We start from the raw sequence: 274,780 nt of genomic DNA on the forward strand, positions 1-274,780 counted from the left end.
CTTCGTCTCTTCATTCACCTGTTGCATTAAGCAGCGGTCAGTTGGGTATGACACCTCACTTTTTCTTCAAGCCCTGTAGACGCAACCCAGAGATGAGAAATCTGTTTAAACTGCATAGTAGCTCCATTGTCTGGTCTGCATATGGTCAAGCGATGACATCAAACTAATTTAAAAACTAAAACTAAAAATAATTAAATAAAAAAACCCAGAAAGATGGAGACAGAACAGGTGAGTGATCTCAAGTGCTCTTCACTCTTTCAACTTTCAACATGCCAGTAACTGGCTTGAAGTCTCTATGCTGAATGTTAACGAAAATAAACAGAAAGAATAAAAATTAGGAGAGTAGATTTTTGGGACACCCTGATTTGGTTTTAAGAGAAACATAGAGTTGTAGCTTTTTCTGCTTAGTTATTTTCTTTTTTTTCACTGGTTTCTGTGACACCAGCACCATTTATGGCGTCATGGCGTCCCTTCGCCTCACTGTTGCATCTCCTCGAACATCTCTGTCAGCAAGCGGGCTGTGTGTGAGGCTTTCATGAGCATCTTCCATGACTGCCACACTAATGCTCTCCTCCTCCTCATCTTCCTCCTCCTCTGGATGCCGCCGGCCCCTGGCGGATCTCTGCCCTGCACTTGTAAGCTCCAGAGGGGCCTCGAGCACTTCAGGCTCTCTCAGGCGAGGCTTGCGACCACGACGAGAAGGGATGCCATTGCAGCCGTCCTTTTTCAAATGACGATGGAGATGATCTGAGCGCACAAAGGTCTTAAAGCAGCTGGAGCACTGGTAGGGACGCAGGCCTGTGTGAACGCGCATGTGATTCTTTAGGTCGTAGTTGTGGGCAAAGGCAGCACCACACTGCGTGCACAGGTAAGGCTTTTCTCCTGTATGCTTGCGCATATGAACCTTGAGCTTGTCTTGTCTGGAAAAGATTGAAAAAGAATCATTAATGCTCAAATTTACAAAGTGCAATTTATTTTCATTTAATTCTCATGTTTTACCACTGCTTTATTTTGGTCAGGGTCGCCATGGGTCTGCTTTACCCATAATCACTGGGCACAATGCAACAACACACCCCGTACAGGATGCCAATCCAGGCATTGCAGGGCCTTGGCCTCAGGGTTTTATACATATCACAGACTACCTTGCCTTTGACTCCAATCATTTATTATATCCCCTTATTGTACCCAATTTTCCACTTGGGTGGAACTGAAATATAGTAGATCAGCCAAAACATCTTTGTTTAAACATAATTAAGCTGGCCAATATTTTTTACATGAACAATTTTGTAAAATAGCAATAATAGTGTAATTATCCATTATTATTCCACTGCAGTTTCCAGCTTTCGGGTACAAATACTTCCTTAACAGTACTAAAGGAGATTCGCCCAAGTAGGCTGGAGTTATATCAATTTCAGCTACAGTTAAAAAAAGTGATACGGGTCGTTCTTAACAGACGCCCTCGTAATGATAAAGTGTTCAGCTAAACAAAGAACTTTATATAAACAAAGAGGATTTTTTAAGTCATACTATCTCCTAAGCCACACTGCCACACTGCCAAGTCTGTGTTACATTACTTCAGCTCTGGATGAGGTGGCAAATGTTTGGGTTTGTATTTAGAAAAAAACATTTTAGGTGAGATTTACAGTGGAGTGGAAACAAGTATTAAACCACTTTTTTTTTGTTATTTGAATTACCTAGAGTGCATATAACTGCTTTAAATTACAAACAAAATGTCTTTTAACTTTGTACTTACAATCATCAACAAAACATTATGTATTCAAAAGCAAGAAACTAAAGTTGTCATTACATGTATGTAAATGTGACAATAATAAATCAAGTTTTCATTAAAAAGTCAGTACAGTATTCTGTAAAATATAATATGAACTTCTAATCTTGCATTATTTTAGGTCTAAAACACAGGTTTTTTTTGGAGGGGGTCACCCTGGATCATTGGCTTTTTTTTTTTTTTTTTTTTTTTTTTTTTTTGTACAATTTTCCCCATCTAGGAATTCACCTTTTCCCTTTGAATAATAAAATAAGTTTTATTGTTTAACTTGCAACATTTGTTTGCTTCCAGTAGGCATTGGGTCATGTGGGGTAATAGCCATAAAGCTTGAATCTTTATCTTTATCATTTCTCTGTGAGGTAATGACGTGGTGGAGGGTTCAATGTTCACTGTTTAGTTCCAGTGGGCTTGGAGACTCTAACAGTGTGAATTTCTATCAGGGCGTGAGAAGTCAGATTTAGAGGTCATTTTAAGATTTTCAGACAGCTATTACAACACACAAGTTGAAGACAAAATTAAAAAAATCAACAAATACATTAATTTAAAAAGAAATTACTTAATAAAAATGGCAGCTTGATGGTGCAGGTGTTAGAGTGGGTGCCGTATAGTAACATGCTCCATGAAATTCATTTGTCATTTCAGGTCAATGTCTGTGGCTGCTATAATTTACATCTAGGTGTGTGAGTGTGTGTCATCCAGCGATGGGTCCACTGTCAAGGGTTGTGTTTCTACCTTCCAGTGTCCAATGTTTGACCAGCATGGGGCAATTGGTAAAATAAATAAATGAATATTATTAAATAAATACATGTTAAAATAACACAATAAATGCCCCCTTGCCATAGTTACAGAATATGTGTCATTGTTTCTTCTGGTTATAAATACTTTAACTCAATCAAGCAAAACCCCTGAAACTAATTAGTTAAGGAATTTACCGACATTGAAAGATGTTTAAAATGTCTTATGGGACTTTCAAGTTGGGAGTGTTCTCATCAGACTGGTAGGGGTAAATTATTTACTAATTAAACACCGTCATTTACTATGTGCACATAGCACAGCACAATTTATTAGTGCTTGTTTACAGTTCTTTGTACATATTGTTACTGATTTTGCACACTTTTTCTACATCAATACATCAGTGTACGAAGCTGAACGAATGTCCTTAGTCGACAGGGTAATTGCCTTACATGCATTCAAGTCCTGATTTGTTTGAAACTGACTGCTCAAGTGTAAAATAAAAGGCAATATTTACTGGCTGGTTCTCAGCACAGAATATATAAACAGGGATTCATAAAGAGCCAGTTAATCTTTACTCTACCTTAATGTTCTTTTCAATTTTAATGGTCTTTTTAACCCAGTAAATAATAAAAAATACATACGGCAACATATATTATTCATTTGACTGTGTAGAAAGTTCTATAATATCGTTTAACTTTGACTCATTAGTAATTACTGACAGCTGGTGATTTTTCTTGTCCGTGTACATAGGGTTAGTTTGTTGCCAAGGTCAGGAATATAATCCAAACTATCATCTTAAGCTAAGAGGAAATCTATTCACATGGTCAGGTAATTTAATCCGAGAATCATCAACAGCAAGACTGATATTTTGGAAGCTTCTGGAAAACGGGTGTCAACAGTCAAGCAAGCATTATATTGTGAAAGGCTTAGAGGCTGCGACACAAGAAGGAAGCCCCTATAAGATGACAGCAACGGTAAAGTACAAGTGGCTTGCCTACCAAAAATGAAATCCAATCCAAAAAGTTACAAAAGAACCCGTATGAACATCTAGAAAACTGCAGGCTTGGCTCAAATAAGGTCAGTTTTTAGAATTCTACCGTAATGCCTTGTTTTGCCAAAAAAAAAACATAAATCTTTTGAGATAATGTTCTGTGGAAAAAAAATTATAAACTTTAATAATAATAAACTGTCCTGGTGTGAAACTAACACAACTAACCAAACAACCCTTTTAAGCAGGAGCTTCAAAGCAAAAAAGGAAGCAAAATTAAGGTTTTGGAGGGCATAGACCTAAACTTTTGTCTGCAAACCTATTGAGATGCTGCGACATAACCTTAAACAGGCAGTTCACGTTTGGAGGCTAGAGTAGGTAACAATTCCTCTGAAGTATTGTGAAAGAATGTGGCACAGCCATGGTGTGGCACAACCAGTTCTTAGGTTTAATGAGCAATTACATATTCACATTGGTATAAATAACTGTTGCATGTCTTATTCCTTCAAGAAATAACTTATAATCTGTGTTGTGTCTTTGTCTTATATTACATATTGTGAGTGACTCTGAACCACTTAGTGTAACACAGGAAATCAAAAGGGGGCAAATACTTTTTCACAGCACTGCAGTTACTGGGATATCAAGGTAAAGGACCTCGACATGGACCAGCTGTTGCTTCGTTCCCTCCTGTTTCTAGCCTGGGCAGAGTACAGCTAAATAAACTATAGTGGCTAGCCAGCCCGGAACTGTGGAGGCATACTGTACAAACACACACTGACATACACACACAAACCACACAAACACACACATACGCTTGTGTATATAAACACAAATACACAGACCCACAGTTAAACACACACACTACTGCCCTGAAAGCCATAAGCACATGTATCCTTACCCTCCAAATGTCAAATGTATGCAAACACGCCGTAGCCTATACACTGGCATGCACGGTCAACCTGTGCATACAAACCCATGGGAGTAATGATGTGGCTCAGTGAGAGATCTGAATTATTTAACGAACAGGGTTGATTTATAACAGCGTGCAGGAAAAGCCCTGATCAAACAGGATTAAGATTACAACACCTATTTCCACTGGCTGTTCCTTTTAGATCCGCCAAGCACAAAAAGACTTCTGGATATTTTCAGAGCAGCATCTATTTCTAATGCAAGTTTCCTAATTAATTTATAAGGAGGTGGTTTCAGGCATGACCCGATGCCCTTAAGTACAATGAAAGCAATGCTAGCAGCTCAGTAACCTGAATTCACAGAGCGACGTCCATTAGTCAGCCGCATGAAAAAGGGTCATGTGTACTGGGGGCAATAATCAAAGTAACACCCAAGATCACGGGTTCACATATCACACTGGCATGATATGAAACCAGTGTGTAATTCCTCTCAGTATCAATATGAAGCGGTTTATATGGCCTGGTCTTAGATAAGAAGCAGCACAGCAGTGGCAACATGGTCCATATTTATTGGACCCTCTTGTTAAAATTCTGGGACTTTGTTATGCAGTCTGTCTATCCTTATAAAATGTTGTTTTATAGATGTTTGCTCAGTCATTAGAATACTGAGTATCTGCTTGCTTGTGTGTTAGCATTTTCATTTTCAATTTGGGATAGGAGATGGCAACTGGCTACATAACTGCTAAATCTACAAAAGAAGTGCATACAGTAAACATACCTGTCTGTGTCTTCCAATTAATGATGATGTATTTTTTGGGCGGCAAAGTGGTACAATGGAAAGAGCTGTCACTTCACAGCAAGAAGGGCTTGGGCTTGAGTGCCCATCTGAGGAGCCAGGGCATCACACACTCACTTATTTATTCCCACTCATACATACATAAGGACACTTTGGATTAGCTAGTCCACCAGCTGGCATTTTTTTAAAGATCCCAAAACTCATATGGATATAGAAGGATCTTGATTAACTCTTGATTTACAGTTCAGTCAGTAACCTGAGACAAGGATCAAACCCAAGTCCCTGAAGCTTGCAGCACTACTGTGCCACTCACATAACTATCCGAGTGTTACACATCTATGTATACAACAACCTGTTTCTATGGACAATTCAGATTAGCCAGTTTATGTAATAGCATGTTTCTGGTGGGGGATTAAAGTACCAAGAAGAAACCCATGTGAACTTCAGGAGAGGAAGCAGAACTCCAAACAGACAGTAAGTGGAGGTAAAGATTGAACCGAGGGCCCAGATGTGTCACCCTGTGCTGTGCTGAATTCCTAACTCACTAATTGACAGTAAGCTGGGGCTCACCTGGTAAAGCGCACTTTACAGATGGCACACTCATAGGGCTTCTCTCCTGTGTGCGTACGAATATGGCGGGGCAGCTTGCCTGCACCCTGGATGACCTTAGAGCATATAGGGCACTTCTGGAAGGCCTTGGAGCGCATCTTTCTCTCGCCGCTTGCACCCCCTGTGCTAGGCTGCCCCCCAGGGCCTCCACCTCCTGCACCTCGGACAGAGGTCCAGAGGGGCGCAGATACTTCCTCGCGCTGCACACTGTTAAAGTACTTCAAGTAAAACTCTACATCGTGGTCCTCTCCATCATCACCCTCATCTTTGACCCCCGCCGGTCTCTCTTTCTGCCGCTCTATAGAGTCCATCATCTGCTGAAGGAGCGCACTAGCAGGTCCTCTCTCTGTCTCCCGCACCGCCTCTGCTTCCCGCTCTGTTTTGGGCTCGACCTGATGGAGGTAGTAGTGTCCATTCTGTGAGGACGGGACATAGAAATGCGAGAGCGCTTCAGTGCCGTTCCCTTGAGTCCAGAGCAGCACGTCCTTGGTGTCCTGCCGCTCTCCGTGGCTGTCCTCGGGTTCGGGCGGAGGGTGCATTGTCAGGGCTGGGGCAAGGGGATTGAAGTAGCTGGATGGGGTGCCGTTTCTGTCAGCGCCGTTACGCTGGCTAAAGTGCAGTTGTGCGGGCAGGTCCCTGAGCTCTGGCGTACTGCAGCTGCTGCTCCACTGCGCCCCCCGCTGGAAGAACTCTAAGTACTCACGAGCGCGTACTCGGCTGCAACGTCCACGCTCCTCATCTTCTTCCAGTTCATCTTCTTTTCGATCGCACGTCTGAGGATAGTAAGCATGGCCACAATGTTACAGTCAATAACCACCTCACTGTTTTTCTTCTGCACTTATTTCATATGCTACAGGAGCATCATAAGAAATATAATAAAAAAATGTAGCATATTAAACTAACATTTACATTTAAACATGGTAACTCTTCTTAATAAGGCAGTATGACCCACCGGCGGGGAGAGCACTTTGGTGTCGAGCAGGTGTGTGCAGACATCTTGGACAGGCGAGATCTCAAGCAGGCGTGCGGCGCTCAGGATGTCGGTCACACTGCTGCGGCTGACTGTGAGTGTGGCCGTGTAGGCGAAGTCCAGCAGTGCGGCGAGCGCCTCGGCACACACAAAGTCCAGTGCATAGACGCTTTGCCGCTCAGCAGCCAGGCCAGAGGTGAAGAGTTTGTGGAAGTAGGAGCTGCAGGAGGCCAGAACGGAGCGGTGCGCTGGGAACTCGCGCTCCTGAACCACCAGCAGCACGTCACACAGCAGACCGCTGTGCCGCTGCCGGTTAAGGCCATCCAGCAGGTCGGCACTGTGCTCGGGGAAGGGGATGCCCACTGGGCCCTCTTCCGCTTCACAAGCCCGCCCGCCGGCCCCCGACGACATCTTCCACCAGCCTGCCGTCGAGCCGCCAATCGCAGCCACAGCCCTCGCCTCCGTCCTGCCGTCTGTTTGTCTGCCTGTCTGTGAAAACAAATAATAGTGCATGTCAGGAATGCCTGCAGAGACTTTACTCACATTGGACATGGACACAATGTCCAAAGACTACCATGTCTTTATCATTGGCCTTAAGTGTACTTTGGACTCCAAAATACGATCTTACTTACTATGATTTTTTTTTATTGCTACTTTTAAATTGTACGTTGTACTTCTAATATATGGACAATGTGTCTTAGACAGAATTTTTCAATCAACCTTAATGCTGACCAAAATATTTTAGAACTCTTCAGGTAATCAATTCAACTCATCAAGTCTCATTAACTCATTGGATTGCTGTTTTTTTTTTTTTTTTTAACTCCCACTTTCCTTCTGTTGCCTTTTAACTATGCTAATGTCCTCATCTCAGTTGATGAATAACCTGATGAAATATTTGCTTTTGTTAAGATGACAAGGTATCTACTTTGGAATTATTTTTGGTGTCCACAGGTAATCCTCTAGTATGTCTGACTGCTCAGCATTTTGACTCCTACCAGTAAATTTCTGGGTAAACCTCGATGTGTGAGGACTATGTTTCTTTTAAAGTTTGTTCCTCAAAAATGTAGGGAGCTCTTCCTTGCCAATTTCATTATAGGTTTGCTTACTGAGGTTTTGAAACGAGATCCCTGTAAAGCTGCTTTGTGACAATTAAAGACTTTGTGGACTTATTGCAGACTTATCATTTAAGCAAGTTTGTGTACAGTTGGAAAGCAACTGTATTCATTTTAACCCACTAAAAACTTAGTTTAAGTATAAGAAATGGCTGTGATTTTTCAGCTGGCCATCTGTCAGTCTAGCTTTAAAAAAATTCATGCAATGCAAACTTTGATCTTTTGATAAATATATGAGAAAATATCGGTGACGTTTTGAAACAGATATAGTGATGGTCACTCGCAGAAAACGATTCCCCAGTAAATATGAGAATAGGCAGCCATTTGTGAGGACAGCATGCAAATTCGGAGAATGAAGTAACTGAAGCTTCTTCTTCCTCTTATGTTGACAGTTTTTCTTACTTCAGACTTCAGTCCTTTTTAGAATCTCACTTCCTTCTGGGGTCGACCAGTTTGTGAGTATTATATAGCTGAAAATGCAAATGTGAATGGCAAGCAGAAGCAAGTACAGAGTGGTCTAACGGTTGCCTTTATCAAACACAGCAAGTCAAAAGACCATGGACTGAGATTACATGAGCAGTCAAACAACACAAGTCTACGTTAAAGAGGATTATTAATGTCGCTGACATAAAACATCAGAACAGTAGATGTGATGTACCCGTCCAAAGACAACATCCTTTTACTAAGCTGCAGACCATTTTAGTTTGCTTTTGGGTAAATTATTTTGTTTCAGAATACACGACCTTTACTTTATAATGAGTCCTATACTTCATACATGACAAAACTTTCAACATACATACATACATACAATATTAATGGTAAACAAGGCCTTCTTGTCCAACATCATGCCTTCACAAATGCACTTTTGACTGAATGTGTTTGACTGAATTTCCCCAGCCACACTTAAAATCTTAATGCCTGTGTTTATCAAATAGGAAGTCTGACAAGCTTTTCATCTGGTGTACGCATAGTTTTGGCCAAATTGTGTAGTAGTCAAGTTTTGGGTCACCGCAGCATTAATGCATTTGGCACAGATTTAAACTGTAGTGGAAAAATGAAACATCTTCCAAAAGACATTCACTTAACTGGTGTTTTGTTGATGGTGGTGAGAAGCACCGTCTAACACATCAGTCCATAATCTCCCACAGGTGGTCAATTTGGTGAGATCTGGTGACTGCAAAAGTCATAACTCAATACAATTTGATACTTATTGAAGTATTCAGTGAGCTTGTATCCTGTGTTATCCTGGCAGAGACCACTTTTGTTACATTGATCAGCTCTTTAGTCACACCACTATGTATTGATTTACAGTGATTCTTTTCCCAAAAGGCACAAGTTTTCCCAAATCATGGAAGCAAAATTCTCTAACAGCATCAGAGCCACTGGCCTAACTTACCCTACGTCTCATTCATTAAGGCATGGTACCATTTTCTTGGTGTATGCCACAAATGCAATAGTTTACTGTTCTCATTATCTGTTTTTGGTGTTAAGTACCAGAAACCCTAGGCAGACATAAGGCCTGCTGGTTCTAGCAGACGAAAAGAATTGAAAGCATGTGCAGTGCAGGCTAAGTGCAGACAGAACGGCACAGTAGTGCACATAGAGGCCAGGGTGGGACAGGGGGTTGCTGAGCGTAGGCCATGGTGGAAAAAACGCACTGGATGAGGACACGCATGAAAGTAAGAGAACAGTATTAAATAGGGAGGTTGTCAATCCGGTCTAAGCCGGTTACCCCACCCTGCACTGTGTGCCAAGTTTCAGCAAAGGCCTGTCCCCTTCGCTCACGTGTTAGGAAGATTAAAATGATCAAATGCAGCCTGGGCAGCTATGGAGCAAGGTGAAGGGGGGCTTTGCAGGGCAACCATCCATGATTTGTTCATTCAAACACACATGCGAGCCCACTCTTGCACATACGATTACCAAACTCCTCCTCCATCTGACAGAACAGCCCAGCACAGCAGGGGGTTAGGCTGGGGAGGGGGGGTAATTCTCTATAATAGCAGCACATACAAAAGACATTCCTGTTTAACCTGGGCACCCTCCCTCTTCTTCCCTCACACCCTCTTTTTAAAAAACCTGCTTCCTACCTTACCTGTACCACTGGCACACAGGATGGTGCAGAGGTCATGCTTAGGTAAAACACAACCGTAACGCACTCAACAAACCAGTCCGGTCAGGTCTTTAACCTGGGCTATATGTCATCTCAGGAAAAGCTATTAAGCTGACATATTTCCCAGACATATTACTGTGGTGGCACCGTCAAGAGTATATCTCGTAAAGCATAATTGTAGTGTCACATCATTAGGATAAGCTCTTGAACCCTAAAGGGATATTTAGTGTTGATATCAACCACATCTGTAGCGTATATTGTGATTACAATGGGGCTGTCAACAAATGCTCAGTGAACTCCTAAGTCAGAATTATATTGGTAAGACACACTTTAATATCCAGAGTATCTGGAGTACTACAGTATACACACTAGTGTCCAGAATCTGCCATTAAAAATGTTAACTTAAGTCTAAAAGACACATGAATAGACACTGAGGGAAAATTACTCACTTTAAGAATCAGGATGAGGATTTTCTGGGTGGCTTCTTTATGATCTGAACTACCTTTATGACACCTTAGGTTGTATAATGAAATACACTATAAGGCCAAGTACATTTGGACACCTGACCATGAGTTTGTCAGACATCCCATTTAAAAAACAAATGGTATTAAAATTGAGTGCCCCTTATGTGACCTTTTCAGCTATACCAACTGCCACTTTTCTAAGTTGGTTTGAAGACTTTGAAATATGTCTGTGGGAATTTTGTGCTCATCCAATCAAAAGGGCACTGATGTTGATCAAGAAAGCCTCAATTAATGTTCCAGTTCATTTCAGAGCTGTTCAGTGAAGCTGAGGCCAGGGCTCTGTGCAGGCTACTGGAGTTTCTTCAAACCAGGCTTTTAGTACCACCAGTATCAAAAAGCATGAAGCAAAAATATGCCCTTATGTCTGTGCCATCTAGCTCACCCTTTTTATTTGCACTGTCAAAGCTAGACATACCGGAGCCCCTGTTTGTACTGTAATCAATATTTACACTATTTTAACGGTTTTGTATGGTTACATTATTGCTAACAAGTGTTTTCTCTTTTTGTCAAACTGTATGTGTGGTTCTGTGGTCAGAGGCAATACTGAAGTAGATTGCTGGTTAGACAATCCTAATACATTCCCCTCGCCTGCTTCTGCTGATGTCTTCTTTTTACTTTTTAATCTGGGAGCCATCTGCACTTCCTGCTAAAGTGAATAATCCCACCTGGACACCTCAGAGACTGCACTAGACTAGAATTGCTGCTGTGACTATAAACTTTTACAGCTTTGCAAAACGTAAATATGCCTTAGTGGAGACTCATATTCACAACCTGCTACACCTGACATCATTTCTATGTTCCAGACAGTACTGTTCACCTTTCTGTAATACTGTCAAGCTTTAAAGAACTATTTAAGAAATAAATCTTACTAACTGGTGTTGCCAGAGAACGATGGATTCCCCTTTGCAGACTGTTTCCTTTAAAAGGTATTTCAGGTAGTTTTTCCTTGCTAATGTTATGGGCTAATGGGCTAGCTTATTAGTGGTATCTGCAAAGCTGATTGGCAAAAAATACCACATAAATAAAACTTGATTGTATTAATGTCTGAATTATTTGTGTGATCACTTATTTTTATGTAATACTTATTTGAAGAGTTTCATATAACAGTTAGCAAACGAGAACCAAATGGACTTCAGGTCACATGCATTTGGGTACTCTAAGTAGGCTAATAGTTAAAGCTAAATCGTTTTGATATGAAATACTTGTCTCAGCTTTCTAACTTTACATGAGTCTAGGTTAAAGTGGAATTTATATTGGTGATAACACTCGTGTACAAACTCAGTCAAATAACAGAGACACACCTATGTTGTGGAAAACCCCACCCTGTACATGCAACCTGTGCATAACTCAATTAAGAAGAGACATTTAAGTTCGAAGATCAATTTTAGTCTGAATAATGTATGTAATTTTGCTATTAGCTCCTTACTGTTAATATGCACTTCAACTTTAAAAAGTATTAAGTATAGTGCCATTGTCTGATCATGTGTGGTAATCACTTCCTAAGTCTGCCATAAATGTGTGTCAGATGTTACATGCATGCATAGTTGTGGTATTTTAATGATTTATGCAAGTGTCTTTTGTGACCTAATGATTGAAACACATACATCTGTGTCCCAAAAAGAAAAGGAAAAAACAGTGATTCAAACTTACATGACCAGTGGAGAAAGAAGTCCCTATATCTTCTTTTTGTTCGTCCATGTGTACAGCAATAAACTTTAGTCAAGCTTTAAGGTATCTTATTTAGAGCAGGGTCTTGCATGGCAGCCTAAAGTCCACACCAATATAATGTTTGCTTGTTGACATGTTTTTGATGGTTCTTGAAATACATCTAACCTCATGAACTTTTCTGCATAAAATAACAGTTAAAATTTTCTGTCCAACCCTGGCAAGAGACCACTGTTCCATCTCATTTTTAATGGGTGCATTCAAACTAGCCCTTTTAGATGACATGTTTTTGATGGTTCTTGTACATGTCTAACCTGGTGGACAAATTTATTTTCTGCATAAAATAACAGTTCGAATTTTCTGTCCAACCCTGGCGAGAGACCACTGTTCCATCTTATTTTTAATAAGTGCAGTCAAACTAGCCCTTTTAGATGAGTACAAAGTTATCAGCTGTTAATCAATAACAAGAAACAAGCGACGCCATGCCTCAAATTAATCAAATTAATGTTTTGCTATTTAACCATTGTCATAGAAAACAAAGAATTGCAGAAATTAAAAATTCCAAGACTACCATAATATACAATTGCAATCAGACTGTTAACAGTGAAAATATTTATTGATACATTTATTGCTAAGTTTACATAATTTTGAGTTTAAATGAAAAGCATCTAGTTCTCTTCACAAGTGTAGATGTGCACTATTAGTAAACCCCCCACCTCAGTACTTGGTGGAACATCCTTTGGCCTTGATAACCTCTAATAAGCAATTCCAGTAAGTGCTAACAATGTTCGGACACCTCTCTTGTGGAATCTTTGCCCATTATTCTCGAGCAAAAGCTTCCAGCTCAATGAGGTTTAATGGCTTTCTAGCTGCAACTGTTTTCTCTTAATCCCACCAAAGATTTTGTATGGGATTTAAATCTGGAAGAAGACCACTTCAGGATATTCCAGCACTGAATTCTTCAAATTTGAATGACCTGAATGTGTGCTTGGGATCATTGTCTTGCTAGAAAGTTCAATATCACCACAGAAGGCATAACATGTGTCAGTCACAGTCAAGTTTGCTAGTTCCTGCGGCATAAAATATCCCCAAATCATCACTGATTTACCTACATAGAGTATTTGACAGTGGGGATAGTATTCTTTTGGTCAAAGCCTTACTTTTCTTGCACCAGGCAAAGCATTGTCCCATATGTCCAAACAGTTCAACCTTCGATTTGTCACTCCATAAAACTATGGCACAGAATTCTGCAGTCCTATTCCTGTCAACCCTTCCTGTTTTTTGTGGTCAAGTTTGATGTGCATTGTGGAGTCTGGCTATGTAGTCATGGTTGTAAAACGATGTTCTTACTGTTGCCACTGACACATTTGTCCCAGCCCTCATCAGCTCATCATATAGGTATTTTGCATGAAAGTCTCTAGGTGAAATTTTGTGCTTTCTCAGGCAGGTTTGCGGTTACACTTTGGAACTTCCAGACAGCACTCCCAATAATGTCTCTAGGAATGGAAATCTTCTTATACTCATCGCCCTTTGGAACAATGAAATGATCTCCATTCTCAGCTTTTGTGACAGCATTCACGTTTGCAAAAGACCTTGAACGCTTAAACTCTGAATGGTGTTTGTATAACATCACATTTAATCAGCCAATTAAGTGTCGTTATTGAGCCCCAAAGGTTTAATCATGTTGTAACCCTACTTTAGGTCATACAGTCTAGCAGTAAGTTTTAAGATCAGCAATATTGGGTAAAAGTTAAATAATTGTGACATGTCAGTATTAACAAAATATCCTGCTATTCTAAAATACCACATCATTTTCTTTGTTCATTTGCTGCATCATTCAACTGATGAATACTTTATTTAAAGCAAAATGTAGCTCCACAGAAAATTTTAAAGGTATAAATCCGTTCTTTGGGGGGCTGAATATTGCCAATTGCAACTGTGCAGGTCACTTACAACTGCAGCTCATCATTTCAGAGCTCAGACTAAGCATTTATTTATTCATCATCAAAATCACTGAAAAAAACAAGTGGAACAAGTAATGGAAGAGAACCAGTTATCACTTGAGAAAGAATTTACCCCAAAAAAATCTGGATGGCTGGACAAACTTGTAGGTTTACCGTTTCATAGTGCAAAGGCTGTCTGAGAAATGTAGGATGTAATACACCGTAGAACTTATAAAAACTCAGAATCTCAAAAACTACAACACAAAATGTTATTTTCCCTTGTGATTAGTTTCATTTGGTGAGTAAGACCAAACATTCAAATTATTAATAAGCAAATACTTTTCAATGACATTAATAAAAACCTTAAGCATATCCTAATCTTAATATATGCCATGCACACAACTATAATACACCTTAAACAAGCCCTTCTAATAATAGTCGTAATAGTAACACTTTCATATCCTATATATCAAAGGTAATGGCAGTATGCCCATCTCTGTTTAGCTTTTACTTCCTGTGCCACAATGATGGGCACCTGCATGCCTAGTTTCGACACCACAACCTATCCTTTGTTTTCTCTGGAAGCCCTGATAAAGACCCATCTGCTTGGCTGACAAGCGCTTATTTTACTATCTCTGCCATTGCTTATTTGAATAGACCAGGGTCAGGACCAGCCTGGAGGCTGGGAGTAACGGACAGTACCTAGCAAATTTAGAGAGAAGGGATGAAATTTGTATATAATACTACACACAATCAGATCTAAGAGGACCTGCAGTGTGAATATCTGTAAACTGGGAATAAAAAAGAGAGAGTGTGCTAAGTAAAAACTGCAATACGCGGTCCAGCAACAGCTAGTTGTAGTCAAAACATGGGAAGAATCAAAATATTTGCCCCTGTTTTAGATTAAACCCCACCTGGTCTAAAAGAAATAGGGAACACGGCAAACAAACCCGATCCTGACACCTTCTCATGGCTTCAAACATTCCTCATCACTAATTCATTGCCTCGGGTGACGGTGGCTGTGCCTTGGCCCCACTGGCTTGCTTGCAGGCCTCTCAGCCACCAGCCATACACACAGCCTGCCACTGCTTTGCAAGTCAAACCACAATTCACTGCAAGTAGCCATCCCACCCCCTCAACTTAGTCGAGTCTGTCTGCCAGGGCCAACACAAAGTAGCTATCAGCACTGAATGTTAGCGTTTTTTTAAAGGCTTGTAGAAAGTGAAATTTCTCATATTTTAAATTACTTTTAAAAACTACATAACATGGAGAGTCAGGATATACATATATTTTTCATATAATGCAAATACAAAATGAGACTTATTTCATGTGTTAATAGATTACTTCCTCAGAAAGCTGCAGCGTCTAACCTTAAATGACACCATGTGATGCACAAACCGAAGCAGATCACATATATCACTATGAGTGAACTCAGATTGAAATGTCTAGGCATGAGTGCATACCACACATTCCTGGAACACACCACTTACTTATGACATAAACCAAAACAACAAATGGTGTTTTTACTGAGCAAAGCACTTGGCTAAAGGCTTCAATGCTTTTTATTAGACCTCGATACAGTCCACACCAGAAAATCTTGAGAACAGAGTTTACTGATGGGATCAAAACTCAAGTTTGGGAATCTTTCTTCAAACTGTAGCCGATTATCTCTAATACAGCAGATAATGTTAGACGAATGGTGTGGATAGGCATCTATTGACCGGTGTCCAATCAGGGTGTGTATGTCTATGTGAGACTACTGGCATCACCTTAGAGGGAGGTTGGGGAATTCACTTCACATTGCTTCACACGGGTCAGCAAAGTTCAAGGTCAGGGCCAAGAGGATATTAGCTGATAATTGGAAACACCATGGACAGGAAGGTGTTTTGTTCTAAGAAGAACAGGATTTTAGGCAAAGCCTTGCCCATGAGTCACTTCTGCAAGGCAGTGGTTAAAAAGCCTGATTGGTCATGCAGAAAGCAAGCAGGAAGTGGGCGAACCACTGATATAACTGGAGTTGTGGGGTTGGGCTGTTTCACAGCAGATATGTCAGTAGGCTGCCAAAAATCCAGGCTTGTGCTCACAATGCCCCCTCAAAGGTAGTGGGTGAGGCTGCTTAGAAGAGAACATACACAACTTGGGAGTCTACTCAACCCTGTCCCAGCCTGTTTTAGCTCTTGCTAGCTGCCAACTTACTCCAATCCTATAAACCCAGTGCCTAACCCCATATATACCTGCATTTTTGTCAATTGAACATTTCAGTTCACGTAGGTCTTTTTTTTTTACAATTTACATGGAACTCACTTTCCTTTTACAGACTAAATTCAAAGGTCTGCAGCTCCAATAAGACTTAAGTGTAAGAATGTCAGACACCCCCTCAGAGTCTGACCAGAATTTTCCAGGCCCCATTCCCTGCATCTGGCAGCTGGGTGGTAACAGTTTCTGCAAGACTTTTGGTCACTGGGGCCAAGCTTACAGGATACCAGTGAAGAGAGACCAAACAACATGATCTGCCCCCCCCCCCCCAAAATGGCTACAGCATGTGGCTCATTTGATGCCCTTGTGTTGCGTAGGCCCAGCAGAATGGAAGAAGACAACTTCCTGTGTGACTCTGGTGATGTTGTAACAGAACCCGAGCTGTTATCAGATGACCAGCTCTCCCAGACACTGCACTGCGCTCGTCCACTGACGGCCCACCACAACTTCCACTTCCTCCTTTCTGCCTGTGCTGAGAAGGCGAAAAAGCTCGCTCCCACCCGCTGCCAGTTTATCATCCACAGATATCACAATGATTACGCAGAGGTAAGTGTGTCAAGGACTCCTCTGCACTTGCTGAAGGCCGAGCACCTCAGTGGCGAACAGGAGCAGGCGAGCGAATAACCTTACAACAATCAGATTTCCAGTTACTGGAAAGGAAACTAAGACGCAGGCCCTGCTTGACGTGTCGACAGACCCACTGCAGATAAGGACAAGTGGAAGAAAGGCCTTTAAAAAGTGCAATAAGAGCATAATGAGATGAGTTCTCTGATTACCGATAGAGAGGTTAGCTCGCTGGAGCCCATCTCCTAGAATCATACTCTCTAATTTGATCACTTCAAAAATGCCTCACAACAACCCACCCAGCTGACTGCCCCAGAATGAAAACTACACACGAATCTGGCGGCCAGCCTTAACAGCTACGTGGCTATGTTTTTGCTCAAATCAGCTCCACTTACTGTTTCTGGGTAGTTTCGTTAATTCACCAGGACAATCTCCCAAAAAAAGACATGAAAACCAACATTGGTTCAGCTTACGACAGAATGCAATATACACAAATCTTAAAAAATATACATGAAGCTTTAATGTTCCATCTGTAAAAGCCTTCTCATGGTGTGTATCTTGAAATACCAAACATTTAATCTACACATAAATGCAATTAATCATTGATGTAATGTGAGCATGGTGAAATTAAATTCAGAATCAACAATACTTAATTTTGGATAGACAAGTACGACAGGTTAAACTATCTATATAAACCAGCACATTTTAAAAAGAACACTGCCAAGCAACACCCTCCACCCTATTTATTTTATTATATATAGAAAACAACTTTAATGTTTGCAATAAGGGTGGTGATCGCAGCATTTCGACAAACACACACACAGACTTGAAGTTTATCTTAAGGCCTTACAGCATTCTTTAAATGGTGCCACGACGTAAATTGACTCCCTTAAGTAATTTACCCGTGTACAAAGTGCACTCATTTAAAGTGGGCTCAAATATGTGTTATTCACAGAGCAACTAAGACACAATGAAGAGAGGCCTCACCCCTGACAAGACAAGGCGTCTTTTCTGTGTATTGTTCAGACACTGGGCGTCATCAGTGAACAAAAATACCCCTCGTGCCCTCCCTGTACCCGCACCAGCCAAAACGAGTCAAGCCAGTATGGGTTGGAAATTATCTGCATACATCGTTGAATAAAAAAAAAACAGAGAAAGAAAAAGAGAGAAGAAGTTTCACATTCTGGCCTCATGCTTGTGACACCCATGCAGACTGCTGACCTGACTCGTCATGAGACTCAACCAAAAGACCCTCAGTGCAAAGTGTTAGGGGGATGTGCAACTGTTCAAATAATGAGGAAGGGTTTAGACAGAAACAAGCCACAACTGCCAACAACAGAAACTAAAAGTCTGATTTGATTTGCAGATGTTGCGACATCAGCCAAACATTTAAGAGTTTAATTTTGTGTTCAAAAGAGTGACACGTTCTTAAAAGATCTGACACCTTAAATACAATGCTTAAAAGGAAAGGGAATTCCATCACAAGTTAAAAAAAGCGAGCAGGGTATAACCTCAGCACAGCAGGCCTCTGTTTTCCATTTCTACTCCATCTGCAACTGGGTCAAGTGCTCTCAGCTCAATCATGCCTATTCCCCCCTCTCCCTTTCTCTCTGAGTCTACTAAAGATCCCAGTCCAGCTCATCTTCCTGACTCCGGGAAGCAGAGAGTGCAGTAGGAGCACTTACCGGCCGGGCAGAAACGTGTCTCTCTCTGTGGGTCAGCTCAATATTTCCCTAGCTGCCTTTTTATCCAGGTAGGTCTGTGTCGCGGTGCAACTACAGTCTCCAAACTTCCAAATGTCCCTCTTTATGCAGGCAAACCCTTTCCTGATCCCACACACAAGCAGGCACCTACTAACTCTTAACGCTCCCCCTTCCTCCTCCCACCCCCAGCCCTCTATTTTCAGCCCACTGGTCTGGCTTCACTTCCCTCTCTGCAATTGGCTTGCCAGCTGCTCACTCACCACACCTCCCCACTGGGATAGGCTGCCGGCTTTCCCCCTTCCTGGATGGCCAAGGGCAAGGCTCACTGGGATCTGGAGTCCTTCAGAGCTGCATCCACAGCTTCTAGGCCATCATTCTGGACTACAAATCCCAGCGTCCAATTTTAGCAACCCTACAGCTCGGAGTCTCGGTTCAACGTAAGCACTAGGACCTGAATTATACACTACGGTGTGTTGCTAGCAGGATGCCAGGTATTAAAAGTACAGAGGCCAACCATCAAGCAGAGCCAGGCTAGAGACAAAATTAAGAAACTTAAAGCTATCGCAACCAATTACAAGCACCCTCAAAGTGTCGTAGGTCCCGGCTACCTAAAAAGAATAAATACTTGTACTTTTGACATAAATAACTGTTTAGGCAAAATTAAAAATGGCAAGAAAAAAAATCCCACCGAGCTAAAGTGCATAATCCCTCACAGTGGATTCCCTTTGGCAGCGTACCGAAAGGTAAAGCTTGTCACATGCCACTCTATCTTGTACAACATTATTTTTGGTTCCTCCTTTCTCACACTGCCACAGTCTTTCTCTTTTGATGCCCCCTTTCTTGTCAAAGTAGGCGTCGTAAGCTTTTTGGAACAACTAAAACAAAGTTTTGCAAAACATTGGCAATATATTCAAGGTAGAACAAATTAGTAACCCTGGCAGCCCCCTTCTTCCCACCCCCCACCACCCTCATTTGCTGTCTTTATGCCCCCCTCCCTCATTCCATTCTCCTCTCCTTCTTTCCCTTCAGTTCGACAGGCCCTGGAAGAGGCAGCAGGGGGACCCGGAGGGGAGGGGGGCAAAGGTTCAGCTCACCTGCTATAGCCGTGGTGCTGTTTGTTGTGGGTTCACTCGTCCCTCCTCACCTCCTCTGCTGAGCTCTGTCTCTCTCTCGCTTTAGCTGTCCCTTCTTCTGAAAGCCCTGTATGCGCTAAACAGGCAGCAGTAGATCAACTCAATTCCCTTCCTGGTTTCTGGAGGGCAAAGAGGTCCCTCCCTTTCTCTCGCTCCCTGTCTCCCTCTCTCTCTTAAAGAAACAGCATTCTCCCTTGCTGGTCTTCTTCACACCTTCTTTGGGGAATAGAAGGAAATTATATAACCATGCAATACTGATAACAACCAGTTAAAACTGGGTGGGCAGTAAAAGGTGTGCCACACAATTAAAATAGTTCCTCAACTTAGCTTGGCATTTAGTATAGGTATGCAGGTATTGTACAATCATACTTGCAACCGTCCTTCTCTTTGTGGACTGGCTCTGTGTATGTGTCTTATAGGCACACCCACCTATCCCACAGCCTTAGGTCATGGAGTCCCACCCCAGAAACAAGCCTTGGCACATTCCAAAACACTCAGGGTCTGCCAGCAACACACCCCCCACCACCAGCAAGCAAACACATACTGCTGTTTCACTTACACAGCTTGCAGCATAGCCTGATTATTAATCATTCCAGATGGAAGGTGCCACTTTTCACCCACCTGTTCTTTAGATGCCAAGGTAAACAAAGGTAGACATTTTGAAGCATGGAATGCATATGGCTCTTCAAATGTATCAGAAATAATAGCACAAACTAAACACTTTTCTGTGTAATAATGGGGGAAAACAAAACTACTTGAAACTCACTTGTAAGGACGGTTGTCTATGAAAAAGGAGTTTTGCCAGCAGGGGCACTGGCTACTCGAAATTGCGCCCCCAGGAGTGTGAGTAAATAAATTAGTAAGTGTGCCCTGTGATACCTTGGCACACTGTCCATGTGTTCAGACCTTACACCTGGTGTTTCCTTGGGCTCCAGATTCACCACAACCCTGATTAGAATAATGAAGCTCCTGAAGATGAATGAATAAGTGAATAAATTACCAAATTTTTGTACAAACTCATGAATTCTTTATGCCTTTGGTTATTCTAAACAAGTATAAGTCTTTCTTTTCTGAGATGGTACTACTTCTTTGCAGGAAGAATGTGGTTAGCCTTACCAATGTAGTAAGTTTCCACTTGATCATGACATGTACAGCACAAAGAAATAGGAAAATAATTACTCCTGACTGGCACCATTGCAAAGCTAAGTTAAAATGTATCATCCCTTCCCCACATTTGTGTATGTGGGTGTTTGTGGTGTGGCTGTGTTCCCTGTTTTTTTTTTCTTTATTTAAACCTTGAACTGAGATCATAAGCAAAGCACAGGCTGGCCAGGTCCATGGAGGTGCCTTTGGCAGTCCAGCTGCATGGGTAACAAATGCTAACAGCTACAAGCAAACCTAAAGAAAACCTGGGGACTAGAGTAATATGGAGAGCTACATGGAGAGCTGTCTGTCTAATTTTCTTAGTCCAGCCAGTACATTTATGTGGAGGATAAAAATTAAGTTGACAATGCTAACGAATTAAATTAACTGAGTGAACTGCAAACTTGTATAGCTGAAGAGTAAATTCTTCTGTCTCTGCAGGACATGAACTAGACACATCAACCCACTACTGCAACTTTAATCAAAACATGTTCTTATTTGGGGGTAAAAATAGTAAAGGTGATGCATCTCGACATTAATTGGATGACAAAAAGGCCAGTAAAGGACTACAGGACTTGTGGTACTTAAGGATGTGGGACTCCAAAAGATTAATCAACACATTCTGACCATACAAGACGCTGCCAACAGGCCAGCAGGAAGCATTCTCATGAAGTACTAATAAGACACTGTGGGAATCTATATGGGTCTAAATGCTCATTTGAACAAGTCGAGTAACAGCCCAAATGCTGACCGCAGAATGAACAGCCCCCACTCGATCATCTAGCTACCAACACAGCAAATTCATAATGGTGGGATTCATTCATTGGTTGTTTTTGCTTAGCTTTTTGTATATTTGTGATTTAAAGGTTCGATTTAATGTTATTTTACACCATTAGCAGGAATTACAATCACATGGATTTAACCGACCAGGGTATGAATGAACCAATTAAACCCAGAGAAGGCAATAAAAGCCAAAAAAATCTAATCTATGATCTTTAAAAGCCCCCCCAGCCAGTCTACATGTTTGAGCTACTTCAGCTCCCAACATGCCAGGCAGAAATTACTGATCACCCGATGACTCAGGTGAGGTTTAATAGATAGAACAGGACAAAAATGTAGATTGACAGTGACCCTTCTCTTCTTTAAAGAGCAAATTATAGTAATTCTTAAATGACAAACCAAAAAGTACCAAAACTGTCAAATGACTAATCATAATAAATAAATCAGTCTATTATATGAAAAACATTCATTCACAAAAGTTTTATTTTTGTATTAGAACCATATTTAACACATTTTATATGATAAAATGACTCTTCCCATTGTCTCTACACCATTTAAATGAAAGTAGAAGGAAAAAAAAACAACCAAAGAAGGCTATCTTTTAAGACTGTGAAACAGTAACATTCGTACTGTACATATACTTTTATACACATAAGTGCAGCTATGCATTTATTCAGTTGGAGATGAATGCCAGTGTGAAAACAAAACAGGTCCAACACCAAGCTGAATGTCTGAAAAAGCATTAAAAGCACAGCCCTAACCCAGCTGAACATGATTTGTGCCACCTTAAAATTGTTTTTAGCAAGTAGTTGAATAGAAACTGCAAAAAAATAGGCAGCCAAATGCACTTACCAGCCAGTGAGACAAAGATAACTGATGTGGGGCACCTACACTCCCTTCCACATCAGTCATCCACTAACTGCATTCGATTCATCTGTACTAGTACATGTGCTTGCATAATACATATCTTACATTTAATAAACTGTACGACGTGTACTATGCAGGTCCTTTGTTCATTTTAAACAGAGCTGGCTTAGTATGTGCAATTTGTATGCATTCCAACACAAAGGTCTGGGGATTGTCAGCAGTAATGTGGAGTGCATTATTAGTTTATCTCACACACAAAAATGTAAGATTTCTTAATCCATAGTTAGGGAGGAAAGCTTACATTAAAGCAGCAGGAAAAAAATAGAAATTAAAAATTGAAACCGATTACAGCATAGGCGTGAACTGCAGTTTCAGAAGGAGATGGAACTTATGCATCAGGCAAAGCCAAAGATTAAAGGCATATTAAAAGGCATTTCAGAAATGTAATGTGTTCTGTAGAATGTAATTCTCTGTCAACGAGTAAGAATTATCACCAAAACAGCAAGCATCTTCTTTAAGCTAAGCAAACAATACTTTTATGCAATAAAACTAAACTGATTCCTGATTGATTTAAGGATATTTTAATAAAACAACACTGTTTTCCTGTTTAAAGGAAATTCAATTTGCTTGTAAATCAACAGCTTAAAAGCAACCAATGCTGGAAACTAAATACACATTTAATGTTTATTATTATTAACAAAGGGTGCCGAGTTGCCCTGAAAAGCCTAAGATATTAGAACATAGTTAGATCTGTTGGGTCGGGTTTGGCAGAGATTTGGACTCAAACATTGGTCATCACAGACTGATGTCTCAACCTTAGGCGCTACTTGAGTATTACACGAATGTGCACTGACTTGCCACCTCGCAACCATCAGATTAATCTGCGCCACGCAGTTGATGTTGAAAACAATCCAACACTAGGTGCTTAAAAAAAAAAAAAAACACCTCAGCCAGGAAGGTCTTCAAATTCCTAAACGCCTAAAACGTACATACTGCAGCTTTAACTTGCCTAAACGGTTTAATAAATTTGGTGTGTAATAAAGCCATTGTTTGATATGTTAATACAACATCCTGGCTTTGCAGTGTCTTTAGCTCTGCAGTTAGGCCTGGTTTATGCTTCCCTACAAACATGCTTTCAAAGTTGTCAAATGGGCAGAACCAGAGCAGTTTGGGAGTGCCACCCTGATACAAAAAAGTCTAAACTCACCCTGGCACCGACTGGCCGGAAAAAAAACACAACCATGTGTGCGCAGTGCTTTGGGTTTGCTCTATGGATACCTTGAGACTTTTACAAGCAGTTATAGAGTGTATCAAATTGCAGAATGCAGGACTAAACAGTCAACAGTAAGTGATGCCTATACTGTTTAAAAATATTATTTCAGTATAGTATCAGTTATTTGAGCTGATTATAATAATTTAAAGTAACTGCAATTACCTCAAATAATTACATAATTATGTGGCTTTACTTTACTAATATAATCACATTGCATCATCATCATAATTAGTCAGGCAAAGGCTTTTAAATTGTGGACTATTTGAAGGCACATTTTGCTGTTTACCACAAGTATGTGCTGCAGTTCCTAAAGAAGCTGTGTAAACCGTTTGTCTATATTAGTGATGTTTTATGTTCAGTATGTTTTATGTAATGAAGTTATTTAATCTTGTTGACTATATGTTCTGCTTCTTAGTATGTTTATAACTACTACCATTTACTACAAAAATATACAGTATAAGGGCCCCGTGAAGACACAAAGGCCCTATTCTATTCAAGCCATTGCAGCAGGAGTGTTTCTTGTCCGGGACCACATGAAAAAAAGTGGGTGCAAAGGCAGCAGGTATTCTTATTAGAGAAACTGAAAGAAAACTGAAGCTTGTAGGAAAAATCCACTCTGACGTTAGAGTCTAAACAGGCCTCAGGGACCCGGTACTAAATGACATTGACATTATCTGCTGTGCCACACTGTTTGATGGACAGCTAAAATCCTTATCTTATCCTAAGCTTGCTAAAGCATAAACCAAACTGTATGTCTGCATACAAGCTTAGAGTAAATAGAGCCTAATGGAGTTATGGTAGTTTTCTTTGGTTTAAAACAATTACACCCAAACTCGACCGGAACAGAAATGGATCTTTAGGAACAGAACTGGTTCGAACTGCTGGACTTACGCGGTGCACATTACAATCAAAAATTATAGTAAAAGAGGATATCCCAAATACACTCCTATGCTCTAATGCCATACCAGATGTCCAACCAAAGCAAAATATGAAAGGTTTGAAGCTAAATCCATTGAAATGGAGAGTACCAATGACTGACCTTTTCTAAGCCAGTACCTGCACAAAGCCCTGCAGAAGTCAGAGAGTAAGCATATAGAAGCTGGGAGATATTAAGTGACCTGACATGACTTTTAAGAGCAATTGAAAAGAGAAAACAGAAGCGACAAAGCAGTGGAAGAGCAAAGGTAGAGAAAGTGATTGGGGTGAAGTGAGTAGGTTGTTTGACTAAGTCATTCAGATGTGCGAGTGGGAGTGCTGGGCTGGTTTAGGCCCATGGTTCTGCACAGCCATCCTGCAAAATCCACCTCCTCCACCTCCGCACGCTTAATAAAAGTGTGGCCCTGGAACAAAAGAGAAAGAGGAGGCTTTTAGAACGTCTTACTATTTATACAAAAGCAAAACAAGTGTAAAGTATCTAAATATATATTTTAGCTAGTATGGCTGTAGTGCTGCACAATTTCATTTCATTTAAATTTTATCAACTGCTTTATCCTGCTCAGGGTCGCGGTGGGCCAGGTTTTACAGGGAAACACTGGTCACAAGGCATGTAACACCCAGTACAGAGTGAATTGTCTGTTGTTGATACCTCTGCTTGAGATGTGAACCCTAGATCCCAGCGGTAGCAGCCTGGCGTGATTTACCGCTGTGCCACCCAAGCACCAGCTTAATATTAATATTACACAGAGAAAGATTCAGAAATATTACAGCACAGTTCTAGTAATCAGTAAACAGAGGCATAAATGTTAGAACTGAAACACTCTACATGCTTCCTGATGCCTAAGAAAGTTTTGAGTCACTTATTCTCCTGTAGGCCAGTCATGTGCAATCTTCTCATGAATGCAGTGAATGATTCCTTATATGTACCACCAGTTTAGTCATGTATCTTAAATACAATCAGGGAATTTTAATAACCTGGCTAAGTAACTTTGAAACAATCCCAATGATCATTTTAGTCATTATTGTTCAGCCATACAAAGTAAAATTCAGTCTATGTACAATACTTTATTATTATCTACTGCCAACAGTAGAAAAAGAAACAACAAGCACCATCAACATCTTCAGGTCCGCTCTGTCAGCAGGGTTCTTGATGAGGCTGTGAAACAAACACAAAAAAAAGTCAAACTGCAAACCCCTTGGGTGGTGAGGAATGTGACCACAACCCTACATCCTTTTATCATTTCAAAAATAGCTGACTGCAGCAGACTTTTTAAAGGCAAGTATATGTGTCTATGTGACTACTATGAATACAAGTAGAAAAAGAACAATACTTTTAGCAATTAGCAAAATGCTTTGCACATTCTGTAATCATGCAACACTGATGACAAATGTACTTACCATTTTGTCGCAAAGTCTTGAAAGTCTGAGGTAAACACACCATGAGGCAGCTTGGGTGGGGGCTATAGAAAATAAAGGGAGGAAAGAAGAATCTAATATTGACTGTCTCTTAAAACAATGTGTAAAAAAGAAAAAAAAGAAAAGAAACAAAGATGTGCTTTAAGCAGTTTCTCTGACCTCATTGACAATGTAGTCCAGTAGCTCAAATATGGCCATGGCCGGCCTGCTGTCCATTCCTTGGGGGAAAATAATTTCACAAGTCAACTCAAAGGTTTATATTTTACAGCCAGTTTCTATAGTGGTCTCCAAGGTGTATCTGTTTTATACACTGTAGACCAAAGTAAAGCGGTTTAACCTTAATTAATTTCAATCCATTCCATCTGTAGTAAATTCAATTAACAATGTAATTAAGCTACCCTGTGCTGATAAAAAGATTGCAATCTGCTTATAGTGCCTGTCTATTGGGGCAAATTAATGTTTATGCAACCCATGGACTTTGTGTAAATATTCATGAACTGTAGTGAAGTGCAGTAAGAAACATCTCTCTAGATCTGTATTATTTATTTTTTTTAAAATAGGCCTACTTTTAAAGAGGAGAATTTATATTTATGTGTTAAAATTGAACTCTTTTGGGGACTCTTTTTACCTATACAGTCCCCACCAGTCATTGGTAAAGATGATTAAAGGGTTATAATGTAATAATTCACCTTTTGGCAAATGAGCTACTGATACATAAGGAACATCAAGCTTTTAACTCAAGAAAATTCACTCCAAGAAAAAAAAACTTCTTTAAACGAAACCCTGTGTGCTAGTTATTGACACCCCTTGAAATTCTTAGAAACTGAAACATGAACGCATGTGGTGTTACAGCACATAACTTGCTAGCAAAAAGCCCAGCATTCCCGATTATTTTGCATCTTGATAAAAAGACTAAGGTGTCATTTTACCACTAATGGGACGTCCTGGAGGTCTGGGTCTCGGGGACATGCTGTGTCCCTCCATCCCTGCTCCATCCAGCACAGGCCGACCAAAGATGGCTTCCAGCTCCTTGGCGTCAGGCGGGGGGATGGGGTAGCGGCCGATGGCCAGCTCTACTAGTGACAGGCCCATGCTCCACACGTCCGACTGAACAGTGTAGTGAGTGCCCTGTAGCCTCTCCGGCTGTCGAGGCAGAAAAAACGGGAAAAAACAACAGAATTAACGTCAAATGCAAAACTGGGCTGAGCTGGCAGAGGTTGCCTCCGCACGGCATGCTGCGCTGCTGGGCACGAGCTGGGTTTCTGTCGTTAGGAGTAGGAGTGTGGTGTTGAGAGAGGGAGTGGCCTGACTCACCGACATGTATGAGCGTGTTCCCACGAAGGAGTTGGCCATGGAGTCGATGAGCTGGCCGCTCACACCAAAGTCGCACAGCTTGATTTCACCGCGCGAGTTCACCAGGATGTTGGAGGGCTTCACGTCTGCAGAAGCCAAAGCACAAGAGAGCGAGAGGGAGAGAAATGAGGTGAAATTCAGGCATGTTTAGGAAAAAGAGGTGTAGGGAGGTTAGGAGTGCCAAAGCCCAAATCCCACCACCTGGCCTATTTCCTCCAGCTTCACTCTGAGGCACCTACTCTGTGCCAAATATTCAACCAGAAAAAACATTTTACACGCAGCACTGCATTGAGCAGACATGTTCAGCTTGCAGAACGCAGAGCTGATTCTTTAAAGAAATATGCATGCCTACAGTTTTATCTCCTCATTGTGCCAACAGCAGAAATGCATTCATGGAATCAATATTACAGATACTGGTGCACATCAACTAAAATTTTCAATCTCTGTAACAATACAAAGTCTAAGATGCTTTCAGGAAAGACTTGAAATCCAAATGTCCAGCAATTCCTTTTTTTAATTCTATTTATGCTTTTTTTTTTTTCTAATAGTATCCACTTACCCAGATATATTACTTCACACCGCCGCAGACCCCTACACTGACCAAGGAGGGCCGTACCTGACATACACCCCCGGTTCAGACTGAGGTGGTGGTGTAATGGCGTAGGCAATGTTTTCATGACGCACATTGGGCCTCTTCTAACAATTAAGCATTGTTGGAATGCCATAGCTGACTAGTTGAGAACAGTGGCTGAACACAATCATCCCTCATATCACCCCAACAATTAATGGTATGTTTTTAAATCTGTGATTCCACATTTAGTGGTTGTTTTCACTGCCAAGTGACCTATACTGTACCTAAATACTTAAGCTAAATTTGGCGGTGTGGGGTCTTGTCCCAACAACATTCTGATAACTAGTCCAATAAACTTAACCACTGAGCTACAAGTCATATTAAAATGGTTTTAACTGGTACCCAGTTTAATTCACTATACTTTAGATACAAAAGCTTTCCTTTATTTATTATCCAAAACTGCATTCCTATTTAGTTATTGGTAATATTTACCTCTTTATATAGTAGACTTTGTATTTTATTTCCTCAATTACTGATTAACAGACACCCCTGGGCACCCTCAATACAAAAGAAGATGTCTTGTTATAAACATTTGTTCTGAATATCAGATGAATAAAAAAAGCATAGGCAAAGTTTTAAATAAAAAGCAAAATGATAAAAGCAAGTTTTCAAACTTATCAAGCCAGTGTTACAAAGTTCTGCATAAAGCCAGAATCGTTCTGCATGTCCTCCCTCATCAGACTCACTTCAGAACAATTTCCAGAGGGGCAAGCTCAAAGGGATTCGACTAAACACAGGCAAAGTGAGGTGATGTAAAAGAGGGAGAAGAATAAGAATAGAGGGGGTTGCAGGGTGCGGCTGCCATATAATCACATCCGCAAAGCCGTAATTACCAGCCAAGCTCCCAGACAGCTCCATGCTCACTTGCTGACTCTTAATGTCACAACAGCACAACTACAGACCTAGTTCTCCCTCATGAGCTTGTTCAGCTCCAACCCAACTCCTACAACACTTACATGACCTCAACAACATCTAGTCAGCCATTTCAGGTTCAGCCATGGTCTTATTTTACAACGTCAGTAAGGGAAGGCAACATGATAACCAACAGCTACTACAGAGAGCAGATAAAATATGGAAAAACAGGACCTCACAGTTGCAAGCAGCGGCTCAGGTGAGATATGTTACACTAACTGCCACTTAGCAACATGTATCAAACAGTTAGCATCTTGGTATGAGACATTTTAAGCAGTGATGCAACTAAAGTGTAAAAGAGGCCAAAATGCCTGAACAGCAGGTTGATCAGACAGGAAAACAGAAACCCTTTGTAATAAAGGCAGATCTGCAAAGATACATAATCTGATAACAGAAACTTAAAACCTGGACCCCTAAACAATGGCACCACATTTCCTATATATTTCCAACACTTTCTGCAAATTTAGGTTTGGAGGAAATCAAAGTATGGCATGATTGGGTTAACCCTAATGCTATAGCCAGCCACCTTATATTACACAACAAAAAGTAATTATGAGGCAAATTTATAGGTGTAAGTGCACCTTTCGGCTTGAACAAATGATGTTACCTTATTCCAGAATGATAATGCCCACATACAAACTGCTAAAATATTTAGGCCATCCTATGGGAGTACTTCATTCCTCAAAGAACTGGATTTCAGTTAACTGCTTTATCAGGGTCAAGGTCGCCGCAGGTCTGGTTCAAACGAAAAACACTAGGTGCAAAGCCTGAATACCCTGGACAGGGTGGCAGGGCTTCGGATATCAACACCCACCATATCCCATATTGCTACCCCACATATATAGCCAATCATGTCTCTCTAGATGCCTGGCCAGTCGATAGCATGATAGACTAGAATAAAAGACAGCTGTGTTACTCGAGTGCCTAGTCCTGAAAATTTCCAACATAGAATATTCTGTATATTAGCAGAACAAAACAGATGAAAGCTGTTCTGGGGTGGTCCTACATCTTATTACCTTCCCCATAATAATAAATTGTAACAGGTTTCTATTATTTTGTCCAGGGTTGTACAGCAAGGCACATTTATTACAATTAATGAACATTTTCTATTTTGAATGATCCTGGCTGCCTAATGCATGTTACTTTATCATCATTATTTCATAGCAGCCACTTACATTATTCATAAATTATGTTTGGAAGATGGCTGTATCTTCAGTGAGAGAGTATTATACCCTTACCAAGCTTGTGCAAGTAAAATGTAAGCACTAGCAGGATACATTTTAAGAAGTAAGCCGAGTTCATGTGGTGCCTCTGTGGTAACTACAAAACACCATGTCTTAGAATTGTTTAAACAAAGTGTTTAAACACTTAGAGGGCAAGACATTTTTTTGGGGGAAAAAACTACATTACATAAACACAGGGGGGAAACAGAAAAACAATAACAGGGAAAAAACTGACAGAGTCTAGACATAACTTGGTAAATACAGTCAGTCAGATGCACAAATTTGGCACCCCTGGTAAATACTTATAGATCGTCATCATAAAAAAAGTTGAGAGGGCGCAGAGTAAGAAATCTAAGAGCACTCCTCAATAAAAAAAAAAATCTTTGTGGACTCTCCACTTTCAGTCCACCACAGGTTTAGGTGTGGGACTGAAATGACAATGGTTAAAGCCACATTCAGTGCCCAATACCAATCTTGACCCAATTTTAGCTACTTGGCAAAAGCAGTTCATTATATTATCGATCCTAACAAGGTTCCTAGGGTCTTTACAAATCCATTACCATACTCAAACGTGAGGACTGGGTTCCCTTCTGTATATACAACCTTCTTATGACAAAACCACCTGAAGTGTATGCTACAGAATAACTTTGCTTAAGTCACATTTTTATAGAGAGACTGCTGGTCTACCTGATTTGGCCAAACTCCATTTCCTTCTTAGTTTATACAGGCTTGGGACTGACGCTGAGAGCACACTGACAAATGTACCTCCCAATGATTAGGCAAGCTATCGGATCCTATCGGTAGTGGGCAAGCGGAATTCACGGCTGCGCCACACGTTAATCACAATCACTGCAATTAAGCTTGACAGCTTCAATGACATTTGCTTGAAATGTCGGAAATATTTATAGAATGGATAGAATTAAATTGTATAAAGTATTGCTTCCTTTCACACAACTTCACTTATTTTGAGGCTGGAGGTTTAAGGTGACTGATTCGATAGTTAGTGTCCCAGTAGATTTCTAAGAAGCTCTTTATAGTATTTGAAGCATGTAAGGGTGGTCGTAATTGTGCTGAAAGCCATTTATTTTTTCGAAAATCATCCACATTAGTGGGTAAAATGATCTGAATGGTTCACAAAAGTCTACAGCGCCTCTCACAGCACTTTTAACGTTAAACCCTTCATTACAAGTGTTTACCACAACTCTGGAGTTATGCTGAATTACGTCCCCTGCAATTCTAACTCAAACACGAAAACATTTAAGTTTTCAAGCTTTTCTCACAGTAATAAAGGTGAGTACATGCTGAATATTAGGGATCAGAGATGCTGTCAGGGATTTCAGCCCCATGAAAAGATATCACACCGGGCCCCACCACCCCTGCCCACCACCCCTGCCCACCACCCCTGGCCCCACCAACCCTGAAAACTGAAGACTGATATTCTTTATAAGAAAAGTGATATAGGTCATCTTTTACAGTTTTAAACGCAATTCTAATAGTAAAACTCTTAAAATAGAACATTCTCTTTCCTCTCTTTTGTCTCTCCTGTTTTAGTTTCCTTTCTTTCCATTTCTGGTTACCAGATTTTCATTTAAATTGAGACAAAAGTTCACTGCAAGCAAATACCATTCACACCTGAGTTGAAAATGGACCGAACCATTTAAATAGAAGGGTGGAGTACAAAAGCTCTCTGAATGTTTACTTTTGCCAAAAAAGAAGAGAAAATGGGAAGAGGAAGTTTGTTTTAAATAAAATATTCAATAATTGGTGATAGTTTAATCATTTAATATTGCAAAATATTTTCTAATTTCCTTCGGGATCAATAAAGTATCCATCCATCCATCCATCCATCTATAAATAAATACCTAATGTTCAAATAATTTTAGGTCACCCGTCAGCTATCAGCCTAATTTTTTCCACCATATGGCATTCCTACTATTCAGTTCGGGCCAATGTAGTACCAGTTTGCACATGTACACACACGTCGTTTCAAAAACATAAGCTGTAAGTGTTTCTGTTACATTACCTCTGTGCATGATTTGGTGCTTTTCCCTTAGATAAGCAAGTCCCCGAAGTACCTGTGGAACAATCAGAACAATTCATCATTAAATGAGTAATAACAAGACACTTTCAAGAGCAGGTATATTAATGCTTCCCCACTTAGCCTCAATTAGTGGAGTTTAAGTATTACATAAATTTTTAATATTTGTTTTCTTGCCAAACCACTTCCCCTTAATATCGAATGAGCCTAGATATATTTAATAATAAGCAGAAGATTAAAATTAGCAGCAATTAGCAGAAGCATTTAATCAAACCAACTTACAACTGGGCCTGTATACAATCCAAACAAATGAGGGTTAAGGATCTTGCTCACTGGTCCAACAGTAGCAACCTGACAGATGTGGGGTTTTAACCAGCAAACCTTCTGATTACTAGTCCAATACCTTAACCTTTTAACCTTAAACCGTTACAGCTGGAGAAGACGAATACTCACCGCAATACTAACTTTCCCTAAGATTTCCTCTGGAATTCTTCTAGCTTCTTTTAATACCTGATCCAGCGAACCTCCATCCTGAAAAAGATGTCAGTGTCATGTTACAAAATCTCAGTGTCATGTTATAACCACATTCTAACAGATGATAATCAATGATAAATTAAACAGATCAACTATTCAGCCTTGACGTATGCCTGTTAAAAACAAGACTACAAGGTAAAATTTGGTCACATGGAGACTAGCGTAGCTCTCAGTAGAGATACGGCTCTGTGTGGGAACCCAAAACTTGTAGGTGATAAGAAGCGGCCACAGATTGGACACGTGTCAGAGGGGGAGTGTGGCGATTTTACTTCACCACTAGACAGCCACAGCAGGAAATATAGATTGTTTTTTAATGTTTCAAAAAACCATATCTAACAATAAACAATAAACCTGGACACTTAATAGAGACCTGAATATGCCTTAATGTTTATCATTAATAAAAAATATACATTTATGACAATATTACATATTAACCAGTACTGTTTTGTGGCTTTATAAGCTTATAGTCCAAATCTTTCAAAAGCCTGAGATCTAAAATGAATGACACTTAGAAACTTTGACCTTTATCAAGCTCCTTACTTACCATGTGCTCCATGCAAATACTAATCTCTCCATCGCTGTAGAAAGCCCCATAAAAACCCACAATGTATGGAGAATTACACTCATGCAGCACTTGCAGCTCACGAATAATCTGGTTTCTGATGGCCGGTTTGATTTCCAAATGAATGAGCTGCAATAAAAAGATAATAAAATCAGTCACTTTCATTTAGCTGGTCACTGTAGAAAGAATGCAAGTCTAACAGACGCTGTACCTTTCTGGCCATGACCAGTCTCGATGGTTTGTGGCGCACTTTGTGGACCACCCCACCATTCCCTGCTCCCAGTTCACAGATAGGCTCAAAGTCATCATCTTTCAGCTCACCAACTTGGGCTTTCTGGGTGAGAAAAGCCTCAAGACGCTTCCTCTGCTGCTCATCCAGGTCCAGCTCCCCTAGCTTCTTCTGCAAGGCTTCCAGGTTAGCTCTAATAACAGAGGAATAAATTATGTTCTCTGTAACAAGTTCTGTGTGTTTAGACAACATCAAATCAGAAATATGTTATCCTAAATTTGTCAAATCAAAAAAACCCATCAAATCAGAAGAACATTGGACAGCCTAAAAGAAAACCATGGAGATTCGTGAAGAACATGCTGCTTACAGGCAAAGACCCGAGGCAAGGACCAAACCTAGTTTGCCCTGGTGCTGTGCATGACCGCCATATACATAGTGTATATTAATGCAAGTTATGGACACCCCTGGAAAAATGCCAAAATGAATGAGTAGAACGAGCACTTAGGTGGAACAGTGGTCTATTACGCACAATAGGGCAGTGGAACCTCAGCAGTTCCATTCAGAAGGCTGCCGGTTTAAGCCCTCTACCGCCACTCAAGTTGCCACTGTTGGGTCCCTTAACTGCTCAGGCATGTTTCCTGTACAAAACGTGTGATTTTTACTTAGATAATTAACAAAACATGGAAGTTGAAAGGGTGTCCAAACTTTAGGGAAATTTACATTTTACATTTACAGCATTTAGCAGACGCTTTTATCATTAAAGTTTAGTTTATATGAAACATAATGATCTGAAATCACTTCATGAAGGAAACAAAAATCCTGACACTTTACTTTTTCCACCCTTTGTATATAATAACAGTATTAGGAGGGTGTTGTGGCAACATGTTTTGCTACAGATTAAGTGGGTGGAGGTACCTATGCTTTTTCATCAGCTACTGAGGGTTAAGGGCCTTGCTCAAGGGCCCAACAGTGGCAACCTGGCAGTGGTGGGGCCTGAACCAGTGACCTTTCCAGTAGGCACTAATCCAGAACCTTAACCACTAGGCTACAACTGCCCATATAGTTTGTAAATGAATACCATAATTGTTTTGCTGGTTACATTTGGTGAATGTAAGTTTGATTTATATTGACGGTATGATATATTTGACTATATCAGACAGCCTCAGTGAGTGTACTGTAGTGTAATGTACTGTACTGTAGTGTACTGTACTGTACTGTAGTGTACTGTACTGTACTGTAGTGTAATGTACTGTAGTGTACTGTAGTGTACTGTACTGTACTGTAGTGTACTGTACTGTAGTGTAATGTACTGTACTGTAATGTACTGTAGTGTACTGTACTGTACTGTAGTGTACTGTACTGTAGTGTAATGTACTGTACTGTAGTGTAATGTACTGTAGTGTAATGTACTGTACTGTACTGTAATGTACTGTAATGTACTGTAGTGTAGTGTAGTGTACTGTAGTGTAATGTATTGTAGTGTAGTGTAGTGTACTGTAGTGTGTGGTGGTGAGTACTCACTCAGAAGCAGCATCAGAGTTGCTGGCCGCTTGTCCTTCTCCTATAGGGTTGATATTCAGTGGAAGCGGTCTTTTCTTTGGAGCCATGACTTGATATTAGTTTTACCGATTGATAGCTCAAAAAGTTGTGTAATTAATCTACAATTACAATACCGAATTATTATAAACAGTAGCAGTGAGGTTAACGTTGGGAGTCTGTCATGCTCACTGAAGAGACGCTCGGTCAGGTAGAATATTGCAGCTCCTCACACAGACAGAAGATGTGTGTGTGTGTGTGTGTGTGTGTGTACCAAAATCTCTGAGAGTTGTAAATAAATCAGTGTAATAAAGAAAATAAAGAGAGATGCTGCGGGTTCATGGCTGTACGAGGTGTTTCGGTTGCAGTATACCAGTAGAGACTCGGATCAGCTCAGCTCGGCGCGGCCCTGCTGGTTCCTGTATAAAGCTCGGCTCCGGACTGATCACCGCAGCTTTAAGCTTCTCTCTTAACGCACAGCAGTCTGTATTATTTAGCGAGGAGCTGCAGGATCAGATCATGTCGGCGTGTGTAATGTCGCTGCGGAATGTGCACTTCAAAATCCCGCAGTTCTCCTCAAATACTGCAGAAATAAAATCCGGTACAGGAAGCAGCTCTGCGACCGGGGTGAGGAGGGTGAGGAGGGTGAGGGAGGGAGCTTGTGAGTCTCGCGAGACCGCAAACATCGCGATAATACGAGGGAGTAAAACTTTCCACATGTACGGACCTTGAGGTAAAACAAGATAGCAAGTGTTCTTTTTCCACACAGTGATCAGACCTAACTGAGATGTTTAGGTTATAATTTAAAGTGACTGTGTACAATTTTAAACGTTTCAAGATACATATAGGCACTACTGGACCAGTAATCAAAAGGTTGCCACTGTTGGGCCCTTGAGCAAGACCCTTAACCCTCAAATGCTCAGACAATATACTGTATACTGTAACACTACTGTAAGTCACTTTGTATAAAAGTGTCTGCCAAATGTTGTAAATGTAACACACCTGACTAATAAAGCTTATGAACTTATTATGCATATTGTTATTGCTGAATGATTGTAGAATGTCCTTTTGTGCCCAGTTGTTGTTGTGTGTTACATGGTTAAAATAGATAAATAAATTAAAACGAGGGAGTAAAACTTTCCACATATACGGACCTTGAAGTAAAACAAGATAGCAAGTGTTCTTTTCCACACAGTGATCAGACCTAACTGAGATGTTTAGGTTATAATTTAAAGTGACTATACAATTTTAAACATTTCACGATACCTTTAGGCACTACTGGACTAGTAATCAAAAGGTCACTGGTTCAAGCCCCACCACTGCCAGGCTGCCACTGTTGAACCCTTGAGAAAGGCTCTTAACCCTAAATTGTTCAGACAATGTATACTATCGCAGTACTGTAAGTCGCTTTGAATAAAAGTGTCTGCCAAATGCTGTAAATGTAAGACACCTGACCAATAAAGCTTATATTGTTATTGCTGAATGATAGTAGAATGTCCTTTTGTGTCCAGTGGTTGTTGTGCTGTCCTAAATTAATTTAAAATAGATAATACATTTAAAAATGTTCCCTGTCTACCTAGGAGAGATTTTGTTTATTTTAGGTTTTCACAGTTTAAGTTGGCTTTTTATAAATGTATTAATTATTTATCATTTGTTATAATTATCAAATGTACTGTTTAGGCCACTGAGTGACACTGTGGACCATCATAGCATAAATTTTTCCCCGTAAAGTATTCACAGATTTTTACTATCATCTGCTGGCTGGTCAGGGTCGTGGTTAGTCTTGCACCACCGATAAAAAGAAATTTTCTGTGACGTTTAGGTCATAAGATTGGCTAGGCCAAGCAACCACATTTTAAAGTATTACAAGTTTGTTTCTAAGCCACCGAAATGATGTGTTACGTTATCCCATAATAACGTCTCCCAGTACTGTTTGCAGAGCAGCAGCTCCATATCATGATGCTTCCATCTCCATATTTTACTGTTGATATGATGTCCGTGAGATTATTCACACAAAAAATCTTTCTCCAAACATGAAGCATCTTTGCGCTAATTTGTCTTAATTGTTTAGTGAGATGCAAGGAAGAATAAAGAACACTAGTGCAATTCATAACTGCTTCAGTAAAAAAATGTACTGCTGGTTTCTTTCTATTATTCAGTATCACTGACCACAGAGTACATTGAAAACACTTGCATGGCACACTTGTCTGGGTATGATTACTTACAGTTCTCAAGCAAGTTTTCACTTGTTGATTATCAAACCAATAACAGTATATTTGTGGTATTTACTGGATCTGCAGCTTTTTCCATTCCAGTGTTTTCTAGAACTTTAGGAAGCTCATTTGCCATTATCAAAATTACTTTTTGCTTTAAATCTATTTAACCAATGTATATTATTAAAAACAGCTGTAGTTATCACAAGAACCTATACATATTCAGACATTCAGTTTATATGGAACATAATGATCTGAGATCACAAAGGACATCATGAAGGAAACAAAAATCCTGATACCTCACTTCTGAAGACTTTACTTTTTCCACCCTTTGCATATTATAGTAGTATTAGGAGGGTGTTGTGGTAACCTGTTTTGCTACAGATTAAGTGGGTGGAGGTACTTTTTCATCAGCTTTTCTAGATTAAGATGGTATGTGACAGTGTCTGATCTCCCTGAAATGACATCTGTTGCACTGAGACGACTGACCTGACATTGACACAATGCCAGACAATCCTCGTTTAGCTCTCTGTGAGATGACATCTGCTGGTCGCCACCCTTGTTCTCTTTGCATGTGCACCATGTTTCTGGGCTTTGCCTTCTCTTTAACTGTGTCATTGCTGAGCAAACACCCTTTAGGCAGACCTGGGCAGAAGGCTGTACTAACAACAGGCAGCGTTTTCCTTAAAACTTGACCTTTAATTATATATGTGATTCAGTGATTCATACCTGTGTTTGAGATGTTTCATCGGTGGAAGGGTACCGTCTTATTAATAAGTTATTCTAAAAATAATACTATATAGTATACCATATATAATACGTGTTCACTTTTAATTTTAGTTTTAGTAAGTTTATCTAGACATAAATTAAAACAAATACAGAAATAAACAAAAATATCCTTCACACTCGCCTATTCATTTGGTGTTGGAATGTGAAGGCCTAAAGAAGCCTCTATGTCTCCCTCTGTTGTTGCTGAAAGGAATGCTGGGAGGTGCTCCAGCAATGTCAGGGCTATAGACATTTCCATTTAGTTCATTCATAATATTATGTTCTGTGACATCCACAATGGTAATATCAAAAAACTCAGTTAATCCAATAGTACTTATATTTTACCAAAAATGTACACCAAGTGTGCCACCTAATGGAGAAATTTAGGATCTGCCCTGTCATTTCAAGTGAGTCTACAATTCAGCCCTGGATAAGACACAATAGCTTGATAGTTTCGTATTTGACTAAGCATATTACACTCTTTTGCAGTTTGGAACCAAAATACTGACCATTTCAATGCCACAGCAGATATTGAGATTCATAAGACCAGACAACATTAACTGTGTAATTCAGGTAAGCCTGGTAAGTATGCATTGCAGCATCAGAAGCCTGTTTTAGGCTAACCTGATGTGGTCTACTGACATCCACTTGAGGGTTTGACAACTGGACTTTCTTAGGAGCTTTTCTACTAAACATGACTGGTAAAAAGTGGTTATTTAGGTTACCATAGTGTTCCTGGCAGTTCAAACCAGTCTGGCTATTCTCCTCTGACTTCTCTTTCACGAAGGAGTTTCTGTTAGCAGAAATGCCCATCACTAGATGTTTTCTGTTCCTTGCACCAATTGGCGTAAACTTTAAAAACAGAGAAAAACTCCCAAGACATCAGCAGTTTCTTACATACTACCAGTCCATCTGGCACCAACAACCATAATGGTCAAAGTTTCTTCAAAAACATTTAGCCAATTTTATTATTTATATACAGTGGTGTTCAAAAAAAATAGCAGTCCAACACCATTAACCTGATAAATCACTGTTTTCAGTAGAAATGCTATTTCTACATAGCAAAAAATTCACTTGAAAGTGTAGTAGAGTAATGAAAACAAAACAAACCCAACAATTAGGACATACGTGCCACTCATTCTAAGTAATTGAGGCATTGATTAAAAGGGGGTTGTTCAAAATAATAGCAGTGAGGAGTTCAACTGGTGAAGTCATTCATTCTGCAGAAGAACGGGTGTCAATTTTGGCCCTTATTTAAGGTAGGAGGGTGGCAAATGTTGCACAGGTTGGTCATAGCGCATTTCCTTTTGAAATACTGGGTAAAATTCGTTGTTCCAGACATTGTTCTGATGAACAGCGTACTTTGATTAACAAGTTGATTGTAGAGGGAAAAAACATACAGAGAAGTGCAGCAAATTATAGGCTGCTCAGCTAAAATGATCTCAAATGCCTTGAAGTGACAATCAAAACCTGAAAGACGCAGAAGGAAGCGTGGAACTACTGTTCGAATGGATCGAAGAATAGCCAAAATGGCAAATACTCAGCCAATGATCACCTCCAGAAAGATCAAGGAACATCTGAAGTTACCAGTGAGTACAGAAGATGATTAAGTGAAGCCAATTTACCAGCAAGAACTCCTTGCAACTTTGACAATTATGGTTGTTAAGAAAAAGATGTGTCCTGAATGGGGTAAAATTTGCCAAGGAACACATTGACTGCTCCAAAGAGAAATGGCTCAACATTTTGTGGACTGGTGAAAGCAAAATTGATCTTTTTGGGTCTAGTGGCCGTAGACAGTATGTCAGACGACCCCCGAGCACTGAATTCAAGCCAAAGTGCACTGTAAAGAAAGTAAAGCATGGTGGTACAAAATGATGATATAGGGATGTTTTTCATACCATGGTGTTACGCCTATTTATCACATACGAGGGATCATGGATCAGTTTAAATATATCAGAATACTTAAGGAGATCATGTTGCCCTATGTCGAAGAAGAAATGTCCTTAAAATGGGTGTTTCAACATGACAATGACCCAAAACATCTTGGTTACAGACAAACAAGATTGAGGTAATAGAGTGACCAGCCCAATCCCCTGACTTCAATCCCATAGAGAACTTGTGGGCTGATATCTGAAACGTGTTTTTTTGAGGCAAATCCCAAAATTGCAGAAGAACTGTGGAATGTAGTCTAATCATCCTGGACTGGAATACCTGTTCAGAGGTGCCAGAAGTTGGTCGACTCCATGCAACACAGATCTCGGAAACAATTGTTATGCCACTAAATATTAATTCAGTAATTTAAAGTAAAGTGAAACCTCAAACATTTTCAGTTTATAGATACATTTGTTGAGTTTTTAAAGAAAATTGCTGGCACTGCTATTTTTTTGAACAGCCTAATATTCATTGTTCTTCATTTTCTGTAAAGGATGAACACAAACTGGCTAAATAATAATGTTTTGATTTAGAATTGAAAGTGTAGTAATTTCAGTGCATTTGCATTTATGGAAATAAAAGTTATTATAATGATTTTGTGCTTTATTCGCTTTTTTAAAATCACTGCTATTTTTTTGAACACCACTGTATATACTGTATACTGCCATGTGACTTGCTGAATGATTTCATGAAAAAGCAGGGTCTTCAGTAAAATGTGTTAATATACTGTAGGTGCAAAAACAATAAAATGTGGTTTAACTCAATAACAAATAAAAACTAGGACAGGTAAATTGTGCCAATATGAGCATGATTTTCGGATCATGTCGATCAGCACTTTCAGCCATGTTTATAGGTTTACACAGTTTAATTTTAAATATTGTTATCATGGTCCATAGTGGAATAAATATGCTGCCAATGCTGTAGTAAATAGAAAACCATGTGTGATTTGGACATACAGGTTGTTTATTTGAAATATTGCAATATAACTTAAACAAGAGAATCTGTTCAGATTTTGGCTTTTCAAATAGATAAACCCATCCTTACTGTAAACCAGTGGCTTAATTATGTTTAAAAAAAAAAAGAAAGAAAAGAAAAAACACTTAAGACAAGCACTACATCGTTTTAAAATCAGTTTAATTGCACACATAAATGACACACTAAGTATGATATCCTTAAACTTTTTACATTTCCATTCCAACAGGGACAATTAAACACTTGTATCCACAGCCAAGTCCAGTGTTGTGGACATGACAGCATTTCACCGATTCATTAAGCTGTTACGAAAGTGGCAAAAACTAACCACTAACATTTGAATGATCTACTTCCATCCATCAGAGCAACTGAAGAGTATTTATCAAAAAATGATTAAATATTTATTTTCTTCCATTGGCTTTTAATATGAACATGTAAAAGACAACAAATGAAACATTTACATCAGGGATTGCAAGCCAATGTTTGTCATTTTAAGCACTGCAAGAAGGTTTGCCACCAATCAGAATCTCTCCAACCCGTAAGAACCACTTCAAGCCAAACCCCAGATTTCTGCCTACATGGTCCTTCACTTAACACTTCTTTACCACAAAGAATCTAAAATGCTTAATTTTCTTTCTTAAATGTTCCATTATGAACAAATGGGATGTTAAATTAACAAATTTTCCTGTAATACACTTAGTCTTAAATTAAACTCTTTTAGGGGTTTTACATTTTAGTTGCAAAAAAACCCCAAAATAATCTGAAATGTGATTTAATTTAATTCCAATCAAAACTAGAAGAGGTAAAAGAATGGCAAGGTGAGCATTTGATTTTCCATCTATAAATGTACCAAGTTGAAAAGATGACAACAATGGAAGACCATGTCAAAAACCTTATTAGTGAACAATTTTCAGCTACAGAAATATTTAATAAACCTGTAACATTATGACCAGTTAAGTATTTGGATCAGAAATCCGATAACTGAATGATGAGGTGAAGTTAGGATAAATCATTTGAGCCCTATTTCTTGCATATAACCATCCCCCACATTCTACATAGAACTGTATAGCATTTGTGTCACATCCAACCAATCCCACAGCAGAATTCCAACTAAACCTTAACATAGAACATTGAAGAGACAAGTTCTTTATGATATGCCCACCAGCAGAGTCACGCAGCTACCATACAGATGAATGAGTAACAAAACAACTTCTGTAAAATTTTGCATCATAATCTGATATCTGAAGCAGTAAACAAATCAATTTTTATAACCACATCTCACTACAAAATAAAACAGCGCTTTGTTAAGAACTACACTCTTGTCAAATGCCTCCTGTGTAGAAATAATATTAAAGGTAAATGATTAAGCCAATTTATACTCATTCTGATGACTGAAATCAAAATTTGAAGATCGTTGCATGTTATACAGACACTGATTACACATCAGAAGAGGAGATAAAGCCAACATACCCATCTCCCAACAAAAAACATCCAACAGCACATCAGATTCACAGGACTCAGGAATGAATTTTTCATTCCTAATCAAACATATTCAACTGTCAGATAAATTAAATATGAAAAGAAAACAAAGTTACATAAAAAGAGGTAAAGAAATACAGATGCCTACTTGCCTATTTAATTTGATGCAGTCACTACCAAAAACTAAAACGTGGTCTTTATTTGACACCTTTGCCACTTCCTTTTTTTTCCTGGCTTTTTTCCTGGGTTTACTGGCTGCTGGGCAAAATCTGGGCTTCCCCTGAACTCAACTTGTTCTATAAAAACAGCTTCCAGCTTCGTTTCAGTTTGCTGACAAGCCCACAGTAAGAGATTGAGATTTGCAATCATCAAACGTTCTGATACATAATCATTAGCTTCTGTACTATAATCACATGTTTGCAGTACTGAAAGATCTCATATTTCCAGATGTACTGTGATGATGCGAATGGCATTTTATATTTATTTCAGCCGGGAGGCGACTAAAATGTGCAGCATGACACTACTGGTTCTGTAAGCAAATCTGACTAAAAATTCACTGCTTTGAATTCATTTGAATGTTTTAGCGGGATCTTAAAGGGCACCACGCAGAATGTAGTAAAGAAATTTACTCTCCAGTGTTACTGTTTATTAAAGAAAAATAACCCCCCAAAAAAACGTCAAGTCTATTTTTGTCTTGCATTTCTGGTCAAGTTTGCATTTAGACTGAGGTAGGTTGTCAATTTCTATTGAACAAACAAGCAATATAAGGGGGGAGACAAATACATGACAAATACTTGGCTTTGGAAGAAGATAGGTATGCCATGATATCTAAGCCTAATGAAAAATGACTCTACAAATTATGGGTGGTAAGGACACTGTAGTTCTTATTTTACGTTGTTTGTCTTTATAGGCATTTTACTATTTTGACCTTGTATTGCTGATGGCTGAAGAGCAGCATCTTTTGAGCATCTCCTTGCGGAACTTGTACAAGCCGAAAGGCATTTACGTACTGTGAGGCTGAAAGGTTCAGGCTGAAATTGAATAGTATGGTGGTAATGGAAAAGAAAACGTGGTGGCGATGAAAACAAAGAGTAAAGACAACAAGGGTGGTTTGAATACCAGTCATTTAAAGGGACTAACAGTATTTAGATGCGGAGGACATGACAAAATGGCTTTAGCGGGCACCTATTGATTTCCAGTGGTGTCATGACAATGTGCATCTGCCCCCGAGGTCAACAGTTTGTGCATGTTTGTATGAGTATTTTGGGGAAGGATAGTTTAAAGAGACAAAACAATAGAGGTGAGGGGACTCTCCAGGACTCGAATCTGACCCATTGCTAATCTCCCTCAGTTTGTACGTGCAGCCTTAGAATCTCAGTATGCAGTGACGAGATCTTTGTCGTAATCGTATCTGCCTCTTTTGGGCGCTGGGCTGTCCTGGCTGTCGTCTGTGTCGTCACTGTCCCCGCCCCCTCCTCCACCCTCTTCCTCATCTGACGAATCGTCCTGAGTAAGATCCACCACTGCCCCTCCACCTGAAGCTCCATTGGCACTGCCTGTGCCCGCTGCTGGGCCGCTAGGTGCTGACCTTCCAGGCTGGCTCGTGCTGCTGTGTGCTGGGGAATGGCCATTCGTCTCAGGAACACCTAAAATAAAGAGATGCACAGAGTCTTAAAGCTTGTTGGTCTACAGGTAGTAAATATAGTTCATCTTTTTTATACATAGTCTGTGTTAATCCTGCTCAGTACTCAAATAAGAACACAATCCAGCCACCCCCACCGAAGACATAGCCAAATATGTATGTGTAAATGCCCTGCCAGCTAATAGCAATAATAAAATTCAAACCCCTGCGACAACCAAGCGCCTCTGCCATAATTCAATATCAACATCATTAATACTAAGGGGTATTTAGGTAAATGTCACATCTTTATAAAGTAAATGTCATTAAAGATCTGGGCAAAGTAAAAATACGTTGAATTAAAATAAAAAAATAAAAAAACACAAATTTGGGACATTGTTAGGTGTCAGGAAGTTTTCTTGGCATTTTGTAATCAAATCTAAATATACAAATGGTGTTTCGCTAAAACTGTCATTCCAACTACTGGTTCTAGTCCCGACCATAAGCATAATTTCATCTAAGCACAATCTTACATATATCCACAACTGGATACTCTGGAGTGCGGCTGTTTTCCCGCTCCCTCTCCTTCTCCTTCTCGTCCCTGATAGGTCTCCATGAACCATCAGTCAAAAACTCTATCTCCTCCACATCCTCTGTTTCTTTCAGGATTTCAGAGAGTAACCTGAAAACAAAAAAAAAAACAAAAAAAAGTTGTTTTTACATAACATTTGCTCCTTGTAAGGAAGCAAATTCCATTAGCATCAGTCTCGTCTTACCCGTCAATGGTGAGCAGCTCGAAGGGAGCAGGCTTATCACACACAGGACAGGTCCATGTTGGCTTCTTTTCGTTCATTTGCAAGAAAAAAACGGCATCAAAACACTGCAAATGAGCACAGGTGAGCGCCCGGCACGGCACTCCCAGGCGCATCTTCACCAGCTGAGAGACACAAGAGAATGAAAGTAAGTTCTTTGGGCTCTTGCTATGAACAGTGCAATCTACTTAAAACTATTTTGACCCACAAGTTCAAACACTCTACAATGGTATTTATCTGGGCTTGGGACTGACACTAAGAGTGCACCAACACATGCACCCTCAATGGCTAGGGGGCAGATAGTTAATCATACACGTAAATATTTATCTTTAATCCTAGAAATGATGTTATTGCATCAGCGTTATCTATTTAACATGAGACAGTACAATGATTTTATAGGCAAACCATTCAAACATAAGATCTGATGCAATTTGGCAGCTACAGTAAGGTTTTATAAACCAGTAGTTTGAGTTTCAAGCTTAGACTATTACTGTTTAACACAAACATCAGTTAGGAAAATAAAATGAAAGAAAAAAAAGACATACTGGGCAGATTAGAGATACTCGCAGCCCTGTAGTGGCAATCTCGCTTTCTGGATCAAAACGCAGCTTGTCCTGAACTGTAAGCAAACAAAGCACAACACATTAATATGGTATTCAGTAAAGAGAACATACATTTAACCACTTTAATCATTTAAATACAGTTCCCAGTACATAATTCATACAAGTTAGGGATTTGGCTAGGCAATGTATGCACCAGAGTATAGCTATTAATCTTCTTGGTCTTTTATCAGTCAAAACTTTCTGATCACAGAACGCTGTTGTTGCTGCACCTGCGACACTTGTACTACAACACACATTACCATAGTAGTAGCATTGCAGGGCTAACTTAATCCTTCTTTATGAATAAATACATACATGGAAATACATAGAAAGTCAAAATTGTGTGTGTGTAAAAAAAATATTTACATTGTAAATAAAGCTACTTGGTTTGGTGACTTACTGCGTTCCCGACATCGCTCTGCACTCTCCACTGAACAGTGTTTCAGCTGGTTAAAGAGCTCTTCAGATGTGAAGACCCTGACCAGGTACACAGCAACAGAATACCGCTACAAATGAGAAAGAAGAAAACTGCTTAATACAGCGACTTTTGATACTGATATTGAAGTATCCCTGTTCTGAATATTTACTTTTGGCATACTTGAGACATACAGGCTGCTTATGCAGCAAACAGTGCAATCTTCACTTCTCTGTATAGAGGGTTTGCTTATAAAAATGCTTATGACTGGCTAGTGTCTGCTTGATATGGGAGAGAGAAAGGCCACTGCCAATTTTAGGTTTCTGGACAGCATTGTCAGGACCTACCTGCAGCTGTGCTACTTGGAAACCCCAAAACATTTTTGTAGTAAGGTGGGTTTTAATCTTTATTAGGAAAGACATATTCAAGGTTTACTGTGTGTTTACAGTTGAGTTTAACATTAGGCTTTTAAAATACTGAGATGACTTTCAGTTGTGCACTAGACCACCACTGCTGAGATCCAAGTTCAGATCCCAGCTGTGCTGTCTGGCAGGCAGCCGTCAACACGGAAGTAATCTCGAGATGGGATGGGATGGGGGGGGATCTAAAGCTCGGTGACGGATTGCCGCCCTGTCCAGGGTATTTCTGCAATACACCTAGTGTTTCTTGGTGATATCTTGCCACATACCAATTGGGGTTTATCTAAACTGAAATGCTTTACATTTTACTGATGTGTTACAGGGTTAGGGTTAGGAGTTTTACCCTCCCACTTCTTGACAGCTTTGAAAGCCCATGACTTGCATAGCTGATAAAAGACTTTTTACTTAACATACAGGGTTTTGGAGTTTTGCCTAAACTTTTCTTTAAAGGATTAATAATCATGTACACTGCAGTAACACTCTTCAGTCTACCTTGCCAAAGTTGCCCCATGTGATGGTGACTCTGTTGGTGGCGGTGGAGAGATGCAGCCAGGGCGTGATGTTTACAGGGCGACAGGGCCGACGAGGCTCCACACCTGGTTTGTTGGAAGGGTAATAACCCTTTGAGAAAACAGGTAAACGGTTATTGATTAGAAAATCAGCAAAGGTTACAGAAAACATTATTTAAACATAATTGAACTACAATGTTTTGAGAACAGAGAACAAATATCCAAGCATTATAATAAATACAATTAACAGATAATGGTAATTAATAAACATTGTTCCATATTATTCAGCTTAATAAGCTGCACACCATGCAAGTGAGTTTATGAAATCAATATAAGTCTACTTACTGGAACGTGACAGTAAGACTGATTGACTTTAACAGCAATATTGGGAGGGTACTGATCCTCCTGAACACCAATGGAATCGGTGTAACAGATTCTGCAAAAGTCCATTAAGTATAGTAAATTTCACAGCCTCTGTTTCCAACTGCTAACAAATGAAGAGCATACATTTTCTATTTCTATAAAATGTTTTACAGACTCACCTAAGAACCACCTGGACAGATTTTACCCCAGGACGAAGCTCACTAAAAACACAAACAAAAACATTACTTCATTCCAGTACATTTAACAACAACGTAAATGTATGAATACAAACTCCACACTACCCAACTAAAATTTTATAACAGCTTCCATTCTCTGAACTGCAGAGAACTGATGGTTAGGCAAGTTAAACCATCATGTTCATAGCCAACAAACAAAACTTTGTTACTGGTTTTAAAAACCAGGACTGAAAGCAAACAGACAAGTGCACCGAAATACCCTATACATTATACACTGGCCACTTTTTTCAAGCCCTGCCCCATACTAATACAGCATAGGACCTGCCTTAGCTCATAGAACAGTGAATTCTTTGTGGCATGAATTTTACAAGGCTGGTCTATGTAGACAAATGATACTAATTTACTGACCAATGAGAGTACATCAGTAGTTTGTTTGTTTGTTTATTAGGATTTTAACGTCATGTTTTACACTTTGGTTACATTCATGACAGGAACAGTAGTTACTAATTAAACACGGTTCATCAGTTCACAAGGTTATATCAAAACCAGTCATGGACAATTCAGTATCTCCAATTCACCTCACTTGGACTGTGGGAGGAAATCGGAGCACCCGGAGGAAACCCGTGCCGCCCCAGTACATCAGTAGTAGTGAGTTAAATAATAGCACTGCTGTCATATGTTATAGCTTACCTAGAGTTTCGTATCTGGTCCACTTGGTTCTGTGTTAATTCAAAAATGCGCTGACTATCCTGTAGTTTTTCACTGTTTTGAGCAACTGCAAAAAAAATAATCAAATATTTCACTCAAAATACCACCAACAGCAATTAAGTTGGTAAATAAATACGACTTACTTAGCTCAGTAGGTTGTGACAATGTTTCTAAGTTGTGGTAAAAGGGCAAGGGCACTAGTTTCACTTCGGCTGCAGGTGGAGCAGCTTGCTTGGGCATGCCGTTGAGGTAGTCCGTGCCCTGAGCTGTGACCCGGGGGGAGGGGTTAATCGCTGGATAGGACACTGCTGGTAACCCTTCTGGGCGACGAGCAGCCAGCCACCCGGGAGCTTTGGGAAAGCGCGTCTCATAGAGCTGCCGAACATTTTTTAACAGCTCTGGGCTGTATTCTGTCTGCACCAGTCTCAAAGCCCTCCCGACCAAGTCCTGCTTCAACCCGCTCTTACTGCGTCCCATCGAGGCCAGCAGCGTCTGCAGGTCAGACACCCGGAAACTCTTGACCATGTTCTTGCAGGAGGAACAGGTGTGTGGAAAGGAACAGGCAGAACAGACAGAAATGGGAAGTGTTACATTTGTGTTTACACACTGGATGTATTATTAATTCTACAGAGCATTAAACAAAGACGTCTGGAGCTAACCACAGTTATTGCTACACAACACTAGACATGCCTTACACAGTACCTGCTTTAAATGACCATTTGTTTTTTTGAAACCAAAATACAGTCACACATACAAAGTGCCATTGTGTATTTCGAGAACAAGTTTGAACCTTGCACCCTTCCTCAGCTGTACTGCGCATCTTGTTGATTCCAGTGTGTTTGTTTACGCTTGTGCTGTGAAATATGCAGCACACAGACACATTTACAAAGAGTTCTGATTGGTCTAGCTTAAAAGAGCTGCTGTTTTAGCCTGACTGAAATTTCCTTTCTAGGGCTAATCACTTTAGAGTGGGCCAAAGCCTCGATCAAAGAGAAATGTTAATAGAAGGGGTTTCAATTACAAAAGCTGGTGAAATGCAAATTACACTTTTAAATTCTGATTTTGATGTCAAAACAATTATTCATTCAGCCCTTGATAAGTGAATCATTTACATGCTTTTTAACTTTTGTGCCATATCTGTAGTATTGTTGTTTATAAATAATACAGACACAGACAGACATTATATTCTGAAATGCAGAATATTTTCTTGTATCCGCAGCCCCTAATGTTTTTTGGTGTCTAATACAGTTTTTAAAAGTTGGTGTAAAAGTTAAACATGAACTAATAACACATTTGGCACAGGAAGTGGGCACTATATAAATCGTCACTGATTTTTATTTGCTTTATTTGTGGTCTCGACATCTGACATGGCAAGTCATAAAAACATTAAATGAGAGAATAAACAAAAACGTGCTTGCTTGAAAAGGCAGCTTCTGGTGCAGTCAATTTACTTAACAGGGTTTTTATTTTATTTTAGGGGTCAGTGTTTTGTATTATACCACTTCACAAGATGCAAGGGAAAAATATAGCTATTCGGCAGAAACACTTTCTAACATGTTTTGACATGCATGTTTTACTTAGTACGCTTAAAGAAACCTACAGGACAGTTTCTTACTAAACTACAGACTAAACTTCTGTTCATTATCATTATATTCTAAATGTACATGTCGAAGCTGTACACCAAACAATCTGGCACAACAGTAAAGAACTGGCAGGAACAAATGTGTGTTAAAAATTACTTGTGGTTTTAATGCCAACCCACACCCAAGTGTGGAGTAACACAATACACATCGTTCTCCTCCACTTATATGAGAAACCACATGCATTTGCTTACGTAAAGTAAATAATAAATGGTGTCTGCAGGCTTCGAAATCATGTAATACAGTGGTCTGACTGCATGAAAAGAGAATGAACAACCCCTACACTTGAAATTTGTATAATCGGGAATGTTTACCAGCACATGATGGAGCTGTCCTTTTTGGAAACAAACATCATAATGTGCAAAAACACAATTTTTGCAGTATAAGTTAGTTTGTTTACACTAGACTATATGCTATAAGTGACTAAGTTTAAATGCTTTATTTACAGTCCCCTAAAAATGTTGGCTCACTTTTTAAAGAAAACATTATACTAGTACACTGATGCAAATCAGCACTAATATCAATAGCAGTAATATTAATGGACTAGATCAAAAGGAAAAGTGAAAGCTTTTTGGAACTCTTTTAATTCTTCTGTGCATATGAATACATTCTATGTCTAGACATGTTGCTGAGCAAGAGTTAAGTGTCAGTATGTAAAAATAACTAAATCATTAATCTTATTTGATCAATAAATTAAACGTTTTGCACATTTTTAAATGCTGGTCAAGTAATTAGCAGACAGTGAACTTGGGCAGTCATAATGGTACAATTGCAAGGTCTATACAAGAAAAAGGCTTACATTTGTCATCCATGATCATAATTCAAATGCTCCGACTGCAGTTTTGTTCTTGCTTGCAAACAGAACTGAATCTGCTGCAGGCTGTCAGTATACACATGGAGCTGTGTAACTTGTTTGTTTTTAGATATGCACATGGTTACGTTGCAGTCGGCACTAGTTAACCATGCAATAACCTGACCAGGCACTGGATCTGGTACAATATGGTTGGTATTAATCAGTAGAATGTAGAGAATGTAGAGAATGCAGGAAGACACCGGCTTATACAGAAGTCATTTATTAGCTTTATTTCTTGTCTTGAATTGTTACCCTGCAAACAAGCATCACATTAACTGACAGCTATCACGTATCTACAGTTTAAAGCAGGTATGAGTTACAGGCGGACCTGTATTGTGGGATTTGGCGCCTACATTGTGGGCTGCTGTTTTTGACTCCCATCATTCATTTCTATAACGTTAGCACTAGCGGCTAACCTCAACTAGGACCATATATTAACCTTGTTTATAGGATATATAAAGCAATAAATGGGTTCAACTCAACTCTAAACTTTAGTTCACGTATTAGTGTTTTGAAATAAACTTAAACCGGTATCCTCAGTTGACGAGGGGCTTTTATTTTTCAATCCAAAAATAACATCTCCGTCTACTCACCATCGCTTCTACCAGTTCGGCCGCCATCTTCACAGAGAGCCTGAGGGGAAAGGCGGCAACACACCAATGAAAAGCACAGAAGCCGTTCTGCGTTGCTCAGGCTCAGCCAATCAGAGCCCGGACTCTCGGAAAAATAGGCGGGACGCGAGGATTTAAACGGACAGTACAGTAAAAGAACCGGAGCGCTACGGTCAGGTCCACGCTTTATCACAGGCCTCTAGTGCTATTAAACACACACAGTCGTGTCTAAATCTCACAGTCTGACTCACCCACATTTAATATCCTGCTGTTATGGCCAAAATATTTCCATTTACTAATCAGATTCGACTCTGAGAACCAGATTTTCTCTGTAAAGAGGAAAGAGGCGCATGGCTCTGGCCGATCCATTCCGTCTCCAAAAATCCAGTTCACAACTTTTACCGAGCCATTCAATGTCACATCAATTGCTTTTGTTTTTATTTCTAACTACTGCTCTTATTTTACGCGCTTAAATTTAAACATACAGTACAACATCAGTTGGCAATTTCATGTTTATGTACCAGTACGTGTTAAAATTCAACATAAGTAAGCGTGGATGGGTGAAAGAAAGGAACAAAACAACTAATCAATAGTGCACGATCCTCAGGGAACTCCATGTCGTGTTTTACCAGTCTGCTGCATGCAGTGGGGGATGGGAGGACAGAGAATAGAACAGAACAAGGCTGGTGTAGAAGAATGAAGGCTGGGCATTGTCAGGAACCAGTCTGTTAGTGTGAATTTCACATAAAGTACACACTAAAGTCAACAACAACAACAATCCTCATCCTTAATTAACTTACAGCTGGAACAGTGACTGTCAGAATCATGTTTATTTTCTAAATACATCAGTATAACCTAAATTATTTTGACCCATATTTATAGATTGCATTCTGTTCAAATCTATTAACTTTAATCATCTTTATTCTTATTATTTCTCCAAACCCATAAGGTGGAAACACACCCTGAACAGGGTGCTGGCTCATCACAGGACCTGAGAAAACCTGTGAAGACATGGACAGAAAATCTCTATCTACTCACAGATGGTGACTGTTACACCATTATGTTATGCTATATTTTTAATTAATTATTTCACAACATAAGTGTTCATTGTCTACCACCACTTTATCCTGGTCTGGATCACAGGGTAGGTCTGATTCATTAGGCGAAAGGCAGGAAACACAACAAGAGCCTAGACCTCAACACTATTAAACAGCATTGGGATGAATAGGAACATCAGGTGCTATATGATCCAACATTCCACAGGCACATACTAAATTCTTGTGAAAAGTCTTATCAGAAAAATAGAGGCTGCTGTAGCCACAGACAGAAAAGCTACACAAAATTAAAAACTTAAATTAGCAAAGCACAATAGGAAAATAAGTTAGATACGGGTGAATATGTATATTTTGTATATGTAATATTGTACTTAACATGCACATATCAATCATAAAATGAAGTCATAAAGTAACAAAACAAAAAAAAAATTTAAGTTCAAATCCACATTGATTATACTTAAGCATTGAATTATTCTTCATTTTTCAGTCCTCGTTTTGTTTACATCCAATTCCTTTATGTACAATGGCAACCTCTGCCAACTGCATAACAAAAATCCAGAGGAGGGCTGCAGGACAGCACAAGAAGCCTTGAACACTTCTTTTTTTTTTTTTTTACCTGCCAGTTGCTAGCCCTAACACATGCAGAGGATTACATTATGCTCTCTGTATTTCTCCACTGCCTGAGATGGCACAAGAGAGTGTGGTGACAAGAGAGTAATTGTTGCCTTTGCAGCAGCAAAGAGGTAAATCTCCTACTGCCCTTCTCTCCTGGTGACCAGACCACTTGTGTCTATTACCTCAGACTGTAACCTTCAAACCAATTCATTTACATTATGTTTATATCCAGTATTAATAGTTACTTATTGTCTGATCTGTCAAATAATTTTAAAAAGAGACACAACTAGTAAAATGATCTCCTGATAAAACCATGGAGCAAAAGAAATGATGTGCTGGGGGCAGAGATGGGGACTTGAGTCTCGAGTCGCACGTTAGTCACACACACAGCGACTTCAGACTCGACTCGGACTTGTTTTAACTGGTACCTAGAAAAGTAAAGGCACGAAGTACAACGGCAAATTACAGTCGCTAATCTGTTGTTTTTTATCTGAACTTACTTTTTTTTTACTTTCTATGCTACACTTGCAATATATGTTTGTGTTTATTATATTGACTTGTGACTTGACTCGGACTCTAGCCTAAAGACTCGTGACTTGACTCGGACTCTAGCCTTAAGACTCATGACTCGACTCGGACTCTAGCCTAAAGACTCGTGACTTGACTCGGACTCTAGCCTAAAGACTCGTGACTTGACTCGGACTCTAGCCTTAAGACTCATGACTCGACTCGGACTCTAGCCTAAAGACTCGTGACTTGACTCGGACTCTAGCCTTAAGACTCGTGACTTGACTCGGACTCTAGCCTTAAGACTCATGACTCGACTCGGACTCTAGCCTAAAGACTCGTGACTTGACTCGGACTCTAGCCTTAAGACTCGTGACTTGACTCGGACTCTAGCCTTAAGACTCGTGACTTGACTCGGACTCTAGCCTTAAGACTCGTGACTCGACTCGGACTCTAGCCTAAAGACTCGTGACTTGACTCGGACTCTAGCCTTAAGACTCGTGACTTGACTCGGACTCTAGCCTTAAGACTCATGACTCGACTCGGACTCTAGCCTAAAGACTCGTGACTTGACTCGTACTCTAGCCTTAAGACTCGTGACTCGACTCGGACTCTAGCCTTAAGACTCGTGACTCGACTCGGACTCGTATTTTGTGACTTGTGAACATCTCTGGCTGGGGCAGTCAAGTCTTTACATTGATCAGATGCAGAGTAATTTCACTTACAAAAGGAGAGAGCCTTGTAAACAAACAATCTTATACAGTAGTTTAGGGCATTAAGTTTAAATTACCTGATAACATGAGTATATATTAAACCTATCAGTACGGAGCTAATTTACTAGCTCAGCTCGTCAAAAAACATTTGAAAAGCAAATAATTGTAGAGTTGCTTAGAAATTTCGAGTAGTTTATTATAGAAAGCTTTCTCGCCACCTAGAGGTAAAAAACGGCAGCAGCATAAGAAAGTTAAAAATGTGATAAAATTTGTATTTTTTTATATGTATGTGGATTTAAAGTTATTATCCTACATGTTTTACTTTTAATTCTTATGCTTACATATTTTAATGTTTTTGTTTTAATATTTTTGCAAGTGTCAGAACAATCGTGTGTGAATGGAAGGTCTTAATATACTCAGACACAAAATGTTAAAATTAAGCGTTTTTGTGGATTTTAAATTGCATTGTTTTTTGTTTTTTTGCATTATGAACGCAATGAAAGCAATCTTTTATGACCGATGATCTATTTTAGGGAGGTGTAAAAAGAAACTGTTCTCTGTTGTGAACACTTGAGGGCGCTATTGTTCCGTATATTAAAAACATATTGCTCGAAAACTTTTTAAACAAAGACTTTTATTTTAAAATCTCGACGTTCTTTTGAGCAAGTTAATGTTTAAATATACCATACAAATTAGACAACATTGTAATATGTAACAGATTTGTTATTCTAATAAATAACAGATATAAGAGCTTCTTTTCTTGCACGGTAGTTTGTTACTGTGACAGTGTCCGCTTCAGCAGCTTCTGACTTTTTGTGGGTTTTTGGATAACATTAAACTATCTAGACTTTTTTTTTCTCAGCAAGATAAAAGTTTGGTTTTTCTTCTTAACCTTGGCAATGAGATTACTTTTTTAAACCAGTCCTATCAATATTGACAGAGAAGTCATCATCCAGGGTGCGTTCATGAGTCTTGAATCCAGTGGTTTCGGAAGAACCAGACCAAGCACAACCAGAGTGAAGTGGTTGAAGAAATCAAAATGTATGAAAGCAAAATCTTGGTGAATATATGTTTCATTAAACATCAGATCAATTTTGCCATATATCAATTGACCAGCTGACTCACAGGACCACAACTATGCAACGTATACACTTTTATATCAATGAATAATAAACACATATTTATTCAAATGAAAAACAATACATATTTGATTTTTACCAAAACAGAATTCAGAATGTACAGTTATTTTATTTACACTCTCAACTTAAAAAACAATTCTTTAACTGCTGCTTACTGTGTGTTGTTCCACTTAAAACCAACCATATTTAAAGCCAATCTTATATTTGTGTTGCTTTAGTGTTTTTATTAATACATTTTTTCTGACATATCAAAGTTATTTATAAATAATTTAAAGTAATACAACATTCAAATTTAATGACAGTTCCACTAATAATTGTACAGGGTAAAAATAGATCCTCTTAGCATAAAAGGAGCATAGCTCTTGCTCTTACACTCACTGAAACCTATTTTGAATAAAAAAAAAAAAATCAAGTGTAGATTAGTGTAAATTTATCAACATCTATACAAAATTCCATTTTAAAAATCACTTCAATTTTATTTTCTGACGATTGGAATATTCACATTTTAAAAATAAATTCAAGAGTAAAAGTATAGAAGGTTTAATGAGGCAGACTTTCAAAACCCACCTCAGCATTTGCAGCTGATCAGCAAGATACAACCAAAACCAAAGCATTTAGCAGACTTCAAAAACATCAGTTCAAAAATAAGCTTTTTTATTTTTTTTACAAGCTAGACATCGTCAGTTTTTATGCGATTACAATCTTATCTAACATATGTAATGCAGTACTGTACATGAACTGAGCCCAGAGATTAAGTCCAGTCCTTTCATGTCCTGCAGTTAAAAGCCCTGCAATAATGATGGTTTAAATATGGCACTCTGTAATGGCACCTCTCTCCAAACAAAATCACATTTAAATTAAGACTGATGAAATACTTTTAGAGGAATGTAAATTTGTAATCAAAATCAGTGGTATTCTGGTCCAAACCTTAAAAACAACATTAAACTAAAATAAAAGAAGTCATATCTACTTTCAAAACTGCAGAAATTTCAAGCACTTGGAATGATCGTTCTTTACACAAGCATCTTTGGGTTATTGAAAAGCACTACATAAATAAAATGTTTTGTTAGTGTTACATGCACACAATAGAAAACTGAGATAGTATCTCCATTTTAGAGATCAAGCAGACATTCTGAAAAGCAGATAAAAAGACTGCACTGTCAACTTGCAAATCATGCAGTCCTCACACCTAAGCATATCTGCTTTCAATAAAGAAGAGGTCTTATAAATGGCACACATATTAGTTTCTGATAAATGTAAGACTTGTAATTCATATAAGTCAAAATTGCACTTAGAGCTGGGCGATAACTGAAATGTCTTGCCAAAAATGTCAAGATAACCTTATTTTTGTCTATTATTTCTGAAAAAAATATTGTCACCAGTGACAATAAGATATAATAAGCTAGCTACTGCTGCTTATGGAACATCAAATCAAATGAGGTTCATTTTAAAGCATCATGGAAAATATGTGTGAACTTATGTGTGAAAATATGAATTAATTAACCTAAATATACTAGTGTTCAAATCATGTTCCTTATCTTATATAGTTGTCTAACTGAGGTGAAGTTGGCACAGTCCTCCAGGTGAGTCCCAGGCAAAGTATAGTTTAACAGACATACATAACTATTATTAATTTAAATAAAAGTGTTAACAAGTGTTAATTATGTAGTGAAACAGTGAAATACAGGTTCAAATCAAGCAACATCTACACCGTGGTTGGCTATGTTTTGTATGGCACATTTCTGACTTTGGCTAGAGATGAGGCACATTTCCATTTCCAAACCAAAAAGAAATAAGTTAAAATATTGTACAGATCTCTACTGTAAGCACTAGGCATGACTAATTAACAGTATGTGAAACCAATGTATTGGACATGAATTTTCCATTCATGTTATAAATGTACTCAGATTAAATTTATAGCCATAATGATATCGCCCAACTCTAATTTCAGTCATGTCTTTCACATTATGGCAAAAAAAGTCATGAGATGACAGTGGACTTCATCTGCAGTCTGCAGTGGTTTATCACCAAGGTCTGTTTTCAGGATAACTGGGCACAGAAGCAGGATACTGGGGGAGACTGGGGCCAGTCTCAACAATGGCATTGAAGCCAGCTTCTCTTACAGGAGCACTCTTCCATACACCTGTGCTCCATTCATCCTGGGCACGCTGTAAGCTGCCTCCACCACCACGGTAGAACCTGTGAACCTGTAATAAGAGATTCTGTTTTTAAACTCTGGCTTAACAATTGAACACACTGTGCACATTGTCCATCTCAGATTAAATGACATAGAATAAAGCAACATAAATGAGGACATAAACATGGATGGGTTACAGCTTAGCAATGAAGAAAAGTTATTCAGAAGACTGCTTCTGCATTGTTATTGAGCAGATCAACACCTTAGAATGTGCACAGTAAGTGCCACTCTTTTGCATGCTTGAGCTTGCATGACACCCAGCCATGAATAGCTATGGAATTAGGATAAAAGTTGCAATCTTCTAATGTCAGGATGAAAGCTTTACCTTACTTTACCCAGGAGCTCACTCAAATCACTTCTAATAGCCAGAGCAAACTAAACTGCCTCTCTAAAACGACCACAAAGTCTGTTGGTTCATTATTAAACAGTTAATTATTGGGGTTTTTCTGTAATCTCATACTCACCCTGATGAGGACCACTACCATAAGCACAGTGACAAATGTGAACAGAACAGCTGAGATGAGCATTATCACAGCGGATGCCACGTTAGTGCTAAAAAAGAGCACAGTTGCTATCCAGCCACTATAGCAAGAGATTTTTAAGGAAGAGAGAGAAAGACCGAGTTAGTATTTATCACGTCATGTCTCCTTTACCTGTATTGCTCAAAACCAAATCATGTGATGACTAGAATTACTCCCTGGTGGGAAATTCTATAAACCTTGAACTGTTGTAAAGACTAGCAAATAAAAGACAATAAAAGTCTAAAACAGAAACTCATTAAATACAAGCTAAGAATATTTATTTAAGGCTCTGTGATTCACAGAGAGTCATTATCTTCAGATATGTTGATACACTAGCCCACTCCCCCTGAGTTTAAATGTCGAAAGTGCCATCATTTTCATCAGGCACTCAACAAATACAGTTGGCCATGAGAACATCGGGTGAAGAGTTTGTAAGCTAAAGGCTCAAGAGCAATTTGGTTATGCAACAGGACAATGATTTAAGCATTAGAGCAAGTCCAGCTCTTTGTGGCTCAAACACAATAAATTCAAAGTTTTGAAAGAACCCAAACTGTGATCTTGTGATAAAATGCAATTTCTGTGAAAGGTCCAAAACCTACCAAATTATTAAAATATGCACAAAAGAATCACCAGCTATAATGAATCAACAGCAAACAAGTTGTGCTTAGCACCATTAGTGCAAATGGCAAATTGCTGTCACATAATCTAGCTTGCGTAAATAAAAAATATATATTTTGTGTCTCTAATGATTACTACTTACCATGCACCCCAGTTATTTATGCCAAGGGTCTGAATAAAAGCAAGAACACATTGAAGAAAGAAAACGAAGAAGAATGCCATGAAGTTAAACGAACTGTCAGCCCTGTGGGAAGACATCAACCGACAAGTTTTAAATATTTAAATGAATTGTTAAACATTGCTGTTGCCTCTACCCTCTGGCACATCTTACCTAAATGCTTTGTAAATAGGCCTGAACCAGCAGGTGTAACTGCAGGGGCTGAAAAGCACCAGCCAGAGAAGACCAAGCCCAAAGTTAACTGCACTACCTCCACCAGCCCACCAGGCTATGCAAGACACCAGGTTGATGCAGAGTATAATTGAGTACACTGGGGGAAAAACAAAGACATCAGCCATTAGTTTTATCAATGAAATGACAGTTGCTCTGAGAAAAGATCCTACAGACTTTTCAAAAGTTGACAAAAATTAAAGACAATCACAGCTAAATAACCATGTGCTGTAATTTTTTAATAACGCAGCCTTTAAGATGCCAAAATGGCTTATATAATTTAAACTGAGCCTGATTCTTCAGAATCACCCACCCATATATAGCCAAAATCCATACACATACAGCAAAATGTGTTAAATATGTCACTTGTCACTTACACATCCAAAGCTTGTAAATTCTGTGAACAATTTGACGATGTTGTTGAGGAATATCCTCGTCTACATTTTGGTAGAAACATGGTTTAATTCGCAAAAACTTCGGCAGAGGTGGGAAGTTATTGACACGTTCTGTAAAATAAAGAAAAGCAAATTAAGACTCATTCTGGACTTGATCATGAACATTTAGATCTTTTAATTCTATGCAGTATAAAGTTGCTTTAACATTATGGATACTCACCTGCCATTGTGAGGTCTCTAAAAATGCAAAAAAAAACAACAACATAAGTACACAGTAAATATTTAGATAGCTAGATAGATAGCTAGATAGCTAGATAGATAGATAGATAGATAGATAGATAGATAGATAGATAGATAGATAGATAGATAGATAATGGAAATTATTGATCATATTATGATAGTTCACACCAATTAGAAAGAACATGGAGCTTAGAACTTTGTGTGTACTTTTATTGTATGGATCTTAAATTAAATAAAATGAATGCGTATCACTGTACGTATAAATGTGCACTATTTTTAGAATCCGAATTCAGTTTATTGCTAAAAAGTTTTACATACAAGAAATTTGACTTGGTGTACTGGTGCTTGACATAGAGAAGATAAAAACTAGTAATATGAAAGAAGTTCAATCAAATGCTCTGTAGGAGAATGTTCTGTGTTATTTATCCTCCAGCCTCAGCACTTGGTGGTACATCATTTTGCCTTGATAGAATAGAATAGTATGTTTTTATTTAACATTTATACATATACAGTTGTACAGTACAACAAAATTCTTTCTTCGCATATTCCAGCTTGTTTGGAAGCTGGGGTCAGACCGCAGTTTCAGCCATTGTACAGCGCCCTTGAAGCAGAGAAGGTTTTTGGGGAATTCGCAGGGGTCAGCACAACTGGAGTGCAATGGCTGAGCCTCACCCTGGGTGAACCACCTTCTTGATAACGGTCTCGCCCCTGCCAGGTAAGTATATCAATAAGTATTAATATACTCTAATAAACAATTTCACTAAGTGCTAACAATCTTCTGACACTACTCATGTGGAAACTTTACCAATTCTCATTGAGATTATGTGTTTTGTGCTCCTGCTGCTTTCTTTACATATTTAAATATTTTCAGTGGTATTTAAATCTTGGGACTGGAAATTCCACTCCAGAATATTCCAGGACTGTTTATAACCAAACTTTGGTTAAACTTTAAGTGCTTCCAGGCAGTTTGCACTGCTGCACCCGGATGTCGATTTCCAAACCTAACACGGAGTTAGTGTTGTGTTTATAACATGTGAAGAAAATCATAGTACTCTAGGCTGGCGGATATGTTACAATAAGAGCATGTTCTTTACTGTATCATTAAAATATTGTATTGTTAACTATGCACTGAAGTTTGTAAGTACCAGGTTTCTGCCATACGGCTCATTCTGCCGCATCTATACATGACTTTCCTTTATACTGCAGCACAAACAGTCGCGGCAGCACATGTGACTCGCTTTTAGTCAAAACATCAAACTAATAATGATGAGAATAAACAGCGCACACCATATTCTTAACAGAGGACATAAACGACCAAGTTTTTACTTGATGTAGGCGTGAGCTGGTTTCGTATACTGTAAAGTTTTGAATGCTAGCTACACCGTGATCAACAGCCACGCAAGTTAGATGCACAAAACTACTTTTACATGTTGTAGCACATTTTCAATGAATAATCAGTGATTAAATTAACACGCTCACGATATATTATTATAACGGTTATTTAACGTGACGAATAAGAGTCAGAGAGATAATGAATAGCCGTTCCCTACCTGTGTAAATGTAACTTTCATGGGCTGGAAAATCCTGGCAGTCCCGAGGATAACGGGAAACAGAAGGGGGAACATGGGGAATGTAGTTCTGAAAGGAACCTGTGTGGCACTTCCGTAGCTGCAAAAAACTACATATCCCAAGTCTCTATAAAAAGGTGGATTCGCAGCAACGGTGACAAGTAGGACGCTTAGGTTGTTTATAATTATAATTATGATAACGTTATATTTGTAAAAAAAAATTATGCTGCAATATGTTAATACTAGTTCGGTGTATAAAAACAAATACTATTTTTTGTAAAAACACATTTGCTTTGCCTGTTTTTACACAACATTTCTCTAAGCATCTTTCTGTAAGTGAACAATTTACTGTAGTTTTGGAATTTAGTTTAGTTTTGTGTTTACTCCTGTTATCTCTATCAAATATTTGGAGTGCAGTCAAGAAACATAAGATGCAAAACAATAATGCTGCAAGTAGATTCCACAATTTATTAAGAGAAAAAGCACATTACACTGAGTTAAGAATCAGAATATCTTTATTGTCATTATACCAGGTATAACGAAATTAAGGTGCAATACTCTCTAGTGTTATAAACAATAAATTAAAAAAAAATAGAATTTACAAAATACCAAAAATTTGCATTCACTAAATTTACAGAATTTACAATAACAATAATGACAATAACACAATAACAATAACACACAAAAAAGACTTTCTGTCAGTAACAAGCTGGTGGAAAATTGCACATAACCCTTTGTAAACATTGTAAACATTGCCCGAAAATTGCACAGTCCCATGTGTTAGTAAAATTGCACAGTCCCATGTGTTAGTAAAATTGCACAGTCCCATGTATTAAATGAAAATTGCAGTCCCATATGTTATTGAAATTGCACAGTCTCATGTGTTTAATGAAATCACCTTATATAGTATTTGGAGTTCGTACTGCGGTGGGGTAAAAGCTATTTTTGAGCCGGTTTGTCCTTGTTTTGATGGTTTTATACCGTCTGTCTGACGGTTAAGCAGCATAAATGATGCCTGCATTTCTCACCAGGCATTATGTATAATTATATGTACTAGTCGGTTCATTTGTTTATTTTAATTATTGTCCAAAAACACAGCCTAATAAAGGGTACCAGGGCATCAACATTAACTTGTTCATACACATGCCAATTTTCCAGAAACTTACTAAACCCTCTTAAAAGAAATGCAAACACACAAAAATATAGAAATAATATAGAAACACATATTTTTATTTTACAAATAATTTCATCATAAATACAAAATCATAGCATTAGGGTCATTATATTTCAGTGGCCTGTCTAAAAGTTAAATAGCATAAACTGAATGGTATTTGTCAACATGTTGGATCAGCAGGTAGGTTTTGGGCAGATCCAGCAACCTAAGCTGTACCTGCCTATGGTTTATGTGCTTATATTGTTTGAGTTTGTCATGTTGTTCATATATCTGAGTCAGTTTCCTCACAGCTAGTTAGTTTGGTGGCTTTTCAGAATTGTCCAGGATGTATCTCTGCCTTGAGTTTTTCAGAATAGGCTGAGGACCCACTGTGGCCTTCAACAGGATCAGACAGCATACATGTTTTAAAAAGTTGCCATTGACTGAATAACAATAACCAGATTCAAAGTCCTATTTTGACGTTTTCTATCTCAAGGATTCAAGGGTCAACAGTCTATTTGCTATTTTTGCTAGCAGAAATGCCTGTGCAAAACCAAAGCTTTAGGAAAGGAAAGAAACTTATTTTATTTATTACACTTGTTATACTAATGTTATAAGTTCAGTTTTCTCTTGTTTTTTTTTTTATCTAGAAGGATTTTAGAGAATGCATTACACATTTCCTTCTATTATAAATAGTCGAACATGACTGCTCGTTTTTACTTTTCAGCAACACCACAAATATTTGGATATAGTAGTAGTTCAGTTATTTAAATATCATGTAAATATGTTCCTTACGATAAATGAACACATTAATTCTCTAACATTTGTCTTAAAAGTATTAAAACGGACAAAAAAAATGTAATTTAAAGAAAAAAGGCTGTTTTCAAAACTTCATACTACCCTATTGAGTAGTATGTAGTACGTTGCCATGGTTACAATATGTCGCTTAGTGCTTAGGCGTACTAGTTAGTAAACTAGTATTCGACTCGGCCTCTTTGTATGGAAATGACTTGATTTCCGGCTCCGTTGTCGACAGCCAACCAAGAGGCTCGCGCTGAGCTCCCGCCAATTCTGAGTTGAGCGCGAGGGAGTTAGCGGGGATGAGGGCAGAGAGCGGCCGCACAGACAATCTGATCCGAACATAAAGTGAATTTTTAATACAAATAAACACTGAACACACGCGACATTTATTCTATACTCGTGTACAAGGTCAAATGAAGACTTCACTGCTTTGTTGAAGGTTAACAGTGCGGTTACGTTGTTATTGTTGTGGAGGTTTTGGCGGAGTTGACTAGCTGAAGTACCGGATGGTGGCGGTGATGCTGGCGGCCGTCGGGGACCCTGCTGCTGACGGGCCTTTAGCCTCCACGCCGCTGAAAGCTCCGAGTAACCCTTATTTATTCATTAGTTATTATCTGTGTTTGTGTTTTAGGTGTGTTTTCACAAATTGGTAACGGTCACTGTGTGAATGTTTCAGTGAAAACAGACCCGCTGAATGCTCTGACGTTTAGCCGTGCAAGGTAGCTAGGCGAAATGCTAACAGCTAGCTATTTATTTTGTTAAACTCAGGCTGTACAACATTTCCTTTTGTTTAGTAATATTGTTCAGTGTGCAACATACCAACTGATTCCTTCCTTTTGTAATTTGAATGGTTCATCTGTTTATCATTGTACGTTTGGTTTTTGGTGGTGTATTCGAAGTTACTTTGGGTTTTGTCCCAAACCGCGTAGTGCTTTCTACTAAGTGCCCTACTTGTGTTGTTAATCTTTGGGTATTTTATGTAAGGTGTCTTTTTAGTGTCTTCTGATGATTGAAGTTGAGGATGCGGTCTTTGTTTTTATTTTTGATTTGGAATTTTCGTTAGTGTGAGCTCAGGTTTTCTACTCAGTATTGCTGTTATAAATGCATTTTCTCTTTCAAATTCGACTGGACTGTTTTAAATAAAGGTATTAATGTGTGATTTCGGTTTGGGAAGCTGATAAGTTTCAAATAAGTTGAAATGTTTTGTCTCTCTACTTGTTTCATCAGTGCTAGATCATCAGACTACAGGCCTGTTGCTTGGCGGGAGAGAAAAGTCATGTATTTTCTTACTAAGTTAATGTAATTATGCTCCACCGATATTTCGAAAAGCCTTTAAATCCAGTTTAATATCTACGTTAATTGAAGTGTTGAGTAAATAGTAATGTTGGAATGGTTTTGCATGAACGAAGTTCTTCAGAGCTGAGACCTTCTCACCCAGCTAGCCTTGCTGTCATTAGGAATAGTGCTGCAGTAAAAGCTAGCCGCTTTCTTTGTTCCAGCTGAAGCTAGTTCTTCCCTGTTACTTTAGCTCTTTACACAACTCATGGTGTCTTAAAGCAGTACCGACAGCTAATTCAGAATGTTTTTCACACAGGTATGGATTGCATCGACAAAGCCAGTACTGCAACAAAGAAGCTCGTTCAAGGTAAATATGGGTGGAGGAGTCAACCCAATAAATTAGTCATCAGTTATAATTTCTATTAATTATTATACATAAATCACCTCAGAATACAATCAAAGTAATGCCAGCTCCATGTGGCATGTAGTAAGTAGTAATCAATACCTTTAATCATAATTGAATCTTGGAATTAGAGTTAAGCTTTTGTGAGGATAAAAATAAAGATCTGCATGGTTATAACAGGAGTTAAGAGAAGTGTTCTTGATTAGAATTGATTTGTATCGAGAGCAACTCCTGGTTAAATTCCATGTATTGTTAAAATTGTATGCGCTAATTCTTTATCAGCAACACACTTCTGCAATGTGATGAACAAATAATGTTTATTTGCAGAATTTAAGATATGAGTGTTAAAAGATTTGAAATCTTCCACAACAATTCCCACATGCAAAACTGTATTTGTTGAAAGTAGATAGACGTTACGCACGTAATCTATTATTGAAATACTTATTTGTACACACACCCAGGCCACCTTTTACGAACACCTGCATATTTATGTAATTGTCATCATGCTTCCATCAACATGACAATGAGTGCAGTGTTTGTCAATGTCCTCTTCATTTACCAGATTTTTTGATGTGTAACCCACCACATCTAAGAACCTACCCAGTATTATTATGGTAATTAAGTGGTAGATGAGTGTATATTTCGATTCAGTTTTGATACTGAAATTATTATAAAAGTTTTGTGTTAAAAATGATTCTACCCTGTTAACTAAATAAATATGCAATTAATTATTGTATAATTTTTTAGGCCATTGTATTTTTAGCTGTAGTGTCAGGTTCTTCCCATCTTTTATTTGATGATTACAATTTCAAAGGCACAGTTGTAGAAGAAATCTGATTACTGGTATTCGTGCAATGAATAACCCTGTTACTACACTGAAATATAGTTGTCCTCATCAGATTTCTTAAACCTTAATGACTCACTGAATGAAATCTGTTTTTTAAACAAGTATTTCATGGGTATTATAATCTGTAGATGGTGCTTGTATACAGCTCTAGTGACATTTAATTTGTCATTTACCCAGGTTTTCTATTTTATTATTTAAAATGTTGGATTTTCTAGACTCAGTAGAGTAATGTAAAAATCATAAATATATACAGATTTTATACACACCATATACGTTGTATCTTTCTGTTGTATTTTGTCAGTGTAATTTGGGCCTCAACTTTGTCTTTTGTTACATTTCAAAGTGGGAGAATTTCTGCAAATTTGTTTATGCATCGTAAGACATTAATGCAGACTTGATAAAAACATGTTAAACAGAACACATGCTAGATTATGCTAAATTAAACTGTAAAATTTTTCTCACTGATATTAACTTATGCACTATGTTTTACATGGTACAGCTCGTCTTCCCTTTAAAAGGCTTAATCCAGAACCCAAGGACAACAGGGAGACCAAAAGAAGCAAAACTCTGCCATCGGCTCCTCCAGCTTTTGAAACTTGTGCTTCTGATGGGGAGAATGAAGTGGACACTCCCTCTCTTTCACTGCCACCCAAAATTGCTTTGAAAAATGGACGTGGCCCTCTTGATGGTTTTATGAGGCGGACCAAGTGTCCTCCAGTTATTTCTGCTTCTTCTGCTGTTATTGACCTCACAGAGGACTCTAATTCCAATGATGTTACCAAGACACAGCCTTGTGCTCCTGTAAAGGCCCTGCACCCTTCTAATGACAAAGCTGCAAATGAAACCCAGAATGTTGCACAGACAAAGGAACCTGAACTGGCCGCTGCTGTTTCCCAGTTGTCAGAAGAAAACATGGTTGTGGATGAAGCAGAGGATAGTGCCGCATTATCACAGTTGGACAGCACTATAGAATCTGAAATTGAGACTGAGCAGGATCAGAAGGCTGAGGAAAGTCAATGTGATGAATCTCTACAATCGCCGGTATCTAGCAGCTCTAACTCACTGATTGAGAGTTCACCAGAGCCCAGCAAGAGCACACCAACCACTCCAGTAAGTAGATGGGGCATCATTCTAAAATGTTACATCTGCTTTTAACACTTTGTTTTATTTAAAGAAAATCTGAAGGCATTAAAAAGTATACAAACGTCTTTATAAGTCAAACATAGTAGTGGAACCTGTTTGATCTCTCATGTTTGCTTTTTTAATTTGGGCTACTAAATGTGTGTACTGTAATATAATTTCATCCTGTTTGTTTATAATAAGATACAAGTAAACTTACACTTACAATCAAAATAAGCTTCAAAGTGTGGAAGAGAAAAAAGTCCATATATATATTTACATTTTTCTTTTGCGTAACTGTAGCCTTTGGAAGTGGGGCAGATTTTGTGAGTTTGCCTGACGTGGCGTTTTAACACTTACATGCTGACATTGTATATGTTCTTTTTAAACAGTGTAACTGGACTATATAAAATGGACAATGCAATTAATACATTGTTCATTAAGCAATACAGTAGTCTGACAATTTACTATGTAAACTAATTTATTTTGCCTTTTTTAATAGGTGCCAGGGATAAACTCTGAGCAAAAAGCAAAAAGACGATCTCTAAAGGTGCGTATGTTAATTTAGTTTATTTCTTAACTTAAATATTCAGTTTTATATGTAATATCTTTTTAACTGGCATTAATAATTTATGTTTCTGGCAGAGTGCTCAAGAACTGGAGGAGAAAAAACGACAGAAGGAGGACAAAGAACGAGAGAAACAAGAGGCCAAAGCTGCCAAAGACAAAAAAAGAGAGGAAGCGCAGAGACAGAGAGAAGAGCTCAAGAAAGAGAAACAAGAGAAGAAAGAGAGGGAGGAGAAAGAACGACGGGAGAAAAAGGAAGAGAAGGCTGAAATACAAAGGGCAAAAGAAGAGCAACGTAAAGTGAAAATCGAGTAAGTAGTCTGGAAAATATTATATTGGTTTTATTGTTTTTGTTAGAAAACATTAAGTTGATTATTTGTGTAACTGATGTTTAGAGCTAAACTTGAAGAAAAGAGAAAGAAAGAAGAGGAGAAAAGGGTGAAAGAGGAGAAAGAGGTGATCTTTTTTCTCATTTTAATTTAGTTTTAGCAAACATTGGCTAGAATACATACAAATCTATATGAATTAAGCCATAATTTACAACACAAAATAAAGTGTAGCTCAAAGCTGTTCTTGTTCTTTATAGCGAATCAAAGCAGAAAAAGCTGTGATTACACGATTTCTACAGAAACCCAAGGCTCAATTAGCACCAAAGGTAATTTATAAAGTACACTCATGGACTTATTGGCTCTTGTAGCAATTAAAAATCTTTACAGATTTTATCTAATTCTGCTTTAATTATATTGTTTGTTGTTTGTGATTATCCTTAAAAATTATATTTGTGTGTGTGTGTAGACCTTGGCTTCTGTTTGTGGAAAGTTTGCACCATTTGAAATCAAAGATTTTATGACTTTGGCACCAGTCAACCGTGTACAATGTGAAGATGAAGCTCTTGAGACGCTGGATAGATACCTGGTGGAACCTGACTGCAATTTTGACTGCTTAAAAGACTGGCTCACCCGTAAACACCTAAAGTCAGGAGCAACCAAATCCAGACATGTGGACTCTGTGAGGTCAGAAGGGTTTTAATCGAGTACCAATAAAATTTAGAAAATTGTAGGAAGTCTCATACACCCCCCCCCCAAATTGTTTCTTTCTTTATTTGGCTTAGATTATGAAAATCACATACAATATTCTTGATTAATTCTGCAGTTAAGTCATTAAAATGTGAAGCTGGCGTACTCTTATTTTATTTTGTATTGTATTTGCTCATATTACATGCATTTATAGGTCAAAATGTCCTTGTATTGATAAAAAGAAAAGTCATTTGTACATGATTACTTGCCCTCTAGTGGTTGATCAAATGTGATCAATTTTTTTTTCTTTCATTATTTTTGCTAGGTAGGCCCACTAAATGTCTGTTTTTACAAAATGTAACAAACAGTTTGGTACATTCTCAACAATTCACAACAGTCTCATCTCTGCTCTGCTTTTTTTTAGTGGGGAATGTGTAGTGGTTGATGAAGACACGAAAACAGATAGTATTCCAGACCACAAATGTTATGGACGCATGAAGCTTTTGCAGTTTTGTGAAAACTATCGCCCTGCCTACTGGGGAACGTGGAGGAAAAAAAGTACCCACATATCACCTCGCTGCCCTTCGAGGAAGGACAAGGTAAAACTAAAACAGATCTGACTTTATTAATTTTTTACAGTTTAAATAGTTGAAAGTTCATATTGCTGATTTTTAATTGTGTGTGTCAGGATGTGTTGGATTATGAGGTTGACAGTGATGATGAATGGGAAGAGGAGGAACCAGGAGAGTCTCTGTCACATAGTGAAGGGGTGAGACTTTTTTGTAAAGTATTTGTAGTCTAGGTATAGTATTAAAATGTAACACAATTGTCTGTTACATGCAAAAAGATCCATGTAGGGCAGAATATTAGCTTGATTTCAGTTGGTGTGTATTATCAGATTATCAACAGTTAAAAAGTCTGACTTCTTTTTAATGAAGAGCTTATTGCTCACGCTAAAAGTAAACAACAAAAGTGTTAAGATTTTTTTGTCCCTGTTATTTAATGTCATAATAGTAGACAATGTTTAAATGAAATTATACAAATGACATACAGTATATTCATTTCTGCTTAGATTTTTTTTAAATTACGGTTTGCCATGTTTGTTGCATGTACTTTCTGACCGACTTGTTCATGGTTAAAGGAAGGTCTACATAAGAGGCATTTGGCTTTCTTAAACAGTGCTTTAACTGTTAATGTTTCTGCTAGTATTGTGAAAACATTAAACAAATAATAAAAATGTGCATCACTCAAACATGGTTACCAATAGTTTTAATTTCAAAGCCACTGATCTGATATAGCTATTAAAATAAAGGGGCCCAATGCAAGAAATAATTCATTGGTATTAGAGATGTTGTGGATTATGTAACAGTTAGTTCCAACCTTACAATCTAATTAGATTAATATCAGCATGACGTCACATCAAAACTGTGTAACTTCACTGCACTTAACTTTATGCACACAAAGTTTTGTATTTGTGCTAAAACAAAATAAGAAATTGATAAATGTGAAAAGAAAAATGAGCAAGAAGAATAACCAGGTAGTTGGAGTTCTTTATTATTCAGTCCAGTCTCTGATAAAGTCCGTAGAGAGTTCTGGACATTTTTGGTGCAAACATGCAAGGACTCCATCATATCTAGCAGGAGCAGCATTGTTGGCGTGTAAATAGATGTTAATCATCTTTTTTTACAGGATGATGATGATGATGGTGATGATGATGAGGAAGACGATGGCTTTTTTGTACCACATGGTTATCTTTCAGATGGAGAAGGAGCGCTTGAAGATGAGGTACGTTCGAGCGTTGCTGTTATGTGTTTGTATTGGTCTTCTGTTGAATTTTATTTTAGGACTGCAGCAACTAACAGGTGAATAGTTGGAAGATTTATTTACTAATTAGATAGGTTGGCTGAACACATCTGAACACTCCTTCATATTATATAAGTCACAGATTTCTAATAGGGGTATATAATGCTTCCAATGTATGCCAACCCTTTAGGGAAGGCAATTTTTGTTCCAATGTGATTGACCCTACGATACCAGGTCTGCAAAGGCAAATGTTTAAATTGGGCTGGCAAATCTTGACTCCTGATAGTCAAAGAAAGACCATCTTCCAGACTTTATCACTAACTAAAACATCATAACGGTAATCCATAAAAGCACATGTAATCTTAAAATTTTCTTTCCTACTTCTGCTGCTGTGTGCAGGAGGGCGGTGACCTTGAGAAACAGAAGGTCCGTCAGAAGCTAAAGGCTCGAGAGTGGGACGAGCTGATGGCTAAACGGAAACTGAAAGTGCTGGAGGCAGTCGTGACGGGCTGTGTGTGGGATGGTGAAGCACCACCCTCAGACGTTCTGCAGCCCTATGCAGTCTGCATACTGGAACCACTGCACAACGACGAGCCCAACACACCTGAAGAAAAAGCCTCAAAGCAACAAAGAAACGAGCAGCGTGAGTTACCTGTAAATGTTCATCATGCAGGTTCTGCAGTAGCTGTTAATTAGATTCTCAATTATAAACAAGGAGCAAAAACATTAATTTGGGCTGGGCTGCTTTTGTTGTTAGTTTCAACAACCTGGTTTGAAAGTTGCAGACCAGTCTCTGTAGCTCCATTATTTTGTAGCACAGTGGAAATACATTTTCAGTAATCATAGTGTGTGTCCCTAGCTACTTGTTTTAAGTCCAGCAGCAGCCCATTAGGAAAATCTTGGATGCAAATAGTAATAATACTAATACAGATATGTAAAATTATTAAACATGTAGAAGCAGAACCAGTTCATTCAGATAGCAGATTTTATAGAGTCTGTAGCTGACATTAAAAGAACATCATCTTTATTACAGTAATCCCTCCTCGATCGCGGGGGTTGCGTTCCAGAACCCTCCGCGAAAGGTGAAAATCCGCGAAGTAAAAGCCACGTGTTTATATGGTTATTTTTATAACCCGATTCCATCGGCTTTAGCATCTTGTCATTAAAACCAATGGATTGAGGTAGCACAGCACGCTAACGTCAATATAACATTTCCCTTCATGTAACGATAACGGTTACATTTCCTGACAAGCCCGAACTTGCAAATAAAAACACTCGGTACAAGTTTATACAAGTTAACAATCAGTAATATTTTATTTACGTTTGAAAAGAACTCCATTCGTTTGTCCGCACCGTCAGCCATGTTTGAACAGCCTCCTTATCGGGAGCGCGCACAGGATGACGCGTCTATGTAGAGAGAGAGCTAGCTTTTCGAACACACCCCCCTTGTCTGCAGAACTTTATCAAGTTCTCTCTCCTGTTCGTGTGCACGCTGTCTGTGCACGCCACTACGCATCTTGACCAATCACGCGCGGCTTTAACAGAAAAAAACGTGGGGGGAAAACGAAGAGAAAAAAAAAAAAACGAATCGGCTCCCAACCAGGAGCCGAATCCCGTCGTTCACTTTAAAGAGCCGGATCGTTCGCGACCGACCCATCACTAGCAGAAATCCGCGGTTTATATTTAGACATGCTTGCAAATAAAATCCGCGATAGAGTGAAGCCGCGAAAGTCGAAGCGCGATATAGCGAGGGATTACTGTATTATTATTACTATTATTTTAATAAAAATATTCTTTTGGGTTTTGCTGTGACCTTACATTTCTTTGTGTTTGTTTAAGTGCTTGCTAAGCTGCTACCCTTACTGCATGGTAATGTCAACAGCAGTAAGGTGATTATCACAGAGTTCCAGGAGTTCTGTCGGCAGCAAATGTCCTCACCAGCCTGCAGTCCTCAGAGCTCTGCAGACAACATTCCACCCAGGTGAGACACAGCACTTATTTTGAAAGCAAAATGCCCAGGCCTGCACAGTGATTAATAATGATTATAATATTTGCTATAACTTGACTACAATTTTTATTCTTTTTTTTAACATAGTGCATTAATAAGCATGTATTTTAACTATAAATCAGCAAATAGAAGTTACAGGCTTAAGTCCTACTGTCTTTTAAATGCTAAATGTTACCAAAAAATATATATTTAATGTACAGGGTGGGCCATTTATATGGATTAACTTCCTGTTTGTGGCACATTAGTATATGGGAGGGGGAAAACTTTTCAAGATGGGTGGTGACCATGGTGGCCATTTTGAAGTCGGCCATTTTGGATCCAACTTTAGTTTTTTCAATGGGAAGAGGGTCATGTGACACATCAAACTTATTGAGAATTTCACAAGAAAAACAATGGTGTGCTTGGTTTTAACGTAACTTTATTCTTTCATGAGTTATTTACAAGTTTCCGACCACTTATAAAATGTGTTCAAAGTGCTGCCCATTGTGTTGGATTGTCAATGCAACCCTCTTCTCCCACTCTTCACACACTGATAGCAACACCGCAGAAGAAATGCTAGCACAGGCTTCCAGTATCCGTAGTTTCAGGTGCTGCACATCTCGTATCTTCACAGCATAGACAATTGCCTTCAGATGACCCCAAAGATAAAAGTCTAAGGGGGTCAGATCGGGAGACCTTGGGGGCCATTCAACTGGCCCACGACGACCAATCCACTTTCCAGGAAACTGTTCATCTAGGAATGCTCGGACCTGACACCCATAATGTGGTGGTGCACCATCTTGCTGGAAAAACTCAGGGAACGTGCCAGCTTCAGTGCATAAAGAGGGAAACACATCATCATGTAGCAATTTCAAATATCCAGTGGCCTTGAGGTTTCCATTGATGAAGAATGGCCCCACTATCTTTGTACCCCATATACCACACCATACCATACATTTTTGTGTTCCAACAGTCTTGGAGGGATCTATCCAATGTGGGTTAGTGTCAGACCAATAGCGGTGGTTTTGTTTGTTAACTTCACCATTCACATAAAAGTTTGCCTCATCACTGAACAAAATGTTCTGTGTAAACTGAGGGTCCTGTTCCAATTTTTGTTTTGCCCATTCTGCAAATTCAGTGCGCCGATCTGGGTCATCCTCGTTGAGATGCTGCAGCAGCTGGAGTTTGTAACGGTGCCATTTGTGAGTAGCTAATATCCGCCGAAGGGATGTTCGACTGATGCCACTCTCCAGTGACATGCGGCGAGTGCTACGCTGTGGGCTCTTGCTGAATGAAGCTAGGACAGCCACTGATGTTTCTTCATTAGTGACAGTTTTCATGCGTCCACATTTTGGCAAATCCAACACTGAACCAGTTTCACGAAACTTGGCAAGCAGTTTGCAAACTGTAGCATGGGAGATGGGTGGTCTCGTAGGGTGTCTTGCATTGAAATCTGCTGCAATGACCCGGGTACTGCGTTCACCAGACATCAACACAATTTCTATCCGCTCCTCACGTGTTAACCTCTGCGACATGTCAATGGCTGTAAACAAAGAGAAGCTTGTAAATAACTCATGAAAGAATAAAGTTACGTTAAAACCAAGCACACCATTGTTTTTCTTGTGAAATTCTCAATAAGTTTGATGTGTCACATGACCCTCTTCCCATTGAAAAAACTAAAGTTGGATCCAAAATGGCCGACTTCAAAATGGCCGCCATGGTCACCACCCATCTTGAAAAGTTCCCCCCTCCCATATACTAATGTGCCACAAACAGGAAGTTAATATCACCAACCATTCCCATTTTATTTAGGTGTATCTATATAAATGGCCCACCCTGTAGATGAGCCTGGTTAAAGTTAGCTAATTGACTCAGTCAATTATGTATAGTTACAAAAGCAAAAAATCTTAATCACATTGAAAATACTTTAGATTTTTTTAGAAAGATGGACTTTGTATTTCTATGAACTGTATTATATGTTGTTCAATGTACGTGATTATTTAAACATATTCTTTGTTTAGGATTCATGTAAAACGCCTCATGAAACAGAATGCTGTCTATGAAAAGCGCTCGACCTACAGACGCTGCTGTTGGTATGTGCACCCTGAAGTGCTGCTGCGTTTCGGACAGGATGCTCTTCCAGTGCCCTGCCAGTGGACCTACATTACCTCTGGAGCGCATGTGACTCGAGAAGAACCCACTCAGGGCTTACAAAACTCCTCACCCATAGCCCAGTCCACTTCCACCACTCCCTTCAACAGACGGAAGAGCGGCAGCAACCAGTCCATCACCAAGTACATGAAGAAATGTAGCGAACCTGAGCAGGTAGAGTCTCGATTTGACACCTATGTAGACGTTTATAATCAATATTAAGTTAATATTGAGATGGGTTAAATACATATGAATGTATTGTTAATGTATATGCTGTTTTTGTTACTGAAATGATTTGGGTGGGGTTGTGGGATTCTGATGAGAAATAGCGCCTGAGCTGAGGTTTCTGTGACACCCCCTTACTTAGGCTGAGGCAATGGAAACAGATGGCTTTCAGGCTGACACTGAGGACGATGACGACGATGACTGTGTTATTTTGAGTGAACAGTCCGGTAAGTCTAAACCTTTATGATAACATGCACAGAATAATCAGATAACTGCATTCACTAATACATTTGAGACTGGCAATACCTGACCTGTTCTGTTGCCTAAATATGAACTACATGAATGACGTGATTAACAACTCGCTTTTTTTCTTCTTAATTTGTTCACGTAGGATCCCCTGAACAGAACAAGACAGAATCAAAGGCTGCAGAACCCATAGACACGGTCCTCTCCCTCCCCTGCCCCACACCAGCTACTGCCTAAGGCACAACACACACTTTTTCAGTGTATCTGAGTGTTTGTATGTGGAGGTAAACACTCCTAACCTACAATCACAGGTAATACACAGTATTAAGGCCCATCAAAAAAGCAGTCCTGATGAAATGAAGCATTTGCTGGTTTGCTGTAATATTTAAGTTGTGACCTCTAACAAGGATTATCGGAAGAAGCAGCTATGGTTTAATGAGTGGTGGTGGGCTTACTGTAAATAGACTGTCTAGGGCTCTGATGGTCCCCAGTGGTACAACACGTCTTCAGACATCACAATTTTGTACTTAAAGCTCAGTGTAAGCCCCTTTATTAAATACATAAAGTATATATTTTTGTCTTTTTCAGAATACTTGAACTGTTTTATTTCATTAAACATAATTGTTGACAGTGTATCGCACTTTTATGTCTTTTCTATTCTTATCCACATCTTGGTCCTTGTCTGTCTGTCAGTATTTCTGTGGATGTCTTGTTTTAGTCTTGGGTGTTTGTAAAAGGAAAAAAGACCCCACACATGCTGGTAGTTAAGCTGCTGAACACAGTGTAACTGATACTATTTCAGACCTCTACAATAAGAAACATTTGAATCATTTTTTAGAGCTGGAATTATAAAGGACCATCCCAATAAGGGAGAAAAAAATAATCACCCTGTTTGTTGTTTTTCTGAATTTTCAGAATAACTACATGTTTGCAGTAGTGTCTACAATACTTGTTTAAATAAAGCATTATTTAAAAAAAAAAAAAGAATTCTCTTTTTTATATTTTAGCTGATACAAAGAGGATCATGTGTGATCTCAGATCCTGCTGTATAAGAATAATTGCTTTTCCAAATACGTTTCTGTGGGACTTTTTGGTCCATATTTTATAACGGGTGGGGTGGGCTGTTTTTTTTTTTTTTTTTTTTTTTTAAACCAATCACACACCTGGATGAAGTGAAAAAGTTTCATTTTTATGTTTTTCAAAATTTATTTGCAAAAGTATTCAGATCTTTTATTCTTTGTAGAGGCCAATTTGACAGCAGTTACAGCTGCATGGTTTTCTAAGTCTCTACAAGCTGTGTGGGCAATTTACCTCGTTTTTATGGCACATCATGCATCTGTAAACTCATCATGTCTCCCCACCGATATTCAGTGGGCTTTAGCTGGGTCATTTAAAGATCTGCGCAAAGCCACTTCTCTGTGTTCAGATTTGTTTCAGAGATGCTTTTGTGTTGTGGCAATACGTTCTGAGGAGAATTTTTTGAGAATTTTTGAGAATTTTTTGAGGAAAAACTTATACCTGGTGTTTTCCCATTTTGGCCAAAATCATTTCAATTGGATGCATTCCGTAACCATCTACCAGTTCAACACTCCTCCACCCAGATATCTTTTAGCTATGTGTTTACGTTAGTGTCAATGACCAAGAAAACTTGACTGATTTATCTTATTAATGCAACCTTTATTACATACAGAAAATAAGTTGAAGCAACACAGTAGCACAATTCAGTTAGCATAAGCATTCATATTGAAAACGTTCTAGCAGTTTAAGCTGGACAATTACATGATCTTAAAACATAAACACACTTCAAGACCGTTCCAAACTGCTGCTGGGGAAATAGTGAGAACGATGCATTACTGTTCCACCTATCTAGGCAAACTAATGTACTAGTGTTCAGTATTCTTGTGATAACGGAAGTGGACATTCACTCGTTTTGTTGGAGGTAGGTTGTTAAGGTTTTCCCCCCACAAGTTTGAAATGAAAAACCATTTAAAGTTTTGTTTCATTTTCATCAACCGTTTTATTTTGGTCAGGGTCACAGCAACCTTTGACCCTAGACAGGGCGCCAATCCATCTCAGGACTTCGGCCGCCTAACCCCCCAACCTATGCCTGAAAACATCAACAGCCAATCATGTCTGTGTAGACACCTGGCCAGCTCATACCACCACTGAGATTTGAATACTGGATCTCTGTGGTAGTGGGCTAGCATAAAAGACTGCTGCACCCCCTCGCATGTAGTGGTGTTAAAGCTAATAAATATGAAATAGTAAGTAGAAAGGTGCTCTGGACAACCAAGTTGACATCCATAAAGAAAGGTCGGCCTCAGAATTTGCTACTGTTATTTTAAAAAAAGCTATTAGCCTTCATTTTTCTTTAGCATCAAAAAAGTATTTTATTCTGTTATACACTAAAAATAACTAAATAAAAATATAAATGCGTAGACATTAACAATAGCAGCATAGTGCAATAGACTTTCATTTTCTAGAATATTACCAAACACAATACTGTTTAGCTGGGTATGATGTGATGGGCAGTGGTTACAAGCGGTTAATGTACTGGACTAGTAATCAGAAGCTCCACCACAGCCAAGTTGCCACTGTTGGGTGCCTAAGTAAGGCCGCACTGCTAAATGCCGCAAATGTAATGTGAACGTTTTTGGCCAGTGGTGCCAGCTCTCCTCTCTAAAACTGTCCTATCACTGATTAATCATGAATATCTTCTGTATTTCTCTTCCTGCATCACAGTCAGCAATTCCATTAATGCTCTGCCTGTTAAACGTAATAAGTGTGGTGCTGTGTGGTCTACACTCCAGCAGGAAAGACGACCGCTAGAACAGCAGAGTGAATACCGGAGGCTTGGGCCAGAACAGCAGCGAGGTGGCAGGGTGCAGAGTTAGCATTTAGCTTAGAGATTTAATGTTCTCCAGCAATTCTGGCTTCAGCACAGAGGTGGTCTGTCCTCCGGCTGCAGCTATATCTGCCTGGACTGCTGCATCCCAGGAGAAATTCAGCAGAGCTGCTGGGATCTAAGAAACAAAACGAGATTAAAAACAAAGTGACAGAATCCTGGCAATATAATACAGTAGACAGGTGATGATAATATACATGATGTGAGGCACAGGAGGGTATGAGAGTACATACAAGGTTACAGTCATTCAGTGCAACATCTTCGTCTTCCTTCAGTTTCTGGCCACCTGGTGCCAGAAGCTCAAAGGGTTGCCAGCCGTTCTCCAATGAGTCACGCACAAATTGGTACAATCCCGCCACCTTCTCAAATGCAAAGAAAGTCCCTGTTGGCAAAGGAGCAAAAGCCAAATAGTGACCTGGATAAATTCAAATTGCACAAATAACAGTTCTACATCTTAACCTGTAAAGGCAGACATTTTATTTACGAGGTGGTTTAGCAAATAAATAAATAGATAAATGCACCCCCACCTCCTGAATCCTAAATGTACCATGTAGGTTAACCAAGACTTGATTTCATAAGCTACTACATTTTACTACATAGAGGCAAACCACTGTAAATTTGGCAAGTAAAACCATGCGTCTGCAAAAGGAATAACCCAGACATTTTCACCAACTGCTTTATCTTGGTCAGGGTCATGGTGAATCCTGTTTCACTGGGAAACACTGATTGCAAGTCAGTATACTCTGGACAGGGTGCCAATCCTTCACAAGCCTTCATCTATCCTCCAAAACAGAGCCAATCATTTCAGTGAAGATGTCTGTGTACCTGATTTTTGTGACCTCACTTACTGGCTTAAATTGTGTTTACAGGTAGGAAAACCCTCATGTACAGTACAATGCATCAGTAAACAAACCCCTTTAAAATAAATATGGGATAAAGCTAACCACATAGTTCTTAATAATAGTGTTAGTGTGTGTGCATAAACACACAGAAGACAGGATACCCTGCAGTATGTTTTCATCTGGCAGCCGTATTCTCAGAAGGGTATAGTTGTACTTTCTTCTCTCCCTTTGCTCGTCCTTTTCACGCATGGCTTTTGTGCGCAGCATGGCGTTTCTTTCTACTAAATCACTTCTGCAATAGATGCAAGAAAGAAGCAAGACTTAAGTCTATTACTGGTGTCAACCGGTTAGATATTTCAGGAAGCTTTTGTATTTGTTTCATACTTGTGCTGCTGCTCTTTTTTCAGCTCCTCTGCAGTCAGGTTGTAGAAATCTGGTGGTAACTCGAAGCGAGTTGCATGCTGAGAAGGTCTGAAGGCTTGTGCCTGGCGATCCAGCTTGGCTCGAACTGGCTCTCCTTTCTGTAGCTGCTCCTTCCTCTCCTTTATTAGCTCCAGAGCGGTGGCATCCTGCTCCTCCAGCACAAAGAATTCTTCTGTGGACTCTGGAAAACAGGCCAGGCAATAGACTGAGGTCACATATGGCAAGTGCATAGAAAGAATTCAGTGTACCAGAGGTGCTCAGAAGTGTATCCAAAAGCATCAGCTGCCATGTTTAGATCTCAATGGTGTATGTCACCTTATAAAATAAGTGGACTCAGTTGTATGTTCTGTGATAGGATGCATGTTTAATAAAGTAGAAATTCCACAGCTACTGGAGAACCACTGATCATTAACTTTGTTTACCTTGCCCATCCACTGGCAACATAGTGCTCTGAAATCCTAAAGCCTGCAGGAACTCCCGACTCCCTTCAATTGCACTGACCTTCTCCTGGTGGAGGAAAAATATTAAAGGGTTAATAAGATTAGAGACATCGCAAAAATGTGTTCAGTATTTTTGCATGCAAAGGTGTAACAGAAATAACAGAAACCACAGAAAATTAGATCTAACTATTACAGACCACTGTAAAGATGAGTTGTAATAGACCAACTCTACAGTATTTATAGCAAGTGAAAGTCTCTGATTTTCACAAATGTGATAGAAGAAATTTTACAGCAATAAGAAATAAAAGAATTATTTTAAATTTAGGGCCAGTGTGCAAAGATTCCAAGCTTAGAATAGTAAAAGCTTCTGCTAACTGCTGCAAATGTAAATGTAACGTAATCACAATTGTGTAAAAGCAAGCAGGGCAGTGTTATAATTGTTTTGGAGGCAAGGGCTGGCACATCCACTTAATAGCTTCCTGAAATGAACATACCTGTTACCTATTTCTGATATTTTGTCCACTTACATATATTTCTCACCTGAAAGACTTTGTTGCTGACTTTAATCCTCCTGTATTTTTCTTCTGTCGGATTCTTACAGATGTTGTCGATGTACCTGGTACGTTTGAATTGAGAAAAGTGTCATTGCAGCTTTGAAAAATACAAAACACATCACACAATCATACTTTATAATACTTACTTGCTGATGATGTCCACAGCAGCTTTCACTTTTTCTCTGTCCTTGTTGAAAGTGTGGATCATCATTACAGACGCCTCAACCGGATTCTCTGAAAATCTCTACAAAACAAAGAAACCAACACACAAAGTTTCCTATATGACAAGTCTGTCCAGTGCTGGAGATGCTAAAATTGTTTGTGTAAATAAACTAACCAACAGAATCGCTTCCTTGATGTGCGCCTCTCTCTCGTTCTTCAATACGGTTGTGCCAGTCAGTGGGCAGATGAAGTACACTCCAGATACAGAAAAACATGCAGCCTCCTTCGCTGGAAGCTTAGAGCCATGGAAATGGTTAATACATACATACAGTATATACATACATATCATAAATTCAACTAACACAAACACAAAAGAAGATAGATGCTAATCCTCAGTTTAAGGCTTTGTTCACAAAAACATTTATCATCTTTCAAAAACGAATCAGTGCTAGTGATTTTCTGTTGCGATATGCATTAACAAGGCATGCCATAACAACTCAACATATGCTAATTACTCTGTCATCTATTAAAAATGCACCACAGTTAATCCTGGTTGTGTCCTTTGGCAAGAGGACCGTTTTGGACCAATGTGAGTGCCATCATATTTGTGCTGGGTTCACTGGGCTCAATATGCACAAATTTTTAGATACACTTCATATTCATAAATATTAAATGCCTTTACAGAAGATGGCAGGCTGGTACAGCAGTGAATGGAAAGTTATGGGGACATTTTCTTTTACATTATGTGGACAGCCGAGTGCATGTGTCAATTACCTATGGAAGAAGAGGCACTAGGATGCACTATGGCACAAGGTAGTGAGATGATCCGGGCAAAGTTCTGCTGAGAAGCCTTGTGTCCTGGCATTCATGTGGATGTTACTTCGACACATACAACCTGCCTTAACTTTGCTGGAGACCAAGTACACTCCTTCATGGTAACAGTATTCTCTAATGGCAAGTGGCCTCTTTCAGCAAGTTAATGCCCCCCCGCCACACAGCAGAAATTGCTCAAGAATGGTTTAAGGAACATGAAAAATACTGTCAGGTGTTGACTTCTAATCCATAAGGGTCCCACCTTAACTTGCAGAACATAATGGATCTGTTGCTAATGTCTTAGTGCCAGATACAGTAGACACCTTTAAAGGTCTTGTAAAGACCTTCCTTCGACACATCTGAGCTGTTTGGCGACACAATACTAATGGAGGACACAAAGAATGTATATGGAAACACATCCTGTTAAATGCAATTGCTTCTTACCTCGCTGTCTGCACTTTTATGATCCGTTGCTGTAGCTGCAGCTTCGGCTTCAAGCTCCCTCTTCACTAAGACATAAGAGGTAAATCATTAAAACTATTTACCAAAACCTAGAGATTTAGCTTCAGTGATTAGTGATGCAATTAAACAATCCTTTACCCATGTTTCTGATGGCATCCTTTGAGGTGTGTGGAAGGGGTTTGTGTTGCTGTTCGATCCTGGCCAGTGCTGCGGCTCCAGCTTTCTGGGCACCGTCAGTGGGGCCACCACGTGGCTTGACCTGACTAGCTGTTTGCCCTGTTGGAACCTTTTTGCTGAAATATTTCAACATAAAACAATATTTACTTTAGAGACATCAGTTCAAAAGTATTCAGTCTGAGCTCATTTGGTGCAGGTGTCAAGCAGACACATCTGGCCAAGTCAGAGAATGTCTATCATGGGACATAGTCACAATAGGGTTGTGCAAGTGGAAAAAAGGGAAAAAATATTGGGTCATAGCCTGAAGGTGGGAGTATACCCTGGACAGTGTAGTGGTCCAGTGATTTTACTTCTCATCTTTTTGCTTCAATGTATCTTGAGCTGCTGTAATAACTGACTTTCTCTATGGGATTAATAAAGTGACCTACCTACCTACCTACATATATATGTGTGTGTGAAAGAATTTTAAAAATTGATTGACATTTACATTTGTAAAGTTATAGATAAGGGAACAGAGCTACTATATACAGTATACACATTAAATACTGCTAGTGGTGGGAATATGCCGTACCTCAAATATGGCTGTCAGATGCCCTTGTAATTCACACAAGTGTTTTTTAAGGACAGTGGTAGCCTAGTGGGTAGAGCTTTGGGCTATCAACTTACTTAAAAGTTGAGAGTTCGAATCCCAGCTCTGCCATGCAGCTACTGTTGGACCCCTGAGCAAGGACTTAACTCTTTCTACTCCAGGGGCGACATACAATAATATGTGAAGAAAGAATATCGTTGTACTGTACACCTGTATATATAAATCATATATGACAAATAAATGCATTCTATTCTAAATAATCATCTCAAGTTCAATGTGGTTTAATCAAATAAAGTGTACTAAATAAGCAAGCTAACATGCGCTCTTATCTACTGCTATATCACTAATATATCTCAGCTGGAATCTATACAGAAGTGATTGTTTTGTACCGTCAGTAGTGCAGTTTAATCAGGACCTCAGAAATACAGTCAGTAATTACTGAGTAAAAATGAGCTGTCAAAGCAGCTTTTACTGAGAGATTAAAGACATTGTACCTGGTATCTTCAGTCAGTTTCTTTCCTGGTCCTGCTGTTTTAAACTGTATATCCTTCTTAAATCCATCGAAAAGCTTCTTCATGGTTAATGTGCTTATATAAAAGACAGAGTAATGTTTAATGAAACGTAAAAGCGAGCAGTGTGCTGTGTTTACATCCACAGAGTTCAGAGCAGGAAGTGTAGCGTTCAGTACTCATCTGATTGTTTATAGCGAACTCTAGTGTTCCGGAAGTGCAAGTGCACACAAGTAAATTCACTCAGCAGGGGCAGAAACTTCTACTCAGTGGTAACAAACAATACAGTATTTTGTAAGCAAATATTTTGTAAATTAAAAAGTCTTGTTACGTCATATTTCAAGAGTAAAGTGTTACGATAGTATAGTTGTAATATTAGAGGGGAAAAATGTTAATATGTTCTTGTGATAATACAAGAAAAAACTTCACCAAAATTGGTGTTTCTTAGGCCTAATTTTGATGTATTTCAAGAATAAAGATTGAGAATTCAACAAAATAATTCGAAAATAAATGTAAAAAATATAATAATGCCACTCAGGTGGCACAGCGGTAAAACACACACTGTTCACCAGAGCTGGGATCTCGAATACATCGTATCGAATCTTGGCTCTGCCTTGCCGACTGAGGCTGAGCGGCTACATGAACAACGATTGGCCTGTTGTTGATAAGGGGCGGGACTAAGCCGGATGGGGACTCTCTCTCAGACTAGTGTGATTACGACCCCTGCTGGCTGGTTGGTGGTGTCTGCACGGAGATGGGAAATGAGTGCAGTAGAGGGTGTGGCCCTCCGTGCACAGCGCTGTACCGCACTGCACTCATCAAGTGTAGGTGATAAGATGTTCGATTGCTGTGCACGTGTCAGAGGGGGCGTGGAGCAGCCTCGTCCTTCCCAATCAGGAGCGGGGACCAGCATTAGTGAGAGGATGATTGACAGGTAGAAATTGGATGCGCTAAAGTGGAAGAAAAAGGGGTTAAAATTTTTTTATAATATATATATATATATACAATACAAGTCAATATTTCTAAAATAAAAACGTCACATATAAAAGTAAAGTCAGAATATTGTAATAAATACGTGATGAGAATTATAATCTAAAATAAAAATGTTGCTATTTATAATTGCAATAATAAAATGTTAACATTTTGATAATAAAATAAAAATTTATCGTGAATGACAGTAGCAGTATTTCTCAAATAGATTAATTAAGAACCTGAAAAATATTTTATTGGACAAATCTGAGTTTGGAAAATGCCCCAGGAATTTTACCTGCCAGAATACATGGTGCCAACTGTCAAAAAAAAAAAAGGTCTAGGGCTATTTGTAATTTCTTATTCCAAAAGAGGAAACGCTCCGAAGACCTGATCAAATTCATATGAATGAATTAATGAATTTAGGGATATGTACTGGCCAGTTTAGTTCTTCCACACCAAGCTTACAAAACCATTTCTTTGTTCCCATGCTAAACTTTGCACAGCCATTAATTTGGAGATGATGATTAAACCCAGATCACCAGTTATCCTGGAGCGCCAACCGCACTATTTGTGGTGTTTGGATATTAAGTAAAAATTGTCATGAAACGAGTCTCAAACAAACAAGTCTCAAATCTTCTGCCCATGTGTTCTAATAATATATATTAAAATATTTTTGTAAGACGTGTGCATGTTTTGTACAATCTCAGAAATGAAAGTGGTAAAATGCACCTTTGCTTTGCTTAATTTTAACTTATGTATTTAGTTTTAGTTTTTTTTAAAAACAGAAACAGCGTATAACAGACAAATATAAGAAAAACTGTAAATGTAAAAATGTGTTATAAAATATGATTTAAAAATGTAACAGCTGGCATTTCACAATAATATATTTTAAATATGTATTTAGAAAAATGTACTACATTAAATGTATTTAATATGATATTTCATATATTTGCAAAATAGTTTATTTATGAATTATTTATTTTGTCGTTTATTGTTTTATTTATGATTAATAACAATTGTTTCACGCTGTAATGCTATATCTAAATTGTAAAATATATTTTATTTAATATATGTTAAACTTTTAATGTTATTTTTAATGAATACAATGTGTGTATAAATTTTAAATAAATACATTATATTATTATTGTAAATTAATTTATTTTAAAATAAAAATGATATATATATATATATATATATCATATATATAATGATAAATATATGATCATATATTTCATAAATTTTGGTATTTTAGACTTTTAATGCTTTGAGTATAAACTTTTCCCACGTTATAATAATAATAATCTGATCTCTGAATTAATCTAATAAGAAATCTAAACATCCTGAATGTGTGTAGAGCCTTTACACGCTGTACACAATGTCAGATTTGATTGGCTGAGAAAAAGAAAGACAGACAATCTCGCCAATCAACGATAAGAGGGAGGCGGGACATCCTTCAATCCTCTGAGCGGAAACTGGTGGCTGGACGGCTCTGTTCTGTTTCTATGGTGGAAGTGAGTGAGGCTGCTGCAGGAGATACAAACAGCTCCGCACATTCATTATAAACACGGCGCTAAGAGACACCAGGAGATGCCGCACAACTTCCAACCCGGTGATCTGGTCTTCGCTAAAATGAAGGGTTATCCGCACTGGCCGGCCCGGGTGAGTACGCGCGAAAACCCAGCGCACAGTTCAGGATTGAATCGCTTTTACATCTTCAGAGTGCGGCGTTATTTTAATCACACCTGTTTTCAGACACGTCCCGCCTCCTGCACAGCGATTGGCTAACATCACCTTGTTGCCTTGCCCTGTGATTGGGCAGAGTTGTGTCGGTATTCCATACTTCTGTTCTATATTATTTACATTTTCAGCCTTTATCAGACGATTTATTCCAATTCTGACTGAATACAGTTGGAGTAATTAAAGGTTAAGGGCCTTCCTTAGGGGCCTAACAGTGGCAACCTTGCAATAGTAAGACTTGAACCTGCAACCTTCTGATTATTAGTCCAGTACCTTAACCACTAAGCTATCACTAATATAAATGAATAACTGGGTTTTTAATGTCAGTTCTAAAGTCTCACTGACCTGCAGAATTTCGAACTCTGCGTGTATATGGTATGTTAATTGTAAGTTCATCTAATCAAAAAGTGTGATTACAATTAAGATTGTTCAGTCTGTCTGTCTAGACGCCCAGCTTGCTGAGAGTTGAACCTGGTGATGGGCTGTGTAATATACTGCTGTGCCACCTGGGTGCTTTAAAACATCAACACTTTCAGATTTTACGCTGTTAAAGTGCAAATCCGGACAGATCTGGAGAATCTGAGGGGCCTTCCTGGTGGAGACATGGTCTGCATTATGTTTGAATTGAAGAATTATCTATATTATTATATAGAAGAAAATAATCATTATGAAAAGTAACAGGTAACCAATATAATGTCATCATGCAGCTGATTGTCATCATACTAGCTGTAAAATGAGATGTCGTGCTCCTGATGACAATTCCCAATGGAATCATGTACAAATAAGGAACAATGGTAGCCTAGTGGTTAGAGCTTTGGGCTATCAACTAAAAGGTTGAGGGTTTAAATCCTAGCTCTGCCATGCAGCCACTGTTGGGCCCTTGAGCAAAGGCCTTAACCCTCTCGGCTCCAGGGGCGCCGTACGATGGCTGACCCTGTGCTCTGACCTCAGCTTTCAAGCAAGCTGGGATATACTAAAGTGAGAATTTTATTGTACTGTACATCTGTATATGTATATATGACAAGTAAAAAGGTAATGGTCCTAAAATTGATCCTTAGAAGAATGGTAATTTATGGATACATTATATTATTACATTATATATATTATTATTATATTATTCATACCATGAATGGGTGTTAAAGTACAATTTTATTGTCTATTCAAATGGCTTGTACATCATTTACTCCAAATAACATGTACATTGCTTGGTTAATTGGTCATAGATGTTAATAATATTTATCCCTGTGGTGGACCAATTGAAAGCTCAGGCACCCAGGACAAGCACTCTGTGGTATCACATTTTAAATGTATTAGTTTAGGTTTCGATCTGCCAAATGAATTAAGCTCTTGTCATGGCCATCTGAGTTCTCAGACCTAAACCCAATTAAACGTGTTGAATTCATATTTATTTATAAAGAATTTAACATGTTTTACACACTTTACATTCGTGACAGAAACGGTAGTTACTCGTTACACAAGATTCATCACTTCACAAGTTTAATGTCAAACACAGTCATGGACAATTCTGTGTTTACAATTCACCTCACTTGCTCGTCTTTGGACTGTGGGAGGAAACCGGAGCCCCCGGAGGAAACCCACGCAGACACGGTGAGAACATGCAAACTCCACACAGAAAGGAGAAAGTGGGGCGGTCCGTAAGGACCCAGACTGCTTCACCTGGGGATTGAACTCAGGACCTTCTTGCTGTGAGGCAACAGTGCTACCCACCGAGCCACCGTGCCACCCACCGAGCCACCGTGCCACCCACCGAGCCACCGTGCCACCCTGTTGAATTAAAGAAACGAGTTTACAAGAAAGAATCTGGTGTGATGCCTGCTGCCTGATTGTTAGCTCTAGATTAATCTTGTCAAGTCAAGTGCTACCAGGTTTTTTATGAATATTTTTATATTATTTTTCTATTCCAGTCATTTTTGAGGTGACTGTAAACCTGGCTGTCCTGTTAATTGCTGAACTATTTACGATCCATCTCGCGGGAGGCGGAGCATGTCTGAAAACGGGTGGAATGAATAAAAACGCTTCACTGAGTGCTCTGGTAGCATTAGCATTCCTGTGGAGCACACACCCCCAGCTACGGCTATGCACAGAAGGGTATCTGTGCTGGATGTGTATTCGGATAGTTCATTACCAAACCTGTTATGTTTAATATTTTCTTATGTTTACACATTTATTGGCATACATTGCTGCAGATAAAAACTGCTAACAGGCTAACTAGCTTATCTTACTGTGAGGAAACTCAAACAGACCGTCTGCAATGCAAATAAGCATGATGGAGGAACATCAGGCAGCACTGCAAAGACATGTCTGGCACTTGTGTTTACCTTGTCTGTGCATCAGTTGATTTTGGTGAGAAGCCTTAACCAGTAGTATATCCATCCACATAATGTACCTTAGAGAACTAAATTACCCCAAATTGCAAGGTATTATGGTAATGTGTATAGAATTGAATGAAAACAAACAACAAGAATTCTCAGTAAACAGCAAAAGTACATTTAGTGATGCATATAACTGATTTCCATAACATAAGTTGACATTTCGAGTTTAAAATTGACCAATTTTTATCATTGCAAACGCCTCTGGATAAAATGTTGGACATTCTTCCAAGGTGCTTATTTAACACATCATAGCTGAAGCAAATTAAGGGTCATTATTAAGTTCCCAATGGTTTAATCATGTTTTAACCCTACAGAATGGCAGTAGCTTTTAAGATCAGCATTATTATGTAGGGGTTGAATAATTGTAACATGGCAGTATTAACGAAACATCCAACATTCATTTTCTTAGTTTATTTACTGCCTCATTAAGATGATAAAGACTTGACTAAAACAAAATGTAGATCTGCAGAACAGTTTAGAGTTAACAATCCTTATTTTTTAGATTTTAAATTTCTGTTTGCAAATGTACAGTGTATCACAAAAGTGAGTACACCCCTCACATTTCTGCAGATATTTAAGTATATCTTTTCATGGGACAACACTGACAAAATGACACTTTGACACAATGAAAAGTAGTCTGTGTGCAGCTTATATAACAGTGTAAATTTATTCTTCCCTTAAAATAACTCAATATACAGCCATTAATGTCTAAACCACCGGCAACAAAAGTGAGTACACCCCTAAGAGACTACACCCCTAAATGTCCAAATTGAGCACTGCTTGTCATTTTCCCTCCAAAATGTCATGTGATTTGTTAGTGTTACTAGGTCTCAGGTGTGCATAGGGAGCAGGTGTGTTCAATTTAGTAGTACAGCTCTCACACTCTCTCATACTGGTCACTGAAAGTTCCAACATGGCACCTCATGGCAAAGAACTCTCTGAGGATCTTAAAAGACGAATTGTTGCGCTACATGAAGATGGCCAAGGCTACAAGAAGATTACCAACACCCTGAAACTGAGCTGCAGCACAGTGGCCAAGATCATCCAGCATTTTAAAAGAGCAGGGTCCACTCAGAACAGACCTCGCGTTGGTCGTCCAAAGAAGCTGAGTGCACGTGCTCAGCGTCACATCCAACTGCTGTCTTTGAAAGATAGGCGCAGGAGTGCTGTCAGCATTGCTGCAGAGATTGAAAAAGTGGGGGGTCAGCCTGTCAGTGCTCAGACCATACGCCGCACACTACATCAAATTGGTCTGCATGGCTGTCACCCCAGAAGGAAGCCTCTTCTGAAGTCTCTACACAAGAAAGCCCGCAAACAGTTTGCTGAAGACATGTCAACAAAGGACATGGATTACTGGAACCATGTCCTATGGTCTGATGAGACCAAGATAAATTTGTTTGGTTCAGATGGTCTCAAGCATGTGTGGCGGCAATCAGGTGAGGAGTACAAAGATAAGTGTGTCATGCCTACTGTCAAGCATGGTGGTGGGAATGCCATGGTCTGGGGCTGCATGAGTGCAGCAGGTGTTGGGGAGTTACATTTCATTGAGGGACACATGAACTCCAATATGTACTGTGAAATACTGAAGCAGAGCATGATCCCCTCCCTCCGGAAACTGGGTCGCAGGGCAGTGTTCCAGCATGATAATGACCCCAAACACACCTCTAAGACGACCACTGCTTTATTGAAGAGGCTGAGGGTAAAGGTGATGGACTGGCCAAGCATGTCTCTAGACCTAAACCCAATAGAACATCTTTGGGGCATCCTCAAGCGGAAGGTGGAGGAGCGCAAAGTCTCGAATATCCGCCAGCTCCGTGATGTCGTCATGGAGGAGTGGAAAAGCATTCCAGTGGCAACCTGTGAAGCTCTGGTAAACTCCATGCCCAGGAGAGTTAAGGCAGTTCTGGGAAATAATGGTGGCCACACAAAATATTGACACTTCAGGAACTTTCACTAAGGGGTGTACTCACTTTTGTTGCCGGTGGTTTAGACATTAATGGGTGTATATTGAGTTATTTTGAGGGAAGAATAAATTTACACTGTTATATAAGCTGCACACAGACTACTTTTCATTGTGTCAAAGTGTCATTTTGTCAGTGTTGTCCCATGAAAAGATATACTTAAATATCTGCAGAAATGTGAGGGGTGTACTCACTTTTGTGATACACTGTATATAGTTTGTTTGCTACAAACTAAAAAAAATGTATGTATGTAAGGTTTACTTTTTTACTTTTCTTTTTTCTTTTAAGCACCTACCTCTCTTAAATGTCTGTGCATGACCCTGCTAATTAGTATATTAATGCTCAGATAATGTTCAGATAATGCACGGATAACCGTAACCACCGAGCCACCAGGGGTTGCAGATCACAGTATCCCAGGTATAGTTAGGAAGTGAAAGTGGAATCATTATGGACAAACCTGTTACTCTTCACTCATTAACTTTTAAATAGATGTGACTTTTTTCCCGCTTTGTTTTGGTCTTTCATGGTATAAATGTTTGCTCTGTCTTTTCTAGATTGAAGATATTGCTGAAGGAGCTGTGAAACCTCCACCCAATAAAATTCCCATATTTTTCTTTGGGACTCATGAAACGTACGTGTTCTCAGATTGTAACTGATATAAGAGATATATGTAAGAGATCTTACTATAAATATATCACAGTTTTTATAGAGATCAATGTGGTCAATGCTTATTCTTAAAGAATAATTTAATTATAACTGAACTTCTGTCAGTCACATTTATTTATATACATTTAATACATTTGTTTAATATTTAAAACATTGTGGTTATTCTTAAATGAATTGAAATCTTTTTTGGGCTGTACACTGGGGTGTGGAAAATAACATTCATTCATGTTTCTCATTCATACTCACACTCCAATACAAGTCTGGACAATACAAGATTTTTTCCTCCAGCCTAAATAAAACTTATAACTGTTGTCTCGCCATTTGTTTAAATTGGCTAGTAAGCAATATCAGGGTTTTGGATGTATTAGCACATTTATTAGTAATAACGTAGTAGTTAAAGACGTACAGCCAAAGCTTTTCAAAGTTCAATGTGACTGTTTATATTTAATACAGTCAATAGATGGCACTGAACTGTACTTATTTTGCTTTCTTCATGGTAGAGCCTTTCTCTCACCAAAAGACCTCTTTGCTTATGAGAAGCACCAAGATCGTTATGGAAAGCCAAACAAAAGGAAAGGATTTAATGAGGGATTGTGGGAAATTCAGAACAACCCACATGCTTCTTACACTGCCCCTGCTGTAAGTTTTTTTCCTTGTTTTCTACACACTTAAAAAACTTAATTATCTGTATTTAGATACAGTTTTTAGGAATGTGTTTTTAAATGTGTTCCTAATGTGTTCTGTTGAAATGTTTGAAAATGTGCTTCTAATGGTTTGTATTGTACCTGATAATTACAAGCTGTATTTGGCATTAATATGAACAAGTTGTTAGAAATAGTTTTTCCATAAGTAAAGAAGAAAAGTCATGATGTAGACCTAAGATAAGTTAAAACAGGTGGTTCTTAACCTCTTTGGCAGTTGAGTAGTAATAGGTCACTTTTCTGGATTGCAAGAATGGATGAATCTTTTATAATAATAGGCATAAATAACAGAAGTATGGGCTGCACTTTAAAGTGTTCATGTGGTGAATGACCCACTGACAGCATGTTGAGAACCCCTGGTTTAATGAGTTCAGTACTGAGAACTTAGTAAAGCTTCTTACTTAAAAGTGAATCGAACTGCTTAATGTTTAGCCTCCAAGCTCGTCTGAAAGTGAGGAGAATGAAGCTGCAGCAGAAAGTGATGCACAAGTGGAAGAAGATGTCGTGGTTCCAAAAACAGCAGAATCTGGAAGTGAGAATTCGGACTCTGAAAGTGAAGTTCAAGTCAAAGAACCAGTGAAACGAAAAGCTCCAGCGGCAAAGGTAACTCAATGCTAGCAAACACACATTTTAGTGTTTATTGTAGTGAGGAGCACTGGTCAATCATTGTAAAGTTAATAAATGTGAAAATGTTTACAGCATTTAGCAGACGCTTTAATTCAAAGTGACTTATGATTATGACTAATGCTAATACCATTAAAGCAATTGAAGCTTAAGAGCCTTGCTCAGGGGTCCTACAGTGGCAACTTGGCGATAGTGGGAATTATACCGGCAACCTTTTGATCACTAGACCAGTATCTTAACCACTGAGCCCATCAGTTCCATATCATGTTTTAAGAAGTTCAGCAGTGATCTACCGCCCTAGTTTGGGGAAAAGTTTTGTGTTTTAGTGTTTACATGTCGACTCCTTGTAAATATTGTGAATCACTGGCCTATCCATGACAAAAAAACAACAACAGTGAGGCATGTTTTGATCAAGTAATTTTTTTTCTTCTGTAGCGACCTGTAGCAAAGAGAGGACGAGCACCATCCAGTGAGCGAGATGAAGAGGAGAGTGGATCTCCCTCCGAACCTGAGCCCTCACCCAGCTCTGACTCAGACTCCGGCAAAAACAGTGACCAGGTATCTTGATTAATATCACACTGCAAGTAAAAAGGGACCTCTGTACATTTGCCCATAACTTTGGCAAATGTTGAACAATTTTCTTTTTTTTTTTAATTGTTGCATTTAAAATGAAATTTGTAACAAAATGAATATTATATTACTCACCACACTTTAAGTGTGTAGCTACAGTACCTTGTGAAATTATCATTTCCACAAACAATGATATTTTTATGTTAACGATATATGACGACTTCAACTGTGAACAATGTGAATTTAATTCTACATTGACTTTCTGTTTTTGCAATTGCAAGTTACAAACAATGTGAAAATTAATCAACACGTGTTTAAACTGTGCAACTGTCTTATTGTCAAACTTTATATCTTTATGCCATTGCTTTTTTATTCCTTAGGACTTCACTCCACAGAAAGAGTCCAGTGGACAAGGTGGCAAGAAGCCTGCAGGCAGAGGCAGAAAGAAAGTAAGAATACAACATCCATTTAAAACCAGTCAACGTATTAAAATCTTGCACATCATGTATTCAGATGTATTTCTTGTTTTAGAAAGCGTCTTCAGATTCCGATTCCAATTCAGGATCCCAGTCAGACCATAAACAGGAGCAGAGTGATTCTGAGGACATAAAACCACGACCGGCCGTCTCGGGATCCGAGTCTCAGTCCGGATCCAAGTCTGATTCTGAATCGGATCCTCCTCCTAAGAAAGCTCCACAGGCACGCAAAAAAGGTGAGACCTGCTACTGCTATTCAGTTATTTTGTGTAATTTGCTGGATGATTTCAAAACAGTAGTAGGTAGTAAAAAATGATTGGTTGAAATATACCTTTAATTTTCCTTCATCTGTTTACAGAGAAACCTCCACAGAAGCCACGTGGAAGAAAACCTAAACCAGCACCAGAAAAACCAATGCCTGCTTCCTCTTCCTCAGACAGTGACAGGTTTGTAGTTCAGCTGACTCAAGCAAACATGAAATTACAAGAAAGGTTTTGGGGGGATACATTATTAAAGCACCCTAACTGGCTTAATAAAAACTGTACATAATAAGCTAATCAATTGACTTGAATCCAACTGAAAAATAAAAGACTTTTAAATTGTGAGTCCATTAGAATGACCTTGTAACCCTGTGGAGTACTCTACTTTGTTTTTGGGGTAGGTGCTTGGGTGGCACAACAGAAAATTATGCTAGCCCACTGTTGCTGGTGTCCGGGGTTTAAATCCGGTGTGTTGCTGCATTGCAACCACAGATTCCAGGAAAGCCTGACCCACTGCGAACAGGATAAAGCAGTTCTAAAATTTAAATTGGGGTATCGCAGTTACTGAAAACACAGGTGTGGAGTCTTACCTTATCTTACCAAAAGCGCCAGGGCTACATGAAAACAGATCATGGGGGAAAACATGGTGGATGAAAACTGACCAAGTTAAGTGGAGAACATGCAAGTTCAAATAGACTAAATGTTTGTATTTGTTGGGCAGTGACAGTGACCAGGATGGCATCAGCGATTGGAAAAAACGCGACGAGCAGCGGCAGCGGGAGATGGAGGAACGCAGGAAAAAGGAGGAAGAGGAGGAGCTCCGTCGGCTAAGGGAACGAGAGAAAGAGGAGGAGGAAAAAAAGAAGAAGGAAAAAGAACACAAAGGAGAGCGTAGCGACGACAGTAGCAGCAACAGTAGCAGCTCAGATGAAAGAGTAGAGGACCATCCTCTTAAGAAGTCCAAGAAACCACCGCCGCCTCCTATTCCTGCACCTTCAGATTCCGACTCTCCACCACCTACTGAGGCAAAATGAATTTTCTTTCTTCACATTCTGGTTTGAGGTTCATGTTCAGGAAACATAACTGACTTGATTTTTCCTCCTAGGGGAAAAAGTCCGCTAAACGTAAAGAGAGCCAGAAAGGCCGACAAAAGAAAGAAAAAGATGTGAAAGAGAAAAAGGAGAGGGAGAAGAAAGAGAAGAAGGTGCAACGGTTTGAGGAGAAACCAAAAGCCAGGTACTTGTGGTTTTATACTTTGCCTAAAAGGAAATTTTACTACTTTGATTGAGTCACTTTGTTAAAATTTTTTCTGCTTTTCAAGAGCAAAGCCTGAAAAGCCGGTACGAAAAGCTGAGCACCCACCTGAAAAGAAAGTAGTGAAGAAAAAAGGTAGGAACATCGTAATATCAGATTAGTTTTGATCTCCTGTCTCATCACAAGATATTATTATTATAACATTTTCATTACAATAATGTTCTCACGCTAAACGTATGGTGTCTCTTTAGAGCCATCTCCTGACGAGAAACTTCAGAAGCTGCACACAGACATTAAGTATGCACTGAAAGTGGACAACCCAGTGAGTGAACTTTTTTCTGCTATTGCTCAAATACTAGCTGCATTTTTATTGATCTTGATAGACTACAGGGTAGCAAAACCATAAAACAGGCAGTGTTGCTCCAAAAACTGTGAATTGGTTGCTTTAAATTATAAGTGAATGAATGGGTATGTATGTTACGTCCTGTAATTAACTGACGTCTTGTCCAAGGTGCATTCATGTCTCATGCCTAGTGGTTACAGGTCGTACAGGACCTGTTGTAACCCTAACCAGGATTAAGCAGGTACTGAAGAATAAAATTGAAGTATCTGCCTGCTTTTAACATTTAATTCAGTTCTGATCTGCTTTTACAGAAAAGAGGCAAGGGTCTGATGCATAACTGTAGACACTTTATGGTGTGTGTGTGTGTGGTGGGGAAGGGGGAATGTTATTGGGAGATGCATAAAAATAGTGCCAAGTCAGTTATCCATAACAATGATCATGAACCAGAATTATCCGCTGTTGCCACTTCCTAATACAGGAGCAACTGACAGACAAAAGATGACTTTTTAAACAAGAATACAAGTCGACACATTCTCTACCATTAGCCATAATTGTTGCTTCAAATGTTTACAAAGGCACACATTACTAAGACTTAGGACAGTTGTTCATATAAGTCACTGATGGAAACCTGTCTTACTTTTTCTGATTGATTTTGTTTTTCATTTTCAGGACATTGAAAAATGCTTACAGGCTTTGGAGGAGCTGGGCTCTGTGCAGGTCACCAGTCAGATTCTACAAAAGAACTCTGACGTCATCATGACTCTAAAAAAGGTCTAACATACTGTACTTGATCAGTGTCTAATAAAAACATTTTGAACACAGTAAATTTATTTATTTTTAGGCTGATGCAGCATTCAAAATGCAAGTGGATATTTAGTTTGAACCTGTGCTTGCAGCAATATCGTCTCTGCTCTTTGTCAGATCCGCAGATACAAGGCCAGCAGTGCTGTAATGGAAAAGGCTACAGAGGTCTACAACAAATTGAAACTTCAGTTTGTTGGGAAAGCGGATACAAATAAACCAAAACCACAGGAGAATGCTGAGGAGGAAAATAAAACAGAAGCACCCAGTACAGGTAATACATTATTGACTCCTAAATTTTTAGCACACACTCTGGTGCACTATATATTTAGCTTGTGCTACTCTTACAAATTCTGTATCGCCTCATACAACCTAGTTTCACTATGCAGTTACTGTTAGTGCAAATTTAAAGCCAATAAATCTAAAGCTGAAATTCACTTGGTTTTGCATGAAGCATAAAGCTATCCTACCCACATTTCCCTTCTCATAATTACATGCTCAAATTTTCATGTTTTTGGTTTATACAACAAGCCACATTTAAAAGCCACACTTTTGGTTTGGAGGGACCTGTCAGCTGAAAGGAAACTAGTCTGATATCTTACCGCTGATCTCCCACTGCCCCTTTAGCTATTTTTGTTCACCCACTAATTAAATTCTGTTTTTTTTTTTTCTGACCTCCAGAGAACTCTAAACCAATGAATGGAGAGTCAGAAGCTGAGAAAAAGGATGTGGTTTCTGAATCTACAGAGCAAGAGGAGTCCAAGACGCAAAACAGTGTTGGGTAAATAAATAATTTTGTTTCTCTCTTCTAATGTGGTAGGTCAAAGGCTCATTTCTTACTTTAAGAAAAGTAATGCCAACCGACATGTCTTATTAAACTACAGTTTATGCATAATTGCTGGAAAGATCAACGTGCTTAGAGTACTGCTGCTCCACCTGAGCATCTTTGAAATAAGAATATTAAATGTTAATACAAATCTCAGTAATGCCAGATACAGGAATATTAATTGTTTTACGTTTAGGGATTTTATATGCTATTATCCATGAATAAAGCTATTTTTATAGGCCTGGACCAGACAGCCCTGCTGAGGAGCAGTCGCACTCGGCTGAAGAAACAGATCACACTTCAAGAGCAGACACAGAGCCGCCAGTACAGAGCTGAAGACCTGAACTGCAGTCGTCTTTTCTCAGCTGAACTGAGAGCTTTGTCACTAATCTGTTTATTCTGTGAAGACGCTATCTTTACTGAAGACGTCCCTCTTTTACAGACCCCCCCTTTCTTACATTCACCTTGGTTTTGTCTGACAGTTTGCCATGTGTATATAAAACCATTAATTCCACTACTAAAATTATACCCTTTTTGAACATGAATTGAGATTACCGAGGTCAGCAAGAGTCTTAGATGTTCAGTGTTGCTGTGGTTCTGCACAAACAATATTTGGTTGCTGTGGGAAAATCAGCATTATTTAAAATATTTAAAGGAAATACATGTGTGAAAACTGTGTTTGGTACTGATAAGGCCACCTTTTGTTAGCAAGACTCTACCATTTCTTGTTCTTTTGTATAAAAAAGAAAAAAAAGAAAAAGACAGTTAACCAACACCATATGTAAATTAAACCATATAGCAGGAGTTAATGAAGTATTGTCATACAGTAGTGCACCCAAATTTTAACATTCAATAATAACTGGAGGTGATAGTGTCAATGCTAGATACAATAGAACAGTTCAGTTCCTAGTGTTGTTTTTTCATCAGTCATAACTTTTAATTGTCTGTCCCTTCAGTATAATAACTTCAAATGTTTGGACACCTCTGGTAAAGTACCATGTTTTCTTAATTTTCTAAGTAAAAATTAATGAACACATCTAATAAGAACAAACATTTTCATATTTTAATGAATACTTACTCTTTTGTTGCTGAATTTTACATATTGGAAATTGATTTGAATTGATTTATGACAAATGTAATACTTGGTTTATTTTTAATATATTAAAGTAAAGCAAAGAAATGGTGCTGAAATTGTGCAGAAAATGCCATGTTTAAGTTTTCTGTAGAGGATGTTTATGTACATGTTTTTCCTCTGAAAATCAACAAAACATGGACAGATCAGGGGTGTCCAAACTTTTCCATCAGACTGTACATTGTATACAGTCTCAGTACTATACATACTTTATTTTGTTTAAGAAAATCAACCATAAGCTTCTTTTTGCTGTAAACATGTTTTAGCACAATGTAAATTGGTCAAATCATTTTTATGATTAATGGAAAGTAAATAAATGTCAGCATGGTGGCCCTAACTTTAGTTATTTTGGGTTCTCCTGTGTGTTCATAATTTGTTATAATAATAATGATCATCATCTCGGGTAACTGCTTTACCCTGAACAGGGTAATAGTGGGTATGGAGCCTATCCCAAAAATATTGGACAGTCATATCTTTCTATAGATAAGCTATCAACCTGGCCGGGCATCCACAGATACAGTTGGCTCTGTGTAAGGGTGGTTGACTGTGTTTTCTAGTCCTGCAGCAAATTAATCTTTTGCTGACTGGTTTAGCCTCCTGCATGGGTGGAAGGCATGTCTCCGTACACGATACTGCTCTCTGGGCGAAGAATGGGGGTAGTGTGTGATTGGCTCTTCCTGGTCAGGAGAGAGAGAGAAAGCTAGTCCATCACAAAACTTACACTTGAAGATGTTTCCACTATTCATGCTGAGCATTCTGCAGGTACGTAGATAGGTTAGGTAGGTAGGGGACAGTGATCCTAATTATTAGTACCCAGTATTGCAAAAGGCTACTTAAATACCCACAAAAATATGGGTACTAACACTGTCCAGATTCTGTGAGTTAGTTTGTTCACATTAGGGTTCAAAATATTGTGTTCTGAGATTATTTTTGTTAACTATAATTGAAAAGAGATGATTGAATAGAGTTAGTGATTCCACTGAAAGAACTTCCAGTCACAGGATGCCTCCCCCCACACACTATTTTGTGTAACCTTAAGAAACAACTGTGCATGAAGGTCCCAGATCAGCAGATTCTGACATATCTAAATATCAGTTCATTTGGCATCAACAACCATGCCATAATCACTAAGATTCAAATCTGTATGCACTGGATAACCACCATTAAGCAAGGGTATAGGTGTTCCTAATAAAGTGGCCAAGGGTGTGTGTTAATATGAGGGGAAAACAATAATTCAAAAGGTTTAAATAGAAACGCAAAAGCAATAATTAAAATGTAAATAGCAGTGTTAAGCTGTATTATTGTTCAATAACATAGCACACAGACCCACCCTTGTTTACCATTTTCATTCCAAAACTCAAATCCATTCTACTGCGATGGCAATAATATAAGCTGAACAGCAAATCCTTGTTTTTTTTATTTGTAGTCCACCACGCAGCCTTACAGTCAGTGGAAGAAGGCTTTGTTTCATGCACTTGGTAGTGCACCTATATAGGTAGGACTGAGTGATTTGGAATTTAGTGGTGAGGTCGGTCAGCTGATCGGGGCGCCATTTTGTCAACCATTTGCTAGACGGGTTTGCTGCCAGTCACCGAGTTAGCAGCTCCAGCAGGAGGACGGACCCAGCTGGCCTCGCCTTCTCCGGGCTGGCATTAGTAGAGAATAGCGTTAGTGTGCGGTGACGCTGCTCAGGTGGATGAAAGAGCATCTAGCGGGCCTGTCAGTTCGGTAAACAGCTCGCTTGTTGTGTCGGAGAGGAACGGCCATGGCTCTTAAGATCGTTAAAGGGAGCATCGATCGGATGTTCGATAAAAACCTGCAGGATTTAGTACGTGGCATAAGGAATCACAAGGAGGATGAGGTGAGACTAAGAGCAGGCTTTGCCCCAATAACTGACATGTTTCTGTTCTGTTGTAAATTCCCTGTTGTTGGAATAAGCGCTGTATGGAGACTGGTCACCTGGTTATTGGCTAACGGATAATACGGGTACCAGGCTACCGGTGCTAGCTGCTAACTTCCTTCGCTTATTCATATAGCAGGCTTCTGCCATGTATTAAACCCTTTGAATCATTCATTGACTGTTTGATTCCTGAAATCGGAGTCGACTCCGATTCCGCAAGTGTTCGGGAGACTCGATTCCTAGATTCGATTTTGTGCTGTCAGGTTTTTTAGGCTTCATGCCTTGGATAAGAAACTTGAAACTCTTGTTTTTTAAACAACGTGTTACTTTATTACTAGTAATACTTAATCCTGGTTACTTAATCCAGTACCACTATAATAGGCAGAAGTCAATCCACCTGGTTTTTCTAATGGAACATCACATTTGGCCTTTACAGACCAGAGCTTCGGACCAAACCAAGAATTGTCTGACTCGCACAACATGATTTTACGCTTATTAGATTAGCATTTAAAGCTATATACTTTGTTTAATATAAAATACATCACATTTAAGCAGGGGTCAGAAATAACTTGGCTGGACCAAAAGTCAGGGGACTATGAAAGACCCTGTGTCATGTGACTTTAAAGCTCCTGAAGCCATAATGTTGCTTGGTTTATTATGGAGCTGATTATTTTGTAACTGAGGAACTATTATGGAGAAATTGTACTCCCGGCCAGAATCCAGTCCAACAGTGGCTGCTTGGCAGAGATGGGATTCGAACCCACAACCTTTCGACGATGGCCCAGAGCTCTAGTCACTAAGCTGCCACTCTTACAAATCTAGAGGTTCTTTTTCATACACCACAACTGAAACTACTTCATTACTAGATGTTTGCTTAAAGGTGCATTAGTAGTATTTTGTTTGTACAATTGCAAATTAGGCTGAACTACATAGGGGACAGTGGTACCCTAGTGGATCGAGCCCTGGCCTATTAATTTGATGCACAAGCTAAGCAAACCCCTTCTAATGCACAACAATATTCATCCATTCAAGAATATGTTCATATGCACATTTGTCAGTTATTCATGTATTTGCTGTCTTAGCTAATAAAAGCTATCTATACTAGAATATGTAAACAGCTAGCAAGCAAATAGTATTGGACATATTCAAGATTCAAGAGCCGAATCTTTGGTTGTCTTTCAAAAGATCAGTAAATATGTTTTTGACTACAAACACTTACAAATGTCAGTAGTTTCTGTCAAATTCCCTAGTAAATACATAAGGGTCATTTTTGACCCATGTTGTGCATTAGAAGCATGGCTGGATTACTGACCGGGCCAGTGGGGCCAGCGCCCAGGGGCCCTTGAGGTCAGGGGGCCCCGGGGGGGCCCTGGCCCAAAACATTTTGCGATGCCTATCAACATTTATGATACAATATATTTTTATTTCCGAGGGCCCTCCATTTTAAGGATCCTCTGACTATTAGGGACTTTGACCCCAGGGCCTCTTGGGGCCCCTAGCCATGCTTTTGGGGCCCCTAGCTATGCTTTTGGGGCCCCTAGCCATGTTTTGGGGCCCCTAGCCATGCTTTTGGGGGCCCTAGCCATGCTTTTGGGGGCCCTAGCCATGCTTTAGGGGGCCCTAGCCATGCTTTTGGGCCCCTTATGAAAATGGATGAGGCGTTGTGGCACTGCTCTGACTTCGACTTCTGGCTATTAGGGGTCCTAGGAAAGAGGGGAGCATATTTTTAGAGGGCCCTGGTTATGAGAGCCCCTACCAGGGGGCCCTAGTGAAGAGCAGGGCATACCATTAGAGGGCCCTTGATCACGAGGGCCCCTGCTATGGGGCCCTTGACTTCCATAGAAGTCGTTTACCATGGTTCCTTGACTTTGCCCAGGGGCCCAGACTATCCTTAATCCGTCCTTGATTAGAAGCGTAGTGATACAAAAATGATTTTTATTAAAAAAGCAAAAAATATAAAACTGAAATAAGGATTTGTGATGATCAAAAACAAGTTAATTGAAAAATTCATGGAAGCTTGAATGACGAAATTAATTTATTGCAAAGATATAGAAAATAAAAACTCAGTTGGGTCACTTTTGACCCAGGATGTGCATCAAAGCGTTAATCGAAAGGTTGAGAGTTCGAATCCCAGCTTTGCCATGCTGCCACTGTTGTGCCCTTGAGCAAGACCCTTAACCCCTTTCTGCTCTAGGGGCATTACCGGTATCTAAAATACACAATTGTGCTAATGGGTTGAAATCTTTTGCTTGTCACAATATAGACATGGCACCATAAAGCCTTTATTTCAGCCTGACCATTACTTCTTACAAATAGAAACATGGCAAATGAAATTGCTAAATAAGCTTGTGTAGTTTATTCTATGCATACTTAATAAGATAAATTACAACAAGACCAAATACTTGGATACTTTGACGATCAGACATGGAATCCATTATTGTTTCACTTTTAGCAAATTTATTTTCTATTTTAACTTTTGCTTTATTTATTTATTTTTTATTATTTTTCAACCTATTTTGTTCCTGTACACTAATCTCTTAAATCTCTAATATGCTCCAGCTACCAATCTGCTGTGGAATCGACTCAATAGCTTTCAGAGTCGAATCCTTGTTCAGAGGGCTTTTTATTTATGAATCGAAATATAGAATATATAGAGAATATAGGCTAAACTTATATACACCTTGGTTATTTTGCAAGATGTGGACTGTCAGTTGGATTTTTTATTCTGCTAAATGAAATTAGCACATTGCTAACAAGTAACGTAGCATTGCAAGGTTCGGCTAAGCAGCGCTGCCTGTTTCTGAATAAACAGAATAAACACCTCATACAGAAGCCCACCCAGACAGCTGCCTGTATCGGAAAACAAACTGTTTATTTAAATGTTAGCGGTCATAGCGGTTCCACTTAGTTCTAAGTAATGCAAAGTAGCTTGTTAACCGTTTAGATAATCAAGCTAGCTATGCTAACATTTCCTACTAGGCTAACACATCTCACAGCAAGTGTTAGCTAATATCTTATGATATTGTCATGTAGTTTATATAGCGTGTTTTCTAATAAACACTGGTTGATTTGTTGGTGTGTTATGATTGAGTATGTAGCAGTACATTATTAATAAAGATCTGGATATTGTAGCTGTAACCTTACGCTTACATGTAACATCACTAAGTTGGCAGGTAGTGATGATGCCACATAGCACATAGACCTGGATTTATTGCTTAGCATGCCAAAACGCTGTAAAGACCATTACCAGAGCTTTCACTTCACTTGTCTGGGTTTTCTTCAGGCACTCCGGTTTTCTTCCACTCCAGTGGCTGTAGTGACTATTGACTGGTACATTTTGTACCGGCTGATATAAGTCATTGTTACAGGGGTCAGTGGTTCATCTGAAGTAATTTTGGGTACAAACTGTGCTTCATAAAAAGTCAAATTTACCCCCAAGCTGTGAATAGAGTAATCTGTCTAGTTAGACTGTTAGACTGTTTTAAATTCCATTTGTGAGTCAAGCTGTGACCAGTAAATTAAATAAAGGTAGAAAACTCTAATATACCCTTACACAGTATATCAAGGCTTTATTTAGTATCTATTCACAATTTTATAAATAGAGACGTTTTAGATTAGTCAGTCTACTCATGGGCATGTTTTTAGGAGGTGAGGGAAAACTGGAGTACCCAGATGAAAGCTGAGGATAAAACCCAGGTCCCAAAACCCATGCTGCTCCGTGGTACCCCCTTTATCAGCTGTACCACTATACTAATCACACCACTTAATGATTATACATGTTTTATGTCTCCATAGACTAACCGCTTTGCAACCGTTACTCTTGGTGACTATTCATAAGTTTTACACATTAATGGAGGTTTCCCTCCAAATATGTTCCAGTAGTTGGATTAGTGTCTGTAATTTACTTCATGTTAACGCTGTCCTCCAATTACTTAACTGCTCAGAAATCTCTCTCTTTTACCTGAAATTACCTTGTCTGGAATGGGGATAAAACATTGATGGTACAGTGTTGTGTTCAAAATATACTCAGAGATGAGTTTCTGTGGGTCTTTCTAATTATTTGTTTGTAATGCTGTTTTAAATAATATATTGGAATGACATCACAAATCCAAATATTTTGTCCATGTCACACAGCTGTAGGATTTTGCTATCTTGCTCTCAGCCTTTTCCCCAGCTTGTGTTTACTTTTTGACTTTGGCAAGAGATCACTGCTCCATGTAGTTCTTAATAGGTGCAGTCAAACTGCCTCTTCTCTTTGAGTAGAGAAAAGTCATCAGCTGAAGTCAATATTTGGGAGGAATATGGAGGCCATGGCAGTTAGTTTACTATTTATTTATGGGGCACCAAAAGCTCCTGAATAGATTTGTTGTTCCACAGCACATTTTTAATCAGCTACTATGTCTGTATGGTGATTTATCTCGAGTAAATAATACAGTAATCCCATTTGACAGTTTAATAGATTTTTCCTGTCTGCTCCCATATTTAAGGGTCAATACGGTGGATCATTCTAGTTTGCAAATCTGATTTGGCGCAGTTTGACACAGGATGCACTTCCTAAATTAACAGGAATTTTGCTTTATTATGTGAAACAGTTTTTTTTTCCCAGCAATTATAATTTCTTTTGACAAATCATAAGTTTTTCTTTGGACCAGATTGAGTCAAGAGCTAAACAGTTTTAGCTAAGTCTGCTGCTTAATCTTACTGATCATTTCCCCTTCTGTCAATGTCTTTGTGAATTTGTTCTTGAAGTGTATTAAATACAGAATAAAGTCTGATTCAATTCCAGGTTGTTGCATGGTAGTTCGGTAATGCTTTTTCATTGGCTTGGGATGTCTAGGATTCATTCATCAGATCTTACTGTTATTCCAGCAGTTCTGTATTTGGTTTGTGTGTGATGTGTGTATTGTAGGCCAGGTTGTGCTGTAATTTTATCAGCCTGCTTAACTGCATGTTTATTAGCAGTGCTCTATTTGTCCTCATGACATGTTTGTCTATTGTCTCATTAGGGGGGCTGCATGTCTGAAGGGGACCCACAGGACCTGACAGAATCATGTTCAGACCTCATTCTTTAACACTGCAGGAACTCTCAGTAGGCTACAGGAAATGATCCAGCTAAATTAAGATGGAAATTTCAGCTGTTGAACATTCACCTCATTTTACATAATGTATCAATATAAATGCATTAAAACACAATTTCAAAACCTTTTCATATATTTTTTTCAGCAGGGTCAGTCACCCTTGCTTAATTTTCATTAGGGACACACTGGGAATTAGGGCTGATACTGAGCTGTCACACTGGATCTGTAGGATCAAGTCACTAGTCACCACACAGTATTTTTCTCACAGTGTCATGCTAGATGTAAGGTTGCATTAAACAGTTCAGGGTTTTGTGAAACAATAAGAGTGACTCTCCCTGCCATATCTGTGCCTTACTTTTAAATGAAGATATCCACAGAGAGAGTTCTTATTTGAAACGCACCCTCATCCACCCTCATTGTGCATGATCCAGCTCTGTGTACAGATGCATTTGGCATTTTTACACTGAGCAGAAAAACGTTTTAATGCATTTCTGTTATTTTACTAACGAACAAAATAAATTTAAATGACACTAGAAACTGTTCTAGCATCAGTATGAGTCTGTTTAATAATTTGGATATTTTGAATATTTTGCATTATGTGAAAGTATAATGGTACAGCTCCACTCATTAGATGATTTTTTTAATAATAATTACATTAATGTAAAAAAAAATCTAATCGAGATGTTTATGTTCATCTTCTTGTGCAGCATTAGTCAGTAATCAGTATTGATAAATTAGTATTAGATTTTTGGTGTGTCTTTGAATCCAGAACTCATCCAGATAATTTTGGTTTCCATTGACTGGTATGTCATTTTTTTTCTCAAGATATTTGACAAATGTTGGCAGAAATGTTGGAGGTTTTATAGACTTTTAATGGAAAACATTCTATACGTAATCATAAATATTTTGATAGATATTCAAAATAAAATATGTTTTTTACAACATTTAAGCTTTGACTTTATGGTTCAATATTCTTTCTTATGAATAAATATTATTTTAAATATCTGAATAATACACTGAAGGTTTATCATTGACTTACAAATAATGTAACTTAATTTAACTGCTCTTCTCATGTTTAATATTTAAAGCAAAACTGCTAAGGCTTTTACACCAGTTTACTTCATGCTGACTTGACAAGTCATGCAGTTTTCTTTAATTTGTCACAGGTCTGTATTAACAGTTGGTTTCTGACTGTGTTAGAGCCAGTTGTCCCTTCAGCACTGAATAAGCTGCTCAGCTTTGCACATTTTAGTTCTCATGGATTCATAGCAATGAAGTGTCTTTTTGCTCCGTTGAGCTGAAGACATTTGGGGTCAGGTGTCACAAAAGGCTCTGCCAGTGTAACCTGTACCAGCTCAGCAGATACGGTGTCTCTTACCTGGCCGACCGTGGACAGTGCTCTGAAATATTAATCCACTCCTGAAAAAAACGGCTAGGCCTCATGCATGTGTGGGTGTGTCTTTTTTTGTTCAGCTTTTGCCTGCCTTAGCCTCTCTGTTTGTTTTCCTTGAGTAGAGTGTGTACTTAAAAGTCCGGTATTTGACCCAGATTGTCAGTTTTTTTTTTAGCCCTCAAGTGCAAGGTCTATGATCTCAAAATCTCACCCATTCATGATGTTTGTACAGTCAGTGAGGGAGAAAGAGAAACGTTGCCAGTCTACTTGAGAGCTTTTACCTTTTTGAAAGGGGCTATTTAGTGTTTTGCACTGGTTTGCTGCTGCAGTCAGATTTCACATGACTGACAAATATTTCAGCTATGCCACAGAATTACAGATGCTCTTATAGCCTACTTTACTGGGATGGTATGGTTACGATGCAGCAGCGACTATACAGAAGCAGCTGTGGACTCTTCGCTTCACTCACATTTTGTGCAGCTTGGGACATGTGCACAAATGCAATTTACCTTGTCCTGCCTCCTCCCCCACCAGTCTTTATCTGAGCTGTCTTATGACTTAAGACACATGATCAGTATCCTGGGTGTGAGAGAGCAATGCAGAGCTTTGTGTTGTTCAAGGTCTTCGATTAAGTGCTGACAGAAGGTCTTTTTCAGTGTGTTATATTTTGCTGTTCCCAGCTCTAAACCCCCTTGAGATATCACAAGCTGTCATGATGTGAATTAGCCAGCTGAAAATGGTTTATGCTTAATTCACATAAATTCTGTTTCTGTTTAGTTCATCTGAAAACCTAATTAACTGAAACAAATAGCAAATATTTAAATTCATAAAAAAATTTTCATTTAATTTCCTTACCATCGATTTCTTCATGATAGTTAGGGTCATGGTGGGTCCAGTTCCACCTGGAAACACTAAACACTGTGCGCAAGGCATGAATACGCTAGACAGGATGCTAAGCTATAGCAGGACCCGCCCCAAACCTAACCGTAAACCTACCCCTATGACATAACAAATTATGTCTGTGTAGATGCTTTGCCGTCCGATAGCACCACAGCAATTCAGACTTCCTTTAGTGCTTTCACTCCAGTCGTTCTTAGGTGGGTGCCATCTGGGTTAAAAAAAATCTCTGCGTCCCCAGACTACATTAAAATTGTCAGTATAATTAGGCCTTTCAGAGGTGCCATGGTAGTCCTGAGAACTTCAGTCTGACGGCTAGTGGATAAATTTGCTAGCTAAGTGTCTAATTTCATATAATTCTATAATTCTGCACCTCTCCAGCTGATCTATCGTCCAAACGAGCTCAGTGTCATCTGATTGAGCTCTATATTTTAGAAATAAGAGATGGAAAAAGAACTATAAACTAAAAGCAAGCTGAGAGCAGTCAGAAAGTGTGCAGCCAGAGTGCGCGTCAAGGACAGTTCAGCTCAAAAGCACAAATTATATATTAAAAAAGTTAGTTACTGTTTATTTAAATCGCAAGCAATAAGTGCTAAATAATGCTTATTTAAAGTCATCAGATTCAAAATTCTGTATACTGTAGCTTTATCTGCAGTGCAATACTTCTGCATTTACTGTTATAACCAGCATGTCTGGCAAAATATTGGAATTTTTTTTTTATCTAGTCTTATGAATCTCTTAAATTGAGTGGCGAACTGCAATCTCCCGACTCATAGGCTGAAGGTGTTTAGAGGAAATGAAACATCCTCTCCCAATATCAACCAGATCAGTGTGTCACTATCTCCATCTTCTTTCTTTACAGGCGAAATACATCTCTACATGCATTGATGAGATTAAGCAGGAACTCAAACAGGACAACATTGCGGTCAAAGCCAACGCAGTCTGCAAGCTCACTTACGTAAGACCACTCGTCTGAGCAATCTGCATGCTTCTTGGACCTGATAATACAGATGTCATCACATCAGACTGCCACATTTATTAGTTTTTATTTATTAATCCTCTATGTGAACCTGCAGTTGTTGACTCTGGTCTGCTGTGTGTGTTTACAGTTGCAGATGCTGGGCTATGATGTCAGCTGGGCTGCTTTCAACATTGTGGAGGTGATGAGCTCTTCCAAATTCACATACAAGGTGAGATCACTGACAATCACACAGTCCCTCCTCACACTACGTCTGTTTTTCCCATCGTATATTTTTTATTGTGCTGATTTTCAGATCACAGGTACATCTGTACTCAAATATTCCTCATTATCAGCTTTCGCTCATGTTACTAGATGTGAAGCATGGCAGAACTCTTACATTTGGTTGCAGTTTGATCTTACCCCTTTTTTAAATATGTATTTAATTTTTTGACAAATTATGACTTTTGATGCATCAATCTAATTTTTCAAATAAAAAAAAACTAGACAAGGGACAGCAAAGAAAGTGAGTGTTCCAGTGTTGTGAGCTGATTTGCATATTACAGGATGTACAGAATTGACTTCAGTCTGACTTGAGATGCATAAAAATATTAGGTGTTGATGCATGTGGTTAAAATCCTATCAGGATACAATTTTTAAAAGTTTATTAGCTTGCCGAGACTGTAGGGCTACATATAGTGCAAGATTTATTCATATTCATTCATGGGCACCTGCAGGTTTCTTTTTTTATAATTGAAGAGTGCATGTGAACATTGTTTTGTCCTTTCTCTCTTGTCATTTCAGCGAATCGGCTACCTGGCAGCCTCACAGTGCTTTCATGAAAGCACTGATGTCATTATGCTGACAACCAATCAGATCCGCAAGGTTAGTTGTACCATGTTTTGACTCATTTGCGATTATGCAGAGTGCAATTAATCCTGTTGCCATTTACCATCTGTGGCCAATTTTCCGTGAGTCCACGGTCAGTTGTGCTCCTATTAGCTGGAAACAACCCCAGGCTTTCTCGCTCTTAATTTATTTAAGCAATTTGTGAACCAAGCACTGCAATTTATAGCTGACAGACAGTTTTTCCAACTTTTTCAAACAGGCTCTAAGTGCCACTTACCAGTGATGTGTGTCAGGTGCTGATGTGATTGTGTGATAGGAAGTATTTGGAACAAGGGCTTAGCAGTTTACATTGTTTACAATATTTAATACCAGTCAAGCTAAAATGTTTTGCCACCCTTGTTTTTCCTTTGGCTGCTCCCGTATTAAGGAGTCAGCACAGCAGATCATTCCGGACCGCATATCTAATTTGGTGCAGTTTTATGTGCCGGATGTTCCTTCTGGCTGAACCCCCTTTTTTTTTTTTTTATCCAGGCTTAGGACTGGCACTGAAAGTGCACTAACAAGTGCACTTTCCAATTGCCAGTCGTTAGATTGTTTGGTTACCACTCCAATGAACAGCCCATCATGAGGTGTAGACCTCTGACTTGCCAATAGCACAATTTAAATTCAAACTCTGCATCTTATCAGTACTAGGCTAGTAAGTTTCACCACTGTGTCATTCAAGGTCAAAATTTTGCTATACATTATTAAAGAATAATTAAAGAGGGCAGTATTGTATACGGAACGTCACACCCAGATCTGCATTATTCATCATCTTTGTTAAGATGCCTTCAACCAGCCAGCAGAGGCCACATTTGCAGGAGTAATGTGGAATCCTCACATTCTTAGTCATAGCAAATCAGCCGGTCATATCACAGCTGAGATTTAAACTCGGCTCTCAGTGGTCATGGACTTATTGCACTATTTAAAAATAGATTGCCTGAGAAAAACATAATAACAGACTTGAAAATACTTTGAAAAAAATGGTCAAGTTTATCACAAGTTAATCCAGCTGCCCTGTGACTGCCTCAACTGAATGATTGATACTTTTGATCACTTTAAAATGTGTTTTCAAATATTGTGATCTTTTTGGGGGTTATCGTTCAGACCTTTCTGAAAAATGTCGGTATAATTATGCACTGCCTTGACATTTTTTTGCTTTTGTCTTTCTTTCATCAGGACCTCAGCAGTCCAAATCAGTATGACACTGGTGTAGCCCTGACTGGCCTCTCCTGTTTTGTGACCCCTGACCTGGCCCGTGACTTGGCCAATGACATTATGACGCTGGTAAGATTTGTGACGTGTAAAATAAAAAAGCTGTACCAATCCATAACTAATGAGTGTTTTAAAATTCTAATTGCTCAACAGTTTTACCTGTTTTCATGTTTTATGTTAGGATACTTTTAACCCATTTTCACACTTTCACTTTCCATTTTAACTTTTTTTTTTTTTTTTTATTCCAGATGTCCCACACTAAGCCCTACATTAGAAAAAAGGCGGTGCTGATTATGTATAAAGTGTTTCTGAAGTACCCTGAGTCTCTGCGCCCCGCATTTCCCCGCCTAAAGGAGAAATTAGAGGATCCTGACCCAGGTGCGTGCACTCAGAGCAGAAGCACAAGTACTTCTATCATAAACCAACACAGTCAAACCCTCTGTTCAATTTACCTGCACAGTTAGGCACACACATAGTGAAGGGCATGTTTTTTGGTTTCTAGTGGGTGAATCACTGATGTCAAGGGCTCCTTGCAGCTGTTATCACATTGCAGCTGCTAGAGCAACATTACCACCAATAAAAGACATTAGTGGTACAACTAAAAACTCCAAATTAATACAGCAGACTACTGATCTGGAGCTACAAATCTGAAGTGCAAATGCCTACAAATCCGATGGCTTGCACTGATAAATGAAGTATTGATTAAGTTTGTGCAGATGTTACTTGTAGTTTACAAGTTGATTTTTTTTACTTTAAAAGACCCTGTGTCTGCGTGGGTTTTCTCCAGGAGCTCCGGTTTCTTCCCACAGTTCAAAGATGTTCTAGTGAGATGAATTGGAAATACAAAATTGCCCAAGACATTGACATTAAAGACTTGATGAACTGATGAACCTTGTGTATCGAGTAACTATCTGTTCTGTCATGAATTTAACCAAAGTGTGTAAAACATGACGGTAAAATCCTAATAGATATATACTTGAAAAGAAATTTGCTTTTAAATCTAAACTCTCCTGTCTGTTCCAGGTGTGCAGTCGGCAGCGGTTAATGTCATATGCGAGCTTGCAAGAAGGAACCCCAAAAACTACCTTTCCCTGGCACCCCTCTTCTTTAAACTCATGACCTCCTCTACCAACAACTGGGTCCTCATCAAGATCATCAAGCTGGTACGAGGAGAACAGCTATGGCCTGTGCATGTCTGTCTGTGTGTCTGTCTTTACAAAGGTTTATAATGTGCATGTGTTTGTGTGTTTTGTAGTTCGGTGCCCTCACCCCTCTGGAGCCACGTTTAGGAAAGAAGCTAATTGAGCCCTTAACCAACCTCATTCACAGGTAAGATTATTACTCCTGCCTAAGTGTCTGCAAACATCTTGGTTTGATTGGGAAAATTTGACAGGTTTTGCTTTCTTTTGTTGACTTTTCTTTCAGTACCTCGGCCATGTCGCTGCTGTACGAGTGTGTAAACACAGTAATCGCAGGTTGGTGGCTACTTCACCTGTTGAAAATATCTGAAATATAATAAACAAGTTAGAACTGTTGATTTAGATTTTTGTTTGCTTTTTTTGCAGTCTTGATTTCTCTGTCCTCTGGGATGCCCAACCACAGTGCTAGCATTCAGGTGGGTCACAGAGCTTCATTATAAGGAATCTGTCCCTGTTTGTAATGAATTTTACTCTCAGGTAACCATGGTTACCTTTCAGTTATAGCAATTTTCAATAGTCTGTGTTTATTAAGCATTTCACTGAAGGTACATGCAAAACTAGGACTTGGACAATAACTTTTTTCAATATTAGATGTTCACAATCATTTTTTGAGAAATTTGTGAGTATTGTCTTTCTGATTATTTCCATTACAGTGAGTGGGCAACATATATTTAATTAATTTTGTTATTCATTATATTTTAAGTATATTTATGCACTGACAATTTATAAGCGTAAAAAAGAAACAGTAATAACAGGTATTTAAGACCGCACACAACAAGTAGTGCTTACTGTCAGGGTAAAAGAGCTTCCTGAATGATTTACATGAACTGGAAAAAGCTAAATAGCCATTTCATCACCTCAAACATCCCCATTAGTGCAATTGTTAAAAAAAAAAAATAAAAAAAAAAATAGAGTAGTAGATTGGCTATGTCTGAGTGGTAGGGGGTTGGGGGAGTGCATGCCCTGCCATGCCATACTGTTGACTGGCACTATTACGACTAAAAAAGTACTAAAGAATACTAATGTTTAGCATGTTTGGTGTCTAAAGAGTGAATTCTTTTCAATACTATACAATTATATATTTGTATATTAAATTAATAAATTTAAAGTAAAAGGTTTTGTAAATTATTCTAAATGTTTTAAATAACAAAAACTGCAAAACAACAAAAAGTCATTGTATACTTGTTTCTCATCACTGTAATGAAAACGACAGTTTAAGGACAACTGGTGTTACGACATTTCACTGTGTAATTGTTTGCTTGATTTTTTTTTGTATTTTTATTTTATTTATTTATGTTTCTTCTTTCCTAATTTGGTTTCTGTTTCTTTTTGCATCCACAGCTCTGTGTGCAGAAACTACGAATCCTGATTGAAGACTCGGACCAGAACTGTGAGCCTTCTGTCAATGCCTGCAGTGTGTCATTTTCTCATTGTCTGCGTGTTTGAGTGTTAGCCCCCTCAAAACCTTACCAACGGAGGACCTGGAGACCTCCATCCTGGATAACTCGAAGTGGCCTCTGTGCTTTAGCTCGGACTTGGCAAAGAATGGTTTCAAAAAGCCTAGTCTTCTAAATTTATGTATTATTTGTGGTAAAAATGCATATAAAAAGATTATTTATCGTTGTCTATTTTAGAAAATGACATCTGTCAGTTCACAGCTTATCAAAAGGGTTCGAGTTATCGGGGTCCCACCGAGTGCTGTGCGTAGAGTAGTTTTTCAGCATCTGGACTGAGATGTTTTGTTTGACCGAGATTTCCCATAACACTTCAGCTTATTTAAATCTAAACACAATAACAAAAGAAGGTCACAAATTCTGCTGTTAATATTACTTTGCAACTACAGTTGTCCCCTAAAAATAAAGAAACATAAGAATAAACATGCCAGTTAAAGTGCTATTCAGTTAGTTTAGCATTCATCAATACAGATTAGTTGGTGGTGGTGGGGGAGACTGAGGATTAGCTATTTAGTACACTAGATGGTTATGTCCCAATGATGTAGCAATACCTCTGCGGAACATGAATTAATTTAGTGAAACGATTTTCTTTTATAAAGGCTGATTTACATTTTTAATGCACATCGCAGGAACATATTGCATTTTGCTGAGACACCTCTTTGCTTGATAATTGATTAGCTGGGTCACCTTCAAGGATGATCTAATCAGCAGTCCTAAGAATATGTCCAGTGGTTTAACTCCATAGCACCACTGTGCTTATAGAAACAAAACCTCTAGTCCACGTATGTATGTGTTGTCCTGTGTGTGTTCCCGTCTTATGTCTTTGTGTCTTATTTTGTGTCTTTTTTGTCTTATTCATGTTGTAAAGTGGTGCAGACTTTCTTGTTAGAGTATTTCTATATTATTAGTCAGCGCAACTTTTGCCACATTTTAAATCTGTTAGATTTGTAGTTTGTAGTTTTTAAAGAATTATTAATGTTTCTGAGTAATTATAATCCGATCCGTTTGTTTTGGAAGGTAAGATACGTTTGAAGTTAGAGTTAAAACATTTAGGAAGAAGGTCAGAATTAGTCAGATTAGGTATAAAGCTAGCCTGTCAGAGGACTTCTCCATTCCACGCTGAGTGACTTCTTGTTTGCAGTGAAATACTTGGGTCTGCTGGCTATGTCCAAGATTTTGAAGACTCACCCGAAGTCTGTGCAGTCTCACAAAGACCTCATTCTTCAGTGTCTGGATGACAAAGATGAGTCCATCCGTCTTCGAGCCCTGGATCTTCTCTATGGCATGGTATGCTCTTTAATCTGCTTTTGCTCTCTGTGTGGAGGATGGTGCGTCTTTAATTTTTCAGTGCCTTACATAGGCTACATTTATACAGAATAGCTTGCATCAGATGGTTCTGCTTTGATGAGGCTAATTTGCATTTGTCTGTGAGTCGTATATTGCATTCTAATGTCGCCACAGGTTCTTTCACTATTTTTTTTAACAAGGCCTAAAGTTAAATTACAATTATAAATGTTCTCTAATTAGATTTTTTTTCTCCAAACCTTAATTTGACACTGACCTAATTTTCCCAAAAAACTGTGTGATTATGTGATTAGATTCAATTCCATGTGTGGGTGAGTCACTAATATTACAACACACGTTTGCAGGTTTCGAAGAAGAACCTTATGGAGATTGTGAAGAAACTGATGTTGCATGTCGACAAGGCTGAAGGCACCACATACAGGGATGAGCTGCTAACCAAAATCATAGACATCTGCAGCCAGAGCAACTACCAGTACATCACCAACTTTGAGTGGTAAGGACACAATAAGTGTAATTAGCTCTTTCCTGCAGCTAAAGCTACAGATTTGTTGGTCTGTAACTTGATCGACTTGTTTGTTTTGCTCGTGTCTGTCCTCAGGTACATCAGCATCCTGGTGGAGCTTACCCGGCTGGAAGGCACACGGCATGGCCACCTCATTGCTTCTCAAATGTTGGATGTGGCCATACGTGTTAAGGCCATCCGAGCATTTGCTGTGGCCCAAATGGCAATGCTGCTAGACAACGCTCATCTCCTTACAGGCAACACGCAACGCAATGGCATCTGTGAAGTGCTCTATGCTGCTGCCTGGATCTGCGGAGAGTTCTCTGAGTATGTTAACCTGGTTTAAAGAGTTCTGAAGTGGGAAGGGTAGACGTATTGTGTGCTTGCAAGTGCCTGCAGGGATTGATAATGACATTACAATAAATGTGTCAGTGATTTACTTTTTTTTTTCTATTTTTATTAGGTTTCTTTTATTAGGTTTATTAGGTTTGTTAGGTTTCTCACCTAATTTTGCATCCAATTATAACCCCATATCAAAAAATAAAACATTGTACATTACATTCCGACGAGTTACAAAAATTGTTGTGATTATTTGATTAGGATTATGGCCCTGGAGATTAAAACTAAGAGCTAAAGAGACTGTACAAGCCACAAGTCATTGGACCTGAAGGCCATACTTTTAGGCCTCTTTTTATCATTAGATGACACATCACTAACGAACTGCACACACATTCAAACAACTGCTAACCGAGTACACTGCCTATAGACACGAGGCGGCAACCAATCACACCACCACACACCAAAACGTGGTTAGTCACTACTTCAATTTCGGCCAGTAACAAGGATGAAAACGCACGTCTGCCTACTACTAGACAACAGATGTAACCATTCAATGACAAGATGCCTCGTTCCACTGACAACCAAACCCACTCACAATTGTTCCTGCCAAAAAATAGACTATTAGCAGTTCTGGTGTTAAAATTCCATTAACTGTCATTAGATAAGTGTCTTTAGGTGTTTTGATTTAATAGGTTCTCTTTTAGTACTGAAATTTCCCCTCGGGGATCAATAAAGTATTCTGATTCTGATCTGATTTTTGTGTTTTCTTATTACTCAGACACCTGGAGGACCCAATGCAAACACTAGAGGCCATGTTGAGACCCAAAGTGGCCACTCTGCCTGGTCACATTCAGGCTGTTTATGTACAAAATGCGGCAAAGCTCTTCGCTACATTACTACAGAAACATGAAGGCAAAGACATCCAAGTTGCCCAAGAAGCCAGTCAGCTGCTTATTGAGAGACTGCCACTTTTCGTCCAGAGTGCTAACCTGGAAGTACAGGAGAGGGTAATGACTGGAGTTTATACAAGTAAAATGTACTACAAAATGTCATAAGCCAATTTAATATTGGATAAGTTAATCAGGGGTAAATCTCGTCACTGCTTAGAACTCAACCTTTGTCAGTCAATAAAGTCTTTTACAAAATGTCCCAACTCTTCTACAAATGAGGTTTGTGTTATCTACAGATTTGATACTGACCTCTGTATCTAAAATTAAATCTTATTTAGATCATAATAGTGTTTGAAGATGCATTATGTTCTGCTACTAATGAAATGTTAAAAATCCCTAGTGGCACTAAAAGCTTGTAGTAATGAGATCATTCAGTTTTTTTTTTTTACTTTTTACTTTAAGCAGACAAATCTTAGGGCTGTCCTTATTATACTGCTCTTTAACAAGCTGCTCTCAGAGACACAGTATACTAAGCCCTGTGTTGCTTGTGTGGAGGATATGTAGGAGAAACTCTCAGCCACTTTTTGTAAAACACTCAATTACTGCTCTCTCACCTCTGCTCTCTTTAGGCATCCTGTATCCTGCAGCTGGTGAAGTACATTCAGAAGCTACAACAGAAGGATGTGGAGGTGGCTGAGGAGGTGTCTGCCCTGTTTGCAGGAGAGCTCAATCCTGTGGCCCCTAAAGCTCAGAAGAAAGTGCCTGTTCCTGAAGGGTAAGTCTGCTAATGTGATGCCAACACCCACACTAAATTTAAATACATTTTTCCCCAGCTGTCTAGTTACAAACTAATCCGGCAAGGCGAATAGAAAGCTGCAGAACATTGAGACCAGGTTTGCATTTTAGATTGCAATCCCACGTTTACTAATCCTGGAATCGCTTGTTATGGCTTAGTAGCACTTTAATAAGATTGAATGCACCCTTTGATGGAAATAAATTTCATGATCCCTTTTTAGCACTCAGTAGTGCAGCCAGTCAAAACATATAACGTAAAATGCGTGCCTCATATCACTCAAAATGCGTAACCGCCACGGTAAGCTGCAGTATGTGCCCAGCCTTGCAGTGAACAAAGGAGAAAAAGCTTATATAAAAGCTGTCTTTATAAGCGGACAGTAGTTAATTAAATACAGTGTCTCGATGGCTGAGTATTTAAACATGCCAGTGTCCATTTTTTTGTTTCAATATAATTTTTAAATTGTCCCCTAAAACCTAATCTACTTATCTGGAGATGTCAAAGGTACATTCACTTATTCACCATGTGCTGTTTGCATTGCAGACTGAACCTGGATGCCTGGATCAATGAGCCTCCATCTGAGAGTGAGTCCGAGGATGAGAAGCCCAAGGCCATATTTGCTAAAGAGGAGCCCAAGCACTCTCGACCTCGTCACACTGAAGTGGATGAGAAGGAGCTAGCAAGGGTGTGTATAATACATGAACTTTACCACACTGATAAACAGCCTCCTGCCTGTCCTTTACTGTGAAACGCAACCATTTGTAGTCATATTTTTTATCTGTTTGCTTTCATCCCAAACAGAGAAGAGAAGCCAGGAAACAGGAACAGGCCAACAATCCCTTCTACATTAAATCCTCCCCATCCAGTCAAAAGGTACACAGAATTAAAGAAAATCTTTATTTGTATGTTGTGGGGAATATGCTCAAGTTCCTTTGGCTTTTAGTACCTAAGGTTTGTGTGTACACTTGCTCATGCAGGTATATCAGGACACGCCTGGTGTGGAGCACATTCCAGTGGTACAGATCGACCTCAGCGTTCCTCTTAAAGTCCCAGGTGAGTCTATCAGTCTATCTGATGGCATTTTTGAAGGTCTTTTACAGCATTACTGATAATCAGGAAATAATTAAAACATATCTAGTTCCTGGATTTTTGTACAGTAGTAACATCTCAAATCAATCACTGAATGTTTTGCACTTAAATTACATCACACAATGTCCAATGAGTATCATTCACTGAGAATAAGGTATTTTACAGAATCTAAAATGTAGTAGCAATTTTTCATTTATTTATTTTCACAAATAAATTGAGCCACCTGAAAACACTGGGCACAAGAAACACTAGAAGACACCCTTTCTGAGGCTCATGCCTCAAAATAAATTACCTCAATAAATTAATAAGGTGAGTTTGGAATTCTATGGAATTCTAAATACCGGCAATTTAGCCAGGTTGTTTTGCTAGAAAAAATATTATTGTAATTAATGTTTGGTTTTATAACCTTATTTTAAAAGGTCATATTGCTTAGTAAATTCATGCCTTTTTAAATATAAAATGTGTGGTCATTACATCTCCTCCTTTACCCAGGCATGCCCATGTCTGACCAGTACCTAAAGCTGGAGGAGGAGCGTCGGCTAAAGGAGAAGGCAGAGAAAAAGAAGAAAGATAAAAAGAATAAGAAGGAAAAGCGAGGCAAAGGAAAGAGGGGGGATTCTGGCCCTGAGAGTGAAGAAGATATCACTCCTGCTCATCACGTGGACATAGTCACAGAGGAGATGCCAGAGGTAAGACAGATAGCACCTCACTTCAGAGACTTGCTCAGCATTAAGGCAGAAAACGTTTCTAGATTTAAAATGTAATCTAATGAGTTGTGTTTTTTGTGTATAGAATGCCTTACCAAGTGATGATGATGAGAAAGATCCCAATGATCCACACAAAGCCCTGGACATTGATTTAGACAGGTATGTCATGTCAGTCATCATGCCAGAAGATAAGGCTATCTGTAGCCTCCATCACATCCATATTCATATAACTTCATATCAAAATATCCATATTTATTTTAACTGCTTGTTTTGCCTTTGTCTTCTGGTTTAAATGATCTCTTTGTGGGTGTGTAAACCTTCGAATAAGTCTCCCTCAAGGTGTTGAGGCCACTAATTCCGGCTGCCTTCGGCCCTTTCACACACACTTTCATCTGCCTCTTTGTTTCTGTTTCCTGTGCACACGTCTGTTCCTCTGTCAGTCTGCTTTCCGGTGGAAACTGCAGGTAAGTGCTGAGCCCGGATCTAATCTAAAGGGCCATCCAATTATTGATCCCTGGTTTGTTCCCTCTCTTCGCCGTATCTGTAGGTAACTGCTGTGGTACATGTCCTGGGGGGTGTTTGTGTCGGTAATAGGAAAGTACTCATTCAGTTTAATTGTCTGTGCTGAAAAGCTAGTGTGCTGTTAGCAACAGGAAGGCACTATGTGATTATGCAGTTTTGTTTAATAGTTAGACAAACAACACACCTGCTAAAATGTGGGCTGAAGATTTGCTGTTTTTTTCATAACACAGAAATGATTGTGTGTAAACCTGCCCTGTCTCAAATAACACCATAAACCCTCTGCTTCTGTATCCAGGTGCACTCTTGGTGACTTTGATAAGGGCGCAAGAGTTGTAGCATTATTTTGGACAGTACCTAATGAACCTCATATTTAACCCCACTGAACTGGAATTCACCCATTTTCTCTCACACAAACAAAAATATATGGACATCACTCTTATAAAGTGCCAGTCATACTATGCCAGTGTCAAAAGAGCTCTCAAAATAATGAATTTAACCGAAAGCAAACCAAAAATGTTATTTTAAGACTATTTGTGTACATTAAACAAGATCTAGCATACTGACTTACATCACTATTTGGCAGGAGTGCTTCTCCTGGTACCCAGAAGCAGGGTATTTGGGCTGCTCAGTCACTGATGACTGTGTTGTTATCAGTGTTCAAACTTAAATAATATCCTGATGTAAGACAAACGCTTGCCTGGGAGGCACCAGATAGTAGAATTCTTCTGTAATATCTAGCAGTGGAAGTAGTCAGTATTATAAAATATTCTAACATTACTGTCAGTGAAGCATATTATTGTAATTATTGTGAAATACCTTGGACACGTGATGAGTGGGTGTGTGGTGATCAGTGGTCGTGCAGTTGGACAATTGGAAATTAGAAATGATTAGACTTTTGGACTTGTTTAAAGTGGTGCACACCCCTAGTCTCAGCACAGATTTTGGCCGAATGACTGCTTAATGGCTTACCCATCCAGAACAAGCTTCAGCATTCAACATCCTTCTCTTTTCTTGTTTTTGTGGCTTTTAACGATGCAGTCGACTCCCCTCTGCTGCGCTTGACCCAGAAAAGAATTGTGCATCATTAATAGCTGCGTGTCTGTGTCCCCTAGGCCCTTGGCAGACAGTGAGAAGCTACCGGTAAGGACACATCGCCCTGAGTCTATAAAGAGCCCTGGGACAGATGGAGACAGCGAGGGTATGCCTCTGGATTCCAAGAAGAGGAGCAGCAAGGAGAGCAAAGAAAAGAAAAAGAAGGACAAAGAGAAGGACAGGAAGGTATGCCTGTGAAAGAAAGTGGGAGAAAAGAATTCTAATTGCAAAAACATGGCTATTATTTAGAGAAAAACTCTGGACTAATAAGGATAGCTTTTAGGTTAGATGTATGCCCAGTCTATAATATAAGCAATACACTTTGTTGTCATTAATGTTGCAGAAAAGCAAAGAGGAAGAGAAGAAGAAAAAGAAGAAAAAACACAAGCATGAGGAAGAGGAGAAACCAGAGCTCCAGTCAGAAGATCCAGCTCAATTAGAAGAAGTGGTGGCCCCACCCACGGCTACATCTGCTGAGGTATAATATCGCCATGGAATGAAAATCCACAAATATGGGAGGACTTCTGTTTGTGCGTGTGTATTAAAAAACTTAACAACACAACTGCACCTGATAGCCCTTTATGTTGAAAATGGTCCACTACCCAAGTAAGAGCTGGTTAGTGAAGGTTTGTGGGGGTCCCATTTCTTAAATGGTTGGATGAGATATAAGTCATTATATATCCATAAAGTGCATCATTCTAAAAGATTTAGCTCATTAAAAGGCTGAGATTGGGAAATGTAATATGGCAGGTAAGTATAAATTGTTAAGAGAGATTTTAGTTATCAAACGTAAACCTCTCTGAAGTTAATCATTATTAAAATGTATGGGAAACAAAGATGTTGCCTCACTAGCTACACTGGTAATGATATACCCAAGAAAAGCTAGTTGGAAGCTCAAAAATAATGGGAAATTAAAAATGTTCTTAGGTGAAGTTAAAGCTGGCTGCTTTGACTTATTTCCTGCCCTTTCTGTTCTAGGCCTCCGATCTGGATTTTTGGCTCTCTAGTGCTCCTGTTCCCCCACCTGTAAAGGTCCGGTTTCCCCACCTTTTTTCTTTCACCTTGTATCTTTTTATTTTATCCCAATATTATCTGGTCATTCCATCTTCTTCTCTTTACCACATTGTCAGGGTTTCTTTTTCTTAGGGCCTATTATTATTTGAATCTCTGCTGTCTGTCACGTTGTTTGATTGCGGTCGTGCCTGTATGTGTGACTAACCCGTAATAACCAGCGTTGTCTGCTTTGCTTTGTTGCATATTATGTTTTTCCAGTCAATAATGTGGCAGCCCCAGTACCATTTCCATAAAAGCAGCCCTTCTCGTGATGCCCCCAGCTCCATACGTCATTGTGGATGGTGTTCTTGAGTTCATGTGTGCAATCCATTTTCCCCTCCAGACTTGAAGAGCTGAATTATTGCCAAAGGCTTTGTTGCTTTTAGGTGTTATTGCAGCTGTTGGTTTCTTTCTTACCCTCTTCATCATTAGTCTGAGTGCATGTCCTGAAATCTAGTCTGGTGCACTGGAAGTATATAAAAAAAATCAAAAACTTAATGATTGATTACTTGTTTCTTCTCCTTCTGTACATTGGTTGGAGTAAAATATTTACTAACACTTGAGAATCTCACCTATTTCCATCTCTTTTACTTCACTCATTTGCTGTCTCTCTATTTTATCTATCTAGTTTTTCAGAAGTGTTTCATCTAAGCTAAACAGAAACACTGCTGCAGAAATGTTTTTTGCATGTTCTTTGTACATGTATATGTATTAGTGCAAGATGTAAAACCTATTATATTGGTCATGTATGCTAATCTAGTAAGTGTTTTCAGGAGGAAGTAGCTCTCTCACCGGCCCCGGCCCCAGAAGCAAGCCTGGCTGCAGCCCCAGAGTCAGAATCAGATGAGCCCAAAGATGAGGCACCTGAGGAGGTGGGTCATAGAAAATCTTTAGTGGTCCACAGAGCTATGTTTTTATATTTATAATTTAAACTTGAGAAACATTTTAATGTTTTTATTTACTGTTCATGCATTTTATGCAATTCATTTGAAAGAAAAACAATTTAGCATCTTCACTAGTTACAAAATACTTGTCTACAGCTGTCCTGTTTACTGGTAATGTCTGTGTGCTTGGAATTTAGAAAGTAAACTTAGGCAGGCAAATAATGTTGCCTCTGCCCTTTTTATTTAGAAATCCACAAAGCATAAGAAGAAGAAGCAGAAGAAGGAAAAAGAAAAAGATGAGAAGAAAAAGAAGAAGCGGCATCACCATCACCACCGCCACAGTGATGTAGGCGTGGGAGATTCCGTACAGAATGGTACAATGGAAGAGGAGGAACCTCTGCCGGTCAGTCTCATTTTAAAAGATTGATAAAATAATAAGATAATGTAGTGTAGTACAATCAGAGATGGTGCATAAACGTTCCTTCGCATTATGTTAAGGATTATCCTAGAGGAAAAAGGACTCTAAGAAGACACAGTTTAAAGTCAATAAAACGTACCATCCAATTGAATTGGATTGTTTTACATTCACATTCTACGTGTTGACTGTGTGTTTTTTTTCTTTACAGCCTATGTCAAACTACGGTGTTTTGGCCGAAAATGAATACATTAAGATGGTGAGTATTTGAGACTTTGAGGTTTAGGTGATGGAGAAAATTTTATTGTTTCTGTATGACAATTAGTTTTAAAGAATGTAAGTGTTTAAATCCTGCCCTGTTTTGTTTGCCTTCCCTGTTAAAGATGAAGGAGGATGCTGATCAGGTAGCAGTAGACAAAATAAAGCTTGTATGAAGTGTTTCCTCCTTGTTTGCTGTGGATTGATTTACAGTGACATGAAAAAGTATTTTCTCACTGTCTGATGTCTTCTGTGTTTGCATATTAATTATGCTTGTTTTAGATCTGTAAACAAAATGTCATATTAGACAAAGACAATCTGAGTAAGGTGCTCAGGTGGCTTGGTGGTCTGTTACACTAGCCTATTACAACTAAGATCTGGGTTCCTGGAGTACAGGAGCTGGCAACCAGCTGGGCCTCTACACAGAGATGATTGGCTATGTCTTGGAGGGAATAGCTGAAGCTCTGTGATGAATTGGTGCCCTTTTCAGGGTATTCCTACAATTGTGTTCAGTGTTTCCTGGTGAGACTGGACCTGCTGCAACCCTGACCAGAGTGAAGTGGTTAATGAAAATGTAGAAAAACGACAACCTGAGTAATCCTGTGTAAGAAAAAAGCAATCACCCTTTTTAAATGACCCAGTTATTAACATCCAGGCTTCTTTTACCAGACTTGCTAAATCTAAACATTACTTCAGCTATTACCTCCAGCTAATATGCAATAATTGCAATGCAATAAGGAGGGACATTTTTACAGCACTGTAATGCAGCTGTTTTAAATATATACGGCTGTTTTACATATGTATATGTTTAATAACTGTTAAATCTTCCCTTTCTTCTGACTTGTATTCTAGGTCTTTGAGTGTCTTTAAAAACCTAAACTTTTTAAGTGTCTAAATGTTGTGCATGTGGAAGATCCTAAACTCATGCTGGGATCTGAATTCAACAGTGCATTGCTCTCTCTCTCTCTCTCTCTCTCTGCAGGTGTATGATATTCAGGGAAATTTGCAGGATGACAGCTTGGTGGTGGTGTCAGTCATCTTTGAAAACAAAAGCGACAGTTTCTTGAAATCCATGGAGTTTAACGTGCTGGACTCCCTTAACTCTAAACTGCAGCGGCCAGAGGGGGCTGGGCCTCACGATGGGCTTGTTGTGCCGTTTCAACTGCCACCGGGTATGAGACATCCAAACAGTTTAAGCTTAAAGTTTAAACTTGGTCTGTTTACCTCATGACCTCTTACTGACACACTGCTGTGCCTGTGTATTATCATTTTCATTTTAAACACATCTTTGTCTATAAATGATTTATTATTTAAGGGTACAAAGTCAAGACACGAAAACGAATATATATGCAATTGATGTATATTTTCATTTTTTTTTATTTATTAATTTTCTTCTAACGCTTTATCCTGGCCAGGGATGCGGCGGGTCCCATTCCCCTGGAAAATGCTGAGTGCAAGGCAGGAATACCATTTTAAAGTTCATGCTTTTTGCTTTAACATTTTTAGGGGTGTCGAATGAGGCGCGCTTCGTTTTCTCAGTGCAGAGCATAGTCATGCCCCAGAAACTGAAGGGAACCCTCACCTTCATAGTTAAGGTGAGTGTCTGCCTACTATACATTTCTATTCACACAAGAATTTGTGGTTATGGGTTTAATTCTATGCTAACATGTCTTGTCACAACCATCAACCAACTGTTCTTTTCTGTAGTCAGAAGATTCCTCAACCCATGAGAAACTGGATTTTAAACTGCACTTTACTTGCACGTCTTATCTGATCACTACTCCATGCTACAGGTTAGCAAAAGCAGCCATGTTGTTGTAAAGTTAAGCAGTATGTTTTTGTGCTGGATCTAGTTAAGTGTATATTGTGTTAACAGTGATGCATATGCTAAGCTGCTTGAGTCTGGGGACCTAAAGAGCAGCGCTCTCAGGCTGGAAGGAGTGAACATGCCTTTTCACCACCTACTGGCACGAATCTGCTTTCATCACCATTTCTCTGGTAGGTACTGATCTCAGGGAGGGAATTTGCTATGGGTGGTTATTGATGTCCAATGGATTAAACAGGGCAGTGGTAGCTCAGCGGTTAAGGCACTGGACTGGTAATCGGAAAGTTGCTGGTTTAAGCCGTGTTGCCACTGTTGGGCCCTTGAGCAAGGCCCCTAATCTTCAAATGTTTCAATTGTATTATAATAAGTTGTTTTGGATAAAAGCATCTGCTAAATGCTGCAAAAATAACCCGACAAACTAGTTCATACAAACTGGCATAGATTTTCCAATTGCAACTGCATTTGAAGTTATTTTTTGCTTATTTATTGCTTATATGGTAGTATTCCAAATTTGGAGGACAGGGTTGTGTTTACTTGCTGGTTAGTAGACAACATTTAGACAAAGGTATCCAGACAGAGCATATGTAATGTGGCAGATTTATTATTATTTATTTATTTATCCTATAAATATAAAAATGTATTCTATATTATTCTGTTTTTCTCAGTTGTGGAGCAAATCGACTCCTGTGCCTCCATGTACAGCCGGTCAATCCAGGGTCACCATGTCTGTCTGCTGGTCAAAACTGTAAGTTTTCTATTTCCACTGTTTTATTGCATTGTCATGGTCCAACACTGCACTGGCAGCCTTAGATTTTGAACATGAGCTCTCTTCATATTGGGTCTTGTGTGAACAAAAGCCAAAGTATTAAAAAAGGAAAGCATCCTTAAAAAACTGATGTTTTCAAAATATATAGAATATTAGTTATATGTCACAGCTGGAAATAACCGATATATTATTTAGTGTTGTATATTATTCATTTTTGTTTTGCCATACAGTTTCTGAGTTACTTCTAATGCCACGTACATAGCCTAATTGAGCTGGAATGGCAATAAACGCAAACAAACAAAAATTCAGAGTTACTTGCTTTAGAGTTTATCTTCATTTATACACAGCTTTGATTAATCTCTTCTTTCAACCTTTTTAACTTTCTATGACCTTTTTTGGACTCTCAGGCTGACCAGACAGTCTCTATTGACGCTAAATGTGATGAGCCATCACTGCTGGGAAACTTGCTGGAAGAGATAAAGCAGACCTTCTCGCAATGCTGATTGTGTATGAGAGACCAACGGTGCCCTTGTCTTCTCCTCTTCGGCCCTCCACTCACAATCATATTCCCGCCGAGGCTAGTTTTCTCTCTTCTTCACCTTCCTTGTATTTATTGGAACTGTTCAAATCATCTTGTATTTTTTTTTGATCTTCTCTTTTTTTTTGATCCGTCTTCCTGTGTGTCAGTCTCAGTCTGGTCTTCAGTCTGGCTAACGTGTTTTCACCACCCCATTGTCATACTAGTCTTGAAGTTCGTTTAATTAACTGGATCGTTTGTTGCTGTTGGAAAGGTTTTTGTATGGTGTTGCATTTTGTTTGTTGCCTTCATTCCGTGCTGTATCCTGTCTCCGTCTTCATCGCTGCATTAAATCCAAGTGTGGTGTGTGATCCTCTTCTGTCTGTGTGAATGTGTTTGTGTGTTTGTTTTTCAAAGCTGATTTTTCAGTTCAGTGCTCGTTACTGCACCCTCTTTTTGTTTTAGCCTTCGCTAAATGGGTGGATTTTCAGTTTGCACAGACCCGGCAGACATGGTTCTAAATATGTACCCTATTTTTGGACATTAAGAAAGTGGCAAAGTCTGGGACCATGTTTTATAAACCTGTTACCAACAATATAAAAAAATACAATGTATTCCTGACGGATGTTTATTCTTGTGTCTGCACACTGACAGAATGAAGGAGACAGAACACTGTTAGTCATTTTTGCAGAGCATAGAGCTTTATTACACACTAAAGAACACTGACAAATTTCTTGATGATAAACAGAATATCAAAATGCGAGAACTGCATATAAAGTAATTGCTATACGTCTCTTTTGTCTCTTCTGCTACTAAATCTTGCCTAACAACTTAACATGAAGAAAGCTTTAAATTTATTTGGGTTCTTGTTTTCTTAAAAATTGGTGACCAAACCAAAAGTATCAGTTGAAAAATTATCTTCAGTCAGTATTGTTGTAACTGGTTTCTTTTCTCTTGCTAGAGAAAACTGAAGTCTTTTTCTGACTCTGCTCTCTGAAGCACCACTGTCCTCCTTTTTTTTTCTCTTTTTTGATGTTTTTTAAACATTGTCAAGAGACTCATACTTGTTTGCTTGGCTGATGTTGTATTCATTCAGGTGTTGTGGTGAATGCCACATTTTATCCTTCCGTGTACCATTTCCCACAACTGTCTGGAAAATGCTTTGTGATTGTTTTTCATTTTGTTTACTTGGTTCAGCACGCTGTAGCATCTGATTGTAACACTTTAATGAAGTAGTAGTCTTGTCTGAAAGCCCTAAAATTAAGGTCTCTTGCACAGCTGTGTTCATTTAAAGAGTACTAAGTACATACATTTTTTAACTAGTGTATATTGTTTAACGCATCAAGCTTCTGTACAGTGGCAGGTGGCAAAAAAAGTGAAGTTAAGTGAGTCAAATTGTTTTTACAAAAATCATGGTTTCTTGGCAGCTGTCCTGGAGCCCCACTGCCCCACAGTTTTAAGTGTTTCCCTGCTCCCAACCGACCTGGTTGAGCTTATGAGATTTTTATCATGACATTATAAGCTGAATCAGGTATGCTTAGAGCAAAGAAAGCTTAAAAATGAAGCAGGGCAGTGGACCACCAGGGCTAACATGGAGAAACTCTGAAATAAATAAGCCACCTGTAAGTGCACACACCAAGATTCATTCATCAGTAACCAGGTGGATCTTTTTGGTAATGGATTGTTATCTACAGATGGGTGACATAATAAAGGAAAAGACTTCACTGATCTTTCAGCCCTGAGTTATTAGGGGCCTATTGAATTTGTCACCTGTCTGTATATAAACACCATAAACTATAAACTACTAGAAACAACAGGGATTATTAAAAAATAATGAAGAGTGATTTGTCTGTGCAGAGATATCTTGCATGAGTAGGAATGTATCATTTTGTTACTTTTGTTCAAGGATACATGCACAAAAACACCCTACCATTCCTTTTACTGCATTTTATAGTCCTATCTAAAACATAAAATTAAGTGAAAACTGACTTCATCATGCTACACTTTTGATTGTATAATGTATTGTCATCTTTAAGTACTTGGAAAAGTTTTTCATTTGTTTTACATTCAATAATATCATAGCAAGGCCAGGGTTTCGTTGGTGTTTAAGATGACGATCCAAACCGATGTGAATAACCAGCTGTTGAAGGCAGTCCACACATTTAACCCCCCTTCCCTCCCCATAAACTGTAGCGCAGATCTTGCTGGATTTTGCTTCTATCACTTGATGTACTCTCAATGCTCTTTATTTGAAGGTACTGACTCATTCACTATGTATTTTCTGATTATATGATGTAATATAATGTTTGAAGAATAAATGACCGAAGAGAACCAGTGATTTATCTACATTCCCTTTAATGAAGAGGTTTACCCCCCCCCCAAACGATAAGTCTAGACTGCTCTAGAGATCTTGTGTGTGATGGTGGTGTAACAATAAATTCCCACTTCTGAACAGTATGTGTGGTGTTTATTATTGTACATTTTCTCATTTCATATGGGTCTGGTTTCTCCTGAATCTGAGATGCTGCAACACAGTCAAACATGGTCACGTACACTTTCAACCAATCATTATTATTATTTAAACCTATAAAAAGCGTACACATTCACACTGCATGCACACACCCATATATAAACACTTACATAAAACTATCCTTTAAACTACCACATCCATTAAACTATGTACATATTTAAACCACCTACATACACACCATACTATATTACATGCCAGCACACCCACTGACTGAAATGGTGAAATATTGCAGATCACAGCATTAATAACAGTTATTAAGACTTTTGCAAGGTTGAGCTAAAGAAACACAGTCTTATGCTGCAAACAGTTTTTGGATGGTTACTATATACTTAACGTTGCAGAACAACATTGTTAGAATCCTGAAAGTGTCTCATTTTGCTTTTCCGGTTACATTCATACAACGTTCTAGACTGGCAAAAATAACAGTTTAACAATGTCGTGACCACGTAATTCTGTTTGCTGGGTACCAGCCCATACTTGTAGGCTGTGCTTGGCCCCCACAGATGGTGTTTGCAATTATATTTTTGAAGAATTTCCACTAAGAAAGTGTTAGAAATATCTGGAGAGCTGAATGCTGGATTAGTTTCATTGTTTAAAGGCATGCACCCAAGAGCCATTCACTTCACCAAAATCTTTAGTACTAAAGTAGTACGTAAAGAATACGTGATTAACTTTAACCACAAGAGTCTTAAATTCTACTCAACATGATGCCATTAGTCATGCAGTAGTATATTTTCCCCAAAGGGGGTCTCCAAAATCCCTAAAATCACTCCAGTTTTAATATAAAGCAGCAAGTAAGGGGGTAAAGTGAACGCTTCCTCAAAGTTACTAACAACTCGATGGAGAAATGCTTTCTTTAACTAGGCCTACTTCAGTCGTGAAACACTGTCCAATATACAGTACAAATAAATACGATTCAGAGGGAAAAAAACGTTACTGCTGATATACTCCAACCCAAAATACTCAATATGTACCACCAGTGAATACAGTTCAGGTTTAGCCTTATAACATGTAAATGTAGCTGTAATTCAGTTCAGGTTTGCCGAAATACTGTACTAGAACAGCTATTAGAGAGTAGCAAACTGAAATAATTCAGGAATAAACTCTTTCTGACGCTGTTAAATCCCAGTTTACCCATTTTAAAAAGGGCCAATTGTTTACCTCAGGATAAACCGGTTTGTTGGACGGATTATGGCTTAGCATGGACAGTGCATGTGGCGTGTTCACGGACAGCTCTAATGTCAGAGTTAAAGAGTTTACAAGAGCACCCAGTAGAAGGTTTCAGAATCCTTTTAGTGGAAAGTGACCATTTTCGACCCCCTAACACACTGTGAGCTGCTGTTTTAGGGTAAGTGTTCACAACACCACATTAAATGTGCAAAGGGTAGAAAAATTGGTTTACTTGTTACATAACGCAACTATAGTATAAAAATGTTAGATACTTGGTAATAAAGTCTGCAATGTTTTCAGTAGTAAATATTATGTTAAAGGGCATTGTTTTACTTTAAACACAATGTTTCATTGCGTTGTGTTTGCAGTAGCTAGAATAATTGGCCTTTATTTAGTTTTTATATTGGTATATTTATATTGATGTACTTTTTTCTCAGACTAACTTAAGGTAACACACGTGTTCTTTTTTCTATTATACATTTAGTGAAAGATCTCAACAGTTTATCTGGTCAATCTTTAGTTCCTACAGGTGATTAAAATGCTTTTTTTTGTCTAAACAAGGCCATGAATCTTACCATTTATGACCAAGGATTCATGATCCTGACCACTGCCACTTACATATTGCAGAAGTGTGTATTGCAGTAAAATTACGCTTTTATTTAAAGGAACTGGTGTCTGGCTTTTGGAATATAGATATACACACTAAAATAGTATGTTCTAAGGTACAATGGTGTTTATGTCTACTGTTAAATAAAAGAAAAAAGTAGAGTGAGAAAAAGTTGTAATATTTTGAACATAAAGTCGTATAATTATGACAATAAAGTGGCATTGTTATTAGGACATGTCACACTATTATGGCCAAAGGGTGTGCAAAAGGAAGATAGCAACTTCCTTGTTGTAAAATTAATGACGTTAAGTATTTGATAAAATTATATAAATATATAAATATTTAATCAGTGGCCCTAAAACGCAGTTTTTTTTAGATCACTTCTGACCTCTGGAAACCTGTATGATGGCAGGTAGCCACTAGAGGGCAGCATTGGTTGTTAAATACAACTGCATAACGACGTCCAGCAAAGCGTTTTTTAAACAACCTTAACATTTTTTAGTCATTAATAATTTCATAGACACAAGACACTATTAGACCCCCAATGAAATTAATATTTTAACATTTTAGTCAGCTCCACAGAAAAGTGGTCAAAAGACAATCTGATATAATAATAATAATAACAGTCCTAGTGTATTGTAGTGTGTCACCTCTATGTCTTAAGGGCTGCTAATGGCTTACAGGCCATAGGTTAAAGACCCCAAATATGGAGGATTGGAGTTTCCATTTCCATTTCCATTTTCAGCATTTAGCAGACGCTCTTATCCAGAGCGACTTACAGAAGTGCTTCCACAGTGAACATTTCATTCCTTAAGTTTAGATAGACAACAGTCGAAGAACACAACTCTGCTAAAACCTGTTAGAACCAAAGTGTCTTTTTTTTTTTTTTTTTTTTTTTTTTTAAATGGAAAAGATTGGAATAAAGTGTTAGTAAATAAGTACCAATCAGCCTAAGTGTTTAGTAAAAAGGTGTGTTTTTAATCGTTTTTTAAAGACAGCAAGAGACTCAGCTGTTCGGACAGACAGAGGAAGTTCGTTCCACCATTTGGGCGCTAGAACAGAGAACAGCCTTGATGCTTGTCTTCCTTTAGTCCTGGATGGAGGCTCAAGTCGAGCGAGACTAGAGGCTCGGAGGTTGCGTGGTACAGAGCGGGGTTTGATTAGACCCCGAAGGTAGCTTGGGGCTGGTCCATTTTTGGCTTTGTAGGCGAGCGTCAGTGTTTTAAACTGAATGCGTGCAGCTACAGGAAGCCAGTGAAGAGAACGCAGCAGTGGGGTGATGTGGCAGTGTTTGGGCTGGTTAAAGACCAGACGGGCAGCTGCATTTTGAATGAGCTGTAAGGGTTTAATAGTGGCCATGGGAGCTCCTGCCAGGAGGGAGTTGCAGTAGTCCAACCGAGAGATTACAAGTGATTGCACCAGAATCTGGGTAGCTTCTCTGGAGAGAAATGGCCGAATCTTCCTGATGTTGTACAGGAGGAACCGGCACGATCTCGTCATGTTGGCTATATAAGGAGAAAAGGTCAACTGGTTATCCAGGACAACACCAAGACTTCTTACCTTATCAGATGGTCTAATCTGGAAGTCATCCAGAGAAATGACTAGGTCCTGGGTTGGAGACAGATCTCCTGGAATGAGCAACATCTCTGTCTTGCTGGGATTAAGTTTTAGATGATGAGCTGACATCCATTGTGAGATATCTCGCAGACATGCTGAGATGCGAGCTGAGACTTGTGTGTCTGAAGGAGGAAATGACAGAACAAGCTGAGTGTCATCTGCATAGGAGTGGTAGGAGAAGCCATGGGAGGCTATGACCTTACCCAGAGAGCGGGTGTAGATAGAGAAGAGAAGTGGGCCAAGTACAGAGCCCTGAGGAACACCGGTTGAGAGAGTGCATGGGGTAGATGTGGATCCCCTCCATGACACTTGGTAGGAGCGCCCTTCCAGGTAGGAGGCCATCCATTGCCATGCTGAACCTGTTACTCCAAGGTTGGAGAGAGTGGTCAGGAGAATGCCGTGATTCACTGTGTCGAAGGCTGCAGAGAGGTCAAGAAGAATAAGAACAGATGACAGTTTGGCTGCTTTGGCTGCATGAAGCTTCTCAGTAACAGCTACAAGTGCTGTTTCTGTAGAATGTGCTGCCTTGAAGCCAGACTGGTACGGATCGTGGAGGTCATTCTGAGTGAGAAAGGCAGATAGTTGGTTATAGACAGCACGTTCAAGAATTTTGGATAGAAAAGAGAGGAGTGAGACAGGTCTGTAGTTGTTAATGCCTGTAGTGTCTAGTGTAGGTTTCTTAAGAAGGGGAATGACCTGAGCCTTCTTAAAAGCAGTAGGGACAACACCTGATGTCAGGGAGTTGTTGATGATGGGTGTGATGAAGGGGATTAGGTCCTGCGAGAGGTCTTTGAGGATGGTGGATGGTATAGGGTCAAGTGTGCATGTAGTGGGATTGCTGGATGAGAGGAGCTGTGCAACCTCATCCATGGTGAGTGGGGTGAAGCTGGTGAGTGTGTTGGTGGGTTGAGGGTCAGTTGAAAGTGGGTCAGTCGGAGACAAGGATTGATTGATTTTGTCAATCTTGTCCTGGAAGAATGTTGCAAAGTCAGTAGCAGTGAGAGAGGCAGAAGGGGGAGGGGGAGGAGGGTTCAGAAGAGTTGTTCATCTCTTGTTTGTTTGCTTAGCTTTGAGAATATTGTAGATCACACTCATGCTGTGGCAGCTGTGTATTAAAGAAATGAACATTTGTTCCTAATTATTGAATCGTGTCTTGTTTGTGGTGGATCCAAAGCCAATCCAGGTAACACAAGGCTGTAAGTGGAGGTCCTGCAGCAGTGACCATGTCAGGTTTAACTGCAAATTAAAATTAAATAGCAGTTGCACTTCAAAAGCTGAAATATCCGTGCCAGCATTGACTAATAAAATATTCTAACCATAAGAAAACATGACTAGTCTTAATTAAAGTGGAGTTAGCTATTTTACAGAACTAGGGTACAGGCAAGTGCTTTTATGTTCCTATTTACAGAGCACAGCTATAACACCCCCTTCAATTTAGTCGTTGTTAATTCCTACCAAATAGATCATTCGTGCTTGTACCATTGCTTACTTTTATACTGCAACTTATGTAATATAATTGGGCAGATAAACATGCTTGGAAAAAGCTATCCTTTCTACCCATATAACAGAAACAATTATGCTATCTTGGACATCAACAGGATTGAAATTCACAATTTTTAACATTAGGGTGAATACTTTACTATTGCTCCACAAATTCAGGTTTAATCTGACACAGATGAAGATGGTTTGATGTTCCAGGGTAGATAGAGGCAACCAGTGAACAGTAAGTACATGTAAGTACAAGAGGTAAATTTCACTGGTTTTGTGACAGCATTAACCCTGATTTAAAAAGGCTCTTCCTTAAAAAACAAAAACTCTTATTAGGTGTTCCATGTCATGAGTCCATGTACAGCAGTTAGATTTATTTAAGATAATGGGTTTGATCTTGTACTTTTGAAAACGGAAGTATTAAAATGTACCTTTCTTGTTGAATGTACCGTTCTTGTTTCTTGCTGATTTTTTAAAATAATGAAAATGAATACAAATCCCTTGTTGTGACAACCTATCATTTGAAATAAACAAAAAACTTTGTCACTGTATGTCAGTCAGCTTGCAATAAAATTCAGAAGGAACAGTAAGAAAGGTCTTTTTTCCCTATTGACAAAGTAATATTAAATATCTTCATTAAACAACAGAGTTTATTTTATGTAGGATGCATATTTTGTTTGCTTAATTTATTTCTGCTTCTAAAATCTATAGTCCACTTTAACATGTTTCTGTGCTGCACATGCTACCATTGGAAGACTAAGTTCCAAGTATTTTTACCATGTCGATCTGTGCTCGGTGTCTTCCTGTCATTTTGTCAGGTCAAGCTCATTTAACTTTTTATTACTGATTTGCTTTTGTTGTTTGAGGTCCTCGAAACGGATGTGAGGTTGCGAGAAGTCTCTTGACATTTAACTGTAAGAGGATCCATTTGATGAGCCTTTTCCTTTTTAAAATATATGTTAATTCTTCAGTGGTAATCTGTGTAATAGCTTTTTTTTCTTTTACTGTAAATCTTGTCATATTCTGAGCTGCACTAAAAGTAGCCGCTATTAAATCATTTTGTGTGACTCATAATTCTGACAAAAGCCTTAAGAACTCAGAGCAAAACAAGCTGTTTTTATGAATCATGCCAGTGATTTTCTCCGCTGTATATGGACCTCATGTACTGTTTCTTTTTTTTTCCTTCATCTTTTCTGCATGACTGTCTCAGGGACAGACCATAGACCATCCATTATGAGGTTCATACTTATGGCAGCTTCAAGGAGAATGCAGACTAATAATCAGAATTTTTGGTTATTACTGCAGAAACAATTTTCATCTGTGATAGTGTCTCATATTTTACAACTTTAGTGATTCACTAGATAACTGTGTACAATTACTTAAAAGGTCAGTTTTATGCATTTTTGGTCAGATTTGCTTATTTTAAACCTGATCGACAGTTTAAGTTGAAAGTACACATACACCTGTAAAGGACATGGTTGTCTTGGGATTGGAATTCTTTCTTTAACTCTTATTTTTTTGATGGTTCTTGTACTACATTTGACTATCCAAACAAGTTTGGTTTTCTTTCTGAGTTTGGCATAGAGACCAATGTTTCTTCGTAATGTACAAAAAATGATGCCAGTACCTTGTGAAGTCTATAAAAAGCTAGTTTGACTGATCCCATTACAGAATTCATCTAATGTCAAACATAATCATTATATTAAACAAAATTTTGAATATTTTCATAACATTTCTCTCCAGTTTCTTAACATTGTACTGATTGGTTTTAACAATGCTTTTTGGTGTGTATAGTTTTAAGTGTAGCTACACTGTTGGTTGTTTCCTGTTAGTCTTTCACCTGTACAATATAGGTGTTGCCATAGATATGATCTGGTGTCCAAGGCAACTTATGAACAGTCTGTTTTGCACTGAATTTGTACATCATTTTTGAATAACAAACAACAAATACTAAATAAATTACACATATGACAATTATGCTTAGGACAAATATTTATTATTTGTAGCAACAAATAGGCATTAAAGTTACTTAGTATTCAGTGAGCCTATTATATAGCAATATTATATATTATATACAGTATATTTCTATAAAAACAGTTTTTCAGACTCCCATGTCATGGCTTTAATGATTTTAAATCTGATATAACTGACCCAGTTGTGCTGTGATGACACCTTTGATGGAAATAGCATCAGAATAAGCTGTCAAAAATAGTGTATTTATTGGTTTATGTTTATTAATTGTGTAAACAACTACTTGCTGACTAAGTAACTGTAAGCTCTTTACACTGTAGTCTTGGCGTTACACAGCTCCAGGCTCTCTGGTTTGAACCCAGGCTGTGTGCGTTCTTTTTATATACTAATTTTTTGGATATGCGCCCTTGCCAGGGTGTTCCCGGTGTAACCGGACCCGCTACGAACCTGACCAGGATAAAATGTTTAATACAATGTTAAGTAAATTCGACACAAAGGAAACACAAACATGTGGTAAAATTCAGTAGAGTGGTGTGTAGGTTCAGTGTGGTCAGGTTCAGTAGAGTGGTGTGTAGGTTCAGTGTGGTCAGGTTCAGTATAGTGGTGTGTAGGTTCAGTGTGGTCAGGTTCAGTATAGTGGTGTGTAGGTTCAGTGTGGTCAGGTTCAGTAGAGTGGTGTGTAGGTTCAGTGTGGTCAGGTTCAGTATAGTGGTGTGTAGGTTCAGTGTGGTCAGGTTCAGTAGAGTGGTGTGTAGGTTCAGTGTGGTCAGGTTCAGTATAGTGGTGTGTAGGTTCAGTGTGGTCAGGTTCAGTATAGTGGTGTGTATGGCTCAGTGTGGTAAGGTTCAGTAGAGTGGTGTGTAGGTTCAGTGTGGTCAGGTTCAGTGGAGTGGTGTGTAGGTTCAGTGTTGTCAGGTTCAGTAAAGTGGTGTGTAGGAAAGTGGTGTGTAGGTTCAGTGTGGTCAGGTTCAGTATAGTGGTGTGTAGGTTCAGTGTGGTCAGGTTCAGTAGAGTGGTGTGTAGGTTCAGTGTGGTCAGGTTCAGTAAAGTGGTGTGTAGGTTCAGTGTGGTCAGGTTCAGTATAGTGGTGTGTAAAGTGGTGTGTATGGCTCAGTGTGGTCAGGTTCAGTAGAGTGGTGTGTAGGTTCAGTGTGGTCAGGTTCAGTATAGTGGTGTGTAGGTTCAGTGTGGTAAGGTTCAGTAGAGTGGTGTGTAGGTTCAGTGTGGTCAGGTTCAGTGGAGTGGTGTGTAGGTTCAGTGTGGTCAGGTTCAGTAAAGTGGTGTGTAGGAAAGTGGTGTGTAGGTTCAGTGTGGTCAGGTTCAGTATAGTGGTGTGTAGGTTCAGTGTGGTCAGGTTCAGTAGAGTGGTGTGTAGGTTCATTGTGGTCAGGTTCAGTAGAGTGGTGTGTAGGTTCAGTGTGGTCAGGTTCAGTATAGTGGTGTGTAGGAAAGTGGTGTGTAGGTTCAGTGTGGTCAGGTTCAGTATAGTGGTGTGTAGGTTCAGTGTGGTCAGGTTCAGTAGAGTGGTGTGTAGGTTCAGTGTGGTCAGGTTCAGTATAGTGGTGTGTAGGTTCAGTGTGGTCAGATTCAGTATAGTGGTGTGTAGGTTCAGTGTGGTCAGGTTCAGTAGAGTGGTGTGTAGGTTCAGTGTGGTCAGGTTCAGTATAGTGGTGTGTAGGTTCAGTGTGGTCAGGTTCAGTATAGTGGTGTGTAGGTTCAGTGTGGTAAGGTTCAGTAGAGTGGTGTGTAGGTTCAGTGTGGTCAGGTTCAGTATAGTGGTGTGTAGGTTCAGTGTGGTCAGGTTCAGTAGAGTGGTGTGTAGGTTCAGTGTGGTCAGGTTCAGTAGAGTGGTGTGTAGGTTCAGTGTGGTCAGGTTCAGTATAGTGGTGTGTAGGAAAGTGGTGTGTAGGTTCAGTGTGGTCAGGTTCAGTATAGTGGTGTGTAGGTTCAGTGTGGTCAGGTTCAGTAGAGTGGTGTGTAGGTTCAGTGTGGTCAGGTTCAGTATAGTGGTGTGTAGGTTCAGTGTGGTCAGATTCAGTATAGTGGTGTGTAGGTTCAGTGTGGTCAGGTTCAGTAGAGTGGTGTGTAGGTTCAGTGTGGTCAGGTTCAGTATAGTGGTGTGTAGGTTCAGTGTGGTAAGGTTCAGTAGAGTGGTGTGTAGGTTCAGTGTGGTCAGGTTCAGTATAGTGGTGTGTAGGTTCAGTGTGGTCAGGTTCAGTAGAGTGGTGTGTAGGTTCAGTGTGGTCAGGTTCAGTAGAGTGGTGTGTAGGTTCAGTGTGGTCAGGTTCAGTATAGTGGTGTGTAGGAAAGTGGTGTGTAGGTTCAGTGTGGTCAGGTTCAGTATAGTGGTGTGTAGGTTCAGTGTGGTCAGGTTCAGTAGAGTGGTGTGTAGGTTCAGTGTGGTCAGGTTCAGTATAGTGGTGTGTAGGTTCAGTGTGGTCAGATTCAGTATAGTGGTGTGTAGGTTCAGTGTGGTCAGGTTCAGTAGAGTGGTGTGTAGGTTCAGTGTGGTCAGGTTCAGTATAGTGGTGTGTAGGTTCAGTGTGGTCAGGTTCAGTATAGTGGTGTGTAGGTTCAGTGTGGTAAGGTTCAGTAGAGTGGTGTGTAGGTTCAGTGTGGTCAGGTTCAGTATAGTGGTGTGTAGGTTCAGTGTGGTCAGGTTCAGTAAAGTGGTGTGTAGGAAAGTGGTGTGTAGGTTCAGTGTGGTCAGGTTCAGTAAAGTGGTGTGTAGGAAAGTGGTGTGTAGGTTCAGTGTGGTCAGGTTCAGTATAGTGGTGTGTAGGTTCAGTGTGGTCAGGTTCAGTATAGTGGTGTGTAGGTTCAGTGCAGAGCGGTAGAGAGAACAGAGTGGCGACACTCCCATAGGGAACCGTTGGAAAGGGGGCGGGACATATTTTCTGTGCAGCTTCCGGGTTGTGGAGCTCTGTATAGTTCCAAACATCCCATAGAGCCCCATTCATTTCCACTACTTATCAAGCATTTTTAGCTGTTTGTTGCTTTGTTTTAAAAAAAATAATGAATTTAATGTCATTAATATACGTAATACTGTTATTATTTAGCATTTGCTCAGCACTAAATGTTACATGTTTATCTTAATTAATAGGTATAACTGAATTTAGCTTAGTCAGCTAAGCTAAATTATTGACACTAGAGTCTTTTCACCTAAAATTGATTAATTAAAAGTTGATTAATCAAGAGTCTTGTTACAGAAATGATAATAAAACATCAGAGCCATAATAAATCATTATACTTTTACTTTCATTCTTAAGTACATTTGAAGGTAAATTTAGTTTAGTACTTTAGTGGAGGTAAAGAGTATTTTTACTTTTACTACTACTTTTACTGGAGTAATATGTTACCTTGGATATCTCTACTTCAACTCAACTACATGGTTTGTGTACCTTGTCCACCACTTAGATTAGACAAAATGAACTAGTGCATATTAATTATGAATTAATTCATGTATTACATGTAGGAATAAATTATTACTTACTCATGAAATAAGACATGAATTAATGCTATTTCATGTACCTGCACTATAATGTTAAAGGTATTGGTACGGTAGTGTGTTTATGAATCTGTTCATTCAGTGCAGGTAAACCTTATGAATCCAGCCACATGGCTTAGTGTTTAACCAAAATGATTATTATTATGAATCCTCAGGAAAGTGAAGGGAGATTAGTTTATGTAAAAAACAAAACATAAAAAACTGTCTAATCTCTGTACTGTATATTGTCTCTACTACTTAATGATATCGCATTATGTAATGTATGCTAATATAATGTACTGTGTGTTAACAAGAACGACCTATTAAGTCATTATAAACATCAATCTTCCACTTCATATACCAAATTGATATTAAAGCAGATGCAGTAAATGTAAACGCAGTTGAAAATACCCAGAAATTGTACAAATGTTTATTATTTACTGTTTAATATTTCACTCACTGCTGCCTGTCCCATATGAGAACATGACAGCGCGGGTTTGTTTGGAACTATTGGAGGGTTACATGAACCACGTGACCGCGTAGCGGCGAGATCAAGGAGTGTCGCAACTCTCTCTATCTACGGCTCTGGTTCAGTGTGGTCAGGTTCAGTGGAGTGTATCCACCATGCGCGATGGATGGAAGATAATGAGGATGGTGATTGGCTGCGATCGGAAGCACTTCGCGATCTGTGATTGGTCAGGTGAGGGTATAAAAGTGCAACGAGTGACGGGACTTTGCGCTGGTAGACGGATGGTGAGGGTTCTGATTGTAAGCGAACACAAACCATGAAGCGATAAACTGCTGGGAGACCAAACACAGCATCGTGTGTGAATCTCACTGTAAGTACTGCATGTGTCCATTCAACAGGTGTCTGTCCGGTCTGTAAGAATAAAGTGACTCGTTTATAGGTTTTATTGCGTGTTAAAGCAGGTTTCCTTTACATTTGAAGTGGAATATTATTTTAGAGTAACTTTACTATGTTCCGTACATATGAACAGTGTTATCAGTAAGTTCTGCTGTAATTAGGGTGACAGTCTCCTCAATCCTGGAAACCTTTTATGTGACATACTGAACACTTATCTCAGCTTCAGTTCTATGCAAATGTTTGGGCACCCGGGCAAAATAACACGTTGATATTTTTGATGTAACAAAAGTAACTTTTTGCTATTTCTAATGCACAGTTACTTTATATTTCATAAATGCACAAATCTGAAATTGTAATTGCGGCATGTACAAAAAAATAGGAAACCTTAATAAATCAATAACACCCTTTAGCAGGTTTGCAAATGCTGTTTATAGTCTTTCTTTCTTCCTACCTCCTTCCTACATTACAAGTTACCAAAACATAAAGCAAACTAAATAAAAAAAAAATAAAAAAAATGTACACCACTATTCCACATAGTTTTCCTATTTTACCAGACCAAATGACTAGTTTGTAAGGTACATTTTCAAAAAGAGTGAAGAAAACAGTAAGGTTCATTAAGAAACAGCTGTTTGTATTTCCTCTAGACATTGTGTTATCTTTATTCACTGATCTGGTTGCTTCCCACACTATGTAAAACTATGCTTTATTTTTAATGGTTTTTCAGTTTTTAATCCTACTGGAAACTGACTATGTAAGAATTTAGTTACCACTTAATTAAATACATACAAAATGCATTATAATTATTATTATTACATTCCCACTCCTGACAACCATATCAATAATAGTCTGGCCATAGACCACATTCAGGACAATTTGAAGAGACGAATCGATCTGAAAATCTTTTCCACTTTATTTATTCTTGATTTCCCAAATGCCAGTCTGTGCCGTATTTCTTGACTGCTGGATCTTTTACTGTTATTAACTGATACAAGTAGGCTAAAGCTGACCACCTTTTGACATCTTGTTCATTAGTGGTAAAGTTTGTGATTTTTTTTTTCTGTTACAACTTGTTTCCATACTGAGCTGTTCCATCTTTTCACTCTTTTCTTTAACTTTCCTTATAAGGGCCCTCAGGTCATTCTGATTTTCGGCTACGAGTGTTCAACAGGAATTTTCTGTAATCAGTGAAGCACATGTTGACTTCCTTCTTGAATTTCTTATCTTTTTCCATAGTCCAGCATACATCTGTGTTGTGTCTTGTTCCTCTGCTTTTTCTGGATCCGGCTTGCGTATCTCACAGTTCTTTTTTTGTAGTCTGCCTTGAATAATCTTCAGCGTCATGTTTCTGGTGCAAGGGAGATGTCTTCTTTTTTGATACTGGGATATAAACTGATCTCTTCCAATCTGCTGGCAATAATTTGGTCAGCATTTTACTTAATTCTATCCTCAGGCCCGTCTTAGGTCATCCTCGTCATTTGTGCAGATCTTCTATGTAATCAGTTGCTGTTTGGTAATTGTTTGGTCAGTCCATGGACATCCCTTAACCAACTCTAGGTTGAAATTTATTTCTGATTGGCCATAACACACACTTATAACTTTTTTTTCTGACAAAAGCTGAAAAGCAATTTAATTAGTTTGACTGTTGGACTCAAGATTTGTTGCGTTGTGCTTTCTGAGGTGCTTGCCTCACTACTCGTCTTGGTTGTAAATTGTGGTGGTTTGAGATATTGTTAACCCTCTTGTCATCTCAAACCATTGGCTATCATCATCATCGTCATTTTCTGATGCATATCAACATATATTTTATCTTTAAACATGTCTCCATCTTTTTCCACTTGCAGTTTTCTATCATTCAAACCAGCCTGTCTGTTAACATATCATATTTAAAGTTACTTAGATAACATTTTCCCCTTATTGTGATGGTTTGGTGTAAATCTTAATGTAAGATATTAAATTGTCTCTTATTTTATGTATTTACTGTGATTGTCACATGACTGGCTGATTGGATAAAGAAGCATGTGTACTTTGCTGCTACTTCAAATGTGAAAATTATTCCACTATTATTGTTTCTTACAAAAATACAATGATTAATACAAACATTTTATTTAAATCATTTACAATTTAATAAAAAATGTCATTATTTGGAAATAGCTTCAGTTTAGGTACTTTACATTATTCAGTTCTTTGTAATATGGCTATAACTGGGTACACCTAATTAAATATACTAACACCTCTAACCTCATTTTCATTCCCTCTCCTCCACTCTTCCTCCTCTAGTTCTTCTTCCTCTTTGTCTATGCCACCTTTCTGGCCTGGTAATCTAGCAAATCATTTCGTTTATTTATTTTTTCTTTTCTTATTTTTATATTATTTATGCTGTTTTTAGAGATGTACTCCATTTATTGTAAGTCGCTTTGGACAAAAGCGTCGGCTAAATGTAAATGTAATGTAATGTAATGTAAAAAATATATGAACTTATATGATACAACCGCATACTACAAACCCAATTTTCAGAAAAGTTTGGAAATTTTGTAAAATGCAAATCTATAATTTGTTTATTCTCTTGAATTTTTATTTAACTGACAAAAGTAGAAAGAAGATATTTCCAGTGTTTTCAACATCATTGTATTTTGTAAATACAATGAAACCCATTTAGAATTTGATGCCTGCAACACGCTCCAAAAAAAGTTGGGATGGGGCAAAATAAAATTCTATAATAAGCAGGTAAATTTGTAACAGTTAAGGGAATCATGATTGGGTTTAAAAGGAGGATTCACCTCTGTTTGTCAGGTTAATAAAGATTCAAGAGAATTAACAAATCAGATTGTTCGGTTTTACTGCATTTTACACAAAGTTTCCACTTTGCTGGAAATTGGGTTTGTATATTTTGCTTAAAATGCTGGCTACTCTTTCATTTACATATGTTAAAACTCTGATACCTAATTTTGCAGACAGAAGCCCAACTTTTCTGTGTCAAGACCTAAAGAATTATGTGGGTCCTGGACAAAATTCGAAGCTCAGTGGAGAATGTGCCCCGTCCAGGCACGTTCGACCCAAATGACAAACAAGACAAAGCCCCCATCTACAGCAATGTTCTCACACCTGACAAAATCCCCGACTTCTTCATTCCTCCCAAACTGGTGAGCTGTCCACCAGAGGCTGAAACACCAGACGTGAAGCCCAAGGAGGGTCTGCAGCCCTCGACCTCAGAGCAGACTATTGACAACAGGACGATCAACAGCCCTCGTAGTCCTCGTCTGGTCAGCAAACTTACTGGAGATACCAAAAACTTGTTGAGGGCAGCAAATCGTCATATTATTCAAATTGAGAGTGCGGATGATGTTGTTGCTGGTGACACTAATGCTGATCCTCAGTCTCAAACAGCTATGTCCCTGCCTTATATCCCTAAGACTCAGACCTCTTATGGATTTGCCACTCTAATGGAGAGTCCCCACACTCGTCGGAAAGAATCCTTGTTTCACTGCGACCACACAAGTCCAGTCACGTCCCCCAACACCCATCGCAAGTCTCAGGGCAAGAGCACCATTGAGGTTAACCATCTTAATCCTCTGGACTTTAACACATCTCACATCAATCCATACCGCTACTTCAGCGGGGGTGAGAGTGACACCTGTTCCTCAGCAGAATCCTCTCCCTTTAGCTCACCCCTGCTGTCTCGGTCCGCTTCTTTTCTCAAGATCTTCACCCATGAAACCCAAGCCAAAGTTGTCAAGGCTAAGAGGAAGTTTGCCCGACATAGTTCACTTTCCACAGATGAGTGCAGTTCAGCAGAGCCCAGCCCGAGCGTCCCCAGGCGGCTCCACTCTCCCGCAGGCGGTGGACCTCTGGATCATCTTCATGGAAAAGACAGATCGCAAAAGGAGCACACAGTCAACCTTCACAAGGGAGGAAAGGTTCGGCTTTATGCTGATTACGATGCAGGGACAGCACGCTTGCGTGTTCGCATTATAGCAGCTGAGGACCTTTATGATCAGACGTTTGACATAAAAAGCATCAATTGCTGCATTTCACTCTACCTCAACCCAGGCAAGCAGCAGAAGCAGAGAAGCACCATCATGAAGAACAGCCGCAATCCAGTCTTCAACGAGGATTTCTTCTTTGATTCAGTGAGCTCGACACAAGTGAAAAGCCTGGCTCTGAAGATCAAAGTAGTGAACAAGGGAACTAGCCTGAAAAGGGACAGCTTGGTGGGCGAGAGAGAGGTTCCTCTGATAAAGCTACTGTCTGGTCTTTAAGCCTGAACAAAGACTGATAAATGCTTACTGGGTCTGAAGTTACTCATATACACCATGTAACAAATAGGTAAACCTGTAGTGTTATCCAGCTCTTCATCTGGCAGTGATGTATTTATTCCTGAGAACTACTTTTTCAGAGAAATGTACAATTTTATGTTTTTAATTCTATTTTAACGTTTACCACCACTATGTAATCACTATGTGCAATGCAGTAACACACCCCAGACAGTAGGCCAATTTAACACGGTCCAGATAGCCAATCGTGCGTGTATGTAGACACCCAACCGCCCAGTAGCACAGCTAGGAATTCGAACCCTGGAGTCCAGCGGTAGTGGGGTACAGGGGCCAAAATTTACAATTCTGTGTTATATTATTCTGGTAATCACTTCTTTTGTACACTTACATTTACTACCACTGGGTTACATTTACCACTTACATTTGCCCCACTGGGTTTGTAAGCCAGTACAAATGGGCAGTGGTAGCACAGTAAAGGCACTAGACTAGTAGTCAGAACGTTGCTAGTTCAAGCCCCACCACCACCAAGTTGCCACTGTTGGACCCCGAGCAAGGTCCTTAACCCTCAATTGTTCAAATTGTATTCCATCATAATTGTAAGTCACTTTGGATAAAAGCATCTACTAAATGCTACAAATGTAAATGTAAAAGAGCTTATGAGTTCAAAGAAAAAAAAAATTGAAAGAAAATAGCTAAACCTATCACTGTGTAGCACTGTTCACATCATTTATTACTACAATGAAACTTTTAATCTGGTGTTTATAGCAAGTATGTGTGTTAATATAAATATGCTTTGAATATAAAATGCGTCAGTTAAAATTGTGCTTTCTTGTTTTATGCTCGTTGTGTAAAGTGATGCAGACAAAACTTTTTGCCTCCTGTGACTTGAGAATATTGCAGTTTGCAAAAGTCAGCTGTGATCCTGGATGAACTTGCTAAATGAACAACCTGAGGAAGAATTTTCACAGGGTGGTTTGGGAGGATATAGCATCACTGTGCCTCGCACAATACGTTGGCGTAAAGATACATTGTGCTATGCTTACTCTTGTAAATAGTTTTGTGAGACCCAGAAGCCTTACTAAAAAATGTTTGCATGTCTGCACCAGTGCAGGCTGAACTGTTATGGTTGTTTAAGTATCTATTTTGGCTAACTGACTGCACTATATGGCCAAAAGTATTTGGACACCTGACCATGAGCTTGTTGGACCCATTTTAAAAACAGATAGTATTAAAGTAGAGTGGCATTTATGTGATGTTTTCAGCTGTAACAGCCACTTTTGTGAGAATGCTTCTTACAGGACTTGTTTGGTACAGATGTTGGTCAAGAAAGCCTTAATTAAGGTTCCAGTTAATTTCAAAAGGGGATGAGGTCAGGGTTCTGTGCAGGTCATTGGTGTTTCTTTTAACTAGGTTTTTCTTGATATCTTTATAGAGCTTGCTTTGTGCCCAGGGACAATGTAATGCTAGAACAACAGGGGCCTCCCCTAAACTGTTACTGCAAAGTTGGGACCTCATAATTTCCTTTAATTGATTTATTACACTTGTTAGCAATTGTTGTGGCTAAAACACATGAATTCAATAATAAGAAGGGGTGTCTCAATACTTTTGTCCATATTTTGTATGTTATACTAAAGCATAATTCTGTCGTTGCCTCAATTAATGTATTTAATGATTTGATTTCTATTTTGGTCTTAAACTACCAAATTCTCAGGAGACCAGAAGTATTGTACAGAATAAGCAAGGTGAGTGATGACCAGGGAAAGTACATTTGTGCCTCTGTGTTTTGCTTAAATGTGATATTAATGCTCTTAGTTCTCTTTATTTAGACTAGATCTGTAATAATTGCAGTGAATTTTGTTGTTTTTCATGTTAAATCTTTGCCACTCAGTTGTAAAGGTATTGTAGCAGTGTATGTACATATGAAGAACAGAATTCTCTTAGGACTTTCACAGTAAATTGTATCCTATTTGATGTACAAATCAAAACTAATGAATAGGTTCAAGACTTCAGCCTTACAAAAACAACAGGAGAAGACATTACCTTTTAACACACTACACCCGTGTTAGACATTGACTGCATTAACATTAAACTCCCTTTTTAAGGGCAAATGGGTGCAATGGTACAGGGCTTTTTCTGTCTTTACATGGCATCAAGACATGTATAGATGCCAGAGTAGCTGTTATGTGTAAAGCTGCATTGGATTGCTTGCTGTGTGAAACTGATAGAAAACAAGTCAAAGTGATGAACACCATGTAATTTCAGTGCTTGGTTACAGCCACATATCTCTTTGTAACTTTACTGCTTTTGCTATTTTCCTAGCTTTAAACTATAAGCTATAGTGCTGTCACTTCATCTGACTCAGCTACATGCTTAGACACGAGAAAGTGAAAATGTGAATTGTATTGTTTTGTTATATAAAAATTTTAATATGTATAACTTATATGACAATAAATTCATTTGTTGCCCATCAGACTTGGTCAGATATGCAAAGACAAATGACAAATAATGCATTTTAATGAAATATTTAACTTATAACTGAAATACCCAAGCATAAGTAAAGCTTAATGCCAAAAAGAATATATTGTACTAGGATACTAATTATCCTTATAAAATACTTCATTTATAACAAACCTTGTGTTTGCTGTGCTTTGTAAAATCAATATTCATTTAAAAGTATGATTGAGGTGTTTTTAAATAATCATTATATTTCACAATCACAAGTAGTCTAAATAATTGAAAGTAGATGATATTGGGATAATAATTGTGACTTTTGCAGCACCTTAATTTTCTTAAAAATAAATATTTAAATATGTATCTTTATTCTCAAACCCATGCTTGTTTCTACTTAGTGATTTAATGCTCTAGTAATTGTAAAAATCTGTAGAGGTAAAAAAGGAAAGTCTTGTAGAGGCAGAAGATGTGCTCATCTTTTTTTTTTTTAAAGAACAGTGTACCCCATTACTATGCCAGCGGAGTGCAAATGTTCCCAGGTAATTAAGTCCTAAAATGCTGCATAATTAAACACGACATTAAAGGTTCTGACTTTTGACAAATTGTATTTGTTCCAGAGCCGTTCATGTTTTTGAAAAAAGTGAAGTTTTCACCTAGTTTACATAATTAAGACTAACTTATAGTCTTGCTTGCAGAGCCCCTCTAATATGCGAGTCTTCCTGTTCTAACAGGTTTATAAAAGTGCCAATCCAGCATACTTGATACATAAAATGTTTTATTGACTTATCTGGTGTGAATCGTATATGCTAGCTTGTAAAATATTGGATGTTAGTAATTTGTGTAAATAGATGCAGCTTCTGTTTTGTTTTGGTTTCTGTTGCTGAAACTGTTAAATGTGCATTGAGTAATTATATGTTTTATATATTGCATGCTATTTACACTACTGCATCAATACTATGTACTAGTACCAGTGTATTTGCTGATGCTGACTTAATGGAAAATTACTTGTAATATTATGTTTGATGATGCAAGACAATAAAGATGTGTTGCAGAAAAGCTTGACAGATTTTGTAAATTGAATACATACTATAAAATACTATACCATCAAATTAACTGTACGTACTCATGTGTACTGTTAAATTAATAAGTTCACTCACATACTGCAACAAAATATTGTTTACTCTCATATGTTAAAGTATGCATTTTTTAGGCTTTGGTGTGTAATAATGTTCACAATATGCATACATTTACTTTTGTTATTGTTTTTTTTAACAGAACCTTTTTTATCATGAACATTAAACAGTAGTGGTACTTAATAAATCAGTTCAATATTATGCTTTTCCAGACACTTTTGCACACTTGTGGTCTTAAACATAGGGGGAGCATGTTAGCTGCATATCAAGCCTTGGTTTGTTCAGTTTCAACTGATTAAAAATGAAAGCCAATATTCACTGGCAAGATTGCTAGCAGAAGGAAACCATACAACGTGAAAAGTGCTGTCACTAGATTGTAACCTTTATTTTTAACTAAAGGTACATACCGCTGTCCGATGCAATACTTTTTTTCTCTACATAATATGCTTTTTACTGCCACCATTGTTACTGCTCATGCAATAAACATGGTGAAGTTTTCAGTGTTTTTAAATCGAATAAAATTGACAGAAAATTAAATAATGAGCACATTGATGTAAAACAGATGCTATTAAACAACTGCATTTTTAGGTTTATATTTTCAACTTCTGCATGTGATAAAACTTATCTAAATGATCTGTAAAAGGGTTACATTTATGCTTTATAAGAATAAACAAATTAAGAATTTATCACAAGAAAACATTTTCAAAAGTTTACAACTAAGGCTGAACTACTGCAACTCCAACCTGGCAGGACTTTCCATGTCCACCATCAGACCTCTGCAACTTTCAGTCAACCCAAGTGCTACCACATCACTTCACTCCTGTTCTCTCTTCACTGGCTTCCTGTAGCTGCCCATGTTCAATTTAAAACAATGAACCCTTATTGTGTAACAAGTGTAATCAAGGAAGACAATAGAATGGAATGGAAACCTTCCTCGGATTTAATACATTTTTTAAACCTTTCTGCATTACATATTTATATCTGTGTTCTAACATGGTTTTAGCAGTTTGTTCCAGCAGTTAGAGTAAGAAGATGTTTACTGAAGAAACACTTCTGTAAGGCATGGGTAAGAGCATCTGCTGTAAGTGCAAGAGCTGTAAATTTGTCTTGGTGAAACAGCACCTGTAAAAAAAAAGGAGCCACTTTACAGGCTGATGCATTAAACATAATTTAATGATTAAATATCATGCTGGTCTGCAAAAATGAAATGTAGTATGTATGTAATAATTATTATTTAAATGTGTGTTGAAACAGGTGCATAAACAGGGTGGTACAGTGGCTCAGCCAGAAATGTGCCTGTCTCACAGCACAAGTTTTAGGGATCTTGGTCTGATCCTTATCTGGTAACTGACTGTGTGAACTTGTCATGTTTTCTCCATGTATATGTGGCTTTTCTTTAGGTACTCTGGTTACCCTGTCCCATCCAAAACATGCAGACAGTCTTGCTGCTCCTAAATGCTCTTTCCTATTAAAGCGGTTTATAAAGTGCCAAACCAGTATGCTTGATGTGATGCAATGCAAAGAATTAATGTCCTGTCCAGGGAGTTATTTGCCTTGTGCCAAATGTTATTGGATGGTGGTGGACCCACCCCAACCCTGACCATAATAGAACAGTTATTAAAGAAAAATAAAAGAATTGATTAATTAATGTGCCCATACTGTTTTATCCAGTGAAACTGTTTTATTGTTTGACCAAAATCCAAGCTCGTAGACTAAATGGCCAAAATTTTGGGGACACTTACTCATGAGCAGGCACGCCCATTCCAAAACTTTGGCCAGTAACATGAAGCTGCACTCTCCCACAGCTATAACAGCATCCACTCTTCTGAAATGGCTTTTGAAAAGATTTTGTGTAAATTTGGAAATCTGTGCCCTAGTCAAAATATGGATTTGCTTAGGCACTGATATTGGACGAGAAGGCCTGTCTCGCATAAAAAAGCAGTAAGCTGGTAAACCTGTTTCTTCGTATGAGCTGGCCACAGCATGACTTTTGTCAGCCCTTTCCTTTTTGTCCTCTTATGATGGACAATACTGAATCTCTGCCATTTTTCTTTTTAGTCATGTCTTATTTTTCCCTTTGCTGCTTGACAGTGTGTCAGTGGTTTTTTTTGTACTGTGTCTGGCATGTAGGAAACGAGAATAAAAGGACAGCTTCAGCTACTCTGTTTGACATCTGTGATAACAGAAAAACGTAAATACATTATAAATGTCAGTGCTTAAAGTAGCTGAATATTGGCATAAATATTAAAAAATTCTGTGCTTTTGTGTAAAAAAAAATCAACATTCAAACCCAGTCATGCTTTTAATGGTACCTTTTGATAGAAAAGCAAGCCCTGTGTTAACATCATTCATTCAGCTAGTATGATGATATTTAGGAGTCCATTCTTACCCAGAGAGAAACGTTCAGGTCTAATCTCAGTCAGAAAGACATTTGGGGGTGGAAGCGGAGTGGGCACATTTTCATCTGCCTCTCCAGGCTTTCGGGTGCCAATGCAGGGGCTATTATTGGCCAGGGGATTGCTATGGCAACAGCTAAGTTGGGGAGCAGTGAGACTGGGTTCTCTCAGTCTATCATGTAGAGGAATGAACTTGAGAGTGAGACAAAGGACCAGCCATGCAGAATGACCTGTCTTCAGCTGTGTGAGCTCTTAACGATATTGTACAAAATGAAAAAGAATCATATCTGATTCTTTACTATATATTAGTCAATTATATGATATAACTTAATACTCATTTATGTAATTTTTTAAATTTTTGTTTCATTAGGGGTAAAATATATTCATCACCATATGCTATGTATATGCATCCTTGAACTTCTTACTATTTGTAATGTCAGCATACACTTGAGTCGGCGTAAACTTCACAAATTGGTGTAAAATCCCATAATCCATGTTCTCCCAGCATGTTTTCAGAATATTCCAGAGCACCCTCTCATAATACTGAATGCTTGCCTTTTTCTTGTCTTTAGATTAACTAGATAAATGTCAACAGGATTTAGGCTCAAGTGACTGTGGAAGAAAAATAAATATGACAGGTTTTTTTTACAAGTTGTTCTAGACCTTTGTCCCCAGCTGTATTTCCTAAATTGGTATTTTGATGTTGATGGTGGAGAGTCACTCCAAAATCACATCTGTTTTCAATTGGATTGAGCCCATTAACTGCAAAGGCTGTGGCACATCTGTTTAACCAGACCACTTTATCCTGGTCAGAGTCTCGGTGGGTCTGATTTGTTAAGCAAAAGGTAGAAAATATCCTGGACAGGTCGCCAGTCCATCACAATCACTTAGGGCAATTACTAGTAGCTCCAAGTGGCCTGATTTCATGTCTTCGGGCATTTGAGAGGAAACTGGATCATCCAGAGGAAACCCACACAGACAAAAAGAGAACTTGCAAACTCCACACAGAAAGGACCCTGGCTGCCCCCAGCCAGGAAATCGAACTCAGGCCCTTCTTGCTGTGAGGCTACAGCTCTACCCACTGCTAACTGTAGCATATAATTTCTAATACGGTCATCCATACATACCATTCAGTGATACGTCTTGCCTTGTATATATTGGTACTGTCATCCTTAAAAAGACTACTTTTATTAAGGTATAAATGTTTTATCGTATTGAGCATGCAATCAGTAGGAATAATGTTGTATTAATTTGTAGTGACTCTTCTCTCCGAAGGGACAAGGGGACCAAAACCATGCCAGCAAATGCATCTGACAGCAGTCTTAGTGACTAAAGCTCTTCTTATAATAAACCCAATAATGAACACTATCAAAGTGTTTTGATCATGAGCTCTTAAATTATTTGGCTTTGAATTTTTATACATGCCACCAAGCATGGTCTAATTGCTCAATTGTATCATACAGTACACCTGGCTGGATGCATCTGCAGTCATTATATTTTTCCATTTGGCTTTTATAGGTTTATTTCCTTTAATTGGTCACCTCTTTGTAGAAATTGGAAGTTACTGATTGCTTATAATTGCCAATCGCAAAATGTTATAGATCTAATATTGATAATCTAACAAGTAGAACACACAAAAACACACAGTTATCTGTTAGCGGTTGTCATGTAATTGAAGAGTTAGCATAGTCTTTTGAGATTATGCTACAAGTCAGTACAACAGTTAACCAAAAGGGACATAAGATTTCCTGCAACAGTTAACAACCAACAACCTTAGCATTGTAGACTGCTCGGATGATCACAGGTCCTCCTGGAGTATTAAACCTGCAGACAATGAATGCATGATCAAAATCAGAGTGACACACGTTCCCATGGAAACCCCATGCTGTCCATTCCCCATGAAAATAAGAAGAAAACATCTGGTAAAACTCTTGAGTTCTTTTATTCTTTAATTATTTTAACATTTTGGAGAGTATGGTGAAGAATGAATAAAGAACAGATCATGGTACCTTACAGAGAACAGACAAAAGGAAAATAACAATGAGCCAGTTAAAAGTAAGAGCACCTTTTGTCTCCAGAACAGGTTTAACCCTTTCTTAAATTTTCTAATACACTTCATGAATAGGTTCTAGAACAGTAGTGGGATTTAAATGATTCTTGTGGCTTAATAGAGACAGAGAGCATATGCTTGACCAGCCTCCCTGCATTCCAGATCTGTCTTGTATTAAAAATGCATAGTGCATCATAAAGAGGAGAATTAGACAACAGTGATCACAGAAAGTATTGTATCAGAGTGTTCAATAACGTTTTTCTGAAATCCTGCTGCATTCAACAGTGGTTTCCATCTTTTCCCTACACAGATGGAGAATTTACCTAATTCCCTGATTATTTTTTAATAGGTAGATGGTAAAAGACCTAAGTTTGCAAAGTTGCATCAGGGAATGTTTTTTGGTGGATCCTTTTATATTAAATTATAATCTCTTACCTGTTAACAATTCACCTTATAGTGAAACATTTCAAAAGGTTGTAACTTGAAATTTCTATAAACTTTTCACTCCTTCTTTTGTTATTTTGTTCAGCGTCTGTATGTCTTTTACCTGAAAAAGAGGTGAACAGTTCTATAAAACATAGAAAAGCAAATCTGAAAATCTGTTTTTGTATAAAACATAGCCATAACAGAATAGCTTGATACAGGTGTGTTTTCTATGATTAAACTGTTTGCTGAGTGCTGTTTGCCGAAGAGGAAACCCACAGAATCATTCTTGGCTCAGCTGTTCAGCTGGGAAAGCAATGTCTACACACATGATCACACATCAAAACCATAAATTATACATTACTGAAAGAAAAAATAAAAACCTTAAACAGAAATGTAAAACTTTGTAACCTAAAACAAAAAAGCAACACCAGCTCTAGTTGTTTCATTTACTTTATGAACATTCAAAGTTTACATACACTTTTACAGAACATGTATACCAGGACAGTCCTGCAATTTTTATAACTTCTGCAATGTTTTTCAGTAATAACAGTAATTAAAACACATACTTCCAAAACATTCAAATAATGTTAGTTCTTGTAGTGATAAACAATTGTTAATAACTACAATATACATAAATCTGTGCTTTATTTGCCAAGGTTGGTCAGTAAATCTTACTTACATTCTGATAATTCAGGGTAAAAGTAAGCATTATTACTTGACATTTGTGGGCTGCACTGAACAGTCAGGTCTGTGTCAGTAACCAACACATTCATTTAAAGTCTATTAATTCTGCCAAGTAGAGTTGTTTAAGACCCAACCATATTTGTGCCAAGCTTTTTAATGGCATTTTAAAGCATTTTATTTAGATGACTAACTGAAAAAAAAACCCCACTAACGATTAACTGTATGTATATACAGTATATTAAGATGTATATTTTTGACCCAGCAGATGTTTTATATATAATTTTATATATAATGAAAACATTATTATTGTTCTTTAAAATCAGACTAAACATTATCATGCTTACTGTAGTTATTTACTGATTACAAGGTGGTTGTAGATGACATATCTAATAATTGTGTCATAACTGCAGTATTTCTGGTTTGCAGTATTTCTGGCATCATTAACGATAACTGCAGTTTCTCTGGTTTGCAATTATGTAACACAATTAAGAAACACTAACGAAGGGTTGGAGATTGACATTTGCTCTTTAAAATGTCTCACACAAAAATAGACAAACATGACATTTCCTCTGACCCCAGAGAAGTAAGGGTCAGTATTGATTCATTTCAGTATTTGACAACTTGGTGAAATTTAGAAGATCTTTCTCATTTAAGAGAAACACTGCTGGTGGTGACAGGTCTTGGCAATATCATTACCAAAAATAGCTTTACATTTTCTGTTCCCAATCTGTTGGAATCCCACTCCTGACAGGACCAATGACATTCGGCAGATTTGTTACAGAACATGAGAATGGATGATTAAAACTCAAGTTTCCATTTGGATGCACTGAAACATTGCAGTTCAATCTTTCCAATCTTCCTGCTTTAGAAGCCGGTAGGGTTGCAGGCTGCACACATTGTTTTTAGTCCAGATTAATCGACATCGATAAAATGTTGGGGAGTGATGGGATACCTCTCTGTCACTATGGAGACCTGGCCGATGTGGACACCTGTGAATTAACATCAGCTAGCCGCTGAGTGGCAACAGGCAAAGCTTTAATTAGAGTCAGAGAGGAGAGAAAAAAACGAACAGCATAAAGCGCATTGTAATCCAGAACAGCATCCCTATTAATGCAGTGCTTCCATAAAATCAAAGAGAATTATCGCACAATAACACAGGTGTCTAAATCAGAACAAAATCTGAGACAGCAAAGGCTGTTTCTGTTCAGCAAGACTCAGATCTACTGCACATGAATAAAAGGTGGCTTTTCTGCTCCTTGGTATACATTTTGCTAGGGGATTACAGGATCACATGAACAGTCTAGAGTTTCTGTCTTCTTTTTTATATACACAATTCTTGTCTTCTTTCATGGAGATTCTTATTTGATTATTAATTCTCTTTCTGAACATCAAACCTAATTTAAAAAGCCACTTATTTATTTGTGTTATTTTTATAATTTAGCTCACATGATTGTAATATTTAAGAGTGGATAAAAGTAGCCTTTCAAGCTGGAAGCTATTGCATGTTTTTGTTCTAATGTGATGAAGAAATTCAGAACAGAGGTCATATCACAAAAAACAATGTCAAAATCATATTTTTTTATATTTGTAAAAATTATATTTATTTGATTTTGATAGTAATTGGGCTTTGCTTACTTTGTTTAGGGCTCTCATTTATTTTAATTGATGGTCATGCTCTTGTTACATCAGAGAACTCCTCACTAGTTGAGCTTTTAATGTTTGCAAATATATATTTGCTTCTGTTATAATTATTTTCCATTTTTTTTTAGAAAGGAGAAACAACAGACATGTTTGTAAATTGTTGCCTCATTATCACACTCACGTAGTATATGCAGCAGTATTTTACATTTAATTAATTGTTCTTTTATTAATTTTTTATTTGTTTAACTTGGCTAATAGAGGAACCATAGAGCCGCTGCTTTCTCACTGAGGTAGACGTCATCTCTAATTCTAATTTTGCAGGCAGCTGCACTTTGCATTAAAATACAATAAATGGGCTCTTGTTGACCAAAAGCATTAACCACAATAATACAAATACATTTTGTGTATTAGGGATGTACACATTAGTGTCTGAAACACAAATGTGATGTTTAACCAATAACCACAGGTAAATACTTGTTATTAGTTTTAAGTCATTTCTTTACATTTCTAACAACTAACAAGTTCTTTAGTAAAGATCAGACTTTAAAGCTGAGATAATTAATGTACAGTACTTCAGACACATGAGGAGACAAAGCTAGTGTTATGTTGAATTCTGACACAGTGGCAGAATCTGATTTTTCAGATTATCCAATTGTATCCAAGTACTGGTGATGAAAAAAACCTTGCTTAAGATTAGATGGGTGTTTTTGTTCCATAATTTTTCTTAAATCAGAATTTTAGTCTGTAATCTCTGTTGTATGTTTGTGAGGAGTGTGAATCTGAGAGAGATAAATGTAAGTAATAATGGCTGTTTTCTATGCTGAGCGAATGATTAACACAACAAAATGAGCTCTGATTGGTAGATATTTAATGTGTCATTCAGGTGAGCATTCATGGCATCTCCTTAGACACAAAATGATTTGTTATACCCAACTCATGACCCACATCGAAGCCTAAGCACTATTTATAGTAGATGGCAGGGACAAACCAATAGAGAGAAAATAATTCATGCTGGCTGTGGTCAATGCAATCAAACCAAGAAAGAAGTCACAGGTGTGTTTATCATCCCTATATCTCACTGCTTATAACACTGCAGTGTGAGAAGATGCCATCTCATTTTTGTAATTTACTGTTTCGGAATATAAAAGATAGGGAAGCTACTTATAGAAAACTTTAAATGTGTATTTTCACGGTCAAAAGTATTTCAGTAATTAACCTGCAGGAATTTATCGGCTGCACAGTACCAATTTAGATCAGTCAGTACTGGTGCTTTATTTCCTTTAGCTTTAGATTTGTACTAAAAAATATTTTTACATTTTCAAATTTTAACATGTTTTCTGTATTGATAAAAATATAGGTGTAAAAAACGTAAATGTATATATATACGTATATACAGTATATACTGTATATGCAGCTGTATAATGCAAATGTATAAAAGACCTAGTTTATGCTTTTATCTACAAAGGCTTCAAAGTATTCCACCTCTGCAGTAATTGGCTGGTGAAGAAGTGTGAATGTGTGTAGGAGGAAATGCTCAATTGAATAAGACTGAATGAATGATTGTGTTTAAAGCAGATACAGGGTCACCTTTCAAATAAGCCATTTTCTAAGAAGCAAAACTATTTTACTATTCAAGTAGCAGTGCAGTTTTAATAGATTTTAAATCATATTATTTTCTTGATGCATTCATGCATTTATTTTCTCTCTACCGCCAAGTTATGTATTTTCATTCAGTGCAGTAGAGCTGTTGATAGATTAGTCAATGTTTAAGGACTGTTGCAGGGACTGCAATAGACTATTGCTGTAACAAACTACATTTCCCAGCAGCCTTTGGACCATGTTCGCCCCTGACTAAGCAACTGCAATGTGTAGAGTTACTTGAGTACTAATAGGTACTCCTATTATAACGCCTTGTCATCATCATGGCGCTACTATACTCCTCCTCTTTGTCTCCCCAGGGCACGGCATTATACCTAACATGTACCGTTGCTCTGTTTTGTTACTCCGTGTTTCCTAGTTGTTACTCTTAGTTAAAGATAGCTTAGTACAGTTATATTCTTCTGTATCAGCGTTGGGTTTCACATTTATTATACTTTTAACCTCAAGACACATTAGCAATTAGTATAAGCATTAGCACTATTAGCCTTTTAACTTTAGCATATAGAATTAGCACAATAGTTGGCATGTGTTTGTAATTAGCATTGGCATCTTATACCACGCCGGGGGTGTGTATTTATAATGCTCATAGTGTTTGTTTACATTTATCTGGTGGAGGTTTACATTATTATGCTGTTTTGTATAAACTTGTTTTTGTTTTTCACTTTTTGTGTATTTGTATGCAATCAGACCCACAATACTGTTGGTAATGCATAACTACAAGTTCTTTCTTCTGAAAAAACATTCCAATCTCGAAAGGAATGATTAAACAATTTTACAGGCTGTTTACAGCTTATTTTGACTGAAGTCAAAGTACTGTATCAGAAGATTTCTGGTTCAAGCCCAGTCTTTTGTGTTGTATTTGGTCACAATTGTCATTTTAGATGAAAGCATATGGTATATGCCACTAATGTAAATCTGAGTATTTATAAAAGCATCCTGCAAAAATATATGTTTTACTTAAGTATGTTTGACTGCCCCAACAACTGCTCTTAGAGTTCAATTATATGAAAGTTTGCCAATTTACTGTTCAGTGCAGATAAACATATCAAAACAGTTATCCATATAGTAAAAGCACATATGCTACAGGCGTACTAGTAAAAGTTAAGAAGAAAACATTTATCAAAAAAACTATTTCTTGTATTATTGCATTAATTGTTGTATTTCTGACCATCTAGCAATGTAGGTAGTGCTGGTATATGCAGAAGTGTTTATTTATCTGGTCTTAGTCTGAAGTAACCCTCTCACCTGGATGATTTTTCTCATTGCTTGGGCTGATCAAGTGTGTAAGACTCCAAATAATCTCCAAACTGGCTTATACTGAGCAGTTTTGTGGAACACCGTGGGACTGATACATAATCTGAGTTGTAACCATAGTGCTCCTGCTGCACTACAGAATGTTGTGGAAAGTCTTTTTAGAAAATCAGAGGCTGTAATGCTGCATAGCTATAGTGTGTGTCAACTCAAGTGTCCACATACTTTTGGCCATATATTATGTCTTGCAAAGCCATTATTACATTTATCTGGCATTAAAAACATTACATCTTTAAGAGAACTTGAACCCAAGCTCCTGTGTGGATGTGCTTGTGATGTATGAATGTGCTTTATAACTTGGTAAAGCTGGATGTCTCTGTTTCACTATGATAGGTTTATTAAACTTGGAAGCTCTGATATGCTCCGGGACTGAAATGAATCTCTGAAAGTACTGTAGTATGAGCCTATGGTTATTTCTAATCCCCTCATATTGTTCCTTCATTGCTTTATATCTCCTGCAGAAATTCTACTGAACGTTCTGTTCTTCCTTGTTTGGTTTTCTCTTATTTTAATCTAGCTCCCTTATCATCGCTGTCCTTTGTGTTTGCTCTAATCTCACTGCCAAATCTTCTGGTCAGCATTAGCACTTTTGGGAAGGATTTGAGAGGATTAGCTTTATTTCGTCTCTCTGCATCTGGTGTGCTTAGATTCCCACTGACACTTGTATTGATTTCCATTTCATCAGGCTGAGACTTTCTGTGATGCCCTTAACAGCAAACAATGCTTTTGATTTTTAATATTCCTAAATGAAGGGGTGACTAAGCAACAGGGCTTCATTTCATTTAGTTCATTGAGTTTATGGTGCTTTGATATAATTCTAGTTGCAAACTTGCTGTTTTGGTTGTTACAAATGTTGGATCTGTTTTTTCTTTTATGCCCAACATCCTGTTTACCTACTTGATTTCTTATCATAAGTTCTGCATCTCAATTCGTTTAAGTGTTTGGATGGGATTGAGGTCAGAGCTCTTTGCACACCAGTTAATTTCTTTTATACAAACCTTGGCAAATCATTCTTTTTAGACATTGCCTTATGCACAGGGGGTTGTTAAGATAAAACAAGAAAGTCTAGTACAAATTTGGCCGCACACAAATCTCTAGAATCTCAACGTATGCAGTTTCATTTAAAATTTAAGCTTAAAATCCACATCAAACTGCAAAACATCATAAATGAGTTTCACCCTCTATGTCAGGTATTTTTCATCTCCACAAGGACTAGCTTTACTTACATTATTCCCTAATCACCTCATGTGCTACCTGATAACTGAGTGCAATTCCATCTTGCTGCCATCACATAGAAAGTTGAGCCTCATGAGACCAAGCAAATTTTATTGTTACTGAAGTGTGAGTCTCTCTCTCTCTCTCTCTCTCTCTCTCTCTCGCTCTCTCTCTCGCTCTCTCGCTCTCTCTCTCGCTCATTGGTTTTCCAATCATGAAATTGTTGTTTAATGAAAGCTTGTCTATCAGACAGAGAGCTGAGCAGTAACCAGGCACTGTTGCTGTTGGTTAGCTTGTTTGTGCAGAAAAGGGGTCAGCGCAGGTCGATAGATCTATCTAATAAAGTTATGGAGGGCTAGCTTACTGTGACCTACACTACCGGCTCCTGTCTAATGAGCAGTTGGGAGAGACCAGCCAGAGGGCTCAATAACCCCGACTGTGTGGAAGGAGTTTCAGATCAAGGACTCAGAGCTCTGTTTTTTGGACAATGACAAAATGCAACTGAATATTTAGTGTATGGTAATAAACAACTGCAAGCTTGTGTTAGCTGGTGGATTAACAATTTACTTATTAAAGAATGTACAGTTAGGAATTAGTGGTCTTTTTTAATTGTTTATCCCTCTAAACAAATACTCAGAAGATGCTCAAAAATTCGTTGTGCACTATGCACTGACAATATAGGCATTCTATTCTATTTTAGATAAAAACATCACCTTAGCTTTTCTACCCAGGTCATTGTAGTTATATAACTTTTTGTGGTATTTTTTTTTAAATCAGGCAATCTCTCATTTAAAACTGCTGTGCAGAATTACACCTGTAAATCAGTTATTTATCTCAAATGATAATGTCTAATGTTTGGTATCTTGTTATCTTAATTATTCTTCCTACTTTTACATACATTTTCTTTAAATAACATTTCATAGCTTAATAATGTTTAATGATGGTTTAAGTATGTATGACTCCTGGATGATTTGTGTATTGAAATATATTATTATTGATTTGTGAATCACTGTTTCTATTTTCATGGTGGCTATGTGGGTAGCACTCTTGCCTCACAGCAAGAAGGTCCTGGGTTCGATACTGTGGGGAGTTTGCATATTCTCCCCGTGTCTGCGTGGGTTTCCCCTGGGAGCTCCAGTTTCCTCCCACAGTCCATAAACACAGTAAGGCTAATTGAAGACACTGATTTGCCCTATAAGTGAATGGGTGTGTGTGTGTGTGTGTGTGTGTGTGTGTGTGTGTGTGTGTGTGTGTGTGTGTGTGTGCGTGTGTGCGTGCGCCCTGCGATGAACTGGCGCCCCTTCCAGGGTGTTACTGTGTGCCTGATTGGATAAGCAGTTAAGAAAGTGAGTGTTTCTATTTTAAACTTACTATTGACAGTAAACCAATTCTAAATGTGTAAAATGTTAAATATAATATAGTACTTTTGTAAAAACAAAAGTGTCTAACTTTAGTAAATGTGTTATTTTTGTGTTTTTAAAAAAAAATGAAAAATAATGAAATAGTTACAATTATTTAAGCTGGTCTGTCTTTTAATTACAAACTCTGTGTTCTGTATGGATAAAATCTCTCAGTCGTTTGTAATACTTCCTTGTATGTGTCTGCCTGAGTAAAACTGAACTGAGATAAGCAGTGCTATGCTTTGTGACAGATTACACCTTGGTTTAAGTAATTTAATTATACCACCGTATAAAATGTTCAAATCTTTATTTGCAGACAAATTAGCCGACAGTTTACAGTATAAGGTTATATCACCTCAGTTCAGAAGCATTTTGTATCATGTTCAGTGAAAGAAAAAGCAAGCGCAGGTTGTAAACATAATGTAGAACTGTTGATTTGAGGGATTGCCATTGTAAACTTGTGGTTTGTGGTATCACTACAAAAAAAGAGGAAATGTGCCTCCTTTAGTAGCTTTTTATTGTTATAGGCAGAATTTCCTCTTCCTGATCCTGATCATAGATGTATGAGTGCAGCATTTACATTGCTATTGCAGGGAAGGGAAGCTACTGCAATTTACCTTTCAGATGGATAATTAGACTGGTGTGTGTGTTTATGTGTGTGTGTGTGTGTGTGTGTGTGTGTGTGTGTAGGTGTGTCTGTGTGTGTAGGTGTATGTTTGCACATGCACACTAATTATATCTCTGCAGTGACTCACCATCATCGTTGTGAAAAAAGGAAGAGTAACGAGGGAAAATCCGTTTTGAGATGAAAAAATTTTTTAATTCTATATTTATACTATTCATCAGTGTTTTTGATTGCAGTTGATAAATTAGCTTTTTTTCTTTGATACAGACCATAACTCTTTGATTTTAAGAGAATAAAATGTACTATTGTGACTAAATACAAACCAACTGTACTTTTTAGTCAAACACATTTGTTAGTTTTTTTCCTTTCAGACTCAGTAATCCTCTCTGCTGTTGAGGCTTGAGACAGCAGATAATATAATACACTGTAGCTTACAGCCTTGTGAGAGGCTTTTGATGAGCAGTCTTTTTTAAATATAATTTTTAATTAGCTTTTAATTAGCTTATTATATTGTATTTGTCAAATTAAGATTGCACATTTTAAAAATAATAAAGTGTGTTTCTTTTTACCAGTTGGGCATTTAAAATCATAAGAACTGGGCAAATTCTTTTATTTACTGTATAGAATAGATATAAATGTTAAATAACCTCTTATAAAAGTTGTGGATTAGCTAATTTAATTGCTTTACAAAAATAAATAGCCTACTATTATAATGATTATATTGTCTGTATTGTATTGAAGCTTATTGGGTGTGCAGGTAGAGCAGCATTTAAGTACTCTAGACCACGACTGCTGAGAAGTGGGAATCCAGGGTTCGAAACATCAGCTGGTCGGGTCCCTGCTTGGTGTGGGGAATGGCTGAAACAGCCAAGCCATTTGGAGGCACAATTTTCAGTGCATTCTCAGTGCCAGTGCAAAGCCCTTTAATACTAGTGCTATTTAATACTAGTTTTTTTTAAAGGATCCAGAGTTCATGAACAGCCCTCACTTGGAATTCAACATTTACTCTTAACATAAGAACTTAATTTAGGAAAAGACAGGGGGCTCTTCTTTTTTATTGAATAGCCTGAACATATTACAGCCACTCTATATAAGTCATGATTTCTTTTATTTCCTAGAGGCTGAGAAATATCCTGTCTCTCTGCCTCTAAAGTATTGTAATGATGTAGTATATCTGTCTAAGTGCTGTCTAATGTCTTATAACAAAGCTCAAGTACACTTTTACCAATCCTTTCTGCACTCAAGGCAGAGGAAGCCCAGGATATATAAAATAAACTCTAGTCAGAGCACCAATCCATCACAGGCATCACACACTTACCAATTCACTCACTCACACACTCATACAGGACCAAATGTGTGTCACCAATCCAGATTTTCTGAGACATTGAAGCAAACCACAATGAATAAAGGAAACCCATGTATACACAAGAAGAGCATGCCAAACCTCACCTACAAAGAATGGAGTCTAGTATTATACCTATGGGGTGGCATAGTGGAAAATAATGCTAGCCCACTACAGCTGGGATCAAGGGTTTGAATCCCCAGCTGTGATATTGGCTGGTCAGGTGTCTACATACAGACATGATTGTCTATGTCTGGGGAGAAATAGCTGAGGTCCTGCAATGGAGTTCACTGCATTGCCCCCACAATTCCCAGGAAACTAGACCCACCACAACCCTGACCAAGATAAAGCACTGTTACAACATGAAATAAAAAATAATTCATGTTAAAATACCTGTTAATAATGGGTGTGGCTAAAGCATCTAAACTCACTCATTAGGAGCGTCTCCACTCACTCTAGTTTATGGGCACATTTGTGTGATCATATTGCTTAGCCTCTCTTCATAACCCTGGTATGCATGAATGTCATGGCTGCTTTAGCAGAGCGGAAAAGGTCAAACTCATTCACTCCGTACAATGAGCCTCTCATTAATATACAATATGAAAATAACCACTTCTGTTCTCTCTGATTTCTACTCATCTTACATCCATCTTTAGACTAGGAGCTCCACTAACCTGGGAAGGACTGTGTTAGATATTATTAGGGATCTCTTGTTTCTTGATTATATGTGGAAATTAAATCACCTTTACTGCATTCTGCTTTGCATTCATGCCGGTATCTGCACTTATTTTCTTTATGATAGTCACAATTATCTTGGATTCACCAACAGGTCCTGCAGTACACGAATGAATGTGAAGTAGCTGGCTGGTGGTCACATATTCATATGTGATTTCCATGTCAAATGTCAGCTCAGGTTATCATCACACAAATGAATGCACAAATTGAATCAGCTGTCATTTTTTCGGATGTAAGGGAGGTTGGTAGGGGTGACAAATTCATCTAAATAAGATATCTAGAACTATGCATGTCATGTTACATCAGAGTTCAGTTAGAAGCAGCGGGTTATTACAGTAATTGTGTGGGTTGGCTGTTGAATGTGAAAATGTAGTAGCACCAACACATTTCAGAAACAATAACCAATTTATTGATTTATCTTTTCATTGATCTTATTTGCCTTTTTGTCTCTACATCAGGAGGAAACCAGTGCTTATATTTAGGCTAATAATGCAGAACAGACCATTCCCCTTAAGGCAAAGTGCAGATGATAAAATCTTTTTCAGTGTCTGGTTTTGTGTTTCTGCTGTAAGTCGGCTCTGCTATTGCAGCCATGAGAACTTTTCAAAAATGATTCAATTACATTTTTTAGCTTTAGCACCACAGTGATGGTGCAGCATCTTTACTGCTAATAATTTGCAAGCAACATCAACCGAAGTTTTCCTTAAATACCACAGAACAGGTCATTTTAAACCATTACAAATAATATCTGTAAAAAACTGCAAATCTATGACCTAGAAAAAACTTTACCCTCATAAAAATACATGGAAAGATTTGTAAATATATTCAGATGAAAATATGATGAATGGCATTTAGTGGTTGCTTTAATCCAGAGGAATTTACAGCTTTGGCCAAATACTATCCAAGATCTTTAATTCCAATAAAGGTTGAAGATCCCTGCTCAATCTGGTACTGGTGGGGCTTGAACCAGCAACCCTTTAATTGTTCATCCAGTACCTTTACTGCTCAGCTACTACAGCCCTCTGTACATGTGTGCTAAAATGCACCAAAATCAGTATAATAGATGTTTAATGTTAACTAGCCTGCAAACATTTATCTCACATTATGCTTTATTAAGAAAGTCAATAATAACGCTTCAAACATGGATAAATGTGCAGCTCTAGATTATTGTCAGTGTTTACTAAAGACCCTTTAATAGGGTACGGACTTCTTTGTAAATGATCCCTTATGTTCCAAATCTTAATAGAAAGGTGACAAAGAAATCAGGAGAGAAAGAACATTGAAATATTGTGACACAGAGGGAGAGCCGATGCTTTATCGTCTGTCTGCCTGGTAATAATTCAGACCCAGCAGCTCGGCAGGAGCCTGCACTCTGCAATTCATCTTCATTTTAATTGAAACCATTTTGTGTTTGGTGTTTCTTAGCATTAATAAAGCATGAAGGAGTTTGCTCCAAATTTAATTGATGGATTCAGAACCAGGTGTTTCAGGCACATGGAGAAAATGATTTAAATAGACATAAACACATCTGCTGTAAACAAATGAGCTGTGTGGAAAAGATAAAACATAAAACAAGATAAAACATAAAACAAAATTAAAACATAGATTGTTTCAAAGCAGTTATTTTGTACATTTAAGGACTCTTGTCCCGGTAATGCTCCTGAGGTAAAGCCACAAGTCAAATTATTGATATATGATGTGGACTTGCAATAACAGGTACTTAGCTTGATGGGAGCATTTGAGATGTTTTAATTTTGTTTTTGTCGAAATATGACAAAAGCTAAATTTTACAGACTCCATTTTCATTAAAGTTGGACCATTTTGTAAGATTTAATAAAATTAAGAATATATGATGTGTTCATTCCCAAAGCAAGATTGCAAATATGTCAGATTTTTCACCATCTACCATACATAATATTGACCACACTCTTCACTGGAATCTGCAGGACAGTCGTATCCTGTGTGTCTAAACAAAGTGCACAAAGATGTTGTAAGTTTTAAAGCTGCTCAATAAGGACACAGCAGCCTACAGGTATTAGTCAAATCTAGCCCAGTTTAATGCATTAATTGTGGACACACCAAATATTACATCGAAAACCTTTGTTGTTAATATGCTGCTGGAAAAACCTTTACTCATATGGATTCACTTTTTTTAGCTACAACATTCAGTCCGAAATATCAAAAACACAATCAGCCTGGTACTTCGGTAGGCAGCTGCGAAGTTTCTGGCATCCACCATATCTAGATATATCTCAGACTGTCAGATACTTAAGTTTGATTCTTTACTCAAGAGGGTGCGAGTTCACTGCTCCATAGTCCAATGGTAGTATGCTTTACACCACCTCAGTTGACACCACACATCATTGTGTCATGTGGCAGTGAAAAATATCTCATATATTTGCTAAGAGAATGAATCCCACCAAAGCCAAATGCTGACACATTGATTTGTCATAATATGAAAATCATAGTGTTCTTACCTACTTCTACAAGTTCAGTCTGTTCTTTTACTGAATACCCTAAACAGCTTTGGGTCACTGTGACATAATCAGGAAAACAGCAGTTTTTTAAGGAATGCTAATTACTTAGCTTTTGTATTTGTTACTGTGTATTATCTCTAACAAGAGAGACTTGCAAAAACAGGTACTTAGCTTGATGGGAGCATCTGGGATGTTTTAATTTTGTTTTTGTCAAAATATGAAAAAAGCTAAATTTTACAGACTCCATTTTCATTAAAGTTGGACCATTTTGTAAGATGTAATAAAATCAAGAATAAATGATGTGTTCATTCCCAAAGCAAGATTGCAAATATGTCAGATTTTTCACCATCTACCATACATAATATTGTAAAAAATATTCAGGCAATCCAGAAAAATCTTAATCCTAAATTTTAATCCTAGCTCAGTTATACCTGAAGTACAAATCTTGTTTGTTGCTTGTTCAGTAACTGGGCTGTTTAACACGTGGGTTTCACATACTGTAGTACATCCAATCTATATGATGTTTAAACTTCAACATGGTGTGCCACATCAGTCTTATCGTAGGACTCCAGTGGTTTTTCAGAGATGTCATAGTAATAAAAATGAACAACCGGCTTGGTTGATGGTTTCTTATCTGCAAATGCAGTGTGTGCCAGTGGCAGGCTGAGGTGAACCATCAAAGCATCTACTGTTCAGCATTCAGTCTCTAAAGCTACATATGTTTCAGCACTACAAACATCCTGCTTTTTAACAGAGGATAATATGTTTTTTGGTTTTTTTGAAGGGAGTTTGGTCTATGAGTCTATGAGTCTGGTAAAAGTTGATAATTTTGTATGAATGCATATGAATAAAAAACACTGAGCTTGATTTGCTTCATTAAGACACAACAATAATTAAGTCACCGCTCACACGAAGATATAGGCTGCCAGACAAGTTCATCTTTCTAAATGTCATACAAGGACTGACTGGCACAAATATAATCTGTGTGATTCAAAGTCAATAAACTATAAACTGAAACTTCAAAATGGTAATCACATTAATATAAATAAAGTAATTAAAATGAAAAAGATTACATTTTTTTCTCAGTAATTAATTGTGAACTACAGTATATATGAACTATAATATATGAACTATAAATATATATAATTTTGTAGGAAGAACCTACAAACAGACAGACATCTCAACATTCTATAAAACTATAGAAACTATCTTACCACAGTGGAGTGTACTGCAGCTTTTTAATAGTACATATTCTAAAAAAACTCAGTTGTAAAAAAGACTTATATCATTTATTCATTCATTCATTCATTCAACAGTAACCTTTTTCTGTTCTGAGTCATGACATGAATACATAATGAACAGAGAGCTGGCATTAACTGAACTACATGCTGCCCCATCAGAGCTTTAGTACAGTCAAATGGACCTAAGAATTTTTTTAAAAGAAAATAAACAGTAAATAAGATATGTTTTCAGTTGTGCCTTGAACGCTCTTAATAGTCTTTATATATTTACCACTTTGACCAGTCTAATTACTGCTTCCCTTATATGGTCATTTTTTCTTGACCTTGTTTCCTTTTGGGCTTCACCTGTTGCTTGTTATAACCTGTTATAGTCCCCATCTATGTTTGTCCCCATCTAAGTACTAAAATATGCTATTACCAAGCCTTGGCTTCCCACACACTGTGGTTTTCTCATTTTAATAGTTTTTATGTTTTGACCATGATATTTTTATCTGAGTTTTAGCATTTGGCAATAGACTCTAATTACGGTTATTGGCCTTCCCTTAAGCACACTTCAACTACACAGCTGAGTCCTGCGTGATTCTCCAAACCTGTTTGTAATTTCTAATGTATTAATAATATAGAATCATTTTATTTTTGGTCCTGTAACAACCATACTGATCGTATTACAAATCACATTTTATTTGGCTTTCATAATGAACACATTAATATAAAAGTTATAATGCTTAAGTTGTTTTAGCTAAGGCACCTGACTTTAATTTTCCTCTTAAAATGAAAGAAGCCTGGCTCAACCTTGAACATTTCTTGATTGGGCCATCCAACCAAATTAAGCATACAAGCAAGAAGACCTTGGTCAGGGAGGTAAGAAAGAACCCAACAGTCAATGTAAAAGAGCTTCAAAAGACTTGTGCAGAGATTGAAGAACCTGTTGGACAGACAACCATCTATGAAGATCATCTATTAAGAATTGTACTCTTAGGGCAGAACCAGCAAAAAAACAGACACTGCCCATTACCTGGCTACCAGCAACCCTATAGTTAAACATGGTTGTGGCAGCATTATTCTATGGGGTTGCCTCTCAGTGGCAGGGTTATAGAGAATTCTGAAGCTAATGGTGAGAATTTAGGGGCAGACGAATGCAGCCAAATACAATCCTCCATCAGAGTGCACACAAACTCAGACTGAAGTGACAGTTCACCATTTAAAATGACAATGACCCAGCCAAAACAACACTTTCAACAAAATCAAACCTTTCTGGAGAGACCTGAGGATGGCAATTCACAGATGCTCGCCAGTCTAAGAGATTAAGAGGAACTGCCATGAAGAATGTGTAAAAATGCAGGTGTGTAAAACTGAATGCTGAATGCTTTTGTGAGATTTCTGTTTCTGATTTTCAATAATTTTTTTTACTAAAAGCTTGTTTTCACTTTTCAATTGGTGAACAGTGCTGGTTATATGATGGATTAGTTGCTGTGTACAGACGCTTTAAAATTTAAATAAACAGCAAGTTCCCATTCGTTGTTGATATGTCAGAAATGTTTTAGAATGGCAGAAATCCCCCCAACCCCCGGTAGATTTGGTCCCCCCAATGTTCAGTTCATGGCTACGGCCTTGGTAAATAGTATTTCTAAGTGAAACTGTTCTCACAGCTAAAGGTTTAATATGGTATCAGCATAGGTTTAATTATGATATTAGCTGAACAGGATGTTTTCTTCCTGTTCATCTTTTAACATTGTCATGCTAAGTTTGATCTTCTATGAAAGTAAACATTGTAGGGTAATTGGCAGGCGTAACTACCATTGTGACTCATGACAGGAGCAGCATGTGGTTGAATGAACACTGCTGCTTCAACCAGCGGGAAGCTGAGCCGTCGGCTCATGAAGCCCAATGCGACGTGTGTCACAAATGTTAATGTAAAGTGACAGTTACTGGTCCCTTCATATCATAACTGAGAACTCACTGGAGAACACATTTCCTCACCAGTCTTCTTTGTTGGAAAAATATTCATTTGTGACATGACTGTCTATCTTACCTTCTTTCACAGTGTCATGTACATACAACATGCATAATAACACAGTGTTACACTGTTTTAAATTACAAATCAGCATAACAATTTAAGTAATATTTGTGATAAATGTACATGAACATGCATTTATTGTGTTTGTGATGGTCTTAGTTATATTAAGGAAGCAAAGGCTGCAAATGTTCCTACTTAAACAAGCTTTTGATGAGTAGATCAAATCCACTGTCGTCTGAGCATATGCCTCAATGGAAAGGATAAGATTAAGGAACTGACCAAGACTTGCTTTTGTCTACAGTTTTTAAAGCTAATGTCATCAAGCATCTTTGTTAAAAGATCAAATTAAATAATCTAATCACATAAACATCAAGTTTGAGATTTGTCCTTGTGAGTGTGTAGGAAAATTAGTCTACTGTATATTTAATTATGACTTTTGTTTCATAAAACATTTTGATGTCTTAATAAAACTCAGAAAAAGAGAAGGTACATATAGGAAACTATTAAAGAAGAAATTCCATTAGATTCACCAGTCTGGTATCCTTGATATTTGTTTCTACCTAATTATTATGACCCAAAAATATTCTTAATTTAAATGTTGCATGTTGTTCAGAGTATCTCGTCTTTGTTGCTGGAATTTTGGACCGCGTTATGCTTCTACACAGTAACACCCTTTCACTTTGTCACTTTTTTAGTATTACTTCTGGGTTCCTCTAACAATAAAAGCTTACAATGTATGATTCAGTTAAATACTAAATATTTGTTTATATGTTATTATTCCAATGGCCTGATTGTTATTGAAGGTAAAAAACTTGCATCAATTGCCTGTTTTTGGAACTACACCATTAGGGGGCGATAAAGACATGCAAAGGGCAATAAACTAAAAACTAAACTAGATGTTTAGTCCAGCAATCTTCTGTGGTGTCTGAATGTGGCTGAGGTGTCAGCTGCTGTATTCTGTTCTCAAAAATATATATGTGTTCTTGATTGTGGAAGGAGGAATGGCAATTGTCCCAAACAAACACCAGCACTGTTCTTACTTTAAAAACAAATGTGCCCAACCATCCTTATAATTCAGATAAAGTAATTCACACCCATTGCTTATGTATAAGCTTTTAATTTGTGGCTGTAGTTTAGGAAAAGGTCCTTTTCTGTACCAGTGTTACTGTGGGAGCCAGGCCTTCTTATCCATCATCAGTGTTTTACAAATGTTTTGTGGCTAAAGGGGCACAGATTTCCACAGACACACTCCACAATGTAGTGTAAAGCCCTCTCAAAAGATTGGAGGTTGTTTTAGCTGCAAACATGGGACATCTCCATATTAATGCACATGATTTTGAAAAGGGATGTCCAACATGATCAGGTGTTTACTTTCGGTTTTTGCTATTTAGTATATGGTATAGTCTATATAAAGAATAATTAGAATGTTGGGTGCAGATTACATGGCCAGTGAGTGAAAACAGACAACAGAAAGCATAATTTGTTTAAAAACTCTCAGTGCTCAAGTTATTGCACTCAAGATGGTAATCCTTTTATTCCAACACACCTAGCAGCATTTTTAAGTGGGTCTGGACAAGCTCATTGTACAGAACCAGGTGCAAGCTTAATGCTTCTCTGCTTCTCAGCAGGCAGAGGAATTCATTTTAATGGCTTTTTTTTTTTTTTATCAAGTCAGGTAATCAGTGCACTTCAAATGTGCCATGCTGAGCCAGTGTGCTTCCAAAGACACTGAATGGGAAGCATAGAGTGCCCTGGTGAATACATGCTTTAAAAAAAACACAAATTTTAACATGTACCGCACTAAATATGGATCTCTGTATGTGCGTTATAGAGTTTTAAGTAAGAGTGATTTGTGTAATATGGGGTATTTGTCACAGAGACCCTGAATAACTAAAGCATTTTTCTTTAACTAAAATTCATATGTTCATTTATGTTTAGTAACTGCTTCACCAATACAATGTTTTTAAGAGGTAGGAAGCTGAAGTACCCAGACGAAAGCCATACAATATTAATTTTATAATTCCAATTATTTTGACTTATGACGTTATAATCAACACTAAATTTATTTCAAGAATTCAGAATCTGAATTTAAATGCAATCAAAGTGGTCTGAGGTTCTCAGATTAGTTTTGACTTTGAGAATAACATGAAAAAACACGCAAGTGAGTACACTCAGCTCGTCTGACTCACTGCTTGGGTACACAGCTGGTACTGGCATTCTACGTAACATAGCTATGCTCATATATGATTGTTTACTCAAGAACAGCTGAATGATCCATTTCATTAAAATGTTGTCCAGTGTGAGAAACATTTTGGGTTTGAAACACTAGGTTTTTTTCACCAAACGTGTGAGAAAGTGCAAATATGTAAAAGACTGAAACACCACAACAATACCATTTGATCATATAAATTTGGCTGTATAATCTGTGTATATCTGGAGAGGATGAAAGCCTGCTGTTAATGAAATAAAAAGCCCCTGAAATTTTCTTCCAATGTTTTTTTGTGCAGAAATCAAAATGCATTTTACATAAATGGTTTCTCAGGTACAGGTTTATTTATAAATACAAATAATGAACCAAATATACAGTAGGGTCATGGTGGTACAGCAGTCAGTGTGGAGGTCACATAGCAACAGGGGACTCTGGGGATCATCATTTGTTGAACCTTGCTTCTGGTCACTATCTACAGTGAATTTTAAAATATTACATCAATAACTAAAATTAGCCTTTTATATTTGTATTGTTTGCATGATTAACAGTGGATTGGAAGATTGTAGTTTATTTATAAGTCTTCTATAATGACAAATGATGACTTATTATATTTGTCCAAAGCAGGGGTCACCAACACGGTGCCCGCGGGCACCTGGTCGCCCGCAGGGACCACGTGAGTCGCCCGCAGGGCATGTTCCCAAATAGCACTATAGTGACTGGAGCTCCGTCTAAAAAATGTATTTGTGTTGCTGTTCTTTAAATTAATAACACTTTCATTGATGTAGATTTGAAAATGACAATACTGAATATAACATTTAAAAAACAAAACTGTTTGATGTTTATGTGCGCTCATCTCGGAGTGCGGAGTTTTAAAACGTGCGCATAACGCTGAGACAAGTGAGCTACGCATGCGCAGCCGCATCGGAGCGAGATGCGGGTTTTACCCTAAAAAATAAAAAATAAAAACACACAGAAGAAAAGCAAAAGAGAACTTCATATTTTCACAATGATTGGGAGGAATGTGGAGAGACACTTCAGTACGTTCCTGTACAACGCAGATTTTTTAAAAATCGTACATAACTGATAATAAACATGATTTGTTCGAAAATGTTGTAAAGGTGATAAGTACAAACAGGACGGTATCTGACTGCGGTCAAGTTTAATATTCAACATTCGTTTGACATTCGATCATTTCGATCTTTATAAATGGTTGAAAAAACACCTAACACTCACTTTCTTTATGATTTCTTACACAGATACATTTGGGCAACATACTACAAAAACTATTTTATGATCATTTTAATATTACATGTATTTATTTACAGAAAGGTTATAATGAAACCGCTGATCAAGCTCTCACTTCAGCTAAGGCGTTAGGGAGCGTCATCAAACTAACAGAAACACGTAGGAGACGTTTATCCATTCAAGTTTTGTAATGTATTGATGGATTAATGTCAAACTATTTTTATACAAACACATTAAATACTACAAACCATATTTTTAAAAAATAATGTTTGTAATTATTTTAAGTATCAATGAAGTATGAAAAAATTTGTCACAAATTTATAATAGAGATGAATAAATCTATAAAGATCTCATTTTTTTTAGCATTTTTATATACAAACAATCAATCTTCCTCACCTACTACAAACCATGTTTTTAAATAAAAATTTTTATTTATTTTAAAATAATTTAATTGTGCAAATATATTTTAATAAATAAATCTATTAAAATCTTGTCATTTCATGAATTAATGTCAAACTATTTTTATATACAAAATTAATGTCCCTTACTTCCTACAAACCTTGTTTAAAAAAAATCCTTTTATATTTATTTTATATTAAAATATAATAAAGATCAGTAAATCCATAATAAGTGTGATAATCATTTGTAAAAAAAAAAAAAATTGTGTGATTTTGATCAAAATGCTACTTATGTGCTCATTCATACAAAACTGTCAAAAAAGATATTTACAAAAATATTAAAGATGTGATAGCTCTGACAGATTTAGATTAATAGAGATAAATAATGTTACATGTTGAAATATATGTTTTCTACCATGGTAAATCGTTGTTAATAATTATTCTGAGGAATCATTAACATTAACATATGATCAGACAGTCTCTTCATACACATGAATATTGGTAATAATAATAATAACAATAACAATAATAATAATAATATCATTAAAGGTGAACCGTGCAACTTTATGTTATTCAGGAAGTTTGTATCACCAAGTAGCCCTTCGCATTATTCAGTAGCCTTGAAGTAGCTCTTGGTCTCGAAAAGGTTAGTGACCCCTGGTCCAAAGGGTAAAATAAAGAAAGTGAGCAAGTAATATTTTTCATTTTATTAAAAATTTTAAACCATAATCCGCACTATCACAATGTTTAATAAGTAAAACATGAGCTTGAATAACATTTTTTATTTTTGTAAGCTATAAATATAACACAGTAACTAGACTCCCTATTTAATCTAATTTATATTCCACGTGTGACTTATATCTCACCATAAAGTACAAATATTTATAGTTTTATATAAACACTATTACATAAAAGCATTAGAAAAGAATAAAAAAATACAGTTGTACAATACCTGACCCAGAACAGACCTAGTCCAAGAAAAAGAGGTGGATCCATAACGGTTTGAAGTCTCACATTTGGCATGACTGCAAATATGCTGACTTTCTTTATCATGTTGAATGCTGCGTTTATCCATTTGCTATGTTTTTTTCATAAGTGAACCGACAGAGCATTAAACTCTAGAAATAACATAAAATATATAAAAACATACAGCAGTTCTTTAAAGAAGTGACTAAAAAGTTTCTAAACAGTTTTAACTTGCAGATTTTTTTCTCCTTCATTTTAATGTTATCAGTCAGTCAAGTCAGTTTATCTTTATCCACATGTATCATGCCATGTCTCCAAACGGCTTACTGGCATTCGAGAGTAAAATTCCAGATATTTCTATTCCAGCATTTTCATGCACTGCTACATCATTCGACAGGCAAGAAAAAAAACGTCCAGAGTGTTGCATGGTTGAAAAACTCCATAACGATCTCTTTAACTAAGTTTTTACTGTTCATTCCAGCACAAAGTGATTGTTTTGGACATGTACCATGACGACCACTCAGAGCTAGTAGAAAATTGACTGTGACCGTGGAGAAAGTGAGTGGGGTGGGTGACTCCACAGCTTTTGAGAGGCTTTTATGGCTGCACTCTTTCACAGCACACCGTACTCCTGCAGAGACTTGATGAGCACAGTGTCTTTAACATCATTGAACACCATGCGGATGTTGTTGGTGTCTGTGGCACAGGTGAAGTGTGGGTAGATGTTCTTACTACCATTCTTCTCAGGGTTCGTGGCCTGATGCTGGTACATTTCACGAATGAATTTCATGGCAGCCTCAGCGTCATGTCTCCTGCCTGCAGATGCCATCAAACAACAGCAAGGGTTAATGTACATTGTACTTATTTAATTATTAGGATTTTAACGTCATGTTTTTCACTTTGGTTACATTCATGACAGAAATGGTATTTACTCATTACACAAGATTCATCAGTTCACAAGTTTAATGTCAGACACAGTCATGGACAATTTAGTATCTCCAATTTACCTCACTTGCATGTCTTTGGACTGTGGGAAGAAACTGGAGCTCCTGGAGGAAACCCACGCAGACATGGGGAAAACATGCAAACTCCACACAGAAAGGACCCGGACCGCCCCACCTGGGGATCGAACTCAGGACCTTCTTGCTGTGATGCGACAGTGCTACCCACTGAGCCACCGTGCTGCCCTAATGCATATTGCTCCATATTCATGCCTATGGTTTTGGAATAGGCAGTTGAATATTTTATTACTAAAATCCAGCTATTAAAATATTAGGCACATTACACAAAATAATATATAGCCAAAAGTATGTGGACAACCGTAAATTTATGGGTTTATTTGTTTTAGCCATTTATTGACAAATTAACAAAGCATACATCCATGAAATTTCATTTTAAAACTTTCAGTGTGGGGCTGTCATTGGCTTTTATGCTTCCACTATTTGGACTTTGACTACTTATAGCTTCCCTGTTCAACTGCAATTTCCTTAAGCTGTTGTAAAGTGGAAATGTCTGGAAGCAACAACAGCTCAGCCATGAAGCAGCTCCAATGGAGTTTCAAGAGTATTAAAGAAATATTCTGTGCTTAATTGTTCAACTCACTGCCAAATATTGCAGTGCCTATAGAAGCAACACAAGCACAAAAACTGTTCATCTGGAGCTTACAGATTAGTTTGTATGGCCAAGCAGCCACACAGAAGCCTGAGATCACTATCTGCATTATTATGCATAGACTGCAGTGCTGTAAAGTCTGGAGTGGTGAAAAATAGTTCTGGAAGTCTAACAGACTGATCTGTGTCGGGGGAAATCTTCATTTTACAGCATTCAGTCACCAACTACAAAACCATTTACCTCAAATTTAGTACCTCAAATTTTTGTTTCCCCATGACAGTGCTCCTGTGATTAAAACTAATTCTATAAAGGACCATGGTTTGCTTACTCTTGTGCAGATGAACTTAATAGGCCTGTACAGAAAGACATGAACCCAAACCTACCCAAAACCTTTAGGAGCCTTATCACCTTGATTTGGATTAATATGTTGAATAAGCAAACCAAAGGTGACAAAAGCAAGAAAAACTTCCTGAGCTGCACAAGAAAGAAAACTTGAGGAAGAAGATTGTTTGTTTGTTTATCAGGATTTAAACATCATGTTTTATACTTTGGTTACATTCATGACAGGACCATTTGTTACAGGTTAGCAATCCCAGGTAGAAAGGTTTAGTTCCTAATAGTCCTTGTGTATGATTAGATAATGATTACATGCTTACTAATAAGAAACAAATTAGTGTGACTGCCAATAGGTGAAGTTCATTTATGTAAGGGTCAAAACTAAAGAATATACATCGCCAGCCTATTTATTAAGTTAATCTATCTTGTCTGTACATTCAGTATCTGTTTTAAGAGCTACACCCACCATACAGAGGCGCTTTGTATACAATTACTGATTGTAGGCCATCTGTTGCTCTGTACATTTGACACTCCCTTTACCTCAACCATCAATACAAAAGGACCAGCTATTGTTAGGGTGGTGGCTCATTGTCAGCACTGCCATGGTAGCACTGACACACTAACATGGTAATAACACAGTAGTGAATGTTGTACTGGTATGAGTATATTGCTTGTAGCAGTATATTTGAGGTTTTTTAAATACTGTTTTTATTGGGCACACATAGCTAATTAGCATATATTGCAGGTATACAGTTAGCTTCTCTTTTATGCACAGTTAATCATCCTTAGGCTTTTATCAGAGAATAATTTCATGTCACAAGATGCCGTTAGCTTTATGTTTTTATTTGGAGCACTATTATCCTTCCAGCATTGACATTTAGGTGTTTAAAATTCCATCAACACTGCTGTACCCAGTCCACTCATACCAATACAAACAAACACATTATCATATGTGTCACTGCAGTTCCTGCAATAATTCATCACCCAAATAATTTCCTGTAAGCATCCTTTACCGTTGCCGGATAGGGCTGAATTTGGTGAAAAATTTAGCAGGGCAACAAATGGCCTACAGTCAGTTATTGTATAATCACTAAGTGTGGTATGTCATAGCTGTAGCTAATAAAATGGTCATTGAGTGTACAGTGCATGAAACAAAGGTAAACCTACTTGGCTTTTAAGTGTATATAATGTCTGTAACACAGTAGTAGCTGATCATGTCCACCGTGATCATGTCATTAAGTGGGGAAGGTGCTTGCACAGACATAACTGACTAATGTCTGAGGAAGCAGGAATGTCCAAAACAGCCAAGCCATTAGGAGGTGCACTTGTCAGTGTGCTCTCAGTGCTGGTCCCCAGCCCAGATTAAAACAGAAGGATCGCATCAGGAAGGGCATCCTGCATAAAAACTGTGCCAAGTCTGGTATGTGCACCAGATTCACTATGGCGATCTCTAATATATATATATATATATATATATATATATATATATATATATATACAGTGTATCACAAAAGTGAGTACACCCCTCACATTTCTGCAGATATTTAAGTATATCTTTTCATGGGACAACACTGACAAAATGACACTTTGACACAATGAAAAGTAGTCTGTGTGCAGCTTATATAACAGTGTAAATTTATTCTTCCCTCAAAATAACTCAATATACAGCCATTAATGTCTAAACCATTGCCAACAAAAGTGAGTACACCCCTTAGGGAAAGTTCCTGAAGTGTCAATATTTTGTGTGGCCACCATTATTTCCCAGAACTGCCTTAACTCTCCTGGGCATGGAGTTTACCAGAGCTTCACAGGTTGCCACTGGAATGCTTTTCCACTCCTCCATGACGACATCACGGAGCTGGCGGATATTCGAGACTTTGCGCTCCTCCACCTTCCGCTTGAGGATGCCCCAAAGATGTTCTATTGGGTTTAGGTCTGGAGACATGCTTGGCCAGTCCATCACCTTTACCCTCAGCCTCTTCAATAAAGCAGTGGTCGTCTTAGAGGTGTGTTTGGGGTCATTATCATGCTGGAACACTGCCCTGCGAGCCAGTTTCCGGAGGGAGGGGATCATGCTCTGCTTCAGTATTTCACAGTACATATTGGAGTTCATGTGTCCCTCAATGAAATGTAACTCCCCAACACCTGCTGCACTCATGCAGCCCCAGACCATGGCATTCCCACCACCATGCTTGACTGTAGGCATGACACACTTATCTTTGTACTCCTCACCTGATTGCCGCCACACATGCTTGAGACCATCTGAACCAAACAAATTAATCTTGGTCTCATCAGACCATAGGACATGGTTCCAGTAATCCATGTCCTTTGTTGACATGTCTTCAGCAAACTGTTTGCGGGCTTTCTTGTGTAGAGACTTCAGAAGAGGCTTCCTTCTGGGGTGATGGCCATGCAGACCAATTTGATGTAGTGTGCAGCGTATGGTCTGAGCACTGACAGGCTGACCCCCCACCTTTTCAATCTCTGCAGCAATGCTGACAGCACTCCTGTGCCTATCTTTCAAAGACAGCAGTTGGATGTGACGCTGAGCACGTGCACTCAGCTTCTTTGGACGACCAACGCGAGGTCTGTTCTGAGTGGACCCTGCTCTTTTAAAACGCTGGATGATCTTGGCCACTGTGCTGCAGCTCAGTTTCAGGGTGTTGGCAATCTTCTTGTAGCCTTGGCCATCTTCATGTAGCGCAACAATTCGTCTTTTAAGATCCTCAGAGAGTTCTTTGCCATGAGGTGCCATGTTGGAACTTTCAGTGACCAGTATGAGATTGTGTGAGAGCTGTACTACTAAATTGAACACACCTGCTCCCTATGCACACCTGAGACCTAGTAACACTAACAAATCACATGACATTTTGGAGGGAAAATGACAAGCAGTGCTCAATTTGGACATTTAGGGGTGTTGTCTCTTAGGGGTGTACTCACTTTTGTTGCCGGTGGTTTAGACATTAATGGGTGTATATTGAGTTATTTTGAGGGAAGAATAAATTTACACTGTTATATAAGCTGCACACAGACTACTTTTCATTGTGTCAAAGTGTCATTTTGTCAGTGTTGTCCCATGAAAAGATATACTTAAATATCTGCAGAAATGTGAGGGGTGTACTCACTTTTGTGATACACTGTATATACACAGGAACAGCCGAAAGAAAAAAAAAAACATGTCATTTACAGCAAACAGTTACACTTGGGAATGTTTTTTTAAATTTGAAAGGGCTTTGTTATGTCAAAGTTGTTTATATCATCCACCAGATAAAGGCCAGAAAACCTGGACCAGTGGCATCAAACTATATTATACAAATTGCTTTTCGATGATAAATCATTCACCTTGCATGTTACAGACAAAGTGATGTCACTGGTCCAGTTTTTTTAAACAAATGCAACTAAACAAATGTGACCTCTTTAAATCTGTAATAATAACTGAAATGCTTATAATAATCATAGTAAAAAAAATAATAACAATGTGTTTCTGGACCCCACTTGAAGATCTGCGTTTATAAATAACATAATGTAATAATGCTGATTTATAATAATTCAGCTGCAGGTGTGACATTTATTTTAATTAAACTGCTGATGCTACTAAAGCAAATCCACTACTGCCAATTACAAAAATACAAAACAAAACAGGAGGTCCGCTTCAAAACAAGCCTGTTTATTTAGCTTGTTGCAATTAATGGCCTCATTAATGTTGTTTTGTTCAGACTTATAATGAACATTAGTCAAGCAGCCATCATAGCAAAGAGGTGGAAATTCCTCCCAGCTTCACTAACATAACCTTTTTTAAGCTCGCTGATGCAAAAGCTGAGCATTTTATGGTTGCCATGAGTAACCGACAGAAATGAAAAAGTGAAGGTTTAGAGATAAAGCGATAGGAAGTGACGGAGAGCAGACACAAGTGAACACAATTTCCGCCAGGTCATTCCTTATCAGCTAAAATAGCATGGATTTTTTTTTCCTTTTCCCAGTAAGTGTGTGTGATTTTTGCAGTGGGTCTGTATTCACCGTACCTTGAAAATTAGTGAAGTAGTTCTGCAGGTCTGACGTCTTTATCTTCTCAGCCAGAATGTCCATTTTGTTAAGAAACAGAATGATCGAGGCATTAACAAACCAGCTAGAGTGAATGGTGGTGTAGAACAGAGTCAGGCTCTCCTCCATACGGTTCTATTAGAAACATTTAAAAGAGATGAAGGCAATTATTAATACTACACTGTATGTACATATCAGATCAATATAAAAACAGGAAATAAAGGGGGGAACAGTAAGTCAACCAAAAATGTTAGAAGCTAGGAACCAATCATCTGTCAGAAGCTTAAAGCCTAATGGCTAATTGTAATATTCAACATTAGATAATAAATGGATAATTAGTTAAACAGTGGGGATAAATGGTACCACATATCATATTTTCCCACCCCAATTACACATTTGTATGTATCAAGCCACTAAACTACAAAGCTCAAAAGCTTTTTTTACCTTATTAGTTTGTTTGTTTGTTTTTTAGGATTTTAACATCATGTTTTACACTTTGGTTACATTAATGACAGGAACTGTAGTTACTCATTACACAAGGTTCATCAGTTCACAAGGTTATATCGAGCACAGTCATGGACAATTTAGTGTCTCCAATTCACCTCACTTGCATGTCTTTGGACTGTGGGAGAAATTAGTATTGGCATTAACTATGAAATATCCAACATTACTTTGTACTTTGTTGTTTAACATGGAATCCTTATAAAAAAATTCTAAAAAGCATAATCTGTAATGTAAAATGATATAATGACATTATAGCACAACAGGTAGTGTAGGTGCTGCACAGCACCAGTGTCCTAAGCACCCAGGTTCAAACCTGGGTGAAAAGCTGTCTGTGAAAAGCTTGACAGGGAACAACCAGAATCTCAACAGCCTGCCCCAAAGTGTAAGTGAGTATGTGAATGGGTAAGTGTGTGTTGCCTAGTAATATACTGATGCCTGTCATGGTGTATTCCTGCCTTGTCCCTAGTGTTATTGGTGGCACCGGACACACTGTGGCCATGATCAATAGTATAAGAATGGCATAAAGTCAAGTGGGAAGATAATGAAAACATGAAGTATTTGCATGCTGGTTAATCTGCAGCTTAATGACCTTAGAACTGTAGTGTTTTTTCACCAATATTGCTTCATATTTCCAGGGATAAAGAAGAGAAGATACAGACAAAGAGGGAATAATAAAGAATCATGCTATAGAGAAATCCTTTACTTACCTCCTTGTTGTTTTCCTCCAGGACCTGATCATATTCGCTAAGTGAGGCCAAAAAGATAAGCGATGTCACATTTTCGAAGCAGTGGATCCATTTCCGCCTCTCTGATTTCTGTCCCCCAACATCCACAATCCTGTCGAACACAGTAAATGTGTTACAGATGTAAAAATAAAAGAAATGATGGGGCTTGGCTAGAGCAGACTAATTTGCATCTGAAATGGCTAACGGTCTTTGATACCAGCAGTTACTCAGGTTGCTTTTTGTGTTATACAAAATTTGGACACTCCTGGACAAGTTTTAGGGACACATTTCGGCACATGTTCATGCACAATTATTGTTTATATGCTCAATTTAACTAATAATCATCATCAGCATCATTTTTATGTTACCGCTGCTTTAACCTGGTCAGGGTCAAGATGGGTCCGGATTCCCTGGAATTAATGGGTGCAATGCAGTAACACACCTCAGACAGAACAGAACACCTACTTACTGTCACAAGTGGAAGATGTATAAACTTACTTTTACTTTTTAAAAAATCAACAGAATATAAAAAATTTGATCAGAGTGGTGCTGTAACTTTTCCGACAAATGTATGATCATAAAAAATCCTGAAAGGTGCCAACAAACCAGCTTTTCTTTCCTTACTGTTAAACAGCAAGACACTATTTCAAATGAGAAAAAATCTGCATACCTAAATGTGATGCAGCACACTATGAATCAACAATAAAAATTAACATGTTTAATGTACGTCACTCAGTGCTGTGTTTAATTTCATGTCCACAGTGCTTGCAATTGATTTGCAAAGTAATGGCCTGTCCAGTTATGTCATCCATTTAACAAGGAGGAAATGTACTAGACAGGGAACATTAATGTTCTTGGACGCAACACCGTGTCTGAGAAATTTGAATTCTGTCAAGAAAAAAATATTTTAAAAAATCAGGTGGGACAAGTAAGTGTTTAGTAAGGCAGACAATCTGCAGACACTGACAATACTGTCAATTATGGCTTACATCATTCTGTGCCATTTAAAATGTAGCCTGTGTATTTGGGTCATGCACTCTATTGAGCTCTTGTATTAAAAAATAAGAAGAAAAATAGATAGATTAGATAGTTTCTTTCAGTGAAACTTTTTAATGAACCGTTATTGAATCACAACTAATCCATTTGCTACTGTACCTGAGTGTGATTTTCTCCACTACGATAGAGTAGTCGTTGATGCCAGTGGTTGGGAAGCGCACCCGTAGAACATCCTGAGCAGTTGGGATGTAGTTTGGGGCCGCAATGCGATCCAAATTCGTTATGAAGCTATAAACAGATTTAGATGAAATAGATGCTGATTAATATGTGTAATAATACACAATTCATTCTGTCACAGCAGGTCCAGAGTCTCAGAAACAGTAGGCGCACAGCATCAACATGGCACTTATTTGAAGGTAAAGTGAGATGAAAGGTGATAGCTGAAGTAAATGGGAAGAACATGTGAAACTCTACACAGTACAGTACAGTAACCAGAGATAAGGATCAAACCCAGGTTCCTAATGCTGTTCGCTAAAAGCACCTTACTGCTGTTCATTTTCATGTTTTACCAGCTTTGTTCTGGTCAAAGTCAAGGTGGGTCTGGTTTCCCTGAAATCACTGGGTGCAGTGCAGTAACACACCCTGGACAGGAAGCCAAATACAGTAACAAATGTACTAAATGTATTCAGTAATGTGTGCTGTTAAAAACCACAAAAACGTGTTTAAAAAAGAGTACATTTCAGAAGGTCCATATAAACACAAGTCTCAGTTTCTAAGTATTATTAGCAGACACAGCAGGCACTCAAGTGGGACTGGCTGGATGTCGACACAGACTTGATTGGCTATGTCTCAGGGGGAAGAGGGGGTGAGGAGAGTGAATGGCCGAAGCCCTGCGATGGATAGCGCCCCGCCCAGGGTATTCCTGCCTTGCACCCAGTGTTACACTAGTAAAACCAGACCCATCGCAAACCTGACCAGGATAAAGCAGTGAATGAAAATGAGATGAAAATAAAATGAGCAGTGACCGTGTTTGAGAAAAAAGTAAAACAGAATACAGAATCAGAGTAAACTGCAATGTAGAGGATACAAGACATCAAACATCCAGCCTGGACTAAAACCTCCATCAGAAGTTTAAATATAGTGCCCTATTATTTACCCCACCACTCCAATTTTAGCTTATGTTTAGTTTGATGATAAGAGAAACGAGCTCTCACATGCATGGTCATATTACTTCAAAATACAAACCTCCACTTCAGAAAAGTTGGGACAGTACACAAACGGCAAATAAAACCAGAAAACAGTTATTTGTAAATTTTGTGAAACTGATGTGTACAACAGGTTTTAAAAATTACCAGTTGACATTTTTACCTTTTTAAATAAACACGGAATGGGTCGAGTCTCACTACGGCATCTGTCTTGGTACTAGTGCTGGTGTCCATGACATGTCTAACTAGCACATCTTTGAGGGCATTGTTTAAACTAAAAGATATTTACACATTTTGGGACCAGCTTATGGTGCCTTCTAGATGAAGTTTTTTTAGGAATGTTTATGCTTTATTCAACATGCCAATGACAAACGCTTCACTGGTCTGGCTACAGTCCAGATCTGTCTCACCTTGCCAATATGTTGTACATTATAAAGAGCAACATAAGACAATAAAGACCAGCTAAAGACTTTTACACAGCTAAAGACTTGCATAACAGAAGAATGGCCAAAAATCTAGTTTATCATCTAGTCTAAAACAAGATGAATTGGGCCAATTCACAGAAAGGTTTGTTTGTTTGTTTATTAGGATTTTAACGTTATGTTTTACACTTTGGTTACATTCATGACAGGAATGGTAGTTACTCGTTACACAAGATTCATCAGTTCACAAGTTTATATCGAACACAGTCTTGGACAATTTAGTATCTTCAATTGACTGTGTGAGAAAACCGGATCACCCGGAGGAAACCCACGCGAACACGGGGAGAACATGCAGACTCCACACAGAAAGAACCCGGACCGCCCCACCTGGGGATCGAACCCGGGACCTTCTTGCTGTGAGGCGAGAGAGCTAACCACTTAGCCATCGTGCCGCCCCACAGAAAGGTAAATAAGTCCCAACTTTTTGAAATGCATTACAGCCATCAATTTTGGAATGGGCATGTTTACCAAATAAGAACAATAAGTTTATAAGGTAAAACCACTTTATGTTTTCTAAAGATGCTATAATTGTCACAATACCAATGTTGGTAGTCAACACAAATACCAGTCAATTTTTTTAATCCCAGACTGGTAGAACTGAACAAACAAAAATGTTATTAAATACAAACCTTTCTTGGTAGATACACAACCTTGTCAAAAGTATGTGAGCTTGTTGGACATATTATTCCAAAACCACAAACATTAATATGGGTTTTCCATACTTTCTAACTGTGTTCAACACTGCAGTAAACACTGTCCTAATCACACAGTGACGTCTGATATAAACTAAAAAGCTAAAAAGCATGCAGGTTCAGACAAATAAGACAGTTAATTAGACAGGAAATACATGGAAGCTGTTTCCTTGAAGATGTACACATTGTATTACAATGATAGTGCCAGCTTAATCTGTGTCTTAATGAAATGTTGTTCTGGGTTTATTTGCATTTATCAGAACGTGTTCTGAGAATTGAATGCTGACACTGAGAACTGCGTGATCGTACGAGAGCACATACGAGAAAGAGAGCGAGAGAGAAGGAGAAGCAGGACGTGTGTTAGAGGGAAAGACCTGGTGGTAAAATGTCAACAAAACAACTCACTCTGTCTGTAAAGGGAAATTAGATGGTTATCTGTGATGTGGTGTTTAATTGAAAGACAAATCTGTTTGTAACCTCCTCTGTTGGTTTACCGGTGAGTAATGCCGTCTTTAACACGTAGAAAAAAGCATAATATTGCCACAATGCATTTCCTTCTAGGACTTTTTTCATGGTTTTCCATTAGTGTTCAAAAACTAATTTAAAAGTTTTTTTTTTACTTAAGTCAAATTTATTTGTATAACACTTTTTACAGTGGACATTGTCTCAAAGCAACTTTATAGAATCCTGTACCAACAGACCAAAAACCCCTGTTAAGCAAGCCAAGGGTGACAGTGACAAGGTAAACCACCCTTAACATTACAGGAAGAAACCTTGAGAGGAACCAGACTCAGCAGGAACCCATCCTCATTGGGTGGCCTGAAGATATTACTGGATAACATTTCCATAAATTAAATATTACTTTTGCTTTGTTTAAAGCCAGGATGTTAAACTCTTTTTTAATGCTCAGTATACATGCAAAGGATGTCATTGGTCCAGATTTTTCCCTAGATTTTGTTAAAATTATGACTAATGAGAGGGCAACATGTCTAATGCTAGGGTGCTCAGGAAGTGCAGGCTATTCACCTATCTCTGGGGTCCAGGGCTTGAGTGGTGCTTTTAGGTGGTCAGGTGTCTACATACAGACATGATTGGCTATGTCTGAGGGAGGATCGAGGCCTAGCAATAAATCGGCATCCCATCCAAGGTGTGTTACTGCATTGAGACAATTTGATTTTGAGAAAGCCAGACCCATTGTTACCCTGACCAGGATAAAGTGGTGGTAAAATTGAGGGGAAAATGCTAGTCTTAGATCTTTGAAATAACAATAAAAACCTTTTATTTATGTCCGACTCAGTGTTTAGGATTCACAGGTCGGGCACATAAAAGGTAACCAGGATTGCTTTGGCAGAGAGCTGATATTTTAACATTTATTATGAAAAAGCTGTGGCAGAGGGCTCAAAATGGGGTATTTTCATGCGCTGGCATTATTTCACACAGCTATGTGGCACCATCTGGTGGAAATGTTAGGTTCCGTTATATCTGAAACATTTTGTAGAAAACTTGGTTGGTTTCAGATCAATTGGCTTGACATTTTCATTCATTTCATTTCATTTTTTAGGTTTTACCACTGCTTTACTCTGGTCAGAGTCTCAGTGGGACCGGTTTCATCTGAGGGCCTCTGCCACCCCCACCATGTCTGTATGGAGATGCCAAACCAGTTGATAGAGAGCAAGCAGGTTTTATTGCTGCGCCACCCGAGCTGTTCTGCTCGGCAGTACAATATTACAGTGTATTAATCTGAACTAAATGTTGCTGAACTTACTATTCAGTGGAGTCCAGTAGCTGGTACTCTCGTCGGCGACTGTAGCAGACCCTGAGGCCAGAGTCTGCCCACAGGCACTGAATGGCGTCTACATAGGTTCGCTCCAGTTGGGTTACCTGGTTAACGTCTAAAGCTTGAATCCTTTGAGCATAAGACTATAAAGAAAAAAAAAACAGAACATGATTTTTTGCATCAACGTGACATATACTTTCTTTATATATTTCATAACTTCATTATAGATTTCACAAGATTTAATAGTGGGGTTAGTCAAGTAGATATTAGCCTACAGGTAAAAAGCTAGGCAGACAGTTCTCGTTCACACCGAGTCCCTGTCAGAGATCCCTTTAGGCAGCTGGAAGAACAAGAAGCTTCAGAGGCTCCCATAATATATAATATAATATAACTTGCATGTTAGATGTGATTGTTTTAGAATTGTATCACTTATTTAGTGACATCACACTGAAGATGAAACTTCCAACCTCTTCAATTTGCTTTTTCCCTAAAAGAACCAGGTAAGTCTCTATTTTATAAGGACAATGTTACAACTAGAGTGACCCAGTGCAGCTGATAGAGGGGGTGTTACACTGCAACATGGAGTATTTTTCTTACGGACACTTTGTTTCTACCACATTTCAAATGAAACATGCAAAAGGTGGATTAGCTATTGCTGATTGGACCCTGATGTGAGTAAAGTTCTGATCCTTTTACCTCATTCTGTTGGTTGGTGTATGGAATCTTGAGGGTTGACATTGCCATTGTCATGGCCTTTACTGCTGTGAAGATGTTCTGGTAAACCAGTTTGGTAAAGGAGCGTCTGTCCTCTTCAGAGTAACCTTTCCCATGTATGATCCTCATCTGCTTGATAAAAGTGGTTTTGCCGCTCTCTCCTGTGCCTACCAAAATTAACAAAAGCTATTATAGCTGGAAAGAGCTTGGATATCAAGAAGCCACAAACATACTTTCATTTCAATAGAGTTGGGACCGCATGGGAAATGTTAATCAAAGAAAGAAAGACTGTAGGAAGTTAAAGACAACACAAAACAATAAACATGCTAGTTACATTAAATCTGATACCTGCAACACAGTGATGGGAATGTTTGGGACAGAAGCATGTTTTTATTCTTGCATGTTAACCATTCAATTTCTCAGTCATTTGAGGACTGAGGACACCAACTGATCCAGTTATCATATTCTTCTATTATGCATGTAGCTGCTTCAGTGTCATATTTTGTGCTTCGTAATGCACCAGATGTTTTCAAACTGCATAAGCTATTAGATCTTGTCCTTGTACTGGTTTTGCTTAAATAGATGTACAGATCACAAATCACATGGATGTACAAATCGTCAAAGTAGATGTACAAATCACTGCTTTCTGTTTTTATTTGCATTTCACATTCAGTCTCAAGATTTCTGGAATTGAGCTTTGTACTATTTATTAAAAAGGGATCTAAAAAAAACTGTTAAAAGTGATTACATTTATAAATGAGTGATGTTTATTTTGTTTAGATGATTGCAGGTTCATGTCAGCTGAGCTGCCCATTCACTGCACATAGTGGAATGTTAACCATCCTGTCAAGAATGAGGCAGCCGAACAGTCAAGGTGTTTGTAATCACAAGCTGAAAAACTGCAAAAGCCTGTCAGAGGGCGTGTTGCAAGGACAGATTTAAGCCAAGAATGAGGTGTTGTAAATTCAGTTTCTTCTTGTTATCAGATAGACACTTTATGTAGCACGCCTCTAGATGATGCCAGTAAACACATGGCTTATGTATGTTATTGGGGAATCACAGACGCTGAAGCTGTCCTCATTTTAATTACCGTTTTCAATGAGCAAATATTTGCTAATGACACTAGCATACAACTTTCATCATATCACACTAAGAACCACGTCATTGTGTGATAACAGCAGGACACTACCAAAAACAAGACAATCAGCTACCCACATTAAAGTACATGTTAGCGTTGTGTGCTGATATTATCCAGTTTTTTAAGAACTGAACATTTTAGTTGCCCTATGCTCACAAATCCTCACCACATTTTCAGTTCCATGTGAAACCACATTTGATATGTTCGCCATTACAAAGTGTTTCTTAATAGCCTGTAATCCAATACAGTTCATATAATACAATCAATACAAACTCTATCTGAATACATCAATGCCATCATAAAATAGTAGAAAAATATGAAACTTCAGTCATGCTACCTAGAATAGTAAAATAGTTATAATATAAATGGTGCTAGTAGGATTGTGTATTTGGGATGCTTTTAGCAACCAGAACTAAGAATTTTATTTGAATCTAAGAGAAAATTCATGGAGCAAAATAAAAAATTCTTGGATAAAAACCAGTAAGCTTATGTGTCAACAAGACAATGACCCAAAGAAAATTGCCACAGCTGAAATGGTGTAAAATAAAGAAAAAAATATGAACCAGTCTTGATCTTACCCCGTCTAAAGTTTGGTAAGTCCTTAAAAATTATAATAAACGTCTGCTTTCCAACTAACCTGGCAGTAGTATGGGGCAAGAGCACCCCATTATGTTGAAACATAACTGAAATTGCTAATGATGGTAACAACCACAAAAGAAGGCATGAATAAGTACCAAACAAATGATGAATACCAATAAATAAAACATTTCTATTGCCCTATTTTTTGTTGTAATCAAATTGATTACAGTTTTTTTAGGGCATTCTTTTTTTACCATTACAGACATGTATCTCAAACGTGATTGACACACTTGGTATCAGACCTACCTACCTTTCATACCAGTTCCATAGTTCCTGCTGTGATCTGAAGACTATATATAAAGTGAAGGTTTAGTATAATAGATGTCTCCTTACCCAGTAAGAGCACTTTTATTTCTCGGCGTTCTCTCTTCTTCTGCTCAGCTAGGATTCTCCGAATTTCCTTGTCTATTGCAACTGATTTACGTTCGTCTTCAGACAGACAGCAGGTGCAAATTTGGTAGCACCATTTCCCGCAACCCCCCATCTCCCCTACAAAGCATAAACATAACATTTATTGATCAAATAATAAAACTACCACGTGTTTATGATACAGTTCAGGACATGTTATTATGGTAAATAAACCTTTATAGTGTTAGAATGAAAAAAATGACTTTTAATCTCTATTTGTACCTAATATCACTGCATCTATAGGAAATAGCTTAGTACCAGGAAAAGTTTAACTTTGCTTAAAACTGTTTAGGAGCTGTTACTGAGGTAGTCAATGAATGTTTAAGCAAATTAGTACTTTTACTAAAAGGGGTGGCAGGCAATATTTAACCAGTCAGTACTAAAAGCTGTCCTCTTGGTCTGTAAATTACTTTACATACATGTGTTTGATGTGTGGCTTTGGAAGGAACATTTAGAGGATATATTTGTTGGGGTTTTGATTTTTTCAAACATTGCTCAAAATAGTGTTCTTTTTAATAATTATTATCATTTTTTGTCTCTCAGTTGTCCCTCATTTTCTAGGTGCTCAGACTGTGGAATTAAAGTTTACCTTAGCACAAAGTGAAATTAACTGTTATCAGTAACTTGTTCATTTCTAGTACACTCATCCTCATAATTCAAGTGAATCAGCCTTTTCACTAGATGATTTTATTCATGTCCAGTGGTAAATTCATTATTGTTAGAAATGTATTTATTACATTTATTTATATAGTTTTTAATTTTGACTAAACAACGGTTCAAAACATCTATTACATATGTTATTATATATGTTCTGTAGGTAACTTGATTAAGGATTGGGGGTTAATGCTATGGGCAGGAGTAAGGTCATCTAGCCATACTTTTAAACATTGTAGAAATGCCCTAGAAATATCAAGTCCATTTCTGCAGAGACCACAAGCTCTCATTGCTTGAACTGCTTAAAATATTTTCTTGTAGTGGTTACTTTTCTCTCCAATTTACAGAGAGCAGCCAGTTAAACTTGTTGTTGTTTTTTTTTTTTTTCTCTTAAAAATTTACTTTAGTGTATTTAAAACCTGAGAACTCACAATTTTTAAAACCTGGCTGAATTTACTGACTGACCACTGACCTCCACTCACCTTTCAACTGTTAACTTTTCAAACAATAATCAAAATATTAGAACATTTAATAGAACTTAATAGAAGTTGGTTTACTTAAGACTACTTTCTGGATTTTTTAGGTTAGTTGTTTGGTTATGTTTACCAGACATACCGTCCAGTGTTTGTGAACATTGTAAGGATTATTTTTAACCTTCCTATGGGGACGTTGATTTAACAGAGATTTAACCAAAGCACAAACGTAAAACGGACTAGTTAAACCAAATGAAGCGGAAAATCTGAACGTTTTGATAGTTTAGTGAGTAAACACTAGTTGATCGTGTTGGGTGCCATTTTGACGTCAGGTGCAAACCTACACCCGATACGAGCCTGTGGCATTTTTATTAACGCTGGACTTTCTCCAACAAGGAAATACACCAGTAGGCTATAAAGTGTAAACCATTAGGTATATGCGACATACATGTTTTACAAGTTAACCTGAACCTGAAACACTGACTAGATACAGTAGAAACTGTATAAAATCACTCACCTTCATTCGGTGTCACACCTGTTCCGGGAGATTACACAGTCTGCTGCTGGTGCTGCTGCTGGTGCCACTTTTCTCGAGAAACACGATCCATCTTCTCCTGGACTTCAACTTAACTTTTACTAAAACACTTTATTTCACCCGCCAAAAATCCAAAAAAATGTAAATGAGTAAGTTTTATTCGCATTATGTAATGTCAGGCCATCAGAATGACTCGCGGAAGTGCTGGTCTAGTGAGGAATATGACCGGTATGTAAGCTAATGTGGATCTGTGGAATGCGTCTCTCTCTCTCTCTCTCTCTCTCTCTCTCTGTGTGTGTGTGTGTGTGTGTGTCTCTCTCTCTCTCTCTCTCTCTCTGTGTCTCTATCTATCTCTCTCTCTCTCTCTCTCTCTCTCTCTCTCTCTGTGTCTCTCTCTCTCTCTGTGTGTCTCTATCTGTCTTACTCTCTCTCTCTCTGTCTCTATCTGTCTTACTCTTACTTTCTCTCTCTCTGTCTCACTCTTAGTAAGTATATATAAATATTTGCAAAAAAGAACAGGTATATACATAGAAAAAATTGTAAGAAAATATTCATTATGTAATAAAACAATTGTTCACAAAAAAAAGAGAAAATATCATGTGTGGCCTGGTGTGTGTGGTGGGTGGGTGTGGTGGGTGTGGTGGGTGGGTGTGGTGGGTGTGGTGGGTGGGTGTGTGTGTGTGGTGGGTGGGTGTGGTGGGTGTGGTGGGTGGGTGTGGTGGGTGTGGTGGGTGGGTGTGGTGGGTGGGTGTGGTGGGTGTGGTGGGTGGGTGTGGTGGGTGGGTGTGTGTGTGATGTGTGTGTGAGGGGGGGGGATGATCTGGTGTTTCACTCACTGTCTCGGAGTGTGTGACACTCATGTACATATTTGGCTGCAAGTCTCTAGTGAGAGAGTAACAGAGAAATATTTACTTTAAAGTTATTGGAACTCCTTTGAACATTTTTGGTTGGTTTCGGTATATAAGTGACAGATAGAGCAACAGTATTATAAGCCAATATCCAGCCAAATGTAAAATTTCTCGGACAACAACTTTTACCAAGGCATCCAAACTACTGACCAATAATGTTTAATACTCCTGATTTAAAAAACAGTTTATAGTTCTGTGGTCCCACTAACTATTTAGTCTAAGTGTCTTGATTAATTACAATGTTATTAATAAAAGTTTAAAACTTGCCAAACCAAAAAAAGAAAGAAAGAATACAGGACAGACCAGAATGTGTTGTGTTTTTAAACACGATTATATTGGATTTTGTTAGTCACAGATCAGCATTTGCTTTGCTTTAAGCACATAAACCAGCGGTCAACAGTTTAAATCACCAACAGAACAGTACTTAGCATTAAAAATAACAAACTTAATGTGACATTTGTATATGCCTTATCCATTTACCCTTGTAAAATATTTAGACAGTGGCTAATCTTAGTAATCAAATCACATAGGAACAGTGTTAAAATGTGAACACCTGCATGTTTAGTGGTCTATGAAAATAAAGAACTCAGACATATTACACTACATAAATATACAATATCTGAAGCCGTCTATTTAAAAGCTTGGTCCTGACTGCTACCTAGTGTTAGAAGATTTCTCAGGCTGGGAGCTTTTAAATGTTTAATAGGGTTAATTTCAGCACAGAATCCATAATCAGTATTTTGTGCACAATTGAGAAATGGGGTTATGTACCAATCAGATATATGTGTTGTTTGAGGGGCTTCAGGGAGTCATAAGTATAAAGTAATAAGTAATAAGTAATAAAACTCCCTCAACCACATTTTCTGAAAAGATTTCCTGTTATGAAACCACAAGTACCATTTGACACAATTTGTTGCGAAATGATCAATGTTTGGCCCTGAGTACTATTCTTTCTCACCTGAATTTAGAATTGCTGTGATTTATTGCTTTATCGCAGTTTAGTCAAGTAATAGTCAAAAGCAGCACCAACTCCTACTAACATATTGTTAGGGTATGCTTTTTAGACTCTAAATCAGAGTTTTTGGATGTCACATTTGCTTTAGAAGATTCAGTATGGTATGTAATTTGGGAACACAGCCTAAAGCTAATGCAAGTCATTGGCATCTTGTTTCTTAAACAAGTATTTTCAATATTCCATCACCAATCACAACTCGAGCACTACATTCATTAATTTATTGATTTATTTATTTTCAGTTACCAATTTATGGTAAGAGCAACCACTCATTAAATGGGAGCCAATCTTTTCACTTGTGTTATTTAGTAATGTACATTTAGTAATGTACATGTACAGTAATGTAATGTTGTTGGACTTACAGTGTATCACAAAAGTGAGTACACCCCTCACATTTCTGCAGATATTTAAGTATATCTTTTCATGGGACAACACTGACAAAATGACACTTTGACACAATGAAAAGTAGTCTGTGTGCAGCTTATATAACAGTGTAAATTTATTCTTCCCTCAAAATAACTCAATATACAGCCATTAATGTCTAAACCACCGGCAACAAAAGTGAGTACACCCCTAAGAGACTACACCCCTAAATGTCCAAATTGAGCACTGCTTGTCATTTTCCCTCCAAAATGTCATGTGATTTGTTAGTGTTACTAGGTCTCAGGTGTGCATAGGGAGCAGGTGTGTTCAATTTAGTAGTACAGCTCTCACACTCTCTCATACTGGTCACTGAAAGTTCCAACATGGCACCTCATGGCAAAGAACTCTCTGAGGATCTTAAAAGATGAATTGTTGCGCTACATGAAGATGGCCAAGGCTACAAGAAGATTGCCAACACCCTGAAACTGAGCTGCAGCACAGTGGCCAAGATCATCCAGCGTTTTAAAAGAGCAGGGTCCACTCAGAACAGACCTCGCGTTGGTCGTCCAAAGAAGCTGAGTGCACGTGCTCAGCGTCACATCCAACTGCTGTCTTTGACAGATAGGCGCAGGAGTGCTGTCAGCATTGCTGCAGAGATTGAAAAGGTGGGGGGTCAGCCTGTCAGTGCTCAGACCATACGCCGCACACTACATCAAATTGGTCTGCATGGCTGTCACCCCAGAAGAAAGCCTCTTCTGAAGTCTCTACACAAGAAAGCCCGCAAACAGTTTGCTGAAGACATGTCAACAAAGGACATGGATTACTGGAACCATGTCCTATGGTCTGATGAGACCAAGATTAATTTGTTTGGTTCAGATGGTCTCAAGCATGTGTGGCGGCAATCAGGTGAGGAGTACAAAGATAAGTGTGTCATGCCTACAGTCAAGCATGGTGGTGGAAATGCCATGGTCTGGGGCTGCATGGGTGCAGCAGGTGTTGGGGAGTTACATTTCATTGACGGGCACATGAACTCCAATATGTACTGTGAAATACTGAAGCAGAGCATGATCCCCTCCCTCCGGAAACTGGGTCGCAGGGCAGTGTTCCAGCATGATAATGACCCCAAACACACCTCTAAGACGACCACTGCTTTATTGAAGAGGCTGAGGGTAAAGGTGATGGACTGGCCAAGCATGTCTCCAGACCTAAACCCAATAGAACATCTTTGGGGCATCCTCAAGCGGAAGGTGGAGGAGCGCAAAGTCTCGAATATCCACCAGCTCCGTGATGTCGTCATAGAGAAGTGGAAAAGCATTCCAGTGGCAACCTGTGAAGCTCTGGTAAACTCCATGCCCAGGAGAGTTAAGGCAGTTCTGGGAAATAATGGTGGCCACACAAAATTTTGACACTTCAGGAACTTTCACTAAGGGGTGTACTCACTTTTGTTGCCGGTGGTTTAGACATTAATGGCTGTATATTGAGTTATTTTGAGGGAAGAATAAATTTACACTGTTATATAAGCTGCACACAGACTACTTTTCATTGTGTCAAAGTGTCATTTTGTCAGTGTTGTCCCATGAGAAGATATACTTAAATATCTGCAGAAATGTGAGGGGTGTACTCACTTTTGTGATACACTGTAGCTAATGGATAGCCAATAGATAATGGTTTACTTGAAAAAGTATGACCTTGGTACTGTACAGTACCCACGTTCCAGTTGGGACACCATGTCACCCCAGCAATAATATAATTATTTATAATTATTATTAATTATTATAATTAAGGAAGTATTATTAGTGAATTATGAATTATCATTCAGTAATCTTTGGTAACTTTTATCCTAATTAAAATGGTAAAAATGCACCCTTGATTGCATAGCATAGCACATTTACCAACACCTACGGCCAACACCATACTCAGACATGGTAACAAGTACTCTGCCCATAAAAATCTGCTAGTTTCTTAGTTTTTTGGCTTATTACATGTGGTATTTCTGGATTCCTCACTTACCCACTTTTATTTGTTGGGTTGCAAAGTGGTCTATTCTGCCCATTAACAGGTCTGTGTAGATCAGAACATTTAACAGAAACAGATTACAAATTAAGATTTGCTTTGGAAACAGTTCAATGCAGAACAATAACCAAAAGACAAACAATATAAGACAGTATCCTCCTGAATGCTATGAATTCAAGAATTTTGTGTATAATTGAAGAACTGGTATTGTGGCTTTTGCTTTCTCTTTGCTTTCAATATTTCTGATCTACATAGTTTTGTAACACTGTTGTAGTTTTGTAACACTGATTTGATAGGCCTATTCACTCTTACTATATGCTTTCACATGAGTAACATGACTGCAAGTCCACTTTTGCTTTAATATGTACTTTTATTTTGCGGTTTCTTTCACAGTACTCCTACATACCTTGGATCAGCTTCTTTTTTAAATGCATCTACTGGTATTCGACACTCCTTTCCCTCTCCATCTTTCTGGATGTCAATCTTTTGTCCTCACCAGCAAAACCGGTCTGTCAAGCCTTTCATGCTAGCGCTCAGAAAAAAAAAACCAGTGTTGAAGTAACACCTACAATGTTCATTAAAGTCCAGCTGGACAAAAATTCTCAGTGAAAGAGTGAATACCACTTTTCATTTTGAGAGTCTCAGATATCAAGAGGCTGGATATAGTAGCTTAATTACAATGGTAAAGGGTGCATTACCCTCTAAATCTCAGAGTTGGGCTTCACAAGACTCCCCTAATCTTACTATTGTAGTAAAGTAACTGTATCAGTGTGTGTGTGTGTGGGGGGGGGGATTATGTTTATTATAACACCAATTACTCTTGTTATTAATTATTATAGAATATGGGTGGGTAGCACTATTGCCTCACAGCAAGAAGGTCCTGGGTTCAATTCCCCGGTGTAATGGTCCGGGTCCTTTCTGTGTGGAGTTTGCATGTTCTCCCCATGTCTGTGTGAGTTTCCTCCGGGAGCTAAGTGAAGTATATAAAGTTTTCTGGTTACTTATTTAACTCTAGATTATTTATGTACAATGTATGTAAAGTGTTGTTTTTAGGTAGGTGAGGTCCACAGTGTTTATGGCTGGTTTATGAACATTGGGATTTTATGTAGGTAAGGTACACTGTGTTTACTGGTTGGTTTTATGTAGGTGAAGTATAGGTACTTGGTTTATAAACACTGATATTGTTATGTACGTGAGGTATCCTGTGTTTACTGGTCGGTTTACAAAAACTGGTGGTTTTTCATGGATGGTTAACAAATACTGGTATTTTTATGTAGGTGAGGTAAACTGTGTTTGCTGATTGGTTTTTGAACACAAGTATTGTTATGTATGTGAGGTACACTGTGTTTACTGGTTGTTTTGAGCACTAGTACTGGTATGTAGGTGAGGTATGGGACTAGTTGGTTTATTAAACACTAGTATTTTTTGTAGGTGATGTACACTGTTTACTTGGTTGTTTCATGAACACTGGTATTTTTATGTGGGTAAGGTATACTGTGTACTGGTTGGTTTATTAAACACTAGTATTTTTATGTGGGTAAGGTATACTGTGTACTGGTTGGTTTATTAAACACTATTATTTTTATGTAGGTGAGGTATGCTGTGTTAACTGGTTGAGTTATTAAACACTAGTATTTTCTGTGGGTAAGGTATACTGTGTTAACTGGTTGGTTTATTAAACACTAGTATTTTTATGTAGGTGAGGTACGCTGTGTTAACTGGTTGAGTTATTAAACACTAGTATTTTTATGTGGGTAAGGTATACTGTGTACTGGTTGGTTTATTAAACACTAGTATTTTTATGTGGGTAAGGTATACTGTGTACTGGTTGGTTTATTAAACACTAGTATGTTTATGTAGGTGAGGTATGCTGTGTTAACTGGTTGGCTTATGAAACACTAGTATTTTATGTGGGTAAAGTACACTGTGTACTGGTTTATTTGTGAACACTGGTATGGTATGTAGGTAGGGTACACGACGTTTACCAGTTGGTTTATAAACACTGGCATTTTTAGGTAGGTGAGATACACGGTTTTTACCAGTTGGTTTCCGAACGCTGGTATTTTGTGTAGCTGAGATTCACTGTGTTTACCGGTTGGTTTATGAACGCTGGTATTTTGACTAGAAGAAGATGGGCGTTGCCCGTCCACTCAGAGTGCGACTGTGCGGTGAATCCCGCCCCTCCAGTCATAAAGTCCATCATGCTTTTGTTCACGTTGTACCCGGGTTGAGACACAGCCTGCGTTCTGATTGGCTGTCCGTCCTGTCCATCACTTAAAGCGATCGCAGTTCCACATTGATGTACAGTTTAGTTCATAGGCTACATACGGGGGCTGATGCGCGAGGAGCTTGAATTTATACAGGATTTGTGTGTTAGTAATAATAAGAAACCTGCGCTTGTAAGGATTGTCGAGTATTTCGATATAGTTTATAAGTGACAGAATGTCGTAAAAATAAAAGTTACATTGGCGATTTGAGGTACAAAAACGGTAGCTGGCTGGTTAGCATAACTACTTGTAGCTAGCTAGGTAGCCTGTTAGCTAGAGGGCTTGAGGTGAGTAACGGTTTGGTTAGCTGTGGTTTGTATTGTTATGGTAATGTTTGCTAACGGTGACTGGTTAGAGTATCAGTAAGCAGCGGGTGGACAGTTAGTCGTGGCGGTGCGGTTATGCATTTCATTCTGCTCGCTGTTTGTTTATATAGCTAACGTGTCGGTTAGCTCGGTTAGCTGATGGACGGTTTAGCGGGCGGACAGTGCGACTATACGGGCGTTGTTTGGTTACGGTATTGGGGCGGTTAGCTTAGCTGGATACAGCACGGATGTACTGGGAGTCAGGCTTGTCCCGTAGTCACTGGGACAACTCTTATTGATAGTCGGGACTAATCAGTGTCACTAGTGAAATGTGGCAAGAAATTGCTTTGAATAACTGTTAGACAGCTGGTCTCAGATTACTATCCATACACTACTGTACTAGACAGTCTTCAGGTATTTTCTTGTGTTGACTTCCGTGTTAGTTCCTTTTGTACACATTAAATGATTCAAGGCCCGTTCTGTTTTTATCCAACTAGTCAGCAGATCAACCCAGCCTGTTCCGTTTCGAAAGGCCCACGCGATATGCATTGTATCTGGTATTAAAACCGATTCTGCTATAGTGCCAGTCAATGGTGTAGAGGAAGACCTGCCTACATTCTCTGTTATAATAAGATCGGAATAATAAACCACTACGGCAATGACTCTGGAGTCCATGATGGCCTGCTGCCTGAGTGAGGAGGCTAAAGAGTCCAAGAGGATCAACGCCGAGATCGACAAACAGCTCCGTCGAGACAAGAGAGACGCACGCAGAGAGCTGAAACTTCTCCTCCTGGGTAAACAATGCATTATGTGTAGTAGATTATAATTATAGAATATTTGCATGTTATTTTTAATTCTGTTTGCATCTTTGCAACTTGTGTTTGAGTGCATGCTTGTTCTTTGTAACCCAAATAGAAAGCATGCAAAAGTCAATATTTAGTTATAGTTCTGATAGTTCTGATGACTGAGAAAAACAACATTGCTTTAACATTGTCGCCTGTATTTAACACCTTAAAGTTTGTGTGCCACTGGGGCACAGCAGGTAGTGTTGGTATGGCACATCTCCTAATTCAGTGTTAGAGCCAAGGTATCAAACATGTTAATAGCTCAAAAGTTAAGTGACAATTACTTAATGAAATAGAACCTCTTTGGCCACTACAACAACTGTGACATGTGCAAACAGGCTCTCAAGTTGTTCCTGTGGGTTTGTGCTGAAGTATCTAGTAGGGATTCACATAATTAGATGAGAGACTTCATTTGAATCTCGGGTTTAAAATCAGCATTGCAGGACGCTCGTAATGATAAGTAGATCACTATTTTTCTTGTAAAATGAACACCGAAAATGAGAGAACTTTGCAAAATCAGATTCACGTATCCACTTTTTGTCAACACATTTTTGTAAAAGTCAGCAATGAATAGTTTAGCACAGTCTAGTTTAGCTCATCCATCAAAGCACTGCTTCGTAAAGTCTAGGCTCATAAGTCCAACCTCAACCACAAAAAACACAAGTGGCTTTTATAAGAAGTATTGCAGTGGAAAGAAAAGGAAAGATATGCATTAAGGAAAAAGCAGGAAGCATTTGACCACTCAGAAATGCATTCATCCTGGGTTTCATTCTCGCTGTATCGACAATGCCTGGATGTGGTGAACTCTCTGTGGTATTTGGGCCATTATACGACTTTGTAGATGTCTGCTAAAACGCGGTATTGTAAATCTCATTCTTAATTTGGCATGTTAAGTGAATATTTTTTTGCCTAGGTTGCTTTGAGACAGTTTTGCCTCAGTAACCTTATCTGTAAGAAATGGGGAAGAAATCGTTTTAGTTCATATTTAATTATTATTCCAAGGATATCTTGCAGGGTTTTCTTTTACAGTTTTTTTTTTTTACTATGACCTGTTGTAGGCAAGGGTTAATAGGCCCCGTAAAGCCTGCCTCCACCTCTTTTTAAACTGCAGCATGTGTAACGTTATAGCTCAGCTGAACACAACTGAAGTGATGCAATAACTGCTTTATGCCCCTTTTCCACTGCATGGTAACATATGGTATTTTAGGTTTTTAAAATATGTGATCCAATATTTAGTGATTGTTTACATTGTCAGGTTACCCCTACTGTACCCAAGTACCCATTCTGTATTTGGTTACCCCATTTGACCAGGGACCGAGCGTATTGTATCGGTGGGAGGAAGAACAGGGCAGACCATCGTTTGGTCTGTTAGCCACCACAGATCTGGCACTGAAGTGAGCCAATATAAGTGCCATATTTATAAAACCCACCTGCAATAGATTTTATTGAAGCGGTGCCATGGAAAAAAATATAGAAAATTAAACAGTGCTACAGAAACCGACTGTAGTGGGGCAACATGAATATTGTTTTTTTGTTTACAGTTACCGTTACATTTTGTTCTGAGCATTTCATGGAGATTGCCTTCACAGCCTCACTAAGCCCCTCACTGTGCATCCAGCCTTTTCTTTAAGCTTCACAGTACTCTACAGTACCTTCCAAAGTATCCTACTGTACCTAATGTCCTGTTCATTTTCAATTGCATTATGGTACATGTGAAAGAAGCAAGAGTTAGCTGAAGGTGAGGCTGTGACACCCATATCTGCTTGCTTTTAGTACAGTAGTACAGTCTTTGGTCGAAAAGGGTAACCAAATCTAGCATGGGCACTTTGGTGCAGTAGAGGGATTTAAGCACATGCCATACTATATGGTACAATGCAGATTAGCAGACTAAGAAAGAAGGTGGGGCTGGTTAGACTTTCTTGGACCCCTTGGCACATATGGCTTTGGCATCTTTTGGCTTAGAACTTGCAACCATTGAAGACAGTATAATTGTTGGGGATCCCGATTGCGTTAGAGGAGGGTATATTTGCTGCTCCACACCCCCCTCAGACACTTGCGCAGTTCCTCAACCCCTTCTTTTTTGTCCGTGCCTCAGTGGATTTGCACAAAAGACTCGTCCACTTCTGCACAGGCGCTTCGGTCTGCTAACCAGGGTCTTTGCACAGCGTTTTGAACCTCACCCACTTAGTCTGGTCTTAGTCTGAATGAGTGTTCTTTGAGGAAAAACTCAGAAACACTGCAAAAAAAAAAAGCTCTGTAAACGGTGGCATCATTCTTACAGTAGGATTGCCATATGTCCATTATTTAGCTGTGTATTTTGTCTTTTGAACAGTTAGCCTTTTCCTGTTTGCACATATACATTCTTCTACGACCATCTGAAGCTTTGGAGCTGCTAGTGGCAGTGGACTTTTGTGTTTGTTGTTTAAACTGCAGTTTAATGTTGTATCTAGCTTATTTCAGAATTATAGGCTTATTGGCAAGGAAAAACAATCGGGCAGGGTGATGCCTTTCAGCACTGAAGATGAGCTCCAACTGGAAAGTGATGCAAACTGGGAACCCTGATAAAACTATATACTGGCATACTACCAAAATGGTACATTTATGTTTTAAGCATGAAGTTGGTCACATGCTAGGTGTCAGGTACTTGTTGTGATATTGATCTTGTTTGTGAGACAGTTTGACTACTCAGAGAAAACATGGGGAGTATGTGTGCAAAACTCAGGACATATTTATGGTAAAGAGTAATGTTTAGCAGCAGACATACTTATCATACTTATAAGATATCTTATAAGATAATGTACATCATATCTCTTAGTCCTGTTTAGCGTTAGAAATGTAGCTGCTGATAAGTTTGTTGCTTTTGCCAAACAAAAGTGTTTTTTCCTCATTAGAAGATGTATGGTTTGTATCATCATTTGGCTATTTTGTCAGTCAAAAAAACTTGCAGTCAGTCAGGTTTATAACCAGTGGGCTGAAGACCTGGATTGTTTTGCACCAGGCTGCAACATGGCAGCAGTGAGAACATTAGGCTTCCTGTAGGGGGTGCAAAGACATCAATTTATTAAATTAATCTGTGTTAAAACTAATATATACTTGTAAAAAAAACCTTCACAAACTGCTTCTCGTTCTTCACCAGAAAATGTAGAAGCTTTAGTCTGGTTCATGTTCTTAAATCAGTGTAGGAATGTCTAGAATCTCATTTTAACTTTCTTGTATTTTTTATTTTATTTGTAATTCCTCCATTTTGCAGCCACTACTAAGCAATTTCTGGCCCCAAGATCATCTGTCTAACATGTTTTTGTACATAGTGTATGAAAATACAAAGTACATAGTGTATGAATCTGAGGTCACTTTGCCAAGGTAAATTAAGTTTTCCACTTTATGCTGAAAGGAAAATGAGTTTGGATAGTCAGATGAAATCTAAAAAGCCCTTCACTTGTCTGTGTGGTATACAGCGAACATTATTTAAATATTGATTTTTAAGGGACTTACTAATCGTCTGGACAAATCAGCATGAGATTAGAGTTTTGGCTTCTTTCTGATCTTGGTAACAATATCACTGTTCAGTATACCTACTGACAATTGTAGACTTGATGTTGCTTAGATGTGGTTTCAAGTAACATTCATAATGTGTAAAAGTCTGCAACAGTCATGAAGAATCTTCTCTGGCATTCCCACTCTCAGACATGCCAGTCATTGTCAGTAAAGGCATCCAACCCCTATATGAACAGAGAGGGTATTCAGTCATATTCATGCAGAAATCACTCAAATCTGGAGACTGCCATAATACACACAAATCTTATGAGTATATGTAAATGTTTGACTTCATTTTCAGTCTTTGATCATGGTAATGTTTGTATCTAAATGAGTGTGCTTTAATGGCTTATCAGGATGCTCTTTGTCAATTCAGCTTGGTGTTGTCAGTTTAATTATCGAGAGCTCTGCAGCTGTTTTCATGCTGCTATGACGGAGCTTGATATGTTTTAATATCCTCATTTGTTTGTTCTTTCGGATATGGAACACATCTTTGAGAACATTTGCACCCTTTTTTATATGAAAATAAGTTTATAGCTAATGTGTAAGTTTAAATTTGCTTTGCTTTGTGTTTTCATGTGTAAAAGTGAAACAGTCTACCTGGATATGATGAACCAGGGTTTGGTTAATGTTAGACAGTCTGTGTTGGCGTCCCCCAAAGCAGCTCTCCATATCGGCCTACACTACAGCTGAACACGAGTACATGCTGTTGCTGTGTCACATGATCTACATGAAGTGAAAGCACAGGAGAGGAACACTGGTTTTATTCTACTTGATGAGTTCTATAAAATTCATCTATTAGCTGAGTTCTTTGCAGGACTTGCATGCTGCACAGATACCTATTTGATTCACAGGTGTTTTATTAAGTGTTTGTTTTTTAAACTTTAGTATTTAACTTGTATTTGCTGCTGTTCTTGTTAAGGAACGTTTTACCACTTATAATTTTCCATTACTGCTAAATAATCCTATTTTATGGTTTGGTCTATGGCTAGTAACTGCCATTTTTATTTAAGTGCTTTAACCACAGACCCTGATGATCCTAACAGCGTCTAGCCCTGGTGTCAACAACAGCACAGCCTTCTTCATATTTTATAGTTGAAATAGCATTATTATAAGGGCTGAACAATTCAATATAATACAATCATTGCAATAAATTATGACACACCATTCTCTTAAGAAAGCATCAAGTATTTCATATATGGTTATAAACGCAATGTTTTTCACAGTAGTAACTTGTCTAGTTCTTTTATGTTATATTCTCATTTATAAACTGTAAACTTAAAGTATCTATTTTGCAGACAGTTGTTAAAATCACAATATTTTACAATAACATTTAATTAGCTTGCATTGTCGCAGGTAAAGGCGGTGGGTTTAGATATCTGAGTCTAAAGTTTCATCTTTTTGTTTTTTTGTTTTGTTTTCTCTAGTTTAACAGTAGTGGCTACACCAGGAAACATACATTTACATTTCTGTTACTTTGTTTTACTCTCTGGTCCATCAGTTTCTGTAATTCAGTCTTGATTTGCATAAATGATTCTTAGAAATTTAGTCAGTACCAGCCAAACTTGGCAAAATGTTTCAGTATAGGATTTTACTGCAGTAGCTAGCTGAAATTGTCTAGCTTTTACTAATGATGAGTACAAATACATGGGTTTTTACTGTTGGAATCTCAGCTTACATGATTATTTATTTAACAGCGTAATGATTTTTAAAAATGTTTAGTAATTTGTGTGATTTTTAAATCACAAATATTATTTACACTAGATGGTAGCAAATTCAATGCATTACTCTGCTGCTCATTTTGGCACCCAGGCAAGAAAGTTGGAGTTGCTGTTGCAGCATCAAGTTAGTGCTTTCCTCCTTTAGCTATTTGTCTTTTAAGCACCCAAACGGGCTGGTGACACCACTGTGACCCAAGCCCTGCTCTTTACTGTGGTGGGCTATTATTATTATTATTATTATACACTAGACCACTGCACCATTCAAGCATTTTTTAAAATCAAGTCTTTGAGATGAACGTAAGGCTGGGGCTACTTTACTTTCACAGGATGCAAGATATGGGCAACTTGTCATAAGTAATGGAACCGTGAATTCTGCTCTCCAATACAAAATCCTGAAGAAGAATGTCTGCCAGTCAGTTCATGGCTTGAAAAACCCTCCAATGTAGCTGAATTGAAACCATGGAGGGTGGCCCAAAAAGAATAAAAAATAGAAGAAATCAGGTCAGGGCAAAATTCTTCTTCACAGCACTAAATGGTGGTTTAAGGTCTGATCCACATCTGTAGTGTGCAGTTGTTAAATTATGCTTTGACCACATAAAGATAATGTGCTTGTATATTTACATACAGGTTTAGTGCCATGCAAATTCACACCTCATGATTTCCATGTGGAACCTTGTTGTTGGCATAAGCTAAGCTTCTATCGTACATAAAAAGTGGCTTATTTCATTAATATTATGTACAGTGAGGGGGAACAAAAATGTAACCACTTTTGAACCACTAATTCTTTATGTGCATATATCCACCTAAAGTTTACACAGTCATTTGGTTTTGTACTTATTATTAACATAAACAAAAAGATTAATTTCTAACTAAGTGCACACACACACACTATATAGCCAAAAGTATTTGGACACCTGAAGCCTTAATATCCTTCCTATTAATTTCAAGACAGAATATTTCAGCTGAGTTTTGGACCGTAGGTGCTTGTGGGGCTGACTTAAAGTGTTTTGGTCGGATTTTGTAATGCCAACAATGCTATTGGCCTAGGCAACAAGAAACCTGCCTGCCTGGATGAGAGGAGGCAAAGTATGAAGGCAAAAATAAATCAGATTGGCTTTTATATCGGCCTGCGCTTGTCTAAAACAGCTGTGGGCTAGCTTAATGGATGATGTCAAGCAGATGTCTACAGCTCATGCTTCCGACCTGTGAAAGGGTTCTAAAAAGTGGTAGCCAGTGGACCAAGAGTTAGAGACTGCTGTTGATTCCATTTGTGTGAGTTTTAAGAAATCTGTTTGACTGTATGAAACCATAAATAGTCACAGAGCCAAATTATTAAGACCCATCGCCGTGGCATGGGTTCCTAAAGATTTCTGATACGGTCCAGTGGTGTCTGGTACCAGGGTGTTTACCAGCAGGTCCTCTAACTCCTGTATGTTGCACAACAGTGCTGTTGTGATTCAAACACATTTATGACAATACTGGTAGGAGAATATTGCTCCAACCAAAAATATAAAGCCAACAGCTATTTAAAATGGTCTGATTCATGAGGGTGGATTGTACTCTGTCCAGGGTGTATTTGTACTTTGGTTTCAATGTTAAACTATGATCAGGATAGGTAGTTACTAAGGATAAATTAATGAATATGTGAAATACAGACATTGTGGCATTGCAGGCCTCTGCATTTTGATTATATTTACACCTACAGGGAATATGTTTAGATTTCATTCATGGGCCTCCATTTATTTTGTAGTGCAAAGATGGAGCAGCAGCATGGTGGCAAAGTGGCACATCATGGTGTATAAAATGCCATCTGCTCTCCAAGTCTGCAATGTAAATATGTTTAAAAACCATTGAAGTCTTTTGCTAGGCATTTGGTACAAAGTTGTCCATTTGTTCACCTTTTACAGGAATTGACAAATTACTGATCTAATCATTTATAATAAATGGTACTTTGCTCTTAACTTTCTCTCAACCCACCAATTTATAAATGTTCATTTTAGGTTTAAGGGGGTTGATTTGACCATCAGATGTGGAGAGGTACATTAAGGCAAGCATGGCCACAGCCAGTCCTAATTACATGTATTTTTAGTTAGATGGTCTTCCCTTTTTGTACTCTTTGTTCTACATAAATTTTATTAAAATAAAAAGGAAAAGGCAATTCTGGAGTGTTTTACCTTTAATGAGACTGCTATATTTACCTGACATTCTATTTGTGGTCAGTTTCAGATTTTTTTTTTGCTGTGTGGAGGGGGTGAGATGTCAGCCTACTCTTTGAAATCCAGTTTAGTGTGCACTAAATGCTTTTAAGTGTTGCTATGGGAACCATTGCTGCGCCAGGGACCGTGTGTGGTGGTGAACATGGCCCCATTTCACTCTCACTTCTGTTGCACATGATTTGTTTCTTTCATTGAGGAAATCTAAATCTGTGCTGATGTGAGATTTTTATTGTTCTTCTTTATAAAGTTACAGGTTTGCATTTTTTCCATATGGTTGAATGTGGTCAAGGATGTGAATCTTTTTCTCTTTGCTGTACTGCTATGCAAGGTCGCCACCAACGCTGTGTGCTTGTCAGGACTATCAGAATGGATGTAAGCTATCTTTGTCTGTAGCCTGGCCTAATTTTTTGTCTTTCTACACATTTACAATTACACTTATTTGCTTGGTCTCAATAGTAAAAGTTTCTTGATGTCATGAAGTTGTCCATTTTAATAGTATTTATTCATAAATTTAGTGATTCATTTATTAGGAAGTCATATTTAATAATGTCACTTTTTAATTATATATTTTTTTCTTATCCAGGTTCTATGTAGTCCAGACCATCCTGTCCAGGTGTTGTTCCAGATAGATAGATGAATGGATGGATAAATAGATAAATAGATAGATAGAATTAAGGAAATTAATTAATACACCATGGTGTGAATGTTTCAACAGTAATAACACTTTACAGATCCTTGGATTCATTTTGCTGCCCAGGCGCCACTTGGTCTTGGTTAATCACTTGGTTAATCACCTCTAAAACACACAGAAAGTACACAGGCTGCTTTAAATTGCCCCTAGGTGTATTTGACTTAATGGTTAAGTGTGTGGTGACCTGCAGTAGATACCTGCCGTCAGTGGTGCTGGATCTGCAACCCTGATCAAAACAAATCATTCTAAAGGTAAAAGAATGAGAAAGCAATTATTGCAGTGGATAATATGTAGATGAAGGCTTACATTTCAGAGCACCCAGACATGCTCAACTTTGTCATGTGACTAATAAATAATATCATGGTATAGCTCATCATGTGTGTTATATTAAGACACGCACACATACGTTAATATAAACTAAAGTGTCAAAGGTATATGGACACCTGACCATGAACTTGTGAACTTTTGGTAATGGTTATGGCAATTAGAAAGGTAATGATTAACTGAAAACCTCCAAACCCCCTCCTCAGTCCCAAGTAGCGATTTGGGACTGAAGTACACATATACCATTTACAGTGCAGCACCAGCATGGTGCAAGGATTGGTGTGTAACTGAAATGGTTATAATGAAACAATAATGAAGCGTTAAAAAAGAACTCTTTCTAAACCTAAGCAATATTCAACTTGTCTTGTTTCAGTAATAATATGGCAGGATGGGCTTTGTCATTGACTATTGTTGTTTGGTTTGTGTTGTCTAGGTACTGGTGAAAGTGGAAAGAGCACATTTATCAAACAGATGCGCATTATCCATGGGTCGGGCTATACTGACGAGGATAAGCGCAGCTACACTAAGCTTGTCTATCAGAACATCTTCACCTCCATGCAGGCCATGATCCGTGCTATGGAAAATCTCAAGATCGGTTACAAGTTTGAGCAGAACAAGGTAAGAACCTTTGTGTACTATGCCTGGAAAGAACAGTAAAAATTACCAAATGAATTTGTAATTAGTTGGAAATATTTAATGAAACCAGTAGAAATCATTGTGACGGCGCTTAGGTGGCACAGCGGTAAAAACACACTAGCATACCAGAGCTGACGTCTCAAACTCGTCGGTTCAAATCTTAACTCTGCGACCTGGCAGGCTGGGTGCCTACATGAACAACAGTGGGTTGCTGTTCATACAGGGTGGGAACCGTAGGTGATTTCTCATAACTGATGCAATTACGACCTCTGCTGGCTGATTGATGGCATCTGCACAGAGACAAGGGATAATGAGGATCAGGATGTGTCTCTCTGGACACAAGGCTGATCCACATATGAACTTGCCTCGTGCAGGTGAGAAGATGCAGTCAGCTTCCTCCTCAGTCAGAGCAGAGGTCCACGTTAGTAGAGAGGAAGCGTAATGCAATCGGGTAATTGGATTGACTAAATTGGGAGGAAAATGGGGGGGAAATGCAAAAAAAACAAATTGTGACAGGTTTTAAGAATAACTGAAATGTTGTAAATAAAAACAGTAGTCAACTATCTGACCACAGGCCAATGCTCTTCTGGTGAGGGACGTGGACGTGGAGAAAGTCTGCTCCTTTGACCAGCCTTACATCAACGCAATGAAGATGCTGTGGGCCGACCCGGGCATCCTGGAGTCCTATGATCGCAGAAGAGAGTACCAGCTCTCTGACTCCACCAAATAGTAAGTGTGTCTGCTCACCATGTGACCTTCTGCTATACTTTCTTCATGAGAAAACCTCAGCGTCTGAACTTAATCTGTATTCATCACATCTGTAGTGTGTAGGTGATTATATAATAATCGCTTACTTTTCCTGCACATAATGCCTGTTAAGTTGAAAACTTACTTAGAAGGAAAAACCAAGATTATGTGCTAAACTCTTAATACAGGTTTAAAAAGGTGGCTTTAAATTGCTATTTTAAAACTCTGTAAACTTGTAAACAGGACCCTGATATCATCTCACTGATCTTTTTGTAAAATCTACCTAGTCTTTATTAAAAACATTTCAGACTCTGTGGCTGAAGGACATCTGATCATGTCCCAGACTTAACACTGCTGTTAATGTTGTTGGGAAGGCCCAGTTCATTCACTTGGTCTTCTCTAATGCCTCAGTTTTGCCCCTCGCTTATTCTTTCTTGCTCTCTCTCTTTCTGTTTCTAGTTACCTAAGCGATCTGGATCGTATCTCAGACGGCTCCTATCTACCAACCCAGCAAGATGTGCTTAGGGTTCGAGTTCCAACTACAGGAATCATTGAGTACCCTTTCGATCTGCAAAGCATCATTTTCAGGTAGAAAATAGTGACACATCATTTCTTGTTTTGTTTTCGTTTTACGTTTTGCACAGTGACTGCTGTTTTTAAATGAATCTGAAATGTCTGTTTAGTCCATGATCCTTTGACTTCTCTGCGACTTGCATGACTAGTCATTCTTTTTTATTTTTGTTCACTTTTTATTGTTCCATTTAAATTTAGGTTAGACAGATTTTTTGGTTTCATGTAATCCAGCCTTGTTTATATCCCCCCATTTCGTTTATCATCAAGCAAAAAAACAGCAGACGTAATTAAAGCTGAAATGTAATTTTTTTTTAGTTCCACGAAGACTTCAAATATTATGATGTTAATAGAAAAAAAGACCTACAACCAGCAATAACTAAAAAATAATGTCAGCTAGGTTTTACTTACAGTACATAATGTTTAGTAGAAAACAGCCCAGCAAACAGCCTCCAAAAAGTGCAGAGAAGTGTTCTTCTCAATTGGTCAACACTTACGCTTAATCTGATCAGAACAAACCTTATAGTACGTACATGTGTAATAAGCTTAAACTCGATTGGACAACGTGTAGGCTTTTTTTATAAAGTATCAATGAAGTTTTGACATTTTTTAGTAAAAGTTGGTCAGTATTTGCAAGTTGGCAACTCGTGCTACTGTGACTGCATATTCAAAACTTACCCTTCATTTACCTGGACTTAAACTTCATCGCTTAGGGTTTTTGTTTGATGGAGTTTGAGTTCATGTAATGATAGATTCCTTTTGGCCGCTCCCATTAGTGGTCGCCACATTCGATTTGGCACAGTTTGTACACCGGATGCCCTTGTGACGCAAACCCCCCATTTATCTGGCACTAAGGGTTAGATTCACGTGCTGCCATGTGTCCTTTGGTTTTGTGAGCCCAGCCTGGGATTCGAGCTCCCAGAACTCAGGCACTGCTGTGACTCGCTGTGTGGCTTTTACAATTATGCAACATAAGCTTACATTCTGTTTGCATGTAGTGTTTTACTTTTTTTTTTTTTAGTTTTTTCCCTCATTTGTATTTTAAGCAGTGTAATACCCCAGTAAATAAGGTTGATCAAATCCCAAAGTTGGTGGGATTTGATTTTAAGATTGAGTGGTGTAGTACTTTATATGCAGTTTTTTTTTTTTTAACTATCACATCGCAGCCTGATTTGGCTTGGTTGAACCACTTAGCTGTGAAGTTAAGGCAAGAGTGAAGTGGCACAAATGTACCCACTTGTGAGGTTATTTATAATGTTGACTTGATTCTAAGCAGAATGGTGTTGGAATGTAAAATGTGGTACAGTAGGAGTTGAAATGCAGTAGATTTGCTTCATACCACAACAGCATTGCAACTTTACAGGATTACTAGAGCGATAGAACATCCTGACAGCAGCTCAGTCTTATAGAGTAGTGTTGGTAGGGCCTGCAGTTTTGTAAACGCTACAGTAGATCCCTGCAGAATCTTATCCTTCAGCTAGCAGAGGAGGGAGAAATAGGATGCTGCTGAACAAGAGTGATTATGAACCCAAGTAGATCGACAGGGAGCCAGCTCGTTGAGCCCTCCTACGCGGACCATTGCCAGAATTAGCTCCTCTCCCAACACGGTTTGACTCGAAAGGATCCTTCTCTCTTCATAAGGGCATGTACTGCAGAAATCTTTATTTGATGTATAGATGTATATTGAGAATTTTATTAGGTACACCTATCTCGTACATACATTTATTCATTATTTTAGATTCTACACGCACTATACTGCTAAACTTTGTGGATTTACAGTAACTGACTGTAGTCCATCTGTTACTTTGTACTGTTACTTTGTAAACTCCCCCGTACCCCATTTATTGATCAAAAGGGACCCTCATAGGATCCCCACTGACCAGATTCTATCTGGACTGCTCTTAGCACTGCACTGACACTATCATGGTAACAATACGCTAGTGTTGTTCTGGTATGAGCGTATCAGGTGCAGCACTGTTGTTGGGATTTATTGTCCATGCTGTAGGGTGGGGGGAAATGAATTAGTACAAAAACCCAAAATATAAAGTCACCAGTGTCCGGTGATCACAAAGTATCCAATGGAAGCTCTAGTCTAGTCTAAAGCACTAGTCTAATTATAAATTTACTGAACAATTAGCACTGCTGCACCTGATACACCTACTCCAGAACAAAACACATTACCAAGATATTATGTTAGCATCACTGCAATGCTGAGGATGGTCCTCCATCCAGATTTCATCTGCTCAATGGGGGGGTCATTTGGGAGTCCCTTTAAATTATTGAAAGGGGTACAAGGGGGTGGCAAAAAGATGGGCTACAATCAGTAATTGTATACCCACAAAGTTTTTCAGTAAAGTGAGTTTATAAAATAAATAATAAATAGTAAATAACTGTACATACCAGATAGATGTATCTGATATAAAGATTCCTTCATATATTCATGTAGGACATTTAAACTTGCTCAAGGGTGAGGTGATTTTAAAAAGAAATTAAAACCCAATAATGGCAGCACAGTACCCTGCCAGATGTCTCAGACTGACTATAAATATAGACGATATTGTTAGTTTTTATAAAGCGTATCCTACTTCTGACCTGTAATTCTTCTAAGTAGGTCAGACGGTCATCTTGGACTGCTAAAAATGAGGTTTGCTGATTTAAAGTAAAGGAGCTTTATTTTAGGCTATTGCTCATGGAGGAGCCATTTTTTCAGTCTGCATGTCTAACCACCAGGGACGCAGATAGCGAGGCTGAAGTGCCCACGAGAAACAATCTCCTCTTGTTAAGATCATGTTAATTCATTGATAGTGGTCGCTTATTCTAGTTTGCCATGCTAGTAATTATTGTCACTAGCTAAATGTTTTGGTGAAGGCTTGGCCCATCGGCAGCCACACATCTTGTGATCATGCTCATTGTTTTAAAACTAAATTTAAATGTATTGAAATATGTCAGATTTCCTTGAGTTTTATCGGGTGTATTAGAATTTTTATACTAAGTAGTATTTAGTATAGTAAAGCAAGTAGTATAGGAAATATAGCATCAGATTTAAGTGAGCGGGTCAAAAGTAGCGATGTTAATAGTAACTGACCATTGTTCTGATTCATGCTGTCTGATGAAAATTACCCACCTTTATTCAGCGACAGTGTGCAACAGTTCTGTTCCAAATAGGAAAGCTATTTACTGCACTGATGCAAGATTAATCATAGATGATCCATATTATGACCAATTCCCAAACAAAATGTAGCCATTTTAGTGCACAAGGCCTCTTTTTAACTCACACTTCACACCCCCATCAAAAGAAATATAGTAAATACCATAATGGGTAAAAATCCATGTACTGAATACTGAGCATGCATTTATGCACTGAAATAAAAAAGACTGTTTATTAAATAAACTGTATCATTGTGCACGTTCCTACATTGGTAAATATATTACATATTTACTACAGGGAATTCTGAATAAAACACTATAAACACATTTGGCTTCATGGAATGAATTATGTTTTCAAGTGGTTTATTTGTCACGGTGTTACTACAAATGCACGGATGGTGCAAGAAGCAAGGGAATTACAGTAAGGAAATTGGAAACAACTAGATTGGAGGAAAAAGAGAACGAATGCCTCCCATTTAAAACAAACAAACTAATAAACAAAACGTGCCAGAGTCCATGCCAGCTCTGGTGTATACTGTCAATACAACAAAAGAGGTAACATACCAAATACTAAAATGTTTTAAAATGTTTAAAATTGTTTTGTTAAACTTATTTTGCTCTTTTCTTAAGCTGATTATATGATTTGTTATTAAAAAACATTGTTAAATTTAAGAAAAAATTAAATAAAAGCCTTTGTATTATAAATAATAAATATTTAGCATCATCCAAATGTCTGAGAAAATCGAGATATTAATTGTTACCATTCATTTCTGTTCAAAGCTGTGCACACACCTTCGACTCACCACATGTTCATAACCTCTCTATCCTCCTGACTTTGTCACCATTGAAATGTTTGTCTGTGGTTCTGCTTAACTGATTCTGTCTTGGCTCACAGACACATTCATATTGGCACATTTTTCTAAATCTATCTTTCCAGCATGTTGTGCTTTCTGTCTCATGCTGTTTTCTGCCAGGATGACAGAATGGAGCATTTCCTTTCTGAAAGTGAGAAAGTGAATTGTGAGAGTGAGTTATGTAAATGGGTTAGACCACAATAACATAATAGTCTTAATCTCATACATTTTTACATTTGCAGCATTTAGCGGATGCTATTATACAAATTCATTTATAATTGTGGCTGTATACAATCCAAGTAATTTAGGGTTAAGAGACCAACATTGACAAGCTGGCGCCAAGCTACCACTGCCTTGTGGTATCATCAGTAGAAATGAAATACAAAAAAACCAAAAAACTAAATGTTAAAATGAAGAGTTATTATTTGGTGAATTAAGATGAAAGTACATTACTAAAAATGTGCAAATCATCACTAGAAGTACTTGCCCATGAAATCTATGAAGAAAATCTTTTGGTCTGACTTTTTGAAGGGGTGGGGTAAATGTGACTTACTATCAGTGGGAAATCTGAGTCTGAGGCAGGTTTGTGTGCTTCATGCGACACTGTCATAATAAATTGTGTGGTTTTGAAAAAAAAAAAGCAAAATGACCACATTTTCCCTACATGTGCAAGATTAAAATGCACTAACTCTGTCATACTCAAACTACTCAAAGTTTTACTGTTTTAATTGATATAAGTGGTTAATAGTTTTTCTGTTGATTTCAATGTGTAATGGCCTTTTTAATTATAATTTAATTTAGAACTTTTCCCTGTTCCAAGTTAGGATAACTGCTCTCTCTGTAACCGTATACCCAATCCGCATAAGCACTGATAGTGGGTGAGGCCGAGTCTCATTTCAGCACTGCTCACTCTGCACTCTCACTACTGTTTGTTTTCTAAGAAAGATTGTTGTCAAATCTGTAAACCTGTAATGTGAATGCTGTTCTCTGCCCTTACATTCTGCTTTTTATTTTAACCCCTCTATCTCAGGATGGTGGATGTCGGGGGTCAGAGGTCAGAGCGCAGAAAGTGGATTCACTGCTTCGAGAACGTGACTTCCATCATGTTCCTTGTCGCCCTGAGTGAATATGACCAGGTCCTGGTTGAATCAGACAACGAGGTATGATGATCACTGAGCATGTATAAATGTACACTAATGGGTCCAAAATGTTATAGAACTGCTGCACATTAAAATAATCTATTTTAAATTACATGCATCTGCACTGATTAGACAAATATAACCCATGATTAGGTTCTTAGTAACTCCAGCATGCATATGTCAGTGTTCATGGGTAATCCAACTTTAGTGTTTATTTCCAAATGGCATTTTGCATGGTTTTATATTCAAGCTGTAATATTCTCAAAGATAATAATGTTTGAAATTAAAGGGTGACTGAGTAAGATGACATCACTGAATAAAATGTATTACGTCATTCATTTATTGTAACCCAAAATGCCTTTATCATTTTCATGACTGATGTATTTATTTGTTTGCCAGAAGTGTTTGTTTCATCGAGTGCTTTTTATATACATGGCCTCATTAATTTTGGTCAGGGTTGTGGTGAGTCTGGTTCCACAGGGAAACACTGGGCACAAGGCAGGAATACCCTGGACAGGGTGCCATTTATTCTCAACCTCCATTTAAAGATACAAACCTAATAAACGGAAATAAGGACTATGGAAATGTTTTTGTCCACTGTGTTTCATACCGTAATTTAACTACATGAAAATGTGCAGACTACATAAAAATGTGCAGACTTTTGCATTGGTCAGATACTGAAATGTATTATTGTAGCTGAAGGATAGAAATCCTGCTGAAGCTTATGCTGAAATCAGCAGCTGCTAGCAGTAATCTGGCGTGAATATAAACAAAACTTTATTTATAGTTCTTTCATAAAATGACACATACATGTTAAACATGGCCTTAAAATCCAAACAAATATAGTTCTTTTATTAATATTGTTTCACTTACAGTATCATACTGACCTTATATATGTATTTTAAGACAACCAAATCAGGCCTTTTTGCCCCATAGATCAAAAACAGGACTGTGTAAAGTTGTGTAAACCACTCAATCAGATGTAAATAGTGCTTTTAGTTCAGGGAATTGACAGCTCATGTCCGTTTTTCTCTGCTGTTTTCCTAATGCAGAATCGAATGGAGGAGAGCAAAGCCCTTTTCAGGACGATCATAACCTACCCCTGGTTTCAGAACTCCTCTGTCATCCTGTTCCTTAACAAAAAGGACCTGCTGGAGGAAAAGATCATGTACTCTCACCTGGTTGACTACTTCCCTGAGTTTGATGGTAAATTATGGCTCTTTTCAAGTCTTGCTAATTTTCTAGGTATTTAATGGAAGACAACAGAGACACTATGTGGTAAAGATATGCATTACAGCTCAATGGAATTCCTAGTGTTTGCTTTTCCTGTTGATAAGGAAATGAAGTTTAGGTCATTTTTATTTTATGCCTGAATACAGTTCAATCCAAAAAGCAGAAAATACGTTTTTATTTGTTTCCTTCCACAAATGTAGTATAGCAGGTAAATCATGTTCAGGTTTAGATGGGTTCTTTATTAGCTCAGGTGAATAACAGCCATTCCCATACTCTTTCAGGTCAACAGAGAGACGCCCAGGCAGGACGGGAGTTCATCCTAAAGATGTTTGTGGAGCTGAACCCTGACAGCGACAAGATCATCTACTCGCATTTCACCTGCGCCACAGACACGGAGAACATCCGCTTCGTCTTTGCTGCTGTCAAAGACACCATCCTGCAGCTCAACCTCAAAGAGTACAACCTGGTGTGAATAAAGGATGGGAAAAGAGGGACACCTGCAGGCCATGTGCACCACCATTTTTTTAATGTATTACACACACACACGTGCGTGCACACACACTCACATAACATAATCATGATTTAGACCAACACAGCTCAGCTCTTTTTTTGGCACAGATGTTTATTCATAGTTTTTTCATTTGACCAGGTTTTCCATTCTGATGGCATTATCAGTTGCTGCAGGCAATATTTTGCCATCTCCATCAGCTGATAACTCCACTGCTTGTTCCTTCTGATTGCTTCATTAATGAGGAGGCTAGGGCACTCGAACTGTGTGTGGAAGTGCTCGAAATGCCAGTCCTCATAGGCACAGAAGCAGCTGAGTTGCTACCGCTGAGTAAGATATGATGAAAGAACGTCATTTCCTTTATGCTAGATAAAAAATGGTCTAAATGGAGGAGTAACTGCAATTCCAAACGAAATAACACAGGTGACATTCGAGCAGGACGTTGAGTGGAGATTACTGCATAAACCTCACTTTGAATGTGTGGGGTTTTTTTTGGGGGGGTTTCCACCCAAAATCAAATTGATTTACAGTACAGAAGTACAGCAGAGGTCATGTGCATTAATTTTTTGTATATTAGAAATAATTTAAACATTTCAGTGGCACACTAGCACTATTGCTGCATCCGGAGGGGCAGATATTGTGAACTGTGTGATAATAGATTCCTAAAAATCAAGGGGTAGATCAGTGAGTGTGTTAGATTTCATATTTAGTTTTATGTCAGTGATTTATGTCAGTGATTTTTATCAGTGGGTTGCCTCCTCCATCTGTACCATTCAACAAATTAATATTTAGCTGTTCAAATAAATAGTTTGCTAGGATGTTTTTGCCAGTATTGATTGCCTGTTTGGTACAATTGAAGGAAAATGATGTATACAGAGGTTTGCAAAACAAAATTCTATTATGTATGTTTACATGCATTGTTAAGACTCATTTGTTCAAGAAGTTTAATATAACCCAGGTGTTATTTTGCCACATAGTATCTATTATTTAGACAATGTGTATGGTTCTTATACTGTTATTATACCGTGCATCGTACTTATTTCATGGTTACATTCAAGATAATCACAAAAGCTTTATATGTATAGAGGGAAAGACGAAATGGTTTGAGGTAATTGTAAAAACAACACAATTCCTGGCATAAAACTTACTACTGGTTCCATGAAGAGCTTTTCTTTGGCCAACATATAACTACACAAGTGCTGTACAAAGTGAAGTATTGGTATTTATGTAATTTATGGACCAGCTATAATGATTCATGTTTATAACAGGACTTGTCCTCTACTAATTCTACAAGATGGGATGAGTTCACACTGCTGTAAAACTTAAGCGCTATGTATTTTTTTTTTTTTTTCTCTTTCAGTATTTTGTACAATTCTGTTTGTGCTGCATTTCAGATGCTCAAACGAAAATCAATGTTTAATAGATCGGCTTCATACAAATAGGAAACGTGTCAGTAAAGAATCAACAGTAACTGAATTCCACTTGTTCATATGGTAAATTTGATCAAGAAATGTTTCATTGAGCATTGCATCAAGCGTTATAGCTCACTTTTTGCCTGATTGATCATCACATTTCAAAGTAAGATTTGCTTTTGTTGTTGTTGTTTGGGTTTTTTGGGAATGTAATTCAGGTGAGTTGTCATACTTTCATTATAAGGGCTAATTACATGGAGGTTAGCAGGATGATTAGAGACCGTTGAGACTCCACAGCAATAGGTGCAATGATGTGCGGAGCTGAATCAGGGTGATGAGCTGATGGGGTGTTCATGTGTAAATAATAGGACCATACTCATTCCCGCAGGTTCAGTTTACCCAGGGATAAACCTGACATCATGCTTTACTTTTAGATTGACATTAAGCACGAACTCTAAGGCTTTAGACAGCTTCTTTTTAGAAAAACGTGATCTGAATTGGATCTTTAGTATTTAATGGTATGGACTGGGGGTGTAACGGTATGCATATTACTGCAATTTTTATGGTACGATACATGTTGTTATTTCAGCGTTTCTAAGGACGATGGATGATATTGTGGATTGAAGATTATTTTAGAATTAAACAGGTGTGCATTACATTTTGTAGATTTGGTTGACATTGTCTTAAGATTAAGTCTTCTGAGAAATCCTACTACATTTCTGTGTCTCGGAACATTTAAGCAGTGTCCCAGTGCACCTTTTTATATCCTCACGTTCTTCTTTAAGTGGCATCTTGACTAGGTTGTCCCTGGTGTGTACTTCATGGGCATAGGGAACCAATTGGAACACTGCCTGTTTGTGTTTACAGTGCAGCATCACAGCATGCATGCCTACTAAAGGTGTGTTAGCTGCACGGAACTAATTTTGCTATTTAACTACCGACTTCAGTGCATTCAGCCAATTTGCATGACCTTTTCCTATTTTTTTTATTTTTTGGTTCCATTATTTCAATAGAGTACATTCATTTTTATAGAAAATGTGTTGTATTGTGTTGCCAAAGGTGTCAAATATGTATATCGTTACACCTCTTGAGTGGACTGTGTGTCAAAATGGGAGTTAACACTAAGTGAAGTACACTATTTCTAAGCATTTCATAAAGCATCTCATGTTTTTATTAAATGTTTGGTTTGTTGCAGCGGTGTTTGAAGCTCAGTTATTATAAGCACTTACATTTTTGGCAGTTGTGGCACACTTGCTCTACAGATGTATTGCATACTTGCAGTAGTAAATATGTAAGTTTTGTTCTTCAGTGGGAAAACATTATTTCTTTTATACCTCCTTTAACAAGGATGTTAAGTGTATTCAGTTTGTCTTTGGTGCTTGTCGTTAACAGAACTTGAATCCTGAGAGGTGGGGTTGGTCCATGGCGTACCCACTGAGGGTACAAGGAATTGTTTAGTGCGACACAATCACTAATGATATTAGTTTTCTGATTTTTCCTGTATCGCAGACACATCTTGTCTTGGCTTCAGAAGTTTTGCTGTTGCACTGCACAGGCTGATGATAAAGAAGTTTGTAGTATTGCGTGTCTGACCTGCATTTGGATCTAAAAGAACACACTATGACCTTGTTGTCTCTGCAGAGTTAAGATGTTATTTGGGTGAAGAATTCCAGCTGCTGCTGTATTTTTAAAGTTTTTTTGAAAAGTCCTTAGCAATCAACACTTTAGTAGTTCATTGCTGGGGGGGTCATACTGAATTTTAGCTCACTCAAACTCTATCACTCTTGATTGTACATTTACATCGTGCTTATATCATGCCCTGTCATATTTAGCCATGTGTTGCTTGATTCTATGAAATGTGTACTTTTGAGTGCATTATGAAGTAACAGCATCCACTAGATCTTGACTTCCCGCTAACACAGACATACCAATATTCTCGTAGGTCATGTATTTTAATGCTTAACATAATAAAAAATGTTCATTTTTAATCATTGTGACATTGTATTCAACGGGCAGTGGAGACTTTTGTTTAACTGCTGAATTCTTGGTGTTGAATTTTGTTCTCCCTGGGTCAGTGCACTGAACCTGCTTAGCAGTAATGGTTGCTGTTTATCTGTTTGTTCAAGCACATTCCTGGGATTTAGAGACGTGAACACTAATTAATAGAAAGAATGCTTTTTTTTTTCTTTATGTCTCCACACTGCTGTGTTGGATACAGGGAATATGAGGCTCACTTTTTGTTTTTCTAATGATACATTACCTTAACACTTGTCTGTATGACCACCTAATAGAATTTTTGTTGCTTTTTTATAACAGGTAAAAACTTTGTAGTGGTGGAACAAAAAAATCTAAGTAATGTATATTTGTTTTGTTTTCAGTATGATTAGCTTTTTTTTTTTTTTACGCATACCAGTTGTAAATGATGTATTATAATGTGTGCCAATCCCCTTTCTTTGTAGAGCCAGACTCTTTAACAAGTGCCAATATTGTGTAAAACCATTAAACAGACTTGGTCTATGTATTTTATGGTCCTGTTTTTAAAGCAAACTCCAAGTATGTGATTAAGTGAAACAGAAATGGACACTTCTCTTGCTTATTTAAAGTAACAAAGCTAAACTGCTGTGCTGTTTTGAACTGAAAGCCCATCTTAAGTGCATGTTTGTCTGATTTTGCTGGGCAGGTGTAGGAGTAAGCAGAAGGGGGTCAGATTCATGCTCATTTACAGTGTTCTAGCCATATTTCTCTTTTCTATAGTTCATTTCAGCCACTGTTGCCTGGATTTCATTCAAGCATTAAAACAATTTTCATAGCCTTTTCCTTGGAAAAAAGTATCTGTTTTAAATTGGAATAAACTTTGTTCCTATACCTGTGGCTCGTCTTTTTTTAATATAAATATTACATTATACAGTACAGACTTCTCAGTCAGGTAGTATATGGAGGTTTTATTGATCTATAATGTTTAATTTACTATTGCAACAATGAAGTGAATATTTTAAAAACAAAAATTATTAAAAGCAAATGATGTGATTGAAGCAAAACTGAGAAAACAGGCTGGCTTTTTGTTTTTCTTCCTGCTATATCATAAAAACATGGTAGACTCAGTCCAACACCATTAACCTGATAAATCACTGTTTTTAGTAGAAATGCTATTTCTACATAGCAAAAAATTTACTTGAAAGTGTAGAAGAGTAATGAAAACAAAACAAACCCAACAATTAGGACATGCATGCCGCTCATTCTGAGTAATCGAAGCATTGATTAAAAGGGTGTTGTTCAAAATAATAGCAGTGAGGAGTTCAATTGGTGGTCATTCATTCTGCAAAAGAACGGGTGTCAATTTTGGCCCTTATTTAAGGTAGGAGGGTGGCAAATGTTGCACAGGTTGGTCATAGTGCATTTCCTTCTGAAATACTGGGGAAAATGGGTTGTTCCAGACATTGTTCTGATGAACAGCGTACTTTGATTAAAAAGTTGATTGTAGAGGGAAAAACATACAGAGAAGTGCAGCAAATTATAGCCTGCTCAGCTAAAATGATCTCGAATGCCTTGAAGTGACAACCAAAACATGAAAGACGCAGAAGGAAGTGTGGAACTACTGTTCAAATGGATCGAAGAATAGCCAAAATAGCAAATACTCAGCCAATGATCACCTCCAGAAAGATCAAGGAACATCTGAAGTTACCAGTGAGTACAGAAGATAATTAAGTGAAGCCAATTTACCAGCAAGAACTCCTTGCAAAGTCCCGTTGTTAAGAAAAAGACGTGTCCTGAATGGGTTCAAATTTGCCAAGGAACACATTGACTGGTCCAAAGAGAAATGGCTCAACATTTTGTGGACTGGTGAAAGCAAAATTGATCTTTTTGGGTCTAGTGGCCGTAGACAGTATGTTAGACGACCCCCAAGCACTGAATTCTAGCCAAAGTTCACTGTGAAGAAAGTAAAGCATGGTGGTACAAAATGATGATATAGGGATGTTTTTCATACCATGGTGTTACGCCTATTTATCACATATGAGGGATCATGGATCAGTTTAAATATATCAGAATACTTGAGGAGATCATGTTGCCCTATGTCGAAGAAGAAATGTCCTTAAAATGGGTGTTTCAACATGACAATGACCCAAAACATCTTGGTTACAGACAAACAAGATTGAGGTAATAGAGTGACCAGCCCAATCCCCTGACTTCAATCCCATAGAGAACTTGTGGGCTGATATCTGAAACGTGTTTTTTTGAGGCAAAACCCAAAATTGCAGAAGAACTGTGGAATGTAGTCTAATCATCCTGGACTGGAATACCTGTTCAGAGGTGCCAGAAGTTGGTCGACTCCATGCAACACAGATCTCGGAAACAATTGTTATGCCACTGAATATAAGTTCAGTAATTTAAAGTGAAACCTCAAACATTTTCAGTTTTTAGATAATATTTTTGCATTTTTAAAGAAAATTGCTGCCACTGCTATTTTTTTGAACAGCCGAATATTCATTTTTCTTCATTTTCTGTAAAGGATGAACACAAACTGGCTAAATTTTGTTAATGTTTTGATTTAGAATTGAAAGTGTAGTATGTTCAGTGCATTTGGATTTATGGAAATAAAAGTTATTATAATGATTTTGTGCTTTGTTCACTTTTTTTAAAATCACTACTATTTTTTTGAACACCACTGTACATGTGAGATGTATTATGTTGTTCACGTGTTACCATGTTTCAGCTGTAAAAGAGCTATTTGGAGATTTGCATATTGCCATTTTTATGTCAGATTTCAAGTGATGTGCATAATAAAGTTCCAAAAGTGCCAAATAATGACGGCTCAAATTTCAGGTTCAACAAATATTTAACCTGCAATCCATGAATTAGGAAAATTAGCCACCAGCTCTTAATGCATTTTATCCCCTTTTTCTCCCTTTTAGGGCGTCCAATTGCCCGATTGCGTCATGCTTCCTCTTCACCAGTGCTGATCCCTGCTCCGATTGAGGAGAACTAAGCTAATCCACGTCCCCTCCGACACGTGGGCAGCAGCCGTATGCATCTTATCACCTACACTTTGACGAGTGCAGTGCAGCTCAGCGTTGTGTATGGAGAGACACACCCTGAGAGCACTCTTTTCTCATCTCTGTGCAGGCGCCGTCAATCAAACAGCAGAGGTCGTAATTGCATGAGAGAGAGACCCCATCCGGCTTAGTCCCGCCCCTATCTGAACAACAGGACAATAATTGTTCATGTGGCTGCTCAGCCTTAGCCGGCAGGCAGAGCTGAGATTCGATACGATGTATTCGAGATCTCAGCTCTGGTTCCAGTGTGTGTTTTTACCGCTGCGCCACCTGAGCGGCCAATAATAATGATTTTAAAATAAAAAATGAGAATACTTTTTTGTATTGCTTTCATCAGCCGCTTTATCCTGGTCAAAGTCTGGGCAGGTCTGATTCTAATAGGAAACACTAGCTGGAAGGCAGGAATACCCTGGACAGGGCTTTGGCCAACCACCCTTAGACACAGCCAATCATGTCCGTGTAGACACCCAGCCAGCTGATAGCACCACTGAGTTTCAAACTTGATGGACTAGTGTAATAGCACAACCCAAGCGAGATTAGAAATGAAAGTAATACATTGAACATATATCAATGAGGATGATCTTTATCATTCATAATGTCATAATTAAAGGCATAATTGGCTCAACGTCTCTGAGTGAGTGAGTGAGTCAGTCAGCTGGTGCTGATCCACCTCGACCTAACACAACAAGGAAAATACAGTCATTAGTATTCTACAGTGTATCACAAAAGTGAGTACACCCCTCACATTTCTGCAAATATTTTATTATATCTTTTCATGGGACACCACTATAGAAATGAAACTTGGATATAACTTAGAGTAGTCAGTGTACAACTTGTATAGCAGTGTAGATTTACTGTCTTCTGAAAATAACTCAACACACAGCCATTAATGTCTAAATGGCTGGCAACATAAGTGAGTACACCCCACAGTGAACATGTCCAAATTGTGCCCAAAGTGTCAATATTTTGTGTGACCACCATTATTATCCAGCACTGCCTTAACCCTCCTGGGCATGGAATTCACCAGAGCTGCACAGGTTGCTACTGGAATCCTCTTCCACTCCTCCATGATGACATCACGGAGCTGGTGGATGTTAGACACCTTGAACTCCTCCACCTTCCACTTGAGGATGCGCCACAGGTGCTCAATTGGGTTTAGTCCATCACCTTTACCTTCAGCTTCCTCAGCAAGGCAGTTGTCATCTTGGAGGTTGTGTTTGGGGTCGTTATCCTGTTGGAAAACTGCCATGAGGCCCAGTTTTCGAAGGGAGGGGATCATGCTCTGTTTCAGAATGTGAACTGCAGCTCCCCAGTGCCAGCAACACTCATGCAGCCCAAGACCATGATGCTACCATCACCATGCTTGACTGTAGGCAAGATACAGTTGTCTTGGTACTTCTCACCAGGGCGCCGCCACACATTCTGGACACCATCTGAGCCAAACAAGTTTATCTTGGTCTCGTCAGACCACAGGGCATTCCAGTAATCCATGTTCTTGGACTGCTTGTTTTCAGCAAACTGTTTGTGGGCTTTCTTGTGCGTCAGCTTCCTTCTGGGATGACGACCATGCAGACCGAGTTGATGCAGTGTGCGGCGTATGGTCTGAGCACTGACAGGCTGACCTCCCACGTCTTCAACCTCTGCAGCAATGCTGGCAGCACTCATGTGTCTATTTTTTAAAGCCAACCTCTGGATATGACGCCGAACACGTGGACTCAACTTCTTTGGTCGACCCTGGCGAAGCCTGTTCCGAGTGGAACCTGTCCTGGAAAACCGCTGTATGACCTTGGCCACCATGCTGTAGCTCAGTTTCAGGGTGTTAGCAATCTTCTTATAGCCCAGGCCATCTTTGTGGAGAGCAACAATTCTATTTCTCACATCCTCAGAGAGTTCTTTGCCATGAGGTGCCATGTTGAATATCCAGTGGCCAGTATGAGAGAATTGTACCCAAAACACCAAATTTAACAGCCCTGCTCCCCATTTACACCTGGGACCTTGACACATGACACCAGGGAGGGACAACGACACATTTGGGCACAATTTGGACATGTTCACTGTGGGGTGTACTCACTTATGTTGCCAGCTATTTAGACATTAATGGCTGTGTGTTGAGCTATTTTCAGAAGACAGTAAATCTACACTGCTATACAAGCTGTACACTGACTACTCTTAAGTTATATCCAAGTTTTATATCTATAGTGTTGTCCCATGAAAAGATATAATGAAATATTTGCAGAAATCTGAGGGGTGTACTCACTTTTGTGATACACTGTATATATAACACACTATATTGGAATGCCTATTTTAGGGCTAGTCACTTTAATGAAGCTATGCTTTTACCTTTTTAATGATCATTAAAAATACAAACAGCACAATTAACATCAATAATGTGAAATACAGCATTTTGTCGCGCTCTTGTGGCGAATCCCAGTAGCGGCAAAGAGTTTCATCTTAAAATGAACCTTTTTTATGTTTTTAGAGTATTTATGGTTTTAAACTAGACTTTAAACTATGTCTCTTTATTCACGAGCAGAACTAAACGCACATGTATAAGAAACATCAGGATAACTGTGTGCAGATGTTGGTGAGTGAGGACATTCCGTCTCCCTCATCTTACATTAACCAACACAACACAGCAGAACATCCCGGTCACAGCTGCTGCGATTTAAGGTAAAATCTGTAGGAACTGGCAGCCGAAATACGCAAGATTTACAAATAAAACATCATCATTTGGAGGCTTTCGCTTGGTTCTTCTGCATGCCGAATGATCCCTAAGGAGAAATCGTTTGTATATGCGAGACTGAAGCCTCGTCACCGGAGCGAACCTGCTGCTGCTGTTGCTGCCAGTGTGGGTGCTGTATTAGCGGGCTAGCTTAGCCTGCTCCATCCGCTACAGCCCCGAACAAAGAAGATTTAACACCGGAGAAACTCTGCCTGCTTTAAAGCTCTACAGAAATATTCACTCCAGACTGTCATGATGTTTCCACAATCCAGACACTCGGTAAGCATTTCTGCTCATTTCTTATAAAAAGCTATTAGCCCACGAAGCTAATCAGCTAACTAAGCAGGGTAATCCGGTTCGTTAGCAAGCAGCGTCACTTTCAGGTAAAGTTGAATCAGTGCACTTATTTCATGTCTTTGTAACGGACTGTTCTAATCATTATTATCATTAACATTATTAACATTAACATGTAGCTTCAACACTACAGTTAGTTATATAACAACGCTTAAAAGCTCTGGCAAATTAAACTCATCAACATGCTTTAATCTAGCTCATCTTAGCACTTGGCTAAGTACTGTTTTGAGTTTCATTAGTATTACAGTACTAACACCAAGTACTAGCATAGTGTTAAGTATTACTGTAGAGCACTAAAGAATGTACAGACTTACTTAGCAGTGTTAAGTCATAATGTAGCGCAGTAATGTACAGTGTTGTACCCAACATAGTGTTCAGTATTACTGTAGAGCACTAAAGAATGTACAGTGTTGTACCCACATAGTGTTAAGTATTACTGTAGAGCACTAAAGAATGTACAGACTTACTTAGCAGTGTTAAGTAATAATGTAGTGCAGTAATGTACAGTGTTGTACCCAACATAGTGTTAAGTATTACTGTAGAGCACTAAAGAATGTACAGACTTACTTAGCAGTGTTAAGTAATAATATAGTGCAGTAATGTACAGTGTTGTACCCAACATAGTGTTAAGTATTATTGTAGAGCTCTAAAGAATGTAGTGTTGTACCCACATAGTGTTAAGTATTACTGTAGAGCACTAAAGAATGTACAGTGTTGTACCCACATAGTGTTAAGTATTACTGTAGAGCACTAAAGAAGGTACAGACTTACTTGTACATTGTATTAATATAATGTATTAATGTAGAGCTCTGAGTAATGTACAGTGTTGTACTCAAAATAATGTTGAGTAGTAATGTAGAGCACTGAGTAATGAAGTGCTGTACGTAGTGTTAAGTATTAATGTAGAGCACTTAATAATGCACAGACTTGTACTCAGCAGTGTTAAGTAGTAATGTAGCGTACTTAGTAATGTACAGTGTTGTACTCAACATAGTGGTGAGTATTAATGTTAAGCTCTGAATTATGTGCAGACTGCTGTACTCAGTATAGTGTTGCGTATTAATGTTGAGCTCTGAGTAATGTGGAGACTCTTGTACTCAGTATAGTGTTGAGTATTAATGTAGAGCACCGAGTAATGTACAGTGTTGTACTCAGCAGTGTTAAGTATTGATGTAGAGCACTGAGTAAGACCATCACTGACCCACTGCCAAACCGGTAGTTATTATAAGATGATAAACATAGTTTTACCTTGATGCTGGAACATGATGCAAACTATCCACATTATTTTTGTAAACAAAGTTACACACACATCCACATGTGCTGAGATAAACATGCAGTCAGACACAATTCTGACACAAAACAGCTTCTGTTTGTGATTTTAATGTGTTAATGTGTTCTAGTTTTGTTATTCCTGATTTAAATGACATAAATGCATTAAAAAGTTCAGATGTGTTTATGAAATGCTGCTGTACAGGGAGCAGGCACATGCTCACTTAAGGTGGGTCAGGGATTCAAACTAGTGCTGTTTTAGCAGTAAATAAACTTAAAAAGAGCCTCACAGTAAAGATAAACCGGAGCAGCGCGCGTGTGTGTGTTTGTGCCTTTAGAAGAGACGCTTTGTTCACAGTATCGCTATAAGTGATTCATTGATTCATGAGTTGATTCGTTTTTATGTGAAGCGTAAGTTTCTCTTCTCAGTTATCTCTCCGTGTTTACTGTTATTAATTAAATGTCGTGGTTTTAAATAAACACCAGCTACTACAGAACATTTTGTGTGACTCTCTTACATTAAAAAGCTTCATTAAACTGCTATTACCACAGATCTGTAACCGAGTCAGACTCGTTCCGTCTAAGGAGCTAAAAGTTTTCTAAAAGTTCAGCAGATGATCCTGAACTAACGAATTTGGTAATGAATAAACTTTTGCCTCTGATTGGTTCTGTAACGTTTTCTGTTCTCATCTACATAAAAAGTAAGAACCGCTTACGATTTACCAAAGTGAACCAGGAGTTTATATAACGTGCTGATGGAATCGACTCGGATGTGACCGGGTTGAATTATCTTTTTAAAGTAAATATTTCAATCAGCAAAATTACATCGTATGTATGATGCACAACGTTAATGATGTTATTTTAGGTCATGAAGAGCTTTCACCATGGTTTCTGTACGATTGTTGATGAATGGTGATATGATGGTTGGCGCTTCGTAGCTCAAAGTCTGGATCAATCCACTGAGCTGTTAACTTAACATGGTCTTTATATATCACACGATCGGATCGGCTACTTTTAGGAAATATCGGCCGATCGCAGATAGCATATTTTGATTAAAAATCGGCCGATACCGATTCGTAGCCGATCGATCGTCCCATCTCTAAATTTTAGTCTCCCTTAATTAACAGTGCAGGGGCAACAACCACACTTTTGGAATTAGTGTTCAATAAATGATTTAGCTCTGGATGTAAATCGTGATTAAGAAGGATTTTTACATTTCAGTACGTCACAGCACTCTGTGAAACGCTCCTGCTTTCAGAAGACTGCAGAACAGCTGTAGCTGTAATATCAGCCTAAATTCTTGGAATTGATCAGAGCAGTAATTTATAGATGGAATTATGAGTAGAAAGTAGAATTTCATGCTTGAAATGCAGTCAGACTGAGAATATTAAATGGACAATTTGCACTGAATTCATTTAGACTAATAAAGGATCAGTTCTGGCGCAGAAGGCTTTGTCCTGGCACTGAGGACAGTGAAGGATCTCATAAATCACCTTTTTGGCTCCAGCCGGTCTGAATCCTGGACAGATCAGATGATGAGAAAGAGGACGGCATCATTGCTATGGTAGCACAACTCCATAGCAACGACTTCTCACCACTCTTGCTAAAAGATGGTGTTTACTCAGACTGACCTGGATGAATCCTGATTGTTAGTGTGTATCTGTGGTCTGTTGCTCTGCTGAGATCTTTAGATTTAGCCTAAGATCTAAGATCTGTAGAGTGCTGAGATGTAAATGTAAGAACTCTAGTCTGGATCTAGAGTAAGTATTTCTTTTTAAGTATTTCTTTTCTCAGGTTTGGTACACTTGCTTTGATTACTTGTTTTTGTATTATTTAGTTGTCTTTTCTGGGTATGTTCATGTTATGTATAATATAAAGAACATAAACTTTGACCAATGCACCTTTAAATGCTAAGCTATTTATTTATGCTCAGCTATTGCCCATTCTATTTTACTTTCTTTGTCAAATAGGCCAATACTGTAAAACCAAAGGTGAAATTTAAAAACCAGCCCACTGGACATGTAAATCGTCTAATGCGGTGGTTCCATAAGTACCACATGTAATTAAACCAAAATCTCCATGTACCACCTGTTAGCCATGTTACAGGAACACACATGCCACACACACTTCTACACACTAGGCCAATATGTGCAGTGAGCATTTTCCATTTTGTAGAAGAAGTGAGCCTGTTCAGGACTGTGATATTGGCAAACTTGAATAAATTATGTTTAACTATCATTTTTAAACCAGCTAATGCTAACAGTGCAGTCTGTCTTCAGATAAACTTTAAAAGGTTCAATGGTCAGCTGTTCGTCTCATTGTGTTCATTCCACATGAGTTGTTTCCAATGTCATTGTTGCATGCACTACAGTTGCGCTGGCCTAGGAGAGTCGCAGACTAACACACATCCCTCCTACATGCTTGCAGTTACCAACTGCTTCTCTTCACCTGGCAGTGGTACGGAGAGTCACACTATGCTCTCTGTAAATTATCCACCAGCCTCAACCAGACTGCAGAGGTCTAGTTTCTAAAACCCCATTGACCCCACTGATCTCCCTCTGCTATGCCATTCGACCGCTTATTCTCCTCATTTGTCCGGAGTGTTAAACTTATTTTAGAAGAAAATTCTCCAAGGTCAGGGTCTTGAGTTCCATAGCCAATGGGAGGTTCTCTTGTCCTCCCATACCCCTTTTCCACTGACGCGGATCCGGCTCTGTTCCGGTTCACGAACTTGATTTTGAACCGGTTCCGCGTGTTTCCACCAAAACAAAGAGGTTCCAGACAGCGAACTAGCGTTCTAATCTGGCACCACAGAATACTGGGTTTTTCAGTGCTTTTTGCATAAAAACAAACATATGTAACAACAGCACAAATGCTCGCACATAATCTGCACACTCCGCCATCATGTTACTCTTTACTTTCTTTATGTAACACCCATCGTTGATGACGCTTGGTTCCCAAAAACTAGAGGAAACATGGGTCGGTTCTCTACAAAACACCAAGGTTCGAAGAAACCTGAACAGAAAAATACAAAAAATAATCTGGTGTGAACACCGTGCTAAAACAGGTGGGCCAAACGCTACATACAGGGGCAGCCAAAAGAGAGAAGAAAATTAACAACAAAGTCAGAAATTGTACAGAAAATTGTCACTGTTTTATGGTGCAATTCTGCAAGATAGTCAGGCTCTTATGTCAGCAGTGGACATCTATGATTATGAAAGAATACAAGCAACATCAAAGCTGAGGGAGTTTCATACACATCCATTAGCCAGAGGCTGATATTGACCCAATATCAATAAACCATGACACAATGCTTAGAGAGCGCTGGTCCACAAACCACAACGATAATACGTTTCATTTCTTAGAGCAGCTGTAAGTCAAGCCTCAATTTGCACATTTTCTAATTGTTTCATTTATTATTTTTTCTGTTGGCTGATTTACTTATAGATGAAGTGACAAGGCGCTCGGGTGGCACAGTGGTAAATTACACTAGCACAAATTCAAATTCCCAGTTGTACTATCGTCCGTTCAGGTGTCTACCTACACTCGTGTCTGTAGGAGAGACTTCAGCTGGAATTTTCTTGCTATAACAGATATTACAGGGAAACCAGTCATGTTTAATTTGGGGAGGCGACTCCTTATCTGACTTCCCTCAGCTCAGACAACTGTGTCTGTAGAACATCTGGTGGATTACCCTGATGGGCGTAACTCAAACCTGGGTCACTGTGATGGTGGGCTAGCACTTCGGAAAGCTGCGCCACCCAAGCAACTTTGGCTGTCTTCTTTAGGAGTGCAAAACATTAAAGACCAAAACTTTTGGGTCTCACTGCAGGAGCTAGCGGGGACGGGATCAGATCAGTGTATTTTAAGTATTTGGACACTTGATGTATGTGACAAAACTGACTTTTTTCTTTGGCTTCAGTATAAAAAAACAACATTGACTGATCAGGTCATGTCTATATTGGCCTGCTAAAAGACGGTTTCAAGCCTTGCTATCCAAATTCTAAACATTAATGATGCTTTGTAATCCTGTGAAGAACAGGAAGCGCCGGTGCTTACCAGAGCACCACCCAGAGCTAACTGACAGCCTGCTGCTAAACACGAGCAAATCCCTGAGGAGGAGGCAGCTGTGTCAGATGCTAATGCAGCGTTTAGCTATGAATATCTGTTTATCGTTTGAGTTTAGCATTTGTTCTGAGTTTCACGGCTCGAGGTTTCGTTGTTGATTTATCTGTTCAGCGTTCAGGGATCTCGAGGTGGCGACCTGAGCAGGATTTCTTACCGAAACGGCATCAGTCATGATCAAACGCTGTCGGCCAGTAATTGCATAAATCACACTGAGCCAGCTGTGCGCTCTCAGTGTAAGATCTGTAAACCTGCGTGCATGATGTACTGTTTTGCTTCCAAACAGTTTCACTTTAATTCTTTAAGGGCATTAAAGATCTGGACGTACCTTATTTCTAACTGTGTACGGTTTTTAGAACACATTGCTTGCTTTATGCAATCGTATTCAGTACAACTTTCTATTCATGTAAGATTTTTAACAGTATTAGAAAGATACTGAAGAAAAAAATTGTATTTAAAGGCTGATCTGGATTTCTATATTTGTGAACCTTTTTAAAAGTACTGTCTCTTAGCATGTTGTAACAGGGATTTAAAATAGTTAAAAAGATTAGAATTGTATTTGTGGACTAGTTACCCAAATAGAATAATGTAATAAATGTCCTCAAAGACCTCAATAGAGCTTTTTGTCACCAGAGATTTGTTTTTCCCCAAGAGTCTTGGCCAACATTATTGGACACATGGTATCGTGGACTATCAAGTACCAGCAAATATTATATTCAAAACTTGACTGCCTCAACCAGAGGGCTTAAACTGGCCAATAACTGGATCTTCCAGCAGGACAGTGATCCAAAGCACACTTCAAAATTAAAAAAATTGTTCACTGACCACAGAATTAAGGCTTTGCTGTGGCCATTCCAGTCCTCTGATCTAAAACCCAAGGGCGAGAGCGAGGACTTTCAAGATCTCAATGATCTGAAGAGATTCTGTATGGATTCTTTTATGATAAGATTTAAACATTATGCTTCTAATAACGGGTGGCTTTGATCATGTTTTGGATAATATATTAAAAGGACAAGCAGGTAATAAAAAAACAAGTTTTAAATCAGTTTAAGGAGTGAAAAACCTGCAGTGTCTTTGTGAGTAGTGTTCTATAATTATATCATTTTGGTTATATAGAGGTATTTTTGGGATTGACACACTTACAAACACTAATCACTGACTTGATAGGGACAATGAGGGCTAGGATCACTTTTCGGGGATGCAAAAGCATTTTTGGCACCTCAGTGTCAGTGTTTGGTTAAGAATAGTTTTGCAAGTCACCACAAGTCTAAAGATTACTCTATAGCGAAGTGTGTTTCATGTAATTCATGAATGTACTTTGTCTTTAGGGTTATCTTGGGACAGATACAAATTTTTATACTGTTCTTTCTACAGTGCTTACAGGGATAGTGCAGATCAGTGCTTGAGAGGTTCACCTGCAGGGTCACCTAGGTTGAGATCTTTACAACATCTTTTGCATGTCACACTAAAGGCAAATTTCAGCTCAGTCAAAAGGAAAGTAGTTAACTTGTCTTTTTTCTTTCTATTTGTTGCTCTAAAAATACATTGATCAAATTTCAATAATATTTTAATGATAAAAGGCAATAAAGAAAAAGAAACAACCTTTATCCTTCAATGTAGGTCAGATCATTGCACCCCCAATATATATTAATATTCAACCCCAAAGAAATCTGCAGAGCTAGATTTTGGTTTAAAAATAATAATATTTTTTAATAATATTAAAAAAAAATGTCTATCAGTTGAATATAGCAAGAAAATGAATGATGTAGTATTTTAAAGTAGCAGGATATTTTGTTAACACTGGTATGTTACAATTATTCAACCCTTACATAATATTGCTCTTCTTAAAACCTAATGCTAGGATGTATGACCTAAAGTTGGGTTACATCATGATTTAACCATTGGGAACTCAATAATGACCATTGATTTGCTTGAGCTGTGATGTGTTATATAAACACCACCTAGAGAAATAGAAATAGAAAGTGAAGTATATACAATATGATTTTCAAGACCTTGAACAGCAAACCTGCCTGGCTGTGGGAGAAAGCGCAAAACTTTGCACAGAGGACTTAGCAATTGTATCAGGCCAACAAAGAACATCTCCCTTGTTACAGCAAAATACTTACAGCACGACCTGATAAAGGCTGTGACAAATGTGTCATTTGCAACCATAAGAAAATCAATTACCAAGCAACAAGCCCTTGACCAAGAAGCTCAGGAAGCGTTGATTAAAATAATGATGATGTTGAAATTGACTGAAAGATCTGAAACATTTAAATGTTACAAATTAGCAAAAATTAAGAAATTGGGTAAAGGGGCAAATAGTCTTTTACAGCATTGTAACTAAATGTGTATTATTAGTTATCCAGATTGTTTCTTGAAATAAAAGAAGAGGGGTCCAGTGTGTAAACATCTGGGGTCCAGTGTTTACATCATACAAATGTAATTTTTCTCTTTATCTTTTAAATTCCTTTTTTCAAGCCCAAGTTTTTGCCCTCTCATAGACTTTCTAATTGCTGAACTTGCAGCTAGTTGTTACATATTTATGTTTAGAATTTTGAATGTTCTGAAAGACATTAAACCAGCAATGACTGATCTACTGTACATAGTAAATGAGCATACTATGTCACTTGCTATTTTGAGTCTGTGAACACTTACCCTATATTCACACCGGCATTGACACAATTTCCAGCGACATTGTGCAGCGCAAACATTGATGACTGAATGTGGGCGGAGCTGGTGACATGACATACTTAAGCAAAGTTAAACTGTAGGCCAATTAGGAGTGAAGCGATGTGGTGATTACCAATAGGAATTGAGCATTAAGCAGTACACACGTTATCTCTGCTACCGTGAAACGGTACGCTTCTTTTTTGGAACCTAGATCTTACTAGAGATAGAGGAAGCACAGTGTCCGACTTTAACAAATAGACGGCAGCGATGGCAAAGAACAAATGTAGTGTTCTTGCCATACTGACGGCACAGACAGTGATGCACTATGCAAGAATGAAATTTATAGACAAGCGGTTTCCCTCCAGGTTTTTTATTTATAGTGTGAACTCATCTGATTTGTGGTCAAATTATTTTTCTATACACTCTGTAGCCAGGAAAGTACTTTTTTTTTGCTTGGCATCAGTAAAACCAAAGCAACCAGATGCCCACAGTTGATGGTGACGATGCCAGTGTGAACACAGGGTTAGGACAAAATCACACTAGGCTTTATAGGTAAAGGCATGCTAGAAATGTACACTAACTTTTTCACTGGTTCTCATTATTCTATATTCATAGTTCCTTTTCAATTTTCTCTCCTTGGTCTTTAACTGTTTGCTCAGTTCTCTATGTTTATGACGTTCTCTTTCAGAATCAGAATCAGAATCAGAATCGGGCTTTATTGGCCAAGTATGCTCACACATACAAGGAATTTGTTTTTGGTTACACAGATGCTTGCAGTGCACGAAAAAATACAGTAAAGACAATCTTATTCACACAGCTCACTCTCTCTAACACACACATTCATACCTGTAAACATAGAAAACATTGTAAACATTTAGCATGTGCAATTTACATTGTAATTTTAAAAAGGTGCAGTTTTGTGCAATATAAAAACTGTAGAAAATATAAAAATATATAAATATGAAATGGAAGTAAAGGTGAAAATCCTGTGTATGCCATTACATAAATGAAATAGGTAGTTTTTGATGTGCAAGTGTCCCGAGTATTAACAGTACAGTAGTGTTCAATTGTTCATGAGCGTAATGGAGTTTGGATAAAAGCTTCTCTGTAGCCTGGTCATTCGGGTCTTCATGTGGCTGAAGCGTCGGCCTGATGGAAGGCACCGAAACAGGTGATGGCCAGGGTGAGACGGCCAAATTTCACTTTAAATTTGTCTCGTTTTGCTTTTTTGCTCCTTCACCTTGAATCTGTTCTGCATGCGTCTACAGTAAAAGGTGATGCAATTTGTTTTCGAGTCATTTGACTGTCACATTCTGAACTTTTTATACAAGCACAAGGGAAATGTGTTGTGCTAGGAGAGTTAAAAGTCAAATGATCTTGTCTATCCCTTATGGACGTTTCTTCAGCTGTTTGTTTAAACTAAAGCTGTAGAATTTTGGGAGACAAAGATGGAAGAATCCAGAAAAAAGTGATCTCTAATCTAAAAACATGTTTTACCCTTTGGTTCCATTCATGACAGGACAGATAGTAACAGGTAACATGATTTATTAGCTCTAGTTCAAATCCAAACCAACACCATCACGGCCAATTTTTATTTTTATCTCCAATTCACCTCACTTGCTCATCTTTGGACTGTGGGAGGAAACCGGAGCGCCCGGAGGAAACAGACATGGGGAGAACATGCAAACCACACACAGATAGAACCCGGATCACTCCACCTGGGAATCGAACCCAGGACCTTATTGCTGTGAGGCCACGCCACCGAGCTGCTCTTTTTTTCTCGTTTTTATACCTCAGAACCTGTGGATGCCCACGTGTGTGACCGTATTTGGCATGGAGGACAGATGCAGATGTAAACACTGAGAATAACTGCCGTGCGCTCTTGTTGTCTCTTTGAGCTGGGGTGAGGGAGAGAGAGAATAAATGAATGCGAGCTGATGAATGATTTTCGAAGTCGCCTAAGGAATCACAATCTTACATCACATTAATCTTCACTACCTTCGTAGATGGCACTGCTGTGAACACGGGCCTCTGTTTTTTAACAAATAGATGATATGGTCGAGAGGGATATTTCAGTGCGATTTATGTTTCCTCTCTGGTGAGTGAAGCGGGTCAGGGGCCGGCTGTAATTTACAGAGATGATGAATTTCATTTAGCTGCTGAAGCTTCTCAATTTGCCCACCGACACCTTTTTTTTTGCTTTAATTGCATCTCTTAGGAGCAGAGCAGCATAGAGCTGTTTTATATATGTGTGGAAATTAAAAGTACGTTGAGACTGGCCTGTTTTTTATCTCTGGAGAGATATACACTGATCAGCCATAACATTATGACCACCTCCTGGTTTCTACACTTACTGTCATTTTTATCAGCTCCACTTACCATATAGAAGCACTTTGTAGTTCTACAATTACTGACTGTAGTCCATCTGTTTCTCTACATACCTTTTTAGCCTGCTTTCACTCTGTTCTTTAATGGTCAGGACCCCCACAGGACCACTAAAGAGTAGGTATTATTTAGGTGGTGGATCATTCTCAGCCCTGCAGTGACAATGACATGGTGGTGGTGTGTTAGTGTGTGTTGTGCTGGTAGACACAGCAGCACTGCTGGAGTTTTTAAATACCGTGTCCACTCACTGTCCACTCTACTAGACACTCCTACCTAGTTGGTTCACCTTGTAGATGTAAAGTCAGAGACGATCGCTCATCTATTGCTGCTGTTTGAGTTGATCATCTTCTAGACCTTCATCAGTGGTCACAGGACGCTGCCCACTGGCCGCTGTTGGCTGGATGTTTTTGGTTGGTGGACTATTCTCAGTCCAGCAGTGACAGTGAGGTGTTTAAAAACTCCAGCAGTGCTGCTGTGTCTGATCCACTCATACCAGCACAACACACACTAACACACCACCACCATGTCAGTGTCACTGCAGTGCTGAGAATGATCCACCACCCAAAAAATACCTGCTCTGTAATGGTCCTGAGGGGGTCCCGTAACATGGGCACAGATGTACCAATACCAAGGTTAAAGAAATCAATTGTGTTTTTCTAAAGTATCAACAGTACTGACTTGAATCAGTACTATAATTCAGTCCAACAGGAAACTATTTGTGTTTAATGTTTGCTTTTCTTTAAGTCTGTGCATGAGCATAAAGGGCATAACAATATAAAATCCATGAGGCCGGCACAAAAATGTTATTGTCTTAAAAAAATGACTGGTTCATAGACTTCATTTATTCACTTCATGTGTTTACTAGGGGTGGGTGATATGGCCTTTAAATAATATCACGATAATTTGGGATATTTTTGCGATAACGATATTCACTCTATATTAGTGTTGGGCGATATGGATCAAAAATTATATCTCGATATTTTTTAGCTGAATGGCAATACAGGTCCTTCTAAAAAAATTAGCATATTGTGATAAAGTTCATTATTTTCCATAATGTAATGATAAAAATTTAACTTTCATATATTTTAGATTCATTGCACACCAACTGAAATATTTCAGGTCTTTTATTGTTTTAATACTGATGATTTTGGCATACAGCTCATGAAAACCCAAAATTCCTATCTCAAAAAATTAGCATATCATGAAAAGGTTCTCTAAACGAGCTATTAACCTAATCATCTGAATCAACGAATTAACTCTAAACACCTGCAAAAGATTCCTGAGGCTTTTAAAAACTCCCAGCCTGGTTCATTACTCAAAACTGCAATCATGGGTAAGACTGCCGACCTGACTGCTGTCCAGAAGGCCATCATTGACACCCTCAAGCAAGAGGGTAAGACACAGAAAGAAATTTCTGAACGAATAGGCTGTTCCCAGAGTGCTGTATCAAGGCACCTCAGTGGGAAGTCTGTGGGAAGGAAAAAGTGTGGCAGAAAACGCTGCACAACGAGAAGAGGTGACCGGACCCTGAGGAAGATTGTGGAGAAGGGCCGATTCCAGACCTTGGGGGACCTGCGGAAGCAGTGGACTGAGTCTGGAGTAGAAACATCCAGAGCCACCGTGCACAGGCGTGTGCAGGAAATGGGCTACAGGTGCCGCATTCCCCAGGTCAAGCCACTTTTGAACCAGAAACAGCGGCAGAAGCGCCTGACCTGGGCTACAGAGAAGCAGCACTGGACTGTTGCTCAGTGGTCCAAAGTACTGTTTTCGGAAATCAAGGTGCCAGAGTCTGGAGGAAGACTGGGGAGAAGGAAATGCCAAAATGCCTGAAGTCCAGTGTCAAGTACCCACAGTCAGTGATGGTCTGGGGTGCCATGTCAGCTGCTGGTGTTGGTCCACTGTGTTTTATCAAGGGCAGGGTCAATGCAGCTAGCTATCAGGAGATTTTGGAGCACTTCATGCTTCCATCTGCTGAAAAGCTTTATGGAGATGAAGATTTCATTTTTCAGCACGACCTGGCACCTGCTCACAGTGCCAAAACCACTGGTGAATGGTTTACTGACCATGGTATTACTGTGCTCAATTGGCCTGCCAAATCTCCTGACCTGAACCCCATAGAGAATCTATGGGATATTGTGAAGAGAAAGTTGAGAGACACAAGACCCAACACTCTGGATGAGCTTAAGGCCGCTATCGAAGCATCCTGGGCCTCCATAACACCTCAGCAGTGCCACAGGCTGATTGCCTCCATGCCACGCCGCATTGAAGCAGTCATTTCTGCAAAAGGATTCCCGACCAAGTATTGAGTGCATAACTGAACATAATTATTTGAAGGTTGACTTTTTTTGTATTAAAAACACTTTACTTTTATTGGTCGGATGAAATATGCTAATTTTTTGAGATAGGAATTTTGGGTTTTCATGAGCTGTATGCCAAAATCATCAGTATTAAAACAATAAAAGACCTGAAATATTTCAGTTGGTGTGCAATGAATCTAAAATATATGAAAGTTTAATTTTTATCATTACATTATGGAAAATAATGAACTTTATCACAATATGCTAATTTTTTGAGAAGGACCTGTATATGATATATATCTCGATATTTTTTCATCCCATAAGGTAATAACAACAAGACACTTCTGAGACAAAGCTACATGTTCCAAATTTTTTACAGGCACTTTTATTAATATTCATGCTGGGAAGCTTCACACAAGAACTATTTTTCCTTAAGAAAAAAAAATAACTATTGTAAGAAAAAGTTTTTCTAACGTCTCACCTGTTGTGTAACGTGAATTACAAATATATTGTCTGGCCCTTTAAGAATGTTAAGCGTACTATAGGGCGCAGGGAGCGAGTGTGTAGGGAGGATAACAGAAATTGACCGTTTCCGGCTGCGCTTGTGTGAGCTTGCGTGTTTTGCACTGAGCTTGTGTGACATTAAAAGTAGCGTTCTCGTTAAACCCCCCTCACATGTTTGGACTTTGTACATTATTTTTACATCAGTCGCCACAACATTAACATTTACATTAAAATTTTCTTTTATAGAACCTGAATAGAACTCAGTTCTGTAATACAGGCAGAACTAATCATTCATGTTACTGTGTAAATATTACAATATATAATGCATTTTAATCAGCGTTCTGCTTCATGCACTTCATTATTATTTAACAGCTTTATTTGTTGTTTAATTGCTGTTTGCTCCTTGTTTACTGCAGAGTTAGTTCATGCAATTTTATTAATTTTTGGATGTTTATTGGCCGAGAACAAGAAATACTATAATAGAAGATAAATAAATAAATGAGTCTCGGACGTCGGGATATCCTCCAGTATAAACTAACGTACATGTCAGCGCGTGCATGCGCTTGTATGTTTATATTGGTTTTTGAAACGAATAACGACTCGTTTTCTTGTTTTTCAACTTTGGGATTTGAAGTGAAAAACGAATGGTACACGGAGCTCGAAGATTTTGTCTGGACTTGTTTTCGGCATTCTCTACAGAATACATTATTCTGCTGCTCATCTGACACTTTGAATCCTAACCATCTCAAAATAATTGAGCCATAATTATTCTTTTTACTAACCAGCTCCTCCTCGATAGCTTCTGTCATGTCTTTATCCGTCTCCATGCTATCGCTGCCTGCAGGAATTACTGGTGAAGCGGTGGGGGAGGGGCGAGTTGTGTTCAGTGAGGGAGAGGGGCGGGGCGAGTTGTGTTCAGTGAGGGAGAGGGGCGGGGCGAGTTGTGTTCAGTGAGAGGGGCGGGGTGAGTTGTGTTCAGTGAGGGAGAGGGGCGGGGCGAGTTGTGTTCAGTGAGGGAGAGGGGCGGGGCGAGTTGTGTTCAGTGAGGGAGAGGGGCGGGGCGAGTTGTGTTCAGTGAGGGAGAGGGGCGGGGCGAGTTGTGTTCAGTGAGGGAGAGGGGCGGGGCGAGTTGTGTTCAGTGAGAGGGGCGGGGCGAGTTGTGTTCAGTGAGGGAGAGGGGCGGGGCGAGTTGTGTTCAGTGAGGGAGAGGGGCGGGGCGAGTTGTGTTCAGTGAGGGAGAGGGGCGGGGCGAGTTGTGTTCAGTGAGGGAGAGGGGCGGGGCGAGTTGTGTTCAGTGAGAGGGGCGGGGCGAGTTGTGTTCAGTGAGGGAGAGGGGCGGGGCGAGTTGTGTTCAGTGAGGGAGAGGGGCGGGGCAGGTGAACATGTGCAGAGACAAACTGGGAGAAGAGAAAGTCGAACTGTCGGATCTAACTGGAACGCAACATCTATATCGATATAAGCGATATTGTCTTATCTTATATCGCGTATGAAAATATATCGATATATTATAAAATCTCGATATATCGCCCAGCCCTACTCTATATATAAGAACACTTTTTTTTTAAAGTTTATTTTTAAAACACCTTTGTTTTGCAGAAACTCAGGAAATCTAAGGTACAAATGTTACTGAATGTACATTAAATTAAGCATCACTTCCAGTAGGGCTGGGCGATATGGCTTAAAAACTCATATCTCCATATGCTTTTGAGAAGTGGTGATATACGATACGATATAATGTAAACTTAAAGTACAATGACAGGCCACCGCCCATATTTTACCTTATATTGTTTATAAGTTCTCTTAAAAACACAAAACATTGTAGTTCTGATCAATTCTGACTGATTACAGTGTTTATATTTTGTATTATTATAAGGCTGTATTTGTATTCATATTGACAACATTTATATTAAACAAACCAGCAGAATCTCACAATCACATTTCTGCTGTCCGTTTTACTTCAAATAAATGAGCATCAAAAAATCCCGAAAACGTTTAATATTTGATCATGCTTTGCTGGTGTCTGTCAATTATACAGCAACCAATGAAGAGAGAGCTTGAAATTCCGCCCAAAATCTAAATTTGAAGCTCTGATTGGTTCATACATCTGAATCTCTTGAATCGGAGTTGTTTGCCCACAGAGTCAGCAAAACGAATGAATCTTTACCATAGATAAGAGCACAGTTTCCAATTCGATTCCAATGAATAATTCATCTGAAGAGAGTCGTTTCTGACTCATTGACTCAGTAATTCAGTTTCCATGCTCATACGCAAAGGAAAGCGTTCCGCTTAGCGCTGTTTTGTTTTAAACATTCTCTAACCTGTGTATTCTATGTTCGTTCACTGACACAGTTTTAGGCCTCACATCATTCTCGGACTCACGCAGTGACCGACACTCCTCGTACTCACGCGGGTGCTTTTGCTTTAGGTGCTGAAATAAATGTGATGTTGCCACCGTTTGTTGTCATCGTAGTTTTGCACGTTTTGCAAATTACATTTGTTTGTCATTTGTTTGGAGTCTGACCTTCTGTATCAGAAAACCTTCCACACTAGTGATGTAGCTCCCCTTGTAGGGACTAGTGCTAACTCCGGTACTACTCTCTGCATTGGTTGCCATTATTTGCCATTATTATCGTTTGCTAACAATATCGCGATATGGCAAAAATCATATAGAGTTTACAACTATACCAGTATTATCGTGAACGATATTATATCACCCACCCCTAGTGTTTACCACACTTTTTTCCGGGTCAGTGTTGCAGTGGCTCCAGATTCTCTAGAACAGATGTGTCAAACTCACGGCCCGCCGGCCAAATTCGGCCCGCCACGTCATTTTATGTGGCCCGCGAGAGCTTAAAAGATGTATGATTGTTGTGATGGGTCGAGTAGTTACAGAGACGTACTTAGAATTTAATGGGACACCTGCGCCTTTACGCGGCAACCGTTGACATCGTAGTCATGGCAACTAACTTTGACCTTTGCTAAGAAGCCTTGTCACTTTTACGTTTTAGCGGCAAAAGAACGCGGGGTAAAGTCAGTAGCTTAATCAATAATAAATAGAAGTGAATTTTCTTGCAATTCAATACAGAATCACCATCTGTAAGTAGTAGACATTTATATTCTCAGTTGTTTGTAAATGTTTAGCGAGTATGTTACAGCGTTTCAGTTACGAATTTACCGTACTTCTGTAATTAAATACAGTTGTTACCGTTACTATAGCAGTTAGTATTGATTAGTGCTATTTTACGTTTGGTTAAATTTCATATTGTAAACTTAACTACAGCTATGTGCATGTACTGTATGTAAGTTTTTTTATTGTTTGTATTTTGTAGTTTTACTCCATTCTGATGCACACAGTGTAATGTTGGGAAGCAAGTAAAACCGACCTAACTGTATTTTGGATGGAGTTGTCTGTCTGTCTAGCTGAGAAAGGGGAAAAACTCTTAGCGAGGGCAGAACACTTGTCTTAAAATACACTGTAAAATCGTACATAAACTGCATCTCTCACAATGCATGCCGATTTTTGTGACCCTGCAAAGTGATCGCATCCCGACACTAGATGATGTTAACAAATATTTACAAATAATCCCAAAATGTACAAGAAGAGAAAATTGAAGCAGAAGGAGGAAATTTAATGAAAGATGGGAAAGTAAATACAAGTTTGTGTTTCAAGAAGAAAAACCTGTACATCTCTTGTGTTATGAGGCCGTGTCGGCAACACGGCGGCTAAGTGGGTAGCACTGTCGCCTCACAGCAAGAAGGTCCTGGGTTCGATCCCCACGTGAGGAGGTCCGGCTCCTTTCTGTGTGGAGTTTGCATGTTCTCCTCGTGTCCGTGTTGGTTTCCTCCGGGTGCTCCAGTTTCTTCCCACAGTCCAAAGACATGCAAGTGAGGTGAATTGGAGACACAAAATTGTCCATGACTGTGTTCGACATAACTTTGTGAAATGATGAACCTTGTGTAATGAGTAACTACCGTTCCTGTCATGAATGTAACCAAAGTGTAAAACATGATGTTAAAATCCTAATAAACAAACAAACCAGGAGGCCGTGTCTGTGGTAAAGGAGTACAATGTAAATATATATTATAAATATACAGTATAAATTTGACATTCTGACACCAAACACAGAATTTAGCCTCCAAGAAAAACAACAAATTGTTCAAGACTTAAAAGGCAGACTGCAATCACAACAGGATACGTTACAATCGGCCCTTTGAGGGCCACCGTAATGCGGATATGGCCCTCGGTGAAAATGAGTTTGACACCCCTGCTCTAGAATCACTGGTTGCCATGCAGTAACACACCCCAGACAGGATGCCAATCCACTGCAGAGCCACGTCATCCCTCCCTGCTCACACACCACCATTCCTGGCTGTATGTTGACACCTGATCAACTGACAGCATCGCTGGGGATTCAAACTCCTGATCCCAGCGATATCGGGCCAGCGCAATCTACTCCTGTGCCACCCGAATGACTTTATATTATGCTTTTATCAAAATTACCCACCATTAACCCGCTGTGTTTAGCTCGACCCTCACGTCTGATTAGCTTGATTCAAGACCTACTTTTAAAGTTGTATTTTACATCAGCATAATTCATGTACATTAGCAACCAGTAGTCAAATGTAACCTGGATAGTATTAATGGCATTTCAGATTTTGCTGTATTAGTAAATTAGTAGCTAAAATGTCACTCCTCATGCCGGCCAGTTAACAACCTGAGATTTGAAAAGCAAAGTGCCTGCAGGATTTCAGAGAGACAGTTCTACACAAACACACAGCGCAGTGCACACAGCATGTTCAGCTGCTGATAAGAGTCTCACATTACACAATCATTACAAAAACATTAATGGCAAATGATTTCCTTAATTTGATGTCAGTTTTATCTGTATCTTTATCTCTTTCATAGCTAGTGTCTGCGTTTTTGGTTGCTTGTTTCATGTCCAGTTTTTTGTTGTTGTTGCACTCATCCTTGAACCTGAGATTTTTCTAACTGAGGCTACTGAAGGCCACTATTATGATGGTGGAGTAACCTAAAATTCTCTGCCACTCGATACTCCACCTGAGGCTATCGACTGTGAACATTTGAGAATTTGATTGTATTTTTTTCCCCATACCGCGCTGTTTCTCAGGAAATGAGATTTCCTCGGCCATCTCGGTCATGGGGCTTCGAGTTAGCTGAGACTAAAACACGCTGAGTGTTTAACCCTAAGTGTTCTCGGCTGGTCGTTAGTGCCCAGAGTTCACTCAGCTCATACTGAATGTTCCGCTCTTTGGTGTGTCTTTAGTACACTTTAGTTGTTGTACCACTGTACTCAAGATTGTTACCAGACTAATCAAGAAATTTTGGAACTAACATTGGAACTAAACTGAAACTAAAATCACTGGGTCCTAGACATTGTTTTCTGTTTTATTTATGTATTTATTTCTGTCTAAAATGACATAAATAAACTGGTAAAGAAATAGCTTTGGGATGCTTGGGTTGTGCAGTGATCTAATGTTCTACCTCACACTAGGGCTGGGCGGGATATTGCGAATATCGATATATTCGATATTACTTTTTACACGATGTTAAAAATGGCCGTATTCGATATATCGAGTATGTCTAGGATACACAGGTTACCTTTTGAGAACATTTAATACAGAGTACAAGCGCTGTGCTTAACGCTTTCTCTAGCGCATGTGCGGGTGGGCGCGTGCACGCACACACATGCAAAACGAATCTCTGAGTAAAGAGTCAGAAACGACTCTTTTTTTCAAACAAATTATTCATTGGAATCGAATCAGGGAGCTGTGCTCTTATCTATGGTAAAGATTCATTCGTTTTGCTCAAAGAGCTCGAAAGAGATTCATTGTGGTTTATGGCTTGAAAAACAGCTGTATAAACCAATCAGAGCCTCCGAATTCAGATTTTGGGTGGGATTTCAATCAATCTCTTGATTTGCTGTAAAGGAATAAGTGACAGTATAGTAAACGAATTACCAGTTTCAGCTTTTTATAGGAGGATAAACACAGTTGGAAATTGATTTATATATTCTGGAAATATCCTGGAAACATATAAGGTGGCCTTCAAGAAGAAAAAACAAGGTGATTATATCTCTAACAACACGCAGGTACGCAGTTGTTATGATTTTATGGTGCTGTGTGGTTGATCTGGATCGCGGTGCTGTTGTTTAACATGCGCTTTCATTTTGCAATGATAGCAAAGCATTATCAAATGTTGAACTTTTTTGGGATTTTCTTGATGCTCGTTTATTTAAAGTAAAACGGACAGCATAAATGTGAGATTCTGCTGGTTTGTTTAATATAAATGTTGTCAATATGAACACAACTACAGCCTTGTAATAATACAAAATATAAACTTTTGTATTAAAAAATATAAACTGTAATTCTGTCAGAATTGATCAGAACTACAGTGTTTTGTGTTTTTAAGAGAACTTGTAAACCAAATAAGCTAAAATACGAGCAGTGGTCTGCCACTGTACTTTGTTTGCATTATATTGTATCATATATCGCCACTTCTCAGAAGCATATCGAGATATTCGTTTTTTAGTCATATCACACATGAGTTTAAATCTCAGCAGAGCCGCTGAAACGAATGTCCAGATAAAACGAATTGACCGTGTTTGACAAAGGGAAGGTCAGACAGAGTCTCTTCCTGCTGCCATTCATGTCGCTAATTATAAACAGTGGAGTAAAAAGTCACACTCTGCCTTATTCACCATCTCAACATTAATTTACATGCAAGATTTTGGCAGTGTCGCCCATAGCTAGATCTTATGGTTTTGAGACTTTACCTTTGTGTTTTATTTGATCACTAGAAATTGTAACCATGCAAAATGTGTCTCAGGAACTAAAATCTCACTTGGGTGACAAACTGTTGGGTTTTGAATACCAGAAGGACGTGTAGGCGTTACTAATTTGCATTTTATGTATATTCATGAGTCTTGAGTGAAGGTGTAGACTTGTTTATAGATGCTCACTATACAGGCAAAAGTATTGAGACATCCCTTCTAATTACTGAATTAATTACTGAATTACTGAATTCATGTGTTTAGCTACAACAATGGCTACCAGGTGTAATAAATCAATTATGTAAAGGAAATGATATGCTTTCAACTTTGCAGCAACAGTTTAGGAAAGGCCCTTTCCTGTTGTAGCATGACTGTACCCCTGTGCACAAAACAAGGTCTATAAAGACATAAAGAAAGGCTTGGTGTAAAGAAACTTCAGTGGCCTGCACAGAGCCCTGACCTCAGCCCAGCTGACCAGCCTTGGAATGAACTGGAACTTCAGGCTTTGTTGACTAACAGCGCTCAGTCATACAAATGCTCTTTTGACTGAATGGACACACATTCCCTTAGACGTACTTTAATAGAATATATATATATATATATATATATATACACACACACAGGTGTACAGTACAACGAAAGTCTTTCTTTGCATATCCCAGCTTGTTTGGAAGCTAGGGTCAGAGCGCAGGGTCAGACATTGTACGGCGCCCCTGGAGCAGAGAGGGTTAAGGGCCTTGCTCAAGAGCCCAACAGTGACAGAGCCAGGATTCGAACTCTCAACCTTTTGATTGATAGCCCAAAGCTCTACCCACTAGGCTACCACTGTCCTAAAGTCTTGTGAAAAGCCTTCTCAGAAGAGTGGCAGTTGCTATAGCTAAAAAGATCACACACACAGAGGTCACTCTATTTTAATACAATTGTTTTTGAAATGGGATGTCCAAATACTTTTGGCTATGAAGTGTATCTTGGGTGTTGAAACATACAATTAAATGAAACGGTTTAACAAAGTTAATTATGGTTGGGACTTTTTTAAAGAAGGTAATAGGATATGAAAATAAGTGGATTTCAGCCTGTGGTGATACAGTGGGTTACCAGCGGCGTCGGGACACCGGGATGTTCATGTGAGTAGTGAGTAGTGAGAGCTGACAGGATCTTGATTGCCTACGTGCTTTAACTGTAGCTAATTAGCTGCTTGCGTTATCTGACTTGATGGTTAATTTCCTACAGTGTCAAAATGCTACGTGGAAGAGCTGACTACATTTTCACAAGTCGGTCTCTTCTGATTCATGACGATCGTGAAAACGGTGCAATCTGCCTAATGTTTACTGTACAAATCACTGCCAGCATGGCACCTGGGCAAATGTGCTGCACGCAGCCAAAATTCTTCCAATCAGAATCGTTTCCTGTTCTCCCTGCTGGAATTTGCAGAGACATGGGAAATAATATCTGCTGCAGCCGTCTCCTGTCTAATACAAGGGGAATTTGGTGACCGCCTGTTTTGACTGAATGCTGACTGACAGGAGGTTTTCATTCTGAATTTTTGATATTGTAGAAAAGCCATTTGCATTTCTTGGTTTGGCTTGTAGTAAAGGCGCTAGTCTACCTCGAGAATTTCTCTCAGAATTTAGGGTTTGGAATTTAATATTTTCCAAAAGCCTGATATGGTGGGAGCTGCTCATATTGTTCAAATCGGCGTGCCATGCTAGGTGATGTATGGGGACATCCCTGCACCCCACGATTCATAACGACCTGCATGACGACAGGATGTAATGAAATTTCCATGTAGGATTTCCACCATATCAAATGTTACCATACCGAGTGTTTTAATGTAACCAGTCTTGTATAAGCAGTTCTTAATATCAGAATCAGAATTAGTTTTATTCGCCAAGTCTGTTTACACACACAAGGAATTTGTTTTCGGCTGTTGTTATCTCTCTACAATATACAAACAATACAATATACAGACAAGACTATACAGATAATGTACACATTTAACACGCTAGACAGAATTTGTATAGAAAAATAGCATAAATAAATAGTAAAAAATGTAAATGAATTACAGTAAAGTACAGTATGTGTAAAGTGCAGTGTGGCATGTAAACAACAGCTCAGTTCTGGTTATTAATAAGTTTGATGGCATTTGGGGGAAAAAAACTGTTACAGTGTCTGTTTGATTTTGTGTGTAGGGCTCTGTAGTGCCTGCCAGAGGGTAAAAGGTTAAAAAAAGTTCGTGTCCAGGGTGTGAGGAGTCCGTGATTATTTTTTTCTGCCCGGTTTCTGGTTCTTGTTATGTACGTCCTGGAGGGTGGGCACGGGAGCACCGATGATTTTCTCTGCTCTGTCCACCACTCTTTGCAATAATGTGATACAGACCTCATTCAACACCTCTGGTGAAGCTACAGTGCTGTGAAAAAGTATTCACCCCTCACACAATGTCTTGTATTTTTTGCTCATATGTAGCATTTGAATGTTTTAGATCTTCCAAGTAAATTTAACACACGATACACAAAATACAGATTTTAAAAATGTATTATACATGAAGATCTATTTAAATCCATGTGGAAAAAGTAACTGTCCATTAGTAACTGTCCATTTTTTTTTTTCACACAGGGCCAGGTAGGGCTGAATGAAATGATCATTTTAAAAAAGCAATTTGTGTTTACTTGCATTTCTACATTTACATTTTTGGCATTTAGCAGATGTTTTTATCCAAAGCGACTGTGACAGTATATTGTTTAAGCAATTAAGGGTTAAGGCCCTTGCTCAAGGGCCCAATAGTGGCAACCTGGCAAGAGTGGGGCTTGAACCAGCGACCTTTTGATTACTAGTCCAGTACCTTAACTGCTAGGTCACACCTAACTGCCTTTTCTAATAACAGAAGTAGTTTGGTTATCTGAAACATTATTGATCAATGTGGCAAAATACAGTCATTATAATATCAGCTTTTATCATTGAAAAGTTCCAAAACAAGTGTGTTTTTAATAATTCTCCAAATTTTAGTCTTACATTTTTTAATGTGTAGCAGGGATCAGATTGGAAATTTAAGGTTCAAGATTGATTTGTCCCATACACTGAGACAGTACACAACCTGCAGTGTATTTAAAACCTGGTCCAACTCCTTAGTTGCAGTAAGCGCAATCTCTACAAATTTGCTGTATTTGTTTAAAAACGTGTCAACTGTGTTGAACCCGTTTTGATGTTGGTGTGTGCTAGGCTCTTTCATGTGTGGTACTCAGTTTCACTACTAACACTGTTGAAGTATGTTAGGAAACAGTGCCCGGCTTATTGTATCTGTGTGTGCGTTACTGAGGTGGAGGTAAAAGCGTCTGACTGACTCTCTGTTAATGCTTCGATTACAGGCTTCATCACAGCAGCTGAAGTTCACGACGTCAGACTCCTGTGACCGCATTAAGGACGAGTTCCAGTTCCTTCAAGCACAGTATCACAGGTGATCCAGATCCCCCAGTTTATCCAGCTCTCTCGCTCGCCTCTCTCTCTCTCTCTCTCTCTCTCTCTCTCTCTCTCTCTCTCTCTCTCTCTCTCTCTCTGTCACACTATCTGTTTCTCATTTGTCATTTGTTCTGGCACTTTTTTCTGTAAAAATCTGTCAAATTTGTGATTTTTGAAAAACCGTCCATGAAATTAAGCAAATTTTCCTGTGAATTTAGTAGGGTCCTAGTGATAGGTAAACTTGTTGCTGAATTTGGTGCATCTTGGATCACATATTGTGTACTACATAGGATCAGAGGATAAAGGACACCGTTGGTAGTGACTAATTATATTTACTTTTTGGAACTGTAGTATGGAGTTCGAAACCCAGCCAAAATTGTGAATGACGGGGTTTATTTTATGCAGATCCAGTACGGGTTGGTCTGATATCATGGGGTGGATAAAAGACATGAGCATATGCTTGCATAATCATGCATATATTCTAAGATGATGTTTTTTTTTTACAATCTTACTATCACACAGCAGAAGTATCAGTTATTATTCTACATAGATTGCAGCCTATAAAAAGATGATCTCATGAACCTGGAGAATATTTTCCTCTGCATGTTTTACACAGAAGTAGGTCTGAGGTTGTTGTTGGATTTGTCGGCTTATACATCAGTTCTTTTATGTTTGCCTGCTGAAACTCGTCTAAGCGTGAGTAGATCCCACCTCCCGCTGCCTCGTTTTTTTTAAGACAGCACATCTGCCTCAGCTTTTTTCCTTCTTATTCCCATGACAACGAGAGCGCTGGCGTTTAACCCCCTCTACGTGTGAGCCATTTAGAAGAGCAGGACCCCACGCTTCCTGTGTCTGTTCAAACTCTCAGCCTGCCATTGATTTCAGCTGAGATCTCTGCCGGGTATCTCTGCCTCTCTCTCTTTTTGTGCTGCGTACAGCAGCCTTTTAAAAGAAATGTACTACGGGCAGTCTCCAGAGCCCAGCCGAGCTGTCGTTCCCTCCCAGCATGTGCATATATAGATCAGGGAATACATAAATCAAAATAAGGATGACAGCAGGAGCGATTGGAAGGTGGAGAGAAACAGCAGTAAAACTACATCAGCGTAGGTTGTTCTTTCTTCATTCTTGTTTTCACTGACAGCATCCTCAGAAGCTTCTGGTGGCCGTGGCCAATCAGGAGCTGGAATGGCCAATTGCAGGTAGCCTGGCAGCAGGAAGATGGTTGCTATGACAACCTCCAATGTATGTTGGGCTGAATGTCTTTCTTTTTTATAACTGGTAGCACCAGACTGAGGAACAAGAACAGTGTGAGACCGCATGTCATTCTAGGCTTGAAAAGAGGGCACAAATTCTAACACTTACCTTTTGTCACATGTTACTTAATAGGTTAAATGCACCTCCAGTTTTTCAGCTTTGTCATATAATGACTAGGATTTTTTTTTCCCTGTTAAGAATGGCTATTTGGTTATTTGATTTTCTGAGTATCTAAACACACCTTAGTTTTTCATTTTCTTGGTTGTTTGCACAAAATGGGAGAGATAACATATATGTAATTTTCCCCCAATTTTCTAACCCAATCTTGTCCAGCAAAACTGTGAACCCCTCCGACACGTGTGCAGTGTCCGACTGCTTCTTTTCACCTCCACAAGGCGGGTTCATATAAAGCTCGCTATCACGTACAGAAAGTCACACACTTATATATATTATATATATTATATATTATATATATATATATATATATATATATATATATATATATATATATACTGTATATATGTTATTCACTCACTCTCACTCACTTTCTAAGCCGCTTATCCTAATCAGGGTTGCAGGGGGTGCTGGAGCCTATCCCAGCTCTTTATGGGGGCAAGGCACACAGAAACACCCTGAGCAGTGTGTCAGTCCATCGTGCACACATTCAAAACTTATCACACACACACACACATCTAAGGGCAATTTTAGCTCTAGTTAACCTGACTGCATGTCTTTGTATTGTGGGAGGAAACCGGAGCTCCTGGAGGAAACCCACAGAGACAAGAGAAGAACATGCAAACTCTACATAGAAAGGACCCAGACCGCTCCACCTGGGAATCAAACCAAGGACCTCCTTGCTGGGAGGTGACAGTGCTACCCACTGCGCCATCCATAATTCGGTCATATGGTTTTAATTTCGGTCCATTTCCTGTTTTTAAGTGTGGCATAAAAATGAACAGTTCACATTTTTTTACTTAAGACATGAAGAGGGCTCTCTGTACCTTTTAGAAATCATTTTTTTTGTTCTGTCTTTTTCAGTCTGAAGATGGAATGTGACAAACTGGCCAGTGAGAAGTCAGAGATGCAGCGTCATTATATCATGGTAAGTGCTACAGCTTCTACATGTTCCCCATACCTGAAAAGAAAGCTTAGGCAGATATAAATGGAGACGATTAACAGAGCCAGTAGCAGGAACAGAGATTGGGGCCGAGTCAGAGACAGAAATGTGAAGTGGAGCAGGTTCAGAAACAGAAATAAGGGCAGCAGCTGGAGCAGAGGCAGGGTTGGATGCTGGGAGTAGATCAGCTGAAGCAGAGATAGGAGATGAAGCAGCAGGTGAAGCAGAAGTGGGGCAGGTGCAGCGAGAGAAGCCGGGGCTGAAACTAGTGAATCTGGAGACGAAGCAAGGATTGGAACTGGAGCATTGGCAGAGGAGGAATTGGGAGCATGAAAATAAGGAAGAATATGGAAAGAACCTGAATTTTCATCTTAGATGGAGTTGGGAGTTTACCAGTGGCAGGAGCTGGAGCAGGTTAAGCAAGAGAAGCAGTGGCATGAATTGGGGTGCAGTTAAAGAACTAAAGGTACCAGAACGTGAGGACGGAGAGGAACATTACTTCACCTGGTGAATGGTGGACTCCATTTATCCTCCCATATATTGGCAAATTCCCCCTTTTCCTTTTCTGTTTTATCTGCTTCCTACATTTTTCATGATATTTTTGTTTTTCATCTTTTTTTCCCATATTTTTCCATTTTCCTTTTTTTTTTCTGTACTCCTTCTCCTCTGTACTCTGTAATCTCATTTAGGATTGCCCAGGCTTCATGTTGCTCTCTGATATTGCTTCTCTAATTGATCCGCCCAGTGATTTAATCTGATCTAATCTGTGCAGTATTGCTCTCACGCCATCATCCAGCTCTCCCCACCTCTCACTAATAGCCTATCAGGTTCCTGCGCCCTCCCGGGCCAAGCAAAATGGAATTGTGTGTGTGTGTGTGTGTGTGTGTGTGTGGGGGGTGGGGGGGGGTGTCATTTAGAGTGGATAATAATTGCTTTAGGGACTAGTGGTGTATAGCTAGCTGTCTCAGACTTTAGTGCTTGCAGTGGTTGCTGTGTGGTTTTGTACTGCGAGGTGCCAGCATATTTGCATCTGTTTGAGTGCCATGCTTTGCGTGTGTGTGAATTAAAGTTTACACACACTTGTAGAGGACGTGTGTGACATGGCAGTCTTGGGATTTTAATTATTTCTTTACCTGTTTAGATGATTGAACACTTCATTATCCAATTTACACAGTGTGTGTTCTCAAAATATGACAACTTGCTTGGTCGAAAATATACACACAGAAACTTATTAAAGTGTGTTTGAGAGACACAGAGAGAAATCATTGGTGTTTAACATGATTCAGGCATAGCTTACAACCTTACAAGCTTTTATTTTGACTGAATGTAATAACGCAGTGCATATTTTACTTTTTCTCTCCACAGTACTACGAGATGTCATACGGACTGAACATTGAAATGCACAAGCAGGTAAGTGCACTTTCCATTACTGTTCGACCTTCATGAATAATATATTATTCAGTAGAAAATTGTAGGTACATATTTAACTTGGCTATTATAATTAGCCAAGAAAGAACTAATCAACAAAAATAGATGATAAATGATCATTTATTATTAATTTGTCCATACTAACACGTCCATTTATAAATGCAGTCACGTTTTGGTCATTACCTTATTCAGCAATTCACAGAAAATGCAAATGTGCTGGTGTCTGCTTTCTGTCATGTGTTGACACCATTTTATTTGTTAACATTAAGTTGAACAATGTAACTACACAGTGTACAATAATAATAGCCTTTACACACATACTGCACTTCACTGTAGCCCATATTACAACATATAGAATACATCCAACTGGCTAGGTATGCTAGCAACAGTATTTGCCCTCTTCATGATTTATTTGAACATATTTCTTAATCTTAATATCTTAATATAAGATTTATTTGTATAGCGCTTTGTACAACAGGCATTTTCTCAAAGCAACTTTACAGAATCCAGGAACCAAAAACCAGAAAACCCCTGTTGAGCAAGCCGAGGGCAACAAAGGAAAGGCAAGAAAAAACTCCCTTCAAAGGACAAAGAAGAAATCTTGAGAAAAAACAGACTTGCCAGAGACCCATCCTTTTTGGGTGGCCTAGAATACTGAAAATCTCCATTCATGCCAACTGATATAACTGTTTAAAAAACAGAATTACTGCTACTAATAAATGCTTCTAAACAGTTAAAGAATCCATGTTGTAACTTTGTTCAGTTGTGCATGATAACAGCAACATTGCAATGGTTTTCACTGCCTCTGCTGATTGTCATTGACAGTGTCGTTGTGGCACAGGAAACAGATTTAGTGCTGCTGTTATATTCTGTATCCCTCCTGCACATATTTCAAGAAATCCAGTCCCATCCTACATTCTCCACCTGCACAATTCATCAGACTGGGCTCGCCTGGTGGGGGAATGGGGGGGGGGGGGGGGGGGTGTTGAGGTTGTGTGTGTGTGTGTGTGTGTGTGAGTGAGTGGTAAAATGAGAGAGAGGTACTGGGATGCATAAATGAATGCAAAGTCAAACCTGGTGTTTTGTATTCAGCCAATGTTTACTTTATCACCAATTCTCGCGTCCTCGGTTTTCTGTCTGTCTTCCTCTGTTTCACCCTCAATCATCCGCTCTGCTTTTTCCTTTTTTATACTGTGTAGTAGGTCAGTGTGGCAGGGCATTATGCCAAAACTATTATTATTAATTACACTGTTTTTTTCACCCCTTTTTTTTTACTTTTTACAGTTATGCACATCACATTATACGGGCATGCTTTTTTATTATGCGTTTTGTTACATGATACCAAAATATAGCTAGTCAGTAGATTAGTGTGTTAACAATTAACCACTGATCAATACTGTCAACATCCACCAGCTAATGGTGCCACCCTATTGTAACTATTACAGCCTACACTGTTCTGAAAAGGCTTTTTACATGGGTTGACTGTCTGTAGGGAGTTTGTGGCCATTCCGCCAAAAAGAAATAATTATTTAATTAAAAAAAAAACATGAAAGGTCATGAACAGATTTTGGACAAAAAGGTTTGTCTTCGCAAATCATCCCAAAGGTGCTCGCTCGATGGGGTCGAGCAATATGTGTGCCTTAAAAATTTCTCCACAATTAGGACGTGTGTTATTTGTATTTTTGGTAATTTTTATTTGGGACTTTTATTTATTGGTTTTCTTTTAGCGTCTGAAAACATGTAGTAGGTTAGTTGACTATTGCATGTTGCTTGTAGGTGTGAAAAGCTGTGTGACATAAATCAGTAATGTACTGCTATGCTCTCCAATGGATTAGGGCACTGTGTAATCAGGTTTGCGCCAATAGTTTTTTCTATCCCTGATAAGGATGTGGTGTATATACACACATATAAACATATATTTATGTATACACACCTATATAAAATACATAAATATGTGTCTGTTCTCTCTCCCAGGCAGAGATTGTGAAAAGATTATATGCGATCTGCGCTCAAGTCCTACCCTTCCTGTCTCAAGAGGTACTGTCTGACAGCTGTACAATCATGATGCTTTTAACACACACAGTTACAGCTGTTTACTTTTTTTAATTATCACGTTTACTGCATCAAGCCTCTTACACTCAGTTTCACATGGAGGAATGCATCGACCCTGTTTGGCACCTTGTAAATATTGAGTGCTGATGTGAGCTTGAATAAATATGGATGTGTGAATGGATTGATGTCTGTGTAGGTAAAAAAAAAAAAAAAAAAAGAATTATGCAGAAAACGAACTGGTACACTGAAGCAAGCACATCCACAAGCGAATAGTAAAGGTTTTCTTCTGTTGCAGCACCAGCAGCAGGTCCTAGGAGCCATCGAGAGGGCCAAGCAGGTCACCCCACCAGAGATGAACTCTATTATCCGGGTAGGTTAGAGCTTCATTAAGGAAACATGTAGGAGTGTCTGCAAGTTTATATTCACTGTGTATGCAGAAAGAAAAGAAGTGCAGATCTACGAAACAAAAACATTTTATTCAAATGGTTTATGTAAAAGTGCAGTAAATGTAAACATATATTGTATGGTAAGGTCCCTATTGAACATCTGCACATACATAAACAAACTGGCTTTTTGCTTACATACATTTAAGACAATAGTAAAGTAATAGAAGAATAAATTCTCTTCTGTAAAATAATGCTATGAACACAGGCATCTACTTTTTCCTGTGCATCTTTCTTCTTTTACAGGTTTTGTGCCTTTACACACTTTAAATAGCTCATGCCTTTGCTTTTAGCAGCGAGAAAACAATTTTACCCTGCTTTTTAAAGCTTGCTGACTTGGGGTTGCTGTTTATTGTTTTGCAGAAGGCTAAGCAACTGCTTTACTGCAGTGGATTCTTGTTCATATTGCTTTTGTGAGTAGAGTCAGACATTAAACAGGCTGGTTAATCAGTCTTCTCTGGGACAGGCCTGCATAGCGAGCAGAAAGTTGAGTTCATAGCTGGGTCAAGTCCTCTGAGAGCTTCTGAGGGCCAGAAGTTTTCCACAGGAATGAGACATGTGGGAATTGTTAAATGTGATTATGAGGATGTGCAGCATTGCCCTATATTTAATCACCTTTTTTGACTGATCTTCAGAGGTGTTGATCTTTAGATTCTGCAGGCCTGTAAGAATCTACTAGATGGATGAAAACAGGGTGTAGTTTGTTTGTTGGTTTGGATTTTAATGTCATGTTGTACAACCTTCGGTTACATCCATGACAGAAACGGTAGTTACCCGTTATACAAGATTCATCAGTTCACAAGGTTATTTTGAACACAGTTACAGACAGGTTTGTATCTCTAATTAACCTCACTTGCACGTACTGTGGGAGGAAACCCACACAGACACGGGGAGAACAGAGGGTGTAGACACTACTAATCTTGGCAGCCAATTTCTAACTTGTTGAAGAATAAAACAGAAAAACTACAATCAGTGAATGTATACCTGTATAGTACAACTTAGGTTCTGCCAGGTTAACTTAAGAATAATAATGTTGATCATTAATTAGTAATTATGGCGGCACGGTGGCTAAGTGGGTAGCACTGTCGCCTCACAGCAAAAAGGTCCTGGGTTCGATCCCCAGGTGGGGCGGTCTGGGTCCTTTCTGTGTGGAGTTTGCATGTTTTCCCCGTGTCTGCGTGGGTTTTCTCCGGGTGCTCCGGTTTCCTTCCACAGTCCAAAGACATGCAAGTGAGGTGAATTGAAGATACAAAATTGTCCAAGACTGTGTTTGATATAAACTTGTGAACTGATGAAACTTGTGTAATGAGTAACTACCGTTCCTGTGATGAATGTAACCAAAGTGTAAAACATGACGTTAAAATCCTAATAAACAAACAAACAAATTAGTATTTACGTTTCCTAAACGCTATTTTAATGTTTGCCACAGTTCTATAGGGTTAAAATTAGGACTTTGACTTGTGCTTCATTAATCTGCCAGCTCTGTTGCTACAAAACACCCTTATAAATAAAAGCTACCAGCACTATATTTAAAGGGTGTTTGACTTTACCTGTCTGATGTTCTTTACTAATTTAGATTCAGAAATGTTGTGGAACTTTTACTGACAATTCATGTGATGTGTTAGATTTAACTGCACCAAGGGTTTGGTTTTAAATCATTTTTAAATATTTCTTTAATTTTACTAAATTAAAAGTTTTTTATTTTTTTTTATTTTTTTTTATTTCTTTGGATATTAAAAAGAAAAATGTACCCAACTGTAGTTAAAATGTACAATCTGAGCCAAGACACTGGATATGTTAGCTGATAAAATGGCCAGTTGATGCTAGATAGGTGCATCTAACAAGATGTCATTTTTACAGTAAACCTGGCTTCCTAAAGCTTTTTTATTCTCCTCTTCTCTTCGAGCAGCAGCAGCTACAGGCTCACCAGCTCTCCCAGCTGCAGGGTCTCACCATGCCAGTTACCCCCCTCACCCTGGGCCTGAGCCAACCGAGTGGCCTGCCCACAGTCACCTCCAGCTCTGCCCTCTTCTCCCTCTCCAGCATCTTGGCATCACAGGCCCAGCTCGCCAAGGAGGATAAAAGCGCCAGAGATGCCTCCGACAGCCATCGCGACGAGGATGCCGACAAGTCTGACTAGAAGCAGCTTAATAACCCACTGGTCCTCTCATCCTTCAGCACTTACTTACAATGCAGCTCATTCTTTCTGTCTTTCTTTCTGTCGTGTTGTAAATCACTGTTGTGTTCCAAATCATTTATTCCAGATCATTCCACGAGTTCCAGATTTAGCACTCACCTTTTTTGATATTTTTTTTTTTTTTTTTTTTTTTTATTATTTCTTGTTGTGTGTAAATACTATATGTACAATGCAGTCCATATCCTGCTTGTTTCAGTATGGCCATATGCTCCACTGAGACACCACCAGTGTTTCTTTGAGCACATATTATCTCCCCTCTTTTGATTTTCTTTCTGATAAACTGTCCTTCAGTGTTTAAAGAAGCAGCAGGCTGAAGTACAAATTGCCTGTTTGTAAAAAGGGTAAGAATAAATAGAAGACTTACTTCAGTGGGACGACTCCCAGGTGAGTTACAGATAAAATGAACGTGTAAAAAATTTCATCTAAAAATGTTTCTCATTCATCCCAAATGTAGTTGATCAGCCGGTGCACGTTTAATGTCCTGTCATTGTTGCATCACATAATAAACTTCAGAGCTGTAATCTAATCACATCTCATATTTAAATTATTAGAGGCAGATTTTCAACACAAAATTTTAGACTATATATAATGACAATTTACAAACATATTGTGGTGTTTGTAACTTATTAGATGAGCCAGAGCAGGTGCCTTAATGCAGACTTACCAGCCACACACATACATTAATGTTTAGGAATAATATTCTTGTAATATTGGTCACAATTGTATGCTGTCTTGATTAAAAATAAAATGTGTATTAAATGCCCTAAATGTAGAAACTATTTAGAATAGTGTGTGGTTTGAGATGCATCATGTGCTAATCAAACCCACACCCAGGACTTCAGTCAAGCTAATAAAATGTCCTAAACATCGGCAGGTTTTAAATGTTGGGCTGTTGATAATTACATGTAGTACACATGTTGAATGCAGAAGATAAAGGCAGGTTATGAAAAGGTTTACCGGTCAGGATAATATGGACATCTGTGCACATGTTTTGAGCACTGCATTGTTTACTTTCGGAAGAGATGGAACCAGCACTAAATATGCAGGACCTGCTGGTAACGGCCTGGTACCAGATACCACAGGGCAAGCTCAGAGGTCACATTCAGAGATCTTAAATCTTGGAGCTTTTTTGACAGCAAATTGGGCAGGTGGTCCTAATGTTTTTGCTGATCTTTGTATGTTAGCCCTGTTGCACCCATGCAGAACTAAAGTATTTAACAGGACATTAAACACGGCTGATCAAATACATTGAAGGTGAGTGGTTAAGTTTGTTTAAATCAGTAACATTTATATAGTGGGAACTTTTAGAAGAATAGTGATCATTTAAAGTAAACGTTATATTGCCCCGGCTTTTAAATACATATACCTGTTTAATATGTGTTGGTTATTTAAAAACCAATCTCAACTAACCCAAACAGTAACCCAATCACCAAGTGAAAGGGCATGCTGTTAAAAATTGGTATCTACTATTGTCCATTTAGTAATTATGGGTATTTTCCTTACAGAAATGTGTTTGGGGAAACAATATGATGAAAATTGTATTTGGGGAAAAACCAGAAGCACTTTTTTCTCAGCAGCTTTCCTTGTTTAGGTGCATGTGAGCTGTTTTAAAAAAAGGAAAAGGTTAGGTGCTAAAGCACATGATTAATGAGGTTCCAGGATCCTCACATAGAGCACACTGTGTTGTCTTAAAGTAAATTGAACAGTTACACTTTATAAACAGGTCTCTGTAGAGATCAGTAGTAAAGCATAAAGATTTTTGCATTTGAAATATTTACTCTGCTGTTTTGTTGTGCCTTGTCAGTGATGAATTTGTTCTTGTTCACCAGTAGGGGGTGCTAAACCTTCACATGTTGGCTCTGTTATGGTTCTGTTATGATCAGTCTGCGATTTCAGTGCTTTATTTCTCTGTTCTCGTCAGTTATTACACGATTTCTTACACAGATATTTTCCCTTGTTCTGCAAAATGAGATTATTAATGCATATAAATTCAATAAACATTAATCACGTGAGTCCGGTTCTAGCAGTTTAAAGCAGTAAAGATCCCATATACAGCTGAGCTGCATTTCATTACAGTCCCTGAGCAGTGAGCGCCCTTGTGTTCGTGATATAGGCTAGGAGAATTTCAGTTAATCAAATCCCTTAATACTGATGGTCCTGCAAAGTCATCACATAAAAGACAGTAAAACATCTTTGACAATCCCTTTACTTTCTAAAGTAATATTTTGTCTAAACACGTGGTCAGCATTTACCTCAGGATAACTAAGCTAGCTAACATTAGCTATGTAAAAGTTAACAAGCTAAATAAGATTTTGGTGGACGGTCACAGATTACTTTCACATCATTGGTAGTTTTGTAGCAAAGAATAATGAATCATTAGTACAGACAGAAGTGAACTCGATATAATACCGCTTCCACTATTTGCTGGGTAAACTTAATCTCACTTAAATGTCCGGGAACTACTGGGGTGATTGAAAGGCGCCTCTGGTCATTAAAAACCACCTTTGGTTTTTAATTTTTCCAATTTTTAACAATACTTATAATCTTCTGGGATAGGTTCGGAAACCACTACCCACCCTGACCTGGATAATTTTATATTATAGCAAAACTTAATGACCCTATCAGGTGTAAATGTGGTCGGTAAAAATAATTGTGAATAGATCCAATATATTTGTTGCATAACCTGTAGTTTGAATGTATTACACAGTCTTAACTGTCCCAGGTTCTACACATGATCTCACAGGTGCTGGTTTTAGCCAGTGTTGCTTCAAAGAATAGAGGAAAGGGGATTGTCATCCCATGCACCAAGTGTGCAGCTAATTATGCTTTTTAATGCCACTGGCTGGAGATGGCTTGTTGGGTCTTGAACTTTTAATTCATTCTAAATATGGTGAACCTTGATGCTTTATCACTGATGTATTTTAGGGTCTGAATTTATTTGATGTTAAATCATGCAACAGATCATCTATGTTATCATAAAACATAAACTATCTTAAAGCATGTTGTCATGTACCACATGTTTTGTAAAGTATAAGATCAGTTTGGGGGAAATTTAATTGGACATCCTAGTTTCCATAGTTTTCTCATTTATAAATACAAACATTAAGGAAATTAAAATGTACAGCATAGTCTGCGTCTAGATAATATAACCCCAGTTATTTTGGTGACGATAGCTAAACATTATGGTGATGTTATTAGAACATTATGGAGGATGTGTAGTTTTTTTTAAATAGAATCTGCCATACTGTAAAGTGCATTGTATTATTACCGACATGTGGGAGATTGCATCACATGCTAACATTTCAAAAGTTCTCTACTTCTGTGTGTATGTGTGCAGATTGTAATTATTTAATGCAGAATTCAGACAGATAAAATGTATGTCTGTCTGATTGAGGCAACCTGATGCAGTAAATGTGTATTGTTCTATATGGAACTAAATCTTTGTGTCTACACATGTATCTGTATTGTTTTGACAGCTCAGCTTTAAAAACTGTTTCTTTCAAATAGTCTGAAATAATGCCCCCATAAACCCATTCTACCCTGCATCTCACCCTCACACCTTTGCTTGGTCCTTTGCATGGTCATGCATTAATGTGCATAATGCATTTTATGCTTTGAAGAAGTCTTTTTTTTTTCTTTTTATTGTACAACCTAAAGTGCAAAAACAACAGCTTGAAGATGAAATGATCAAACAAACATTTTACTCTATATAAATGGATATTTCCGCAGTAAGGAAATGCTGCTGGTGCCTTACAAATAAAATCAGTTTGGTGGATGAAATGGAAGGTGCTAATGTGCGTGCTTTTTTCTGACTGACTGAAAATGAACGTGTTCTCTCTGTTTGAGTCTCTTTTATAGTCTTTTTGTCATTGCACACATGCAGTTTACATCCACTTGTAAGATACGTGTATTTCATGGCAGCCTTGGGATTTTAATTATTTATACAACTGTTCTTTCTTTTGTGACTGATGTTTTCTGAAACATTTGGGTTCTGAAAGCTGGCTTTAGGTTTATATTTAAGTTGATTATAGGCATTTTCAAAACTAGTTTTGTGTCGTCCTGTTAACACCCACAAAAAAGTAAAGGGTCTAAAAAACCTGAACTTAATGTGAATATTTTACACCACTATTAAACAAAGTATTAAAATAACTGAGTTTCTAAAAAGCCACAGAAAAAGAACAATTATAGAAATCATGAAGTCCGAAGACTTTTCTCCTACAGTGTATGAAAGCATTCAACCTTTCAACTCTACATGATTGTCTGTTTTTATTCTCTTTCATGCACACATACCCAGACAAACAAGAAAGAAGCAAGCATCTGATTAGTCATGATTGATTAATTCAGAACTCTTTACAACCCCCACCCCCAATCAAACTGTAAAAATGTCTCCATAATCAAACTGGCGCTCAGCGCTGGAGGGAATGAGGCCGAGAGACACAAAAGAGAGAGAGAGAAAAAGTGTGTGTATGTGTGTGTCGGCCTTGTTCCCTCCAGCACTGAGTTACAGTTTGATTATGGAGACATTTTTACTGGAAGAGGCAGTGCATGCTGGGTTGCTTTATTCATGTCCCAGAGAGCGTGGGCTGTCAATCTCACTCTCTTTCCATTTTTTACACTCTCTCTCTCTCTCTTTTCTCTTTATTTCCTTCTGTTATTACTTTACTGTTAGGTTGTCACCCTGTATTTTGTTGCATTTCATCAGGTTATGGCGGTCATCTTTTCGTATTTAGTTTTTCTTTCAGCACTGGCCTCCACTCATTCTATTCTATTCTATTTCTTTCTTCGCTCAAATCAAAATACACATGTGCACAGAGGGATTATCTCCTGATGATATTCTCCCAGTCTCTCTGTCTCTGTGTATCAGAGCAGTGACTAAAGGATTTGTTTCACTTATCTTTATATTTTATTTGCTCAGATTAAACATTAAAAAAAGCTCTTTTTTTTTTAAAGTTAATCTATAAGAGTAAATATGTAAGGGTGTGTTGCCCTACGGTGAACTGGTGCCCTGTCCAGGGTGTGTTTCCTGGTGGTGTCAGACTCACTGCAATCCTAATCAGGTTAGTAAAAATTTATTTCTTATAAAACTTAAAGCACTGATAAATATTCTAAAAATAAAAGTCCTTATGATAATACTGGGGTGAGATTGTGTGTAGCGCTGTCACCTTACAGCAAGAAGAACAGGGTTTGATTCCCTGGCCAGAGTCAGAGTCCTTTCTATGTGTAGTTTGCATGTTCTCCCTGTGTCTGTGGGGGTTTCCTCCAGGTGCTTCATTGTCCTAAGTCCAAAGACATGCAGTCAGGCCAATTAGACCTATACTACAACCCTGACCAGGATCGAGTGGTGGTGAAACAGACAATAAATAAATGAATGATTAATGATTACTATCGGACAGTCAAGGCATGAGATTGTAAAATGCTTAAGTAGTCGCCCAACTGGCCGATAGCACGGCTGAGTGATTCAAACCATGGATCCCAGTCGAGCCTTATGCTAAAAATGTTAAAAAACAAAAAAGGGCCTGCTGAATGATTTCAATCGTAGAGAATTTACTGCTCAAGCTTAGAACTCTGCCACAGCGTTATGTTTTACTGTCATACTATATATGCTTTTTAAATCAATTTAAGTTCCTATTAAATTGTAGTCAGCAGCTATTTAAATCTTATTCATGTAATATTGATTCCAAACTTTTTTTCAGTCCCACTTTATCACTCTGGGTAAAAGGGCCTGACATCACTCCACTGGACTCTTCTATGGACCTCAGTCACAGATATAAGGACACCTGGGATTAACCAGTCTGGCAAGACAATCATTGTTTTGATTCATCTCTTTTGCTTCACCCATGGATCCTCAATACTGTAATGTGCATGTAGAATGAGTATCAGGACTAAAGTGTACGATCAGGTCTGATTTAAGTCGGGGATCTGCCTCTGGGTAATGGATCCTGACTGTGGAGCTCAATGACCCTCACAGGCTTCTCCACCCGTAACCACACACTTCCACATTGTCCTGGTGTGTTTACTGATGAGAGTTCTGACTGCTTGTGGTGAACTCTTTCATCCTGCCTCTCATTTTTTATTTACCCGTTTACTGCCTTCTTCGTCCAGCGTGGCTCTGAAGTGGGAAAACACCCCTGGCAAGGAGTACAGTAGTGCCCTTCTGTTTCTCCTTTCCTCCCTCGTCCTCTGTTCTTTCTTCTCTTTGCCTTTTTTCTCTGTCCACACTAGCGTCCTCTAGATCTCAGTCTTTCTGAATGTATCCTTTCAACCACCTGTCAAATATCTCTCACCTTGTCTCTCACTGACAGTCCCTCGACTTGATGTAGTCACCTTCATTTGAGTTTTTTTTTTTGCTGTGTCTGTTGTTGTTTGGATGCACAATTTGACAGTACACGCTGCATCTTCTGGGCCTGCAGTCCTCAGTTCAGTTATAATTACACACTAATGGCTCCACTAACATTTCTGTGGTCATTAAGGTATGCCTCCGTGGCTCATTCAGCTGCGTTAATGATGATGCACAAGCCTGTGTGTTCTGCGCAGTTGAATCCTGGGATGCGCTCCCATTCCCTCAGACTTAGTGTTTAGACTAAACTGTCTCTCCCAGAGGGCTTTGCCACGGGTCACAGCAAAGTGTGGTTACTGGGCAAATCATATGCGGTTCTCATGTGGTTGTTAAAACTGCCAGAGCAATCTTGTTACTTGTGTGTGTGTGTGTGTGTGTATTGTCAATAGCTGGCCAGTAAGCTTTGTAACACTAATGGCTCAGTAAGAGAAATACTTGGACCAATGTAAAATTGTGAAAGCCAAGCAAGAAATAGTGAATAAATAACACGTCCAATTTTTTACCCAATTGCGTTATGCTTTATCTCTACTGGTGCTGACCCCCGCCCCTGATTGAGAAGAGCGAACTGACACACGTCCCCTCCAACACGTGTGCAGTAGCCAACTGCATTTTTTCACCTGCACAAGCTGAATCAGTCCTGTGCACAGAGAACCACACCCTGATCAGTACTATTCCTCGACTCTGTGCAGACGCCATCAATCAGCCAGCAGAGGTCGTAATTGCACCAGTTATGAGGTCCTTATCCGACTTCTTACCCTGTATGAACAACAGCCGAATACGATGTATTCGAAATCCCAGCTCTGGTGTGCTAGCGTATTTTTTCGCTGAGCCACCTGAACGGCCATAATTAACATTTTTAAAAATATTACATAGATTAAATAAAAATTATTAATAATTTATTAATAGAATTAATACAATTCTATTAAAATGCATATGAATAAATTATTTATATACTAATAAATGAAACATTAAGGCAACTCTAATACATAAATTTATTTATTCATTTAGTTATTGTCTGTTTTACTACTGTTTTGTCCTGGTCAGGATCTCAGTGGGTCTAATTTATTGGGCAAAAGACAGGAAGCACCACAGACAGGTCACTATTTACATTTTGGCATTTAGCGGACACTTTTTTATCCAAAGTGACTTACACCACTAGGCTACAGCAGCCCCCCCCAGTCACCAGTATATCATATAGCAGACACACACACACACAGTAAAATTAAATAAAAACATAACGTCATAACATTTGCACAATTTAAATTCAGCCAACAAAAGCTAATTGTACATTACAATGTGCAAAAGATTGTACTGTTACTTTTCATGCCAATTATTCTGCTAACTACTTTACTGGGATTGATCAGAACAAACTGGTTTTACAGAATCATCCTGGCCTGTTGCATGTCTGATTTCCATCAGCCCATTTTTCCTGCTTCTAACATCAACTTTGAGAATAAAATGTTCACTTGCTGCCTAATATATCCCCCCCACTAACAGGCGCGTGATGAAGAGATAATCAGTGTTATTCACTTCACCTGTCAGTGGTCATAATGTTATGCCTGAATGGTGGCATGTTTTCCAGGTGGCCATGTGGGTTTCCTTTAGGTACGCTGGTTTCTCTCACCTCACAAAAAATGCAAGTAGGTGGACTGACTGCTATAAAATTGCCTATAGCTTAAAATGAATAAGTAAATAGGTGAGTGGATGATGCACTGCCATGGATTGGTTCCTTTTTCTGGGTGTATTTTAACTGTACACCCTGTGTTTCTATGATAGGCTTCAGAACAGTGTAAATATGTATCAGTATAATCTATTTACTGAAGGTTTAATAAAAAGAATAAGCCAGTGGATTATTCACCACCAGTAACCCCCAATAAAGTACAATTATTGTTTGATCTTTTGACCCATCTTTAGCTTATTTGGGTATGCATTGTGTTCATACAGTTGAATCATTAATAGCACAGTCAGCACAGAGATGTGTGTATTCATGTATAAGTGTTTGTAATAGAGATGAAGCGATAGTGTTGTCTTGTTGCTCAGTAAAGGTATTAGACGTGTTAGAATGGCTTCCCAAAGCCTCCCTGCATCCAATATTTGAAGAGGACACAGAGTTCTGATTATATAAAAAGAGAGGACAGCGGGTGAGGAGGGGTTAAATGCCAAAGGTTCCACAGAAAAATACTAGCATCATGGTGATGAGCGATAAAGCAGTGAAAGGTGAGATGATATTACCCAGAGGTGGAGCATGATTAATCTGGGGGAAAATAGCAATGCTATAACTGATCTAAGCCAGTGTTGACAAGTGTAGACACACACACACAGACAGGCATTCTCCCTAAGGAAGCCCGTGTTTAACCAGAGCACACAAGCAATACTTCACCATCCGTCCACCCACACTAAACCGCCCCACATGGCCTTGTCCACTCAACCTTCTGTTTCATCATCATCCATTACAATTCAGTATGAGTCAGTTCTGCAACGTCTATGAAATAATAAAACTAAAAAATATATATTTAACATAAGAAATTAAAAATAATATAAAGCATTAAACAGTCTGAATTTACAGTTACTGGATTTAGCAGACACTTGTATCCAAGGGTTAAGGGTTAAGGGCTTTGTTCAGGGGGACAGCAGTGGCAACTTAGTTGTGGTGGGGCTTAAACCAGCGACCAGCTGAGCACTAGTCTAGTACACTTAACCAATGATCTATCACTGGTGGCGGTGCTACCTAACTTGAAATTCTTTAATATTTGAATAAATTGTGAAGTTATAAAGTTGATTATGTAATTACACATACGCTGAGAAGTAATTATTAATAATTCATTTAAATGCCACTTCACCATGCACGATTGCTCTAATAAGTTAAAAGATCAGTCTAATATTTCTGAGCATTTAATGTTTTTTTTTGTTCAGCAAAAGCAGTGAAGGTCTATTCACACATTCATGCATTATTTCAATATATAGATTGTTTTTGTGATGCAAGTTCCTCGTCAGTTGATGTAACTGCAGTTGATGGTTGTTGCATCAGACTTTAAACTTTAGCTCATCCACTGTAACCCTCCTCTTAAAAATAAGAAGAATACATGACCAAACTAAACTAATTAGGGTGAGAGAAAGGAAGAGTGTGGAAGGGTGAGAGTGAATGAGTGAAGGGGTGTGAAGAAGTGTTTATCACACTCGTGGTTAGGGGAAAGAAGAAAAACAGTGTTTATACAATCTTTTCCTACGTGTGTTAGCAGTTTAGGGAAGGGTTAATGTCGTCAGGAGCAAGCGGGCGTCCCAGATGGAGGACTTTTAGCCACAGAACTTAATTGGTACGACATGGGCCAGGCACTATGCCAACCAGCCAGAGCCCTCCACAGCTGCAAACAGAAGAGAGAGAGACACAGAGCTTTCAGCTCATTCATCACATCCTTACTTAGTCCAGGTTTCATTTGTTCCTTAGATATGAAATGAAGAATAATGATAAAAAGTGCTGTGAAAAATTCAGCCATCTAAACACTCTCACATTGCACTTACATAGACGTTTTTTCTTCTACCTCACACCCCTCATTAGCCAAGAACTTTTGGTGCATTAGAAGAAACAAAACAAGATGTCTGTAGAACTGTGAACATCCAGTGATACTCTTGCCTTATAGAGCAGACAAAGAAATCCCAAAAATCTTTAGTTTGTTATAGTTTGTTCTTGATCATTAGTAAGTATGATGAATGCATAATACATCCATTTTATCATTACATAGATTCTGTGTTTCTTTAACTAATTCACTATCTAGCATCACCACTATCCCTCTACTTACAGTCAACTCAAAAGCTACTAGTCATACGGTTAGAGGCTTCCATGCAAAAGAAATGTCTTTCTCTGGCTTTTGTCATTGTCCATGTAATAAGCAACAAACTTCAGGTGCTGATTGTGGATCACAGGCTTCCCTTTGTGTTGTGGCCCCTAAGCATTGTGATGTTAAGCTCAAGTGTCTGTGAACAGTGTCAGGTGTGTTCCAGCAGTCTCTATTTTTTACAGAACTAATTAATACCACTAGACCTGGACTGTTGTATACACCAGAGCCTTCATGTGAGTGGGTTGGATGGCATATTGATTTTGGATTGTCGTTATACCTTTTCTATACAACAAAGTACAGCTTTTCACACCCTTTTGCATATTTTTTAACCATATTTTTCTCAGTGTTTATTCTCCCCAGCCCAGCTGGTTGAACCCAATTAAAACCTCAGAACTCAAGATTTATATCACCAGACATCTGGATTTTTCTGAGCTGACATCCTTAGTTTGTCCCTCATCCAACATTTTTACCCGGCTCTGTTACTTACTCTGTCCCAAATTTTATTCCCTCATTATTAGTTTTTCTGTTTGGACCCCCTCCCTCTTATGCTTACCTTTTTTAGCATTTGCTATTTTCATCATCGCTCTCCTACCCAGACACACACACACACACACACACACACATTACATCTGCTTACTAGAATATCTGCCAGCAGCTTATATAATGTGTTATTGTGTGTGCATGTATTTAGCTTGCTGTAAGGACCGAATGTCCAAATTTCATTATACATGACAGCAGAGGCAGACCTATGGGGTAAAAGATTGTGGCAGCCACCTTAATTGCCACCCTATAAGGCCCTATTTATTATAACAATGTCAGTTTTAAAGTACTTGTGTGTTTCTGTTTATTCTTTTGTTGCGTCATCCAGTTCTAGTGAGTTTTAGGTCTCCTATGTTTATTCAAACTTAAAATTGAAACATATTCACAGTGTATGTGATATTAAACAAACTACATTAGCTGCCTAATTTAAATTTAAATTTGCTATGCTCAAAAAACATATTCAGTAGCATGTCATCCTGACTGCATCCTGATTTTTTTTTACAAGATTTACAAGTGGTTGTGATGAGCATTAAATCAAAAATCAAGTTCATTTTTAGATTTTTTTTTATTTGTAAGCAGGTCACACAGAAGAGAAAAATGTTTAATAGATAAAGATAAAAATATGTATAAATGTGAACCACTTGTTTTTTCACTAAGTTGTAATTTATCATGTTTTTATTGGACAGCAAAGCAGCACATGTCCTAGGAGCCTGCATTTGATCCTCACCTCAAGGTTTGCATGTTCTGCCCATGTCCGTGTGGGTTTTCTTCAGGTACTCCAGTTTTCTTCTCCAGTGGATTGACTGCCTGAAATTGATCTTGTATGTGAGTGAGTGAATTTATTAATATGTGTTGCCCTGCAATGGATGTGTTACCCTGCACTGACCTCTCCAGGGTGTATGGGTAGTGACACATGCACTTCAAACCTTACCAAATGAAGTGCTTAGAAAAGTAAGTAAATAAATGAATTCTTGCTTTAAATACTGTTTCCACGATTTAGTAAATATGCTGCATCACTTTTTACAGTGGCTTCACAGAATGGGTTTGGAGGACTATTTGATTTTCACCTCTGGTCACTGTCTGTGAGGAGTTTCACATATTTACCCTGTGGCTTTGTGACTTTTTGAGGGAAAGGGGATTGGCTTTCTAAGTTGCTTCTTCTAACTGAGTGAGTAGGAAATCAATTGCAGGACAACACAGTTAGTCACCAATCCAGTACCTGATTATGGCCTTGTATATTATTTGCTAACACTTGTGCACATTCCACCAACAGTTGGCTATTTGTTTGATGTTATGTGTGTAAATTTGAGTTGGCTGATAAAGTGGTGAGTTCTAACAGCAGACACTAAGAAAAGATCAAAAACCATAAATTCAGGTGCTTAATAAGATAACATGAAAAAATAAATTAAAAAAATGGATGAAAATGTGGGTACGCTGAGGGACAATGCAGTTGTTGTGTTTACTTAAATGAAGTCTTTTCTGTGTGGAGTTTGCATGTTCTCCCCGTGTCTGTGTGGGTTTTCTCCGGGAGCTCCGGTTTCCTCCAACAGTCCAAAGACAGACAAGTGAGGTGTATTGGAGATACAAAATTGACACATGACTGTGTTTGACATTAAACTTGTAAACTGATTAATCTTGTGTAATGAGTAACTACCGTTTCTGTCATGAATGTAACCAAAGTGTGAAACATGACGTTAAAATCCTAATAAATAAATAAATACTTAAATGAAGCACTAGCACAGATTCTAACCAAAAATACTTTAGTCATTAGATAATTCCAACCAAATTATTGTCCTGCTTTGTGTCTATAGGGAGAGATAAACATTATCATTTTGTAGTATTTTCCTTTTTTTTTTTTTTTTTGCAATCCCTTAATGCAAAACAGTAAATGCAACTCACTGACCCCTGTGAAGGGTGTGTTCTGCCCTGGTTTCATTATTTTCAGGATAGGAATAGGGTCTGCAAAACAACAGAGAGAAAGAAAAGACAATGAAGAGAGTGACAGAGATAGAAAGCAGTTCTTGACAGGGCTGATGGTGATTCTTTTAAAGAAAATAAATAGCAGAAAGCCACTATAAAGGGCTTTTGATGTCACTGCATGCATGACAGATGTGTGTTTCCAAATCCAATAAAGACTTTTTTTTTTTAGTATTTTTCATTTTTTACCATCTAATTTTCATTTTACCATCTAAAGGACTTGGATTTCATTTTCTCAGAGTTGGACAAATATCAAAATATCCAAATTATTCATGGAAGAACGTTAAATACACTGTTTATGTGTTTAGTAACTTCCCCTGCCTAGATATTCATTGTAGGCGCTTTTGAAGGTCGAGAGGAGTTAGCATGGGCATTTCGACTGACCTACGACTGACCCACACACAGCTTGATGCACTGTGTTGACACATTCCCTTCATCTCCAGTATTCAAATTACCTGCAATTTAAGCTACAGTAGTCCTCGTGTCGGTCCATACCAGCTCCATAGCTTTCATGTCCTTTAGCATCACTGAGTCTTGGCTGCCCAACAACATTTCTATGGTTTGTGGCTTGTCCTTCCTCTTACCACGGTCAGAAACAGACAGAAAGCCATAATGAGTACCTGCTGACATACTACAACCCAGTGGTTTGGCCCCTGATCAAAATCACCCAGGTCTTTGTGCCTCAACAACACCTAACATATAGATCTGACCATGACATGCACCATTATAAAGAAATAGGCGGTGGCAAATTGGGGGTGGTCCTAATGTGGTGGCTCATCAGTGTATATAACAATGACCTACATACAAGAAGAGAGTGTTTAGAGTATTTGGTGATTTAAAATAACTGTGGAAACATAAACAATGTTCATGCAGCAGCAGCGTTTCACAGCTCGTCTTCAGTGAGAATAGGTAAGCCTGAAATTACCAGCGGAATTTATCGAGTATTTATGTGGCGTGACTGACAGTGTGTGTGTGTGTGTAATAATTGAAACTTCAATGCCCACAATCCCGACAGACTGCACACCTCCCCTCCTTATCATTGTAGCCGGTCAATAGCTACAAGCGCTGCGATTGGTCATCCTCCCTATATTACGTCGGGAGCCAACGTGGGACACAAGTACAGTCATTGGCTAACACGTGCGGCTCGCTCAGCCAATCAGAGACAGAGTTTTCTTCGCGAGCGTTTAAGGTGGAACTATGAGATAACCGAAATGCGGACGGTGCTAATGATAACGGATCATTTTAGTGAGTCACATCAAATGTCTCAGCTCACCAAGAGTCGGTTCTTTCCAAAGAACTCAGAAGTATTGTAATACATTTAATATATAATAATAATACTAATAACAAACTCGGCAAAAAATAGCATTATGGTTTGTTTATCATTTACGCCATTATTTGAACTGTGACTAAACTAAATACTTTATATACAAAAAGTCTTTATAATATATTTTATAATTTAAGTTTATGAATTGTTTTTTTCAGAAAATATGATTTGTCAAAATATAAATACAGCAAATGTAATTACTAATGTGATGCTGTATCAAATGCGTTATATTAAACCTTTCAAATTTTAGTTGTTAAAATAAAATTTTACCAACTAAAATTTAAAAATTTTCAAATAAAAGGGCTCTTCAAGGAGAACCGGCTCACAAAGTTTTTTATAGAAGAGTCGACACTATGAACCGATTCATTCACTATTGACACATTGTTCACAATCCCTCAGAGTTGATTTTGTGGTAAGTAATAGATTATTATCTATTTCTGTTAAGGCATAATGCTTTTATTTTCTCCAAATAATGTTATTTGTTTAGAAAACCTTTACCCACTGAGAAAAATAGCTCGTTTTAAACTTTCCAAATTTCGACTGGTTTGCATAGTTAGCCTGGAGTGTGCAGGTTTCATTTCATTCGAATGGGGCTTTAAACAGTAAACAAAAATCCAGTCAATTATTAGCATAATACACATGAACACTATTAAACAGATAACACTTCTATAATATTCGTTTTTCTGTGGATGGTTAGCATTTGGTCACAGAACTGTATTAATTCCATTCAATACAGTGAGCCAGACAGTCAGCAGCTGACATTGTAATAATAATAATAATAATAATAAAAATCCATTCAGACAGCACAGAAACTAAGGAGAAATTGAATTTACAGAAGAGCAATTAGGATTTAACAGAAGAAGAATCAATATAACAACACACAGAAATACATAAAAAACACACAAATGGCATCAAATCTCAAAAACAAAACTTGTGTTTGTTTCATTTATTATGACAGGTTTGTTGTTTATTCATTGACACATTTAGTACAATACAATTATTAATCTAATTATGTAGATCATGTCTTAACTACAGTATGTGAGAATTAAAAGCAACTTACCTGAATGCTCTATTATAAAGCTGTTAATACGTAACCATAGAAACCACCATGCAAAAGCTGAGGTGACGAACCAAAAAATGTCCCAAAAATATCCATAAGCTTACAGTTTTATATCATTTATTTATGATGCCGACACTCTAATATGCACGGCTTGTTTAGACCTGAAGGTAAAAACAATGATCTTTCATTACACTTTCCTGTAGGGTAACATTACGGCTCAAAATCACTCCCCAGCCACCAGTTACAAAAGCCTATAGATGTCTCTCAGTATTCATTTAAATTTCATGGTGCAGAATGGCAGGGATTATCCTTCGTGTGGTCGAGAAAAGGTGCAGACACAAGTTCAAACAGTAGTATTTGTTTTAAAGGCCTGCGTATATTAAACATATAACTCTATGTTAAAGCTCAACTGAAGTGAACTCTGTGCTAACAGTAAAACTACCAAGAAGTAAAAGTCATACAAATAAGTCTACATTATTATTTTCCTTTTAATTAACTGCTTTATCCAGGTCAGGATCACAGTGGGTCTGGGTCCTCTGGGAAATACTGGGTGCAAGGCAAGAGTATTTACATTTACAGTATTTAGCAAATGCTTTTATAAGTGACCTACAATAGTTACTGAATACAGTGGAAGCAATTTAGGGCCTTGCTTAGTGCTCCAACAGTGGCAAGTTAGTGGTGGGGCTTGAATTAGCATCTTTCTTATCACTAGTCCAGTACCTTAACCACTTAACTACATATATTACACACACACACACACACACACACACGAGCCAAAACATTACATCCATCCACCCAATATGCTGTAGAAGCAGCTCTGATCTGCTGAGTCCCTACGTATATGGTACCAGGTCCTTCACTTTTGTACATTGTGAGGTGGATCACCCTACAGTCCATGTTGATGCCATTTCTTCCATGGGTACACACATAATCTTGCAGAAAACAGGATGCGTCTGACCAGATGACCATTTTTATTGATGTCTAGTTCCAATGCACTGTGCATTTTGACACATTTACTTCATGACCAGTTTTACCCAGCTGCCCCTCTGTTGGTCTGTACTAGACCCAGCAGCCTTCATGTCCTCTTGCATCAATGAGTTTTTGCCGCTCAAGAACCTGTTGGCAGTTTGTGGTTAGCCTCTCATCAGTCGGCGGGTTCTCATCATGGCTACCTGTGAGCACTCGTTTCAGTTTTAGATACTTCAACACATGTACTATGAGTAACTACCATTAGCCTAACAGTTAATATATCCCTGACCTTGATATAAGGGGTTGGGGGTTCTAATGCAGCTTGTAAGTATCAAGGACACTTATCAGCCTTCCTGGCTAATTGTTAATAAAAGCAAACTTCAGATGTTATAGTTAACTGAAATGAGCTGGTTTCTTTTAGAGCACTTCTAAGAAGACTGAACTTTAAACTAGGTCAGAGAGGCTCATGAGACTATGTATTTATGGTAAGGTTGTGTTGTTACAACAAAGTTTTACTTGAAGTAACTTTGGAGCTGGTAAAGGATATTTAGGTTCATTTTTAACCTTGTCAGCAGTATGTGTGAAATATAAATATATTTGTAACCAGGGAATGTATTCCTGAAACTAGAATAGGAAACTCTTGACCATGCCAAAAGATAGATAAGAAAATTTAAGAGTGAGGAAAAGAAGGGTTCACTGGCAGCGGTATACTGTGAGCATCAAGTCCCTTCTATCATAAAATTTCAAAGAAGGCGGTTCATAAGAACAAGGTCAAGCAGCAGACACTGGCTACAACAAAGTTGCGACTATCCACTGACTGGGATGACTGCCAGCTCCTTTGAACAACCATAAGATGACAAATTGACCTACAAAAAATGGCTAACTGCAGCTGGGGTAAATCGCTTGGTATAAACATTTTGGAAAAGCCATTCATCAATGGGACTCAAAGAAGCCCTAGATTTAAATTTGCAAAAGAACATAAGGATTGGACTTCTGGTCATCTATTGGTTAGAAGGCGATGTGGAGAGGCCTACAAGCCACAGTCTCACACCCACTGGACTTTGGTGGAGAATAAGTGATGATCTAGAGGTCGGCAAGGCTGAAATTAGGCAAAGTTGTCTGTAAGAGCAGAGAGAAGCAAGCTTGTATGATGTGGTTTGATTTGTGCATCCTTTACAATGGTTCCCAACATGGATTAACATGGATTGTTTTTTCCAACAGGACAGCGATCCAAAGCACATAGTCAGGTCAATCAAAGTGTTAATGGAGGTCCACCAGATCAAGACTGTGTCATGGCCAACCCAATCTCCAGACCTGAATCGCATTGAAAACCTCTGTATAAAAATATTAACCTCTGAACTCTTCCCAAGTTAAAACCTTGTTTGTTCCTTAAAGACAGAAATCACTTTTGCATTAACACAAATTGTCATTTTCTGCCCTAAACAATATTTTTACTTGGGATTTGGGAGAAATGTTTTAAGTAGTTCATAGAATAAACTATTTATTTTACTTTAAAGCATACCTATAAATAGTAACATTAGTTAGTTACTAACAATAGAAATCATAAGTAACAATATTAGTTAGTAACAATAGAAATCATTTTACAGTGGTTCCTTAATCTTTTCAGATCTGTATATATTGGCCGGAGAAACCCACCCTTTCTTCAGTTGTAGTGGTCACTATTATGCTCCATCAGCTAGAGGCACTGGGAGACTTGTGTGAATAATTACCTGCCTAATCCTAGCTAGTAGATACCACAGATTAGAAATCCCGGCCTGGTTAAGTATCACAGGTGGCGAGATGACTGACAGAAAAACACCCCGGGGAAAAATAAGTTAAAGATCTGAAGAGCGCGAGTACAAAGAAGAAGAATAGCAGAAGTCAGGCTTGCATGACAGGTGAAGATGGAGTGATAGAATTACTAAGGTGAGGTAAAAGAACATGTAGGGAGGGCGTTTCTATGTTTTGTGTTTATACAGTAAGCAGGAGTTGCCTGCATAAGCAGCATGTTTTAACTTTACACTAATCGAGGTCAGTGTTGTAATCATGGCCACTAATTAAAATACAAACTGATCTGTGCAAAGTGCCAATAATTAGTATAGGTCAAGTGAATAGTGGATGCTAGGGGTGGGTGATGCAGACAAAGCCTTTTCACACTTTATGGCATATAAGACACACAAGACTTTGCCAA

General features: G+C 38.4%; 12 protein-coding genes, 1 long non-coding RNA gene and 1 other non-coding gene across 20 annotated transcripts; 6 read left to right on the forward strand and 8 right to left on the reverse strand.

The window, feature by feature from the left end:
- Positions 1-432: 432 nt before the first annotated feature.
- Positions 433-18,676, reverse strand: zbtb7a (zinc finger and BTB domain containing 7a). Its single transcript, XM_063013070.1, has 4 exons — positions 18,652-18,676; positions 6,775-7,281; positions 5,784-6,595; positions 433-920 (listed from the first exon to the last, which is right to left on the reverse strand). The coding sequence occupies exons 2-4, from the start codon at positions 7,201-7,203 to the stop codon at positions 452-454; spliced, it is 1,710 nt and encodes a 569-aa protein (XP_062869140.1). The 5' UTR covers positions 7,204-7,281; positions 18,652-18,676; the 3' UTR covers positions 433-451.
- A 3,510-nt stretch (positions 18,677-22,186) lies between these two features.
- On the reverse strand, positions 22,187-35,771 carry map2k2a (mitogen-activated protein kinase kinase 2a). The gene is made up of 11 exons (XM_063012928.1): positions 35,221-35,771; positions 33,682-33,892; positions 33,453-33,599; positions 32,828-32,905; positions 32,360-32,411; positions 27,532-27,656; positions 27,147-27,360; positions 26,377-26,435; positions 26,200-26,261; positions 25,912-25,957; positions 22,187-25,205 (listed from the first exon to the last, which is right to left on the reverse strand). The coding sequence occupies exons 1-11, from the start codon at positions 35,304-35,306 to the stop codon at positions 25,095-25,097; spliced, it is 1,191 nt and encodes a 396-aa protein (XP_062868998.1). The 5' UTR covers positions 35,307-35,771; the 3' UTR covers positions 22,187-25,094.
- A 5,494-nt stretch (positions 35,772-41,265) lies between these two features.
- Positions 41,266-51,368, reverse strand: pias4a (protein inhibitor of activated STAT, 4a). Of its 2 annotated transcripts, none has more exons than XM_063012495.1 (11): positions 51,329-51,368; positions 48,386-48,770; positions 48,225-48,309; positions 47,517-47,558; positions 47,320-47,410; positions 46,958-47,086; positions 46,032-46,137; positions 45,575-45,648; positions 44,994-45,058; positions 44,751-44,899; positions 41,266-44,245 (listed from the first exon to the last, which is right to left on the reverse strand). In XM_063012495.1, exons 1-11 carry the CDS (start codon positions 51,353-51,355, stop codon positions 43,974-43,976), a joined length of 1,425 nt encoding a protein of 474 aa, XP_062868565.1. In that variant the 5' UTR covers positions 51,356-51,368; the 3' UTR covers positions 41,266-43,973. The 2 variants fall into 2 exon arrangements, with proteins under 2 accessions (XP_062868565.1, XP_062868564.1); XM_063012494.1 differs by having other exon boundaries at positions 44,994-45,154.
- Positions 51,369-56,012: 4,644 nt separating this feature from the next.
- On the reverse strand, positions 56,013-61,329 carry scamp4 (secretory carrier membrane protein 4). The gene is made up of 7 exons (XM_063012710.1): positions 61,285-61,329; positions 59,715-59,731; positions 59,477-59,605; positions 59,043-59,199; positions 58,854-58,955; positions 58,037-58,154; positions 56,013-57,582 (listed from the first exon to the last, which is right to left on the reverse strand). The coding sequence occupies exons 2-7, from the start codon at positions 59,719-59,721 to the stop codon at positions 57,400-57,402; spliced, it is 696 nt and encodes a 231-aa protein (XP_062868780.1). The 5' UTR covers positions 59,722-59,731; positions 61,285-61,329; the 3' UTR covers positions 56,013-57,399.
- Positions 60,295-60,457, reverse strand: LOC134331962 (U1 spliceosomal RNA). Its single transcript, XR_010015189.1, has one exon. It is a non-coding gene; the product is annotated as a U1 spliceosomal RNA (small nuclear RNA).
- Positions 61,330-62,637: 1,308 nt separating the features above from the next.
- Positions 62,638-75,531, forward strand: chaf1a (chromatin assembly factor 1, subunit A (p150)). Of its 3 annotated transcripts, none has more exons than XM_063013219.1 (16): positions 62,638-62,656; positions 64,851-64,901; positions 66,284-66,894; positions 67,406-67,453; positions 67,549-67,781; positions 67,866-67,926; positions 68,057-68,125; positions 68,266-68,483; positions 68,911-69,085; positions 69,175-69,255; positions 70,176-70,271; positions 70,689-70,932; positions 72,129-72,270; positions 74,298-74,601; positions 74,795-74,879; positions 75,044-75,531. In XM_063013219.1, exons 2-16 carry the CDS (start codon positions 64,853-64,855, stop codon positions 75,133-75,135), a joined length of 2,508 nt encoding a protein of 835 aa, XP_062869289.1. In that variant the 5' UTR covers positions 62,638-62,656; positions 64,851-64,852; the 3' UTR covers positions 75,136-75,531. The 3 variants fall into 3 exon arrangements, with proteins under 3 accessions (XP_062869289.1, XP_062869288.1, XP_062869287.1); XM_063013218.1 differs by lacking the exon at positions 62,638-62,656 and adding an exon at positions 63,560-63,601; XM_063013217.1 differs by lacking the exon at positions 62,638-62,656 and adding an exon at positions 63,564-63,841.
- A 1,020-nt stretch (positions 75,532-76,551) lies between these two features.
- On the reverse strand, positions 76,552-82,919 carry ubxn6 (UBX domain protein 6). Of its 2 annotated transcripts, none has more exons than XM_063012553.1 (11): positions 82,760-82,919; positions 81,638-81,792; positions 81,482-81,546; positions 80,400-80,519; positions 80,209-80,306; positions 80,049-80,124; positions 79,491-79,575; positions 79,030-79,249; positions 78,807-78,937; positions 78,037-78,185; positions 76,552-77,921 (listed from the first exon to the last, which is right to left on the reverse strand). In XM_063012553.1, the coding sequence occupies exons 1-11, from the start codon at positions 82,840-82,842 to the stop codon at positions 77,796-77,798; spliced, it is 1,308 nt and encodes a 435-aa protein (XP_062868623.1). In that variant the 5' UTR covers positions 82,843-82,919; the 3' UTR covers positions 76,552-77,795. The 2 variants fall into 2 exon arrangements, with proteins under 2 accessions (XP_062868623.1, XP_062868624.1); XM_063012554.1 differs by having other exon boundaries at positions 77,831-77,921; positions 78,793-78,937.
- Positions 82,920-85,224: 2,305 nt separating this feature from the next.
- On the forward strand, positions 85,225-97,832 carry hdgfl2 (HDGF like 2). Of its 2 annotated transcripts, none has more exons than XM_063013244.1 (16): positions 85,225-85,405; positions 90,392-90,468; positions 91,004-91,142; positions 91,637-91,807; positions 92,264-92,386; positions 92,779-92,847; positions 92,930-93,110; positions 93,233-93,320; positions 93,856-94,159; positions 94,240-94,370; positions 94,456-94,523; positions 94,640-94,710; positions 95,401-95,502; positions 95,653-95,806; positions 96,214-96,313; positions 96,609-97,832. In XM_063013244.1, exons 1-16 carry the CDS (start codon positions 85,334-85,336, stop codon positions 96,619-96,621), a joined length of 1,863 nt encoding a protein of 620 aa, XP_062869314.1. In that variant the 5' UTR covers positions 85,225-85,333; the 3' UTR covers positions 96,622-97,832. The 2 variants fall into 2 exon arrangements, with proteins under 2 accessions (XP_062869314.1, XP_062869313.1); XM_063013243.1 differs by having other exon boundaries at positions 85,229-85,405; positions 96,598-97,832.
- LOC134331735 (uncharacterized) lies at positions 93,002-102,720 on the reverse strand. Its single transcript, XR_010015162.1, has 3 exons — positions 102,638-102,720; positions 93,206-93,333; positions 93,002-93,089 (listed from the first exon to the last, which is right to left on the reverse strand). It is a non-coding gene; the product is annotated as an uncharacterized LOC134331735 (long non-coding RNA).
- Positions 99,075-127,881, forward strand: ap3d1 (adaptor related protein complex 3 subunit delta 1). Of its 2 annotated transcripts, XM_063013241.1 has the most exons (33): positions 99,076-99,351; positions 107,621-107,716; positions 107,868-107,948; positions 108,521-108,601; positions 109,784-109,891; positions 110,068-110,197; positions 110,843-110,982; positions 111,075-111,148; positions 111,245-111,294; positions 111,385-111,434; positions 112,360-112,408; positions 113,614-113,759; positions 114,122-114,270; positions 114,376-114,606; positions 115,397-115,625; positions 116,138-116,283; positions 116,845-116,986; positions 117,103-117,174; positions 117,279-117,354; positions 117,883-118,079; positions 118,183-118,256; positions 119,732-119,897; positions 120,055-120,189; positions 120,690-120,743; positions 121,538-121,636; positions 121,896-122,051; positions 122,275-122,322; positions 123,304-123,493; positions 123,828-123,916; positions 124,029-124,114; positions 124,198-124,319; positions 124,812-124,891; positions 125,320-127,881. In XM_063013241.1, exons 1-33 carry the CDS (start codon positions 99,256-99,258, stop codon positions 125,413-125,415), a joined length of 3,738 nt encoding a protein of 1,245 aa, XP_062869311.1. In that variant the 5' UTR covers positions 99,076-99,255; the 3' UTR covers positions 125,416-127,881. The 2 variants fall into 2 exon arrangements, with proteins under 2 accessions (XP_062869312.1, XP_062869311.1); XM_063013242.1 differs by lacking the exon at positions 120,690-120,743 and having other exon boundaries at positions 99,075-99,351.
- Positions 127,882-142,154: 14,273 nt separating this feature from the next.
- LOC134331797 (C2 calcium-dependent domain-containing protein 4C) lies at positions 142,155-143,462 on the forward strand. Its single transcript, XM_063013322.1, has one exon. It carries the CDS (start codon positions 142,155-142,157, stop codon positions 143,418-143,420), a length of 1,266 nt encoding a protein of 421 aa, XP_062869392.1. The 3' UTR covers positions 143,421-143,462.
- Positions 143,463-173,645: 30,183 nt separating this feature from the next.
- LOC134331615 (guanine nucleotide-binding protein subunit alpha-11-like) lies at positions 173,646-190,022 on the reverse strand. The gene is made up of 8 exons (XM_063013096.1): positions 189,969-190,022; positions 188,250-188,405; positions 186,122-186,306; positions 185,414-185,568; positions 181,429-181,557; positions 180,256-180,385; positions 179,026-179,179; positions 173,646-173,872 (listed from the first exon to the last, which is right to left on the reverse strand). Exons 2-8 carry the CDS (start codon positions 188,398-188,400, stop codon positions 173,670-173,672), a joined length of 1,107 nt encoding a protein of 368 aa, XP_062869166.1. The 5' UTR covers positions 188,401-188,405; positions 189,969-190,022; the 3' UTR covers positions 173,646-173,669.
- Positions 190,023-196,616: 6,594 nt separating this feature from the next.
- LOC134331788 (guanine nucleotide-binding protein G(q) subunit alpha-like) lies at positions 196,617-215,932 on the forward strand. The gene is made up of 7 exons (XM_063013313.1): positions 196,617-197,648; positions 206,619-206,803; positions 207,396-207,550; positions 208,028-208,156; positions 213,170-213,299; positions 214,331-214,484; positions 214,793-215,932. The coding sequence occupies exons 1-7, from the start codon at positions 197,513-197,515 to the stop codon at positions 214,981-214,983; spliced, it is 1,080 nt and encodes a 359-aa protein (XP_062869383.1). The 5' UTR covers positions 196,617-197,512; the 3' UTR covers positions 214,984-215,932.
- An 8,108-nt stretch (positions 215,933-224,040) lies between these two features.
- Positions 224,041-260,331, forward strand: tle5 (TLE family member 5, transcriptional modulator). Its single transcript, XM_063012942.1, has 7 exons — positions 224,041-224,483; positions 247,965-248,053; positions 250,348-250,411; positions 251,792-251,836; positions 253,829-253,891; positions 254,202-254,276; positions 256,259-260,331. The coding sequence occupies exons 1-7, from the start codon at positions 224,457-224,459 to the stop codon at positions 256,487-256,489; spliced, it is 594 nt and encodes a 197-aa protein (XP_062869012.1). The 5' UTR covers positions 224,041-224,456; the 3' UTR covers positions 256,490-260,331.
- The last annotated feature ends 14,449 nt before the right edge of the window (positions 260,332-274,780 follow it).

The sequence above is a fragment of the Trichomycterus rosablanca genome, chromosome 17 (genome assembly GCF_030014385.1).
Source record: "Trichomycterus rosablanca isolate fTriRos1 chromosome 17, fTriRos1.hap1, whole genome shotgun sequence".
Taxonomy (NCBI): domain Eukaryota; kingdom Metazoa; phylum Chordata; class Actinopteri; order Siluriformes; family Trichomycteridae; genus Trichomycterus; species Trichomycterus rosablanca.

Bases quoted from the DNA above. Each gene is read 5' to 3' on its own strand.
- zbtb7a (XM_063013070.1), bottom strand. From the start codon at position 7,203: ATGTCGTCGGGGGCCGGCGGGCGGGCTTGTGAAGCGGAAGAGGGCCCA. The intron at 6,596-6,774 runs GTGGGTCATACT...TACTATCCTCAG, and splicing joins CCAAAGTGCTCTCCCCGCCG to ACGTGCGATCGAAAAGAAGA. The intron at 921-5,783 runs GTGAGCCCCAGC...AATCTTTTCCAG, and splicing joins TGTAAAGTGCGCTTTACCAG to ACAAGACAAGCTCAAGGTTC.
- LOC134331788 (XM_063013313.1), top strand. From the start codon at position 197,513: ATGACTCTGGAGTCCATGATGGCCTGCTGCCTGAGTGAGGAGGCTAAA. The intron at 206,804-207,395 runs GTAAGAACCTTT...ATCTGACCACAG, and splicing joins ACAAGTTTGAGCAGAACAAG to GCCAATGCTCTTCTGGTGAG. The intron at 214,485-214,792 runs GTAAATTATGGC...ATACTCTTTCAG, and splicing joins CTACTTCCCTGAGTTTGATG to GTCAACAGAGAGACGCCCAG.
- chaf1a (XM_063013217.1), top strand. From the start codon at position 63,763: ATGGTGGCGGTGATGCTGGCGGCCGTCGGGGACCCTGCTGCTGACGGG. The intron at 67,782-67,865 runs GTAAGTAGTCTG...ACTGATGTTTAG, and splicing joins CAACGTAAAGTGAAAATCGA to AGCTAAACTTGAAGAAAAGA. The intron at 68,484-68,910 runs GTCAGAAGGGTT...GCTTTTTTTTAG, and splicing joins AGACATGTGGACTCTGTGAG to TGGGGAATGTGTAGTGGTTG.
- hdgfl2 (XM_063013243.1), top strand. From the start codon at position 85,334: ATGCCGCACAACTTCCAACCCGGTGATCTGGTCTTCGCTAAAATGAAG. The intron at 90,469-91,003 runs GTACGTGTTCTC...TCTTCATGGTAG, and splicing joins TTCTTTGGGACTCATGAAAC to AGCCTTTCTCTCACCAAAAG. The intron at 92,387-92,778 runs GTATCTTGATTA...TTTATTCCTTAG, and splicing joins CCGGCAAAAACAGTGACCAG to GACTTCACTCCACAGAAAGA.
- scamp4 (XM_063012710.1), bottom strand. The intron at 59,200-59,476 runs GTAAGTGACAAG...TTTTTCCCCCAG, and splicing joins AATTTACAAGCTTTGGATGT to TGTACTCAATTATACTCTGC. The intron at 57,583-58,036 runs GTGAGTATGAGA...CTCTTATTACAG, and splicing joins TGGTAGTGGTCCTCATCAGG to GTTCACAGGTTCTACCGTGG.
- ubxn6 (XM_063012553.1), bottom strand. From the start codon at position 82,842: ATGAAGAAGCTTTTCGATGGATTTAAGAAGGATATACAGTTTAAAACA. The intron at 80,520-81,481 runs GTAAGAAGCAAT...CATGGCTCTAAG, and splicing joins ATAAAAGTGCAGACAGCGAG to CTTCCAGCGAAGGAGGCTGC. The intron at 78,186-78,806 runs GTATCCTGTCTT...CTTTGCCAACAG, and splicing joins AGATGAAAACATACTGCAGG to GGACTTTCTTTGCATTTGAG.
- LOC134331797 (XM_063013322.1), top strand. From the start codon at position 142,155: ATGTGGGTCCTGGACAAAATTCGAAGCTCAGTGGAGAATGTGCCCCGT.
- tle5 (XM_063012942.1), top strand. From the start codon at position 224,457: ATGATGTTTCCACAATCCAGACACTCG. The intron at 224,484-247,964 runs GTAAGCATTTCT...CTTCGATTACAG, and splicing joins TTCCACAATCCAGACACTCG to GCTTCATCACAGCAGCTGAA. The intron at 253,892-254,201 runs GTACTGTCTGAC...CTTCTGTTGCAG, and splicing joins TACCCTTCCTGTCTCAAGAG to CACCAGCAGCAGGTCCTAGG.
- LOC134331615 (XM_063013096.1), bottom strand. From the start codon at position 188,400: ATGGGGGGTTGCGGGAAATGGTGCTACCAAATTTGCACCTGCTGTCTG. The intron at 185,569-186,121 runs GTAAAAGGATCA...TTTTCTTTATAG, and splicing joins ACACCAACCAACAGAATGAG to TCTTATGCTCAAAGGATTCA. The intron at 179,180-180,255 runs GTAAGTAAAGGA...TGTTTCTAATAG, and splicing joins TGGAGGAAAACAACAAGGAG to AACCGTATGGAGGAGAGCCT.
- ap3d1 (XM_063013241.1), top strand. From the start codon at position 99,256: ATGGCTCTTAAGATCGTTAAAGGGAGCATCGATCGGATGTTCGATAAA. The intron at 118,080-118,182 runs GTAAGACAGATA...TTTTGTGTATAG, and splicing joins TCACAGAGGAGATGCCAGAG to AATGCCTTACCAAGTGATGA. The intron at 122,323-123,303 runs GTGAGTATTTGA...CTCTCTCTGCAG, and splicing joins AAAATGAATACATTAAGATG to GTGTATGATATTCAGGGAAA.
- map2k2a (XM_063012928.1), bottom strand. From the start codon at position 35,306: ATGGCTCCAAAGAAAAGACCGCTTCCACTGAATATCAACCCTATAGGA. The intron at 27,361-27,531 runs GTGAGTCAGGCC...CTGCCTCGACAG, and splicing joins GAACACGCTCATACATGTCG to CCGGAGAGGCTACAGGGCAC. The intron at 25,958-26,199 runs GTAAGTACATTT...TTTGTTTCACAG, and splicing joins CAAGACTTTGCGACAAAATG to CCTCATCAAGAACCCTGCTG.
- pias4a (XM_063012494.1), bottom strand. From the start codon at position 51,355: ATGGCGGCCGAACTGGTAGAAGCGATG. The intron at 46,138-46,957 runs GTAGACTGAAGA...TCTCATTTGTAG, and splicing joins CATGGGGCAACTTTGGCAAG to CGGTATTCTGTTGCTGTGTA. The intron at 44,246-44,750 runs GTAAGATTGTGC...TCTTTATTTTAG, and splicing joins GTATCCAGTTGTGGATATAT to GTGTTCCTGAGACGAATGGC.